The following is a 265309-nucleotide window of genomic DNA, read 5'->3' as shown; positions in this document are numbered from 1 at the left end:
ATATTAAACACATTTTATAATGCAGTATAAAATAAACAGGAAATGTGTGAATACAATTGTGTTTATAACAGCACTATCGCTTCAGTGAAATTACAAAATTTTCACTTAATTTTTAAACTTTATTTGTTTAACTAATGACAATCATCATAAAGGTTTTAACAGCTTCTGTGCACATGCAAACTTATTTGAATTTAATTTTGTCTATTTTCCTGTACTGGATATCCTTTACGATGACAGAGTGCTTATAATTCCTTCTGTAGTGCTTTAGCTAATTTTCTGTCATAACAAACAGTGCATTAGTCAGTGACACTGTGCACTGTTTGTTATGACAGAAAATGAACTATAGAAAAATTATATATGGCCATTACTTACACTTTAACAGTGTGTTGGATTTGCATTGAATTAGTAGAAAACGTGTCAATTTTCTGGTGTCTTTGTATTTGGGAAACTATCAACATTTTATTTTTAACTGCACTTTGTCCTTAACCTTGGTCTTGTTCATCAGTATCTCTTGGACACTGGTCATACTAGAACCATTCCAAAGATTTTATTGGTTTCTCCTGACAGCTCCACTAACTGCATGCATGCTGTTTTAAGCGTGAAACATTTAAATATAAGGTGTCTACTAGGATACACATATTATTAGCTTGCATTGCTGACAAAATTGAAAATGGATTTTTCTGTTTGGTCCAGGTTGTTTTATGGGTCATTCAGAGTACGGTCAGAAATATGGACAGATGGCCAGAGATGTGGGAATATATTTTGACTCTGTGGCCAACAGAATAACAGAGAATACTGTAATGGATAATAAGCCTTATCCATTTGGTTTACCCTTAACTATTCTTTGCTATGGATTTATAGATTCAACAATCACCAATTGTCTAAAAACACAAAATTGCGTTTCTGGCTGTGTGGGTCTCCTTGTATGGGTGTACGTTAGTACCTTTTGCTTCACTGTTCTTTCCATGTAAACATTAAACACCAAGTAATGTGTTGAAGTACAAATTTAGTGTGTTGTCATTTAGGCAACTTCCATTACTGTCTTTGCTGTCTTTCAGTGGTTCTGTACTCAATTGTGCAGGATATTTTAGAATTGTTGGGCAGATACTCATTCTGATAATCAGAATATTTAAGAGTAGACCAAAAGGTTAAGTATGTTGTATGTCACAAGGCAGAGGAGAGAGTCACTGTTGGAAAGGCAAGCTGACAGACCTGATCAAAACCATGACCAACGTGTCAATACTCACCACCAGAGTGGTCTTGCCAATGGAAGAGAGATACAATACTTCTTCAATATCCTATTGAAAAAAAATAGGAAACACCTCCAGTCTGACAGAAATAAAGGAATTAACAAGTACTATACTGTATTGTATCTACCAAGGCTTTAAAAAGATTGGCTGTATCTGCTCCTCACTGAAATATCCAGTTGTCAGCCAATTATTTGTAGAGGTTACACAGATTTGCAGCAAAGACCCTATTAAAACATCCAACCCCCATGCCTTTAGCCCACAATCATGAAAAAGAGAAGTTGTGATTTCACAAAAAAAGAAAGATAGATTCAGTGTATGTTGAAGTCCCTCCCATTTCTAATGAGTGCAGTGGCTTTTTAAATTAGCATCATATAAGAGATCTATACTATGGGGCTTTCATTCCCATATTATTTAGGAGAAAGGTGATACATCACTCATCTTACAAGCAGTGTCAGGCTGGGAGAGTATGCATTATTACGTAAATAAAGCAAGGTGTATATTTTCTTCTCTGGGGGTCATAAAAAAGATAAGGATCAGGAAGAACAGTTGTGACTGCAGCCGAATCGTATTTAAGAGACAACAGCCCACTTTCTAACTAATAATTTAGAATGATCTTGACAAGCATGTGATGGACTTTACTGATTCAACACAGTGACTGAACAAGGTCATGGCTCTTTGTTCTTCTAAACAAGACTAGGAGGGGCGATAGAGATCTTCCAAGAATAATTTTCACTTCATTGCTTGCTTTTTTTCCCCAAATGTCTTGACAGTTATGGAAATTTCAAAATTACTATGACATAAGTTAGGACACCATGCTTTGCTGCTTTTGGTTTCAAAAAGGCATAATTGCTGCCACAGCAACAGAGAATAAAGTAATTGGAATAAGTGGCTTTAAAAGTGCACTTTGCATAGTTGTAGCAGTTGTTTCTAATTGCCCTTTTAAAGATGTTAAAGGTATTTCTTCAGAGTTAGAACAAACTATTTTTCCTTGCAATGCCAGATAATAATAACAAAATAACTCTCAATACACTTTAACCAATAAATAAACTGAAAACACTTTTTACATAATTGGTTCTTTTTTTCGGTGAGATAAGAAATGCTGTCAAGGCAGATGAGTTGTTGAGCGGCAAACTATGAAGATTATTATCTCAAAGTTTCATCTAGCTGTCTGTTCCAAATTAGTTTAACCTAAAAATGTGTTATTTCACTTTGCTAATTAATAAGCAGAAGGGGTAAAAAATGTTTCAGAAAGTTCATACAAATACACACATTTTGAGTTTTACATCACTAGCTCATCGGGTATATGTATAATGTTGCTTGATTTCAAAGTGTGAAGGGATGATGATTATTTAATAATAATAAAGTTAATTTATATAGCACATTTCATTACAGTGAAAAGAGAAGTGAAGGAACTAACCAATAACTTAGAAGGAAAAAGATAGGGAAATAATTGATAGTGCTGGGTGTTGGTAGGCTTGTTGGTAGAGAAGGGTTTTTAAGATCTCTTTTAAAGGTTTCAGTTGAAACTGCTTGTCTAAGATGACCAGGGAGGCTGTTAAACAATCTGGGAGCAGAGACAGAGAAGCACGGTCACCCACAATCAACAAGCCTGGTTCCGGGGACCTGCAGCAGATTGAATTGACCGGATCTTAAAAATGAGGGTGCACTTTGAAAAAAAAGGTCAGAAAGGTAGGCAGGACCCTTGCCTTTCAGAATCTTAAAAACACTCGTTTAATTTAACAATAGTTTAACTAATAATTGCTTACACTTATATAGTGCTTTTCAGGACACTCCAGTCAAAGTGCTTTCAGGTAATGGGGATCCCCTCCACCACCACCAAACTGTAACCCCCACCTGGATGATGTGACAGCAGCCAGAGTGTGCCAGTACACTCACCCACACACCAGCTCTCAGTGGGAAGGAGAACAGAGTAATGAAGCCAGTTCATAGGAGAGGTTTATTAGGAGGCCATGATTGGTAAAGGCCAATGAGAAATTTGGCCAGAATGCCAGGGTAACACCCCTACTCTTTTTGAGAAATGCACTGGGATTTCTAATGACCACAGAGAGTCAGGACCTCGGTATTACGTCTCATCCAGAAGACGGCACCTTTTTACAGTATAGTGTCCCTGTCACTATACTGGGGCATTAGGACCCACACAGACCGCAGGGTGAGCGCCTCCTGCTGGTCCCACTAACATCTCTTCCAGCAGCAAGCTTAGTCTTTCCCAGGAGGTCTCCCATCCAGGTACTGACCAGGCTCACACCTGCTGAGGTATAGTGGGCTACCAGCTGTGAGTTTCAGGGTGATATGACTGGTCCGCTCTGGTGGAGGGAGATCCAGGGAAGCTGTGCTAGAACAGGGGTGATATGGTCTTACTGTGATGAGAACCCTTGTTCTGGAGAAGCTGTAATTTAATTAAATTGCTTGAGGGCAGACCACACAGGAGAACATTACAGTTGTCCAGGTGAAATGAAATAAATTGGCATAAATTAACTTTTCTATACCTGTAAGGCAGAGAGAAGACCTTAACTAGGAGATATTTTTAAAACGGAAATATGGGGACTTACAGGTGTTATATAATGATCAGCTGCACGGCTCTGAAAGTGGAAGTCCTAGTGCTGCATGATCTGACTCAGAGGAAGCATGGACTCCAATACTGCCCCCAGGAGACACCACAAGTCACCGGCAACAGCTCTAATTGTTCTCCAAGAGACAAACTGCCGCTTGTTTGAAGGATACCTCTGAAACCATTTCAGAGCTACAGTATCTCTTGAAGTCCAACATATTCCCTCAATATCTGCAGAAGGATATTGGTGTCCACAGTGTCAAAGGCTGCCGGGAGATCAAGTAGGAGAAAAATGTATTGCTCCCGGTATTGGTGCTAGAATTCCTTGTTTCCTTGCTTCCATTTTGGATCTGGGCTGCTTTCTGTGGGTTGGCATTAAGCATGGCTTTCCAGGTGCTCCACTTTCCTCCCGCAGTCCAATATGGAAAATTGGGAAGTGCATAAAGAGTAGAACACAGCTTTGGTATATAATATAACATAACATTATTTTATTAACCCTTTACAATTTCTTGCATTAGGAATTATCTTTTCACATACCCCAGCTTGCTCTCCATGAGACACACAGACAGGGAGAGAGCCTGGGGTCAGAGCACAGGGTCTGCCATTGTACAGCACCCCTGGAGCAGTTGGGGTTAAGGGCCTTGCTCAGGGGCCCAACAGAGTAGGATTCCTCTGTCAGCTGTGGGATTTGAACCAGCAACCTTCCAGCCACAGGCACAGATCCTTAGCCACAGAGCCACTGCTCCGCCTTGAAAGGTTAATGATGTAGTGCCAGTGAAAAACCGTGAGGTACAATTAAAAAATAAAATATTAAAATATATACTGTATATTAATATATATTTTTGTAAGAAAAACTCCATTAATCAAGATCATATACAGTAACACTGTATAAAAAAAGCAAAGCGTGTGTAAAAGCTTTTATTTTGTAACGTGAAGACAGACGAAGTCTGTTGAACAACAGTACAGTAGGTTTGGAAACTAATGTAGTAGCCTCTTCAGCAAATGGATAGAAATAAGAAATTGCAACCAGTGTAAATAAACTCTGGGAAATCACAATCATCAAATAGACAAAAATACTAAAAAGTATAACAGACTGCCTACAGTATGTGAAATACAGTTTATTTTTAAATTGCTCAACTTTCACATAAGTAGATATGTTTACTGTATATGAGGTATTGTTTATTTCTGACTGCTAAAATAATGTATTTTATCTTCGTGCTATAAGAAGTATAACATTTTCAGTTGATGTCCTTTCGCTCTTTTAGTCTTTCAAATGGTTTATTCTTAATATCATCTCCCTAATTGCCGTGCTTAAACTTGTATTTTTGTTCGGGTTCTTGTCAAGACTTATTTAGGTATGCAGTGCTGAGAGACTTTAAAACGTATCCCCAGTGTCTGGAGCACAAAGGGGTATACAGCCTTCAGAGCTGCTTCAAATAGTTTGTTACTGGCACTTCATTAGAAAATACGTCATTGCTGCTGTCAATCTGGCTCCCACAGTCAGACCAGAAAGTTGTCTTTCAAGCTGTGTAATGTGTAGCACAAGTTTCTATCCTGCTCTGAGAATCTCAATTAGCTCTTTAGTGTGGGGGGACTCTTTTCATCCTCTGGTTGGGACCTAGAGATTTGAGAAATGTGTGTGCGTTCTGATTCATGTTAATGCCATGCTCACACAATCTTATCCTTATCTTCTCTGGGGCTCCTCACCCTTACTGAAATGCAAAGTGTCTAGCGAGAGACTGCCCTTTACTTTCAGTGAAGCCTTCAGTGAGTGACTGGGAGCTAATTGGGAATTCACTGGATATCTATTCCTTGTCTATTTCTTCAACTTCCTTAAGCTGAACACCATACTTACAAATTGAAGTGCACACACGTCGCCAGTGAAGTTTAAAAGTGCAGCAGTGAGATTTTCCACACTTGGAAATGCCATCTGGAAAAACCAGGCTCTTCTAAAATTTCCACGGGTTTTATTTTTACATTCAGTTTTCTTATTTATGCCTCTTAATACCTAGAATAACAATTTGTTTTAGAACAACTGTTCTGGGCACTACTGAACGGTACTTGGATGTGAAAATCTGAATGCTGCTCTAAGAGGTGCCAGTGAATGAGTAAATAGGACCCTTCTTTTTGATGGAGTTTGTTGGCAGAATCTGTATATTACTCTGTACCCATATAGTGGTAGGAGCTGTGAACTAGCGCTGAATTCACATGCTAAACTCTAACCTTCACGCTTGCTTTAGCACTGATGATTCTTCCTCCCTGTACTGAACTCCCATCTTCTGTACTATACTCCCTGATGGGGAATGTGTATACTACACTCCTGATAAGAAAGGAATGTTTTAAGTGCTTTCTGAGTCCTGGAGTTTCTTGAGAAAGTTACCTCAAAGACAGGAGGGGGAGGGTGTGGAGAAAAGTGTACAGTATATAAGCAGTGTAGAGCCATGTCCCCTCTGAGCAATACAACTACTGTATAAGCCTCAAATATGATGCTCTTTGTATGCATACAATAAAGCTTGGCTTGACAAACGGGCACTTCAGGCTCGAATCTCTTGGTTTCTACACTTTTGTGCCAGAATTTTCCATCCAGTGCTCCATTATGGAGAAGGGGGTACTGTGCTGCGGTGGGGTGCTATCTTTTTGGAAAACAACTTAAAACATGGCTCTGAGTACTTGGAGTACACTAAAGATCAATTGGTAGTGATGAATGAAAGAGTAGCAGTGTCCTGGCGAAATTCTCCTCTGGAATTTTATAAATTGGCCTTTTCTAAATATAAGTGTTAAATTAAAAGGTGAGCATCAGATCTGCTATCTAGACTATGTTAACCAAGTGATGCTTCACTTCAGTAGTCCCTTCCTGAACAGTAAGTAGAGAACTTTCGGGTGGAAAATACATTTATAATGCTGTTAAATTGTTTCACACATGCCTGTGCTTTACAATTAAAGCTCTCCTGTGGCAATTCTTAGATACCTTAGTAACACAATCTTAAATTGCTAAGTAAATAAATGTCAAAAAGTTATTCACACAGAACACTGGTGGTGAGTAGGGTGTACAACAGAGAGATCAGAAGACAAATGCACATAACAATATATTTATAAACAAATGATAAATATGTAAACCAAGTATGGTTGACCAATGGACACCAAACCAATGCATATTTTATTTTACATAATAAATAACAAAAGTGACAGTAAGTCGCCTTGTTGTGGAATCCCTTTCCTAAAGTTAACATGCAGTATTATGTTAAATATAGTTTTTTAGTCCCCTTACTTGAATTGTGCAACATGTGGGGCATTTGGAAGATACCCAGCAACAGCTAAACTACATCTATGAAAACGTCTGTAGAATCAAGCTTCTTCTTTTTAAATTACTATACTGGAGATGGAGCCACAGACTGAGAGAACACCACAAAATGGGGTAACTTGGAAATCCCACAATTACGGAGGTGTGCACCCCAATATTTTGTAGTGCAACAACACAGAGAAACTGACAGAAAGAAACCACTCCCAGGCTGTCGAAAGAAATACATTACAGGGGCCTATCTGGTCAACACCTCCTTAGCAGAATGGTTGTCATAGCACAAGTTTGTTACACTCTGGTTACAAACTGGTTATGGTTCCAAGTCACGACCGGGAAACAAACTGATTTGGAGGCTCAAGGCAGCATCTCTCTCGACATCACAGACACAGGAGTCCAGACACCCATCCCAGTAACTTTCATCAGTGACATTGGCTTCCAATCCCCAACAAAAGGTCGTGGCTGTTGAATATCCCATTCTCAGAAATGCCACAAGGACTGAGATAAGCAGATAGTAACGGTATGCTGTCTCTCTTGAGATGAAGTGGCTGAGATGGTCCAAAGAGCAGGCTCCCATTGCTTGTCTATGTTGAGTCCAATGGCACTTTTCACACCAAACCATTTCAAACTGCTTAGTATGGCTCAATCAACGGTCTTCCCAGGATTCCTGCCTCAAGCAAGGAACTTCAAATGTTAGTCAATACATTCAACACATGGCTAAGGACATTGACATTGACCACTGGAAACCTTTCTAGGGCAAAGTCTATCTGCAAAGACATGGCATATTACATGTGGGTGAGTCGGTGCAAAGACCTACAGAGAACTTCCAAGATCTCTGAACTAGAAAGAAGGCTAAAAGGCACAGAATATTTTATTTCCAATGCTCCTGTGTTTGAGTTCTCGGGGGAAATCAAACAACAAATTTACTTAAATAAGTTCATATTATAAGTTTATGGCTTTATTCAGCATTGAATGGTTGTACGGAACTTTTTAAAATGTTCATGTAGGTGTTAAAATAGACTGACCATATGATTCTCTTTACTTTCTTTGTGTTTTGACTGAAGTTTTCCATTCCCTAAAGGATGTTTCCCTTGTCCTCTTGGATTTTAATGACCTCCAATGAGCCTTCTTTTGTACTCATATTGATTTTCTTTTACCTTTCTCCTCAGGGCATATACAGTATGATATATTCCACCTAGGTGCCCTTTAAACCTTAGTCTTAATGATACCTGAATTGCATAGATATTTGCCTACCAGTGCTAACTGTCTGCGTTTTTAATAATAATAAAATCTGTCTGTGTTTTTAATAATTAATTTTATAATGGAGTTAATTTTTATTTCAGATAAATATGTTAAACTGATAGTGCTATATGTTTTTTTTTAAATAATAACCATTGAACTGATTAGTATTAAAAATTCATACTCCAGGGCATTCCTGTGTGTTTTTACTGTTCAGTTCCATAATAAGAAAAACAAACAGAAAAAAAAACTTTTAAGATGCATTAGGACTGCTGTTTGAAACCACTGCTTGCTCAGCATTTGTTCTTAATTATAATCTCATTTTAGCATTACAGTAAAGACTTAATTCTGTCCTCTTTGTTTTTTTTTACTTACACATTCTATTCACAATTTAAAAAAAATGAAAAAATGAAACAAAATACACTATATGCAAGTGCAAAAAAAGAAAAAAATGTTTAACCAACTTTCAGCACATCTTTTAAAAATAAGTATTTATTTCAGAAAAATTGAAAAAAATATAGATCCCAGATAAATTATCCCAATTACATTTAAATTGCTACCAAACTACTTACATTGGTGGTGATTGTGATATCACTGAAAACGGTCAGAAGCATTGCATAAGCACATGCAGAAATCTAGTTACAAAACAAAAGAAAAAAGTAGTTTTTAAAGTCAATTAAATTCAAAAGATTGAAACTCGGTATTTTAATTGTGATTAGACATGAAATATGAGTGGGAAACAGGGTGACAGAACATGAGATGTTGGATGATAATAATACATCTAACTTGTGAAACTCTATTGCTTCCTTTTACAGTCATATGGAATTTTGTCTCCTGCCTAATCTCCACAAATTGTATATACAGTACAGGATGGAATGCTTTAATGATTTTATCTGCTGTTTCATGCAGTTTTTGAGCTATAGAAGTACTGTACCTCTCCTTCAGTATTCATAAAAAATCCATATCCATTACACAGAAGTAATCAGTTTAAATTAGATAGCAGGACCTGTAGAGAGTGCTTACCCTATGGGTCCTGATGCCCCAGTACAGTGACAAGGGCGCCGTCCCTCAGATGAGACATAAAATCGAATTCCTGACTCTCTTTGGTCATTAAAAATCCCATTTCTTAAGAATGTCTCAAAAAAAGTGTAGGGGTGTTACCGCATTGTCCTGGCTAAATTTTCCCCCTGGACTTGACCAATCATGGCCTCTTAATAATTCCCAGCTCTGAATTGGCTTCATCACTCTGTTCTCCTCTCCACTGAGAGCTGGTGTGTGGTGAGTGTACTGGTACTATGACTATCGTCACATCATCCAGGTGGGGGGGCTGGTGGAGGGGACTCCCCATTACCTGTAAAGCGCTCAGAGTGGAGTGTCCAGAAAAGGCAAAGGAATCATTATTATTAGACAGACCATACAGTATTCCATCCATTTTCAGAAAGAGGCTCTTTCCTGGTAAGGGCCCTGGCCTGGAACAGCACACAAGGTGGGAATACATCATGAAAGGGATGAGAGTCCATCTCAAGGAACTTACTTAGGAACAATTCAGACTGCTCATCTTATGAAGGTAGGAGGAAGCTTGAGAAACCGGGGAAATGCCCATGCAAATGAAGAGAACAAACAAACTCCTCACAAATACTCTGGAATACTCTGGAACCCCACCTTTGGGTTTAGAGTAGAAGCTGGGAGGAGAGGGGTTTCAGTTTTCATATACTGTAGGCTCCAGTCTGGATGAAAGGAGAAAGAGAGCTCCAGAGGGAACTTCTTCCATGCTACTGTGCCAACCTTAAATTATAATATAGTCTAATATTAATGTACAAAATTATGAATATCCAGATTGAACAATGAGGTTAGGGGATATATTCTTACAGATATTTTCAGCAGGCCATTTAGAGGCAGAGTTTTAGAAATATGCCACAATTTTATTGAGTGATAGTTTCTCTATCACTATCTTATATCACTAGTTATCTACCATCTAGTAGATCAGTTTTCCCATTGTAGTTATGCTGTTAGAGCTGAAGCGTTCTTAAAACTCTTTTTGACATATGTTTCTGTCCCGTTGTAGTAATGTTTTGTGAAACAGATCACAAGAAAGTCCCAATACGTGAAAAAGATTTCCATTTACAGATGATGCCACGTTGAGTTAAACAGGATTGCTCATATGCGTTACTTTCAGTGAAGATGGATAATTGATCATTGAATGTGAGTATCTATAAAGGCTGAAATTTAAATTTCACTGTGCACTGTGGCCTCTCTTCTTTTTGGTATTATTTATCTTAGAATCTTTAGCAGTAAGGTCTTTATGCATTGTGAAATCTCATTCATGTCCCAGTTGAAATAAGAAAATTCCCCCAGCAGAATCAATGTGAAAACATTGATCCAGAGTGAAGATGTTAGCAATCTTTAAAAGAACATGGCTTGTGAAGGGCATAGGGTCAGCTTTATATTAATTCATGGCACAAACATCTGTTCTTGCAGTGGCAATAAAGGAAAGCTTTTCAATACACCAACATTTTTAAAGATCCCTGGTGAATATAAGATTCAAACAATTTTCTCGATGAATTCACACATCGTTCAAGTGTATTTAACAGGAAGCTTATAACAGATCCCAAAATAACAGACCTAAAGTTATTTGTGCAATACTTATAACTGGGCCCTGAGGCATGGAAAAGTTTATGGAGCCAATGACAAGTAAAATCTGGTACAGTGCCAGTAGTTTCTAACTTTATTACAGTTAATGACAACATTTGTCTTCTGATCTAAATGGCAGAGAAGATGATTAAGGCTGATGCGTTGTTTGCCCATCTTGGATTAGTGCACAATTCTGTACGTACAGTATCTTGTTAAAGAAAATAAGATTTAAAAAGACAGACATCTCTATTCAAAAATGCTCTGTACATGCTAAACACAAATGATAGGATTATGACATCTAAATGTATCCAAGGGATAAAAGATATATATGTTTAAAGGCTTAAGGATGTAATTTAATCTCATTTTATTTCAATAGTTACAAATTTTATTTTAATATTTCAGAAAGAAAACAGCTACGTGAAGCATTTAACTTCTTACATCTTTAAATTTATTTTACCAAACATAATGTTACTGCTTGATATGAACATTGTAAAATTAGAATACTGTGTACTGTTTTAATTAGTGATGGTAATATATTAGAAAGACTATATGTAACTAGATAAATTAAGAATATTTTTTTTATTCAGAAGGAATGCTTAAATAGTTACCATGTATATAGCAGAGCATCTTATAAAGTGAATGCCGGTATCCTACTGATAGGTTCAACAGTAGTTCCCCAGCCTGAATTGAGGCTCACAACCTCGTAGTTGTGAATTTCAGAGTTCTAATTAATTTTCCGCATTGCTGCTCAATCAGGAGTCCAAAACAACTTACTTCTAAACCAGCGGTCGATTTCATGCTGTGGTGAGCCCTTTGTTAGGATCTCTGCAGCCAGTTCTGTTCAACACACTGCACACTGGCCTGACCATGATTACAGATGCTTTAAAGGAGGAGAATGGCAGGAAACAGGCTATAAGGTAAATAAAGACAGGGGAACTTTAGACCTGCTAGATTTGGAACATTTTGTATTTGGCTAAACCGCTAGCGGTTATCACTTATTATATCGCTTATTAAAATGGTTTGAGACCTTAGTTCCACATATCTCCGAAATGAAAGATTTCTTGTATTGTACACTGACCACTATTACTTCACTGAGACACTGTTTCATGTAGTTCTAGTTCAGGGAATGGGAGTGCTACAAGCAGGCTAAATAAAAACACTTCAAGTCGCAACCTGATCTTCTTTCCAGTCCTAAGTGAATAAATATCATCTGGACTGAATTTCTGAAATCTAATAAGTTAAAATCTCAAGGTTGTACAGTATCTCTGTCAAGTCAATACATCCAGACTTCAGGTACAGTGCCGAGAAACAGTTTGTGAACTCCTAATATAATCATGGGTATTACAATGTAGTTTGAGAGTAGTATTGGAAAGTTGGAAAAAAAACAATACTTAAGAATCAGTCTACATGAAATAATAAGTGATCACCTCTCTGATATCATAAGGGGCTGGGAACTTCATTAGGCATGTCTAAGGACTCTTCGGCCAAAGATAGAAAGACTTTTATCTAATGGAGATTCCTTTGTTAAAATGGTAAGACTTCTAAAACGTCTGATAGAGCTCCACAGAACAAAATACCGCTCAAAATGATCCTAATTTACTTGGCACAAACAATGGGTTAATTAGAAGGTAATGGTTATATTATTTGGCAAGAACTAAACAAAATTGGGTCTGTGCATCCCCACTCTATATAATGGAAAGAAACTTACATCATCATACTGGATATGATAAATATACTGCATTTCAGAAGACCTCAGGAAAAGAGTAGTTGAAGCTCAGTCTGGAGAGGGCTACAAAGCTGTTTCTAAACATGTCTTGCTCCATCCATCCACTGTCAGAAGGATAGTGTACAAATGGAAAATATTTAAGACCATGATGATTTAACCCACGAATGGTGTCCTGTCAAGATCTAACCAAGAGCAACCTGGAAAATCATCCAAGAAGTCACAAAGAACCACAGGGTAAAATCTAAGAATCTGCAGGCCTCTCTCTCTGTGACTGATGTCAGTGTCCGTGTCTTAACCATCAGGAAAAATCTGAACAGGTTTTCATAGGAGGAAGAAACCACCAGAAGAAACTCATTCTGGCCGTCAAACATGGTGGTGCAGTATAAAGTAAGTGTCTTGATTTGGGTCTGCTTTACAGCCTCGGCAGCAGGATGGCTTTCCACCATTAACAGAATTAAGATAAGACAAGATAAGATAAGATTTATTGTCCCATGAGGGAAATTTTTTGTGGACACATAGCACTTCTTTACATTTAAATATAATGCAGAAAAAAGAAAAAAAAATGCACATCACTCTATTGCACATGTATAACACATGACAATATATAACATTTATAACACATTACAAAACATATTGCACACAAGTGGATTGGAAAGGTCAAAAATTGTGTTTATCCTTGCCATTTGCATCGACAGCTTTAATGGATAGTGGAACAAAGGAATGTTTGTATCTGTTTGACTTACATATGGGAACCCTAAAACATTTGCCAGAAGGAAGAAGTTGATATTCAGAACCGAGGATGTGGGAAGGATCTGATATAATTTTTTCTGCCTGTTTGATTATGGCTTTTTCAAAGATTGTCTGCAGGGAAGGGTGCTGCTTCACTCTCATGACCTTCAAAGCTGTTTGGATGAGACAGGTAATTTGCAATCTTAATTGAACTGAAAAATTACCAAACTACACTGTTGGACCATATCTGATAATACAGCATTATTTCCTGTCGAACCCCAAACACTCTTAGTCTTCGCAAGAAATATAAGTGCTGCTCATTTTTGATGCAAACACTCTCAACATGAGTAGTCCAGTACAGGTTACTGTTTATGTGTACTCCTAAGTACTTATTTGAATCAACCTGAGTGATAGGCTCGTTGTGAATTACTACATGTGAGTTATCGCCAACTGCTCTGCGATGGTGAATGATTATGAATTATGATGGTGATGATTATGAAATCACTGCTGAATTAGCAAATTCTGAAAGCAGAATGTCAGGCCATCCATTGGTTAGCTGAAACTACTCTGAAAGAGGGTCATGCAGCAAGACAATAATCCTAAACATACACACACATCTACAACAGCACAAATGAAGAAGACATTTCACCTGGGTAGGAACCTGAGGTCATAGACCTGGATGGGGAAACATGGGACAGCCACACACGTACACTCATGTAACATGCACACAAACCCCTGTCCTTCCCCCTGAGTCCAAGGAGTTAACCGTGACCCTGATAGTTCCCATCTATCCCAGGATGCTCTTCTGGGGCTGACATCACCAGCCCCATTGCTTGTCTGCTTGGTGCCCCATCAATGCCTGATGAGGGCGCTACAGTATTTTATGAGGATATTTACTATTGGATCATTTTGTTAATACAGAGAACTGTCAAATCAAGCAGGGGAGGGAGTTTGTGATTCCAGCCCCTGTATGCAAATACTTTTCTATGTTTTACTGTATGTGCAATGATGTACACTTAATTTACTTTTATATCTGTTATTACTGTATTACAATAGGCTTTAATACTGTTCAGAAGCACTACCTTTATAATGGTAATAAAAAAAAAGATGTAAAAAATAAAGGAAATGCATTATTTTAAGAAAAAACTCAAATATTGGATATAGCTATGATATCATAACAGTAACCTAATTCATTTCTTTGCATATGCAATAACTTCAATTATATGGGAAAACAAAGGTTTGTGTTAAGTGTACAGTATTCATTTTCATTAAACATTATACCAGTAAATGTGCACTATTTCTGAAATAGATAACAGTTCAAACAAAAATATCACTGACATAATGTTTGTTAACCCTACTTTCCCTATAAGATATTAAGCCCAGCATTTGCAAATTCACCATACACTGAGACTTCAAGACACCTAGCCCTCACGAAACCTGTGGCCTTATTGTGTACTGCTGTGCTCAGTGCAGTGCTATCTTCCAAACAAAGCCAAACCTTCACATTTCTCCATGACAGCTATAGAACACTTACCTTCCAGTACTTAAATTCATTGCGGGAATATTTTGTTTCATTTTTAGGTTGTAGGCTTTTTACACGCAGTCTATCTTCTCCCACAAGACAGACAGAAATGCAGTATTATAATAATACACAACAACATACTTTTGGCAAACATTAACTGTGATCTGCTGTTCCCCAACCAGCAAAAATCCAGAGTTTGCTTTTCCTTCTGCATTTACAAGATGCTGTGAAAATCGTTTTAAAACTCTGTCTCCATTGGCATACCAGTGACACAAGAGCCTCAAGCAGGTCTTTAAAATTATTCAACACTAATGTGTTTTTACAGTTCCTTCCGGGATGGCAAGTACTGTCATTATTCATAACACTAAAGGTATTAGTCTGTTTGTCCTGGCAACAGGGATATGTTCAGTATGAAGACATCCCTATATCGAACAAAATATGTATCTGCAAAAAAACAACTTTGGTAGTGTTTTAAACATTCCAACGTTTCAGTATGTGAATACTGAAAGGAGAACAGACTTTTTTTCTGAGTAATGTCCTGTTGGCAGAGTGAATATTTGGAATAGTGTTCAGTTTGCTTCTGTGACCTTGCTGAATCATCATTGTGGTTGTTTATATTTCTGTGGTAGCCATTTTAAACACACAGTACATGTTCTTAATTTTGAAACATTACTCTGAGGATGAAAGGAAGGGACATTACCCTTTTGTATATTAGATATAAACGTGACTGTAATTGGACTTGTCTCCAATACATTCAGTGTTATACAAATGCTTCATTAATACACTCTATTATAGTTTATAGGAGGCACAAATATTAATATTATTCCTGTGGCATAATAAATGAGTTTGTTAAAATATGTTTCCTGCTGTTCACAGAAGACCCCCACAGCTCTGATTTGTCTTAATAGGTAGTTAATTGTAAAACAAACCAGTCGGGAAGACTCCATATGTGATTGTGAATTGACTTCAATATGTTTTTAACATTTACTATAATGCAACTACTTTCACCAGGTTGTATTGCCCAACGGAAATGACAAAATGCTTAATGCTTTTTATAATTATTAGGTACAAAGTGTTTAAAAAATAATTCAAAAAATTTACAGCAGCTTTTGTCTTTAGAACTTCATAGTGCTCCAGAAGAACACCTGTTCAGATCAGGCAGTCCTTACTGTTTGAATATTTGTCCATCCGTTATCTAAATGGTTTATCCAATACAGGGCCATGGGGGGGCCTATCCTGTCAAGCCAGGCAGGATGCATCCTGGATGGGATGTCAGTCCATCACAGAGCACACACACACACACACACACACACACACACACACACACACACACACACACACACACACACACACACACACACACACAAAAGATAGGTATGAGAGTCTTTGAATGAATCTAACAGTGCAGGTGCATTCCAGCAGGGTCCATGAAATTCTCCACCTCCAGCTTTGCATTGGTGCAAGGGACTGAAACTCTTTCTCCTGGTAGTGAACCCAAGAATGATGCTCCCATGGAGAGCAATCCCATGAAAACAAAATCCTAACTAGAACTAAATCTCCCTTTCTAGACAGATACTAAGAAAGGAATAGGAACCAATTTCCCTATTCAAAACAAAGGCACCACTAAAACAGGACAGACTTTTTTTTCTTTTGATTCCATAATAAAATAAAACATGAGACGACCAGCTGTCCCCTTAAAATAAAGCTTAGAAACACTTACTCTTTAGCCTTTAGATGACTTGGGTAAAATCTGGTTTCTCAAGGAGTTCAGAGAGGGACAGTCACACTCTGAGCATATGAAGACCAATTGTTGTATAAATCCCATGGAAATATAGACAATCAAAATATATCCCCAGTTCCTAGGATGACTTCAGATGAAGGAATCAAGGGACAAGTCATGATATTGGATCAGATGGTTGGTGCACCAAAATAAACAGCACAGATAAGACAGTAGACAGCTAAAAACTCAATCTTAAGTCAATGGACTGAAAAGCTATGGAATCAGATTCTTTTAATAAACCTAATATGGACAAAGATAAACAAGAAAGAAAACACAGACAATATCATTACCTGAAAGTAAAACATAGCATGTGTTGATGGAAAAAAATTATTTTGATAGGCCTACAGTATAGATCAGTTTAAGGAAATTCATATAAACTGTTGGGTATGAGAATCAATGAATAGGTCAGTAATTTTGTACCTTGCCATATCTTCTTTGTTTCAGGAAGATGAAAAAGTTAATGCAGGTCAAGTTAGGAAAAGGATGGAAAATGTGAGCTATATCAGAATGCTTTGAGATGAGTCGCACATGTAATGCCCAAGAGATAGCTCTTCATATGAATTCAACAAACATTGGATATCCAATCTATTTCATATAAATCATTAAACATGGTTTGTTGTTCCAGTGCCTGTGGATGGAAGGTTGCCGGTTTGAATCCCACGGCTGACAGAGGAATCCTACTCCCTTGGGAGATATTATTTGTTTTTTAATACTGATACACTCAGTTACTGCAACATTAATATCAGTGGCAGCAGAGATAACATAAATGACTAAAATAAAAAAATGTGACATTTAAGGCTTATATTTGTCAATTTAGCATGTTCACATCACACTAAACAGAACAACATGCCTTTACAAGAAGAATTACAAAAGGAATTCTTAATCCAATATTAAAATTGCCAAGACTTTATTCTTTGTGGTTGAAAATTCCTTTAGTCTTTTGGCAGCATAATGTAACAAAAACCTCCTAGGTTTTAATCAGCATTATATGCTATAATCTGTTGCTTGTCAAGTACAATATTATTTCATTTGGAGATGTTAAAGGCTCCATCTGTAGTTTCTAGGCTTGCCACTGTACAGTTTTGTCAGTGTGACTAATTAATTTACCAGTTCTTAATAAATTTGTTACAAGCTATCGAAACAATTTGCTTATCAGGACTCTATTAGTGAATGTTTCCTTGTTGGTGAGGATTAAACTAAGATTCATCTCCCCATAGCACTTTAACATCTCTAGCATAATCCCCTTAGTCCTAACATTTGAGTACCTGTGACAGGGTAAAGATGAGCTATAACATTGAATCTATTAAAATTAAATGAGCAATATTCTCTTGTAATCCCAAGTCACATCTAATGCATTAACCTTATCATTTTATATTAAAACACCTCTACAACCTGAATATTTAATCATTTATGTTGTAATATAGTGGAATAATTTCAGCAGTTGAATTAATTATAAAATCTAATAGAAAATTATTTAAAACAATCCATTAAAATACCTTTTTGGTAAGTACAAATGTATCCTTTTTATAAGCATTGCATCACTTCTAAAGCTATTCTGCTACATTTCTTCATTATTTATAACCATTCACACCAAATATGAAGTTGTATATAAAATGCTTCTTAGGTTTTATATAAAGATTGTTCAGGAAACAATCAGGTTGGCTCAAATGATTATTCAGAGAGAAGCAAACATTTTTATGCATGTTAGGATTCATGAATTGGTTGAAACACATATTGTCTCATGTTGAAAATTCTTTGCTGCTTTCCTCTAAATCCCTTGTGCATTTCTGCATTCATGTTGCCTTCTACAAGTACAGATTCTCTGCGATTCCTACTGAGGGTTGCAGAATTGTTGCCACATGTTGCCACATCCTCAGTGTCTCGTCTCGGCCGAACTTATTCTTAGAAGCCTAGGTGTGACGTGTGCAACTTACAGTATGGAAGTGATTGTTGTGTTTCAGAGATCCCCCAGACTTAAGCAAAACAGCTCCGAGCAAACAACCTCGGCCAAAACACTAGCTTTCCACCATCAGGAAATTTCAGTGATTTTAGAGAAAACTTTATTGGCCATATGCAATTTCTTGCATTAGGAATTTGTCTTTTCACATACCCCAGCTTGCTCTCCATGAGCCACACAGACAGGGAGAAAAGCTTGGGGTCAGAGCACAGGGTCAGCCATTTATACAGCACACCTGGAGCAGCTGGGGTGAAGGGCCTTGCTCAGGGACCCACCAGAGTAGAATAACTCTGCCAGCTGCAGGATTTGAACCAGCAACCTTCCAGCCACAGGCACAGATCCTTAGCCACCGCTCCACTATGATATAAGAATCATAGTAGGGGACATTTAGTAAAGCAATTATTTTAAGAATTATCTAATGTATTTATATGATGGTTTTCATCACAAGGGATTCCAAAGCACTTTACCCTCAGAGAAGGAGACCTACTCCACGAACACACTTTGCAGTTATACATCAGTAGCCCCACTCAACAGATCAGGTGGAGGAGTGGGATGTCAATAAGGAGAGAACAGATATTGCAAGCCCAGAAAGCAATTTAGCTTGGACTTGGGATAACACAGAATCTTATGGTGCCATGAAATGGAAGTACCATAGAATTCTTGACAACCAAGTTGACAGGACTTTGGGTTTACGTCTTATCTGAAGAACATTGCCACCTACAACATAGTGTTTCCAGTCACATTACTGGAGCACGGGCTCAGAATTTCAGTTCCAGAGGGAAGAGTACTACCTATTTGTCCACCAACATCATTTCCAGCAGCAGCTCGGTTTTCCTTAGAAGTCTCTTATAAAAGAGTACTGAAAGGTCTCAACTTTGTTTCTCTTCAGAGATCTGACAAAATCTGGCTTGAAACTGATAATGCTGCTGTGGACAGTCCCATCTTCCACACTAGTAAATCTGTTACACAGTTCATAACATTTTCACAAGTGACTCATTTTGGAAAGCAGTTTGGTTTTGTTGCGAAAGCTGACCATTTTTTTTCTAGCCCCTACCTTGCTACAGTACGTAACCAATGGATCAAGGCATAATCTTACTCGTAGCATATTCATCTTAAAATCATACTGTACACTTCAGGTATTCTCCATATAGTGTCTGAAGCCCTAACCGATTATCTCAGAGTTTATGATGTTAACTTTGGCAGAGAGCCCAATGAAAAAAATCAACATAAAGAAAAAAGACATTCAATTCAATTCAATTTAATTTATTTTTATATAGCACCTTTCACAACAATGTTGCCCCAAGGTGCTTAACAATGCAAGTGACCACAAATTTTGTGACTACAGAACAGAAGACCAGAAGACAACGGAGGAGAGGAACTAAAAATGACCTAGTAAGGAGAAAAAAATGTGAAATACAAAAAAATAAGTAGCTTGCGATTTATACGTTTTAATAGAAAATATTACAAAAAAAATCTATAAAAACTAAATATGGAATAACAGTTGTACAGTCTGGTGTAATGCAGCAGTGATTAAGAAAGTCAACTTATAGAAGGAAATAAAATATTGTCCAATAACTCTCCATGGAGATGGAAATGTATTTGTTGGTGCTCCTTATCGCTGTTCAGTCAATTCACCTCAAATCATCATTTCTACATGCCGAGTTGAATCAATGTTCAATAAACTTCAAAACTTATAACACTAGTAAACAAGAATTGTTTAAAAACATATATAACAGAAAGTAGTAGTCAATAAAATTGTTTCAGGAGCACTGAGGGTACTTTTGTCTGCTCCAGTATATGCATGATATTTTAAGGACATTACTTGAAGCTAAAAACATGATGATATTAAATAAGCCTAATATGAGTCACCCAGTTCACAGCCAACACTGTAGCAAGAAGTTAAATTACTTTGCGTTTGTTGTTTTAAAAAAAATGCAAGAAATTCGATGGGAACTGCAATTTAATGAGCTCTTGGTTTAAAATAACACCAGACTGCACTTCAGAAGCAACAGTGAAACGTGGACTAGGTGACATGTGTAACGAACAGTTCTTTCCGGACCCTATGCGGACGACACAATCCGAAGAAGTGGGGAAACACTAGGAAAAGGTCATGCAGGGATACGGGGCTGAAAACAGGGGGGCGTGTCCAAAGTGCGCTGGTGCACAGGGAAGGTGTGGCCGAGGCAAACAATCCAGAAGTAATCCATAGAGGGAATCCAAAACACAAGAATAAGTCCATAGCCAGGTGATCCATCCAAACAAGGAATTAAAACCATGAACCGGGTCGGAACCAGCGGACAGGGAATTGGAAACAGAGATTAAAACCTTAACGGAACCAGGCACTTCCAGGTCCCGGACTCGCACGGTGTGGAAACCAGATGCAGAGCCAGGCTGAACGTCAGCGCCTGGCTTTTAAGGTGGGCTGGGAAAAGGGGGTCAGGTGCACAGAATTAAGTCTAAAGTGAAAGGGCTGGAGCACCCTTAAGGAGGAGGGGCTATAATCGTGACAACATGTGGACATTATAGAAAAGTGCACTTAAAACTGAGAGCATGGGACACTTTGATTCAAGGGATTGTGAAAGTATGGAACAAGCTAACCATCCATGATGTTTGATGCTGGTACCCTAAATTAGTAGTTGCTCTATTATTAGAGGTAAATAGCCTCCTCCTACTGTAAGTGTCACATTTCTAATATTTTTATAATGTAACGCTTACGGCCGACAGGGCGCTGTGTAAGAGCCGGCGTACCAGAGCGGGTGACGTCACCGCCCTTCCCTGTGATAGCAGGACCACAGCTACTGGGCTGTGGAGAGATCTCTCTTTGGCTCACGGGGCTAGGTCGCTGCAGAGAGACGCGGAAGTCCCGGGTTCGAGCCCCGGAGGGTGCAGGGGCCGACCAGATGCGGCAAGGGCGCCCGCCTGAGCCCCGTTGCGTTACATTGGTGTCAGAAGCGGGGTGGGATAGCCCTTCGCCGGGGACGGCGATTTAAGCGGGGGAGAGTGTAACGCTTACGGCCGACAGGGCGCTGTGTAAGAGCCGGCGTACCAGAGCGGGTGACGTCACCGCCCTTCCCTGTGATAGCAGGACCACAGCTACTGGGCTGTGGAGAGATCTCTCTTTGGCTCACGGGGCTAGGTCGCTGCAGAGAGACGCGGAAGTCCCGGGTTCGAGCCCCGGAGGGTGCAGGGGCCGACCAGATGCGGCAAGGGCGCCCGCCTGAGCCCCGTTGCGTTACAATAACAACTATTTTAAAATGAGGCATTTAGTTGTAGAACAGAGATCAGTAAAAGCAATACAGAAACTACAGTATCACATGACATTAATTACACTTAACCTCAATTATCATTGAGATATCTCATTTTGAAACAGAATATTTGACTTCTTCTTCTACTTCTTATGGCCACACAGGTATTTTTCATTACAAACATGAAGAAACGGAATGAGAAACAAAAACATTTTCAGGAGACTTCAATCCCTTTCCTCATACAATAAGGCAAAACAGAATGGAATTGTTGAAACTCCTTCCGTAAGAAAATACACTTTTTTAGATGACTCTGTAAAATGCAATTCAGGTACAATGAATGATTGTATCGCCTTGAATTTCTAAAAGTCCTACAACTCACACAGCACCTCCAATATATTCTTCATATGATTAATGGGATAATGTCTACTACCCAGGAGACATTGTCTACCTAGAAATGTTAATAAAGTATCTTTCTTCTTTGCCTGATATCTGATATAACACAAAAATATATTAAATTATACTTAAATATAGTCTAAAGACTTAAACCAAGAAGTGTGCCATTGCTTACATTACAGAACTGCCTCAAAGCTGTTGGACATAGGTTCAGATTCCAACCTGGGACTTCTGCTGTGTGAAATTTGCATTTTCCTTGTGTGAGCTATCTCCCTGTCACTATTCTCCTCCTGCAGTACAAAGACATGCTGTCAAACCTCACTGGCACCTCTAAATTGTTCACACGTGTGTGGACATCCCATCCAGGCTGTAACCTGCCATGCATGTGTTGTCTGACGAGTTAGGCTCCAGGTCACCATGATCCATGATCCTGTGTTGGACTAAGTGGTTATTGAAAATGACTGGATGGATGTTAGAAGTATTGTTCAAAATAAGCTCAATACTTGCTCAAATTCTTTAATAAGCTCCTGGTGCAGCCTGATCTGAATCATGGGTCATGCATTCATGTCATAATCCTCTGCTGTAAAGGGTCAAAACCATTAGCTTAAACCCAAGTGTGACAATGGAGACCACAGGGATGTTGCCTGCTTAATGACATTATATGATCAGTGTTGAAGATGGTGTGACCTCTGCCCCTATTTGTCTCACACTAGCTGGGTTAAGGTCATTATTTGGTCTTGGTTTGGTACAGCAGACCAATTAATGACCATGATTTCAGAAATCACAGAGGAAGTCATGAGTTACGCCTGCTGTTTTTGGATGAGCATAATTAGGTTGAAACACTAGTCGTTGTCGCTGTCGCCATAACAATTGGTGCAGCTCGGGACTAAACATTGTTGTCTGCATTACATGATCAATGAGATTACCAACAGCAAATGACCCCTGAAGTTGATATTAATGGCTGCTCAATTTCCAAATATGACCTTCCTGCCATCTGGTTATTTCAGGTGATTGACTGGGTCTGAGAATGACCACAGGTGCATCCTGTCAGTGGGTAGTACTGCTGGAGTCTAATGAAGGCAGATGGATGAGCCCCGAACAGCACTGCTCCAACTAGCAACCTTTCCACAGTGTGCCTCCTCTCACTTTCTCTAACCCGTTTTTCTCACTACTGAAGGAGCAAAGCTGATGAACACATTTGCCTTTTACACAAGCACACATGGCTGTTTTCAAACCCAGAAGGTGGTGTCAAATCTTCCATCAGTTCCCCCTCGGGGCAGTAACCAAGTGTGAAGAGGTGATGCAGGAAATCCAAGTGGCTCGGCCTGGGTCATGTCAGCAGCCAGACTGTGAGCAGGACTCTGGCAGGTCCTCCATCCTTCCATGTAGCAGAGGAGTCACAGCCAGAACCTGAGGCTTAAACAAGGTTTGAGGACCAGATTGGAAGGGTACACAATGAAATAAATGTTGTTGTTTTTTTTAATAATTGAAGAGCTAAGATTTTCTGAAGGCTGTTAGAAAGCGATTTCATTTGGTTGTGAGAGTTGCTTGTGCAGGATATGACTGTCCGATAGTCTTCCTGAGAGAGCAACATTGTGCACATACTGGAGGTCGGCATGGAGGTCTTTTTTAATTAAGGTTTTAAGGTGTTTAATGAAGGTCTACTTCATTATTCACTGTCTGGATTCACAGATTACCTGTCATGTTTTTTTATGGTGTAAACTATAGTACTGGAGTATCTGTTGCTTTATTAGTTATACTGATATCACAGGTACCTAAAGAAACTGAGGAATAGGTAATAAATTATAGAAAATAAGCAGAGACCACTGTGACAGCTTTTGCAACAGTTACATTTCACAGCACATTAAACTGTCACAAAGGACTTTCTCCACATCCAGATATGTACAAAGATATGCATATTTACTGCATATTATCTTTTAAATTAATATAATATCATATTCATACCAATATGCCAATCCATGGGTAAGCTGATCAAGAAAACCAAGGTTATTTAGTTCAGCGTGACCATGTTACAAGATTGCAGATAAGAAAGGATTATAAAAGCACCTAATGTATAATTATACACAGTACTGTATAGTAATCCTTCCCATAATCATACTTTTCAAAAATCGTTTAAGCTGCTCCATTTACATTTAAAGTGCTGGATCTTAAATCTAGTGCTAAATGTTGTTACAATATGCATAAATAAATAATCTGGGGAAATGTTACATTTACCATTGCAAAATTACAAAATTGTCGTCCTGGGAAGAAATCCGCTGGGGGAAATTAATTGAATTTTAAAGCTCTCAAAAACCACCCTTCTGTTTGCTTGTATAGTTGTATAGTTGCTTTTTGAAGAATCTTTGTGAATGTGCTTCAGCATTAAGTTGTTATAATTAATTCTCAACTAATTATTACGGGTTTGTCTAATACTTCTATGTGTTGAATGACACAATTCACACTTGGACCCATTTACACAACTGGGTAAATCACTGGAGCAATTTTGGTGAAGATCTTGTCTTGAAGGTTTAACAGTGGTGTCTCACCTGGGTTTTTAACTTGCAGTCTTCCAGTGAGAAGGTCAGAACCCTAACCTCTGCTGCTGAACACCCACAACTCTCTGTGTAAAGAGGAGCCCCTTACATTTTGGCCTGTGTGCTCTTATATTTAATTTTGTTTTTTCTTCCATTATACTTATATTTCTTATAAACATGGTTTTCCAGTGAGGGGTGGGATTTTCTGTCGATTCTTTCAATAGTGATGAGCACCAGGGTCAAATCCAGAAATCCATGAAAGCTTTTCTCTCTTTCATGCTAAAGAGACTACTTTCTTTCACATCATGCTGTGAGACAATTTTTTTTCAGTGTGGTAAAAAGCCTGGTTCCTCTTGTTTCTAACACATTCTAATGCAGGAGCTCAAGATTGGTTACATGACCAGGAGTGAAAACAAAACAAGTTACTAGAAAAATATTGCTTCTCTAGGCTCAATCTGACAAATCCCTGTTCTGAAGAGAAAGTCTTATTCAGAGAGGTTACATGAGCTTTCCTACAGTAGGTTGGTACAGCACAGATTTTATAGCAATTAGATTCAAGTACTCAAAAGACATCCTGAAGGTCCTTGACCACTATCAATCGGGAAACTTTTTAAAGTTCAAGAATTATATTAGGATTCGGGGACACCAATGGAAATTAAACTCCCTTTGGGTCAGAAAATTAAAGACAATTCCTTGTAGAGGAGGAGGTTTTAGAAATTTGGAAGCAACTTCTGTACCAGATTTTTTAAACTCCCTGAGGGCCTTTAAGAAACCATAAGGACCCTTTGAGATTATTGATAGAATTCCTAGACCACTGAGATCCTAGCAACAAGACAAAGTAGGCCTTCTCTTATCTGTTGCCTTTTTATGTTCTAATGTTCTAAATGTAGCCAAATGAATGTGTTGAACAATAACACCTTTATTTGAATGAACACTTTCTGCAATGCATCTAAACAGTCTCATGACTTTTATTGACTCCATCATTCTCCTGAATCGCATTTAAACGATGTTGATAGTCAATATTAGGATTAATAGTCTTTTTCATAGGAAGCAACTCTAATAATAGAGCAGCTGCTAATAAATTTTTATTGCCTTTGTATCAGAGCTGTTTTGAACTGTCAAAAATAAAATCAGCAATTTTAATGATCATTTTAACATTAACTCAAAGTACCTTACAGTAGAATTCTCCACTTGTTAGTGTAGTTGTAGCGTTCATAATTATAAATCTCTACTCCTTCAATCTGTTAATGGGAGGTGTGTCTTAAATCATGGCTTCTTGGTGAAAAGACGTCTTATACAGTAAATGCTATAGCACAGAGTTTTCTCTCTGTGTTAACTACAGTATGTAAAAAGGAGCATTTTGCTCATTTATTCCTTTTACATGGAGGAAGCATTTTTTTCATTGACAAACTAAAAACACAAACATACTATGTTGTTATAGTGATGCAACAAGGCACTTCACATTACACCAAGACTGATTTAACCTTTTTTGTTAAATAATTCCATATGCTATTAAAAGGACAGTATTCACTTTTTGCTTTTGAATGAACAAGTTCACCGGACTCTTCTCACCATTCCAGTGAGGTTTGTTAAATATGATGGTTCTGGCAAAAACGGCACATTCATCCAAAGTAAGAAGTAACAGATTTCGAGAACAACAAAAAAAATATGTGTCTTTCTTTATGTATACAGCATGCTAAACTGTGGAAGAGAGACATATGCAGGCACCCACGGTCAGTCACACTGGCGATGTCTCTTGCAAGCACACACACAGCATCAAGCTGTGTACATATTTCATGCTTGACAGAGGTGTTCAGTGTACTTCTAACAATATGTTCAGTGAGCTTCAAATGTGATGTTCACATTTCGGATTTGGAAATGTGACTGTGAGCTCTCTCTTGGCTATCATTTCATACGACCTAGAAAATTTATGTCAGAACACGTTAACAGATTTTACTTATCAACAGTTTTAAAAGATGCTGGAAAAGACTTTTAATCGCCAGTCAGTGTTCAGTGGTTCTAATGGTGTCATCGTATTTCCCCCCATCCATCAAGCCATTTTCATCCAATTCCGGGTTGAGGAAGAGCCGGAGCCTATCCCAGCAAGCAATAGGTGCAAGGTGGATTACACCCTGGAGGGGATCCTAATCCATCACAGATTATTGTAATTGCACAGGTACGGTAAATTAGTTTTTACATCAAATATCAAAAAAGTCTCATCATACGAGTTCCATTCTTTACACCTTCGTGGTGAAATAAAGTAATCTTAAGGGTAAATGAAATCAATGTTTGAAACTAACCATGTAAGATACGTTTTCAGGCTCACCAGAGCATATTTGAAAAGGACAAATATTGATTTTTTTCTTTTTTCTTTCTGGACGAATGCCTTCCGAATGTAATCAGTTAACTGGTTATTTGAGCCACAGGAATTCATGGCCAACCAGTTTATAATAAATGCAACTATTTGTACAATATTTGAGGTGTTTTCCAATTAGCAGGAATATAGTTAAGAATAAATTTCATGTTTGAGCATTCCATGGCAGTGAACATGAAAAACAAGAAACTGATTGTTCCTTGTTAATATTTTAGGGGGTATTAAACAACACTGATTAGACTTTGTTAAGTCTTCTAGACGATTGTGCTAAGATGTGGGATCTTTTTTTAAATCGCCTAATGCATATATCCAAATCCAAACAAATCCATAAAGTGTGTGCTTTTAAATCAAAACTAATTCAAATTAATAAAAATGAGTTGGAAAGGTGAACAGCACTGCTCTTAAGGGTGCATTAGCAGCCTTTTTTGTAAAAGGCTTTAAAATCCAGAAACAAGAATTCATTTTGCCTTGATTTCACCTAATCACTTTGGGGATGTTAAAGGCACTTCACCTGTTTTTTCTGTTTCAAATGTGTTTTTCTGCTTCTATATAAAAAGTTTAAGAGTGACAGTTCTGTTCTAAAATTAACTTTGTTTAAGAAGAGAACAATTTAATTCATTTTAACAATCAGAAGCAGCAGGAAGCTGTAGATAGAGTGTCTCTTAAATATCTTGTTCTTTATGTTTCAGATTTTCTTCTTTAAGAATCACTGTAAGAAATCTGAATTATTGGGATATCTATGGTATAGTCTATAATCTATCTTCCACTATTGATATTACTTTCCAGACCTGCAAAAAGATCAACATCCAAAACATTGTGTTTTTATTTCTATTTTACAGCATGGGATTAACCTCTTACTTGCAATATCATTCATGTTTTAAACATCTTGAAGGCTACAGCTCATATTTTAGGGAATGGGACCTTCTTCATCCTCTACTGAAGTGTAACACCAGCTGGGCAACATTCTCTAGTTTGTAAAGTTGTAAATGTATGAACAGCCCCTCATCTGACTTCTTAATCTTTCTCGTGTTTAATAACAGGATGGAAGGAAAACAAAGCATAATTTCCTTTTTAAGTGTCCTGCACTTAAATGTAATAGATGGAAAAAGATTAATCAGTGACCCTTTTGCTTCAGGAATGTTGTTTTTGCTGGAAATCAATCAACACAAAAGCATGCCTAACACGCCTGTTAAGGAGCAAGTTGCACACAGTCACAGCGTCTGTCACAAAAAGCTGTGGATGCTTCAGTGAGCTCCAACACAATATGTTGCTCATGTTTCTTTCCAGAGATAAACTGGGGTTTGACAGAACGAAAATGTATGGCTCAGTTTTTCTTAAGCTTTCATTAAAATGCTGAGAAACACCCACATGCTATTAACCTTACAAAGCTTGTAAAACCCCTTATATTAACATACATATTTGTAGCTGATAGATAGAAATCAAGGGGATGCTCAGAGTTGTGCACCAGAATAACTTAAGCATTCAGTCATTCATTTTTATTGTCACAGCAATATTTGCCATTTTAAACATAATAATTGCAAGTGTCAACTCACTGGTCAATTAATCTCATTCTCTCTTACAATCCTTATTTAAATAGCATAGCCTGTGTGTTGTATGCTTATGTTGTGTATAGTTGTGTATAATTAAGTGAGGGTATTGTCATGATTAATTAATATTTGTATAACTAACTGTGTCTGAATTATTACGTTTTTCACCAAAGCTGTGCCAGAGAACAAAGAACTCATGTGCCACTAATTATACCAATCGCTTGGGTATATTCTTGACAGAAATCAAAAACCTCATAACACACCCTGAAATAGAACTAAACTCAAATAATTCAGGTTCAGCTAATAGGAAGCTATATACCTACAGTATATCTGTAGATAAATTACTTACAACATGGTAAATGTGTGAAGCAACTATGTATAATTAGTGTCTACACACCTGTAAGCACTATCTGTTGCAGAACCTGTGTCTATGGTACAATTTAAAAAAACATAATTTGCGAGTTTAGAAATTTTAAGGGAGAGACACACTATGTCATGTGCAGCACCATAGTGCACACACTTTCAGTAAAAATGGATACGTGATATGGTGATACCTTTCAAATATGACAACACTCATGTGCCATTGACAGACACCATTTGCCAAAGCAACTCTTTGATGTGACTGATCTAAATTTGTATGACCCCGTAGGTCCTACTCCTTCAAAAAGGAGTTCGTTCTTTACTTCTGATTTTATTGTAGTACATTAATTTGTTTATACAAGAAGATTACATGATGTATCCCAGGAATCTGCACTTTTGTATTCTAGTGTTTTTTTAAACAGTGATGACTGTCATCATGGCTGTGTGAAAGCACTTAATAAAGGTGATTTGTGATTCATTTATCATAAGCTGGTCATGGAAACAGGCTGATATTGGCCTTTTCTTCTGTATGCACAACAGTAGAATTGTGTGTAATCCCCGTCTTTTTCTGACCTTTGAAGTGTTGGGATTATTTGGTTTTAGTCCTACAGTCTTGTAATTGGACATTTGTAGAGTTATGGAAAAAAGAAGATGGGAAACTCTTTATTTTTTCATAGCTTTACCTACTGCGTTGCATAATTTCAGATTAAGAAAAAACATTTTTTCTCCAGATGTACAGTGGTATTTGGTTTATGAGGCTGCTTCTGCTGGTAATAATAAGAATTATCAAAAGCACATAACTAAACTAAAAGAAGATGATTTCTATAGCAGTCAATCAAAGTCAGATTTCAAATCAGAATGTTTATTAGATCATAGATATCCTAGCCCCTAACATTGTTAAGAAACAGACCAAAAGGGTGCAAATTACATTTGATAAGAGGTTATTGGACTATTATTATTATTATTATTATTATTATTATTATTATTATTATTATTATTATTACACTGACCCACTGAAGAAGAAGACAAGTACAAATCAGTAGTTAAAATAAAAAGTACCCCCCCCTCTCTAAATATTACATCTACAGTACAATTTGTCCTTGAGTTGACCAATCAAGAACCAGTGATATAAAATCAATCAGTTGTGGCCTTTTCTTCTGTACACATAACAACGGTATTATGTGTATTCTCCGGCTTTGGCTGACCTTTAGGAAGTAACAATTGATCATTCCCAATTCATCTGAGGAAATTCATTCATAAATTTGACATTTCAGGAGTTCAGGAACTAAATTCTAATTTCAGGGGCACCAGCCATGTGGGCACATCTGCATGTCCCTCTTTTCTTTTTGCAGTTGTGTATAGCTGCCAGTGATAAATGTTCATGAATGCTATAAACCGAGTGGCACTGCATTAGACAATCATAACCATAATGATGCAGGTTCCTCTTCCTTCTTAGACATTATGTGTAGTTTAGGGGAGAAATGAGAACACTCCCAAGTGAGACAAGACATTTGGCTCATCTAGCACTTTCTAGGTTTCTGTCAATTGCTGGTAGCTGATCAGTCTTTGGATCTGGAAAGAAATCAGGGAATTAGCTTCAACATGTTGACTGGCTGGCTTATACCAGAGGCCGTGGGATTTTCGTAGGGACCCCAGGAGTCTTCAGGCATATTTGTCCTATTGCAAACGTTTCTGCTAGAGGTGAAAAATTAGATGCTCTTCTGTCTAAACCATTCATTGTAGAAGTCATAAAGAAAATGGCCAATGAACCAGGGTGTCCCACAGAATGTTAAACATTTGGACTTGTTAAGTTAGGCATGGTAACATTAAGGTTAGGGTTTTGGGTACAGGTAACATTAGAATCTGGGTTATTATGAAAACAGATATACCTCTTAGGTTTAAAAAATAATAATTTTCACAGAAATGTTATTCGTAACAACTGATGTAGTTGTAAGATCTTGAGTAGCCTCTAAAACATAATTATGCAGGATACATAAGTCCAGAATAAAAAAATTGTGCATGTGAATGCTGTTAATAAAGTTAAAAAGGAGCCTTTCTTGCTGTATCCTTAGATGTTAGGCAGTGAGTTCTACAGATTCAGGTTTGATTGGTATTGCACTGAGAAATGCGTGCACTGGCCAAGATGTACTGTATTAACGGACATCCAGATGACAAAACAAAATGTGCCTTGTAGATTTCCCTTCAGGATTCTCTGAATTTGTGAGCAAATGAGGCTAACAAAATGGGGGAGGCGAGAAAGGAGTTTTCCGGTCAGAGATAATGTCGATGCAAAAGGATAATGTGAAGTAGCACAAGGCACTGCTCATTCATTCATTCATTCAGGGCTTCTTCTTGCACACTGGTAGATCCCATGGCTCTGTCAGAGGCTCCACTGTAATAAAAGAGGATTGATTAGGACTGGCTGAATGACTCAGTTACTCATATTTCACTGCTTGACAAGAGAGGGTAAGCCCAGGAATAAATCACCTTTATCCCATGGCTTCATGATTAATAAGCAAGCATCTAGCCCTCTCAGTTAGACATATTTACATAATCTCTCCCACTGTTGAGCTCCGAACTCATTACTTCACGAAACAGTGGATATTTGCCTTGCAATGTGCGTAATGGATTGAAAAGGCTACATGCACAGGGCATCATTCATAAGGACGACTCAGAGCATACATCAAGTCCAGATGAAAAAGAAAGAGTTGTCGTTTTGAATTTTTCATTGAATTATTTTTTTTAGCTCAGAATGAAGTGGCGAAACTTCAAAGAATTTGCTTATGGAGATCAAACCTTCCTGCAGTGTCAGTCATTGGCTGATTTATTTGGTGTATTTTCTTTGCTGGTGAGTTAGGCATGGTAACATTAGACAGTAAAGTAGACAGTTACTTTATAGCATATGCAGGCAAGGATATTGTGATCATATGTGCCTGTACATGAATATGACATAGTACCCACTAAGTGTTCAAATATCAACACTACTTTACATAGACAATATGAGAATAAAAGGCTATTTAGCGTCTAAAAAGTCTGATTGGTTTAATATTACTGGTTCTTTTTACTGCATGTTGAAACAGGCCTGATGCTATGATTTTTTAGATAGCCCAAAATCTCCAAAAGACGACCTTTAACCAAACAAGCAGTTTAACCATAAATTTCTTATTTCTTCTAATATCTAACCAGAAACATCCAAATCCAGAAAAGCCTTTGCCACTCCAATTTAAATGCTGCAGACCACTGATGGCTCAGAGCATCAGTGGATATTTGCTTTTCCTTGGGTTGGAGCATGCATTCTAATAGGATACTTAACTTTAAACACAACTGAAGTACATAACTGGATGAACGGTAAAAAAATGCTGGAAAAAGCCTTGAAATACAATACTAGACTTATGATCTTAAGAGCAATTTGATCTGTAGTTGCACAGCTCTTTGTGAAATGTCAAATTAAAGTTTTTGCAAGTGAGTCTAGTAAATGCATAGTTTGAGGTAAAAACCTTTTATAATTCAAGACATTCTCATAGCCCGGAATACTCTAATATTGTAACTATGCACAGAGAAGGAGTCTTATGGAAACATGGATATTGACTTGCAAGAGAACCATTACACCCACCCTAGCCTTACACTTACTGGACACGTTTTAAGACAGATTTACAATCGTATAATCTATCTTTGGGAAGAACTGGGGACATACAGTACAGGATCTGTTTTTTGTAAAATTACCTAGCATTCTTAGGTACGCATAAACAGACAAGAAAAAGTTCTCCACCAGGTGACAACATTCACATCTGCTGGCCCACAGGAACAGCTCGACAGGAAGATGGTGGAGGAGATTAGCTGCAAATAAATCATGGCATAAACCACAAAACAAATTCCCAGTTTTTGGTTCATTGCAAGACTTTGCTTAAGCTTTTTTTTTTAGAATTTCAGTGCACAGTTGTAATATCTTTCACTTCAGATTTCATGCAACTTTCCCTGTTGCCAGTATAGGAAAATACAACAAAATTAGCATCCTGCTCCTCAGTCCTGTTATAATAGGTACACTGCTCATTCAACATGGTAATTCTTTGTTCTGTAAAAAATAGTTGAATTAGGTTAAAATTCTGCTAAATTACTTCTGAAGTATATATTACCATACAGCATAGTTTGTTACTTTTGTAATGTGAATAATGTGAACCTGAATTTAACAGACATTAATTGATGTTCTTGGCTTGTGTCCTGGGAAAGCTTAAATGAAATATGTACGTGCTTCAGGGAACTGTTAACTATTTTTTTCCTGTGTCAAAGGAGCGCCAGGCTCAGAGGGACCAGTTGGACTCCCTCAACCCCTTGTGACACCTGCAACTGCTCTGAACATTGAGAGGACAGTTAGAACAGCACAACAGGAAGAGACTCTTGAGGATCTCCTTAAATGGGCAGGAGATAACATCAGCCCTGAAAACGGCAGCACTGACAACAGAGCCCCAGCGCTGGCGCAAAAGAAGAAAGAGCTCTCTGTCTTGTTCAAGAGAACGGACTTGTGAAACAGTATAAAAAGGGCAAATTTCCTCTGTATTGCTTTAGTTGTAATAGGTTAGTCTATTACTCAAGGTCGAGCTTAGTTTAGTTAGATTAAAGGTCAGACTGGTCAGACTAAGATTAGATTAGGGACTGTGGGGCTTGGAAAAAGCTTTTAGCTTTATACTTAAATTTGTTTCATTATTTTTTTTCTTCTTAAGAAGACCCCTGTAATTGGTAAGCTTATTGTTTTCTCTTTTCGTGTGTTTGCTTAGCCCTCATTAGTACCACCATATGAATCCTGTACTGCTTTAACTCTGTGATCCTAAATAAAGGGATTTTTTGGGTTCTTTGTTTTAAAAGCTTGCCTCTCAGTTTTGACCTCATCTGGAAATCAATCAACTAGCCGTTAATGGTCACCTTTGGAGCCCTCTCCAAAGGAATTAGCCTGGCAGGAGCACTGGGGGGGACTACACCAGCTCTGCCCAGGGGTCTCAGGGTTTGTGCCCCACAGGGGCAGGAGACTCAGTAGCACCAGGCAAGCATCCTCTCAGTGTCCTTCACCAGGTAACTCCTGTGCTTTGTTAGTTGAGCTGCAACAGAGGCCTCCCAGGAGAAAACCTTGGTCCTGACCTTCAAGGTAGAGTGAGTCCTGGTGCCTCAGTGTGAACTCTCCCCTGACATCTGTGCTCCTAGAAACCTCTAACATTTGACTTTTGGAGAAATATCATGCAAAAGCTCAATCTGGTCCATTGTCATGCAACAATCCAAAACTGTAAAATGTAACTTTTACTGATGCAAGTAAGTAAGTAATATTAAAAACACATTAAGCAAGTAACCATATTTTGTTTTGTTATATTATGAGAATAGCAAGCTGGAATGATCAATGCATTTGAGAGGTCAACCATTACAATTCGGGAACCCTACTGTTATTGTTGGGTTTCTCCTTCTTCTCTTCTGTTATTTTCAAATGCCTTTGAAATCTTAATGCTCAAAAACTCAAAAAATTGTAAACACCTATAGGACGTTTTGACAAAGTATACCAGAATCTTTATGTTTAACACGTGAAATTTAAATACTGTTTTCTGAAAACCGAACATCAGTTCGTAAAGTTTTAAGGAATTGTTGATCGTGTTTTTTTGTGTCTGCGGTAAACCTATCTCCATGATGCGGTGAGTGCTCACAAGGTTTGACTGCCATCTTGTATTTTTCAATTAAGCTTGTTTATGCCCAGTTGTTCACCTTCTTTGGTCACATGCAAAATTTTCTAAACTCCTTACAGATTGCAGATTGGGTCACAGTTTTAAGGGAACATGCTCTATCAAAAGTGTCCTTATTCATGACTTTTGACTTCTGTTAATGGTCAGATGCCAAAATGTGTAAAAAAGAGATCCAATGGTATTGCATCACAATTTCTAATTTATATATTTTTTCTAAACTGTATTTATTAAATCTTGCAGAAGGGGGAAAAAGCAACCAAAATAACAGATAAGAACAGCAAAAGGATAGTCATTTTGTTAACCTGTTTTATCAGGTTACACAAGAAATGTCTGGCGATCTGCTAAATAATGTGTGTGCTTCACTGACCAAGTCAGCACTGAGGACTTTATTAAGGAGAAAGACATTTACTTGACTTTTGTTTCAGATAGCTATCTGGGGAAGTTCAACTGCTTCAATTGGTCATGACAATGACTCACTCCTGAAATAAAAAGATGTTTTTTTGTTGATGTTTTTTTATCTCGAAACAGAAGACCTGCTTTTAGACGCAAGAATTAAACTATATTTCAAAAGACATTTTGAGCCAAACCTAGAAGCAACTGTAAAGTTGCTGTAATAAAGGTTCTGCAATAACAAAAAAGGTTAAAAAATGCAATTAGCCAAATATACAGTATCATCTGTAAAGTCAAGCATTATCAAGCACCAAGGGCTGGAAGTTTTTGGATAGAAACCATTTTTTAGAACTACAGGGGACAAAAGATGAAGCTGAAATTAAATGTTTGAGAGTATTTAAGTCAGTCCAGACAAGAACGTGGGCACAAACAATTTTACAACAGATAAATCTTCTTTTAAGAATTTATAAAAGTGTTGGAGGAAAAATTACCAGGCACCATCTTAAAAGAAAAGTGAAATGGTTGTACTGTGCAGACCAAACACGTGGCCTTGACTCACATTAGCTAAGCACACCAACAAAGGCTGAGTTTCTAAAAGGGAGTATATGGCAGAGGCAAGAAAGGAGAGAAACTCTGGAAGGGAACAGGATGAGTTCAACTGGGCTCTTGAGATATGATGAGATAGAATGAATAGCCTTTTATAAAATGAATAGCTTTCGTGACACAAGAAAGGTGTCTATAAGCAGCTGTGTCTGCTTTTGTATTTTTGAGAATCAATGGTGTGATGGTGGACTCTCTCATTGTGTGATCTCCTGCTCTGCTCTGTTGAACTCCCTCTCTCCAGGCTCTGGGCACGAGACTGCGCAGAACCGTGACAGTCACACTGGCTTCACCACTAAAATCAATTAGTGTTGGTTAAAGCCGTTGAGAATCAGAGAATTAACTTTGCTGCGTTTTGAAATAATTCCTAAGGTATTATTTATCTCACTGTTACAAAATCCACAGGGCTGTTTTTTGCCTTTTCCTGTGAGAATTCTATTTAAACTGAGGCCGTGAATTGGATGAACAGATAATGGTTCATTCAAATGTTTTTTTCAGGTAATCTTTCAATCAATTATCAGCTCAGCTAAAGACAATTAAGCTCTTTTAAAGTCCATAAAACCCTTGAGGTGAAACTCATCTTCCTTTCCTCCAGGTCTTGTTTTTTTCATTTAAGGGGAACTACAATCCCAGTTTCTCAGACTCAAATCTCGGTAACAAATAAATTAATTGATGGTATTGCAAAACAAATTCCGAACGAAGTGCAAAATTATAAGATTTATGACAGTACTGGCACAAACCGCCACTCTCACCAAGGGCGAGAGTGAGAGTTTATGAGAATTGCAACGTGAAATGTCCCTCTCTGAACACTAGTCACTGTAATGACTAATGTAATGCAATGTACGAGTGAATAAGTATGGGTAATACAACATTTCACTGCAGAAATGCTCCAACGTGATGCGCATGCAGAGAGTGGTATTTTTTGGCAAAACTGGCTCAAAGTCGACAGCAATATTTCTACTGGATCAAGAGATGTATTCACAAGCCTGCTTGTTTACTATGTCATAGGGCCACTTCAAATTACTGGAAATAACTTTTGTTGCCTCATTCTGAAACACAGACAATAATGGAAATAAGGTGCCGTGCGTACCTGGGACTTTTGTCTATTTTGTGTACATTTTACTTTCATTCTGGTTTGAAATGCACTTAATACAGCTGAATCTTTATAACCTGGAAATATAAAAAATGATTTGCAGTTCCCCTTTAACAGACACGGTCAAAATCCAGCCCAGGTTTACTAGTCCAGATTAGGTAGCAATGTCTGGACAGAAAATCCAAACCAATGCCACTGGAAACAGTGATGTAGGAGAAGTGATTGTAGCGTAAGAGCTCTAAAAAACAAAACAACACAAATATGAATTCCTGAGACAACATGCACTGGTGCAACATCTTTAATGTGCAACTCCTGTCACATGGAGCATATTTATATTTAAACAGCTACGAAACTTGATCCACTCAAAGATTATAGCAGTATTCAGCTGTATATATATATATATTACTTTTTTAACGCAGAAGATTTTGATGAGACGTAAGATGAAAAGTTCACAGATTTAAAGTTAACCCAATGGACTTCTTCAGCCAACAAAATGTAAAACAAGCCAGAGCACTCAAGTGGAAGACAAACTGAGACCAGGCAGGAGGGAGTTAGCTGGGGAAGCCTGGAATATGCCAACCAGCCACAGTGTTGAATCAAATACCACAGTTTCTTTCAAGAAACGGCGAGACGAGATCTTCAGATCAATTAGAGACTGGCCACCGAAGCAGGTCGAAGGATCACCTGACCTACTGTCATTTGTACATTTTCTTACGCTCTTCCCTCACTGCTTGAGGTCCATGAGGTCTGTTTCTCCACTGACCTTCCTGCTTGTACCCATTGAGAGGGAGTTTGAGTTGCTCCTTGCAACTTGGGGTTCTGCATTTTACCGAGGAATTAAAATTCTCCACAGTCATAAAGACCGACTTGTCGATGCATTTCCCATTGGTGACATTTACCTCTAATTGACTATTGACATTTTATGTCACACTCTCCGGAACAAGATGTCATCGTTCCTCCTTGCTATCACTTAACTAGATGACTTTGCGGAGCAACTGAAAAATAAACGAGCCACTTAATATGATGAGAAGAACTGCAAGCGTCTTATTTACATGTCTACGGTGAGTGAACTAATGCAACCTAAAAGATAAAAACATTTTATTGAATGGTGTTTTCTTAAATTTACACTCACATCACTGACACCAGTTTTAATTTATCAGTTGTGCTGATAGATGCCTGTCTCAGACTATGAATCAGAAACTTTTAATTAAATTAAATTTCTTTTTTTATTCACTCCAGCTTAAAATATTTGGTCATTACAGAACTTAATTTAAGACTTGGCTGTGACTCTAAATGACAAGGTATTAAGTTTGTACAAATAACCACATTTTATTGGTACCCATGATCCATCACCACCCAAGCTGATGGTGGACAATGATGAACTGGCCAGCTGCCAGGCTTGTAGAGCTTATTGGGCACAAGCCACACATTAAAAGATCAAAATAATACATTAAATTTGTTTTTTTTAATTGTTCACTTTCTTTTCAACACTTTCCCTAAATGGAGCATTCAATACTAGTTAAATTAACGAGTTACTAGTTACTAAATACTAAAAAACTAGGCTTTTCTCTTTAGTATTACTTTAAATAGTGAAACTGTTCTGCATTATAGTCTACGCTTACACTACATTGTGGTGAAATAATGTTGTGGTCATTTTTTTATTCATGTTTATTTCATAATGTTTTTATTCATTAAATCACTTTTAAACCAATATTTGTGTTATAAACATTATATTTGAATGAAATATGTTGTCTGCTATTGTTACACAAGTGTTACATATTGTGTTACACATGGTAACACAAATACTTTATAATTTATAATGTGTGGATTTAAGGTAGACGGAAGCGCATTGCTGCCACCATGAAAACAAATCCTGGGTTATCTTTTAATAACAAGATACTAAATTATCTCATTATTGCGAGTTACCAGATTATCTCGTCATTATGAGATAGCAACGATCATATGTGTGTATGAACAACCTGTTACATTTGCAATGACAGTACCTACAAGCTATCAATGGGTTAGCTGGCACTGCGGGTTTAGAGGCAGGAGGAGGGTATGGAGTCTCCCAAGGCAGGGGGTTTACTCCCCGCTAGGATGCGGGAGTGTGCTGTCCACTGGGGTTTGATAAGGAGGGAGAGAGACTAGAGAGAAAGAGGGAGCACAGCCTCCTGCAGCTTGCCGTGCAGTGGAAAGAGTGAGGGAGCTAGGGGTGCCCTCCTTATATGTGTCACGGATGTCAGGAGGCACGCCCTGGAATGGCCAGGAGAGCAAAAAAGACCCAATTCGTTACGGCAAAACAGGGGTTAGCCCGGGCTCAGGAGGTTAGATGATGTCGGGTAGAAACCTAGGCCCTCAGGCCGCGGAGGAGACGACCTGGTGCTAGGCGGGTCTCAAGACATCCGAACCCTCAATGCTGAGCATGTGACCTGGAAATATATAGCCCCACACAAAGACACACTGGAAGGACAAGCAAAGCACAGGGAAACTAGGGACAGGACAGAGTAGGAGCGCCCTCTAGCTGTAGGGGGCGTGACCATATGGGAGGGGAGGCTGTCAGAGAGCAAGGTCTGGGGAGATTGGAACAGTACAGATGTATGTACAGATCATTTGTAATTCAGCAAAATAGGACATTGTTGAAAAGGGGCAAAGACGCTTACGAGTTATCGTACAATAAATTCTCACTTTCTTGGCTTTCACCACACATCCTTTTTTGGAAATTATTCGTGACGTAACTTGTTCTTAGATTTTCTTGTTAAACACTTTTAATATTGGCAATTTAAATGTTGTTTTCATGCATTAAAAGATGCGAAACCGCTATGACTTTCGACCAGAACAAATAGAGGGCACGATTTCATTCAAAACCAAACGAATCAAATGACAAGAGGGAATGACCTGCCTTAAAATGTATCCAATGGGAATTGTATTACTTTAAAAAAGAACGTTGCATTATGGAGTGTATCGAGAATATAAATACTTTATCAAACCATTTATGTTTTCCAAATGCCTTGAAAAAGAACTTGAGAACAGCATTGAGTCCAAAGATGTTGCAGACAAAGCATTTTACTGCTTTAAATAAATTGCTTCGATACAATGAGCTTTTTGCATTTCAATTTGCAATATGCTGTGCAGATTTTTGATGAAGATTCTAATAAATCATTGTTGTAAATGCCTCAAAGCTGATTAGTAAAAGGCTGGGATGAATAAGGAATCAGACTTAGTAACAATTCTGTAAAACTGGCAGATTTATTGTAATGACAGCTGCTTGTAAAATAAACCCTAGATCACTTGGATTGAAAGATTTTGATGTATGTAATATAGGTGATTGCTCTTATTCTCACCAAATGATACACCTGGGATTTCTTTGGCTTTTTGCAGAATAGAGGTCTACATAATGGGTAGAATAAAATGGGAAATCCTGTTTAAAATACAGCAAGTACTATTGTTTTCTCAAGCCTTTGCCAAATCTGTGACTCTACAATGTCACATGTAAATTCTTTCCTTTTAGTTACTAAATAAACATATTAGTGAAGATCATTTCAATTAAAGATTTCCTTGCTACACGTCATTTTCTGTCTGCAGGAAAGGTCAACTTCAATAAAAAAATCTGGTCATTTGCACAAAACATTTTGTTTGAACATAAAGTGAAAAAACGATCTTTTAAAAGCTTAAATACTTGGAAGCAGTCTGTTTTTTTTCTGGTTGGTCAGGACCTCTGGAATGCCTTGCATGTATATTTGTAAATAGTGTAACTTATATGTTGTATATTTTTGTTGTGTGCTGTTTAGTGTGTGTTGCCATTATTAATAAATATTTGTTTAGCCCACTGTGCCTGAATTGCTACTCTTTTCACCAAACCTGTGCCAGAGAACAAAGACCCTAGGTGCCTCCCATCATACAACTGCTCAGGTTTATTCTTGGCACAATCTTTACAAGTTATTGGGGATTATGATTATCTAACTGACTTAGATTAATCCACTCATCTTATTTCTGATATCTTCTATTTTCATAACCCCCTAATTGTACCAATATGATCAGCATATGAAAAAAACACTAACACTAACAGGCTAACTAACCCCTTTGCAATCAGACAGGAAATTAACTTTTTTTTGTCATTTAAGACAGTAAAACGTTCTACCATACAGTATGTCTGGAGTACATCTCATATGAAATTGAACATGAGTGTTTTTTAGCTAGTGCTTTCTTCATGTCATCTTCCCATGCCTACATCGACAGTGTCTGGGAAGTACTGTATGATGCACCTTTCTAAGTGATGGACTTCACTGTCTGGGCCAGCTACTGCTCTTAAGGTTGTGTATATGTAACCTTCTCCTGATCTCAGACGCTCTACCACTTTTTCTCTGATTTGTTTCAAAAGCTCCTTGGTCTTCACCGTTCTTATCACTATGAACATTGAGCCATGAAAGCACAGAGATGAATACTCTCCCTTTGTTCATTTTTAAACTACACATTTGTACTCAAATTTAGTTAGGGTTTCTGTGGTAAATTGAAATTGAGAAGCTTCTAATTTTCTTTTCATTGAATTGTGTGCTTTATTTACTTTGTGTGATCTGTTTACACACTGTGCACATTTTTAGCTTCATGTGTTTGGAATAGATCGTATAGATTCTAAAATATAAAGTCTTATTTGAAAGGGTCATGATTACAGCATCAGATGGCAACCAAATGTGAGAACTTTGCAGGGGTGAGTACTTTTACAAGGCACTGTAGACAACCAAATAGTACATACATTGCTGTAAGGACACAGCTGGCCCAGACAAGATGGTAGGCCTGTCTGGAAGAAAAAAAATATGCCCTTTGAATTTCCAAGTCAGAGTCCTGACGAGGATCAGATAGTTATTTCTGGGATAGTGATGGACTATAATCTTCAGATTCATTATTCCTGTCCAAACTGTATAAATATTAAGAATAATGTTCAAAAGGATGCCATCCCACTGTGTAAAGCTGATAGAGATCATTCCAAAAATACTGACATCAGCAATTGCTGTTAGAGATGTTTCCACCAAGTATTAACCTAGGGTGCTGAATGTTCATGAAATCAGGCATGTGACAATGCATGCATGTTACGCTAATACTAAAATGTGATTTTATTGGTGGATCATTGTTGTAAATGTAAATAATTGTTTACTATGCACAAAGGTCTTCATGAATTATATTAATGTTTAAATGTATTATATGCATATAGTCCCTTCTAATGGGCCTCAGCAAAAAACATTGTCATATTTACAAAATACAGAACTAACACACCTACATTATCCTAATAAATCAGTACAGGCCACACAAATCTCTGTTTGCTACCTGTTTGAGGAAAATTACACTGGTGAGACTAGCTGCTCTTGAAGTGAAGATGAGAAGTACAGTCAGTTACGGAACAACATGTTAAGAATTCTTTCATCGAGATAAGCAGCCGTGCAAGGGTAGGGTTTAACATTGGAAATGAAAGGAACATTTCATTCTTAAGGCCCTGTGATCCGCTGTTTTTTTTAATAATCGCTGCCAATGTAAATATGACACAGCAAGGCTGAAACAGTATTGAATTGAACTTAAACATCTAATTTCAACCCCAGCAGCATGTTAGCTGTCAATGAATTTAGTTAATGGATTTGCACTTGAAAACCTCTTAAGAAACCTAATGAAGCTCAAGGACTGATGTATTCGCATCACAGGTCTTGTTAAAGAAAAAGGCCACTTGAAAGGACCATAAATTGAGTTAAAGAAACAATTGGTAAAGATGAAAATTGGCTGATTCTCATATTGACAGTATTAAGTAAGTACACAGATTATTAACTCTTAATACCTCCTGCTCTTAATGGAAAAACTATAGGACTGATTCGGTGACACGGCATACTGTAATTATTTTATAGATCTGTCATTTCTTATGGTATGATGGAGCATTGCATTGTTTCATCTGAAAAAAATGCATATATTGTTACCACATATGATTATATAGATTTGTCCATATATACAAAGCAAAAAGACCAGATACAGTATTTCTCACAACTTTTTTACCACACATTCTTCATTGTTTCCCTGGGATTGATAGATGATTTGACCAACATAAACCGTAAGGTTTATCATTTAGTTTTCAGCCTGGCTTGTCACAGCTGGGCTGTGGGCAGTGGGGTCACTTTGTACAGCTCAGATTCTGTTCGAGGGAAGTCTACAGTATATGATTAGTCTACTGGTTTTGCCATGACGTTTGTCATCAAGTGGAACCTGCTCATACATTGTATCACCAGTATTTCCTGATTGATTGCTCATGGACAATAGCTATACTCCATTTTCTACCACTTAATATAAAGCGCAGCTAAATTTATCTGATACATATTCTCTGTATCAGAACTATGCTGGCCAGCTTTTAGAGCATGACAATAACTTGCTCTTTAGCTAACCTCAGCCCGGGGTCATCTCAGATATCACTGTTGTTGTCTTTTATTTCACTCACTGAGAAGAGGACTCATTAGGACTAAAAATCAAAATTGTGACAAATGTCCATGGGTCTGTCTTTGGTCTGTCACAACCTCTTATGATGCCTTAGTGTAATTCCAGTTCAATCACCACCCGACATACAAACGTTTTATACTTAATGTATCGTAAAACTGCAGAGGTTAGGTAATGGTCCCTAGACAATTCAAGTAGCCATGTGGAGAAGAGAGAAAAGGATGCTACACTATGAATGGCTTGAATTTATTCTAGACTTTCATTTGTTCTTTGGAAATGGTTTCTACCTGTAGTAACGATGCAATCACATGGCAGGTTTTTACAAGAACAAGAAAAGTTTATGTTGTGGGTCTTCGGGTGTTTGAAAGCCAACAGTGATTCTGTTTGCTATTTCTTAGGTGCTTTTAAGTCCGAGCCTTTTCCATTTTTCTATCATAGTGACAATGGGGTACAGCAATGAGTAAATTAATAAAAAAGCCAGACTTCCTGCTGCAGCAGATTTCTCTGCAGGAAAAAATAAGTGTAATTTTAGTCTCTCAACGGCAGCTGAAAAACCATCTGTGGCTTTGTGAAAGGAGCACAAGTACCTGTGGCATTTGATTTACTAATCAATTAATTGTACCTCCAGCTGCCTATTAGCTCTTTACTCCTTCAGTGAATGGATTTTTATATCTAATGCACTCTTGACAGTGCCTCTGAAAAACAAATAAGATGCAAATTCTGAATTTCACAACAAAATACGGCTATGAAAGGCACCTATACAGCCTGGCTGAAGAAAACTGAACTGAACTGAACCGGCCGACGCTCTTTGTAATGGTCTCTATCTGATGCAGACATTTCCTTTGTATGCACGTTGCCCCTACACATCAGTACTGTTGCAGCCATAATTTCCCCTGTTTCTTAAATTGCTGTTTTCACTACAATATATTACCAACTACTTAATAGAATAAGTGAGAGTTCCATAAATGTAGAATGTTTACTAAATATACAAAATTGATATTTTAAACATAACTGTTCATATAGCTTAATTAATTAAGAAATACACAGTAACACTTTATTATAATTTATCATTAACACTATATAATGAGGAATGAGGCCATGTTAGCTGTTTATGAAAAGCACTTAAATGATGACCGGTCCTTGAGAAATGCACAGCTAGGTACTATTTACTGGGAAGAAATAAGTAACAGATGCTCAGCATGTGTCAATAAAAAGATGTGTAAGTCAATTACTAGGACTCACAGTAATGCAAACCTCACAGGTGAACTCTAAAATAAAGCATTATTGAGTAACTGTGCTTCAGAAAACAGTTCAGAAACCGCACTATCAAATCAAAGTTTATTTCAAATCAAATCAAAGTTTATTTATCAAATGCACAACAATACAGCGTGCAGCAGTAGTTGCTGGCAATGAACTGTCTTAATATTATGATATGATATAATACTATGATATTTGATTGGAGCACAATTACGCCTCTTGATAAAATGATGATCAGAAACGGGTCTCGAAGCTCAAACCACTTCTGGATAATTCATGATTATGATGCAGACACTGCTTTTTTCTAGCTTTTCAAATGACATCTTCCAGTGTAATATCATGTTTTAGCTGGCCTGTGTTCTCTTTGCAGAAAACCGCTGGATATGTCACACCATTGTGAAAGGGAAACCTGGTGAAACCGGTGTACTTTCAATAAGTGGAATTCCTTTGAAACATGGCTGGGGAAGATTTTAAGTAATAATGATACTGAGCGAGACTTGTAACTTTAAATATAAGGAGTATCATTTAAGTGTAGCTCACAGAGAAGAAACGCCATTTCCAGGAAACTAACGTGATTTTTGACAACCAATCAACAGGAAAGCTTTTACCCTCAGAGCAAGAGACACCTACACAAAAGAAGCTGCCATCTCCTGGAGCACAAGAAGGACTTTTAATAGCTTGTAAAAAGAGTTACATTTTGCTTCTCAGACCTATAATTTTGTCAATTATTAGACATTAAGCTGACTGTTATATCTTGAACAAATGACCTTTCACACTGGCTTGCTCAGAGGTTGCTGTTACTCCATATTTTTATTTTATATCATGCATGGAACAGTTAGGGTGGTTTGGAGCTATGATTAAATGGGATCCTTTTCATATTAGTCAAACTGACAGTCTCCTGATGTTAAATGATAAGAGGTAATCATTGCATTTAAAAAATGAACTTAATCACTGTCTGTCCTATTATCATCATTAACTGTGGTATCTAGTGTTGATGCCGGAGACCGTTCTCAGAGAATGGAGGAAAAGAAGCCATATAGCACATACTGCTATATGTCTTCAATAAGACCACTATTATAGGGATTGTGACTATTTTATGCTGCCCTTTGTGGCAATCAAATCATTTTCTCAACATGTCCTGTCAAGAAGGCAGTGTATATTTAAAATGGAAGTTCTTAACTGAAGCTCAGGTACTGAAGATAATATCCACCTGTTCCTAAATCCTAATCATTCCCGATATCATTTTCCGAAAGCTCTATATAGCATGAGTACATCTCTCTTTTGACCTTTGTCTAATACAGCCCTCTTCCATCAGTGCAGCTATCCCTGTTACCCCCTCCCTTCACACTCCTTCCCGTCCTATAGCCAGTATTTCCATCAGAACGTTAGCATTAAATCCTTGTGCAGTCTGGGGATTGTAAAATCAAAAACAACTAGAAGATGTGCTTATGTTGAAACTCATCTCTGTGTTTTTAATCATAAATTTAGATCGTAAGTTATTATTATTGAGTCCAGACATTCTGGCAACCTTCTGATGTAAGGTTAGTGGTATCCTCACTAACGAATAAATACCCACATTTTGTATTCCGTAATATACTCTGGGGTATAATACTTAGAGGGCTGTCCCAAAGGAAGAAACCTATACTTGTCTTTTTATGTCAAAGGAAATATTTGAAGCTAGAATCTAGGGCCTAAGTGACTGAAAATAAAGGTCAGTAACAGAATGAAGAAATGTCCAAAGCTGTTTGTCTGGGGTGCCGACTTCTGCCTGGGGAATGGATCTTGTGTTTTCTGTGAGCTCTCCTGAATACAGAGCGCTGACTTGTTTTTAAACAGAAGCAATACAGACTATAATGAAAACAACAGGGTCGTAAATGTCTGCTTAGCTTTTAATGTGGCATAAAGATTGATACTGTGGCTTCTATTTGGCATTGTAAGATTTCATGCCAAGCTGACTGCAGAAACAAACACAAGTTCAGAATTCTATTCCTTTAACTGACATGTTGGAAAATATCTGTCAGGGCCACTTTATTGCCTTACCATGTATGCAATAAAATGCTTTGGTTTGTAATGAACTATATTTGTGATTAACGGCTTTACGTTACCCCGTGAGCAAGAGTAAAGCTGAATTCTGAAACATTTTTTTAAGCGGAGGGATCAATCACATCAGATTTATTTTATTTGGACATAATCAGAAATATATACTTTTGATTTTGTAAGAAAAAAAATCAATGGGCAACTGATTAGGCTGACATTTACAAAATAATTATACATGAGATATTTATCATCACCAATGAGTGGTTATAAAAAGTTTTCCTGTATTTAAAAAACAGCTGGATTTTTTATGGATTGTTCAACGCTTTCAGTCCTCAATGTCACTGTTAAGCAGTCTTGATGGAAAACAGTAGAAATGTTCATTAGTGGAACACTGAAACTCTCAATAACTTTTACACTGTGTAGTGCAGTTGTAATTACATGAGAAATGAAGGTTTTCAATCTTTTCTGATTTTTCCACCACACTTAACTTTAACTAGAACACCGACATTCTGTGAGAATGCAGAAGTCTTGAGTAAATAATTAGTCATTTTGCTGCAGCATTACAAGAACTCAAAACGTTTATTCTTTATCACAGCAAAGTAAAAATTACTGAAAATGGTAAATCCACACATGCTTGTTTAATTTCAAGGGTTATGCACCAAAATGACGTTTATTGGGTCACAGAAAACAATGTCTAAAATATATTCATGCCTGCACACTGGAATATGTGTATAAAGGTGGTGAAATGTGTTAACTGGAACTGGGAACTGGAGTCTGTGGGAGGAAACCAGAGCATCCGGAGGAAACCCATGCAAACACAGGGAGAACATACTGTACAAACCCTACATACCGTAGATAATGTCATCCTCTGTACTCCTAGAGGGTGCTCTACTTCTCTCCTGTTCCTAGCTCCCTGTGATTATTCATGTCTTTCCGTTGTGTCTTGTTGTGGAGCCTATTTACTTCCTGTGTCTGCTCTGCTCCTGGCTCAGCATTGAGGGTACGGGTGTCCTGAGACCCGCCTAGCACCAGGTTACCCCACGTCCGTGGCCTGAGGGCATAGGTTTCTATACCGACATCGTCCGACCCCCTGAGCCTGGGCTAACCCCTGTGTTGCCCCTTTTACCACTACGCATAGGGTCTCTACTGCTCACCTTGTCATTCCAACTCATGTCCCTTCCGACATCTATGACACAGCCCTGAACCCAGAACCTCAGCGCTGTGAGGCAGAGATACTAACCCCTGCACCACTGTGCTGAATTTAACCTAAACTTATTTATAGAAGATTCTCACAAATTATATATCAGCAGTCAACTGATACTCCAAACTCTTGTTGGAATATTTGTTAGAAACCCACAGCATTCTCTGCACTAGTGTTCCCAAGCGCAACAGTTGCAAAGGAGTAAAACCTGAGACATCTTAAAGGGGAACTACAGTACAATGCTGTTTTCATATTTCAGGGTTAGAAAGAAAGCATTGATGTGAAGGGACAGCTCCTGTACTCTCATTTTTTACCTCTTTCTTTCATTCTGCTCGTTTCTCACTTATTTTATTTGAGGTTCCCAGTGCCTCTAGTTGACAGGAATCACACTTTAAAAACCACGTCTGTTTCACTTATGCACTATGGAATAATACGCTGTATTAATAGTAATATGGCTTAAAGGAAATTAATGAAAAAACCTTGGAGAACAAAAAAATCTCCTTTACTTCTGAGACAGTAAAACAGATTTGTTATGTTGTACATCCTGTATGTTTTCAAAAGTTACATTACCATGCTGTGCACTGATACTAATATACCACCAAGACTCTTTGACACTATAGTTCAAAACTCATGAACACAGTTCTCATCAGAAGGTTCAGAACTCTGCTTTCCATGCCCATTAAGACTAACCAAAACCCAAACAGAGGAAGCAGGAACATGTCAGTAAGAATTAATAAATAAATTAAAACAGCAGGCAGTAAAAGCCAGTTCTAGCAGTTAAACAATAAAGTAAGAGCTTTATGTTAAGATAAAAAAATACAGTTAATTATTACGCGTAATGAGGATGTTGTAGCTTACTCATATACACAATACTACTCAGTAGCCAGCATATAAATGGGAATCTGAAGAAAAACAATATGTACGGGTGAAGCATTTTAATTAACATAACAGAACATGTCTTGTTCTGGAATTTTAAAATAGGACTTATATATGTCACTTGCATTATTTATAGTAGGGGAAAATGGCTCTGAATTTTATGCAGTTGGGCATCTGTCATGTTTTACCGAACTGACATTTTAGTGAGTGCTGCCTGCAATTAGCAAATGTAACAGCATGGCACACTGAACATAGCGCTTCTCACATTAATCGCTGCAGGTCATTGATCTGCCAACTTCGGAGTCCTAACATCACAAACTTCTTTCTTGTGAGGATTGTCGCTCATTGTTAGACTATTTAGGTAGCGTTGCTTCCTCACCTCATCATGCTGCTCGGGAGGTGGAGGCAGAAATAATTGCAGAGTTCTTCAATTAGATTTTAACTGGAGCCTCGTTTAGGATGATTAACTGCAGGCTTTTTCAACCTGAGCCACCCTGTAATATTTAATTGACAGTAGAAAGCTCCCACAGGTACAGGACCCGGCAAGGGGTTATTGATTCATTCTGTTGAACTAATGAAAATGTATTCTTTCTTCTTCACAAATCAGAAATGATACACGCTAGACTAAGGACACAGCCATGCAGGTTTTGCAGCAGTCACATGTTTCTTCATCATCCGAGTATCGTTTGAACAGCTGAAGTTTTCCAATTTGCCTTTAAAACTTCAGCTCTTCTCTCCATACCGAGTGGTAAATGGTACGGAACTGCTAAACAGCCAACCTGCAGCTCCTTTAGCAAATCACCTGTAATGCCCACATGGACACACGGTTTTCACTGTATTCAGCATAACTGCACTACATGTATATATTGCATACACCATGGACACTCAGCAGCTCTACTCATATTGAGTTTTATTCCATTTCTATTACATCTCTTATTATGTAACCTTATTTTCATAACCTCAATTTTGTGATTTTTGTGTTTTTGTGATTCTTGTGATTTCTGTGATTCTTGTGATTTTTGTGAGCTCGCAGAAAAGACATTTCATTGCCAGCAACTACTGCTGCACACTGTATTGTTGTGCATTTGATAAACAAACTTTGAATTGATTTGATTTGATTTAAATGTCATGCTTGAAATTTTGCACCAGTATTTTACTGCCTTCATATTGCATGTCAGCTTGCACGACAACTTGAATGTTGGTGAATAAAAGTTGTATTACAGACTTTCAAAAAAGTTCAATTTTAATCATTTACCATAGATACTGTACAATCATCTATCCCTATTGGTCCAGGGCGATGTACTTCCCTGCACTTAAAGTTGACTGATAAGACTAATATGAAAACTGCATGCTCTGGAAACAGGTAAATAAATTATTGTCTTGGGAAATACCCAGTCATGTGCTGCACAATCTGATGATGGTGAGCTGTCTTCGATGCTCTCTCTTGCCTTGTTCTGAGATCTTTGGGTCTCGAAGGACTAGGCTCATTCCCAGATACCCTTTCTTCTTCTGGTTGGGTCAAGGACTATAATCACCCAAAACCGATGTTGGTTTTTATTCATGAATAAATCACCAGCTTGATTTACTAGAGTAGTGTGGCTTACTGAGAAAAGGTTCTAACATTCTGTGATTGTTTATTGGTGAACAGTGACCTACGGAAGCAGAGGGTTTATTTATGTTTGAGTACAGTTTTCTATCCCATACGTAGTATTCTAAAATCAATAATGAGGTGAACAGGGGGTCAGTGGTAATATGTTCATACTTCTTTTCTTATTAAAATGATCTATGCAGCATTCTGTACAAGCTGTGGTCATGACATATGAGTAAAGATATAGTACAAGAGAAAAGTGCATTGGGTTAATCCAAGCTTGTTGTTACAAAACATTAATCTCTATGTCTGAGAAAAAATGTGTTGGTCATGTTTCTTAGACAAAAGATAACTTAGTAACACTTAAACCATGATTTGATATTACAGATAACTTTGAATTGTTAAGTTGCTAACAAGGTCCCAGGAGTATTGTTTGTTTATCAGAATGTAACTCCGAGGAAGGATTTTTGAATTACAGATCTGACCTTTGATTTATGTGACATACATCAGTATCATCAGTAAAAATGTAATGAGTAAGGTGAGCTTACCTCTGATTTTCAGAAAATATTCCCACAGAGCAATATATAAACTGAAAACAGAACAGACCAAGAATGGATGTTCATGCCAGTCCCAGATTTACATCCTATTCCAAAAGAAATTGATTGTTTTTTCAAGACAGAAATAGAATATTCAACTTTCAAAATCTGTGCTTAGATCTAATTTAAGCACTGAAGGTAGATCTTACTGAAGGTTTGTTCAAACCAGAGGCTAACAGTATTCCATGTTGTGGGCAGTATAAAACCTGGTTTGAAATGCACAATTTAGACACTTTGACATTCAACGGATTAGAGACCACCTGTTATAAACATTTTGAAAGAAATGAGAGGTTGGAAACACACCTAAAATTAAATAGTCAGAGGAGATTATTAGAGGAGAGTTTGGAATATTACCTGCCAATGAACTGTTAACAAGCACTTGCATTGATACCTGGCTCATTCTGGGACAGGGTAACAAGCCAAGGTGTCCAGCTCAAACGTGGTGGTAAGAAGTTACCACGGTGATTTGAAAGCTGAGACTTGCTTTCAAAGCTTTGGAGTATCGGATCATGTGTGCAGCAGTTATCCAACCCAGCCTATCATTCTAATCCAGTGGGAATGGTTGCTATTTACCCAAAGGAGGAGGTCCACAAGAGAAAACTAAATTGATGGTCTATCAAGGGGTCTGGCAACAAGATCCATTCGCTCTTCATTCTGCCCTGGACTTTCCCCAGGGGCTCGCAGGCCTCTCGTGATTGTGAGGTGTCTTGGCTTCACTCTCACTTGCCTTCCAGGATTAGTACCAGCAGTCATGTCACCCCGCAACTCCCAGCTGGCAGCCCACTGGAGCTCAGCAGGCGTGAGCCTGGCCAGTACCTGGATGGGAGACCTCCTGGGAAAGCTGAGGCTGCTGCTGAAAGAGATGTTAGGGGGAGCGCACCCTGTGGTCTGTGTTGGTCCTAATAGTCCAGTGCAGTGACGGGGACACTACACTGTAAAAAGTCGCCGTCCTTCGGATGAGGTGTAAAACCGAGGTCCTCACCCTCCCTGGTCATTAAAAATCCCAGGGCGTTTCACCAAAAGAGTAGGGGTGTAACCTCGGTGCGGATTTACCAATCATGGCCTCCTAATAACCCTCATCTATAATATGAACTGGCTTCATTCACTCTGTTGGTGAGCGTTCTGGCGCACTATGGCTGCTGTCGCATCAACCAGGTGGGGCTGCACATTGGTGATGGTGGAGGGGATCCCCATTACCTGTAAAGTGCTTTGAGTGCAGCGTCTAGAAAAGCACTGTATAAGTGTAGGGAATTATTATTATTATTATTATTATTATTATTATTATTTACCAGCCTCTCAGACTGTCCACGCACCATGGGACTTGCTCAGCTAGAGTTTCCTTCACAATACCCTGGCTGAAGATTTGTGGGTGGAATTTCCCCATGTTGTAATTAGGCTTCCATATTTGTCCACAGACTTTACTGGAAACTCTTTGGGAGGTCTGTCGATGAACTGGGCGGAGGACTCTCCTAGGATTCTAAGTGTCCCTCCAGGCCTCTTCCTACACTGCCAAGCCAGAAAAATAATTAAAACATAATAATTATCTATCCATCCATTTTCTAACTGCTTTATCCAGTACAGGATCACAGTGGAACCAGAGTCTATCAAGGCAAGTAACAGACGCAAGGCATGATACACCCTGGACAGGAAGCCAGTCCATTGCAGGCCAGACACAGACACACTCACAACAGGGCCAATTTCCTCAGAAGCCAATTAACATGCCAGTATGTCTTTGGACTGTGAGGGGAAAAATATAATATATTGACACAAGTTAAATAGCAAAATCTAAGAAATGATCTACTTTTTGTTGATGATCTTGTTAATTCACATTTGTTAGTCTTTTATTTTTCACTCTTAGGTTGGATATCCAGTAAGCTGAATTTCTTATATGGTATTCAGATGTACCAGTATGGATTTTGATGGACTTTAATGGATTCAATATGGACTTTAATGGTTTTCTAAATCCTGTAATAGACAAAACAGGTAATAAACTTCTTGTGTAAGAGTTTACACTGTGTGGAGAAATTTAAACCAAAAGAGCTTATGCAGAATTTTCTCTCTCAATAACTCTTTCTCAATAAATCAGGAGAGGTGCATTTTGGATAATGAGACGTTTTAAAATGTGTTCCATAATATGATTTTTTATACTCATTTTCTTGATCATTTTCTCCATGAATATCTCATTTAAAAATTTTATGTTGGCTGAATAATTTTTGCCACTAAACTGAGATCTGAATAATTTCATGAAGCGGAACATTTTGACGAAACAGAAACAGGAAATAAAGAAATGACAACTGAGAAACCAAAAGTTTTTGACTTTTGTAACAACAGCTCTTTTCTTTAAAATTTCTTCAAAAGGCCTATTTGTTACCTGTCATATTACAAAAATAATGATGAGCCTCTTGTCTCTGGACAGTCTCCCCAGAGCACTGTGCCATCAACTCAGGCACATGTCACAAAAATATGTTCAGGAGCAATTTACTGATAAAAATGGAGTTAATGTAAAAGGTCATACAGAGAAGGCTTTGATTAACAACTGTCAGTGTACTTTCCTGCCAGCAGTCAACTTCTAATTAAGGCTTGTTATTTATTGGTGTTTGCTATAAGCGACGTTTTTAGTTTTGTCTTTAAAAACTGTCTAGGTTTCTTTTTCAAAAACAGTACATGATTTGTCCTGATATCACAGCGGATGTGCTGTGAGTAAGAATGAGAGAAAGTAGAAGAGACTACGTAGAAAATATTTTCTTCTTCTGCTTCAGTGTAAACAGATTGTAACGAAGCGTTCTTTCAGGACCCTATGCAGACAACATAATCTGGGGAGGAATGAGGAAAACACAGGGAAAAAGGCATGCAAAGGGGCTGGAAGGAAAACAGGGGGCGTGTCCACGGTGCGCTGGTGTTCAGGGGGGTGTGTCCAAGGCAAACAGTCCAAGGGAGTCCGAGGCAAATCCATGAATGATGCTATGTCCAAAACCGGGAGATCATCCAGACACAGACATACAGAGTTAAAAGCCGGAGTGGGATCCGACGGAGGGTAGGGGGAATAAAAGGGGGGTCATGGGACCAGACGCTCCAGTCCCGGACCCAGTAGGTCAGGACGCCGTAGAAGCCGATGGCGCCGAGTCACTCCTGGACTGGCTGGTAGGCGGGTAGGCGATAGGCGGGCATCCATCTTCCCAAGCTGAGCCCAGATTGGCAGGAACACCTGGCTTTTAAAGGACGGGGGCAGGAGCCGGAGGCAGGTGCAGGGGATGAATACAGAACAAGGAAGGGCTGGAGCGTCCTTAAGAGGAGAGGTTTGCGATCGTGACACAGATCTCAGTGAAAGTATGTTTATCTAATTCTGTGCATGTGTTTGTGCTTTCAGATGACATTGATAACACAATGTTTCTCCAGCAATTTCAGAACATCTATGAATTCCTATGTGTCCTATCCATCCCATCTGCTCCTGCTTGCAGATATACTGTAGTCCGTATTCTCCTTCTGTTCACAAGGAAATGGTAAGATCTCAAAGAGGTCATACAGATAAAGAGATACATAATTAGAAACCATTAATAAATCATGACAACTAATCATTAAGATGTATCTACACATAGCATTTATGGAATGTTCTATAGCTATAGTTCTAAAAGCTTATTGTGTTCTTCCCTGATTTTTTCTAATTTTGTTATTGATGCACTTGGAACAGCTGAATTGCATTCCTACATGCAGTGTCAAATTCATTTTTGTTGGTTATTAAAGCATTGCCTACATTAAAAATTAAAATAGACTCTAATAAGACAAAAGAAATGTGCATGAAACTTGAACTTAAAAAGTTTCATGTAGGTGTTTTTTTTTGCGACTACTACATTAAATACTGATTTTTTTCAAAAGAAAATAAACATTGAGTTTCCATGGGTTCCAATTGTATATGCAGTTAATTCTGTATATTTTTTTATTTTCTTCTAGATTCAACATTTTGTAGTAGTTCCAGATTAGAAGCAGCAGTGGAGTCACATAATTACTGATCAGTGCTGCATATTGAATCTCATTAGTTTGAGTCAATGAGCCAATTAAGAAATACCAAAAAAATCAATACCTAACCTTGCTGATCCCTGTCATCTGTAAAAGCCACTTATTGTATCAAACAACAACACAGAAACTCTTCATTACTTAGTGAGCTACAGAGATTCAAAGAAAATTTGCAAACAAAAAAACATCCCTTAGAAAATCATTATTTGCAAGCTAAGTGTTGTTCATAATTTATTTTGTTTTCCTTTTTGTGCTTTCCTTTTTCATTTGGAGTCAGTCTGATAATATTAGATAACATTTAATCAGTTGAATAAAGTGGACAAGCACCCTGTGATTTCTAAGATGTTCAAATGGTTCCAAACTGTCTGTGTTTACATATTTAGACTCAGTATTACTAAGCAAGCTTTACCAAATACTTCATTTTAGCTTGTGAAGGCACCGGAAGCTGCTTCTGGAAGACTTTTTGTGTGAACCCAAAACATCAAACCATCACACACTATGAAACATCTGCTGTATGTAAGTAATTTACTGTATGTTATGGGAACACCTGTTACAACTGACACATCTGGTACATTTCTGGGGTAAGTCCAGGGGTTCAAAGGAATGCCCTACACTAACAGGCTTAAAGAACTGCATCTTTTGTGTCTTGAACAGGGCGGATGGTGAACATGCCTGATTGGCCTGTAACCTACGGTATACTCCTACTATTACTTCTCAAAAATTATTTCCAGTATGTCCAAAATTTGGCAGCCAGAATCCTGACCAGGTCCAGTGCAAGTGATCACATTACTCCTATCCTGGAGTCCTTGCACAGACTTCCTGTCAAATTAACTATTATCGCCCTCCTCCCCACCTCGCAACCTTCGCTCTTCTTATTCTGCTCTCCTAACTGTCCCCCAGGCCCGTCTATATTGTATGGGTGACAGGGCCTTCTCCTGTTAATGCCCCAGATTTCTGGAACTCTCTCCCCAAGGATATCAGAGAGTCACCTTCTCTAAACACCTTCAAATCCAGACTCAAAACCCTCTTCTTTAGAAGAGCCTTTGCTTAACTGGTTCCATTCTTTACCCCTCTGCTCCTACTATACTTTTTACCACCATCCACGGTCTCCTCTATATATTGTAATTGTGTTTTATCTTGTGTATTCTTTTTATTTAGTGTTGTTGTCATCCTGTAAAGCACTTTGAGAAGCCACCTTTAAAAGCGCTTTAAATAATAATTTTTATTATTATTTATTATTCTCCTAGAGCTATTACTAACAATGCAACTGCTACTGTTACTACTACTACAAATAATTATAGCAATCAGAAATATAAACCTCGAGAGTGATGATAGTGCTTTTGGGAACATTGTTCATTGCTCAGCAGAAACAATCAGACTTCAGAGAGAGTCTTGAGGGACATCTGTTTCGTACTGCATTGTGTTAGTAACCCCCATCTGTCCTTGCTGCTCATTTTCTAAGCATATGGCAAAGTCCTGGACTGGCTCTGTTTCAGCCCTGTGGACGCTGGCACAATTTCAGGGCATTTGTATCGGTTTTTCTGAGTTTTGACCTTCTCAAAATAACGGCACGTCTCAGTTCTTTTTTCTCTACTCATTAACCTTTATAGGACTGATTGCTGTGCATCGACAAGAGGAGCTAGGAATTAAAAAACCACGCCCCGTGACAACGATAAACAGATGAAAGCACAGTTCCGGTTGCAGCGAGGTTTTTAATGATGTCATGCAAAAAAAGTAATAGTTGCTTGGTGCGTAGTGCCATTGGTTTTAGACAAAGGGATTAAAATGTTGGCTGGCAGATGATCTCCAGCATAGATTCATTAGCAGCTCATATCAAAGCCAATGGTCTTAATTTGTCAAATCCCGTCTGCAGTGCATTGAGCTGGCAGTGGTGCAGCTAAGCAGAAACAACTAAGAAGGTTAACATAAGGACTCCATACCCCTGGCTCTTTCTTTTATTACTTACTATCAGGGGCCACAAAGCACAAAGGTCCTCCTAGCATATTGACCTTTGTTCATCTTGAAGTCTTCTGGCTGCGTTTTTCTTTCTCTTTCCATTATTTCTTTAATGAGAAATACAATATCTTGAGAAGCCCTTAATAATGTCTTGTGAAGCCATGTAAAAACATATAACTTGCAACAGTCTACAAATAAAATGCAGGACTGCATTAAATAGAGATATGGGGTGTTTCTCTTCTTGCTTTTCAAAGAACGTGCAAAGGAGAGATTCTGTAAACCTGAACCAGGTTGATCTCATTTTCAAGGCAGCGGGTGGTATTTGACACTCTGCTTGCAGCACGTCCAGAACCACAGGCCGTTCAAATGGAGAAAAAACCAAACGGAAACAAGGGAAAAGCCCAAAGGACGATGCCATAACCTGTAACAGTGAATACTGCTGATTTAATCATTTGCCAAAGTTTACACTCCCTTGTGATTTTCATGCACCAGAACGTGAAATACTGTATCAACATCAAGAGACAATGAGGAGCAATGAGGGGGCGAATTTCTAAAAAAAAAAACTGCAGAACTGCCTAGAGATTTGTATCTGACGTCAAATTAACAAATGAAAGAGAGAGGAATAAAGAGACAAGTAATAGGTGTATTCCATGCTGAAAAGAGAAGAAAGAAAACACAACGTTTAGGCCGTGGAGTCTTCTTCAGGTTGAAACTGACTTCCACTTACATTACATTACATTACACTAAACTGTAGCTACAAAATAATTAAGGAGAAGGAAAAGCTTGCCACCCGCCAGGCCTATCCATTTTCAGTAAGCCACCTATCCTGGTAAGCATCATGCAAAAGAGAACCTTCCCTGGGACAATCGTGTGGAGTGTGAGACTGAGAGAACACAACAGCTCTCCCCTAGACAGGGTGCCTGCCCACCACCAAGCATGTACTGTAGAACAGCCTATCAAGCACACTTGGGAAGGTGGTAGATATTGAATTACCCACACAGACTCCCAAGGTCTCTGGAGCTGTCAGAGAGCAGTGCTATCCATCACATCTCCTACCTGCTCCTGTCGCATTTTACAAATAATTTTAAAATCATATTTTACAGTTAAAAAAAAAACTCCATCTATCCATTTTTAGAAATGCCACCTGTCATTCTTATCATAAAAGCATAGGGCGGCCAGGCAAGATGGTTAATTTTTGTCTAGGACTTGAGAGAGAGAAGACTAACAATGGAAGTAGCCCCAGGATGTGATAAAGGGTCATTCTTAATCCCAGGGGGAGGTTTCGCCCTTGGAATAGTGATCAGTCCGTTTGGTGGGTGGCCAGTTCAGGTAAACAGAAAGAAAGAAATCGTATTTTACAAATAGCTTCTCTGCACTGCATTCACAGCTGTGTCCCAGTGGCGTTGAATGCATAAAATGAACACACATACTGCAAGCTTTAGCTCAATTCTACAGTGACAGGTAGACAGCAGAATAGTTTAGTAATGATTAACCATTTAAAAACAGCCTCTGATTTGTGGTGTTGCACATTTATACTGTATTTTACCAGTCTAAAGCAGTGGTTGCCAGACATGGTCCTTGTAGATGCTGCCTCTTCTGTTTTGTGCTCTTACTGAGTTCTTAATCAGAGGTGAATTGATTAAAATTGTCAATTTGAGGCATATTTTTAAATTTGCTTTCAGATCTTATCTCATTCATTGCAACTGGTATCATTTCCGCACCACTTTTTGAGTTTAATTGAACTTATTTAAGTGTGCTGCCTGAAAAGTGACCAAACAGAAGACTGCAGAAGAAAAATAAATTATTGTGGGAAGACACAGATTATTGTCCTTACCAACTGTGTCTGTTCATCATAAATTGATCACCAACTAATCATGGTTTAGTCAGAGACTGCTTAAAGTTTCATATGCTGAATTAATGGGTAATAATACACTTGAAGTGTGGTCATTTTGAAACTTAAAATTGAGTGCAGCAACATGTTTGTCTAAACAAGCAAGTGCAGCAATTAAAGTCATCAATTAGCACTGTAGATTTGGAGCTCATCTGGAACAGAAATCAGTAGGCACAGGGGATTCTGGTAGCCCAGGACCAGAGTTAGGCAGCACAATATCTATGACGTTCTCCCCCACTCTTTCCAAAACCATAAATAGGAAAGATACTGTAGATATTTGTTTTTCACTTAGTTATTATATTGTAATGCTGCAGAGGGCTTGAAATGGCTCTGCAGCAGGAGATATAGTCAAAGCCCAGGCACAGGACTATAAGAGTGCACTTTTAGATGTTACACGAGTGATCAGGGAGAGTTAGTAAGGGATCTCAGGCTGATGTGTGGAGGTCAGACCGTAGAAGAAAAAAGATGTGCAGAAAAAAAAAGAAGGAAGATTAAAAGGGGCGCACGGCTCCCAGCCAAAATATAAAGAAAAGAGAGGCTGGCACAGAAAAGGAGAAAAATAAAAACAGAGAAGATTTTCTGGATCGAAGAATCAGAGATTTAAAGATAGGAAAGAAACAAGGTTATACTCTAGACTAGAAGCCAGGCACAATCGCTAGGTTTGTAAGGTTTAGCGCTAATGATGGAGAGGAAATTCGGCCTACAGAATAGACTTAAATAGGGAAGTAATTAGTGTGATTGTGAACGAAAAGATCGGGAGCCTGATTGAAAGATTGAAGGTTTAATTGAAATACATCCTGATCTAGTTTGAATGACAGGTTGAGTGCTCATGGGAATGTTACTGTTGTCAGGGGCAACAGCAGGACGCGTAGTCAGTCCAGGCCTGGTCATAACATATATATTATAGGAATATAGAAGCATCAAAAGTAACAGATTAGTATATATTCATGGAGATTTATAGGAAAATAAAGAATGCAGATTGTGAATATTGATTAAATGTGTTTGCCAATATTTTCATTAACTAATTATTCATGACCAACCCTAAAAGCCCTTGAGTGACTTTAACTGTTGCTTCAACACTAAATAACCTCGTTAGTGAGAGAAATGATTGGGTTCAAATGATGAGTTTATTTCGCCTGCTATCAAGCCTGTCGAAGAAAGAAAACAACATAAAGGAACAAATGTGCTTCACTTATTAAGTGAATCAACTCCTTCGTGCCACAGATGGACTCACCAAAAATTAAGTCAAGTCTTCTTCAACGTGAATCGAGATTTTGTGTGGTGGACTGATGGACATCACCAAGATTGGTGTTGCTTACTAGAGTGATATAATAATTGTCCTGTATTACTGTATTATAGAGCAAGTCCAAGTGTGGTGGTCTGGACAGATGTGTCCAGTCTGCTGCCCTGTAGGTTTATCCTGATATTGCAGCATTCCAGCAGGACAGCAGGTGTTTGTGTCACCTATGTAATAACTTACCAACAACTTTTTGGTATGAAGAGGACAGTGACAGTTATGTCATAGATATCCTACCCATGAATTTGCCATGAAACTAGCTAGCATGGCATGTGGCATCTATGAGTCATAGACGAGTCCAGTGGACAGGCACTTGTGCCACGCCCCTTGAGCACCGGATCACTGTAGTCACGCCCCCCTGACTGTCATCCCATCCTGATCCTGCCGTTTTTTCCCCGGTGTCCTACTCCAGTCACCGTCTACACTTCACACTTCACGGGAGTCAGGACCAGCTCCCGTTACAATTGCAGCGTGAGAGTAGATTTACAAAATGGGAACATAGAGGCCAAACGCCTGAAGTGATCATTAAATAACTTCTTTATTATATAGTACATTCTATATTTACAAATAGTCTTTGGAGTCAGTCTTTTAAGAAATGTAAATGAAAGAAAGAAAGCTGTTCATACATGGCAGTGGTTTCACATTGACTCTGCTTATTAGCACAAACACGTTCTGGTTTTAAAGTGTCCTTGACTGAAAAAGTGTGAGCAGTGGTTCACTGAAGCTGTCATGTAGTATAAACAGTTGCTCGAAAACAGCAGGTAGGTCTGTTAAGCTTTTCAGAAATCTCATGGATTGTCTCCTATCATTGTTTAAACTGACAATAAGGTTAACACCATAGTTTTATTCCTTTGGGAGTAAGCAGTGAATCACCATCTCTCTTGAGCAATAGTTTTGATGCATTCATTCACATGCCTTATAGCATACCAAAAGTATTTTTTTCGGATGAAAAACTTTTCTTCTATATGTATTATGACAATATTAAAATCATCTGGTCCCATTCTCAGGCTTAAGAGATTTTGTTTTTACACAATTTCATCATTCTCTGTATCAAATTCACATTAGAGTCACAGTCACTAACAATCGTATTAAGGATTTGATACTGGATTATTGAATGATTCCATGGGTTTGTTTTATGGTCAGAGTTAGAGAAGGTGAATTCAAAAAACAGAAAACTTAGAAAAGAGTTTCAACAAGGGGAAGCCTGAATTTCAGAAAGCTATGAAAATTCGGCATTTTTATAGTCATGTGTCTTTTTTCTAGTCAATGTCAAAAGCAATAATACTAGGATATTTATTTAAAAGTGCAAGTTTTATATTATGGGATGTTAAAATCATACAATACACCAGTAAGATCAAATTTAGAATAATACAGTTCTTGTCAGCACATTATACTGTATTGCTTTTCTGCAAACAGTCTTGTGATACAAAGACTCTTGTGAGAGTCTAGAGCAAGCTACACCCTTCTTCTTTCAGGTACTTACAGTAGATTTGCTGAATGGACTATTCTCACTTTTACTGTAAATGTTCTTATGTAATTATCTGACCAGCAGACTCTATAGTGAGAAACAAACTATACAGTAAATACAAAATCGCGAGGACTGAGCTAGAAGAGACAATATAAGTTTATATTGGCACGTCATTTGCATCCTCTAGACCATGTGGGGAAGTAATTAAAAAGGCAAATAAAATGCTGTGATATATAGTTAATCACATAGAACTTACTGTACATCCAGGGATGTTGTGTTTACATTGTATGAAGCGCAAGTAAGGCTTCATTTAGAATATTGTGTACAGCTCTGGTCATCCTATCAGAGAAAATATGTGATTGTGAGTTTCATCAAAACTATTTTTTAATTATTGTCCACTGTTTCAGAAAGCTAAATGTCCAGAATACGGTATTCTTAATTTAAAATAATTTGTATTTTACCAATCCAGTGTAACATACAAAAATGAATTTGTACATTGTATCCTTTAAATACAATCTTGTCTGTGTTTTTTTCTTGATTAACTGTTAATCTTTATACTTTAATCTGTGCAACATAAATACTATATATAGAACTGTTTATTTAATTAAAATGTCAATAAACATTCAAGCGATTTATCAACATATTTATCTTATGAATATGAAATGCACAGTAAAGCAGTATGTTTAGAGCAAAGTCATTTTTCTTCAAAAAGTAGTTTTGTGTGCTTTTCTTTTCCATAAGAGTACTTACGGCATCAATCTGTCACTTGTGAAAAGATAAATTATCTTATGCATGTAAGCTCTAAAAGCTGGTGATTGCAGCTAATTATTTAGAATGGGGTCTCTTATTAACCAAAATTGCAAATAATTTCTGTAATGCTGACAAGCTATGGTATTTAGTGTGACATCTTCTTAACAGACTTTTGAAAATCTAAATTGGGCATGAAAAAGCTCCAATCACGTTTAATTTCTATTCATAAACCAAACAAATTATGTGCAGCATGGGGACACTTTTGGAAACTCAGCAGGTGAATGGAAACTAGTGTGCAACAGACATGTAAGATTGTTTTTCATTTTATTTTTCTAATGTAATGATCATTTAAAAACATTTAAAAAAAGACATAGATGGTAGCCAAAATGTAAAGCTGAAAGTCCAGCACAAACACCACTTTTGGAGTCAATACTAAGAAATAAAAAATATATTAAAATATAAATGAAGTAGTGAAATTGTTTGACTTTAATATAGTTTTAAACAACAGTGTTAAGAAGAGGACTTCAGCCTGCCTGCATATAAATATGTTTCCATTACATTTGAGCAAGCCAGAGGTCGCAGACCTCGTTCTCCTCAAAAATCGGGCACATTCATATGAGGAGTCAAGTCTTTCATGCCATGGTGATTGTTCACATTTGTTCATTATTGTATATTGTAACATGGAATACTCCTTCTTTGTCCTGAAAAACCAATAAACAAATTGAACATAAAACATCTCCTGGGGCTGTGATGACTTGCTCTGGCCGATTGTCCCAACTGTCAGACACTAATTAAAGGACAACTTCTCCATCAGCTCAAGATATTTAAACCCTGATCTGCCACTGATCTGATGCTCTGCCATTGAGATACCTTCCATCTAGAGTAGTGCTCACAGCACATCTAACCAACTTCCCAAAAGGACACCTGGCCGGAATGCAATCCAGGTATTTTCCGTCTATCTTAAAGCAGCTCTGCCTGTCAGCATCCCATCTGTCTAGTCGAGCAACGACCCAGTGACACAGATCTGAAACTCCCTGTCTGATAACCCTGTGTAGTGGTACAGCCACCCTGCCCAGATCAGCCCTGATAGCTGTGCCCTCCTTCCTCCTGTGACCTGTCCTTTCCACAGTCTCCGCCAGCCTTCGCTCTCTGACCTGCTTCAGCAATCTCTGTCTGCTCTTGTCTCTCTCCAAGCCTGCACTGGGATCAAGCTTTTGGGTTCTTCAGCCTGTCAGCCAGACGTAGCTTCCTCTATCTTCTCTTTGCGTCACAATAGTTTTTAACTTACTTCCGTGCATGTTTGGGGCACATTTGGCATTGGCTGTTGTCAGAGACAGACCTTACCATGCAAGTCTTTCTGGCTTCCTTTTCCACAGCTTTTCTAGAAAAAAACTCAACTTCAGTGCTCCCACTGACTTGGCAAGCCAAGGTCCTCCAGCATTCAGTCTCATCTTTGTCTGTTCCAAATGAGTCACACCAGTTTCTTTGCAACTCCTTCAGCAGCTGAATCTGCCTTTAGCCTTGCAGCTGTTCTCCGAGCACATCTATTTCTTCCAAGCACGCCTCCCCAGTCCGATCACCATCCGCCTTGGTAGCATCCTACTCTCTGAAGTCACCATGCTGCCCTCCCTTCCTCCCCAACTGATAATGGCGTGCCTCCACAGAGCTCCAGAACAACTTCATCCAGGCTATATCACTCTGTATAGCCATCTATACCCATTTCTTTCTGTCTCCCCTCCCACTTTCTCTACAAGGAGTGAGAAAGAAATGGAGAGAAATAAGAACAGAAAAGTATCAAAAACATATTTTTTCGTGGTGCTATTTATTTTTGCTCTCTGGCCAAAGATCTGACCATGCAACTCTCCATTTATTTTCTCTTTCTTTTTCTCCAATTCTCTTTCTTTTTCTTCCAGGTGGTATAAGGAAAAAAATCAAAGTCCAGCGTTCCTGCTGATGGCAAGCCACTGGATTCCAGTATGATTGTTATGCACATTTCTCCATGAGCATCTCTCTCACTTTCTGGCCGCACAAGTATGTGTGCAACTCTTCAGCTGCCAAATCTGCCTTCAGCTCTGCGTCGCTTCTCCATGTACATCATTTTACAAGCCAGCCTGTCTACTCTAAACCCTGACACGTCTTGGCCAAAAAAATATTTCTCAATCCATCTCACTTGGACCCAATTTCCACACCATTCCCAAATTTCTTAACACTTTCATAATTGCTCCTTCCTTCATAATTATTTCCTTCAATTCTAGGACGACGTTTTTCTCATTGACACTTCCACCTCGCAAGCTTTTCGATCTCGGCTCAGGTTTTCTGGATGTCTGAGTTTCCCTCAGCCCTGCCAAAACTTAAGCAATTCCACCCTCCTTTACATCTCTTGAGATTGTCCTCGATTCTATGATTTTCCCAAACACCATTCCTGACAAATGTTTATCTAAGCTGCTTTGAGATAATCCTCACCACTTCCAGTCTGTCTGCACATCGTCCTTCAGGGTGCACTGTCATGTCTTATTTTCTCAACCTTGCTTTTTCTGTAGAACATCTGCACCACCGTGTTAATCCGGATACCAACTGTACAGCGGAACTAGGGACATGGCACCTGTTCCTAAAGCAATGAAACAGCATCATTTTCCTATAATGATTGTTTTCTGTCTCCAGATCTCCAACATTACACTGGCACTACATCATCCATAAGCTTTAGGACATTTGTCCTCTCTTTCCTCTTTGTTTCCCTTCCCTTACTGTATAACATGAGCTAGACGCTGATGCCTTCATGTTTAGTACGTCTTCAGAAATTGGTTTATTTCTGTGTTATTGCTTACTCGGATCTAACTCACTGTCTTCCTCATATCTAATACAAATACTCTTAGCTCTGTACTGTACTAGAGCAGTGTCTTCTGAGTACAGGTCACACCCTCTCACTGTCTCCTTTGTCTCCCTCTGAGTCTCTTGGGCAACAACCTCAATTCCTGACACCTTTACTCAATACTGGCATTACCATATGCAGCAGGCGATTTCCCTACTAGCTTAGTAAAAATGCCAGTATTGTCTCGATTAGTCAGATGGATCACACCGTCTGTCAGACGTGTTGCCATTTTGTCACCATAATGTAACGCAACGGGGGTTCAGGTGGGCGCCCTTGCTACATTAGGTCAGCCCCCCACCGTCGGGGGCTCGAACCCAGGACTCCTACATCACTTAACAGGGACCCAGCCCGGTGAGCCAAAGACAGATCTCTCTACAGCCCAGTAGCTGTAGTCCTGCTATCACAGGGAAGTGCGGCGACGTCACCATTCTGGTAAGCCGGCTCTTACACACCCTGATGGCCGTATGAGTTACACTAATAACAATTCATAACTCCCAGCAAAACTCTTAATCCAACCGGTAAAGTAGAATTTCACTTATAGTAGGTTGTCTTTACATTCCATCTTTACAGCTGTCTTTAACTGAAGACATTCCTGAAGACATTGCATTTTTTGAAGATGCAATATCTTTTGAGGGATTAGTTCTTTTGGTGGGTATATATCCCCAACCTGCCCAGTGTATAATAACACATTTAGTAGAAATAATGTATGTATTACGTATGTAATGTATGTATGTATTATGTATTATTGGATTGTTTTAGCAGTTCTAGTTGATTTGGACTCCATTGTCCATTTCTATCTCCCCCTAAAGGCAGACATCTTGAACTCCTGGAGACAAAGGTCAGACTAAACCAAAAATCACACCCCCTGACAAAAGCAAGTGGCTCATCTACACTTAATCTTTGCCTGTTATGCTGAAACTAATCTGCTTTTGTTTCTGTGGCACGAGTGCTCCACCTTGAAATCTTACTCAAGACTTGAGCTCCAGGCTACATTCAGATGGGGGTACCCTGTGACAGACATTTTCATACCCTGTGACTGATGTTTTGCAACCATCTCCTTCAACCTCTGGTACCAGAGCCCAGAAACCTATTTAATGAACTGAGAGCTCGTGACTCACACAAAAGACAGAATACATCTGTGACTATGAGGTACTGTATGAAGAGATGGATGTCTCAAAGCAATTTTTAGATGTCTTGGTAAATCTGCAAGGGTACGAGTAGAAGTTCAGGTTAATTTCAGATCAGAAGGAAGTGTTATTTCTTTTCGGGAAAAAAAAACATGTTCTCCTGTCACCTTTTATCTTTACAACACTCTAGTGTTTCACAAAGCCAGTGTGGCTTTTTGTGATGTCTACTGATCTTTGGCACATCCATAAAAAACACTCTGAAGACACGTTTTGATTTATTGTTGAGGAAATAAGAACACCTTGCTGTCAACGTTAAGAGCTATGAGAAGCCAGCAAACAGCAGCTTTTTGGGAGAAAGAGATGAAATATCACAACAAGAACATAAAACATTAATGCATTCTAACTTTGGTTGCCATGTTTCAAAAAGGAAAGATTCTCTGGAATCATTCAAAAGGACAGCAACAAGGATAATTCCTGGGCTTAAAAGAGAGCCTTACACAAACAAGTTGAAAGACCAGAATGCCATTAATCTTATACAAGTGAGACTACAAAAGAACTTTGATAGAAGTATTTTAAATCGTGGAAAAAACAAAGTCAACCCAGAAGAATGCTTCAAGATCAACAGAGAGCCAAATACACAAGTGGAAACTGAAATAAGGTGCATTTAGGACCAAAATCAAAATTCATTGCTCTGTGCAAAGGATTTTATAGTCTAAATCGAACTGTCAACCAATGACATTCAACCACATTCCCTGATTCAACAACATACACATGATCCTTGGATCGAGACGCTATTAGCAGCTATGTGAGTAAAATGGGCCCAAATGGTCTCCTCTCAATTTTGATCATTTTTAACAATATTATTATGTTTCAGAAAATGAATAATAAATGATACAATAAAAAATCAGAATTTTTCATTCATATTTTCATTTCTTATATAAATTTATATATCAGAATTGTACAGTCATAGGAAAGTGTGTGCACATACATTTGGCCTACTATTAGAAAGACAATATTTCCCTTTCTAATTGACCTGAAAATGGGACATTTGGCTTGCAATTTTTCATTTACCCAGAACACAAAAACTGGAGAAATAGCCTATTGTTAAAAGAACTTGAAAGTGGCTGAGTTGAAACTTTTGATATTTGGAAGTTGGATACCTGGATGTTTCTACTCTTCTTTCAGCAACATTCTATTGTTTCGTTTACTTCTTCTACAGAGAAAGTGTGATCAGGCATATTTCAAGTACAGCTTGTAAACCTGCTGATAGCTGTTGTAGTTTACGCTTTGATTCATGAGGAATAACAGCACTTAAGGACTGAATGTGTTTAAAAATGTTCATTGATTGTTTAGTCATAGAAAGATTTGGCTCAACCTGCTTGGCTGAGGGCCAACGCCCTAACTGTAGGACCCCAATCCAAAGAGAGGAGGGACCAATGAATAGCTTTAAGGTAGAAAAGGGGTGGTAGAGGAATGCAAAACATGAGTGTGAAGGCTTACAATTACTATTGTAGTTTGTTTTTTCTAATTTGGAAAATGACACCAGGAATGATTATGAGTTAGGGCAGCTGAGGAAAATTGAACTTGGTTGTTGTCATCACACCTGAACCTTGGTTGCAATTCACATTGTGAATTTGAATCACTGAGTGTATGCATTGCTTAATAAGCACACGTTTTATTAATTATAACCTCTGTAACATACAATCAAAACACACAGCACTTAACTGCAGTTATATGTGGTCATAACAAAGATTTGTACTGTCATCATGAGGGGACAACGCATAATGACAGGAATGTTTTTAAGATGTTTTATTGTTTGCAAGTTTCAACTACGCTCTACCATCACAACAGCAGCTCTAGGAGGGCAACAGAAACAGGGAAAATAAAAATGAGGTAGCATCAAATTAGGCTGCAAGTCAAGTGCAGAAAGACAGAAAAAAAAGGCACACTTTAAATATACTGACCTAGGGGGAATGAGGAATGACAGTGTCCCCCGAGATGTAAGCTGTCAGACTGGTCACCTCTTTTCATGCGGCAAACCTTAATGGAAATAATAGGATGTAATTATTAATGTGAGTGGCAAAGACTCTACTGATACTACCCAGTCATGCTGTACACTCTATCCCACTGCTGCCTGAGCCATACTGGAAATCCACAACGGCAGTCTGAAAGTGGCGCCAACTGGATCCATACAAGTGAAATCCTGGCTGTAGGCCTCAATGAGTGAAACGTGCAGATTCATCTTATGGCAGATCTTTTGGTATCTGTACAATTACTAATATACTGTGCATCGTTTATATATTTCTGGGTCATGACATTGTTGTTATGATTAAATTGTGTACAGCTGGAATCCTGCCTTAGAGGAAGAAAAGAGTATAAAACAGATAACATCGAGCCAGTTATTTTTTTAAGCCGCTGGGACATAACAGCTTGGAACATCCTGTGGAATGAAGATCCAGAAGGAGAACTTATGGGCGTGCAGGGACCATCACAGAATAGGTTATCCTGAAATGAAACTGGCACATTTCCTGGCAAAACACAGGTGCATCACCCTACAAGGGCAAGTAGTAGAAGCTTCTCCACTACTTAGCCCCACAGGTAGAAAACAGGAAGGAGAAATGTTCTGCATCCTGTCTAGAATTATGTTTTTATGACAAAGCATAACATTTCGGGTCATACCAAATCTTCCTTATACTGTCCACCTGGGGAACAGAGTTGGGAGTTGTTCACTATAATTGATGAAGAAGAACTGGAGACATTTAATTATTTTTTGTTATCCTCCCTTCACAAAAAAATATTTATAGAATACAGTCCTGTTTGTAAATGTATAATCATAAACTAAGGATAAAATAATACAAAAAGGAAATACCAACAATAGGTAGTATTCTTCTTTAAGTCAAGCATGTTTCTACATGTATCAGGGTGTAAGCATGACTACTGAGAGCAATTGAAATGCAGTGGTCAAGAAATTCCTACAGAATGAATTACTCAGTGAATGAGTTCTGAATTAAACACTACTGAAATGATATCTAGTGGTCATCACTCATCAGACATAACTTCAGGTCCACATTACAATTTCACATCATCTAAGACAATGTCATTGCAGATACATAAAAAAGGAAGGTATCAAAACAGAGTTCAACTTATTCAAAGCTGCAACTAATGTTGAGATAGAAGCCATTGGATGCCATACTGAACAATAACCAGTAGTGTAAACACTTACCGTATCTGTGCAAGACAGTTGCACAGTAAATTTAAAATGTGTTGTTTATTGGCAAAATAATTTTGTTGTATTTCCCATTTATAATTATACATATAATATATAAAGATATATAATTATGTAATTCGAGTTTTTTCTACACTGCATACTGTATTCTATTTTACGTATTGTACCCAAGAGGTTGAATGCCATTGTGTTTTATGGTCAGGTTGCAATTGAATAGAGTAGAAAACTATAAATAGGAACAATATGGGCAAAAGGATGGCATTCCCCACTGTCTGGTCAAACAAAACACAAAACCATCTACATTCTTTATTACTAATGACTCAAAATTTCAGCAGTGGGAAACGTAAGGGGGGAATTCAAACCTGCTGGTTATCTCGGAGGTTGAAATGAATTAATGCCATGCCCCCAAAGACTGAGCAAGTGTTAAAGAAGAATGACCTGCAGTCATCTCAGAGGTACTTTAGCACATTAAGATTAGTCAATAGAAAATTAAAGCATTTTTAACTTCCTTCGGTTAACAGGCAAATTTTAAAAAAAGGAGGTCAACAGGGTTTTTTTTTAATATCTGTTTTTTATTTGAAGAATGCATTCTTCTGTACAAACACAGAGGTGATTAGATGTTTTATCATGCATTTTCTCCCTCCCTCTTTTCTTCAGGTTATGACAGGTCAGCAGTAATATGTCACCTAGACAAGTGCGAAGCTGACAGCTAATTTCAGAACACTTAGCTTCTACTTATCTGACGTATACGTTTTTAATGATTCATAGATCACAATCTCCTGTGCTCATTGAAGGTGCCACCAGTCAGAAGGTGTTACAGGAATGGTGTCTGGAAGACATCTTTTCCCAAGAGCTACACACGACAGATTGACCTTTACTGAGGTATAAAAAGACTTTCTTTACTTATGCTCTGGGCTCATGCACCAAACCATGCAGAGAAACTGTGTATATAATTGAGTAAACATCATGATACACTATGCAAAGAAAACTGTAGTGGGAACAGGATTTTCATCATGACAAAGAAGCAGACAGTTGGATAAGTAAAAGTCTGCTTTAATTCAAACAAAGTTTTTTGTGTAAAAAATATTAAATGGACAATTACACAGTGTACGGTCACTTAAAAGTCTTTAGGGTTAGTCAGTACTTGAAGATCCTTAAAAAGTTAAAACCAAACGTTTATCTAATTGACTGAAAATGCTCTGTCAAAATGAATATGTATGACTCATTGCAAAGCAGAGGATGCAAGCTCTTGAATGGCCAACCACTAACCGGTCTGGAAAAGTAAAATATGACACAGAGGGAATCTTCATTTTGAAAGCCTGTTTGTTAAAAAATGCTGAATGAAATTTTATTTAGAAATGCTGTAGAGGCAACCTTCATATGTCATAATGAAAGGTAGGACTGAGAGGTGAAATTCTTTTTTAAACAACAGTATAAAACAAAACATGTAAAAGCTTCAACATAAATGCAGAAAGACACAAAGACTGGGCACATACTGTATATGGAAGATGATATTAAATGCAGTCAAGTTACATGTTGTTGCATGTGGTTTGCAAAAGGAAACTGTAAATATAAAATGGGAAAACCATTTTAAGTTTAAGGTGGGTGGATTCTTATGAGATAGCATAGGCGTTTATGTAGATGCATCATTTCCATCTTCAAGAGACTGTGGGAGCAAGAAAGCAAACAGAATATTGTGCTATATAGTGAAACATCCAGAGGGGAAGGCATATCACCAATATAAAATTAAATGAAAAGGAAATATGGAGGGCTTATTTAAAGACCATGAAACAACAAGTCCCAGCTACCTCTTGAAGGCTGGAAAACAATAAACAATTAAGGGGATCTGATAAACTACAAGTAAAACACCTGGAACACCAGTGGTTGTCTTTAGATTATCTTATAGGAGAGAGACAAGGAGGCAGTGATTTACAACAAGACTGGGAGTAAATACAGCAGTATGTGCTCAGTGCTTTTGTGCCTGGACTGAGCACTTTAATCTCGAGAAGGCACTGTACATAATTCTGTGACATTCTGTAATTCACCTGGCTAGGTAAATAATTGGAAATAGAAATGCCTTTGCAACTGGAATACTGGAAAGAGTCGTGATTGTTCACCATTTACCACAGAAGGTGAAGTGGACCATGGGCCAGGCTAACCCATACAGTAGATGTCCAGTCTCTTAATGGACCTCATAAAGAGATGCCTAGAGAGAGAGGAATTACTGTATTACTAAGTCACCAACCTCAGATGCTCTCTGCACCTCAACTCGGGAAAACTGCTGGGAGAACTAAGCCTAAACAAAAACAGATGGGGAATAAACTAGACAGGATTCACAAGGAAAGCCTTGGAGAGGAAAGTGTGAACATCTGGGAGCATGATTTGGAGGAAGAAAAGAGAATAAAACAGATTAAAATCCCGACCGTTGTCTTTGTAAGCATCTGGGACATACAGTATATCTTGGAACTGCCTGTGGAACGAAGAACGAGAAGAAAAACTCATGGACGTGCAGGGACCATCACAGTGTGGCATCATGAAAATGCCTCATATCAGGTGAACTACCATACAAGGGCAAGTAGCAGAAGCTTTGCTGGTTTCAAGATGGTTTCAATATGGTGTCTTTAGATACATCGTCACTGGTCAATCCCACAGGTAGAAAACAGGAAGAGGAAATGTTCATTATCTGCATCCTGCCGAGAACTTGTCATGCCTGGGCGGACCACAGTTTGTGGCACTCAGTTTCCTCAGAAGCTGAGCGCACTCCCACAAGGAGACGCATTCCACCCTGGGCCATCGGACTTTTCGAATATTTCCAGACCAGTCCTGATCACAAACACCATCTCCCTTCCTCGATCACCCAGCGACCTCCATGCCCCACAACTTCGGCTCCCTCCGCCCGCCTCCGATTAACACCGACACTCTTGCGCTTGGATTTCCAGCCTATCAGCTGAGGTTCAGCAAGCTACGTCATAACAGAATTACATTTTGATGACAAAATGTACAGAATAACGTTTGGGTTCACGCCAAATCTCCCTTATCCTGTCCACGTGGGGGGAATTGTTTCACTTCAATTTAAAAAGAGGAGCTGGAGACAGTTTCACTCAGTCACCTGGAGCCAGGGTCTAAAGAAGGCCCTTAGTAATAATTATTAAAGGTTGTTTTGATATTTTGATATTTTGTTTTGATGCAAGAAAGCTGAAATTTACCTGTTGTGTGCTGATCCATAGCTGCACTGGCGGTTTCTGAGAGATCTTAACAATTCTGCGGGAAGTGCAAAATCATTCCTAGTGTCTCCAGTATTATCTGGTGGCACGGGCACAGGCAGCTACAGTTCCTGCAAATTGTGACAAAAGGACAACGGAAATTATGTTTTACATCATTTTTACATATGAAACGGATGCATAAAAGGAGAGAGGAAATAAGAAATGCAGCTTGAATAATAACTAAAGGCCCCCATATTATTTTAAATCCAATCTTGAAATAATACAGAAATAAGCACTCACTATATTTGAAGATTTATTATGAATCTCATCAGTGTGATAACTTGAAGGCACAGAGACCTGTTCCATTTTAGTTGTCAACATCTTCCTGCTCACAGGGGGAGTTTAATAATGGATATATTTACTGAGAACCAAAAATAAAAGTGTCATTTCTGCTACATTTAATCATTTGTGGAATTGCACTTACCTAAACATTCTTTTTGTGTTAAGTTTTTTTTTTCATTCTGTCATTATCTTAGAAAACAAAATACTCTGGAAGTTGGAAATCTGATAGAGAACATTTACTGGACAATTATAGCAGGTTATATTAGATTTCATAGAATTGAACTGAAATCTGAATACTCTATATACAGTAGTATATGGGTTAAGTTAATTATTTTTAAGCTCAAAGTTCTCTATTTGCAATACCAGAAAATAATATTTCTACAACTAAAGTCCAAACAAAGCATCAGTAATTAAAAAACTCATAGCATATACCAGTCACTTACTCTGTAAGGTCAAATAGATTTATCATAAATAAAAGTGTGTGAGTCAAATCTTCAGAGTAAAACTACAAGCACAGCTTTGTTCATATTTTACAAAGCCGCTTTTAACAAGGAAAACTTAATTAAAGTATGATAACAAACAATTCTGCACTGATTAACATTGTGAACAAGTATTTCCAAAGTTTTACCAGTTTTTCAGAATCCTGTTTATGTACAGTATAAAGCTGACATAGATATTCACATCCTGTGTCTTTATTCACCAGACCATCTTAACTTCCACTTTCCAGGATAAGAATTCAATAAATTCAAGAATCCCTTGCTTGACTAGTTAGTAACACTATGCTATATAAAATACCAGGCTATGACTTTCCAGTGTCACTGAGAACCTTTGCATCATAATCATTAGGTGGGATAAATGTAGAGAGTTTCTAAGGTTCAGATAAAGTAAGTCAAATGTTTTCCTAAAAGGTTTAAAAGTTACAATGCACTCAGGATGCAGGTCATGCCAGGATTTTCAGTGAGACAAAAACGGGATGGATGAATTTGCTCTGCAGACTGCTGGCTGTATTTGTTTGTACTTGAATTATGAGAATTGAGAATTATTTGATTAGATTGAAGCCAGTAGATTGAGACTGGCCTCAAAATTCTGTACAGAAAATGATACTCTGAGCTGGCCGTGACATCCTTTTAAGAAAGTCAGTTGAAGTCCAGTGTATGACTTTCCAGGTGCATGACTTGGCAATAAATATTGACTCTTCACAGCTGCACTCAGTCTGAGGCTGGGAATTCAGAGTGCATGGAGTTTTCAGTTCCGACCCATGTAGAAGGGGAGTGTGCCATCTGTTACAGGTAGCTCTTTCCACAAGCCAGTGGCATGCTGACTGGGTTTCATTGGCTATTCTAGATGACCACATTCTCCATGGACCATGCAACAGGGGAGATCAGTCACATGTATCCCACCTTGTGCCTTTTGCTTAAAGGATACCAATGAATGCACTGCTTATTTTAAATGTGATGCTTATTTGGATGTGTTCATTTAGTGTTTTAAATAGTTATATTGCTCTTTGTATTGAATTTCCCTAAGCAATGCTCAGGTTTAGAAGAAATACACAGATATTCGATCACAATAGTATTAGAACAAAAAAAACTTTCATGACAACTCATTCACACCCACGGTTTCTATTGATCGGTCTGTGTAACGCAAAGATGCCCCCTACTGTATGAAATGTAACATCCAAAAATGCATCAATTTAAATAATTAGTTGTTTTTTTCCTTTAATAAATCTATATGCCAGGCTCATCTCTCTTTTGTCAATACAATTTTTAAATACTAATTTCTGTTTATTGGCACTTACTAAATTCACTTACTGTTCCTTCGCTTCAGTCATTATAATGTGCGGATTTTGGATATTGATTACAGAACGTGTCTGCAAAACAACAAAATAAATCTCCGGCCTTCACCAGTTAGGTCCAGATGGTTGAATTTAAACATGAATTTAAGACTTTTTTAAAGTAAACCCTACAAGGGAAAACTTTTAGGAAATGTATTTGCAAACTTCCTCAAATATGACTCTTTTCTCTTTGCTGACATTTGAAGAACACTTTTATTAGGGGGCAAACAATTAAGTAGGGAGGATTAGGTCTGCAGACTACAAGGTTGTATTGGGTTTTTTTTGTGAGTGTTGAGTTAGGCAGGTTAAGAGATAGCCTTATAGTAACCACGAGTACGGTTATTTAAGTGTTCCCAGAAGCCTTTAGGGAATGACCATCCATCCTTAGTCACCTGACAAACTGGTTTCAGACAGCTGGTCAGGTGACAGTATAAAAACCAGGAAGCAGGGAGTTGGTCTTTATCTGCCATCTAGGGACAGAGAGCAGAACGATTTGTAATCTGCCCTAGAGCGAGGGACGGACAGACAGATGGACGAACAGAGGGAGGGAGAAAAAAAAGCATCAGTGTGAATACAGGAGAACTCTGTGAGTCTGAAAGTTGCAGAGAAAAATTTTCTTTTCTTTAGAGCCAGTTAGTAAGTGTATTCTTATCTCTGCGGATTTGCAGTTTTGATTACACTGTTATGTTATTACACTGTTATTGTTGTGTTACTGTCTATTGTCTTATCTTCTGTTCTATTTATATACTGCACCTGAGTGACTAAGGAGAAACACTTTTCACTGTACTATTCACCTGTGTAAGTATAATGACAAATAAAGTTGAATTGAATTGAATTGGCTTGGCAGAGACTGATAGGGGCATGAAATATGTACCCCAGGGATGTTGTTTCTTTCAATCTGTAAGGCAAATACTGTACAGCAAATGTGTTTGGTGCTAGTGAAATAGTCTAGCCATCCTGTCCCACAGTTGCGTTCAAACCTGGAGTACCAGCACTGTGTCCAGCAGGACACTGATCACAGTTTAATGCGGCAAGCTTTGGGTGGCCCTTGTCATGTTAGGACAGAAGCATGAGCCGAAAATGTAAAGAATCACTTTGACGTCAGGTGTTGCTAGTGTAGCAACAGAAGGGACACAAACCCTACACCTCACTGTGCAGTAGGACAAACACTGACAACAACAGGATAATCCAAAGCTCACACTGATCCCAAAACCACCAAATAACAAACATTTCCAGTTTTGGAAATTGTCATTCCTGTAAGCAGACCTCAGACATCTGCCCAGAATAGAGAATAGTATAGTTTTCTATTCTGTAGAGCAGCCTGCAAAAATGAGTTACACACGTTTCTGATGGGATTCATCTAAAAACACAATGTTCGTCCTGTACAAACATTTTCCTATCTACAGTATGTTAATCCACAGACTGAGTCATGCAAATGAACGTTTTCAGTGACACAGTACAAATTGTACGCTTGCCTTTTTTTCATTTTAAACAGCAAATACAACAAGGGGGGTGATGCAAGTTGTCAACATGCTCCAAAGCATTGACAAAACTGTCAAGTGATGGGCTAAGCTGGGCTGAGTAGCCACCTCTCATCTGCCTCCTTTCTTAAATTCTTCCATCAGAGGACAGTACCACTGGAGTGTGGCCATGGTAGGTGAATGAACTCTGGACACCCCTGAGTAACTCCAGGTGGCTAAAGGCCACTGAACCATGACATAACTGCTGTGAGATTAATACTGACGAATCTGTGTGCCTGTAATTTGTGCAAACATCACCTTTGCATGTGCAAACTCACACACACATTTCTTGCCACGCACGTTGTCACACGTTTTCACACTTCGTGCTAAGGGGTTAGGGGGATGCACACGTTGAAATTGCCCCAGAGGGATTGTAAGCTCAGGCATTTTCAACGAGCATGTCCCAGCTACTTGTGTCATCCTAGTTAGACAGGTGAAATGCTTAGCATTGTGTAACTAATTATGTAAAGTACGTGCACTGCATTACTAAAATATTTCAGTACAATGTAATATATTTTGTACTATATTTTAAAAGCAGTATGATTTCCTCGGTCCATGATGTTTTATAAAGGTATTATATGATTGTGCTTCTCAACTTTTTTTCTGTTTCATTTTCAAACTGCTTAATAAATTGAGGTAGTGGTATTCATTGCTGACAATAAAAAACTGCAGTATCCTAGTCTCTTCCATCTTAGTCATAAGAAACAGTCAGATGTTTCCACAAAGGGCAGTTTCAATACAGGGCATATATGTCTGAGCTGAGCAACAGCACAGACTTTGGAACACTTTCTTTCTAAAAAACAATTGTTTTTTGGGTGTTGCTTTTACATTTAGCAACTCAAAGGAAAAAGATGATTTCTGTATAATACCTTTGTAGGTAGTGCGCTCACTGACCATAGCATGACGCCTTTATATACACATGCTCAAATGTCTTAAAGAACACTAGTGAGCTTTGCTGGTACTGGTGGCATCATCTCAGTCTGATTTGTTCTTGTGTTTTCATGCTGTTATGTTTTTTGTAACGCCATGATCCTAACCAGGACTGAAAGTGGATTGATGAATGTTTTCTGTAAACTAAAGAGCTTCTTTTCAATGCTAAAACCGATGGAGGGCAATCTTTGCAGACAATAGTACTCAATGGTCAGCCTGTAGAGGTTGTGGGGAGTCTATGGGAATGCATATTGATCAGAGGCAAAGTTACACTGAGAATACAGACAACATTTTTTAAAAAGCAAATCAGAGATGTTTTTAATTTAAAGACTCAAGAACTTTAATGTTCTAAATTCATAATATCCTAGAGATGGCATATAAAAGCCTTGTTGAGAGCATCCTGGGATTTAACATGACAGTGTGGTATGGAAACCTAAACTGTCCCGGATTGTGAAAATGGCAGGAAAAATAACTGGGAAACAGCAGCCCCAGCTCTGCAACTTATATCATAGTACAGTTCTCAGAATGCCCAGGAACATCACAGCTGACTCCACACATCCACTCCATTCCCAATTCCTAATCCTCCCATCAGGAAGACGGCATAGGGTACCAAATTCAAATAAAAACATTTATAAGAAGTCCTTTGTCCCCTCTGCAATAAAACTACTTAATGAAGGTATGTAAATGTAGTCTCCCCTCTAAATATTTATTTATCCATCTATTTATGTATCACATACTGTTGTTGTGATTTTATGTGACTCTTGTGTTTTGCTTGTGTGTTTTGTACTTCTGTGAAAGAAGCCAAAGACAAACTTCCACAGCAATGGACAATAAAGTATCTATTTTTGTAATATATGACTGCCTGCTGGTCTGGCTTGTAGTTTATATGTTCACCTATGCATAACAATTTTTATCTAGCATATACTGTAAATTATAAAGAAAGAAAATACTTGGAAACCTGAATGGGTTGGGAATGAAAGGCTAAAAGCGCACTCTCAGTAGAATTGCTGTCTATATAGATCGATGTTAGAATTATAGTTATTGGAGCCTGACTCCAATTTAGCCAAGGAAATCTATCATAGTATTTTCACCCCATAGTGATTTTGTCTGCTGCTTACCAAGACATCTCCTCTGTCAGTGAAGGGGCTATACTTCAAAGCCTGTGTACTCATTCCCAAATGGAAATAATTACCCCTGCTGTAATTTTGGACTCATTGAGAAGTGTGGCTCAGCTAGAGCACACAATAAAAAGCTTTCTGAATCACTACTACTGATGCTACTGATGGTGAGCCTCATGAGACAAGTGGTTTATGATGACAGGACCAGTGTCACATGGAACAAAAAATCCTTGTTTCTTGGCACTCTTTGAAGAAAGAGATGGGCTCCAGCAGTAGAACGTCACCCTTGAGTCTTTTGCTGGTAGCATCTTTCTCAATCTTGTTTTTTTTTTCTTCTAACAAATTGTAGAATTGAGAGTTGAAAATGTTTGACTCAGTTTAAAGCTTTCTGCATGTTGAGGAAACTCATACAGCAAAAGATATGGAGGAAAGTACTGTAAGTGGATCAGAGCATCCGATATAAAGGTATGACTACACAGAGGCAAAGTCCCAAATAAAAGTATTACTTTTAAAGCAAGCTGGTTTGTTCCACTTTCCCCTGTGGTTTAGGACCTATTTATTCAGGATGCAGTACACAACATTGTTTGCTTTTTTCAAGTAGGGTTGTTTTGTTTCACAGTTTTTACAGCACTGCCAGTCTTTAGGTTATCAGTTTGTAACACAAAATAATCTCAAAAAGCTTCCCAAACAAATTGTTGTTAGAATTTAATAGCAATAATATTATTTATGCCTTTGTCTAACTTCTTTACTGCAATATTTCTTTTGTAGAACAAGTGTTTGCTTTCTTACACAGTAAAAAGAGAAATCCTGCACAGAAGTAAAAAAAACGTTCAAAACTGCAGTTTCGAATTTATCAGCTGAATGGAAAACGGTTGCATAGCTTGGGATGTGAAATGTCAAAAACAATATTAACTAAATATGTTGAAACTAAAAGAATAATCAGATCACTTTATCTGGGTAGTCCTTTCACTCACCAAGTAATTGCAAAAATACACACTTCATACCACACTTACAGTACAGTATGTAAGTACAGTTTGTTGAATAAGGTAAATAATATATAGGACTGGATTAGAAATATGAGCAAGACATTACTGTCTCAGTATTGTATTACAGTATGTTTCCTTTCCAAGTAAGTGGAACCACACCAGAGTTCTTCTACAACAATTTCCAGATCAGGATGTTTGTGCTCCTCTTAAGGACCTTAAAACAAAGGCACAGTGTGCTCTTTCCACAAAATGAATAAAAGCCAATTAAAAAAAAAAATGTTCAATACTGACTTTATACATTAGGCCCAGTTGGACAGTGTTTGAAAGAACTAGGATGAACGTTTTGATTTTCATCGACCGCAAGATCTGTAATCACTTTGATGTGTGCCTATGAAACCTGCTGATTTTATAGTGGTTTGGTTTAAAAACCTGCCATATGAACGATGTAGCCTTGGGACAAATGTACAAAGGCTTTATGCAGAGTGCCCAGGGAGGCAGTGTTCTAAGAAAGTAATGTGCAATGTGGTGTGCAGACTTTCAGTTCCTGTATGCCAACACTGTAAAGTGACCCCTCTTTTTGACACTGACATTACATTTCATCTCTGCATCCCCAAGTTAGGTTTACTCTAGTGGCAGGCCTGGAGAGAGAGACTGCAGCAGATACAGGGACTGGCAAGTATTTGGAGCTTACAAACTGTATATGTTGTGTCTCAACTTGTTTTATCTGTGGCACACTGACAGGTTCCAGCTCCATTCACCAGGAGCGAGTCAATATGTGTTTCATTCATGACTCTTCAGCGTGAAATGCAAGAAGACTGGGATTAGCACTGTTTAAATCAGACAAACTAAACGATTTTTTTCCCCTTGAAGTAAAACACATTTTTCTTGTTACTGACCGCCACTTTTCTTTCAGAAATTAGTTGCTTGAAACTATGAAGAGTTATTTACGATTTTGTTTATTCATTTTGAGTGAACTAGGCTGTTAAAAGATCATTCATAGGATATACTATATACTATATATCGTATAGTTTTGACTAACATTTATTTATTGGAAAAAGATAAACCTAAGTATGTCTTAAAATAATATATATATAAGTATGGTTCGAAAATAAAGATTTTGAAGACGTTAACTAGAATTTTTTAAAGGAAGCCATACTCCGTTAAAAAAGTTGTTTCTCTGTTTGTCAGTAGAACTTAAAAAAAAACTCCGCGTTTAAAAATTGAATTTAAAGAGCACGGGGTCAGGTGAGAAAATGATATTACGTAACTCCAGTATCGAAACATTAACTCGTGTGTGGCGTAGTCTATATAATACTCGACATAGTCAGCTCGGTCTAAAATTATATTGGTTTATTTAGCCAGGCTAAAGAATTATGTATCGGGTTATGCCCTAGCTACGGTATAGTTACAGGGGTTGGAAGGTAAATATTTATGAAGTCATGGACAATTTGACTAAGGGTGAGATACTATGAGAATATGAAGGCTCAGTCCTTTAATGATTATTAATGTATTACTGAGTATTATTAAAGAAATCAATTTTCACGACTGGTTTGCATAGAAAGATGAGAGGTATGTAAAATTAGTTTAACAACAACTATAATTTATTTTGGTTATATTTTTTCTTGTGAAATTTCGATATCCAGTTCTACGCCTGAAATGCGCATTTCTCCACCACGGCTGAATATCTATTGCTTTAATTTCGTATTTACGGTTAAATACCGCCACATAGCGGAACCTGCACGTAAAACCACATCCATGGAGACCCGGAAACAGTCGCTTGACCTTTCCCACGGGCTCCAGCGTGCTTCCTTTGAGAGCGAGACCATCATGGCGTCCTGCAGTGTGGAAGACGTGCTCGCCAGAGCCGAGAAAGAAGAAGCCGAAAAACTCAAAAGCATCTCGGTCCACAAAGAACTCGAACTCGAGTTCGACCTGGGGAACTTGCTTGCATCTGATAAAAATCCTCCCGACGTCCGAGAGTTCAAGCAGCAGAAAAAAGAGGAGTTCCTGCGCTCTCTCGCCCGGGGCAACACGCAGCTGCTCATCAATGAGCTCTGGAAGTTGCCCACAGAGAGGGTCGAGGAGGTGATAGTGGCCAAGCTACCCGACCCTTCCACTCGGCTGCCGAGAGAGAAACCGGTGCCTAAACCCAGGGCGCCGACCAAATGGGAGGAATTCGCCAAGCTGAAGGGGATCCAGAAGAAGAAGAAAACCAACCTGGTGTGGGACGACGTACACAAGGAGTGGAAAAGGCGGTGGGGCTACAAGAGAGCTAATGACGACACCAAAGAGTGGCTGATCGAGGTTCCCGCGACCGCCGACCCCAACGAGGACCAGTTCGCCAAGCGCGTAAAGGCCAAGAAGGAGAGGGTGGCCAAAAACGAGCTGAACCGGCTGAAGAACATCGCCCGGGCGCAGAAGATCAAAGTGCCCGGCGCTGGGCTGACGCCCGCCAGCCAGCAGTCGAAAGCGGAGCTGCAGATGGCCATGCAAGTGGCCAAGACATCCACGGCCTCCGTGGGTAAGTTTCAAGACCGTCTACCCAAGGAGAAGCCGGCTAGAAACACGGGGAAGAAAAGGAAGTTTCAGCCCCTCATCGGCGACTTCTCCAGCGAGAAGCAGAAACAGCTGGACATGCTCAAGATCATGGACGGCAAGAAACCCAGGCTGGACATCACCAAAGCCGTCAACAAGCAGATGAGGGAAGAGGATGTGGAGTCGGGGTCCAAGAGGAGGAAAACGCCAGGGAAAAAGGGCCGCAAGGGTAACTTTTCTGGGAAAGGAAAGGGGAAAAAGGGACGCGCTGGAGGCGGAGGCAAGAACAGAAAGCCACGCATGAAGCAAGGGAAGCGATAGAGGCGCCACGGGCTTCTCGCGTTTTGCCTGGCGTGGAAGAAGAGCGTGTCTAGATGCAGTCGTCATTCGGTGTTCTGTACAGAACGAACTTCTTCTACAAACCTTGGTGCCTTGTTTCTCCCCCCAAAGAAATAACCGTGAGGCCCCGTGGAACTGGTTTCACGTTTAATGGGACGCACATCAATGAACTGTGCACTGGGTTAAATATTTTTGTATCCGATGGTTAATAGGACACATGATACGATAGTTCAGGTGCGTAGCTGCGTCAGCTGCAAAGGAACAAGTAATAGGTTTATTCCCTGCTGAGAAGTGAAGAAAGGAAACAACGTTTCGGCTGGAAGACTCTTTAACTCTTACACCCGAAGAATGCTCCGCCCTGCCGAAACGTTGTTTCCTTTCTTCTCTTTTCAGCATGGAATAACCCTATTGTTCCTCCACATGATACGATGCCTTGCTTTGCTTCTTTTGCAGTGTACGGTACTGTGCGTGACAATTCGCTGGATGAGTGAAATTTCTCTCGACTGAATATTAAGTCTCTCCGTAGAATCGTGTGTTGTTTTCGCTTTGAGCTCTGAAAGCCCTTCGTCCAAATTGTTTTTTGTTCATTTGCCTCATGTAGAATGCCCATCTGTTAACAAATGATAAATGGGTGTAAATGTAGAAGACCTTATCGTGAGCCTAAATATAGTTCAGATTCTATTGTACAGCAGCATGTTTTAATTGATATTCGAGTTGCATTCTCTTTTACATCAAGTATTTATGAAACAGAAGAGTTGATATAATTGCAGCCTTAGTCTTGATCTAGATTCAGTCAAAATAAGCTAGTGATATCTGGTACCTGATACAGCTGTAACTGCTGTGCAGTGGAAGTCTGTCTTGCCTGTCATTTTGTCGGTTTTATGATTGGCCTTGGTCTAACTTTAGGTTAGGTTAACTTTAGATCTAACTTGCTGACCTGACTGGGTGAAATTCACTTGATTACAGGCCCTAGATGGGCTCTATACTATCATGACGCATACAATGGGGGACTGTGTTTTCAGCTTCTGACAGGGAATAACAAATATTCAAAGTTCTGTACTACTTGTATTCTGAATACATTCTGCGTGTGATAGTATTTTTACAGTTAATGGACTCTTTTATGTCTTCAAAGATGGTTTTTGTAATGTCTTTCTAGTTTGTTTGAAGGGCTTAAAGGGTGGTAATATGAAGGCCCAGCATTCGTATATGTGCCTAAAGTTAAGAAAATTAAGTGTCGGACTTGGGAATCTGAATATTTAAGGTGTGCTTAAGCCTAATTTTGCTGCTGTCTGAAGAGTAAATATTACAGAATGTATTTGAAGTTGGTGGCTTATGAATAAACGTTCACCAAACAGTTGCTGTGGAAATGTTCATTTTCTTTGTATAATCTTAATTACTTACTACTGTATGTATGAGTGGTGCTGTTTTAATAATCACTAGTGTTCATTGTTACAGTGGTAACCTTATGTCATTTAAGATCTTAAATCTATGCAAATTGTATGAGAATCGGATTCCCCTCTTGAAAGCAAACATTTAAGCTAAAGTGAAGTTCGAAGATAAGAGATTAAAACTCTGTTAATATACATTTTAATGCTGTTTTGGTGTACTTCTAGAACTTGGCCTTGTAATCTTATCAACATGTTATTAATCGTATTAGCCCTAACCTTGTGGTGGAGACTAAAATTGGTCTACAGATAAGTAAATGTGTAAGAGGAATGCCACAGTTACTATGACAACGGCTAAGTTTGGGTTTCCCTAGGTTAAGGGTTACTAATGCTGGTTCTGGGGAGTTCAAAACCAGCAGCTTTTATAAGTAATCATTAAACCATCACTTTCTACACGACCTGGTTTGACAAGTGATCAATTAAAACTGATGTTGATTAATTTAGAAAGAACTTGTGGCAAACATCAGAATCCCCTGAAATTCTCAAGGGGTGAAGTTCCCTTAATTGGACCAATGTGTTTAATTTATCACTGCTGCTGCTGCTGCCTATAAAATCGGGTAGTTGAGGATGTCCTGTAAGACCAAACGGCGCGACTGTCTTGCATGCAGATCTTTTGCAAGTTATTGGAAGAGCTGTGTGCCTTTCGTACCGCTAGAGGTCGTCGCAGCTTCAACAAAACTTAACACGGACAGGCAGAAATTGTCCTTTCTCTCCAGTCAAAACTTTCTGTACAGTAAATACACTAGACACTGATGTCCAATGTATTGAGTGTCAGCCACATCTTGGGTCTCAAAACGAGAAGAATAAGTTTTAAAAAGACGTCGATACAACTGTATTTTAATGTGCTGACTTATTGAGTACTGCAGAAAATGAGGCTTCAGGGTCCCCAAGTAGCACCAGTCGTGAACAGCACATAATCGGAATTAAAATTAACCTACAGCTGCTTTATGACTTTTTTTTTACATAAATTATCGAAATTAATTTACATAAATTGTCTAAATGTTCATTTACACTAGAGAACGACACGTTAATGTCCACTGCTGAGGTGCCGGTGTACTAGAGAAGTCTAAAATGCCAAATATAAACAGAACAAAATGTTGTGATCATGTTAACTTGCAGCGCTATGGTTTCGCCTCAACGGTCCTCCTATATCCCACAATTCTTCCGCCGGAGAGCCCCTGGAAGACTTCGCCTGCAATGGCAGGACGTGAGAGAGTCGTGCAGTTGCTCAGGCAATTGGAAAGGGCTGCGTAAGTTTCTTTACAGAAATCCGAAAATGGGGTTTACGGGTTATAAAGAAACGTCTCCACCTGTAAACATGCTAATGTTTGCTTACGCAGTAACGCATACTTACCCAATCGTGCTACTTGCTTAAATGTGTGCAATTCCTAGAGCCACGTAATTCAGAGAAAAAAAACAAATAATTCGGTAATATTCAAGATTATTTGTTCGTCTGTTTAAAAAAATATTCATTGTGGTTGTTCCTTAGAACGATCCTTATAAACAGTCATACATTCAGTCGATAAAGCGACCTATTGAGAAAGAAAAGCTGAAGTTACACTTCGAAGTAACGACTTTGCAGGCGAGTGTAGAACAGAACGTGCACAAACCCCAGCCATGCGAGAGGTGTCATTTTTTGACAGATGGGTGGCCTTCACGTTAGGATAATTATGCATTAGTCTTAAAAGCAGAATTCAATAAATTACCACATGTAAAAGCATGTATAGTAAATATTTAAATAAAATATGTACACTCGATTTGATTTTTTGAATTCTTCTTTTCTTGTTTTGTCACAGGTGCAGATGTCCTGCACATTCTCACAGCTATTATCAAGGTATTTTGTAATACGAAGTTGCGTTAAAGCTGAACCCGGTACTGTTGCCAAATGACAAAGGATTAAAATTATTCTGAAGTAAAAATGGCGTGTTTAAGCTTTATTTAAAAGTGTGTTTAAAAATATTCAGCTGGGACCTTTCATTTGTTCTATGGCTGAAGTTGAAACAGGACAGAAGATTAATAAAAACAAAGCAGAAAATGAGGAAAACTGCAAAAAATGAAATTATATATTTATATTGTAGTTTTGTTGCTGATCTGTTAATCTTAGATCTACACTCTGGTAGAAAATATTAGATTTATTCAGATTCAGTATACATTCCAGTTCTCTCTGTACAGTTTTAACTTTCCTTTTCATGACAAAGTTCAATCTGTGTTCTAGCTTCAGGGCATACATCAAGTGGAAAAACAACAGACTATGCATTTGAGGTATGTGATTTTAAATTGTAAATTCAGTAGATTCAAAGTTGTGCTTGAGGCCTGCAAACTAGTGCTGAAACATTTTTACTCTACCTGCTTATATTTCAGATGGCCTGCTCAAACATCAGATATGGAGAAGGGGTTACCAGAGAAATTGGAATGGTAATGGGTTTTTTTTTTCATAAATTTGTGAGGTTAAATCCATCTCTCTCTGGGTATATGCCAAACGTGACCAGCTTATTTAAGTTGTTTTCACTGATAAATTACTTTTTTAGAGTTAGTTACAATATTGCACTGAAGATCTGAAAAGGTCCTTCGGCCCCTCTAGCCTGTTTAGCAGTTAGTTGTTAATTGATCGGCGGGCCCATCCGGATGTTTCTTGAAAGTTTCGTTTTCAGCTACATGGCGTGGTAGTTTGTTCCAGACTCCTACAGTCAGCAGTTACTGCTGTTATCAGTTTCAAATGCACTTCCATATAATTTCTATGGGATATCATTTCTGCTTGTGTTCTCTAATTGGCGTTCATTCTGAAGAAAGCCTTTGAGGATTTTGAATACATTATTATTATTAATTCCTTGCACTTATATAGAACTTTTCTGGACACTCCACTCAGAGTGCTTTACAGGCAGTGGGGACTCTGCTCCACCACCAGTGTACTCCCACTTGATGAATACTTGTATCAAGTCCCCTGATTACCTTGTCTAATGAAGACAGAAAGTGTTTAGTTCCTTCAGCCTGTCAAGGTAGACCATTTCCTTAAGCCCCAGTTTGCATCTGGAATGTTAGGTACTTAACCCAATACCACTAAACAATATACTAGGTCTGTGTAGAGTTCTTAAGTTGGCAGACATGTTTATCTAAAGTGACTTTCAATCACATGTGTTAAACTCCTGTCTCAAAAGGTGCATACTGTATAATAATAGCAGATGTTTATATTTGCTATATATAGGATTCTAACATTAATTCCAGTTATTCATTAGAATCCATATTATAAAGCAAATATATATTTGGTTAGCATACAAAAAATCAGAAGAGAGGTGGACTGAACCTTTACTAATTAGTAAGTGTTAATAAGGGTTTAACACAAATTACAATTGTTGCTGTTTATTTGTTGTACTGTTTTAAATTTTACACATGCATATTCACCATGTGGATTTAAGAAATAAACAAGACGTTTCATCTTTATTCTGCTGGGTTATGCAGGACCTCCTGAACCTGGGATCTAGGAGTGTGTGCTTGATGACGGATAAGAACCTGTCGCAGCTGCCCCCTCTCACAGCTGTCCTGGACTCTCTGGTGAAACATGGGGTTCGTTTCAAGTGTTATGACAGGGTGCGGGTGGAGCCCACAGATGCCAGGTCAGCTCACTCTTAGCTCCTCATGTTTTCCTTATGATTCAGTTGACTGTCCCTAAGTGACAGTTCTCCATAAGAGCTGAGATTTCAGGACACCTGTGAGTCCAGTGAGCCAGCAATGACACATTCTGGGCTTCAGGATCGGTGCTTCAGGGCCCGATGTCGCGTGTCATTTTTAGGGATGTGCACCTTCCAGCAACACAGCTCTCTGCAGACTGTCTACAAGTTGTGTACTTATGTTCACGTTTTGTCACTCCATACCATCGTGCTATCATGCCTTATTATCCAGTTTGAGATTTGTTTAGAAACAGCTCTGACAACAACGAGTTTTAAAAGCTCATTTTACAGATTTGAGCAGAAACACGTCTTTCAGTGCTTTTCTTTTTTTGTTACAGCTTTAAGGAGGCTATCCATTTTGCACGGAAAGGGGAGTTTGATGCCTATGTAGCTGTAGGAGGGGGGTCTGTGATTGACACCTGCAAAGTAGCCAATTTGTATGACTGCCACCCAGAGGCCGATTTCCTTGATTTTGTCAACGCTCCCATTGGGAAGGGAAAGGCAGTCACAGCTGTGCTCAAGCCACTGATCGCAGGTATTGTTGAAGATAAGATTTGAAATCACTGCCTTTAGATTAGAGATGAGCAACATGAAAGGGCCTCAGACTCCTAATTTTCATTTGATCTCTGACATCTTAATTAAACTACTGAGCAAGTTAATTGGGTAAGAAGCCAAATCACCTGTTTTAAGTCTCTTTTGACTTCATTTTCTTAAGAGTCCTATGCTGTTAGGACATACAGAGTCACAAGTGAGCAGTATTTACACTCTCAACAAAAGACTTGAGAATGAATGGAACGTAACGTATTTAATTTTCTGAACAGTGCTGTAAATACAGGTATTGGTTGTGGTTCTTCTAGTGCCAACAACAGCCGGGACGGGGAGTGAAACAACTGGAGTTGCAATATTTGACTTTGAGAGTTTGAAAGCAAAAACTGGTAGGTACTGTACATTCCTTTGCCTTCGAGAACCTTTTTTATTTAAATAAACATTTATTATTTACTTAATTGTGATTATTATATTTTTTATTTTAAGTTATTAATTCTGTTTTTATTTGACTGAAATCAAACATAATCTACATATGCAGTGTTTGTAAGCAGACTGTCAATTACCAATGAATGTGCTGCAGTATTCCTCATACAGATGTACTTTTTCCCTCTGTGCTTGTGTATCAATTGTCCATTGCTAAGGTATTGCTAGCAGAGCTATCAAACCGACACTTGGTATGGTGGATCCTTTGCACACTCTTCACATGCCCCAGAGAGTCGCTGCTAACAGTGGCTTTGACGTGCTGTGGTATGTATTATACCATGATTACCTCTGATGGCTTTTGGCATGAACTGTGAACTTTTTAATAACAAGCTCCCTAACACTGGCTTCTCGACCTGAAAGGAGAAAGATACTTAATTTTACAAAATGAAATCCGTGACCTGTTGTCACTTCTACATTTCTTTTCACTTTTTTACAGGATTATTTCTCACCTTAAAAATGTGTTGATCATACTGTGGAGATACTGGAAGTACAAATGAAGCTTTCATCAGGCAGACTGCAGTCATTGTGGGCAATGGCAGCATTACTGGCAAATGGAGAAAGATAAGGGAGGAGGAGATTGATAGGGTTAGATGCATCTGGGAGACAGATGGTGTCTGTAATTTTATGGTCTGTGAAAACACATTATTGTTTGTAATTGTCAAGTTTTTTGGTGTAAGAATTGGCACAGTGGCGTCTCAGTTTTTTGGATCCTGGGTTAAGTTGAAGACCAAGGAGGTGTGGAGGTTGCATGTTCTTCCCAGGTTCATATGGGATTTCTCCAAATGCTCTGATTTCCTCCCACGTGCTGGCTAGGTTAATTGGTGTCCCTAAATGTGTGGGTGTGCCTTCTGAACTCCAAAGTGCTGTGCTTCCAATGTTCCCAGGAAATTATTCCAGGAATAAGGAGTAAGCAGTTTTCTCATAATGAATGGTTAGTGTAAGAATAGCAAACATGCTCTGTACACGACAAAAGTAGGTCAGAAATATGTGTCTGTTTTAGAACAGGCTTTCACATTTCTTTATGAAATGTAAAAAAATCTCAGGGCCAGAGATGTTGTTTTATTGTAAAGGGAATTAAAGCATGTAATCACGTAAACTCGGCAAGCTTCTTTCCATCCTATGAGCCATGTTAGAGAGGCTGCTAACATCAGCATGAGCTGCTCCTGTCAACCTCACTGCAGGGGTCGGTGGTGCCTGCCAGTTCTTTATGTTGAAAACGCCACCATATCCATGACTCTTGTTGGTTACTCATTAGCATAACATTGTCATTTTCCCTGTTGAAGAAAGGGGAAAGAGTGGACTGAGATGTTTTTTGGTCTCTGTGCATAGCCATGCCCTGGAATCGTATACAGCCCTGCCGTACAGCCTGCGTAGCCCCTGTCCCACCAACCCTATCCACAGGCCTGCTTACCAGGGCAGCAACCCCATCAGTGACGTCTGGTCCAGACACGCCCTCCACATTGTGGCGAAGTACCTGAAGCGGTATGTAACGGGCACTCCGCTCTCCTTTATTGGGTGTCTTTCTGCTTATGGTGTTTTTATTTTAATACCAGTGTATTGTGCAGTTTCCTTTTAGGACAGACTTGGTCTGTCACTTGTAAACTAATAAAACTGTCAAAAGTACGCAGATTAAGGGAGGAACGTTTTGCTTCTGTTTGACCACATGGCTCAGCGTAGATTTTCCTACATAGTTGACAACTCCACAATTAACGGCAACAAGAAAACTTGACAACATAATTACAACTTTATATGAAGTTTATGTTCTTTATATAAGCTTAGATTTATGTTTTTTATACATAGTACACTTTATATGCATCATTTATGTTTGTGTTTTAATGAATTTACGTTTTTGAACAGTGGAATGTGGGTTTTGTATTTCTTGAAATATACAGGCTTGCCGTGTGACTTAAAACAGTGCAGCATACCAGCTGCAGTGACATGCTGAAAAAGTGTGCTGCTCAGCACTTAGTTTGGACAAGCGCTCCTGCCGTGGGCTGGAGAGGTTACAGCCTGTGATTCTGTCTGCAGGGCAGTGAGGGATCCGGGGGACCTGGAGGCCCGGTCCAGCATGCACCTGGCCAGCGTGTTTGCAGGAATAGGGTTTGGAAACGCCGGGGTTCACCTCTGGTAAACGTCACAGATGTGCTTTGCTGTAACTTGACTTCAGTTAGAGTAGACTAGAGAGTAGAGGAGTTTATTGCCATATCTATACAATACAACCATGCCATACAACACCACACAATGTAGACCGTACATTACAAACAAAATAATAACAGAGCAATAAATATGTTGTGGAGAACAATAGACATGTTAGAAAAGTTACAAAAGAGACTTCTGCATCATCCATCTGTTGTAGTGGATGTAGTGGATTTCTGTGTTAAGCTGCTGTTGCACTGCAATTTCCCTCACGGGATCAATAAAGTATCTATCTAGTAAATTAAAATGATTAAATAGTACAGTTCGATTATATGCTTGAAGTAATCACTGTTGTACTCAAATATTGTGACCGTTGAATTAACTAAGCAAATTGGTCTTTTCTCTTTTCATGAAGCCACGGAATGTCTTATCCCATTGCCGGACACGTGAAGACTTTCAGAGCAGAAGGCTATAACGTGGACCATCCCTTAGTCGTATGTTGCTTTTTTTCATGTACGTTCGCAGTTTGGAAACTGTACTGTAGGAGGGGCCATTGTTCGAACCCTTCCTTCATTAAAGATCCCTTGGCACTGTGTGTAAGAGTAGGGGTGTTATTCTAGTGTCCTGGCTAAATTCCATGATGGGTTTTCGCAGTCCAGCTTCTCAAAACTATCCCCTTAATTCAATTGATGATGTAACTCCTCACGTCTCTACCTGAGGTGCTCTGCTGTGTTTTAATGTGGTTCCTGCATGTCACCCAGGTCCACAAGTGTCTCCCTTTCCAAGTGTAATGTGGGAAGAAAAGGTCTGTGCATATACACTAAATGCACATAAAGGAATTGTTGCTGTTACCATCGATGATATATTGAAATTACGTCCTTTGAAAAGAGGATGTTTGGTCGAGTTTTGAGCTGACATGAACCAATGGTATTTACAGAGTAGGTTTCAACAGAAGGGTCTGATTTTTGAGACTCCTCAAAAGTGCCATTTTAAAAGTCTGGAGGAATTGAACTGTCTCAAGGGGTATTCAGTATTTTCTTCAACAGTCAGGCTTGTCACCTCTCAGCATATTCATCAAAGATCTCATGGAGAGCAAGCTGGGGTATGCGAAAAGACAAATTCCAAATGCAGGAAATTGTATATGGCTAATAAAGTGATCTCAATCTCTTCACTGTCTGCTGTGCTGAAAGATGGATTGATGTTTTAATTCTTAATTTTAATTGACCTGTCTTGGTCTGTGTTACATCAGGCTCTTGTTCTTCTGCTGTTTCTGCCAAATGATATGTTCAGTATGTTTTGTAGTATTTCTGTGTCTTAATAAAGTTTTATCCTTCTCTTCGCCTGCAGCCTCATGGTCTGTCAGTGGTGCTCACTTCGCCTGCAGTTTTCACCTTCACAGCCTGCATGTGTCCCGAACGTCACCTGGAAGCAGCAGAAATACTAGGTGCCTTTGTACATACCGTACAGTGCTGTGCAAAAGTCTTCATCCTCTTAAAATGTTCTCCCATTTTTTTTACATTACAAAAGCTTAAAGACAGGCTCATTGCATTTCTTATATCACTTTTATTAGGCTGATATTTTGTTACACCTTGATATTTCAGAATGGATGACAGATGTGTCAAGTCACTATGTTTCGTCTTTCAATTTTAGAAACAATACCAGCAGCAGGTTATCTAATTCAAATTACAAAGGAATATGCGTATACTTTTTCTGTATATAGTAATAATAGATCAAAGTTCATTGCCTGCTCCTATGCACTGGGAATTTCTATTTAGCAGATTCATGGTTGAGGTGGCACATTGTGGGTTTGTAAGATATTCCCTTGAAGTCCTCTAAAGGTTGAATTAGGGTGTGGGTGTCCTCATCCCTTGAAAAGAGAACATGTCGTTTTTTAATATATTGCTTGAGAATATTTTATTTTATATCTCCGTACTCTTCGTTCAGATGGAGTTGTGTGTTGCTTTCAACAACATCCTGCAGTGTCAATAAATGACTAAACTTGTACGATTTCACAGAGTCAAGAAGAGATTTTCTCTCCTTAGTGACCTAAGCAGACTGGTTTCTGTCTCGCTACAGGAGCTGATGTCCGGAATGCCAAGCAGGGAGATGCTGGGCTGATTTTGTCAGACGTCCTGAGGAAGTTTTTGTTTGATCTGAATGTTGATGATGGCTTAAGCGCCGTTGGTTACACTACAGATGATATTCCTGCCTTGGTTAAAGGAACTATTCCCCAGGTAATTTTGAAGTTACAGTGTATTCTCATATTATTCACCTAATTTTATATTTCATCTCTGTGAACATATATAGTATAGGGCAGTAAAGTTGTTAGTGTAAGTCCCAAAGCTTTTTGTTATATTTTTATTTTCAGAACGTCTGGTATACTCTAATAAACATTATGAACTTTATTAAACAGTAAATTTTACTACCTCATACAATTTAAGAAAGATTAATTATATTTCTTTGTTCCAAACAATCTCAAATAGTTATTGGATATTAAAACCCATGAATACTTTACTAGACGATAACTTTTTGTTACAACTTCGAAAACCTCCTTGTATTGTTTTTATTAGAATGGTTACTGCCCAGTATTGCAGTTTTTCTACTTACAATGCAGAGTCCTGACAATCGGATACTAGACTATCAATGCTGTATTCGTTTTGTAAGAAATTTAGCATTACATCCTGCCAAGTTTAACATAGTAATTTAATCACTCCTTCTATAGGAGAGAGTGACCAAACTGTCTCCCAGAGCCCACACAGAGGAAGACCTGACAGACCTCTTCGAAGCCTCCCTGAAACTTTACTGAAACAGAGACACTTCTGCCCTCTGTCAGCAACTACACATCCGCATTGCTAAGGATTCATCATTGTCTGGACCAAGAGCGAAAACCAGTAGCAATTACAGTATTGGATAATGGCACACAGCTCTCAACACTACATTCTAGAGAAAAGCAGAATGTTCATTTTGTCCTAATTACTTTAGATTGTTATAATACAATGATTTCTTAGAACTTAGCTTAAATTAAGAGAGGGCGCTCTGAGTCCTGGGTCAGACACATTATTGCACAACATTACTTCTGAATGAAATAAGCTATTCAATTATACTAGTAGTCATAATTAGAATGGTCAGACTGGCGTTTTTTTCATAAACAACAATCATGTTACATTTATGTTATAATTAAACTGTATCCCCCTACAGGCAGTAGGTGTGGTCTGGACCGGGCTGTCACAGATTCCAAGATTGGTTTTCTGAATGTACTGCCAGCTTCCAGTATCCCAGGCATCTGCTTTTTGTGTCTCTCTCCCATGCATTAGCCAGCCTTCCACTAGCTTACCGAAAAACCGTGAACAAAATGAGTTCGTCACAAATAAATTTGAAATGATGCTTGAATATGTTTGGCTTTTATTTTTTTTCTTTTTGTGTCAAATAGGTCGTGCAGTAGTTAGCGTTGTTGCCTCACAGCAGACCCTGGGTTTAACTCCTGGGGTGCTGTCTGCATGGGCTTTCTCCAGGTACTCCCGTTTCCTTCCTGTGTCTCAATTTGTGCTGTTCAGGTATCAGTATCTCCAAATGCCTGTAGAGTGTTACTGTATGAGCTGATGTGAGTCAATGTGAATGCCCTGCGGCAGGCTGGCATTCTGTCCAGGGTGTAACCCGCATCTCAGGGTGACTGTGGGCCACCATGACTGTGATTTGGATAAGCAGTTAATGAAAGTGATGTGATTGTTATATATGGAGTTAACTGTTGCAAATTAGTTGGCTGCAGGGTGTTTTTTTTTGGTCAGTGCAATGTGGTAGTGCAAAATCAGGATTAACTTAATATGCAGGTATACCTTTCTTTTGTGAGCAGATTTGCTGTGATCCAAGACGACAAAATAACCTGGACCACCAGCATTCATACTGTGTCTCCAAAGCCGCGGAAGAGCTTTCAAGCAGACCTGATTTAGTAGAGGAGAACTTTAATCACTAAATCACAGTTTCTTGTAGTTCCTAAATCAAAACAATTGCATTATCATAACACCCAGATTTTTACATGGTGTAATAAATTATAATTATTGTCAATAATATTTATCAACAAAATGTTGAAATAAAATGATCCTTTCTAATCATTTTTGCATTCTGGTCAGTCTCTGCGAACTGCTTGCAATTCTGCCATCATGTCTCTCAGTAACAGACCTTGAAAAAAAACTAGAAAATACAATATATTAACAGTACAACATATTATTTTAAGTTAAACACAATATGTACAATTACAGTAGCTTTCAAAAGTATTCACCCCCTTTGGTCTTTTTCACATTTGATTGTTTTACGATATATCATCTTAAGTGTGTTTATTTGAGATTTTTTGCCATTGTTCAACACAAAACACTTCATTATGTGAACACAGAATTCTACAGTTACTCCTAAATTTATTATAAATACAAAGCAAAATATGTATTCATCCCTTTGAGTCAATATCTTGTATCTCAACCTCATGTCCGATCCTACAGTTTAATTCCAAGGAAAATAATTTATAAATTAGTAATAAATTTGCCTATGCATACTGTATGTATTAAGTCAAAATTCCCCCATTTGGGTTGAGGAATATCATAAATGTTTGGCCTTTACATTCATGTACTTGAACATTTCAGTAATTTAGTTATAATGAAAGCTTCCCAATACTTGAAATCGCTGGATGGAACTGACTATTCTATCAATCTAGCTTATTACAAATATCATCCTTGTCGACTTAATGGTCACAAATAAAAATTAATCTAATTTAAATAAAATGAAACCTGATTTTACTTCGGAGTTCCAGTATTTTTCGGTGGATCTTTTTTATTGTTTTTTATATAAGGTATTTTTTTTAGCGTTAAAATTTAAAAATCTGTATCCCTTCCACTGAGAATCATCTTTAAGATGTTACTGAAATGAAAGAAAATCTGTCCTAGGAAGCAAAACCATTTTGAGATGCCTTTGAAAGAACTGACAAGCGTACAACAAAGCATGTCGAACAGGTGTCAGTTTCTAAAATCTGAATGGAGCTGTTTTCAAAAGCCTCTTTTTCGCTTTGAAAATATTCCCCTGGAAAACAAGAAGCGTGCAGTATACTTCTGTTACTGCTACTCCTTTGATGGAATACCTTCGCTTGTTCCTGTTTTAAGAGCCATGACGAGTTAGGTATTGAACTACCACTTGTGTTGTTGAGCAATAAATAGAAGATGATTAATCTTCTAACAGAATTACTCAGAAGTGAAGTTAATTTAATCTAATATTAAGAAGATTAGGTCAGAGGATTACTGGAAGACTGTTATGTAAAGAGAAGCTTTGAGCTAAGAATGTCTTAGGGTGTTTTACTGCCTTTAACTGGCTTAACATTTCACAGCTTGCAGAGGTGATGGGAGCAGTATTGACCACAGGAGACATTGGCATTGGAACAGAGGTACTGTACAGAGACTTTTAAAGCCTGAAGGCAAGGAACACAGAGACCGGCCTAGCTAACCGGTTCAAACTGAGGGGAATGTAATACAGCCCGCAGAGGATTTCTAGTGTTACCTGAACGGAGACTGGGGAAATAGGACTGGGTGGTACCCCTCTCCTTCAAGTGGGCCATCACTTTTCATCACGCCAATTTTATATCGCAAAGCAGGCATAGGCTATATGAATATGTTTGGCACATGCCTGCTGTTTATTGTGCATTTGACAGAGCTGTCATGGGTAGACAGTGAGCCGTCGTGACCCCCATTGTGTCGTAACACGTAACACACTATCTCCACATTGGCACTAGCCAATAAGCACCGTTGGCACAACATTAACTGGCACTGTGTGCTGACAGTCCCAGCTGCAAGATACATGAGTCAATGGAGAACGCATTCCCTTTCCTACAGCATCAGTTCTCAGTGCTGCCCATTAAAGCAGGTCTCACAAGTGCATAACCACGAGAAATATTTCAAAAGTGACAAAATAGTCTTTTTGAATATTTAATAGGATCAAATTGAATGATCCACTTCAGCAAAGGAGATCTGTATGAAGCAGAATCTTTGCCCGTTGGTGGCGTGAGATTCCCTATTGGAGTTGACACAATACAGTCTCACCCTCCTGAAGGGCATTTATAATCTTGAAGAGTTTTATTTTAGCGCAGGTACAGGTTTCTAATTGGTTGGAATTAGAAAGAGGAGATACAGCCAGGAATAGGAATAACAGCAAGGTTAATTACCTCTAGAGTGCCACTCTTGCGAGATTTGGATTCTCAAGTAATACATTTTTGATCTCAGGCATGTAGCTATTAAGATCACTTTCTGTCCCAACAGAAGTCTAAGGAAAATACAGCATAAGGTTTTCATGAGGTAGTCTTTTGCCATAAATGTATATCTGCAATTTATCCATTATCAGATGGAATAATATTGAAATAAATACATAGCGATGATAATCTTTGTATTTCATGTATTGAAAATATGTACCTTCCATCAGGTTTTGAGTGTGTAATTGTGTGTATAGGACTAAACAAGGCAAATTAATTAAAATTCACCTTTGTGGATGATGTTCAATTTACTTATTATCACTAATTTTATATATATTTTAAATAAAAAATATGTAACCATGAGTACAAGGGGTCAGAATGATGTGTTTGCTATGGTATAAATGATTTAGCTTACTTTATCTGGCCAAATTTTTAATGTATCACATGAACAAAATGTGATACACACATGGATTGATATCCATCACTTCTTCCTTGTAACACCAACATTTTTCAATTGCTGCAGATTTCATGTGGAAAGATCACATTTTTTCTTTTTACTTCACTTGAACTTTCTTACAACTTCCCAGAACAGTGGACAAGGCAATGTCTTGATTTACCTCTTGTTTTGAATCATCTGCAAGCTGAATTAAATGCTGTTCTTGTACCAGGTATCAATTGATTAATTAACACAATAAAATAACTCCATCGTGCATAACACATTATTCATTCAGACTCTGCACACTGACAAAGCAATAACTATGAACTGAAATTGTAATAGGCATATTCAGCACACTCTTTCATGCAGCTATTAATGTAATTAAAATTAGAAAGTTAAAAACTGAGAATAAAGATCATTTTGCTATTTATCCTTTTCCAAATAGTACTACGATATCTCAATACAATCTGTCCTTTTTTATTCATCAGGTTTCCCCATCTTTCATTGTGCATAATCTTTGCTTTTTTTTTCTGATAGATACTGTTTGACTGCTTGACGCTGGCACAGTGGAGAGCAACAATGTCTCTTTTCAACAATGAAAATCTGTCTCCCATCTGTTGACCAGTCAATAGCAAGAGCCCAATTAATTCATTCAGATCTTCTCCCACCCAAGCCTGATGCTATGGAACACAAGTCACTGGGCTGAAACATGGGACATCATAATTCTAAAATCAATCAACCTCCATGATAGAGAAGCATTAATTCAGGGATTTCAGAGATTTTTTGTTAAAGTGTCGTTTATATTTTTATTAGAGTGAGGTTTAAATATTGCTTGTTTTCAAAACTGTCTTCTTGCAAAACTTTAGAAATATTTATTCGATTTTTCTTAAACAGTGACAGACCTAAAACAGACGTAAGGATTAACCTAATGATTAAGCAAGAGTGGATTGTGTTATTTTGATTTTACAAAAAGGTACTTTTGGTCTGTAGTTTAAATCTTGAGATGCCGAAAATTGTAAGTCACTTGTTGCCTGGATCAATTTATTACAGAAATTCTGAATATAGCAGAGAATTGTGTAAATTATTTTGATTTCCTAATAATCATTTGTAATTTTGAAAGAGAAATTCATTCTAACAGTGCCATTGTTTTAATTTAAAAGCCTGCTTTTTAATGCGACTTGATAATGATCAGTTATAACAACAACAAGGGTTTTTTTTTGCTTACAAGGGTTTACAATCACACACGTGTTTAGCCTCTGTTTGTTAAGTCGAAAACGATTAGCCATGCCAGTTCCGTGAAAGAGTCCACAAGTTTCTCAGCGCAGAAGCCCAGTGCTAGAGGCAGGTGGGAGGGTAGCGTGTGAGTGTCTTAGGTCTACGTGTGGAAAATGTGCAAACGTGGACAGCGATCAGAGAGCAGCCCTGGATTAGTGAATCCCGGTTATTTAAAGCCCGGAGCCGGAGCATCGCGCCCCGGCAGTGTCGGGCAGGTGGACGATGGATTACATCTACAACAGCAGCCATGGGCACTTTGAGGTCTTCACCACTGTGTTCTCTCCTAAAGGTGAGAAGAGGCAGGAACCAGACGTGCGAGGTCGACCCTTGAGGCTGCATGGTGGTGGCGGACATCGCGCACGCAAAAACTGGACGTTCTGAAATCTCTAAAATCACATCTTTCTCTTTTAAGGACGAGGGTGTATTTTCTGAAAATAACATGCCCGGTGCGAGTAATATGGATGGCGCTTAAAAACAATGTAGAAACTGAATTGATTTGCTTTGTTCTAAGATGAATGGATATCATTTTGCTCTATTGGTAAAAATGGTTTTCTTATTGTTCTTAATATTGATTTCACTGTTTTAACCAGTCAGAACTAGTAACTTTATCCTAGGACCTACTAATGATTCACGCTACTAGCCAACTTTTTATATAAAAGATTTACAGATTTTCTATTTAGGAAAATGTACTATTTTTTAGGATGTTTGTGTTTGCTACTTTATCTGAAATGATATGGATTTGTTTCCTGTTATATTGCTTATTAAGACTATTCTTTCTATCAATGCAAACATTTAGTACAAATACAACCACATCTAAAAAGTCTGAAATTGTTTTGTAAAAAGTTGTGGGAATGTTGTATAGTAATTGTAAAGACACATTTTAATTTCAAATTATTTTTTTCCCGGTAAAGCACCTCTCTGTAGAGTATACAAAAGTAAAGACCACTGCAGTTTAATATAACACTACCAAAGCTGTGGCTGTTTCATTCCAGATCCTGCATACTCTGAGTATGCATACTGAACTCAGATAATAATGATATGAGAGCAAATATTTATTGAGCTTGTAGTTTTCCTGATTTTCATGCACATTTATAAGCAATTGAATCGAGCGAAAGTCCTCAGCTATAGAAGTACTAGATGTTATCTTTAACTTCTCCAAAAATCCTGATGGAGCTTATCTCCCCGCAGTGTGCAGGAATTCAAGAACCAAACCTAATTACGGACAGAAAGAAAGAAGAGACGAGGTGAGTCATGTTGTTTGTTTCTGTAATAATCAATAAAAAGAATATAATGTAAGTCTACAGATACCGAGGTGTAGAATGACAAAAGTAGTGACTGTGAAGAAGGACATTTCCGAAAAATCGTGGTTGAGCACTTCTCCTTACTGAGCAAGGTGAAAAGAACTACAGAACCTGCATATGGTTTCTTTCTTTAAGGTTACAAGATGAAATCATTTTACCAGTTAGCCTGAGCTGAAATCATTGTCTTAATCTGTAGTGTAAATATTCATTTAAAATTTGCCTGGAATACTTGGACATCAGCACATAATACAGGTTTATAGAGAGCTTTAATTGCTGGCAGCTCTAAAACTGAAACTACAGTCCTGACCAGTGAAGCTGACAGCAGTGCACAAGACATGGGAGGATAGGATGATAATGTCACAGGCTGCCTGGAGGAGAGGTAGTGCTGAGCAGAAAACTGATGTTTCTCTTTCTGACTGCGCTGCAGGTTCACAGCTCCTCGACATTTTGAAAGGGTCGCTGTTGAGTGAAGTGATGTGGACACGTGTGTAGGCGTGAATTCATATGTAAAAAGTCCTCAAGCATAAAATGTACAGTACGTGGCAGGTATAAGCATAGGGAATGAAAAAACTGAGCCTTTTCACTGTTCTGTTTCTAGAACAACAAAGTACTGTATTTCTTTACTCCCCTATCCTGACGATTCTATTGCTTATAATTGTTCATTGACCTGTCGTAATAACTGCTTTAGCAGGTTGGGCTGTATAGGCGTCACAGTGGTATTTATATTTTGTAGTTAATGTTTGTATTTTGTGTTCTTATTTGGATTTTTCTACATTTTCACAGGACGTTGTCGCACTCCTCTGTCATTTTCTCTGTTCATACTGCCTTCTGTTATTAAAGAGTCTCTTAAACCTGAAGCTGCCGAACTGTGATATACTGTAACTATAAAAAGATATCTCACAGGCTGCTGTCCTGGCTGCTCTTCATATTCTTATGGTTCTTCAGTATAAATCCTTCCTCTAAGTCACCTTTAGCTGGCTTGAGAACACAAAATACACCTTCATGTTGGCATGGCTGTATCCCTTACAGCTCTTTAAAGAGACAATAATCCTGAACACGGTCCCTTGTAAGATGTTTATACTCCCTGGTCTCTGGGCACAGTTAGCTGTCAGTTTAATGAGCCCTAATAAAAACAGAATAGCTGTTATGGTTGTTATCTTTTAGTTCATATTTGCAAAGATCTCTAGATAGTTCTGTATATCTTATGAAATGGCAAGAGGTCATCATTCTGATAATATCAAGAAAAACACCTATCAATTATCTTCAAAATTTGGCTGCAAAATATCTTATCAGCATTTGAATACAAGCACGGAAAAAATGGTGCAAGACCCAAGCCAATATGATGTGCCAGAAGGCGAGATATTTCTTTCTTGGCCTTTGTGTACAAAAGTGGATTTACTTTATAAACGTATAGAGAGCTTGTCATTACATTCAGAGAAGGATCAGTAATCTGCACACATTTAAACATCTAATCCTTTTCACTGAGATAATATTAGCAGAATTACTTGGTAAAGGCAATTAGCCTTTTCAGTAAGACTAAGCTTGTCCTCGCGGTCACATCACACATCTATTGAAGGACAGATCTCCTTTCCCTCAATGGTCTTCATACCCCAAAGTCTCTATTTTCAAAATGCCTAGACAGTTGAACTGTTATTGTTTCTGACTTTAATGTAGGGCTGGCCCAAAGTGTATGAACACAGATTTGTTATTCCCAGTTCTCTTTTCCAAAGACACTGCAAAGGAAGTTTAGAAAGCAATGCCACATTTTCCTTCCCATCTCTATCTGCTTCTTCCAGTTCAGGGTCGCAGGGGAGCTTGAGCCTATCCCAGGAAGCAATGGGAGCAAGGCAGCGAACAATCTGGACAGGACACCAGTCCGTTTCAGGGCAGACTTTTATAAATACAGACATGCACACACACAGCAGGGCCAGTTTTGCCAGAACCCAGTTAACCTACCAGTATGTTTTTGGACTGTTGGAGGAAACCCAGAGAAAACCCACATAAACAAAGAGAGAACATACAGATTCCACACAGACAGCATCCCAGGTTCAGAATTGAACCCAGTGCCCCAGCACTGCAAGGCAGAAATACTAATCACTGCCACCCATGTTACATTTTAGTTAATATATTACTGTACATACATGGGAAAAAGCAAAGGTTAATTCTGTTCCAATTCTTTCAAGTCACTCACACCTGAAGAAGGCCAGACAGCCGAAACACTGTGTCTTGGAATTCACATTATCTCAAGGAACAATCCTACTTAAACAATCAGTAAACCTATCAGCCCAATATTAAAACATAAACACAGTTATGTATGTTTCCTACGAGCTACTGATGTAAAATTTAAATTTAAATGATTTCATTGTGTATCTGAATCCTCCAATAATATAAAGTGAAGAAGAATGACTCCTCTTTCCACTGTCTTTTCAAAAATCTAAAGGAAGAAAAAAAGTCTTCACATAAATACTAACTTTTGCAGACACAGGGAATATATCATGCTTCAGTCATTTCATTGTGTGGAAAGAACTACTTTTCACGTAGCCAAAGGTAATACAAGATCAGTATTTCTTATTCTTCAACTATGTGCCTTTTTAAAAAAAATGTATTTTAATAACGTTTCTAAATGATACAATGCAAAACAATCATGCAATAAACAAGGCCTGAAAATGTCGGATTTTTCAATATAGACCGAAAGGTTATAAAAGGGTCTGCCTCACCTAATATCCCATGGGTTTCAGTTCTTTTTCTGTCCAGTAGATGGCAGCAGTTCTCAGTTCTTTTTCTGTCCTGTAGATGGCAGCAGGGCTCAACTACACTCCCCACTGGCCAGATGAGCTTGAACTCTGTCAGGGTGATGTCATCCCTGTTCTCATCAGGGATGATGAAATGAGGTGGTTTGGGCGCCAGCAGAATGGGCAGCAGGGCTATTTCCCTCCTACTTGTGTAACCAAACAGAGTGAGTTCACCATTCCCAGTTCAGATATGACTTTCTCAAATTTTGAAGAAAACATTCACTACTTTGTATTACTTAAATACTTAAATGTGATGCCTCCTTACTTTCTACTGCATGATTTAAAAAGTCTGTGACATATTCACTTAGCTTTTACCTCTTATCAGAATTTGTGGAATGCATTTAATTTCACACTCACTTTAAACTGTTTACCTTTTTAAATTAGAAGCAACACAAATGTACAAATGTTCTGAATTCAGGCGTAGATGTGCCCCATCAAAGAAAAGAAAAAGGACACACAATAGTTTTACATTTTCTGTATGGTTTCTGATTCTTCTGTCCTCGTATTGTATTTCAGTGGAAATGGACACTAATACCCTGATTTCTCCGTTTGCTGCTGTTGATGTTTTCAGATGATATAAATGAAAATTCCCGTACAGATTCACAGTTGCACAGTGACCTGACTTGGAGAGTTTCCTTCGCCAACACAGAGGGTTACAGAGCTGGCAAGAGACGGCCCTCCATATTTGATGTAAGAATCCAGCAGTTTTTATTGATATTGACACAGCTGTCATTAGGATAAAGACCATGATTGTTTCAACCTTCATCAGAATGAGAATTATCAGAAATATAACTCACAAGTTACAGATGGCCACTTCTTTTCTCATTTTTATGTATTCCTTATTTATTCTTTAAAAAATCAGTACTGAGGCACAGCAATTGTCTTTGATCAGAATGTACTTTTCCATGACGAACAGGACCAATGAGACTGTCTTTTCACACATCTGTGGTATGTGGCATTTCCAGCGCTTTGTTTTAAAATGAACAGCAGATGGCTGACGTATTACTTAACAGAATGAGAAGACCTGATAAACAGATTTTTTAATCTGTAAATAAATATAAAGAGATCTTAATCAGATGTGTTCAATTTTCAGTACAAAAATGCCCATCTTAAACTACTGGATGGAAATCTTAATAACTATTATATTTGTGCACCAAATTAGAATTTTAGACACATCCGTTTATGATTAATTCTTTAATAGCCTGTGTGTAAGCACACCAGGAAGTCCTCAACTGGTAGCTGTTCTCTTACAGGGCCCTGACATCATTGCAGGACGAAAACAATATTTTTCTTCCTATTTTTAGCCGCGAGCTCACAGTGAGGCACACTTCAAACTGAACTGGCTTTGTGTCTTTTTTCCAGAAAGCCCAGCCATCGGCGCTCGTATCAAGCTCATTAAAGCTTGGGACAGCCCAGGAGCCAGCCACAGATGGCCCCGCTCATTCTAAAGGGTCAGTCCTTTTTTAGAGCAACAGGCTCTGCTCCCAGCTGCTCGGTGCGGAGCAGTGCTTCCCTGAGACTGTGGCTTGTCTCCCCCCCCACAATCCACAGGGATCACACTCAGAGCAGGTGGCCGGTCTCATACCTCATTAGTTTACAATACACAGGCGTGTCATCTGCAAATTACGCCCTCGCTCGAATCAATTTTTAATGCAAGGTTAAAGCCGAACAAAAATTCCCCGTCAGGATTGATGATCACTCATCCTTAGAGCTCTTTAGAAATCCTGCATCAGGACTTCTGCGGGACTCCTGCTCAGGCAATATGTTTTAAGAAGAACACAGGATACATTCGGGGTTTTTTTAAAGAATAGGTTAAAGCACAACAAAAAATGATAATTGATACTTCATTGTATTTATGTAGGGATTTCATTACAAAAGGATCCCAAAGTGCTTTTCATTCACCTCTGAGCTACACAGCAGATCAGGTGCAGAAGTAAGAAATCAAACTGTCACTTTCTCACTGTCAACATGCAATACATATCAACACAGTATCCACATTATCTATATATTTAGCTTTTGTTCTGAAAGCTTCATTTATCTTGCCTGCTTCTTACATTGGTTCTGCAATTTGTGTTAGCCTCACTGTCGTTTTCCCCATTTATTTTTATCTCATTGTACCTGCCAGGCTAGTCTGTGTATTTACACTTAATTCAACTCTCTATATTGTAAGTCACCCTGAATCTGATGGGCAGATAAATAAATGATTCTCCAACACTAGGATTAGTAAATATCAAAAACTGCAAGAAAATGCAGTGTCAGAGATAGATAAAGTCGATCATGTAACTATTGTTTTCCTTAATTTATAAAAATGGTTAAATTGAGTCTGAAAACCATTTATTTGTATTGAACACCTTGCATATCCAAAGTCTATGAGGAGCCTAACTTTTTAAAAGAACATTTCTTCAGATCAGAAGTTTCAAAACCTAATCCTAGAGAGTTCTAATCTAATAGGAGTTCTAATAGGAACATTTATAATGTAGATCACCTCACTACTTTCTAAAGATTGGGAACACCTACAGTATATGTTTGAGATCAATTAAACAAGTCCTGTTGACATCTTGAAATTTTGTTCCAGTCAGGTTATGGTAAGATAATTTCTTTGTTTGTCTTATAGACTACAAATTGGTCCTGGCCTTTAGAAATATGTGAGTTAATAGTGATCTATAAAACCTGCAGGACTGTATAAAACTAGCTCCAGTAGGAAGATTAAAGATTCCGCCTTTAGATTATATGATCTGTTTTTAATATTTTGATTCTGTGACCTTTGAAACATAGGCATGAAGTCGATCAGTCCAAGGATCAGCCCGTAAAAACTAACACCTGAAATGTGTAAACAGATCAATTTGAAAACGTTATAAATTTTAAAAAATGCTTGATTTCTAAGACATTTCTAATAATCATACTTGTTTTCTTTAGGAAATGCTATTTTAAGGCTCAGTTAACATACAGTACTGATGTGTATTGACATTCATGCGAAATTTCTAAAATAAATGTATCCGTTTTGGTTCGTCAACTTTTCAGAAATTTACCACAGAGTCGTCATAATCTCACGACTCTGTGTCTGCTGCTTGCAGTCCTGCAAGTATAGGCAATGATGCCATCAAGAGCGATATCCAAACACTAACACTTCATCAGGGCAACCAAGGGTCTACTTCAGAGCTGAAACGTGGCTGGAGCTTAACAGTACTGTTGTAATCGTCCTGGAAATCTGTGGAATTTGGGTCACTCGCAATAAACAGACCCCTTTATTCCATTTTTTTTTCTATTGCTCGGCAGGATGTACCCAAAGTCTCAGCTGTGTAGGAAGGCTGGGTGTGGGCTGGATCTGGGGCCTGAGGCCTCTCTGCCCCTGACAGCAAGCATCTCCCACAGTTCCCCCGGCCTCCTGCGCAGGATTCGCCTGAAGCAGAAGGAAAAGGAGGAGTACCAAGGAGCCACAAACGCCGCTTTCGAACCGGACTGAGAGATGTGAGCTGCTGGAAGCTTTGGGAGGCTGCATCTGTAATTGTGAAGAGCACGCAGAAGGAAGTGAAGTAGCTGTTATTTTTAAGACATGACATCCTGCAACACAGAGCTCCTTTCAGGTAGCCGAGCACAGTTAACCTCTTGGCAGTTCACAGAGCTGTGCTGTTTAACTGGTTGTGTGACAAGGCCCCCACCTTCATCCTGCAGAAAGAATACAGAGCCTGTGGCAGTGCTCACAGACTGACCTGCTTTTTTAAGTCTTTTTTTTTTCAGAAATATCAAAACCAAAGAACTGTATATCTGCTTTGGCATTGTGTTCTGTTTTCAAGTTGGACTGTAACCTGCACAAGCTGTGCATACATTGTATTGTTATATTTATGATATACTGTAAAGTAACCTGAATTGTACGGTGTTATTCAATGTGTAGTTACGTCAAAGTATTTGAAGAGAAATCTAAAAAATTGAGGTTTCCAAGGATTAAAATTTAATTAAATGTGCATTTTTACTGTTCTCTATTAACTTGATTCAGTTACATTATTCATATTCTAAATCTATATCTGAAAATTCAAGTGGTCAAACATCCTTTATTGCATGTACGTCCAGGTTATGTCCTTCTTGCTGTACGTAAGGCATGTCTGTATAAAAGTGTAATAATAAAGGTAGTCTGCATGTTGTGAATTAGTAATCCCCAAATGATTTTTTAGCAATAAATAACACCACTGTTATGAAGGTTGTCCTAGTAACGCAAAAACAAGCCTCACTAGTTCCATAAAGCCTAAAACTCTGCCCTTCAGCCCCCTGTTCCTGAAAGATCTTTTCATTCGCACGAAGCACTGCAGATACAACAGGAAATAAAAACCGGTTCTGACAAATAAGACTGATTTTTCTGTGCAAGACTGGAAAAAAAGCAAACTGCAGAAGAAAAAAAGTTGTTTCTCCATGGCCCTTAGACGCACCGCATCTCAACAGATTTGCCTTTTCAGTAGAGCACTGCTGTCCTGTGCAGGGTGTCGCTGTTTAAATTAACTATGAAACTCAGGGTCAGAAAGACTTCTTGTGGCCTTTAGCACTTGAGTTTGTATGCTTTTTCTGTCAGAAAGAAGAACCCACCTATTAAAGTCTGAATCCCGACTAGCCCTTTTTTTCTCCACAGATCACACAGGGGACTAAAGAGGGAGTAGGAGCACAGGGATGGTCTTTATTCTTCTCAAACCAGACGAAAGGAAGAAAGGACATAGTCCTAGCTGGCTTACCACATAGGGAACCCCCAGAGAGCAGACAGCTGGCCACAGCAGAGTGGGTTTAGAATCGTCTGGGTCTGCCCATCCCTCGGTTAGACTTTCAACTCCAAGACAATGAGAAGTCTAGCTGTGGGGAATTCTCTAAATACAACTTCTGTGGACAACAAGCTCAAAAGTCTGTTTGCAACAACGTGGGACAGACATCGTGAAAGATGGTGATGGGCTTTTCTCTCCTCCTTGTAATAATGCTCAGATTGCAAGTGGAGCCTTGCTGCACTTGGGGTTGAAATGCGCCCATTAGCTGTCTGTGCTGGGTCTCAAGTTGCTGTTTGATGAGAAAAGGAGTTCAATGGCAGCCTAACCCCCCCCAGCCCACCCCGCTTGTGGTATGGGCACCGTATGCTCGGTGCATTTGATAGGAGAAGGAACATGAAAGCACGTCAGCTGGAGTACATTTTATTCCTTATTCCTTGTGAGATTTTTTTAAGAAAAACATTTTCGTCACCTCCCCCCAGCAAGCCAGCTTGTGAGTTTTAGTCATCCTGCCTGCGGGTCTTTTTCCTCCTCCCCAGATACTTGTCCATGGTGCCACACAAGAAAGAATAACTGTCGTAAAAGCATACAGCGGTCTGATGCAGCTTCGCGTTCGCAAAGCAAGGTCCCACTCTGATTCAGTGTTGACGCAGTGGCGCCGAAGTCCATTCTTCACTGGAGAGGCCGCTGTCGAGAGCTGTAGGTTTCACCTGCCCTGCAGATGACGGCTCATTGTTACCTTCAGAGCAGCTGCACAGCCCTGCCCCCCTGACAGCACTACAATCCTGCACCAGTCCTTCTCTGGAAGCTCTCTTGCACTGCTCACACACTACCTGTTTTGTTCCTGTGTCCCCTTACACAGCAGATGTCACACCTGTTGAATCGGCGACACAGCATCTGGACCATTTCACACCACGTAAAGCACCGATATTTAATATCGTCTTCCCAGACGCAGCCATTAGGAATCTATACAGCTATTTCTGAAGAGAGAAAATGTATTCGTTTCAACACAACACCTGCACAATGCTATGATCACAGCTCACCTCCATCTCGCAAAGGATCCATCTGCGTAGTGCTGGCAACTCATGTAATATATCACCTGAAAGTTAAGAAAAGCACATGACCCCCTTCAAATCCCAGCCCTAGCAATATATTCAATTCCATATAGATTTCAAGATATTGCTATTGACTCTTAAAGCTATGAGGAGAATTGCTCCCTCTGAGAAATTGCACACCTATCTGCACTATCTGGTGCCTTGATGAATACTACAAACTGGGGGGTGATCAACCCTTCTTCTGCCATACACTGGTGCTGCTGAACACTCTTTCCTGTGTGGAATTCTTTTCCAGCGACTCCCTAAGCCATGTTTACATGAGCACTGCTATAAAAATGTGTGTTGTCTATTGCACAGATACACTGCATCTCATTCTATTTTCATCTAATCTTTCATAAAGTTCCTTTAATAAAATCTTCAAGTGTGGTAGATTAGAAAACTCCTAAACAGAAAAGTGTTTATTACACCTGCTTATTCCAGAGACTGCAAAATGTAAAGAAATGTGTAGTGCCGAAGATTTTCATTGAACTCTCTGAATTTTAGACTGTATATGTATTAAAATGGCAGTAGACACATATAGTGTATGTATAGTACACCCAGAAATATTATAAATGTAACTAATGCTTTGTTGCGTTTTTTAATGCCTCGCAGTATATTAAAAATGCAGCAGAGCCTTTTTTTAAGCATGTGGAGCACATGAAACTCAACAAGGTTACGTACATGAAACTGCAGAGCAGAGCTGAGGATTCTGCTTCGGAGGCAGCACACAGGTGCTGCAGAGAACTGACCTAGTTATGCTGCACTGGTTGCAGTGCTAAGAGTTTCAATTTCCCGCCAGAAATGACACAACCCTGTGCCTGTGGAGTGTCTGCCAGATGACTCCTCTGTCCAAGCGCTAATTGACTGCCATCTGCTGTCTGGCACACACAAAAAGGCTGACAGTGGTGGGAGGGAAGGGGCTGGCCTCACCAGGTCTCTCACAGCTACAGCCACACGCTAGATGCACATTACCCCCGTTCTGCAGAGCATGGCCTAGATCTCTATATTAGAGCCTTTCTGAACCCTAAAAGCCTGCAGCAGTTCCACCCACACCCCTGCTGAAGTCCAGCTGTATTTCTGTGCTGGCCCTAGCCTTTGTGCAACATTTCTGAAAGATCCCATTCCCATTCACGATCTCCTAATGATAAGATTGATGTATTGTGCTTAAATTGTTTTTGAAATTAAATTATCCCTTCAGTATACAATAAGATGGTTTCAGAGAAAATTAGTACTTTTTACACATCAGACAAATGCATCATTTCACAGAATTTCAATTTTGCGCTTTTGGTGTTACATTAATATTTGCATTTTTGTAAGCTTCTCCGAAGAGGAACTACGAGACTGATAATTTGCCTATAATGTCTCCCAGTCAGATCTTGTCACAAGATGAACCTGAACATTAGACTTGGCAAAAAAACAAGAACCTTATTTTTTTCCCCACATACAAATTGCACAGATTTTTGTTTTCAAAGACAAATTATTTTTTAGTCGTGACCTTGACTTTTACCACTTTCCAAAGGTTGTGGAACAGTGTTTTGACAGATCCCAGTGTCACACGTGCAGTGTGCCCACAAAAAAGCTTCGTGCTTATGTTCTAATACAAGCAATGTCCCAACATATCTTTCTGCTATGTTAACGTTCATAAACAGAGAACCTGTTAAATTACAATCATAAATAACCAAGTCACCTTTTCTAACCTTTACAGCAACAAAAACAGCAGAAAATAGCCCATGTACAGTACTTAGGAGAAAGTTGCAAAGACAAAATTGTAAAGAATACGGGTTGATAAGGAAGCAATGATTTGGTGCAGATGTGCTTGGTGTTTTGCAATGAATAGAATAAGGCATGTTAATACGGTAGTGTGCCCCTCTGTTCAGAAGCAATTGAGTGAATGTGCCTGTAAAACTAACAGACTTGCAGAACAATGAAGCCAAAAGGCATTATTTCATGGTAGAGTGGGTTGCGTTTTTTTTTTTACTTAAGCAGCTGTCCTGTGGAGGGCCCTCTGGGCCACAGGAGTCATGGTGTCCCAGGAGACCAGGGCCTGAGCACCACAGGAAACTGGGCATAGCGCAATCACAGAGGCTCACAATCAGGGCATGAGCCAACACAGCACACCACACCAGACTGTACACAATGCAAACGCCAACCCTCTGACACACACATGTAGGTCTTTTTAAAAAAAAAACATACGACTTTAAATGTGAGAAAAATTTTTTTTAAACTACTTGTATAAAGACAAGACCAATACTGCATAAAGTAGGTCATTAAGAGTTATTATAATTATGTATATGAAAAAATGGTTAAAATTGCTTATCTTTAAAAAAAAAAAAGATAATGAGCAATACACACTAGCTCACTCCTTCTGGTCCTTTCATTTTCATTCAAACAAAGCACACTGATGCACTCAATTTGTTGCTTGCAACATTTTATTGTTTAATATGAAGTACATGCATTACAATGGCTGTCCGTATAAGTTCTATGGCACTGGTGGATATGTAATGATCTTGTCTAAACTAAAGAATAACAGTAATTTTGGAGTATGTGAAGAAAACAAAATCGGCAAGAATGCTGCATTCTACAAATAAAAAACCACTGTGAAGAACATACTGTACGTATTTTTGTTCATGCAAGTTACAACTGCTATATGTACTTCCCTTGAAACCTAAACTTCAGAAATGGGACATTACAGCACATAATGTAAAAAATGAAACATAAGATGATCTACAGACACCAAAAACATTAAATCTTTCACGCAAAAGCAAAACAGAAAGATGTTTGGTTGTTACCCAAGTTTCAACTAATGTTCACATCCGAGGTTGAAAGCGAAGTTGAAGTAAACAGGATTTAAATGGATTATAATAAGGTTTAGATGCTTTAGTTTTCTAGTGCTCTGGAAAGAAATACATTGCAAGGCTAAATCTATTTAATTTTCAGAGGTAAACCAGCTAGTGTCTAGAGATCTAGAATCTCACTGTGTTTAGAGGTTGTTTTTTAAAACAGTGAGGCAATGAAAAACATAAAAAGGTTCACCATCAAAAACAATTCCCTGCAAGCTCTTTAAAACAATAAGGGCATTATAGCAAGAAATATTTTGCTAAAAACTACCCCAAAAAAGTTAAAAAGTTTCTAGGTTTGTTTTTAGAAACATCAGTACTACATAATGCATTGTTTTAATATGGTAATTTGCAGAAAGTAATAAAAATGCTGAATTTGGAAGTCATTATACTTAGCAAAATCATCTTTAACTTTCTCTAAACCACTAAAGCCTTTGAGCTTCATGGCAATGAACAATAGATGTACCAGACAGTCAACCAGTAGAGTTTTATTACTTCCATTCATGACTGATAAACACAGCAAGAACAAAACCCTACATACTGTACATGTCAATAACTTAGGCCCACGGTTTGCTTTATATTGAGGACCAAATGGGTCAAATCTTGTGTGAACTCAGATTATAATGAGAACCTTGTTTCCATCCTACTTTCGATTGTATATGCAGCGGCACTGCATGCTCTCTCTTTCCATCTCTCAGTAGCAGCAAGCATACCCTGCTATTAACCATAGCAGCACATCTCAGAGGAGGAGAGGAAGAGTCAATATAAAATTGCTCACATACATATGACAGTATTATAGCTCTTATTTAAAATGTCAGTGTTATGTTCATGCACACAATTATATTCAGCAAACATCAACAGCTACTAATGAAAAAATTACAACAAAAGCAAAAAAAAGACATATTCAAACAACAAAAGTGCAAATTGCCTACATTAGACGTCTGAAGCAGAATGCTGCTACCTGTATAGAATGAGTCAGATTTGAATCTGTGAAGACCGAAATAAACATCAGGTCATTTTGCTACATTTAATAAGTAAACAATTAAAGAACTCTGACTACTGGTAAATGTGCTACTTCTACTATAAAGGAGTGAAAAACTGCTGGCAGTGAAAACTTTTTACAGATCTAAGTCCCAAGTGTTCAGAGATTTTACATAAAAGGTATCCAAATAGTTAAAGTTTAAAAGAAAAGTATATAAAAATTAATCTCAAAAATAAATAATTATTAAACATTTAATAAATAGAACCTACAGCCCTACACAATCAAAAAATCCAAACTTTGTTTACCAAAACATTTACAAACGTTCCTGTAAAATTATTTAAAAAGGGATTGCAAATTTCTTTTGCAAAATAGTACAAAACATGATTAATTGCAGATAGTGCAATATCAGAAGCTCATAAGTTTAGAAATTGATAGACCAAAGGAAAGTTACAGGGTTTTGCTGCAGTGAAGACAACCAGGTTGTCAGCACAGGTCGTATTTCTTTACAGGAAACAGCAAAAACACTTCAAGATGTCCAACATACATAAATACCCACATTTAAGCTTTAAAGCAAAAAATAAATTAAAAAGGTACCTTTCCAATTTACAACGTTTCTCTGCAGTTATACGCTGTACAATACATTCAACAAATGTCTCTGTATGAGACTCCTAAGAGAAATACTGTGAAGGAGAACAAACTTCATTCTGTCCAGCTGACCTACTGTACAGCCACATTTCAAGTGCTTTTCTGTTACTCCTAAACATTGTAATAGCTCCTCTTCCTTCGGCAGCATACCAAAACCAGTAGTGCAATGTTAACAGTGCTTTTCCTTTCCTTAAGACTGTAGCAATCAATCTAGTTATCTTTTTTATATACAGGCAGTTATGTGAGCAGGGAGTTGTGTGCATACATACTGTATACATAAGCAGCTCCTAGTAGCTTGGCATGGAGCCTAAGTTCAACAACTTAAATGCAAATTGGATATAAAATATATTAATAAAATAACTCATTAGACTATATATTTTAAATGCTAGGTGATTGTAATATGTTAAAATTTGGTGTGGATTTGACCTTATTTGTTTGGAAATGCATTAGCATTAATGCCACCACACATTGTCTATGCCAGGTTTGAAGGTGGCAACACTAATCTTTTTGTGAAGAGCACCCTGTAGGCTCACTAAGACTTCTACATGCCCTCCTAGATTAAGTCAATAAATAATATCTACAAGCAGGTTTTGTTATCCTAAATGGAGAAGGGGACAATAAGTTCCTCTTCTTCTTGCCAATCCAGTATTTGTGTGTCATTTTAGTTTTACAGGAATATTGTTACTATTGAAGACATCCGTGACAGAAAAACAAAAATGTATATTAATAGGAATCATTTTTTTTTAATGTATAGCAGCTGCTAGCTTGAATGTACTCTGCCTTAGAGACACGTTCTTTCAAGGCTGAACCTGACAGCTAAAATAATTAGAGCATTAGCTTGCTGTAAAACTGTCTACAAAATATTACATTCCCTTATTTAGAGATCATCGTGTAAATGTAAGCTACTCTCCTGACTAATCCACACTGTAGTGTCGAGAGGTGCCAGTCATCTTGCACTTGGCCAGTGGAGCTGGAAATCAGAGCACAAGGGCTCTTGGAGTGACGGTTGTGTATGCGCTGAGATATTTCCTGGCCTGTTCTGTCATTATCAGCTGGTCTTCCGTCTTTCCATAAACAACAGCTTCCCATTCACTGTTTGTCTGTGCAGAAGACAAAAAAAAATGAGTTACTCGACAGTTAAATCTGTTTAGCAGTTTAATCTGTTTAACTATTCTGTTAAATGAATAACGAACATAAACTAGCACCCTGTTACAGCTGACAATTTTGCTTTACGAAACGTTAAATATTACAGATGCATCAGATGTCCTTCCTTCACATTCTGAAACTGTGTGTGATCTTTAAAAAAATTAAAAAGACATGTTTTTGAGGAAGCTTTCCAAAGTGGTTTGCAGCGCAAGCCCAGTCAGTCACTTTTATCCAGCAACCATATCACTCTGCAACTCACCGCTAGCAGCCCACTGAAGCTCAGCAGGTGTGAGCCTGGTCAGTACCTGGATAAGAGACCTCCTGGGAAAAACTAAGGTTGCTGCTGGAAGAGGTGTTAGTGGGGCCGGCAGGGGGCGCTCACCATGTGGGTCCTAATGTCCCAGTATAGTGATGCGGACACTATACTGTAAACAGGCGCCGTCCTTTGGATGAGACATTCAAATCGAGGTCCTGACTCTCTGTGGTCATTAAAAATCGGTATTTCTCGAAAAGAGTAGGGGTGTAACCCCAGCGTCGTGGCTGAATTTCCCATTGGCCCTTACCAATCATGGCCTCCTAATAATCCCCATCTATGAATTTGCTTCATTACTCTGCACTCCTTCCCACTGACAGCTGATGTGTGGTGAGAGTCCTACGGCTGCCATCGCATCATGCAGGTGGATGCTGCCATTACCTGTAAAGCGCTCTGAGTGCAGTGTCCAGAAAATCGCTATATAAGTGTAAGCAATTAAATTAATTAATTTTGTACATCACACTCCTGCTGGCATTTCTGATCTGAACCCTGGTTGAAGTCAGAGTTGGAACCAGGATTGAGCTGCAAGACATTTTGAACTGCTCCCCTCAGGGGAAAAGAATAAGGCTAAACTGAGGTGCTTCATTGCCATGCCATGCAGAGTTTGCTCATTCAGACATCTTATTTTTACTGAGTCGAGTTCTTGTTAGGCCAGAAAAGAAGCAGCCCTCCAGGACCATGTGCTCCTAAAAAAGGCTGAGAATGCACAGATATATTTCTATTTCTAAGTCTACCAGTATAAAGCTAACACAATAAAATACACTCAGCTGTTACCCAGCAGTTTTGGGGGTTTCAGTCCATGATGTTATTACCTAATCTTTGCTTTATATTAAAATTAAAAGTTGTACAGTATTGTGTGATATGAAATGTGAAATATTAGCTTTTTGTATGCACCATGAGCAAATAGTTTTAAAATGTCATTTTAATAAATTGTAATACTACCTGGAAATAGCAATGAAAATATACATGACTGGAGTAGCAAGAAACTCCACTTATAAACTTTAAATTTATGTTGTAAAACAGTTAGTTTTCCTTTTCTTGTAGAAACACTGATAGTTAATGTCTGAAAAGTAGAAATGTTTTTATTGAAAAGTATACCAAAAAGATTAATGCTACAAAACTCAAATTAGGGGCTATAATAGATTCAGCCATTTAAACTTACAAATTGATGGTCATCACTATTAATATTAACATTTAATAGTAGCATTGATATTAACGGTAGAATAAGAATGCTGCACAATGGTAGACACTGCATACACTCCTACTTATTTCTAAAGTAAATTAAATGAATATTAATTATTCCTAATTAAGTTTCTAATGAAAATGAAGCACTTTGTTCATTGATTTCCATCTATAACAATTTTAAACAAGTCTTAATACACTTGTTTAAAGTACCTTTTCTGCACTTTCATGAAATATTTGTATAGGCCAATAGTAAGCCACCTATTTGGTTTCAGGAACAAGAAAATCTTTATTTGTGCAAGCCTAGCCTATACCTCAATCTACAGTCAGTACAAAAAGCAATTTCAGCTGCATCTTTCCAGACGTAACCTCATTGCTTATATTTTCAAAATGATATAGACCTGTAAAATGTTCTTGATAGGCAAATGGCAGGATAGAGAAGTCTGAAGACCTTTTCCATTCTTTTATAAAGTCTTATTTAAGCGCTATAGCATAAATATGATATTTAAAATATATTTTTCCAAATATATACTAATGGAAAAAGAAAAGCAACATTTTCTGGAATGGAAATACTATAGTTATAGCTTATGTTCTTTCACAAAAAGTTGTCAATTTGTTTTTAGCCCTCTGACCAGCAATCCAGCTTGAAGTGAAGTGAGGCATTGCAACTTGCCAAACACACAAAAACTCGTTAGGTGCACTTTTACCCAACAAAGTCCAGGTGGAACAATGCCTGAGCAGGTCACCTTTAAAAAGGCCTTAGTTCAAAGCTTAGGTCACTGCAAGAAAAAGGCCACACTCAGTCAGTTTTCTGTGCATTCTATAACGCCTCGAATGTCACCAGAAGCAAGGGAGAGGGCCATTGGCATGCTGCAGGCAGGCTTGTCATGTGCCAGCGTTGCCAGACACTATGGAGTGAGCTGCTCCACTGTGTCCCGACTGCAGAGAAGGTGTCAGCAAACCGACAGGACAGATGACCGTCCCAGATCTGGTCGCCCTCGAGTGACCACACCAGAGCAGGACCGACACATCAGACTGGTCCATCTGAGAGATCGTTTCAGATCTGCCACCCGTAATGCTGCTGAAACTGCTGGCAGACAATGCCTGCATCAGAGCTTAGAGCAAGGCGACCTGTCAGAGGCCCACTGCTCACACCTCCTAGACGTCACACCTGCCTGGCTTGGGCCAGACAGAGGCTGCGATGGACTTGTCAGCAGTGGCATCAGGTCCTCTTCACGGATAAGTCACTCTTCAGCCTGTTCCACCCAGACGGGAGGGCCAGAGTGTGGAGGAGGAGGTGTTGCGTTTCTTTTTTCCATCAATATATATTAAATATAATACAAAATAAATATAAAAAAACATTTTTCTATATACTTCCTCATATGATCTACATATGTTCAGCAGTAAAGTGAAGCACTTACCTGTGTGGGAATTTCTAATCTTGAATCTGTGGTCAAAGAAGGGCTAAAATATTGGGCTGGTTCTTTTACCACTTCCAGGGAAGTGTTTCTCTCTTCCTTCCTGGGCAACGGGGTCATCAGAAGAGCACTGGTGAGCAGGTTCTCATTCTGGGGCTGAGGGGATAAAGACAGTGTAAGACTCCGTCTTCTTATCTTGACGTCTGCTTAGTAGACCAGTTTAAACACGGCAACACAGCTGTACAAGCCTTTGTGCATTTTTTTTTAAATATCAAATCACCAGTTATGCGACTTTGTATTGGCCTGGCTCACAGCTATGAAGCCTGTGTCCTCACACAGGAAAAAATGAGAAAGTGTAAGCAGGCTCCTCTGACCCGCCCCACTCTTCTTTTACAGGACCACAGACCCATTCACACTGTTTTCACGAACAGCCAAGGGAGCCCTGGCTAATAATTCCCAAACTACTCTCAGGAGTACCACAGTATGCTAGTGACATGAGCCAGGATCAAGCCCACTACTCCTGGAGCAACCTACATGCCCAGATTCTAAAACTACACCTCAAGAGAGCACCTTAACTGGTTCAGCCACTCAACAGCCTAAAATCAAAATATATGCTACTAATTGCCCAGACATTACAAGCCTGGTATAATAGCCAGAGCCTAGGCAGATACTGTGCCTTCTGAAAGTTTTGGGACAGCAATATCAAATCTGTTATTTTTGTGTTTCTGTCATCAATCAGAACAAGAATAATAAGTAAAATATAAAATACTTTTTAGAAACAAATTGATCATGGAGATTATGTGGAGAGCAAGATGCGACTCATTCACACATATTTAAGTAATGTCCAAAAATACATCAATACTGGAAATCTATACATATAACTCTTAATAATTTAGTAAATGTGAATATACCATTTGAATTTTGTGTTATATACTTGGGCAATTTCGACATTGATGATATTGAAGTAAAGGATAGATATATATATTAAGGATTCTTCTAGCAGCTAGTAAAAAAGTAATTACACGAAAATGGCTTACAAAAGAACCTCCAACACATGAACAATGGGTTATTGTTGTGAATGAGATCTATATAATGGAAAAATAACTTTTTCCCTCAGACTGCAGACAGAGAGGTTTAGCAAATACTGGGAAACATGGATCCAATTTATCTCCCTACAGGGACCTGATTCTAGTTTATGAGAAAATATGTAGTGATATCTATGTGTAGACTTTTTTGTTTGTTGTGTTTCTTATCAGACAACTGTTTTTTTTTTTTATATGGCCCTCCATACCCGCTGGCATAGTGTAAATAGTTCATTTTATATATACAATGTGGCAGAAATGTAACATGAAGGCAAATGTTAATTCTGTTTGTATGGTTATGTTGTTCGTAAACCCTTTCATCGCTAAATAAAAAGTTGTAAAAAAAAAAGATCATATTAGAATAAAAAGCACACTGTGTTCAAACCAGTAATTTGAACCAGGTTAAGTTAGTATAAAAATTGGGACATATTCACTTTAATACATTTCAATGTATGCATTATCCCTTTGAGTTATTAACTTGTTTGCATTAAGAAATTTGATACATTATCTATCCCAAACTAAGAGAACTAGCCAAAACATCATACAGGAATCACATTTGATATGATAGACATCAACATACAACAGACAGTTACGAAATCGGTTTCCTCCGAGTCACTGCACGTTACCCTGATGACAAACAGATGCTGAAGGAAAGAGTTCTGTGTACAATTAATGGGACAGCTCGTTAAGAAAAATGACAGAAAAAGTTAGCTATTAGTCACTAGTGCAGTAAGGAGGAGATGATCTGTTTTTGAAACTAGTTTATATTATGGATTAAAGGACATTAATATTAATATTGTAGATTATCCAGAGATGTTACACAGCTGAACTGTGAGGATCATCAGTGTAGCGTTGTCCTGCATAACAAGCTCTGATGGTATATTCAGCCAGAAAACTTTCATCCGTCTAGATGCTGGAAATTCTTTTTTCATAATGTCTAAATTATAGTTTCAGCTTCAGAAGATACTAACAGCTTTTGTTGTCTTTATATACAATGCTGAAATAAATCTAGTTCCAGAATAAGGAAACCTGTAGAAGACCAACAGAGAACGACAACAAGAACAAGCTGAATGAGCTGAGTTTTAAGAGTCTTGATGACTGGTTCTTTTCTACACCAATTCAGAGATACAAAAGCCCTACAAGCTTCTAAATCAGACGCTATTTCACCACTGTATTTTAGGAAGGACTTAAATGTCATCTTCATCCTCCTTTAAGCAAAAGTTACACATGTCCTTAGCTGAAAAGCAAATATTTATCTTTTCTTTAGAATAAATCTGAGGTTCACACCTTGCATCTTTGACTTAAACTGCTTCAGAGTGAGAAATATGTCTAGTGGGTACAAGGTGAAGGCTAAAGCTGGGTAAGGAAATTCTGGACCAAGTGCAGGAAGACAGCAACACTGCACCACTGTAGTGAAGCATAAAATGCCCATGACCAAGGATATTTCAGATGTCAAGGATTCCAGTGATGATACTACTTTGCCTGCAGGTCATATGCTATCCTACCCTGAATGCAAGATTTTTATCTCCTTCAATGATGGAAGAAACACACTGCTGTGTCCTCTTCTTGCAAGCTTCACCTAGTCAATTCTGACTACAAAAGCCCCATGGGAAAGAGATTTGTCAACAGTAGGAAAGAAAAAAGAAGCCCGTTGAAACCTGGAAAAGTGGCGCTTTTTTCACAGTAATTTGATTAAAAAGGATATATAGAGTAGAGTTTATATAAAATAGAGTTTTTTAGTTTTCAGCTAATTTTGTTCAAATATTTTAAACATAATTATCACAACATTTTTAAGACTAGCTTAGAGTTGACTTGTTGAATGTTTAAAGAACTTACTCCTTTGAAAATAGGCTTAATGTTACTTTAAGTTGATATAATTTACTAAATGGAATCTTTAAAACTGCAAAACAAACGTATGACCTTAAGTAGAGGAGAGTTTTGACAATATTTTGGGTTGGGATGAGTTGTGGTTAATAAATTGCGGGTTATGGGTCCAGGTTAGAAGCAGGTCTTTAAGAATCAGTCACCTGCAGAACTCTTGTCGTCCTATACTTTCCAATAAAATGTACCCAAAAAACTGTAAAACCAGTTCCTTAATAGTCCTGAGTCTATAAAAGTGAAAAAGACAACCAGAAACACCTTATAAAAGGAACTGTGACATCAAAAATGTTGGACTCACCTGTGCATCAGAAACTTGCTCTTGTGGGAACAACTGAACATTAAGGCTGTCTGTTCCACAGGAATCCAAGATGAGGGATTTTCTGACTTTTCTGGCTGGGGCATCATGCTTTAATTTAAAATACACAGCATTTGTTTTCAATCGTACAGTATATATCGGACAAAAACAACTTAAGTACAAGACCGACTTACAACCACACATCCATGATCAGAAAAAACGATTAACCCTGGCGAGGATTAAGGCGAAACAGTTCTTGTCCCAGAAGAATAAGGCACTAGGCAAGACTACACAATGGATGGGATGCCAATCCATCACAAACACAAATCTTAAATTTAGAAATACCAAGTAAGCTAAGCAGCGTCTGTGAGGAGAAATAGAGAAGACCCACGCAGACATGGGTAGAACTTGTAAAATAAATCTTCAAAAAGCGTCACAGACTAGAATCAAACTCAGGAACACAAAGCTATGACACACCCTATCACCCGTTTCACATTTTTTTCCCGCCTATAATAAAGCGTGTGTCAACAAAGAAATATGTTTCCCTCCGTACCATATACAGATACCATATGCGACTTTAATTATTGTACCTGATTTGTTGGTTCCACAAAAGTTAAATATTCCTAGATTTTTTTTATTTTCAAACATTTTAATTATTTTAAGTGTTCCAATTAGTCATAAGGATGAAAAAGATACAATCACAACACTCTTTAAGGAATACAAGTGCCTATGTGTACACATTAGCCCTGCTTATACTATATACTATAACTTATAACATTGCAGCATATTCATGAAGTAACCAAAAATGTGTAGAAGTGAAACTTGTCTACTGGTTGCAACTAAGGTTGGTAAAACAAGTTTCATGGAGGTAGGAGGGGGATACCTCGTGTTTCCAGGCAGCAAATTCAGGTTGCAAGTCCCTCTGGAATGAAGCAATTGTCCCAGTCTCCTCTTTCAGCACCTCCAAAATGTCCTCCTCCAAGTAGGGCAAAGGCTGATGCACAAAACACAACATGAACCCATTAAGAAACTTGCAGGAGCAAAGAGTAAACAAACCAAGTTTAGAATGGCCTGAAGGTTGTTAAACATTTTAATATTTAGGTTACTGAAAAAAACCTACCACCATGAAGTGGTCTATTAAATAAACTGTGTTCCCAATTTTCTATTTCTAATTTCTATTTCTCAAATTTAAGAACACAATTAAAGGCTACAAACAGGAGAAGGCCATTCGACCCATCTAGTCCATTAAGGGCTCCAGGGAGATGCATGTCTTGAGCAGTTCTTTAAATGCTGAGTTAGAAGATAACAGCTACTGTACCAGGTGATATAATCACTTACCACCATTTTCAATGGTCCATACATCCTCTCTTGGGCAGCCAGTGCATTTTTAAAAGGTGTTGGGGTCCTGGGACTAGGGCCCATAAGAGATTTTCTTATTTTAGGGGTTCTGAACCTGCATAGAATGGCAATTATTAAACATATTTATTAAAAGCATAATGACCCGTACATTCATACTACCAACTGAAAATTTTGTCTGTAACACTGCTTTTAAGTGAAGGCTAATTTATAGTTTGCAGAACCGTTATTCCTAACTTTGCAAAGAAGCACAGCGGACTGCAGGGTTTAAAAACATGAGAACTTAACCTACCCTGCATTTTCCTTCTGATGCTTCGGGGTCATATCCTTCTGAATGGGAGTTGTAATGAAACATTTCTGCCCACAGACTGGAGTAGAAGTAAGTGCTGGATTGTCAAGATTCAAATTTTCATTGCCCGAAATGTTGAAAAACTGAAAAAACGGGTCACAATATAAATAATTATATAATTGCACAGAAAGGATTTTACATTATAATGTTCTGAAGAGTTTACAACTGATCACAATTACAATACATGGTAATTAAACTAAAGTTAAGTCAGATCACAGTAACAGTAATGTAATCCAAACAATAAGATACCGGTCACATTATGAAAATATTTTGATGTTTTTTTTTTAATTAACTGTAGTAAGTAAAAAGGACAATGATAAAAACTCTGATGTTAATATATTTATAAACATCATGTATTTTGTTCCAAAAGGAGCTGTTGTGCTGACTGACCTGTGAGGGAGAAAAGGGCAGGGCTTTGATAGGAGTGTTTTTGACTGAAGCACTGCTTGTATCCAGGAAGGAAGTAGCACTGGTCTCACTGGACGAAGACTGGTCGGCTCTCTCCCTCTTTTTCTTCCGGAGGATTGTGGGGGGCTTGCTGTACTTGGCCACAATGGGTGATGTTAAAGGGATGAGTCTCCCCTTGACAGAACCACTGCAGTTTTTAATTATGTCAGAAACTGCTGTGCCATCAAACTGGTACCCCACAACCCCTTGGCCACCCCCTTGGGTGTGTGGAAAGAGACCAGGAGTCTGCTTCGCTGGCGAGGCCACTTCAGAGAGGCCGAAACTAGCAACTTCACTCCAAGCCAGGGGATCCTGTCAGGATAAAAAAAAAACACTTTACTTGATTGATCCCCCAATTTACTTAACAGCCTATAGTGTGAAATACTGAAACACTGCTTCATCTTAGGAGTGTGGGATGCCACACTGGTTTCCTGGGATCAACTCCTTACCGATTCAATGAGCTCCAGTGTCTCCGCAAACTCAGGAATTGTCTGCAGGGATGAAAGAACAGCACTTGCTTCCACTGCGAGGAACTTGCTGGGAGACACTTCAGGGGACAATACTGGCTGGGGAGTCTCCCGAGATGGACAGAATTCCAAGCTCTGGTCCCCAACACTGCTCACTGTAGTGTTTGTCATATTACCGTCACTCCCAGACCAGTCAGTGTACATCTGACTTTGCTGTAAACAGACGGGTGAGAAAGAAGAAAGGAAGGTCATTGGGGTGTATGTATTTTAACACCTGGAGCCCAGGGTGACAATCCATCTCTGGCCATGAATGAAATAAGCCCGAGGGCCAAGGACGGGTGTAGACCCGTAAGGAAGAGATGGAAAGGTCAGGATCAAAACATCCTCACCAGGTTCCTGGGACCAAGAATGACTACAGCCAACACAACTGGGTACTGGACTGAACATGGAGTCGTAACTGATAGAACAGTTACTGACTACATTGGTATGAAACAAACTATGCCTACTGTTCCATGTTCAGAAACAGGTTTACAGTAATTGTGAGCAGACAAAGCATACCTCAGCCATTCACTTTTGCTTCTACAATTACACTTAATTCAAGAGACTCTCACGTGCTTGAGAAGACAGCAGCAATGCTTATTTTATGGCATAGCCTTAAAGACAGACAATTCATCTTGCTGAACCAGTTCACAATTTCCCTGTGTCACAGCATCCAAAGCTGCCGCTGGAAGAAGAAAGGATGGTTTTACTTTTTATACAGAAGTCCATTTTTGCAAATTGATTAAAAGATGTAGAGAGGGTATTCCAGGTGGTCTGCGGCAAAAATGGAAGGAGACCTGTCCAATCCCTAGTTTAATCCACAAACACACCGTGCATTCCTGCTGCTGTGCAAAATAAGCAGTCAAATAAGTACTCGCTGCAGAATGCCAAGAAGCTGTTAGCGGGACTACGAAGCACAGCTCATGAGAGCTAGAGTGGGTGAGATGGAAATGAGGAGACTAAGCAATCTAGGGGGTTGTGGGTGTGCACACACAATGTCCTTACACATGAGGCTCCCTTTCTTCTGACTTCATTCTCAGCTGACATAAGCAGCAGCTCAAGTTCCTTAATTCTTTGTTCTTTATCAGGATCATCATCACATGGCTGCTGCAATAAATACGTGGGACAAGACAGATAAGGAAAGGAACGAAAAGAGGGGGAGATGGGGAAACATTTGGTTTACTGACATGTTGTTACTGAGGGTACAATGCAGCATGTTGGCCACATCAGAGTTTTCAATGATGTATCTAAGATGAAGGATTTAGGAAAAACGGAAGGCACTCAAGCTTTCTAATTGTCTGCAGTGGTCACTATTGCATTTAACGATTTCTGATAAGATTTTTAAAGACATCTGAAGAGGATTTTCTAAGACTTCTGCACTGCATGAACCATTCAACCATTCCATCTTGTGATCTATGTAAAATATCTGCCATAAAAGAGGTCCAATGCAATAAAAATACTTTAAAAAAGACTGTTAAACTATTGTAAAGCTTGTGATCAGTCTGCTTTCCTTTCTCTATTTAGTTTACAACAGGACCTTCCATGGCATCACTAACTGAAAGTTTGAGTATTTAAAGAGATTGTGCATTTATTTTTTGAATCAAAAGAAAACTATTTTTCTTTAATCAAAGCATTTATAAATTGTATTTGTCATATATATAAAGCATGTTTGACACTAAAAGTAAAAAAAATGCACTAAATAGAAAGCAGTGGATTATTAAAGAGGGTCACCTTCTTCAGCATGGTATCAAGGAAGAATTGGATATGATAAAAGCACAAAACATTAAAAATGCACAATGATAATAAGCCTTCTCATTATTTACTCATTGTTCTTGTTCCATTTACGGAAGCTTTATAAGTGCAAAACTGCCCTGGAACCATATTGCACCAGCATTCAATATACACTTGCAAAATCTAAAGTCTGAATGACTTGATATTTAAATTTTTCCTACATCAATGATAACTCTGATAAAAACCAAATCAGAATACTAAAAAGCCAAAAGTACAATACAGATTGTTAATGCAAACAAAGGAAAATAAAAAGCCTGGTGTATTAAGGTTTTAATACCAAAGAGAAGCAAAGATCATACTGACAAAGAGCAGTAAATAGACAAGTACAGACTTCAGCAACACCAGTTTAGGAAGCACACTGCAGCCTTTGGAAAGTGGTGACACGACCAGAATTAAGAGTGAGTCCTTGGAAATAACCTCATCACACTTCAAATCCAAAGGACTGAAGCAGCAATCCCTCATGAAACACAAGACACATCATGAGGGAGGTTTGATGAGATGTGCTCTTTGGAATGAGACACTCTTCTCCCCTTATAAAAAGGGGAGAAACACAGTATGTCAGACCTGCCTTCCCCAGGCAAACAGTACAAGGGGTCACTCAGTTTAGAGTGGAAGTGGAAGGGAAATACAATACAGTATATGCTCTATAGATTTAAGGTATTTTAACAAGTACTATTTAAATCCCCAGAGCATCAATACTCCTAATGCAAACCCTGTTGTTATTGATGTAGGCAATATCTCATTGAAAGTTTAATTTGACATTTTTACCTGATTTGGGAAAGTTGTGACAAACTGATTCCGGTTTTGCATAGTTCCCACAGAACAGTAGGGCTGGGAAATCCTCTTGTTTTCCTGGCCTGACTTGTAGGACGGAGACTTCTCCTGAAGGTACCCCTCAACCTCCACCTTCCTCCTCATTGTAGAGTTCCAATGGTTCTTGATCGAATTGTCTGTCCTGTAAGCAATTTCATCAAAAAACACAGTTAGCAAACTAATGGCTTGACTTTCCATTTATTTTTTCACTTTATTGCTGTAAATTACTTTACAATATTTTTTAAACTCATTTATTTATTTCTTAACTTAATTGCAAGTTCTCCGGGAAAGTGTGTCAGTAAGCAAAATGCTTCACTAAACATCTTCAGTGTCTACAAGAAGGCAAAAGGAGCTCCGTACCTCCCAGGTAGTAACTTGGAGATTTCAGCCCAGCGGTTTCCCAGGCGCCTGTGGGCTTCATAAATGATTCGGTCTTCCTCTTCAGTCCAGGAAGACTTCTTGACCTCAGGATTCAGGTGGTTATGCCATCGCTCCCTGCACTGCTTCCCAATCCTGCCTTGGAGGTGCTTGGCAATAACAGACCAGCGCTTGGGACCATACTTGTGCACAAGTTCAATGACCTGTCCTCAGAACAACAGAAGCCAAGTTCAGAGCACAGAACAAGCAGCAGCTCCTGTCAATCCAAGGGCTTACAGACAGAGGAAAAGACCTGCCAAAAGGTCTGGCACAAAAACAGCATACCAGGAATTGACTGTCATGACCACCCCGCACACCGCAAATTTGAGCTCCTTCTATTAGGAGCTAAGGAACCTACTTAAACTACCTAGATCTAAGTACAACAGAACCAGGTTACCTTTATTCCCATGGGTATGAGCCTGCTTAAGTTGGAGAACTGAACAGTGTGTTTTACTTTTTTTTTTAATCATGCATTTATTATCTACAGTATCTCACACCCAGGTGACCCAATTTCTTTGTTTTTATAAATTGTGAGGATTACTTAAAGCTGCTAACTTGTTTTTTTCTAATCTTATGCTTGTATGTTTCTAGGTTGTTAATGAGTTAATGTTGTGTTAAATGTATTCAATATTGTATAGTATATTGTTACTGCCTAATAGGGGTGAATTTCCCATCTAGGACAATAAAGTAATAATGGTTGGAATTAAGAAATCTACAGCTTGAGATTCCTTTGATTAATGATAAACCAAAGCACACTTTTTTTCTTTTAAAAGATTATCATCACAACTTTTACATATAGATCCATTTTTGTTTCAAATCCAATATATATAAAATGTGTTATTGGTGCTTAGGCACCAAAAGTCTATAATATATTTTTATTTTATTTCTTCATATTTGTGACTAAAAGTGAAACATGACAGATGAGACATGTGGAGATAAGAGAGCACAGTTGCTCAAGTGCGAGATGCAATTCCTGGCATTCCTGCAGCCTGTATGTAATGCTGTTGTTACTCCCATGGAACGTATTGTTCTCCTTGCTCACATGGGATTGTTCTGATTACACAACCAGTTTACAGGACACTCCAGAAACGCATTAAAGAAAAATCTGTGAGTCTTTGATCACTAGCACTAGCAGACAATGCATTTCCTTTAATATGAACTTTCATGTACAACATATCTAAGTGAGTACAAATAAAAAACAGTAATTTACAGACTAAGGCAGAAATTTAATTATTTCAATTAAATCCCCAGAGAAAACAGTCAGTTTATTTTATACACTTTGGTTAATGTTAGTCCAACCAGTACACTGAACTATCATTTTGTGAATTTCATTCACTATACGCTTGTGTAAGTAAAAGCTGAAGAAATGAATCTAACTTATACTGTAATACTGTAACCCGCCTGAACCCGCAGGTCCACCTGTCTGACAGAGTGCTGCCTGAAGTGTCAGAAAGTGCAGTCTCCAGGATGAGTTCACACCCAGCTCCCATTACCCTCTGATCCTCCTCCTTTGTCCAGGGTCCTTTCACCAGCTCTGGGTTGAGCACCTTCTGCCAACGGTGTTGACACTGGCCATCTGTTCTTTTCTGTCAAGGCAAACCAGTAAATATCTGAACACCTGCAACTCACAGACACAACAGTGCGTGGTCTTCTTTTTTTAAACTCCTGAGAAAGAGAGGCAGTCACCAAGCTGCCAAGGCTACTGATTACTAAAGAAACTGATCTCGGATCAGTTTAATGTTGCTCAAAACCAGAAAAGCAGCCCAAATAGACAGACCTCCAGTGGAATTTTTTCTCATCGTAATATACTAAAAATTGCAAATCGGTTTCTATGTAACATTTCAGCTTTGCACAAATAAGTGCCGATTTTTATTTTTAAGTAAATGTGGCCAATGTAGAATCCACATTGGTGTTGTTAAGACAGTACAATCATTCATTTTACTATTAATATTGGGTTTAATAATTCCTTTCATTTATATTTAATCCTGAATGACGGCACCTCCTACAGCAGTATCCGTAACACTGTACTGGGGCACCGGTTTGGAATTCGGGTCCATAGGAAGAATACCCCCTACTGGTCCTACTACAAAACTTGCACCTGCAGCCTGGTTTTTCTAGGCTTGCTCAGCTTTTGATGTCTGAAAAGATGAGGCTAGAAGGTGGTTACACTACTGTTTAATGATACAAGAGCAGTTGAAAAAACTGGTCTGCAAGATGTTTAACAGCATGTACATCCCTAAAAATAAGAAGCTTTAGCACAAAAAAAACAGGCATCTTTATATGAAATGCGTTTCGTGCGATGAAATTGGCAGCATGGTAAAAGTATAATATCGCCTTAGACACCACTCCATAGAACATATGACATTACTTACTGGAAAATGTACAGCAATTAAGCCCCAAGCATCTGTTCCATGTTCTTCTACCAGCTTTCTAAGCTTTTCATCCTTTCAACGTAGAGTAAATAAAGGAAATTAGTAATGTCCACAGCTCCATGAGTGGAGAAACTCTAAGAAAGTGCAGGAAATTAAGTGAGGAAAAAAATGCTTTATTCATCAGTAGAGTACTGCACTGACACTAGAAGATTCCTCAGGAGCATCAGAAAATAAGCCTTGGAGTGCATAATGAGAAGGTGAACTCTGCTACACCGTTTCACACTCTTGACATCAAATAAGCGAAACATAAAACTGAAAGGTATGGTTTAAGAGGAGGAGGCGTACAGGGAGGAGGCTGAAACCCTGGCAGCATGGTGCCAGGAGAACAACTTCTCTCTGAACATCAGCAAGACTAAGGAGATGATTGTGGACTACAGAAAACACCATGGAGGAGATCACACACCTATCTATATCAATGGGACTTCATTGGAGAGGGTCAGCAGTTTTAAGTTCCTGGGAGTTAACATCACAGAGGACTTAACCTGGACCCACCACATCAACATAGTGGTCAAAACAGCACGGCGGCGCCTATTCTTTCTCCGCAGGCTAAAGACGTTCAGCATGCCAACACATATCTAGGCCAACTTCTACAGGTGCACTACTGAGAGTATCCTGACTGGTTGCATCACTGCCTGGTATGGGAACTGCTCTCCGCCCGGGATCACAAAGTACTGCGGAGGGCGGTGAAGTCAGCCTAGCTCACTACTGGCTGTGAGCTACCAAACACCCAGTGTTTGATGTCTTAAGAAGTCCAGGTCTATTCTCAAGGACCCCAGTCATCCCAGTCATAAATAGCCAACCTGCAGCTCCTTTAGCAAATCACCCATAATGGCTACATGGACATACAGGTTTCATTGTATTCATCATACTGCACTACTTGGACATAATATATTGCATACACCATGGACACATAGCAGGTATGCTGTTTTTGTGCCAGACCTATTCATATTGAGTTTTGCCTGTGTTTATTTTATTTTATTTCTATTACATTATTATCTATTAATATGTCACCTTATTTTTTTATTCCCCCCCGGTGAGCTTGTAGAAAAGATATTTCATTGCCAGCAACTACTGCTGCATGCTGTATTGTTGTGCATTAGATAAATAAACTTTGATTGATTGAGGACATAACTGTACAATATACTGTAATACATAAAATCAAGTAAAAGAGGTATGAGTGCGACAGGATTGAAAATCTGCACTAAATGTGCTCATGGTGTCGGTCAACTTGCTAATTTCCTGTCTCACCTGGCACAGTGGAGCAGAGAGGAGGTCACCTGCACTTTGAACACTACAGAACACTACAATGCTGCTTGAACCACAGTGCGCAACACCAAATAACTGAAGAATTTCCCAGTAGGAAACAACAGGTTCCCAAATGCATTTGCCACTGGCATACATGAAACTACAAAAGAGCATCCCAGAGAAAGCATGCCAGAAGAGGGAGCAGTGAATGAACACTGGGGTCTAATGATGCAGACTGATGGGCCGAGACAATAGCAATAGCAAATCCCTCCATAGTGGAAGCTGGACATGGCGCAGTGAGGGCCACTGATCACCTGTATAGACCTCACACAGTAGTTTTTCATCCCACCCCACAATGGGGTGCGCCGTTGTCTTAATGTCAACCCCCTCATCACTTTCAAATGAACACGTTTACGGACAAATTTTGGAGGCATCAGGAAATCTGGGTTCACTCCTTTTAGCCAAGACTAGGGTGAGCCTTCAACAGCAGGAAGCACAAACTTGCACAAGTGCAGCTTCTCTGAACCTGGTTTGCTCAAACTGGAAACCTTCAGAAGCCAATGTGTACATTTCTCAGGGATATTGAAATTGGGTACATCCCTTCACTCAGTTTGTCCCCTTTCACTTGATCAGATCCCAAAAGTGTTGTACCACAGTCTGGAATACCTCTTCCCGAGTCCACTTCACTTTATTCATCAGTTTCCTGGAGTTCTTTTTCACAGCCAATCTGCTTTCAGCATCCAGGGAGAACAGCTCCTCCTCTTCATCCTCACTATGAAAGAAAAAGAAGATACGGGAATAATTCTCATGAAAATGGATAAGCAGGGACCAGTCTGAAAGGCTAGTCTACAGACATGAAGAAAGACGGGACTGTGCAAGGGGGAATGCCTGCCAGCACAACTCTCTTTGTGCGTCCTTAAATTCTGGGGAAAAGTTTAACAGCCTTGTCAATTAACACCTTAAGAATAAAGAATTATTTGTACCTCAGGTTGTCTTTGGGAGTCTTCAATGAAGAGAATAATGTTCTTTTTAAGAGCTCAGGAAAATCCACGTTGCAATCGCAAGACCACATCACCAGTGCAAACAGTACATAGGCACTGTTGAAACCCCAAAAAGGGCTTAAAAGGGGTTACACTCAAACTGAGAATTCAAACCACAAGAAAAAGCTAAAAAGAAAATCGAAGTGTTGAAAATGATACTATTTGCTAAATAAAATTATTTATTTTAACTTTAAATTAAAGAATAGCTGAAAACTAGAAAAAGTTGGCTAATGTTAACAGAGAAATAATCCTTCATGGATCAACATTTTTAATTTTTCTATTATGTCTAATTACAAATGACCTGGTTTTCATAATATGGCAACAAAATGTATTATTTTTCAGCTGGTGGACATTAAATGGAGAAGGAAACTATTCAGGCAATGTTCCCTCTGATCATAATCAAATAAACTATTAGCTCAGAATATTTAAGAAGTAAGAAAGCCTGAAAGGAAATAGCTCAGTGTAAAAAAGGGAAACAGGACATACCAAGTCACCATTAGAAAAGCCATATATAGGTTATAACCACATTTGAATGTTTTCTGAACTTAGGTCAGTTTTCTAAAGAGCATTTTGCGGCTTAACTGCAATAACCTTACATACTGTATCAAGAACAACTGAGTCTAGTCACACCCCTCAGTAAATGAAGACAATAAACAGATATAAAAAAAGACATGAAAAACACCTTTCTTAGGTGTAAGTGTTTGGCACTGTTTTCCCTCTCATCTAGAACAAGTAAGCAAGTGGCTCTGCATTCACAGTCAGGCTCAAGGAATGCCTTGTTGCCAAGCAACACTTCCCTCTAAACGTTGTGCCAGGCTGATCCCTTTTACCAACAGGGTGGAGAAAAGAAGTGAGTCGCTCAGGGTAACCACAGAGAACCTAAAACAGACCTCATATTATACCACTGAAAAACGGGGAATAATGATCAACAAAATGGCAATTCTTTTGTACAGACAAAAAACAGATGTGCTTGAAAAGAACATAATCCTGTCATTTCACAACACAATATGCAATGTGGTCTTCCACCCCTTAGAAAACTCGCAGTGTCGGCAGAACACCAATATTCTGCAAGCACCAATGAGCTCCAGCCTTCACAATAATGTGTAGAATACAGTTGTACCAACAGACCTTGGGCAATACGTTTTCAAGTCAGGTCTTTAAACGTGGAGAAAAATAACACAGATACACTGGTAAATTGTGGCATGGAGCGTAGTGAGTTTGGCGATTATGCATTGTCTGCTTTATATGAGCTTATTCTATACTCATTTTAGATACAGTGCTTATAAAGGCATGACAAATAAGATAAAATCCATTATTAATTAGGGATGACTGTGGAGCATGGCTGTATTCTGTATACCACAGTGAATCTCTTATTCAAGGCACAAGGAAAGGGGCAAAAAAAGTCCTCCTCTGGTTCTCAGGTCCAGGCTCTGACAATCCAGCACCGCAGGGGCTGTACATCACAGCTAGAACTATAAAGTTCAAATCATTCATCAGAACAATGCATACAACATTTAACCTTCCTAGTCTCTTATATCTGTCTGGAGCAAGGATTTTTTTACTAAACATTGCACTTACTAGGCCTAACCATTTAAAATTCTGTTTATACTGTGGTTTGAGTTGACAATGACTGCCCCGGAATCATTAGGTTCCTTCTAAGTAGAGTATTGATGTGACCACTGGTATGAATAATTGTTAATGAAACACTGCCACTTAAATTATAAAAATAATTTCTGTAGAAAAAGCAGTTGGGAATTAAGAAAAACCTCCTTATGCTGCCCAGCTTTCCTGGCCTCTGATTAAAGGATTCTAAAAGCACTAAACAGACTGATCAAATTACTCTATAAACCTCTTTCCAAAGAAGAGGAAAAAATGGTTTCTGAATTAATTTCTAACAAGAATGAATTGCTTTTAAACCAAACCCGGGAAGTAAAGCATACTTACAAAGGCAAACCCCACTGCTGCATACGCTACTGCACAGCCAAAACAACTGAACCTTTTACTCCTAACACCCGTGAACTTACAGGGGGGAAAAAAGAGGGAATCTCACAACTATTCACTAGTCTTTCAAACACTTTATTTCATTCCTGGAAATCTGGCTTTGTCTTGGGCCGGGGCGACATGTGAAAAAAGGCTGAGGATTAACAGGCAAAGTGCAACAATCAATGCACAGGCCCTCCTGAAGAAACTCATCCCAACATCAAGGTACAGTCTGGAAAACTGCTGATAAATTAACATTAAAATTGATCAACTTTGAGATGGGCAATATTCTATTTATCTTATATATTTATTTAATGATCTCTAAGGAGCCTTCTTGGAAAGTCTGTCAGAGCATTGATGTCTTAATGTACAGCATATTTAATTATGCTATATTGGAAATTCAGTAACATAGGCAGTGTTGAGACATGTGATGAAGATGAAGGTTGAGCGCTCCCACCATTGGCAGAAAATCAGTCCCCAGATCAGTGTTAGAGCACTTGATCAGAACAAAACTAGCCAGCACTCATCTCCAGAAACTATCCCTGCAGCTCCAACCAGACAAAATATATAAGTACAATAAAAGAAATCAGACAAGTGTAGTTATAATATTTTTGAGATATAAATAAAAGTAAAAATAAAGGTAAGGGATAAAGTTTGAAGCAAGTAATCATTATCAGACTGTCCTATTAAACAGCTAAAACAGAAACCTTTGCATATTTTTCTAAGGAAGTGTTCTACAACACCCATCCATTTTCTAACAGCTTCTTCCAATTCCGGGTCACAGGGAGCTAGAGCCTATCCCAGCAAGCATTTAAAACAAAACTGAAAGAAAATGAAGTTTCCATTCATCCATTTCCTAAACTGCTTTATCCCCTTCAGGATCTCAGGGGAGCCCGAGCCTATGACGGCAAGCAATGGGCAGAGGGCAGGATGCAGCATGGACAGGACACCAGCCCGTCACAGGTAAGACACACTCACATCAGAGCCAATTCTACAGAAGTCATGCAAACTCCACACAGATAGCACCCCAGGAATTGAACCCAGGGCCCAAGCGCTGCAAGGCTGTTATGCTAACCACTGAGGAGCAACCAGACAGCAATTAGGGATGTACAAATGTACAGGGAAAAGTAGCGATGTACAAATACTGGTCTTGGAGGGCTGGTATGTCTGCAGGTTTTAACGAGCTAAATCAGATTGGGCAGCACTGGATTAACGGTGTTCTTTTCAGAAGGTTCACTGTGAATGTGCATGCCAATCTAAATGTATTTATACAGTACCTATACAGCCCTTCTTTAATCTGCCTTTCAAAAATCAATAATTTATATAAAACATATCTTAAGTCTCAATGGAGGGTCTATTTTTCCTCCTGTTCTTTTTTCCTTTTTAATAGCAGCTGCTACAAATTAAGTTTGACTGGGGATTTTCCATATGGATCTCTACAGTTTAATTATGCATGATTCACAAGTAGTGGACACAAACCTATATTTTGCTCAAGAGCAAAAGACCACATCGGAAAAACACCCCCTCCCCCCCCACCTCCTGAACTTCAGAGTGTTCCACATGTCGCTCTTTAACAAACATAAAGGCTTATAATAATAATAATAATTGCTTACACTTATATAGCGCTTTTCTGGACACTCCACTCAAAGCGCTTTACAGGTAATGGGGTCTCCCCTCCACCACCACCAATGTGCAGCATCCACCTGGATGATGCGACGGCAGCCATAGTGCGCCAGAACGCTCACTACACATCAACTATCAGTGGGGAGGAGAGCAGAGTAATGTAGCCAATTCATAGAAGGGGATTTATTAGGAGGCCATGATTGGTAAGGGCCAATTGGAAATTTGGCCAGGACACCGGGGTTACACCCCTACTCTTTTCGAGAAGCGCCCTGGGATTTTTAATGACCACAGAGAGTCAGGACCTCGGTTTTACGTCTCATCCGAAGGACGGCGCCTGTTTACAGTATAGTGTCCCCATCACTATACTGGGGCATTAGGACCCACATGGACCACAGGGTGAGCACCCCCTGCTGGCCCCACTAACACCTCTTCCAGCAGCAACCTTAGTTTTTCCCAGGAGGTCTCCCATCCAGGTACTGACCAGGCTCACACCTGCTTAGCTTCAGTGGGTTGCCAGTTGTGAGTTGCAGGGTGATATGGCTGCTGGCATATATTATATCACCAGTATACATGTATGAATCATTAATAGACAAGAATAATGGAAAGCTCACTTTTTCCATAAAGCTTAGTTGATAACCTGTCAGTTTTATCCTGCTTGTGGCTATTGCAGTTTCCACAAAGACTAATACAGAGGAACAAGTTCTTAAAACAAGTTTCTGGAACCTAACTAATGTGACCCTAGAGACCTTAAAACAGAATAAGAAGCTGAGGAAATACAACCACCTTCAAAACACTTGAAACCCATGGAATCTGAAATAACAAGAAAGCTGCAGGCATTCTACAAGCATCTAGATGAAACGACTCAGCCTTTGCACTAAGTTCATTCCTCGGGTTCCTGAGGAACCAGCTTGATAAGATTCTTGGATCAATAACCTATCAGCAACCTGTGTAATAGCCCATAACTGATGTATTATGGGTGATGATCATGATGGATCGCAGAGAAAGAGCTTGATATTACACAGCCTTGGTCAGTGGCCTGACAGCTCCAGATTCCTGGGTTCAATTCCACATTGGGATGTCTGTCTTTGTGATGTCTAAGCAAGATAGGTGGGACTAAATTGTCCAACTGAGGATGGTTCAAGAGGAATTAATTAGCTGTTCCCCCAATTTCCCAAGATAACCAGTAGTAGCTATGGGACTGAAGAGAAATAAAATCAAGCGAGCATGCTTAGAAACGTGTTTGTTTTGAATTTGCAATACTGAGCATCTGGTATTTTTCAAGACTTATGCTGTAACTTATGACAGACCTATTCCTTAGTTCAGAGGGACACAGAACACATCTGCTTTCCCAAGGTTCTTTTATGAGCCAGTGATCACCCAATAAACAAAAAATAAAATATTATACAAAAATGAAACAAGATTTGAATATTAGAAGATGGGTGGCACACTTCCTAAGAACAACTGAAAAAAAACAGTCTGTCTACAACTGGAATGTATTCTTTTATGTCTGCAGCTAAGCAGCATACTTTAATCAAAGTGATTTGTGGTCCAGGAGGTCATTTTCATTGGGTGCATTTCTTCACAAGATCACTGTCTTTAAGGAACTACAATTTCACTAATATTACATACCTGCAATGTAACAGATTTTCACATCACAGCTTTAAACATAGCTGAGTGTTGCTTTTTGCTTTGAAAAACTGGGCTCGATATAAGTCCAGAAATACAAAAAGGACGGTGAGTAATGTGAAATGAAAAACAACTATCTGTAGCCAGTATTGCTAGATGTCGATTATTAAGAGTGAATCAAAAATAAAAAGGAAACATTACAAGTTTATAAAACATTCTTCTGCTGCATGTGACCAGAGCTAATTCCCCATGTCATTCCATTGTGCACAGGATTTATGTAATCTGCCTACGTCTATGAAAATGGCAAAAAGACCAGTGGATGACCTCTTCTTAAAACAAAACACTACACAGGACCTTACAAGGAGAAAAAACATTTAAAAGCAAAACCTCTTATTAGATTGCATTTCTCAAATAGTCTTCATCCCACTCGCAAGCAAGCAGAAAGCAGGACTGCTACAGTACCGCATTGTTCAATCAGTACATGCATGGCCTTGAGTAGTTTTGCAGAAAAAGCGTGTTATTATTGTTGTTTTTGTACTTTATTATACGTCTAGCCGACCTGATCGAGGTCCCAGCAGACAGAGTGTATCCTAACAGTCTCAGCGAGGTGCGAAACGGTCTTGGACAAGGTACAAATACCTCACGTACTGAAATCATCTGGTGCAGCGAGCAAGACTGAAAAAACCTCACTGGCGCAGGCAAAAACCCCGAGAATGTAGCGCGCAGTTAAGACTACAGGGGAACGCGGTTTTCCCCGTCAACGGAAAGTTTTTAATTTTCATAATATACTCGATGAACCATAGCCAGAGGGGGGGGGGGGGGAGGGGGGGGGGGGGGGGGAAGAAAAGCGATTATAAAAACAGCAGCCAAGACAGAAATGAGCCTGAAAAATACCCCCTCGATTCGTACAGCATTCGCCTCGTTTGTGAACGCTTTGCCAGGTCATTTTTTTACTCTCAGCTGCCCAAGTCCGAGGTGCATGCAAAGCCATCTATCCAAGCAAGCTGGGCATCAAGTTTACAGTAGAAAATGTTTTTTTTTAAACCACAATAAACAGTAACTATGAGATAAGAAGGATGGATGGATGGATGAATGAATGACGTTAAACAGCGCACTAGGGTTTGGACAGGAGCCCGGTGCACTAGATACAGTTTTCAACTGATCCATGTTTCCTACTGACTCAGACAGGTCGATGGCGATCTGAGCAGTGCCGGTGTAGAAAGCGTTAACTGCAGCATCCCGAGTGAAGTACCTTCCCCTAAACACCCGGCGTTGGCACCGCTCCCTCTAACTGGCCGGAGCGCGAATCCACTCACATCTACAGGACAGGAGAAGTCACACAAGCAGGTGCTGATGTGGCAGGGAGCACGAATCGGCAGGGATATGCTTTCGGCGTTTTAAATCAAACTGCAAGGAATAGCAGAGGGGCCAGCGCAGTAACGAGCTATCAGTGAAGTGAGGGAAGTTAGTGAGCATCTGCAGACGGGAGGCATTAACTGCACGCTGTCAGAGTTCAGTATCCAAGTTCCTACTTTGCTGTAAAATTACTGCAGAAGAAAGACAAGGTCGACATGTGTCACACGATCACATCGCGACTGTACCGTCCCGCCGCGTCCAGTCACACTTGGCGACACCGTTAACGGAGAACCTTGCCCCCAAGTCGTTTCTGAAGTTGCGGGAGCAGGCGGCTGTGCAGCCGCAGCGTGTAATTATAGTCATGCACACAGGCCGTGCTCCCGGGGGGAGGTCTGGCGAAGGCGGGGAGGGGAGTCGGCACTCACCTGCGCGATCTCCCGCTGGCCATGGCGACCCCGTCTGCCGACGAGCCCCGGAGCACGACCCGCCGCTGACTTGTCGCCTTCTCCTTCCTCTTGTTCTTCTTCAGATGCCTCCCTGCTTCGGGGGATAGCGGTGTAAGGTTGACGTCCACCCGCTGTCAGTCCTCGTTAGTGCAGCCTGTCCTTCGGCGACGGAGACATCCCGGCTGCGCGATTACATTTTGAGCCACCTCGGAGCGCCGCTTCTGTGTGACCAAGTCCCTCCGCAGCGCAGCTAACTTTCTCCGGGCTTTGCAACTGTCACCACCTCGGGGTGCTGTCAGTGTCCGCGGTGTGGCAACGGGGGGACGGACGCCGAACTGCGCATATTTTCCCTTGTTTGAGCCCCAGTCAGCCGCCGCTCGCCCTTCCTCTGCGATGACAGCGCGTCTGTGTTATTTTCGCCGCTACGGAATTTTTTTGTCCATCCCGCCGATTCTCGCGCCCAACCTCCTTCTAGAAAAATGTTTGAATCTGCGCACGCGGCCCCGGATCTGATTGGTCGGAGGCGTGGGCGGTCCCTCGCTCTCGCCGTGCGGCGTGTGACGTATTTTGTTTGGTCGGGAGGGGGAGCGAGGGGGAGGTGAGTCCCAATGTGCTCAATGGAGTTGTAGTTTTTACGGATTAGGCTGCAAATAAAATTACTTTTGTTTTTATAATGAAGGGGGGCGCGAGTCCGTCATTTCATTTTTTTGATGTACCGGAATAATTAAACAAGTAAGCCTACAAATACTTAGAAAATATGACAAATGAAAAAATTCCATAAAGATGTCTGTGAGGACTAAATAAATCATTATTTGATAGGTAGCAAAAATACGACGTTGCTAGAACCTGACTTATTTCAAAATACCCTATTTAAAAACGGAGACTTGTTACGTCGGTTTGTAACCATTTGCTTCTATGTAGATTTGCTTTGTCTTAATACCACCATGTATAAGACTTTTAGCCAGTTAAATATGGTTTAAAGGCATACAGAGCACATAGCACATTTGCTTCGGTTTCTGAAAGGTTGAGACGCAAACTGCTCTGTTTTAAAACGGGGGGAATAAAATTCAGAAACGTCTTTGTTTTGCATGCTGGCAAGAAGCAATGCAAATAACACCTGATACCGAATATAACTAAACATTGTATTTTAAAGTGAGAGGAAGAGTCACATTTAACTTTGGAGGTCAGACCCATACTCTGCAGCGGCAGATATGTGGGTTTATAAAGTAAATCTGGATGTTTGGTTTATGAAAAGAAAAAAAGAACCGGTTCAAATGCACAGTTCATTCTTGACACTAATAAATACTGCCCCCTGGTGTTCATTATTTTATAAAGAAATGCCTTCACGTATCATTAATGTGAAAAAAGAAATTAGGGGATAGTGTAAAGGATATATGTCACCATCAAAAAGTCTTATTACCTAAACAGCAATTATTTCTGAAAGGAAGAACCGCTTAAATTTGCGATTTATTATCATTAACACTACTACTTATTTTGCCTACTCAAAATAAGAATAATTCTTTTGAAGTTAGCACTAGGCAAAGGAAAAAAACGACAGGTCCGAACGCAGAGTATTCAGAGTAGTGTATTTCTGAGCATGCAAACGAATATATTTCTATTTTTTATTTCCCCCGTTTTAAAATAGAAAGAGCAATTAGTGTCTCAGCTTTTCAAATACCGAAGCAAATGTGCTATGTGTTCTATATGGCATCTCTATTTAAACTCATCCATGGTATTTAAAACGGGAAGTTTCAGCAGCATTTTATTCCAAAGTGCTGCTATAAAAATACACCCTTTCTTTGGCCGCCATCGCATCATCCAGCCAAGAGCTACTGTACACATTGGTGGTGGAGGGCAGTCCCCATTACCTGTAAGTGTCCAGCAAAGCGCTATATAAATGTAAAATTAATATTTTTTATTGTTGCTATTTTCCGGGCACACTTCAGTTCAAAGTGCTTGTCAGAATGCACACCCCGTTTAGCAATAGAAATAAAGTGCCGTGCAAAAGTATCCAGCCCCCTTAGTCAGTATTTGGCATAAGACACTTTCACTGCCATTCCTGCTGTGAGTCTTTTGGGAAAAGGTTTTATAGGTCTTGCACACTGGGATGGTTCAATTTTCACTTTTTTGGGGGGGTCAAACTCGGTCAAGTTCATTTGAGATCAGTGATAGCAAGGAAATGACTTGAAAAGCATCATACCAATATCTAAAATCAGTAAATGTAATTAAATATATATATATACAGGGGAAACCAGGATTAGCAACCCTGCTTTTACAAAGAGTCCTACAAAACTTTAAAGACCAGGTAGTCAGGACCTCAGTTTAAGGGTGTCGTCTCCACCTGCTGCACAGTCATCCCATCACCATACTGAGGTACTGCATTGGAAATTCTGGTACAGAGGAAACAGTCCAACTTACTGATCCACCAAGACCATTCACAGCAGCATCAATGTTTTGCTTCAAGGTCTCCATTCCCAGGAATGACCACACCCAGTCTCACAAAGCATCCAAGATCTGGGATCAATCTTCAAGCTGGTAATGTCAAATAGCACAGTACAGACACCTACCTTATTGTGTGATCTTCACATTTCTTGAGCTCTTTTTTTTTCTAGTAAATTTAAAGCACTGGCCTACACACAAAGTGTCTGTTAAGATGTGTAGGTCTGAGACGAGTAACCTGGACTTAATTAAACACAATGGAACGCCAGAGTGTGAAGCAATTACTTTATTGCACTAAGTTTGAAAAGTCATCACGCATGCTGACAGCAATGTTGTATCCTCGGTAACTTCAATTGTTTTATTAGCAAACAAGGGAAAAAAAAACATTTCTGTACAGATCGAAGTATAGTACAATATATACTATTATAATACACTGGCTTACATTACATATAATTAGTACAGCAGTCACAAAGAAACAAACCTCTGGTTTGTTGGAAATTACCAGTGTTGCCCAGACTAGGCAAATTTACTACCTCTTTCCATTTCTTTCATTGAATGGACAACAATATAGACTATATTCTAAAACAGAATCATATATACACTAACACAAGCTATTTATACACATTCTAACAAATTTCCCTCTTACTTTGAAAGTGCTTGGATGTGTTTTCTCTTGTACAACTTGCCCACAGCAATTCATTCTCTCCGGCTGTCGAATTATTGCTCAGCCTCAATGTTAAAAAAAGAGACGGCATCCCACCTTTTAATCCAGCATGAGCCAAATTTCTCATGGAAGTCGAGTTTGGATTTTGCCATCTTTTCTATCTGACACAGTTGGCACAGATAATGGAGTTCAGTGCATGTAAATCAGATGTAAGGTACTTCCAAGACTACTGACTGCAATCAAAGATACTTCACGTACATCATAATTTGTGAGCCAGGACTTTCACAGAACAAGGTACTTAAAATTATTCTAGCACTTCTCACTTCTCAAAATGGTCTCCCTCTTCAACAAACATGGCTGAATTCTCCTTTGGGCTCTCTGCACTGAGTGGGCAGCCTCTTGCGAGCTGTCAGGCCCTCTGGTGTGTAGGTCCAGCTCCGATCTGGAGCTTGACAAAATTGTGTTTGGAAGAAGTCAGACCAGTTCCTTAAGGCCCTTGATCAGTTGTGAATTGGGAAGAACCCGTGAAACCCCGCAGGTTTCCAGATTAGCCCAGAAAGAGATTTCCCTCTTTCCGGTCGACATCGTCAAAGCAGAGAGGTCTGTTTGGCCACGTGTGTCATATGTCACGTACTTGAGGCCTCCATCACCTTTGAAGCTCACCATTTTCTGCTGGTCAACACGAGGTTTTCCTCTTTATTTAACCAGGAACTTCAGGTCATTTCAATGATTTCGGTGGTGGGGGATGGGAGGCTGCTCATTCTGGCAACTCTCCTCCAACCAATTCAAGAAAGAGGAAATATTTTCAGTGAAATGATGAGGCTCAGATTTAAGAATAAGTCATGAACCAAATTGCTGTGATGATTTTAAATATCTTGCGCTATGCTTTTACTGACCTATCCTTGTGACTCGATCTTAAAATATATGTACCACCATTATAAAATACCTTCATTACATTTAGGAACACTGCATTTAGAGGCACCTTTTTGAAAACAAAATCGTGTGTGTGTGTGTTTACCATTACAGTTTAAATGTGAGGTTAATTATTCATAGTTTTTTTCTTCAAAAACTATGTGCATGACACAGTACACTGATACAGCAGTTAACCTTTTTTGCTTCTAAAGTTAACTGAACTTTAAGGCCACTGAAAATAAAAATGAAGCAGATCTAGAAAAAATGTCAATGTGTTCTGGACAGTAGTGCAAGAAACGAGAGTGGGACAATGTTTTTTTTTTCCATTGCCTGGCCCATCTCTAAAGATGCTTTGGGACCTACAGATAAAAAAGTGATTGTAGAAAATTTAGACCAAAACTGACGACAAATGTTACCCCCTAGGTACTTTGGCTGATAACCCTTTTACACTGCAAATGTATTCTACAAAATAAAATACATACTTTCGCTTAAAATGTGAAAACAACAAATGATTCTGTGAGCAACTAAACAGTTAAATAATGTTGTGATCACATTTCCAATTGTCATTGAATGCCTCTGTGCTACGTGATGAAGTCACAAAGTGTTAATAGAGACCAAAGACCTCTATATCTGTCCTGAATAAAAGCAATTCTGAGTAGCTATATAGGCCTTTTAACTGGGTTGCGTTACCATTAAAATGTTGACGTGCTTTTCATATACCCTGACATCCTCGTCATAGTTTTTAGAATAATTTATCACTGAGAGAACGAGATAAAAAACAGTAAACCTGAGCTGCTGTGTGTTACAAAATAAAAAATAACTGCAGTTTTCCACAGTCTGTAAGTATTCGGATTTATTTCTAGATGCAAGATTCCCTTGGATCCCTTAGGAAATAGCTGGATGGCCTGGATGAGATCCTTAAATCAATCAGCTAAAAAAACAGCTAGTAACTTTCACAGGTTGAATGCCCCTTTCCGTCAGTGGCTTGATTGTGGCACGTTATAGCATAAGAAAATACAGTACAATCCAATCAGTAAATGGAACAACTGCAGAGACTATGCAGGTACATGGCTCCAGATGATGTCTGTAGCTGGACTTCAAGACTAAGATTAAACAGCTAACTTTCAGAAAGCAGACCTGCTGTTTCTGGATACATTTGCACTGTGCCAGAAATACCACCTGACAAAGGCTCACTGGAACTCTCCTTACATTGGTCATTTTTGAGGGGTGAAAGAGAAAAGTTCTAAAATTACTACTTAATGCAACTGTTCCTAATCTTCAATTGTCTTTTTAGGGACATAATAATAGCAAGAATAATATAAGTATTGTGAATGACTGGCATCGATAAAATAATGCAGCCATTTTTTGAAATGCTGAAATTACTAGTAAATCTACGCTGAAGCTGAACACAAGTACTCATTTATAATCACTGTAGTCTAGTGCTTTACACAAAAACACTGTTTTCTCATCAACACTTGAGGGTTTGACAACGTGGTGACGTTAGCAAGTACAAAACACGTTACCTTCTAGTTTCACAACGGACTGACTATGGGTCCTTCAGATCTGCATTAACAACACTGGTTCTAAAATGTAAACAAAACAAAAACCTTCAACATTTGCCTGATCTTCGCTTTTATAATGTTGGAAATGTTTAATTAGTCTGATCGAAAACTTAGCAGTCTGGCTAGAAGAAAATAAAATCACATTCCTTATATTTTTACACATTCCTTACAGGTCATACTTTTTTTTTCTATCTTTGAAAAATGAGACAAGGGCTTTTTTTTTATGAACACTGCACCATCAAATTTTCCAACAGTTTAGATTTCCAAAGTGCAGATGGTGCCAAACTGCACAAAGCTAATAGTGCAATGCTAGTGCTGTGCGCTTTCTTTAATGAGTATTAATGTTATACCAGCATCAGGTAAGGCAACAGAACTACTGCGTAATGAGCAAAGCCAGTGCATGTATATGGTTTCAATGAGAAAAATCAGACTATTCAAGGTAAAATCACTGGTTATAATATGGTATATAGTGGCAAAATATTCACAATCAGATGAGCAATTTGCATCATCCTTTGAACTAAATTTAGTACTGTTAAGTGCCAGACTATTTTAAGTTGTGCTTGATTACAATGCGGAATATTTTTGATTGTCCATTATGACCACAATCCGTGGTCCTCTCAACCCCTGCTCTACTCATTCTAAATTCTAAGTCTTAAGACTCGGAGATGATGTTTAAAGGAATGAACTCCACATCATGAAACAACACGTAGGAGCGAAGCAGTCTTGTTCGTGTTCGTTCATTTCTTCACAGTGCATGTCCTGTATTACCGAGCTGTGACCGTCACCCTGGGTAGCAGTAAGGCAGAAGCTTTCATACACACTGCCAATCTTAAACTCGCCGTCATGCAGTAAAGAACAAGAGAAAATATGGAAACCCTATGCTTTGATACAACCCGATTGCTTCACTACAACAAGCCCCCAGTAATGCAGCCTAGGCTATGGAGGGGATCGGACTTATGGATCGGCTTCTCTATCCGAAACACACAAGGCTAAAGAAGAGCCTTTCCAATCAGGAGTGATCCATTGGCTCAGTGGCAATGGTCAGCTCGGTGTCCTGGCTGTCCATGTCTTCCAGTTCCTCTGTGGTCGTGCCTTTTCCAGTGGGCTTCCTTGCTGTCACTTCCACCCCGCTGGATGTGCCAAGAGCGGACACGTCCATGCCCGAAGGCTCGTGGTCGCCAATTCCCAGGACGGGCTGCGGCGCCATGGTCCTTGTGCTGTCTGTCCTACTTCCCAAGCTCCCGGCCTCCGCTTTCCTGGGGGCGCGCTCTCCCGCCGCGGGCTCCCCCCCGCCCTGTTCCCGCAAGTGCCTGTCCATCGACGCCTGGATGGAGGACACCATCTCTTGCAGCTTCTTGCGCTGCGCCTCAATCATGCCGGGGTCCAGGTGCCTCCCGTCCTTCATGGTCACGAAGCCCGGCGCCATGCGGACCAGCTCCTTGGCCGCGTCCTCCGAGATGTCGGACAGCTCGGCCCCCGGCTGGGGAGCGCTGCCGCTCAGATCCACCCCGCTGCTGTGCTTCCGCGAGATGGGCCGCTCCCGGGGCTTCTGCTCGGCGGGGGAGCTGACCGCCGCGCTCCCCAGGGAGTGGCCCTTCCCCTGGAAGGCCGTGACGTGGTGCGACTGGTCCGACTTCTTCCTGACCACCCCTCCGCTGCCCAGCTTCAGCAGCCCGTGGGAGGGGCTGCCCTCTCTGCTGCGCGAGGCGGTCTCCGAGCGCAGCTGGGTCAGCGCCTCCTTCACCAGCTCCTCCACCTCCGGGCCCACCGGGAAGTGGCCCGCCACGTCCACGCACAGCTCCAGCCGGTCCTCGGCCGCGTTGAACACGAAGGTCTTCCCGGGCATGTGGGGCAGCGTGCAGTGCTTGCCGTCCATCAGACCTGCAGGGGGGAGAGACCCACACCCCTGCATCAGCAGCGCTCCGGCCCCTCCCTCTCGCGCGGAAGGGAGCGTGGTGCCGCCGCCGCGGCCGCCACACAACACAACACAGCCCAGCCCAGCCCAGCCCATAAGTCCAGCCCAGACCAGCCCAGACCAGCCCAGACCAGCCCAGACCAGCCCAGACCAGCCCAGCCACAAGGGACGATGTATAATATCAAAATAACCCACCGCCTGCAACACAACGACGTACACTGTAACAGAGCGAACACAGGACTCCCGCCCTTTAAAAATAACCCCATTTCAGATTTCAATCAAATCACATTTTCTCCTCCATGGCACAGCTGAAGGTGGATCTCACTGAGAGCGTGTGGTACAGTAATGGGGACTGAGATGTACTGCACAGACTGTACAAGCCGTTAAAGATCTGAACTTATATGACTTCCATAAATATAAGTGCAGTGCGGTGGCTCCGTGGCTAAGGATCTGCGCTTGTTGCTAGAAGGTTGACGGTTCGAATCCCATGGCCAGCAGAGGAATCCTACTCTGTTGGGCCCCTGAGCAAGGCCCTTAACCCCAGCTTAATTATAAATGACATTTATGGCCATATAAACAGCTGACCCTGTACTCTGACCCCAAGCTTCTCCCCCTGTCTGTGTGTCTCAGGAAGAGCAAGATGGGGTATGTGAAAAAGACAAATTCCTAATACAAGAAACTGTACATGGCCAATAAAGTGATCTTATCTTATCATACTTCAAAAAGCTGCACATCTCCTGTAGTTACTTTATTTGTATACTAGTGTCCTGGACACAGCTACACATTAACAGTAGAAGGAAAAGAAAATGTTTAAGTATTAAAGGAAAACGGGCTTAAAGTGTTTGTTTCAGGCAGCTTAACCCGACAGAGGAAAACCTTAAAAAGAGATGGGAGAGATGCTGTGGATGTGTTCTGCTTGCAAATACTGAACCTGATTTAAGTAACAGATTTGTGTGCGGGGATATCCTGCAGACGTCGGTGGATTAAAAAAATGCTATTAACACCTCAAAATGCAACATCTACATTAAAGAGATGGGAAGGTGCTTCTGAAATTACCCATGTCTTTCTTCATGATGTTGTAGAAGACCCCGCCGTGCTGAAATAAGTGAGGCAGCTTCTTGGCGTAAGACCAGACGTCTTCTCCTGTAAATACACAAACCACGGCAGTAAGTTATTCTGGGGGCCTTTGGAAGGCTCTGGCATGGCAGTCGTGTAGCAGAGAAACCTACAATGTAGATAAAACAGCCACATGGATATTCCACAACCTCACCTCTTCGTATGAACATGAACAGACGTCCATTGCCCAAGCTAAAATGTTTAATACCTACAGTAAAGTGCCTTCTTGTTTTTCCCTAAGGGGTTCAAGCAGTGTGCCCCAATGCAAATGACGCTCCCACACCGTGAACACACTGTACATAAAGGCGGTTACACTCCATCCCAACTGGAACACACACTCTACAAACCCTGTCTGTCACTGCTGTGCTTCTCAAACGGTGGGCCACAGAAAGACCTCAGGTGTGCCACAATCCCAGGAGAGATCAGGTTTAATAAGGAGAAGGAGCTTTGTGCAACTCTATCCAGCATTTAAACAAATCTTAAACAGCTGTGTTCTCTAAAAGGAGCTCACATTTCTCTCTGAAATTCTGGTCAAAAAAAGGGACGACAGACATTTTTAATCAAAATTGCAATATATGCTTCAGTGTGAAATAGATATAATATCTTTATTAGGGCCCATACTTCAAAATAATTTGGTGTACCGCAAAAGGTTTGGAAGTTATAAGTGTGCCATTAACTCACAATCAAATGCTCCACAGAGTTCTGTGACCTTTACATGTTGCTTGGTCAGATCATTCAATATCACAGACTTCAGGGGTTTCATCTGTAGGCAGGTGACCCCCAGATCTATTTGCAGTGCAGATCCAACTGCTGCCATTTCTGAATGTGTTGTGTGTCAGTCTGATCTTGAGATATGGACACAACAGACCTTTCTTGACATACACTGTGACAAGACATCAACATCAGCTTGACAGTACCACAATCAAACCTTTCATCAGTTAGAAAACTGACTTGCTTTTGCTTTGTAATTTGAAGGGCAAATTAAGAATGTTAAAAGGACGTTTCTTCCTCCAGTGTATTACTGCTTGGTTAAAACCCTACATCTAATTATCTTCTGCTGAAATATCGATGCATAGCTTTATTTCACCAGGGTTGGACTACTTTAACACCTTAGGTACTGGTGTACTTCTAAAAGGCCAGGTTTAGTACTGTACAAGTATATCCAAAATCAGGTGACTTATGAGCCAAATAAAAGTACTCTTCCTCAATATCTTACATCCGTCCTCTAGTCCCAGTGAATTTTAGCATGGACATCAAGGTTCTCCTGCTTACATAAAAGGCACTGAATTATCAAGCTCCAGTGTGTCTTAAGCACATATTGTACAAGTACTGTAATCAGCACATATTGTACAAGTACTGTAATCAGAGACTGTCTGATTCAGATTCTCATCCTGCCAAAAACCAGGCTACAAACAATGATCCAGCAGAATCTCTGCAGCTCTCAATGCTTTAAAAACACTTTAAAAAGTTTTTCAACAAAGTTAATTATAAAATAATTTTGCTCTTGAATTAACAGGTCAGTTTGCTATTTGTCACCACATTCTTTTTCTTTTGTGCATGATGCATGCACGGTTTTACAGTGCCTTGAGTTTCTTGAGAAGCATTCACAGATAAAACCATATAGTTATTGCTATTATTTTTATATTGGATAAGATCAAAAATACACACAGGGATTATTCATAGCGTTGTTTTGTTCAAGCAGATCTCTAATGCTAGGAATCAGGACACCAAGCTGTTTACATCTTAAAACAGCAAAATGACTCAGCTCAGTAAGAACGAGTAAAAATTTCCCTGCAGAAAGAATGTACACATTCCGCTACTACTACTACTACTACTATACAAATAGGCCATACCAACAGAAATTTGAATTGTAGACGCACCTCAGGATATATTCTTTCTAAACATTTTAAACTAAAAAGGAATCATTAACATAACACAATTGTGCTCTAGGTGCATCTCTTGCCTTCTGACTGGGGTGGATGCAGTAATAAAAAGAATGCAGACATCCCGGACAGCTCAGAAAGTGAAGAAATCATTTTTTATTATCAGCCACGTGCCTCTCGCCTGTTGTTTATATAGGACGCCTGCATAGGGATGAGTCACTCTGGTTCTTTGATTTGAACCAGAAGGAATCTTGAGGAGTTGGTAGGAGATTCCAAGAGCTCACAGAGACTTTCACTTTTTCCCTGTTTTGTCTCTTTTCCAGATTTTTGCAACAGCGGCTCACAGCGGCCTGTGTCATGCCAGAACATCACAAGGCCTGCGTGGCACAAAACTCAAGTACAGTCAAGGATTAGGCTGACAGGCCTCCAATTTCGTCATAGCAAATGTCTTAGTTCACATGGACACTATTAGCATTTAGCAAATTTGGATAACTACTATGTGTCTGCAACACAGGCTTTACCATGATTACATTTTGAACACTTGTGCAGCATCTATTAAATACAACAAAGACATTTACACCAATGCAATGCAAATTCTATGAAAATACATTCCGGAAATTGACATAAGTCTCTTAATTATATAATAATTATACAGTATCTTAGCAATGAAAAGATTAGACTGAATTTAGCACTGCCATCTGAAGCCCACAGCAAACTGAATACATAAACACATGTATAATAAACCAACATGTTCCTTAGCAACACGTTAACGGTACTGATACTATTTGAATCTCTTTTGTTGGGCTTTATTTATTAGGCCTGTCCACAAGTGTATGGCACAGTCTTTATATATCTTCTTCAGTACAAGTATAGTTTAAGCACTGAAGTTAGGAGACCTTTGAGACATATTACACATCACATTTGACTCACAAAAATAAATGAATAATAAAATGAAAAGTTAGCAGGACTCTTAATAAGCCTACAATCTAAAGAATTCAAAGCATGAAGATCCTCTTATGTTAGGCGTTTCTGGAAAGTAGGCTGGTGTGTCAATTGCATACACTAAGAAGAAAAGAAGCCCTGTGCTGGAGGAGATAAACTCATTCCAGGCTCTTACTGAGGAGACCTATGGCAATTTACTTGATCTACTGTTCTCCACGCAGAATTAAGGGCTTGACAATATTCCTGCTAGACAGATCAAATAATTTTGACTGTCACCGAAATTAAAAACACCAGAGACATGTTTCACATCTTGACAATGTCTGAATGCGACTCGAGAAACAGGTGAACATATTGAGCAGACTGGGCTTCATCTGCTCCAAGTCATTAATATAATCCTTGACATGATGTCTCTCCATGACAGCACATTCGTCAGCAGGGACATTTTGCTGAGGACAGGAGTGTCTCCTGTAGTAACAGTGAAACAGTGAAAACGCTGTACCCTTGTCTAACTACACGTCCAAGCCAATTTCAATGTGCAAAGTGCACCCATGCAAGATGTGGAACTTTCTAGAGCGAAAAACCAGCAACTGTGAATAAACTGACACAGGAAAAGTGTAGTTTCTTTGAAAATCACTTTAAAAAAAAAAACACTTAACACCGAACAGTTCCTAAAAGACCGATTTAACGCATAATGCATGCGTTGCAATTTATAAATGTTCACAGAATGCAACTGCAGCTGATGCAGTGAGGGAGGGGTGGTAATAGAAATACAGCGTTTGAAAGTACCCCGCTGTGACCAAGAGCTCCCTAGAGGTTGGGCACAAATGACCAAGTGCCGCCCTGGCTTGGGATAGGGGCTGCCCTGCTGAACACGCAGGGTGGACTCACCTCCCTTCACTCAATGCTTCCTCTGATGTTAATAATTACTCAAGTAGTGCTTCCCAGCCTGTGGCCCATGACACTTCTGCAGTGTGTCCGTGGACACGAAAAATGCAAAGGAACAAGTATTAGGTTTATTCCATGCTGAAAAGAGAAGAGAGAAAACACAACGTTTCGGCTGTGAAGCCTTCTTCAGGTGAAAAATGTAATGTTATACTTCTGATTAAACCTAGAAAGCTCAAACTGAACACTTAAGGGTGATATTAAATGTCAACAATAAACTGCAAAGCATAATCCAAAAACTGGGTCAATATTTGGTGATAGTAAATAATTCTACTGTGAAGTAAGAAAAATGTAAGGTGGACTCAGATTTAAGGCCAAAATCCTTAAATTTGGTCCTTGCTCCAACCCAATTTGACTTTTGAAGTCAGCAAAACAGCACCAGCGATCTCACTGGCATCTAAATAAAGCACACTCATGTTCATGTGCTTGTGTTCTTCACAAACAAATTTACTGAGTCAATGAATTCAGAGAATCTCAAATAATGGAAGATGGTCTTTTCTCATGTTACATTTCCACACCTGTGGATGAAGAAGTGCATAAGCACAACTAAGGCAGCAGCGTGTGACGGTCTCCCGCAACATGTCTGGAAGTTGAAAAGGCCTTCGTACAACTCCTCTTCGATTTCCAGAAGGCTGGGGACTGCTGGACCAAAAGATTCCGAGTTCACACAGCACATATGGTCGGAGAAAACCTGGCACAAGGCCAGTGGGGCAAGCAGCACTTAAAAGAGGGAGAAAGAAGCAATTGCAGAAGTCCACAAGCTGGATTTGTCTGCCCAGATGACTTTCCGGATGCTGACCGAAATGACCAACATAAACAACACGAAAGCACTGCTCTTCTTGCAACAGACCAGGCCTAATACCACTTGAAATATGGTGAGAGCCGATGAAATTGAATAAATCTGCTGCAGATGTAATTACACACTTTCGCTCTCATGCATCCCAGGAATGTGGGCTCTGCAGTCTTTGCCACTTTCTACAGAGAGCTGTTTCGGCACTGTGCTGCAGAAAAGTGGCTCAAACCCACATGGCTGATATGGTGAATGTCTGCTTTCTTACCTCCATTGTCAGGGAACCAACAAGGGAAAATGCATCACTGACCCGATCTTTTCAAGTGATCCAGAGAGAGTGAAAAACGTGGAGGTGAAAGAAGCATTAGGAACCCGTAACCACAACATGATCGGTTTCTAATATATGAGACTGTTTCTAATATGTTTATAAAGGCAGATTGTAAGGAAATTAGATGAGCCTAAGAAAAAATAGATTGGGTACACCAGAAAAAGCGGTCAAAAAATAACTTTGTGCAGCCAGAGGCACAAGAAAATCCAAAGCTTACCATATCACAGCCTAGATAAAACTGGCTTAAACAGTTTAAAATATCACTAAAGAGCAACATACTGTAAGTACAAAAAATAGTTCATAGGGAATAGAGATTGCATTAGGGACAGAGCACAGAGAACAAACAGGTCAGTAAAGCTAACAGAAGAGCAGAGAGCTGTGGAAGGCTAAATCCTAAGAATTTTTCACAATTACAACAGTAACTTGTGAGAAAGGGAAGAGGGTGAATGTTTTAGGGATACAAAGGGACACCTTACAGAGGATACGCAGGGAAAGTTGTACACCATCTCGGCACATGAGAGCACAAGATGTTAAAGAGACTTGGAAAAATTCAGAAAAAAGAGTCTTCACTTACCCATGTGCTTTCCAGGAAAGGAAGGAAGTTATTCATAAACTATGCACAAGGGTATTTCACATGGCTCTTAGGGCATGGGATGTCCCTACTGCATACAAAAAACAAATGTAAAACCCATTCTTAAATAAATGGTGGATGGATGGATAAGGGGAGTGATGAGGTTCAGTTTGGGGGACAGGGGAGCAATAAAAAAGCCAACAATATGCTTGGCTATACTCCGAGTACAGAATTTAAACCAAAGGAAGTCCTGTTATACAATACGTTAGCGAGATCTCTCTCAGGTCTACTGTATTTAGTTTTGGTCATCGCACTACAAGGGACAGCTGCTCTAGAGAATGTATGACAAGGAGCAATCAGATTTATTCCTGGCTTGAAGAGAAGATCGTATTTAGGCAGAATAAAGCAACTGAATATTTGAGTTCGGAACAGATAAGACTGGAAGTTTGGAAACAATTTCCAGGACATGTGATTCAAAACAACTCCACAGGATCCTTTAAGAAAGGAGCAGATCAAATTCACAGAATTCGCAAACAAATGAATAAGATGCCATTCCTGTTTGCAAGCTGACCGATGTTACCTGCTTAGGACTAAAACTGTTGGTGCATTTCACAATAAAAGACAGCACAGTCTTTAGCATGGGTTTTTAGTTGTGAAATATCCAGTTCTTTAGAATGACGTTTAAAGGATTTGGGATGCTGTTTAATCATGTTTTTGTTAAACACGGAGCAGTACAACGTGCTACTTTACAGTACTTGATTGTGATACATCTGCACTGCATTAAGAGCTCTGCAACATGCACAGAACATCATTTGGGATTTAACAGATTGAAATGTACCGCCTGCTTTAGAGTGCACCAGTCCCTACACCCACAGGACCTTTGCGCTAGCATTCTATCTGGTTGAAAATTCCATCACTGCTTAGAAGAACATCTAGCAAAATATAAACACACCTTCACCGGTGTGCAAGCGTGGTGACGTGTCCGAAACTTTCCAGGTGAGATGAGAAGGTGGAAGAAGCCAGAGCTACAGCCACATATTTAAATGTTGTTTCAAGGCTAGCTGGATTTGATGGAAACCTATGTAAATGTACCAAGTTTGGAATTTGATGGGAAGTGTACATTTTTCATCAAATCCAGCTGGGGGCGGTGCGTTGGCTCTGTGGCGAAGGATCTGGCTGGAAGGTTGCATGTTCGTATCCCGCGGCCGGCCGAGGAATCCTACTCCGTTGGGCCCCTGAGCGAGGCCCTTAACCCCAACTGCTCCAGGGGCGTCGTATAAATAGCTGACCCTGCGCTCTGACCCCCAGGTTCTCTCCCTGTCTGTGTGTCTCATGGAGAGCAAGTTGGAGTATGCAAAAAGATAAATTCATAATACAAGAAACTGTATATGGCCAACAAAGTGATCTTATTTCAGAACGTGCTTTTACACTTCCAGTCAAATTCCAAACTTGGTGCATTTACTTAAGTTTCCAACAAGTCTCCACGTGGCAACTGCAGAGCAGATAATGGACACAAAGAAGAAGGAAACCAAGCAGGAGAAGGCTTTGCATTTTAGACTATGATATATTGCAACAGTGGTTGCGATAAATAAAAGGTATATTTGTCGATTATCGTCTTAGCACTCCAATGTTATTTGCATTCTTTCTCAATGAAGATGAAGTTGAAGGGTTAATGCAAAGAAGGAGTAAATCATTTTTTTCTGTTTTTGTCAGACACTATTTTCTGTCTTCGTGCCACACTGTACGTTATTATCCAAACCGTTTGTCTTTCTAAACGGGACTGGATGTGGATCGTTCTTCCTAATAAGACAGCACCTTTATGATAGGATAATTTTTCACTACTTTAATTTGCAAGTAAAAACATGAGCAGACACTGTACGATGCACATAAACAATACCTAAATAGCTTGCTAGAGAAATACTAATTTGTGTACTGCTTGTAGCCTTTTGTGTACTTTGCTTTTATTCTTTTGACAGTTTTTAAAAATTAATTAAGCACCGTCATGGCAAAATATTTTCTGTGCATTTTGTGGTACATAAATGAAGGCAATAGAAAATAAATGTTCATAGTAAAATACGTTACTGATTAACTAAAATCATCCCAAACACTACAATAATGATTTTTCACTTAATGCTGTTAACGACATAAATAATTTGAGAAACAGTTTACCACATGACACTCATGACACCTGTTACGTAAACATGTTTTTGTTAGAACAGATCATTTTCACAGCCTGCTGAGGCACTCATAACTAACAGGAATATTACTGCTAAATCGAATACAAGAAGGCTTCTTCTAAGGAGCTGAAGGCCCAATACAACCTGGCAACGAACCGTATATTGTAAAGACACAGAAAGAATACATAGTTCTGATTTGGAGGAATGTTCCAGGATTTGTTCATCCATGATCCACCTGGGAGATGAAACATGGAGACAGATCACAGTACTCGTCACTGTGATGAGGAAAAGTTGAAAGCATCTCAATATTTTTTGAGCCACAATAGTGTCTGCTGCTGATTTAACAAGGAGAAAACAAAATGCCGGCCTGTTTTTAGTTATTATGATCTCTTTTAGCAACAATGTTCCACAAAACCAATCTGAGGGCAATTTTAAGCCATTTGTGTTCGGGAAACATTGATAAGTACACAGCATTTTTCCAAATTAGTTCTGAATTTCTCTCTCGCTCTCCAGAGGCTTGTGCCTTAATTCCACATAATGATCCAGCCCCCACTGCTGTGTATGTGAAACCTCTGGATGCTCCGATGTTAAAGACAAAGCACAATGCTCAGCAGTCTGTGTGAGCCTGTACACAAAGCTGGGAGCATTGCATAAAAAAGCCTTTGTTAAATCAGGTGTCCCCAGTGCTGATCCTGGAGGACCGGAGTGTCTACGCGTTTTCAGGCAAGATGGGCACATAGTGACCCGAATCACCTCATCACTGGATGAATTAGACAAGATTACCAGCTTCTCCCAGCTCTTCAGCTCTTCAAGTGCTGCTGATTTGAAGAGACCAGGATAACCTGTAGACACAGCACCTAACAATCCCCCCACAAGAAACGACAGCAAAAATTATTTTATCATTCTAATGATTGAAATATTGAATCATTAATGATTGGCTTCTGGTGTTCTCCCCCAGCTTTGTTCACAGTCAAGTAAGAGCGCAGGGAAGGATCAACTGGTTCTTCTCCAGTGCCAGAAAATGGTGTAGAGTTGCAGACCCACAGATCTTTTATAAGACGCCAGCAAAGTGAACAGTCACCAATCTGATTTTCATTCTTGAGCGTTGTCAGAAACATCGTGTGTTCTACTAACCAGATAAAAGCACAAGCAGAGACTACCTGTATAGGACTGGAGACTTCCCTCTATACAAGCAAGACTCCTGGTGTGGGTAAATGAGAACTGCAAACAATCAGGACATAACACAAATTGTCTGAGTAAATCGGGTTTTTGCCAAACTCAAATTAAGTTAAAAAAACACCTGAAGAGATTTTGACGTGATCAAGAGACACTGATTCAGGACAAACCTCGCTGATCCTCTGTCCTTTGTCCTGTGGCAAATTGTGGACCCCCAGAGGACAGTCCTAGTTTCCCATACTCGCTCGCAACCATCACTGATCAGATCAATCAGATACACAACTGCTCCTGATTGTCCTGAGACAGAGCAGGTGGAGGCCCAGCATTCACAACCCTCAAAGGCACTGATAAAGCCAATTCACTGGACTTCTTTAGAACCTACGGTTAAAACTGAACCAGGGGACAAAGTGGACACTGGGGGAAAGTGCATTTCCAACTGGAAGCAGGAGGATTGCTTCTTACACAAGGGGTAGAGGAATCTGAGAAAGTCACTCGGTCTTGTTGAGAAAAACGACAGCTGGCTTCTTTCAAGAAGCACTTGGACAAGATCCACTGGACCCTTAACTGCTAGCAACCAAAAGATTAAGATGGGCTGAATTCTTTTCACTAATAACCATTCTTATAACAACAATATTTTTTGTATCAATTTAACTAAATTTCTTTTAGTTAAGAAATTAACTAAAATCAGGTGATCATCATTTAAATCTCAAAATATGTGTACACAGTAAATCAAAAGCATTTACTGCAGCAGCCTATGTACCTTTCCCAATAAGCAAAAGTTATAAAACAAATTATTGCTACTATCGGGATTTCAAGAGAACTTAATAAGATCCGCCTTCGTTGTAATAGCTGACACTAGAAAATAACATCTGTCAATTTTCCAGATGACATTACATGACCATCAACTACAATGAGGAAGCAGCCCATTGGGAGTAATAAAAATGAAAGAGGTAGACAAATGCTTGAACACCTTGTGTCTCTAGTGTGTGGGGGGTGGGGTGAGGACACCCTTACACCCACTCTGAGGACTCAATTGTCTGATTATGTCTCACTCGTATTGGTTTTGTTTTCGAATCGGTGTTTCTCTGTCTCTTCTAGTTATCTTACGATCTATGATGTCACTCCCTGAAGACAGCAGCACGCCGAAGGGCAAAACAGAAAGCTAATGAGACAAGTGACACAGAAATGAAACCAAAAGTACATCACTTTTCAAGATGTGCATCAGTGTGTCAGACAAAAGAAAATGTACCAAACTCTTTGCGGTTAGGAAATTTCATCTGCTATCCCTCCAGTTTATCTCAATTCAATCTTCTTTGAAATAAAAACATAATATGAACCACGTCTCATTTACCTTACTCAGTGTTCACGTACTGTTCCTTTAGTACATGGGCAGGATGTAGAATTTTACCTTTTCATTATTCAACACATGGAGAACAATCATTGAAAATATTTGCAGATGTTTCTTTAAAGAACAAAAATAACTGCTTTGTGAAAGACTTGTGTATCTCACACTTACTACCATGCAACTAAAACCCCTCAAACTCAGAATTAGAAAAGGCTCATCACGGGCAGAAAAATCCCCTAAAAGCAGCCAAAGCAAGCAAAACTTAACTTTCCCTTTCTTCCAGCACTTCTTCACCTGCACAGAGATAATTGGAAGGACCTGTCAGCCCTGAACTCACAAAGTATAAGATCCTTTTAAGGATGAGATTGTGGTACATCAGGATGACACAGTTAGATACAGATCTCTACAATGCACATGTTGCGAACCAACTAAAGAGAAGCTCAGCTGGTGCTTCTGATCAGATGGTGGGCTATAATAACAACAGCGTGCTTCAAGTACTGTAGTCAGCCAATACACATTCTATGGCGAATGTGTTGATATATCTGAGCACATTAGAAATGTGCTTCTTGCGTACCGTGCATATTGTTCAAATGAACTTACTGAAGAATAAATCATTACATCAAACATCACAGCACTTTTGTTGCCAGCATTAACCAGACGCCGATGAGAATTGAACTGATCAAAGAGGAACTGGCGGCTCTTACCCATTAAAGTTGCCAGGAGGCACAGGGAGGACATCTCCAGGTCAATGTGGTCCTGCAGCTCTCTGGGGGTGGGTCTGCTGGAAGACGCAGGATCCTCGCTCTTGACTGCGTGGGGGGCAGGAGCTGAGGCTGAAGCGGCGGGGGCCGCTGCTTCTTTCTCCTGGGGGTCCCTCACCGCCTCCAGAGTCACCCTGTCCCCGTGCTGCAGGGGCACGGGCTCGTCCTCGCGCCCCGCCCCGGGAGGCAGGAGCTCCTTGGGTGGGAAGCCGTAGCGGATGCACTGCTGGGCGGGGGGCACGGCAAACTCTCGGGCCAGGCTCTCCTGGAGCGCGGCGAAGGTGGTCTCCACCTGGAGCGTCAGCATGGCCTGCCGCCCGTCGGTGGTGGTCACGCGGATCTTCTTCTCCTTGCTGGACTGGGGGGAGGAGGGGGCTTTCGTGGGGGTGGCGGGGGCCGAGGAGGGCGTCTCGCGGACGGGGCCCGGGGAGGCGGGCCTGGCCTGAGCCCTCTGCTCCTGCTTCAGCTTGTCGGTCCTCTTCTTCTGCGCGGCCGAGGCGTTCTCGCTGATGCTCTGCTGCAGGCTGCGCTCCGCCTTGCTCATGTTCAGCTCCTCCTTGTGCAGGGTCTTCGCCTTCTGGCCGGTCAAGATGATTTTGGTCGGCGGCTGCACCTCCACCGCGGCCTGCCCGTCCGCCACCTCCCCCGGCCTCTGATGGGCGTGCGCCGCCCCGTCGACGGCGACCGGGTTGTACTCGTCCGGGTTCTTCTTGGCCGTGTGGTTCAAGATGGTGTTCACCACCTTCTGCACCAGGATCTCGCTCCCGAACTCCCCCGGGAAGTGCTTGGTCACCAGCTTCATGGCCACGTCGAACACGTTGCTGTTCAGGCTGGGCTCGGCCTCGTACTGGAACCAGTACACCGTCTCCCGCACCACCCTGCCGCCCCACTCCAGGGTGATGGGGAAGGCCTCCGGCAGATTGTCGTACTCCTTGCCTTCCCAGAAGTGCTTGAACCCGCAGCCGCACTTGCCGCCCCGGGAGCGGGCGCTGGTCCGGTCCCCGTCCAGGTACACGACGGAGCCGTCGCCCCGCACGCGGCGCACGGAGGTGCCGTGGCACCAGTTGCAGGCGCCCAGGTGGCTCAGCTTGTAGTCGGGCACCAGCGCGTCCCTGTCGGCGTCGTAGGAGCACACGACGTTGTTCAGGGGGAAGCTGTAGTTCTTGTCGGGCCGGAGCTGCCCGTGGGTGGACTTGGCCAGGGTGTAGAGCTTGCCGCCGGGGGCTAACCACTCGGGAGGCACGTGCAGCTCCGACAGGGCGTTGCAGATCAGGCAGCGGTGAAGGCGGTGCTCCGCGACGGCTCTCTTGGCGGCCTCCGTCACCTCCTCGGGCTGCACCCCGATCACGCCGGTCCTCCGATACACATACTGGTGGACGTCGGCCACCAGGGACGGGTGGATCCCGTGCTTGTCCATGAAGACCTCCTCCATGGCGCTCACCAGCCTCATCAGGTACTTGTCCTGCAGGCTTCGGTCTCCTCCAATCACGCAGCTCCCGTCCGACTCCAGGCGGATGTACTTCTTGATGAGCTCCTGCGGGACCCCCCAGGCCTTGGGCAGCAGCTTGGCCGGCAGCCTGGGCAGGGGGGCGTTCTTGATGCCGACGAGGGGGATGTAGTGGTTCCGGCCCGAGCTGCTCCAGGCGATGCAGATGGGCTTGTTGAAGTGGCCGTCCTTCCCCTTGCACTTCTCCTCCGGCACCAGTCCCGGCAGGAAGGTGGCGGAGTAATCCCCGGAGCTCCTCATCCCGCTCAGCGAGTCCAGCAGGACGATGGGGCGGTGCAGCACGTTGGCCAGCCCGAAGATGTGGATGTTGCGCAGCCCGAGCGGGACGCCCTCGGGCGGGACGAACAGGGGGTCGCACTCGTTGATTATGTCCTCCCACTCGGCCGCGTCGATGAAGTCCTGGAAGAGGGCCTTGTAGCGCTCCAGGTTCTGCTTGAAATGCTGCTTCAGGTTTTCCCGCAGAGCGTGCCAGAAGAGCTCCCGGCCCACCAGCGCCCGGGACACGGCGTGGACCAGGCAGTGCCCGTCCCCATCCACGTGGACCGGAATCAGGCACTCCTTGTTCCGGTTGGCCTTCTTCAGCTCCTCCAGGGTGTCATGCAGGTACACGAGGCTACCGGAGCGATCCCTGCCGTAGCCCACGGTGCTCACGTGCTCCTGCTCAATGAGGAAAGCCCTGTCACCCAAAAGCGAGCAGTCAAACATCTCCCCCTGGTTCATGTCCCGCAACAACTTGGCTTTCCCGGTCTGCTTGTCCATGCCGAACCTCGTCAGGACTGGGGACAGCAACTTGCAGTGGTAGTTGGAGAGCCCCATCACTTTCACTAACTCGGTTCCCTTTTTGGGGGCGCCAGTAACCCCGAGAAGGGCATTTCTTAGCAAGTTGTGAAGCACGACGTCCGGGTCGGTCACTTCTTCCACTTTCAAGAGATTTTTCTGCTCATGACGCTGGCCGCACTCGGTGCACTCAATGCTGACCGAGCCGTAAGCAGGGAAGAAAAGCCTCGCCTGACATTTCGGGTCCGGGCAGGTACCAGACAAAATACGCTTGTCCTTTTTCTTCGACCCCTGCTGCAAAGACATTTTTTAGCGATAAAAGTGTTGTTGTGGGTAGTCTTTTAGTACATCGTTATAGATTACTCACCGGCGATTTATCAATACTGTTTTCACCTCCCGCAGCTGTTATTTTATGACTATTGCAGAACCGAAACAACACGGAAGCGGTTCTTTTTTTTCCACAGACTTTTTCGCCGTCCTGTTGCGGAGAGATACTGACCCGTCCGTGTCGCACTGGTTTTAGGGATTTGTAGTTTGGGATAGCGATGTCCTTGTTGTCATTTAAAGCCCGGTGTTGTTTACCGAACAACGTTACCCAGAATCCCCTGCCAGGAACCCGCAAACTTGTCACTTTACAGGGGTCGACGGGAACTGTAGTTTATTTTGCGACAAATGTCCTCACTTCCAATCGGAAGAGACGCAATATGCACTACAAATACCAGGTTTCTTTAAATTAGCTCAGGGTTTTGTTTACTAACTTTGTTGCATCAGTGCTCCGGAAACGATCTATCTTGGAGTTAGTGCTATACTGTTTGAAGCAGAAGGGTGGAAGAAGAAATTATCTTCTATTTTAGGCAAATTTTAAAATATTTTTGGGCGTCATAGTAGAGTACGTCGAGAGCACGTGTTTTATAAACATTTTGTTCATAGCTTGTAAATTACATTCTGGTTGTAGATAGTGTTCACTGTAAATTATGTTAAGGTATTATGTGTTTACGTTTGATGTGTTAAACATTTTCAGACATTTTCATTTTAAATTGTGCCTATCTTTGATAATTATGCTATTTCACTGTTAGAGCGATAAAAGTTATTTTCTTTGGATCACAATTAATTTCAAAGTGAGCTGGTTCATTTCCGAATTATAGCTGATTTTGTTATTTACAGTAAAGTTCTAATTCTTTTTAAAAGCTCTTGTAATATGTCCACCGGTTGTATTATTATTGTATTTACCACTGTACCTCAGATTGTTCACGGTTCTGCTAGTAAAAGTGTTGCGTCTTAAAACACGTGCCAGTCGGTAAACACTGAACTCGAACGCATCAGATTTCTGAAAATACTGTTTTGGCGATGGTCTTCTGTCTCAGAACTGCTGCTGAAATGTAGCAACGTTCATTACCCAATTCCCATGCCCTTGGTATTCTGCTTAGATAGACCAGCCTCGTCGTCTTACAAAACGGCTTCTTTCCAATTTCATTCCACAAAATGCTTATCTTGTCCTCGGAGTTTATCGGAATAAAATCCGGGGAAGGTTGCCCTGGTGGAGTCCTATCTGTGCGTTTGTTCAATAACAGGAAAGAGTGGAGCCGGAAATCAGAATATGAGCGAAGGTAAAAACAATATCACAGCTGTAGACAAACACGGGTGTAGCCATAAACGCTGCTGGCTCATAGCCCGGGCGTTGGATTGATTCTACCCTGGGGAACCACCTGCGTAACATTTGCATGGTCTACCGATTGCCCCCGTGTGTTTGCACACTGTGCCCCGGGCTGGGCTGGTGTCACTCCAGAGTGTAACCTTGGCACCGCCTGTGTGCTGGGTTGTGTGCACTGGCCATTGAAAACGTATGGATGGAAATACGGGCGCCCAGACCGCTGACGGACAGTTCTAGTATCGTCGTCCTTCCTGATTTTGTCTCGATCTGGTATATTTCATAAACTCATCGCCAAAACATCTGGATTAGCAGTCGTGAAATAAAAAAAAAGTTTAGATTAGGTTTAGATCAATTTCAAGACTGGACAAACACGTGGCAGGCGACATTAAATATAAAAAAAGTATAGAGGATTACATGCAAGTGTCCAAAACATAGATACTAAATGGTAAACGCCTGAAGAGCCTACTTATGGAAGGAAAAAAACTTAGGTGTTTATATTGATGAAAAAAACCTCTTGAGTCTTGAACGGAGAAGACTGCGGGGGGATCTAGTTCCGTGCAAATCCTCCACCAAGGCACCAAGGAAGGAAATGCCGTCGGAATCAACAGTGAAACAAACAACCAGGTGGCACAAGTGGAAACTGTTGTGGCCGTGCTTTTAAAACCGAGAACGGGAGGCGCTTCTTTACACAAAGGGTGGTGGGAGCGTGGAACAAGCAACCCCAGCCATTCGGCTGAAGTCGATACCATGGCTTCTTTCCAAGAAGGAAGTCACCTGATCCTCAGGTCAATTAGCAGCTCGCTACCAAACGGGCTAACGGACCACATGCCCTCTTTTTAACGGTTCAGTTAAGCTATTTAGGCCTGAGAGAGAATGAAAATCAAGGGCTGCTCCTATGGGCTGGAGCTGCCTACTCCTTGGTTTAGCTTGACAGTGGTCACTGTTAGTTTTTGTTTCATTCATTGGTGTGACTTTATGTGGGGTGAGCAGGCATTGTGTTATTAGAAATTAAGCGAGGGGGAGGGGGCTAACCCCGTCCAAGTTTTTTTTGTGTTGATTGTTTTTAATGGAAATCAAGGTGGTTTAAAAAACCTCAACCACAACAAAAACAAACACGGTGACAACCTTCTGGCTCAGGGCTCCTCAGCTCATCAGCTCTTCCGATGCATTCTGCCGCAATACTTTGATGTAACCAGCTCCTGCTTTAACGGATCTAAGAATTCGGTAATTATAGATCTGGTTACAACAAAACTAAATAACTGAGTGAAATCGATGGATCCCCGAGTTGGTCTGATCTTTAGCTAAAGTAGTTCAAGTAGGTAGCTGTGTCAGCATGAATAGGCTGCAAAGAAACAAAATAAAGGTTTATTCCGAGATGAAAAGAAAAACACAATGTTTCGGCTGTGGAGCCTGTCACACCTGAAGAGGGCTCCACAGCCGAAACATTGTGTTTTTTCATCTCTTTTCAGCCTGGAATAAACCTTTACTTGGTCTTTACCTGCCTTGGGAAACGAAGCAAGCCTCAGTCTGCCCATCACCGAGACTGCAGGTCTCCAGGGAGAAGGGTACTGCTGTAAGTGGTGTTGACCCGTAGGTGGCCCCCCGGACCAGAATGTCAGACACCAGCCCGCTGAATGGCACCACCTTGGGTTTTTACCGACTGACCTCTGGGAAGTACCCTCTCGATTCAGCTGGTGAAGCGGTTTTTCAGTTCTCCGCTGGCTGTGTAACGAAACAGGGAATAATGGATGTCGCGTATCTCTCAGGTGGGAGAAGCGTCTCAGTGCTGGTTGACGTCTCAGAAGTCAAGTGCCATGCTAATTTCAATTAAAATCTAAGCAATTCTGATTGTGTTCAGTTGTGAGGTAGGGCCATTAAAATAATTAGAATGTTTGCTGTTGGTTAATATTTTTTTTTTATTCCCGATTTACGTGCAATTTCTATTTCTATAGAAACGTCTCTGTTCACACTTCTGTATTCCTTACTGGACTCGGAACTGAAACACGTCGCCGTTCGATTAAACGAATGTCACAACGAAAAAGCGACATTTCGGTAGGTATTTGTAGAGCTCTGGTTTAATGGTTTAAAAGTGTCGACGTGGTTTAGAACTCATTTAATTTCCATTCAGTCGATCTCTAACTCTTTCAGTCTGAACACAGAGCTACGTGGTTTACTCTTGTTATTACTGAGGTTCACACGAATGCGAGTACCACAGACGTCCCCAATACCATCAGTACTCTGAACAATAGCTCTAATAATGACAGTCGCATGGAGCGCCAGCTGGGAATGTGGGATCAGCAGCAGCCCCAGTTCCCCGCGTCCGTGATTGTGACGCTCTGTTACTTTGTTGCTCCGACGTCGCGGCAGTGCTGTCCAGAGACGGCCACCAGAGGGCGCCGTTTCCTTCCCGGTCTCCCCCTGCAGGCGGCTGGTCCCGTGACTAATTACAATGGAACTTTCAGAGTAAACTTTTTACCTTTTCCTGCAAGTCTGGTATTTGACAGGACGTTGCACGGCATGGATGTTGCGGGTTTTGGTGGGGCTCCTGCAAGTTCCGTGGGTGGTTGGAAAAGCGTAAATTACGCTGGGTTTTGACTTTCTTTACGGCGATTGTCCTATCTCCTACCACGCCAGTCGAGACATTTGTGGGTCTAGTCGGAAAAATACGAAGGGAAGGCTTTAAAACTGTTACGAAGTAAAGGGTAAGTTTAAATACACCGCTTCGTCATTGTGATGTTAATGGCCGTATAGATTTTCTTCAAAGGGGTCTTCTTTCAGACTGATTGAAATTAGACGCGGGGGTGTGCGGGGTGTTTTAAAGTAAAACTGCGGTGAGCAACGTAGTTAAATGAGATTTGAACTGAAATTGAAACTATACATTACACATGTGAAGTGTGGCCTGTTTGTATGAACTGTCCCTGTTAAGGTTGACGTGTTGTAGTCAGATGATGATGTTAGTGTAAACGTTTGTTTATATATGCATAGAAACGTCTGACGATAACACACGGAACACGTTGGCTGTAAAAATGACTTTTTTTACATATTTAATTTTGTAATGTAAATTAAGTACACATATTCAACACATGTGGAAACCGGCAACTCAGCTTCATAACTAAGTGCCTGCTATTCCTAAATGATGAACAGGACAACAACAAAAACTCTTATAAGTTGAATACGTCTTTACAATCATTACAAATGTAAAACAAATAGGTGAATTAAATAATTTAGTGATTCATAGGTTGAACTGTTCCTTCACTAACGAAGAAGCGAGTTTCTTACCGCAAGATATAAAATAACCGAAGTATTTTTTTCACTGATTTTTAATGCTTTTTAAAATATTGATGTTGTAAAATCACTTTTGATTTGGTAAAACATTATTAATTTGAGAAAGTATTGTGTCGGTTACCTCATATTGAAAATACTAACCTCCTAGATATTGAAACTTTTTTGCATGGCCAAGGTGTTGGTAAAAAATAAGAGCAACGTTGTTCAAATATAATTAAAACATCTGTGATGTTGTGTTCAGGTATTGCTTTTGCTGTAAAATGAGTCGCCTTGTGGTATGACTGTGCCGTGAGATGATCCCATACTCACAAGATAATATGCAAAATGCAAATTGACTTTTTGTTAGGGGTATCAGGTAACCAATAGTAGAAAGAGCCGGTGTCCAGTCTGGTATTTGAAGGTATCTGCTTTCCTGCAGACATAACAGTCCTGCCTGCACCTATTGCAAGTGTGGGGATAAACGAGTTGCCTTATCTGGGATATCCTCTTATTGACATGTTTGCTTCGGTTTTGCAAGCGGTTTCAGCGATGGTGCAATAGAAGTGTTCCCAGTCCCAGGGAAAATACGCTTTGGGTCACGCTGTAGGGTACTGCATTGCAAGATGACCAGATATCTGTGGCACTGTTAGCAGCAAAACTTCATTAAAGCAGGAGGACTGGGCGATCGGGAGACGCTGGAGTGGGGAGCTGTGCGGAGGGCGTTAGTTCCACAGGAGCAAGCAAAGGTCAGTTTCACTCTGGGAAGCGCGGAAAAAAAGAAACGCAGCGTTTCAGCTGCGGAGCCTTCTTCAGCCGCGCGTTACCCGAAGAGGGCTTCACTTGCAGATCTGCCGAGTCCTGTGACACCTCTTCGTATGCAGGTTCACGCATTGTCACTTGGGGGGTGAATGAAACTCAACATTTTAGTGTAGCTGAACTCTGACGGGAAAGCGAGGGTCGCGAACGAGAAGCTGTGTGGCCTCCCTTTGGAGGACTTTTTCGCCAGCTCTGCAGCACCTGAGTTCAAAGCAGCGATTTTCCATCATTTCTACCGGGACCAGAACCCGTTTTTTCCTCCATTTTAGTGCATAACATATTTATTTAGGTGCAAACTTGAACGCAAAGACAGGCCTGTCTCTGCGCATGCAGGCAGCCCTAATTAAAGGGTATTTGTGCCTAATTATTGTTTCGAATCTTTCACTCTGGCAACATTCTCAAACCGTGTTTTCCACGCCTCTTAAACTGTTCTTGTTAACTGCCGTTTGCTACATTCCTATAAATATTGGTACTTTGCAGTTTTGTTTACCATTCAGAAATGATGGTGGGCTTTCCCAGCATTCAATCATTTTCTAAACGCCTTACCCAGTTCAGGGTCACAGGGGAGCTGGAGCCTATCCCAGCAAGCACCTAGGCAGGGTACACCCTGGATGGGACGCCAGTCCAGCATGGCGCACACACAGACACGCGCACTCAAATTAGGGCCACGTTTCCCAGATGCCAGTTAGCCTGCTAGCATGTCTTTGGATCTAGCTGGAGCACCCAGAGGGAAGTCACGCATACGCTGGAAGAAACATGCAAACTCCACACAGACAGCACCCTGGGAATTGATCCCTTTGCCAATGCAATCCTAACCACTGTGGCCTCGCACCACCCCGCAGTCCAGGTATTTGCGTATGAATATGAGTGTTTATGTACTTGGGAGGTGGACGTATTCATTTTTGTGCTGTGCGATATAGTGCATTTCAAAAGTATTTACCCCCTTCCATTGATGCCACACCATTATTTGAATGGTCTCTGTGTGCAGTAGTGATTCACATGATTTCAGTGTAAATGCTCTCTCTTTTAGGTCCCTCAGTTAGGTGGTGAATTTCAAGACAGTATTTGAACATGAAGGCCAGGGATCATTAAGAACAACTTAGGGATAAAGTTGTAGTATAGCACAGAATAGCCCTTTGAACATGGTAAAGTGGATCATTAGGAAGAGGAAGGTGTATTGAGCCACCCAGACACTCCCCAGATCAGGATGCCCGTCCATACTGAGCAGCGTGACTTTGAAAAGGCTAGACTTCAGTGGCTGTCAGGGGAGAAAATGTCAGTGAGTCAAAGCTGGTCTGAATGACAGAGTGGCAAACCCATCGGAAATCCCGCATGGAGATTGAAACAAAGCGTCTAGGCGATCCTGCAGACAAGTGGCAAGCGATTTGTGTTTAGACGAGACAAATTGGGGGTTAAATTTCAATCCAAATTTAACCCCAAAAAACAAAACAAAACACAGACCAAAAATGCACAGCTTTATGTCTGACGCAAACTCGGCACAGAGCATCCCTCAGTCAGCATCCCTGGTGTCAAGCGTGGTGGTGACTGCGGTTTGTTCTGGGGCTGTAGCTCATCAGCAGGGGCTGGGAAGCTTGTTAAGATTGAGGGGAAAATGGATGGAGCAAAGTGCAGTATGGGCAAATTTCAGAGGAAAACCGGCTTCAGTCTGCCAAAAATCTAAACCTGGGATGAAAATTCACCTGTCAGCAAAACAGTGGCCCAAAGAGCAATGCAGGACACTCACACAAACTGCTGTCCATCAACATTCCTCAGCCACCTTAACAGTGCTTGAGCTCGAGACATCTGCACACAGACTTGGATCTGTAATTACTGCCAAAGATGCTTCAACCAGGTATTGGTTCAGGAGGGTGAAAACGTTTGCATTTACGTTTTTTTTTATTTTGCTTTGCAGGTCTTGTTGACAATTCGTTCAGTTCACTTCCTTCACTCATTAAGGTGATTTTGTTTTAGCAGTCGTGTTCTGTAAAACATATTCAGTTTAAGAATAGCACATACATATTTTCTAATTCGTCACTGGAAGGGGGTGAATACTTTTGCATGGTAGTGTAAAAGAGCAGGAGGATGAGTTCTTCCTGTAGTTCTGTGTGTAGCACAGTATCTCGACATGCATAATAACACATTTCATAAAAGACTATGCTGATTGTCATATTATTGCAAGTACATCATTTTAGAATATAATTTTAAGAAGTGCTCTGCAAAAGTATTCAGACCCTTGATCAAATATTAAAATGTGGGGAATGAATACTTATGCAAACAGCATATCTCAGTTTTTAAAATTTTTCTTAAGAATATTTTCTAACATAAAACAATGTCACATTAAAATAATTAATTTTGAGTTTCAGTGCTTAGAAATAGAAATATCACAGACAACTACATTTCAGTATAGGATTTGTAATTCAGTCAAATGAGAGAATTGGTCAAAGGCCTGAATACATTCGCAAGGCACTGTCTAACATTCTCTTCTGTATGCATTTTAACTTTTAAAATACTGTTGTGTCTTGGAGTGCTATTCATTTATGAAAAACAGCTACATGTTTTTGTTTCAGCTACAGGTCATATAGTTATGTAGCCTAATTATAATTCTGCTCTACCGCAGCTATTGAAGAGATCACAAAGCATCAGTATTTAAATTCCAGCCAGAAAAAACACTTTTCAGTATAGTTTGCTTTATCCATGTGGCCACTTGTCAAGAAGCACTTTAGAAAACAGTGGATGCATTGTTTCTTTTTCAGGGGTGTGTTATTGAACCACATCCTAGACCGCCTTAATCTGTGTGAGAGAAAGAAATGAATTAATTGGTCATGTCATGCCCGATGGAGTGGTCATTCTGATGTCCAAACACGCCGAGCCGCGCCACCAAGTCGTTTGGGCGAGAGGAGTGTCGCTGCATTCCAGAAGCAGAGGGCTGGAATTTGGAAAGGTTCCACCTGTGATGTGTTGGTTGCTGAGAAATGCGCTGCACTTTCTGGAAGGGCGAACTGTGAAGAATGGAGTGTGCACAGTACAGTTGGCAGGGGTGGGAGGAATAGAGAGGGACTGTGCTTCAATAAAGGCTTTACTGATCTAGCTAGACAGAAGTCATCATGACCATGAGGACATATTAAATACTGCTGGGCTCTTCGGCTAGCACAGCGAAGTCCACAGTCCAGCAAAGCTTTAGAGAAGCCATTGTTTTGATTTGCCATTGAACGTGTGCACTGTTGAGAAATACATTTTCCTTGCACGCCTCAAATGTCAAATCTACGCAGATCTTCCTGGAGAGAGTTACTAAAGTTAATAATGTCTTGGAATTGTAATGAATGTTTGCCATCTCGTTCTCTGTCCTTCAGGGAGGCTCCACGTTTCCTCTATAGCCTGATCACCATTGACTTAAAACAATGCGGTCTGCTTCAGCCTGCTCGGGTTTTCTATACCTTAAAATTAGCAATATCAACTTAAGATTGTTTATCCTGAATCCAAAGAACATTTCTGCTAAAAAAGGAGCAGAGGCGTTACAGTAAAATATTAGAAAAGGTGCTTCAAGCGAATCGTATTTACTTGAATGTTCAAAAGTGTTGCTGGGCTTTAAAAGAATAGCGTACTTGTTTATGCAAGAAGTATTGTGGACTTTTATTATTCCATCTTTAACAGGATAATAGCGTTATTAACTCTTCTCAGTTTTTAGTTTTTCTGGATTTTGTGTTTTTACCTCGGTGACTTCACTAGGATTTCATGTTTTTGTACTTTGAGAGTTCTCAGAGAAGGACCAAGGAAGGTATCTGAGAATCAACCTGTGCACAATATACCTGAGAGAGACTGTCAGGTACTTTAGGTGGGTGTGTCAGCATGCGTAGGCTGAGAAGGAACAAGTAAGGGTTTATTCCATGCTGAAAGGAAAAGAAAAGACGCAGAACATTTCGGTTGTGGAGCCTTCTTCAGGGGTGAGTTCCATTTCTTTTCAGCCAAAACGTTGTCTCTTTTCTTGTCCCTTCAGCATGGAATAAACCTTTACCTGTCCCTTTGCATCCTACGCATGCTGACACAGCTCCCTACTCGACTGTCTAGTAAGAGTAAGATTGATTTAAACCCCAAGTCTAATCTTCTCGTGAGCATTTCCACAGTACTTTTTATGTACATGAGTGATTATTATGTTTTCTTGCACAGGTATTTCTCTTTGTGCTTACAGAGTGGGATCACAGTTTTTTCAGGCTTCCCATAGTCCTTGAATAGAGTTTAATTATAGTACAGTAATGCAGCTTTCTGACTGCGACAATGCTGTGGCTTTGAAATGCGTTGTTACAGTTTCGCTAAAGTAATCATTGTCATCTACCATTCATCTTATCAAGCATTAGATACAGTATACGGTCATTGACCCCAGCTGCAGCTTTCCACAGACGTCAGCCAGACAGGCTGCAGTAGTATAAATGAGAAGTTCCTAGTCCTTTGGCCTGGAGAACCACACGCCTGCTGGTTTGCATTCAAACTGAGCTTAAATACCTTATTGAAACCTTAATTGAACTAATAAGTTGCTTTATTGGAATGTGTACAAGTATTTTTCCGACTCAAAACGTTTGGGATTATATTTTTCTGAAGACGCAATAGTCAAAAGGCAACTTCCAGCAAGTTCTTGGAGCTGAAACACAGTCACACAGTCCAGAATAATGCTGTTAGTGAGTCAATCCAATGTTCAGGTGCGCAGCTGAGAGCTCGGCTGGAACAGAAAGCAGCAGGTGTGTGGGTCTCAAGGCCTAGGATTAGGAACCCCAGCTACAGAGAGAGCTTTCCTGGGTTGGATTTACGACTGCAGGCATGTTTCTCTGTCTGATCCAGTTACCTGTGACAACTTACAATCTGCCTAGCTACATTAACGGCAACCTTATTTCTTAGGTGGGGAGCTGCGTCAGCATGCGTAGGCTGCAAAGGAACAAGTAATAGGTTTATTCCCTGCTGAGAAGAGAAGAAGGAAAACACAACGTTTCCCCTCACACCTGAAGAAGGCTGCATAGCCGAAAAGTTGTGTTTTCTTTCTTCTCTTTTCAGCATGGAATCAACCTTATTTTTTAGTTGATTTTGACAGCGCTTTGATCCTGCCAAGTTCTAAATTGCAGCACGAGCCCCAGCCTTTTGTGATTCCTGTCCACCGCATTTTTAAAAGGATGTCAGTTGCAAACCAGGTGATTTAACTGGGGCTAATGAATCATTCTGTGGCACGCTTTAATGGTTAATATGTCACAATAAAACCACAGAAACCTCTAAAGTCATGTCTATATTAAGGTTTTATGCTTTAATTGCATTTCTGTGATCTCTGTAATTCTCAAAAAGTTCAGAAGCACTTTCCATTTAGCAGGGAGGGCATTTAAACTGCTGCTGAACAGCACTTCAGATGGTAAAGTGGGGAATTCACCTCACCAGTTGAATTAACCAGCCTGTTTAGAAACCAGCCTCGTTTTTTGTGTGTGTTATTTTCACTTGGCTGTGTCCCCCCCGTCTGTGGAATTCACGTAAGATCCCCTTGGCTGATATTTACACTCTGTTTGCACAAACCTGATGGACTGCATTCAGAAAGGGGGAAAAAGTCTAATGATGAGCCTTGCAGGTATGCAGGCAGTCGTTTGTCATTGGACCGGTCTTTCTGGGTTTGGGTGTTCTGGAGCTAAGTGTTTCGTTTCTTTTAGAGGAGCACGGCAGTGGTCAAGGCATCTTATCAGAATTCAAAAGGGCAGTGAGACCTGTGCCTGGGCAGTTTCAATAAGTGTTTGCAATTTTAAAATGTGGCGCTGCAATGATATGAATGCTAACTTGTTTAAACCAATATTAAATCAACCGAGATCTGTGGGCCTATCAAAGTTTGGGGACAATTTTCCAGCTAACTAAAAGTGAAGCTGGAATGACATTCGGGACAAACGTGTTCATTGTCCTCGTCCTTTCCTTTGATCCGCAACCCCAAAGTATGGAAGAAACCGGCTTTCCTAACAGAGGGATGGACATGCTGTCCTGTTAAACAGGAAAACGGACCTCATCTCAGACAAGATGCAAAGCAAATCACAGTGCCCAGAGGCACAGCCTCACTGCTCTTCAGTGACATTTCAGGCTGTAACTTCAGTGCTAAAATGAAAAAAAAAACTCCATGGAAAAAATAGCTACAACGGTACATGTTAGCAGGTAATCCGACAGTACAATTTTGCTTGTTGCCATAGAGTTCAGTTTTCTCCCTATAGTTTGTGTGCAACACTGCAACCTAGATGAGCTGTGTTATCTCTCCTTAATACACTTACTGTGCAAGGTATCTGTACATACGTCTGTACTTAGCTGGTGGCAAGTATCATAATCATGTTTTATATAGCTCCTTTCATGACAATCTCACCACACAATACAGTGGCAAAATACACACAAAACATAGGCAATAACAATAGTGACTGTTAAATACAAATTAATATAGTAAGTAAAACAACATTAAATGAAAGTTAATAAGTATAGTTTCTTTACTTTGACAAGATGGTCACATTATTTTATAGGGTATGTTTATGATCTACTTTAGATGGTTCAAATTGTGTTTCATGTGAAACATATATTAGCTTACTGAATTTGCTTTGTCTTGAAAATGCCCTTAATGTTATTTACTCACTTTCAGCTGCTATGTGCAGAATTTACATGTATTTGGAGTAAAGTTCAAAATCATCTTCTGTGTTTTTTTCAAGTTTAAGATACCACTTCATCAACAGGTCTTTTGGTGTTTGCTTTGAAATACTGTCAGTAACATCTACCTTGTGCTGTTGTTTGCCATTACAGTAAACTGAACTGCTTTGTCATTGAGCAGACCCTCAGCCTCTTACATATGAAGTTTCATGTGTGGCTCAATTGAATTTGTCTGCAGCCTCCACCGAGTGTGCTGTGCTGTAAGTGGGTGTCTGTTTACAGCACTCAAAAAGGAACTGGGCAGCCTCCTTGCAAGTGATTAGATTTCTACTGCTCTTACTTCTTCATGACTGTTTCATAACCTCAAACCATTGCGCAGCACCAATGCAAACCTGTCTGAAACATTTAAGTGATTGGACAGCTCTGTCCGGGTTCCTGTATTGTGGGTATTTACCGCAATCATGTTAACGGCAATTTCATGTGTAAAAAAGATTGTTCCTTGTCCATTATCTATGTTTTTGGGTCTTTGTACAGTCTATTTTGCTTATGTGATACTGTACCGTAGTTAACTGAATGATGATAGACCCATGCATTATTAGGTGCTGATCTGGACAAATTTAGATGCAGTGGATGAAGGGAAACTAAAAGTACTTAGACTCACTCTAGAATCATCGAGAAGGGCTGCCTGAGTAGATCTTAAGCTTTGATCTCTGGTGTTTTGCAAATGTACTTAAGCTTTGACCTCTGAAATTTTGTCAGTCCTTTGAAACAATTTTCACTTCTGTTTTCTTTTTATTCTACATCCTTCTTTATTGAACAAAAAAGAGAAGGGGGGAGGGGGGAACAATAGTTTCCTAACTTTTTTTTTTAACCAAAGGGAGAAGAAGCCCAACATTGTGGAATCTAAAGTGTTTCTTCCGTTAGGCAAAATGTGAGCAAGTTGTTCAGCTTATCAATTATGTTTGTTGGCTATTAGCTAATCGTTGGAAGATTTCATTCAGATATTTAGTTATCAAAAGTGTTATATTATTTCTCTCTCCCTGGTGTTGGACTTGTGCTGCTCTATATGATTTATTTGCACAATGGGTTAACGTGTGGTTAATCATAATTACAATTGCATGTACATCTTCTAACTGTTAACTAAGTATGTACATTGGTGCTCAGTGGCTACTGTTTGTGTGGTGAGGTGGTTTTTAAAATGTAGTTGCCACTTTAGCTTGGGGAAACAACAGGGAATGTCCCAGTATGATTTCCGCTGGCTGAGGCTAAATCGTGTCTCGCTTCCTCACAAATTCACACCAAGAGCTGCCGAAAAAAAAGAAGGGGGAGTTGTCTAGAGCTTCCGCGTCCTCTGGGCCTTGGGGGTCCTTTCTGCATAGAGTCTGTGTGTTCTCCCCACGTTCGCGTGACTTTTCTCCCATAGTCCCAAAACATACTGGTTGGTTAATTGGCTTCTGGGAAGAGTGACCCTGATGTGAGTGTGTGAGTGTGTGCGTGTCTGTGGTTGTTTTCTGTGTGTGGCCCTGCAGTGGGCTGGTGTCCTGTCCTGGGTGTGCCCTGACTTTGCCTGTTGCTCGCCCGGAGTTAGGCTCCAGCACCCCAACCCCCGACCCCCCCCCCCCCCCCACAGTGACCTTGAACTGGATAAAACGGTTAGGAAATCGATGGAAGGACTGCTGATCTCACTGCCTTTTCTCGCTATGGAAAATCGAGGCGCTAATAGGCTGACCCCCATATAGGAAACGCCAATTCCAAGCAACGCCTGTGAAGTTGAGTTCATTTCCAAACCAAGCTGCTAGTCTGCTTGTCCGAAGCCACGAAGTGCCTTTCTGATGGTTGTTTCCATCTTCCTGAGCGTGTGCTCGGATCACGTCTGGAAATGGCATCAGGATGTGAAAGAATGTGAATGTTAAAGCTTAAACCTAGCAGCAGGTGACGTAAAGCAGGCGTGAAGATTGTGATCTGAAGGAAATGGACGAGTCAGTCCTGTGTGTTCACCAGGCCCCGAGTCTCCAACCCAGAGGTCGTTCTGCCTTTTCTCCTTCCCAGCTGTTTCAGAGAGGGGAATTTGAGCTGTGGCTCTGCAGTGTTTTGAAAAATACTCTGTATACAGATAATGGCCCCCAACAATAATGGTCTTACGAATTTTTTTTGACTCTTTACTTTAAAAAGTCATTTTGCACTTGTTATATTGTTACTGGCTTTAAAGACCACATGTGATGCAGTGAAGTGGAGTTTCTTCAATACAGCAGGTGCCAGCTAGCACGTCAAGAAGGGCACGCCACCTCCTTTCTGTCCCATGTGTTCCTGAGAAGCACCTTTTGTTACAGTCGCGGTATACTGTTGCAGTGTTTAAACTTCCATGTTTTCATTTTTTTACGGCTGATGAATGTCATCAGGTTTTGATCTGACCTGGAGTTCCGGAGAAGTGCCACATCAAGGCCTCGCTGTTTATCTATGAAACACAACGCAGACCTTTTTGCTTCCTGTGTCTGTAACATGAGATCTGATGTCGCCCTGTATTCATCAGCTTCTAGCGTAATGAAATACCGTTTCTGATTGAACAGTTCCAAATTTGAAAACAGTTCCATTTGGTTGGAAACTTTCTTTTATTTTTGAATTTTTAGCATTGTAGGGAAAAGCTTTTTATGTAATCTGTAAGTATTCCTTTCCCATAGCTATGCAAGAATGAAATGCGTGCTAGCACATGATTGCGTCCCAGAAGATTGTGAAAGCCCCAGCAGGAGTGCTCTTTTTTAATATAGCCAAATATTTTGTGCAAGTCAGAGCAAGTTCACTCGGGCTGCTAGAGATTCCGTAGGTACACAGCCGTCTAGCAGGAGTCTTGTGAGTATTATAGCTTACCTTTTGAGTCTGACTTGTTTCCTTAAACAAACTAATCCCTTCTTTTCAGCCCCTGCACACAAGGGCCTTTAAAGACACCCAGCTAACGCTGCATTAAAAGTGAGCTTTGGGGATTTCAGTGACTGGCTGCAGTATCTGGATCCAAAAAGAGAGATGTACAGTAGACCACGTTGTGTAAATCCTACCATTCTGGTCCTAAGCAATCTGCGAAACAGAAAATCACCCCCAGAAGTTTACAGTGCACAGCACTTAGTGTTGTTCTTAGGTTTCGGCTGCATTAGTTTCACTGGAAGTGTTTTCTGAATAGAGACATTTGTCTTTTTCAGTAGTTAGAAGCTTCAGTAATGGTTTCTCCTCTTAACGGTGCATGTCAGCAGCGTCTTAAGACTTACCTCTGCGGAGAATGCAAAGTTTGTGCATTTGAGTACGCACTTAGTCCACGCACCACTTAAACATGCTGGTTTGCTGACAGCCACTTCTGTGCCCGACTGGTGCTCCCTCACCTGCAGGGTTGTTGAAAATCCATATGAAGCTCTGTAGTTTTTAACAATAACCAGATGTTATTTTAGACTACATGGGTGTATTAGGTGCTGTTTCTTGGGAGCAGACTGGCAACAGGCAACACTGATAGAAAGGCACAATACGGTCAAATTTTTAAAGCTAATTTGCTCCCGAATTAGGTTTTTCTTATTGTTACTTTTTTTCAAGCAAAATTCGGTCGACATTGCTTTGGGTTTATGAAGCAGTGTCTCATAACCAGTTCTGACAGTCCTTGGAGGTAGAACAAAAGTTTTTTTTTTTAATCCCGTGTGTTACAGAGCTGGAAAATAGATCTTGCCCCCGAGGAGTATTTTTTAAAACCAGTATTTGAAGTATTTTTTTAAACCAGTGAGGTTTTATGTGCTCTTCCAGTCACATGAATCTCCCACCGGTCCTGGAAAAGACTTGTTTTCTCTCTGTGGCGGAATTGTCTGCCTGACAGGTGCTTCACTCTTCCCCTTTTTAGAGATTTCTTTTTCTTTTTGGCGGATTTTGGCTTCAGCTGTTTCGAGAGAGGGTCACAGAGCCTGAGAATAAGTACGGAGTCACCCTTTTAAAAAAAATGCCGTTCCTCAAGCTGTAAAGAGGATGCAAGTTGAAGTCCTTTTCTCCGCGTGGGGGGGGGATTTTGAGGACGTGCTTCAAGCAGGTCATATTAGAGCTTGATTAGTGTCTTAGCCCTGTGAAGCATAATCCTTCATGAAACCCACCTTGACTTTTGCAGATACAGTCCAGCATTCCCTCAGCATGGCAACTTAAAAAGAAAAACACAAAGCGGAACTTTACACCTGTGTGCCATGAGCCATGGGCTTTGAAGTGTTTATATGTCTGCGTGTGTGCGCATGCTTTATTTTTGGGTTTTATCTTCGCAGAGCCCTGCGATGCGGACTGGGAGCGCCGTGCGCGAGGCGTGCATCAGGCCCTTGTGAAACCGCCGACCCATGTGACCTCCGACCTCCGGCCGGTTGCTGCTCATCTTGACCTGCCCCTGTGCGCGGCTGCCATGGAAGACCAGGCCAGCTGCCCCAACGTCAGCATCCCCTGCTATAATGAGCAGAGGGACAAGAAGAAACGCTACACTGTGAGCAAAGGGCACTTTCCTTACTGCTTCTGTTAATAGGCCTAAACCTGCTCTTGAGGTGCCTACACAGAAAGTGTTTCTCAAAGTAATTGTTCAAGGGAACTGATCTTATAGGATGATAATAACCATTTTAATATTATTATAGAATCTTCATTGGAATTATTTATCCTTGCATTGTAAAGCAGTTCATTTAGACGTTGAATACTGTGAGCCATATTAAAGGCAACAAGTGCTGGTGATATGTGATAAACAGAGTGTGATACGTGTTTAATCTTCTTCTCTTATCTCAGCTGGTCTTCCTTAACTAGGCCACCCGTCACGTACTGTAGGTTCTCCTGCGTGAAGGTAAACGCAAGATTTTGACACGATGTGAGACAGTGTGTAAAAAAAAAAAACTCTAGAAGGATGAGGCAAGGATGATACACTATATGTTCATCCTGTTTTTACAGGCCCAGCTGATGCTGCAAGCCCTTTCAGTGCTTCAGTGCTCAGTGGTTATGTTCCATCTCTCCCAGAGCCAGCAATTTTAAAATGACCTGCCATTCAACCCAGACTGTAATATCAAACTCTCATTCCCCAGCTGGTACTCCACAGTGCTGGATGGGTTGAACAGAATGGCACTGGTGTGGTTTTTACTGTGGTAACGCTCATTTGAACGGACCCGCAGGAATTCTGCTATACCCAGCTGTATGAGAACACCTGAGCCGAGTTAATTAGTGTTGCACATGCTGTGTGTTGTGTTGCCTGTTTTCCTGCAATGATCGGACAAACATGGTCTCTCTTTTTCTAGGTTTACAAAGTATTGGTGTCCGTCGGAAGATATGAATGGTTTGTGTTCAGGAGGTATGCAGAATTCGATAAGCTCTACAACACGGTAAGTAGTACAGAAATAACACTAGACACGTTGGTGTGCTGTTTGTTTCCTGTGTTTCCAGAGCTGTTTAACAGGAGGGGGTGAAGGGTGGTGCTTAGGGCCAACTGCAGTTTACACTGCAAGCGTGGTGATGAAGTGTGTTTAGCAGTAAAAGCTTATCAGTGGCCAGCAATGAAAGATGCCTTAAAACACAATTCTCGTTGCATAATGTAGGCAACATGAATGTCACATTTGCCAGTCCTTCAAGCAGCAAGTCGGCGATGAGCTCTAAAATAGAAGAGAAATGTATCCAAGTCTGGGTGTCTTCATTGTCATCATCTTTCTTAAAAAAAAAAAAAAGAAGCATGAGCCACAAAGTTAAAAACTCAGCATTTTGTCCATAAAAACCTTTGTTGAGAGTGACGTAATGATCAGAGACATGCGTCTCTGGCTAACAATCATATCAGTGCAGTTGAATGTGATCAGTTTACAGTAATTTTGTTGGCCTTCTACGGTCCCAAATCCTACAGAGCTGTTAATTCTGTTAAAGTAGGCGTGGTGTAAATTCAGAAGGAAAGTGTCTTTGGTGTTAGCGTCTCTTATTCAGAATAACAAGTAGAACCCCATCTTCAGTCTGATGATTGCTAATCATCAGTAACCATTCTGTGTGAGAACTGCAGAGCTGCCAGAGGTACTGTACCAGTAAATTGTGTGAATTCTAGGTGGTCAGATTGTCTTTTGGCCTTCCTCTTTCACTTTTTATACTTGTCCATTTGCAGAAGAGATTGGGCAGCCAGGCAATGTTAACAGACACGCAGATAGCAGAAGTAAAACTTAACCTACGGTGCACTTCTTGGGTCAGAAGTGTGTCGGCAGAGACTTATTAAAGTGGTCACATGGACATGCTGTGAACCCAGGAGGTGAAGGCAAGCCAGCCCTCTTGTGAAGACGTGAAGACCATCTGTGGTTGTGTGTGCCAGCTAGGTTTGGGGGGTAATGAAAAGGCTTGCTCTGTTTACAAAACATTGAAAACTTCTAAACTATTTGGTTTTATAGAGGTTGTCCTGACATTACCTCCTTAGATATGGGGGAAAAACATAGTGAATGCCGTATGAGAGGAGAAAAAAGGAACGGTGAAAGTTGTTTTAACATGTCTGGTATAGGCGCCTGTAGAGTGAAGACACTTTGAGAAGTGTCTTTGAGAAGACGCTTTGAGAAGACGTAAAGTGCTTTGAGAAGCCACCTTTAAAGGCGCTATATAAAATAAAGTTTATTATTATTAAGACTGTAGGTGTTCTGAGACGATGTGCTTAAAGAATTTGAGGACAGGTTTGCTACCCCATCTGAATACTTTTCTCACAGCATATTTTATCAAGGGGAAGGTATCCTCATGATCCCCTCATCATTAGTGCTAAATGTTTATAGCAGTTTAACTGCTGAAATAAGTATTTAATTGCTCCTACCTGGGTTAAAGACTATTTTCTTTGTGTTTAGAGAAATGGTTACACTGAGAACTTCAGTGTTCTGTAGTAAATCAACATCTGAGGCTGCTTGTAAAGGCTTGTTTTTACTCTGTTGACATAATGGAGCATTGTGGGTAAAATGTTGTTTTTGTTTGAAGTTGTGCAGATAAAAATAAATTGGGGGGGGGGGCAACAGGATGAAAAAGAAGGAAAGAAGGAGAGTTAAAATGGGAAAGGGGAGGGTTAAAATGTTTTGGCGGAAAGGCTTTACTAAGGAAATTCCTGTGGGAAGATCTGAAGGTTAGTTGTGGTCCAGCTACCTCAAAGAAAAGAATGGTAACTCACTTGTGTTTCCTGGACCTTCCAATTTAAAATACAAACTCCTAGTATCAGAGTCAGGGTATCTGAAGTGCCGGCACATGGAGAATGGAGGCTGTAATTTTTGTGTAAAAATAGCCCTCTTTCTGTTTCAGTCCACCATCATATTTATCTTGCCTTTAAAGTTTCTCTTTTTCATTTTTCCTTCCTAGTTAAGGAAACAGTTTCCTTCCATGAACTTGAAGATCCCAGCTAAGCGAATATTTGGGGACAATTTTGACCCAGGTATTTATGTTGTTATCTGTATGTTGTTACAAGTTTTCCTGTGAGTGTATCAGAGCTGACATTCTGTTTAGAGAACTACAGAAATTATGAGTAGTATGACACAGTAAAGTAACATTTTATGTTCCTTTATTTCCTTATTTAAAAAAAAATTCAACATAACAAAATTCATCTGCTCTTCATGTAAGAAAGGCACAGTCTCGGCCTTCTTGGGTTTCTATGGAAAGAGATGTGGGATATGGAAACTATTTCTACTGACTGAGATAATTGATTTTTGAGTAGTTTGAGGAGTAGTTTCCTTTGTGCTGAAAGGTGCTCTTTGTGAAGACCTTGCTTTGTGTTCTTTCTGGAAGAAAGGTAAAGAAATATTGAGTGGTTAACAAATGGTTATTATTACATATGAGATTATTAAGCAATAGCTACATTATTAAGCAATAACTACACCACAGTACTTAGTGGTTAGCATTGCTCTCCTCTCAGCACTGGAGTCTGGGTTCAATTGCAGATCTGGGGTTGTATCTACTCAGAGATTGTATGTTCTCCTCATGTTTGTGTGAGTTTCCTCCAAATGCACATGAGCTTCTGGGAAAATTGGCCCTCGTGTGCGTGTGTCTTGTGTGTGCCCTGCGACAGACTAGCGTCCCATCCAGAGTGTACCCTGCCTTGCACCTGTTGCTTGTTGGGATAGGCTCTAGGCTCCTGCTCCCCCGCAACCCTGTATTGGCTAAAGCAGTTAGAAAATGGGTGGAGTTGCATTATTGCTTACGGCATGGAAAATGAAGAGTAATATCCCATTTTTGATCCCAAAGAGAAGATTACAATGCAGTGCACAGCAAGAAAGAGCCGATATGCTCACAGAAGATGGGGGTACTTATAGGCCTTTGCAGGTACAGTTCAGTCTTTTTGAAATGCAAATCTGCTGCATGTTAAACTGCCGGTTTTCTTTGCTCTTGAATCTTACAAACTGGAGGACCATTAACAAGCGAGCTTCTGCATAATTCATGTAGGCATCACAGCTTCTTTAAAGGACACAGATGTTGGGAATCATAGGTTTCTGTCTGTGTGTACAATTAAGTGTTGAGAACGCTTGTTTTAGGAATAGGAGGCTCTGAGGAGGAGTGAGGTGTGGCTGTAATACACCGAAAGCTGCAAGCGACTAGACCCACTGCCAGCTCTTTGTCCGGTGTGATTTTTAGGAGCCTGCATCAACCAGCCTTTGAAGGCTTTTGTTTTGTGGATTCTCCTCATTGTAAACTTGGAAGGTACAGTAGGCTGACAATGAAAGTTCCCCATTGATCACAGGATTGCATATGTTTTTAAGTCTGCAACAGTTCACGGAGTCTGTCTGAGGTAGTAAAGATAGGGGAATGTGCTGGGGTGACCTCAGTTTTGTAACCACGATCATCTTCTCCATCAGAATTCATAAAGCAGAGAAGAAGCGGGCTGCATGAATTCATCCAGAGGCTAGTCTCGCATCCACAGCTGAGCATTCAGTGAGTATCTTTCTTCTGTCCTCGTCTCTCACAGATATTTACTGGCGGTATATTAGGTATGTGGAGAAAACACAATTTGCATTTTTAAATTATTCAAGAACTTGGCAGTTCAGCACACCCCAGTATTTGAAAAAGGCTTTGGTGGACCTTTTCATTTCTCCTCATGTGCTTTATCGTGTCTGCCAGTATTCACCTCACTGGAAGAGGCGGTCTAGATCATGGATATTGAGTTAGTGGAATAATGGGCAGAAATGGAATCTTTCAGATGTAAAGCTATTGCCAAAATTTGTTTTTATTTTTAATACAAAATAGTATTGCCTGTCTGTTTCCCTCCACCATATGCACACAAGGTTTCTATACTGTATGTCCTCAATACCATAAAACATCTCTCACCACAGGTATGTCCACTATATCAAATCATCACTCCAGGACTGAAGCCTAAATAAAACTGACGGTTGTCTGCATTTTCTGTGGTTACTCTTAAAAGCAGTTATAATTTAAACCACAGCATCCTCTTTGTGAGTTGTTTACAGTGATTTCTGTTTTCAGCAGTCGTTTCATGATCAGGGCCATAAACTGGATTATGTAAAAGTGTCCCTGTGCTCCTCACAGCAAAACTCAGCATCCATGGTTGTTTTTTGGTCCCGTTAAATAACTTTCCTCTACATTTCTGCTGTGGTGCACTCTCAAATCGACAGTTGCAGTTTGCAGAAGGAAGTGAGAGATCAAAGAAATAATGTTTTAGGATGTGTGCCACTCTCCAGTGAGTGAATAAGTCCAGTAGACATAATGTGACTACTTTGCCTGATAGGTGAACAGTGCAAATAAAAGAAAATACTTTTTTTCTGGTCTAATTGTTTGTTGCTTTGCTGAAAAAACAAGCTGCAAAGAAACAGTCTGCGGTTTGGATATTAATTGCTAGATGTGCTATATACATCTACATGTCCCTCCCTGGTTTTTCCTGTGGTGTGTTATTTTACAGCACTAGGGAACTCCCTGGATTTTATCTGTATAAAACTGTCCTCCCTCCCTGTTATTTGGAGAGATTAAGCAGTATTGTATAAAATGCCTGTTTACAATCCAGATGCTGTTTACATTTGTTGGTTACAGGTTAATATGCTACTTCTAATATAGTGAACAATGTGTTAAACCAGAGATTTTTTTCTTATGCCCCTCATTTTGAAAAGTGCATTTTCATAGATCTTCCCTGCATTTAGGGAAATTTAGTTTAAACCTAACCTCCACTCTCCATCTCCTAATAAGAAAAATAATTCCCCAAGGCTTGAGATCCGTCACTTTTTTACCAAAGTTTTATTTCAAACAAATCTCGTTGATCGTTGATCACGTCTGACAGCAGCGTGTCCTTTCTGTTGACAGTTCCGAGGTGAGAGACTTTCTGCAGATGGACAAAGCAAAGAACCTGTCTGATGCTTCTGAGGATGAAGAAGAAAAGGTATTTGGTGATTGGGAACCTCCCAGCATGCGGGTATATCTCCTTCTTGGATAATTGGATATCTCCGTAGACTTGTTTTAATTTACCGAAATAAATTGTCCACAAATGGGAAGAAAACAACTTTTCCCCAAATTCAGGAAAGCATGGAAAAGCATAACTGATTTGGATAACTGTGAAGGATCAGTAAGATGGTCACAGTAGTTTGCGAGTTCTCTGCACTTGTCTCGATTCTTGTGCTGTAGTGTACAGTATATTCACGCCCACAGAAGACGTTTGAATATTTAATCCAACCTACAAACCAATCCATTGCAGTGCTGACCCAGATGAATTACTTTTCAGTCCCTTTCGTTGTTTTTTAAAAAAAGAAACTCAGTGGATTTCATTGCTTTACCCAAGGATCTGCTCCTGAAATGGATTAAGTACTTGGAGCTTGGCTTCCTTTTAACCTAGAACATCTTTCATATACCGTCAGTTCCGTAAAGCCCTAAGGGCTTAAATTTCTTTGTGACATTGTAATCTTTATTTTATTTTTTCTTATCCTTCTAGAATAATTCTACCTCCCGCAGTATTAATCTGGGACCATCTGGAAATCCTCAGTAAGCTGCAAGTTCTTTTAAACGTCCTTGTATTTTTAATGTTCATATGTTAAGTATCTGGGGAGAACTTAGAACTTGTTGTGATTTACCTTATTCTGTTTTATGAAATGGATATTTACACACTATAAAGGGACAAGTAATAGGTTTATTCCATGGTGAAAAGAGAAGAGAGCAAACAACGTTTGGGCTGTAAAGCCTTTTTCAGCCTTCACACCTGAAAAAGGCTTCACAGCTGAAATGTTGTTTTTCTCTCTTCTCTTTTCAGCATGGAATAAACCTATTATTTGTCCCTTTGCAGAGTACGCATGCTGACGTAGCTACCCACCTGAACTACTTTACACACTATACTGTGTATGCATCTTGGGGTACTTCTTCTCACGGGACACATCATGTCTTTTTGTTGTTTCTGCTATGTAACTTTGCGGAAACAAATGACTTACTTTGGATAGAAGCATCAAATGAATAAAAATAACAGGTTAGTGTAGTAAACTAGCAGTCACATGTAATTCCAGAAGGGAATGAGTTCAAATGAATTCTTGCAGAGCTGCTTGACATTCAGCATTCCTACTCCAAAGTCAAGGTTTCTGACCGTAAAATGAAATGTGTCGTTTCATCTATAGCTTGGTAGCTCTAGAGGAACTGTGTAACATGGAATTTATTACTAAAGTAAACAAAAAAGAAAAGCCAGTACAAACATGGCTGAATGAGACCGCTAGTTCCATTTCAGTGTTTTTTTTTACTTCCTTGATAGCTGCCTGTTATGTTTTTAGTCTGTGTGTTTAAATCGAAATATTTTTCCTGCTTCCCTAATCTTAAGCTCTATTGTTCTCATCTGAAACAGTGCAAAACCGACGGATTTTAACTTCCTAAAAGTTATTGGCAAGGGGAGCTTTGGCAAGGTGAGTTCTGAGGTGGCCACTTCTTCAAAAGTCAAGTGCTCTCGGGGTGAACTTTTGTTCCTTACTCATAAAGATGTGGAGTTGTCTGATTTAGCAACTCAGGATGACTTTTTTTAAAGAGGCAGCCAATCAAAAGAAAGGATATGCTTATCATTTATTATGTTATCAGCTGAAATAATACAGTTTCATACACATGAAAAAGTCCTAGAGTTCTGAACTTACAAGAGCAAAGCCAAGAGCAATGGAAGATTATTACTAAGGAAAACTAAACTGAGACAAATATGAGACCTTTCAGGTTTTCTTTTTAGAAGTTTAGAATCAACTAAACCCACATACCCAGGCCTGTCAAGTGCCTCAATCGCAAAAGGTGCTGCCTCGTTCAGAGGGTGAGCCCTGTGTGCGTGAGTTTAAGCTTGGGCCGCGTCACTAGCTGACTGTGACTGTCAGTGTGACTGTGACTGGGATTCCCCAAGCAGCTGGGCGCCCCGAAGTGTAGGGTGGAATTAGTCAGCTCTCTGTGACCGCCCGTGACCTCCCGGATGCTTGCGGGCACGCAGTGCTCTGAGTGAGGGACGATCGGCGCTGATCCTCCTGATCTAGGGGTGCAGTGCCTGTGAAGCGTTAACTGCCAAGTGGCTCAAAGGAGCCTGGCTCCACTTCCTCATTCTCCCCCGTGTGTGAGAATCTCAAGTATCCTATCAGTGTGCTAAAGCATATTCTTTCAGATCTTGTTCCAGGGGCTAGTTTTTCTCTCATCCTTGGGTTAACTCTTTCACCTCTTCCCCTTTAAAATCACCTGTCCGAGACACCTGTGTATCGTGTCTTAAAGGGGAACTGCAACACTGTTTTTATATTTCGGGGTTAGAAATGACTGCCATTGATCATTTCTACAATTTAGATCACAAAATAGACACAATTTCTTGGTATGCGCATCGCCATATTCTGAGATTCAGAACGAGGCAACAATACTTCTGGTGATCTGAAGTGGGCCTATTACATTATAAACAAACAGGCTTGTGAATACATCTCTTTTAATCTCTTTTTAATTTTCTGAAGTGAAATATCTGCTGCACAACCTGTACTTATTCGCTCGCACATCATATTACATTAGTCATTACAATGACTAGCAATAATAAGAAGAACTGCTTACACTTGTATATCGCTATTCTGGACACTCCACTCAAAGCGCTTTACAGGTAATGGGGACTCCCCTCCACCACCACCAATGTGCAGCCCCACCTGGATGATGCAACGGCAGCCATAGTGCACCAGTACACTCCCCACACACCAGGTCTCAGTGGGGAGAACTGAGTGATGAAGGCAGTTCATAGATGGCCCCCTACTGGCCACACAAGCTCCTCTTTCAGCAGCAGCCTTAGTTTTTCCCAGAGGGTCTCCCATCCAGGTACTGACCAGGCTCACACCTGCAGAGCTTCAGTGGGCTGCCTGTCCAAACTCTCCACAACACAGCAACTATGCAGAACTTTCACAGAGTTCACAGTTTTGTAAAATGTTTGCCATACAGTGAATTAACTAATTTTGTTGCCGAGATTTAATGACTGGTCTGAGGAATTGCAGTTCGCCTTTAAGAACAGTTAAAAGAAACGAGCACCTCTGTCTCTCAAGGTTCTTCTTGCGAAACGCAAACTGGATGGGAAGTATTACGCTGTGAAGGTCTTGCAGAAGAGGGTCATCGTGAACAGAAGAGAGGTAACGCAATAATTGCCATCGAGGAAACTGTGGAATCGGTTGGTTTGATTCCTGTGCCGGTGTGTCCTTCATTTGCATGCTGTTGTTCTTTTTCTCCCCAGCAAAAACACATAATGGCGGAACGCAATGTACTTTTGAAGAATGTCAAGCACCCATTCTTGGTTGGCTTGCATTACTCATTCCAGACAGCTGACAAGCTTTACTTTGTCCTGGATTTCGTCAATGGGGGAGAAGTGAGTAGCTTTTTGCCCTTCCGAGCCCGGTGACGAGTCAGTCTGTTTGTGGAAGGGAGCAAAATGTCTTGTGTGGCATTAACACAAAGTGTGGCAGCACTGTTAACGTTTGACATGATGAATGTCATTCCGAATAGCTGCTGTACAGAAAACCATCTGCAGTGTGATGCTGTTTGTGCATATCTTCTGCGTGCTTAGAAGTGGGTATTGGGCACTGTTCTGGAGTGCCGCGACGAATAAGAAACACAAAGTGGGCTGTTGATGAAGAGCCACAGTAAATATCCGTCTTCTGTGGTTAGGGTTTCGCTGGAACAGTTAACCACAGTTCGCTGAAAATTCTCCAGAAGTCTCTCTCAGTGTTCAGTGCCCGTCATGTAAATTAGCTTCTCCGCTGTCAGGCTTTTGGAAGCCTTCATGGGCCTTTACAATAAGCTTTTTCCATTTCCAAAAACATAGCAGTGTTTCACATTAACACCAGGGGATAGGAAAATGAAAACTGGAATGTGAAGGAAAAGGGCTTAGACTGGAGTCTTTCAGTGCTACAGACGGTGATTAACGTGTGAGATACACTCTCAAGATTTAGTTTGTTGAACACCCCACCACCTTGTGCTGTGTCAGCACATTTAACAGTCAAAAAACAGTTATTAGTATACTTATAAATGCCAAATCCACTTCCTGGTGGTTACAGTTTTAATCCCAAGTTTGATTCATACATATATGACACAATTTTTGGGAAATCTTTATGGGCTCAGTGTGCCAAGGCCCAGCCTGTCAAAACATCATAAATGGCCTGACGTCGTTGAGGTCTGCAACTTTTTTAAACCAGAAGTGGCTTAAGCATTCCATCTTTACATTCGTGGGTTAGTCAGTGGCAGGTGTGTTTTTTTTTATCCCTAATTTGTGGGAAATGTGTTCTGATCTCATTTGGAATGCATGGCTTGTGAGATCTGTAAAATCTTGAAGTCATTCAGTGACTTTTCCCCTGCCTTATTTTTTTTTTGTCGCTCGGCCTGACAGGGTGTAGGGTGTCAGACTTACCCTGGGATGGTCATGCAGATGTGCCACGCGCCAGCAGGGACATGTTACGTAGAAAATGGAAAATGGATGGATGCTTGCTGTAGTAAATTTCCCCATGTTTCTCCGATAAAAGTGTCGGAGGAAAGGGCCTGATTTTCCCGTGAGACCTGGCGACACATTAACTCGTCAGGGGCAGGTTTCCAAAACCGGAAGATGCAAGTTTAATTTCCGGCTTCCTAACCATCGCTGTCTTTGCCTATTCGTTTCGTTTGTTTTTCGGAATACCGTACACGGCGTTTCGGTCTTCCGTTGGCCCACAATTTGCCATCATCGTGAGGCTAAACGTGTGCTGTGTTTCTGTGGCTCGCCTTGACTATTTGTCTTAAATTTCATCTCAGCTCTTCTTCCACCTACAAAGAGAGCGGACCTTTCCGGAACCCAGAGCCAGATTTTACATCGCAGAGATGGCGAGTGCTCTCGGTTACCTGCATTCATTAAATATTGTTTACAGGTAACTACTTTTTTTGTATTCAAAGAATCCTCTTCTTAAAAAAAACAGGTTACATCCATTACTGAGGGAGCACACTGAGTGGATTAATGAGTCACCGGAAGGTGTTTTGTTTTCTGGTTCATCTTAAGGCCTCTTTAGCTTTTCAGTTTCCAGTTGGCAAGTGTTCCATAGACTCTGACCGTGTAACCAGAGTTTGAAAGTGTCCACTGAAGAGCAGTGGGCTCCATGATTGACTTTCTTGGAAGCTGTAGATGTTGCCTGTACTCTACACAGGACTGCTGATTTCGCAAAAGAATTTAACGGGGGGGGAAGGTATTCCTGAGACTAACACACTTCTGGAAAATGGATTTGTTGGGATTAAATGTTTTTTTTAATCGTATTTCCTTTGTCTTAACGTTGATGACTTTTAATAGCCTCGCTTGCGGGTATGTTTTGGTGGTAACAGTAGGATCTTTTTTTAACACGACAAAATCTTCAGAAATCCAAAGCAAATTTTTACTGTCTCTTTATTTAGGGAAATATATCGGGAAGTTGAAACTTCTAAAGCAGCAGACCCTGACTGGTCTTTGCAGGGCACAGTCCAGTAGGTGCTCTAGGTCAGTGGTAGACTGAGCACAGTTTAGGCTGGTTTTCGGTCCAGCTGTTCTGTCCTTGTGCAGAGGTGCAGTTGGCCGCGTTTCAGGCAACATCCCCGAATGAGGGCAGTTCCTGAAACTCGGAAATGTGTACAGGGTTGAAACCAGTTAAAATCCCACTTTGACCTTTTAAGAGCTGAAAGCAAGTTTGCAAATGTGCCCCAGAGTGAAAACAGAAAACAACGAGTTTGTGCTTCAATTAAGAACGCGGCTGGATCATAAACTAAGCAGAGACGGTGTTCCTTCAGGATCAGGGTTAAAAACCATCATTCAGGGTTAATGGAAATCATCAATTAGCAGCCCAACCTGTAGACGAACAACAGTTGAGATGTAAGTGGATCCAACTGGACTCTGATTGTCTTTATTGAAGTCGGAACTTTATTACTATTTTCACATCATTGTTTGTCGAGACTGAAGCCAAGCAAGTGATGATTAAAATGTTCAAGGCAGCGGATTTGTTTGAAGCTCTGTTTCTGGTGATTTGTTTCTTGGCCAGCTCTTTTTAATGAGATTTAGCAAATTCTTCACAAAACTTAATGACTTAAGAATGTGTAGAATTAGGAGAGAGGATGCCATTAAACCTTAATTACTGAAGATTTTCTCATTTTCTAGGGATTTGAAACCCGAAAATATTTTGCTGGATTCCCAAGTGAGTGTAACATCGTTTTGCATTTTTTGTAAACCGTTATTACATTCATATGTTTCATTTTGAACAGATTGTTTAATGGAAGGGATTGTGTTTCAAAATTTCAGAACATCATTACATTCAGTATATGTGACATAATAAATGTAATGTGTTGTATTTACCCTTTATTTTTCATGTCTTAAAATGTCAGTATTTCACGAACTCAATTTAGATCGGTTTGATTTTGTTATTCACATAATTATTCCATTGATATTTTAGGAACTGTTTATTTTCGTCTCGTAGACTTAGTAGTTTGGATAAATGAGCCAGATCTCACAGAGGAGAGGAAAACTACCACTACTCCCATGTCGTGTTGTTTTTAGAGCAAGTAAAAGTTTTTCAGTTGTGGCCTGCAAAGCAATGTAAGAAAAAAAAAGAATTGTGCAAATGCAGGGAGTCTGCCATCAGTTTTTCATTGTGTCCAGTGGAAGGAAGTGCCTGTCGTTGCTGTGACCTCAGGCTCTGTTTGCTTCAGGCACGCTCCCTGATGAAACCTCTTGGGAATGTGTGGAGAGTCTCAGTGGGAGGAGGTTCACATTAGACAATGTTACGGGACAACAGAAGAATTTGTGCGGACAATAGCTGGATTGTGCAGGAGCAGAGCGATTATAAAAGGTCCTTTCATTTTTTTTTTTTTAAAGGGACACATAGTTCTAACTGATTTTGGATTGTGCAAGGAAGGCATTTCCCAAGCAGACACTACGAGTACGTTTTGTGGGACGCCAGAAGTAAGTTTTTTTTTTTTCCTCTGTGGTTGTTTTTAACTGCTGTTTCTTTATGAATACCTACAATCTACAGGATTTCTGGATTTGTTTTCTCTTTTAAAACCGTTCCAGCTCTGTTTTATATATTTGTGGTGCATTTATCTTTGTCCACAATGTCCCTTTGTTCAGTAGTTTTACATTGTGCATATTTTTCATGTCTCTATTACAGTATAATTGGTATTGTAGTAAATACTTTATGGGCCTAACTTTGAAAATAATAAACATTTATCATTTGAGCTCATCATTTCTTTTTCCACTTTTTAAAATAATTTAAACCACTGAGGTTTCTTACACTAAAAGCTGATTGTTGTCAAATGTAGTTGTTTGAGCTCCATAACTTGATTAACCTTTTATGTCATGACATGTAAATGTAAATGTACCTGCTTTACAGCATTTTTGCAATTGCTACATTTTTAGTTTGTCTCCATCTCTGAATATACCCAGTTAAGTTATGTTCCCTTGTGTGTGATTTTTAATTTAGCTTTTGTGCAAAATTTAAACTAATACACAAACTTGACTTCCTGCTTAATTATTTGCAGTGCTATATGGGACCCCCTGGTGCCTGCCATTCAGTAAGATCTGTGTTGTTACATTTGAATTACAGTATCTAGCACCGGAGGTCCTGAAGAAGCAGCCCTATGACAACACAGTGGATTGGTGGTGTCTTGGCTCTGTGCTGTATGAAATGCTGTATGGCTTGGTAAGACAGTAATTTTGTTGGCTGGTGGCTTTGGCAGTCCTCAGTCAGTTAGACGATGAAACAAGGGACACGGCTTTACACAAAGAGCTGTGGGAGTGTGGAACAAGCTATTCAGTCACATTGTCAAAACCCAAAATTCTTTCCAGATATTGTTAGATGAGATCGCCTAATTGAGGTTTGTATGGTAACTTAAAACATGGGACAGTTGTTTTTTTTTTCAGGTTCTTGAATAACTATTGATTTGTGAATGTCATGATGAACCAAAGTAAACATTCACCCTGCATCTTCAGACGTTCACAAGCTGCAACACTGCAGAATGAAATGTGCATTATTCATTTCTGTTACACTGTGGAGTGGCAGCGCAGATTTCTGAAGTTTTAGGAGGCCTTCTTCCTTATTCTGTTCAGACAAATCAGTGTGGAGGTTTACCCGTGTAGTGCTAATGGTACAACTCCAAACAGCACCTGAGTCATGCCTTCCAGGTGTGGAACTGTGGAGTTATACAAAAAGAAAACTCAAATTATTCAAATAGATTTAGACTCCTTGCATTGCGAGAATTGCCCATTTGTTTTCCAAATGTATTTGTCATTTAAAATAGCTTTCGCCTACAATGTTGTTGTTGTTGTTTTTTCTGTAGCCTCCATTCTATAGCAGAGACACTCAAGAGATGTATGACAACATCCTCCACAAGACGCTGACAATGCGGCCTGGAGCTTCCAGCGCTGCCTGGTCTATACTGCAAGGATTGCTCGAGAAAGACCGGACGAGGAGGCTGGGGTCTAGAGACGACTTTGTAAGTAAGGGCGTTAACCCCGGCTTCCTCGCTATGCTCCCTTTGAGGTTTGCACGCTGACTTCCCTGTAACTTCCTCCTTAAAGGGGAACTGCACTGCTTTTTTTACACTTTGGGTTTATAAAGAACGGGCATCAAGTTCTTTTTCGGACCACAATGAAAGTACTGAGTACACGGTAAAGTGCAAGACCTCCAGCACACATCACAAAAGAGACCAAATTTCCAGGTATTCGCAGTGCCTTATTGCTGTTATTGTCTGCGATTCAGAACGAGTGATGTGAACCGGCCCAATTACATTGTAAACAAGCAGGCTTGTGATCCTCTTTTAATCCAATGGAAATATTGCTCTTTGTCATAAAAACATAATTATGCTTAAGACCTAAGTAAACATGTATATTAAATATGTTAAAAAGAATCATTGAAGTCGTGAAGATTTTTCTGTCACGAACTAATATCGCCCTCACACTGCGTTACTTTTTATGGGCAGAAAATGCTAGGAATTGCACCTACTCTGAGCACACATTTTTGGTTCTGTATCTAAAATGAAATGTATTTCAATTACGAACTGTCAGGGTTCATAATCTTTTGAACTCCAAAGCAGAGAAAATTTCAATGCACATCCTATCCCAAATAACAATATTTGAAAAACAATTTAGACCAAGCAATCTTTGCTACTGTGTTGTATATAATTATGAAACAGTTATGAAACCATTATTAGTTATGAAACAACATATATAAGGCGACATACTGTATTTTGGTGACTTTGAGACGGTTTTGCTGACAAATATTACTTGTTAACTCTGCATGCAGATCACATTGGAACATTTCTATGTGAAATATCTGCTGCACAACTTATACTTATTTAACTGTACATCGCATTACATTAGTCATTACTGTGACTAGTGAGCAGGAAGGGCCAGTTTTACATCACAATACTTTCACAAAGTTCACGATTTTGTGCTTAATTCGTAATTGCCATCAATGAATTTATTTTGTTACCGAGATTGAATAACCTGTGTGAGGAATTATAACTGCAGTGTTCCCATAATGAGCAATTCCTAAAATGAGTAAAGAGAAATATCTAAATTTCAAGCAAATTACTTTTAAAGGTTTGTTTTTCATAGTTTATACATTTTTCTTTAAATAAGAAAGTTGAAGGGGCAGATATTTGCTATTTTAGCTCCTCCTAGTGTTGAAGCAAACAACTAACTAGACGTTTGTCACCTGCAAGACACTTGACTGAGAGAGGTGTTCCAATGGATTCTGCCTGTAGGCTGTTTTTAAATAAAAATTAGGCGTGTAATAGTCAGCGAGTTACAATAGCAAGTAATTACTGGGATAATTGGATAACAAAGTCTGGAAACCTGTAAGTTTCGGTTTTAGGACATCACTGTTCTTCTCCTCTTGAAGCGTACTGTATTTTAACGCTCGAAGGTGTGCCCTGAGCCATTATCTGATCGTTTTTATTGGCTATTCTGTATAGGCTTCTGAGATTATACGTTAAACATAGTTTATTGATTCTATTTCTGTCTTGCAGAGCGAAATTAAAGGACACTCCTTTTTTTATCTGATCAACTGGGATGACCTCGAGCAGAAGAAGATTCCGCCTCCCTTCAGTCCACATGTGGTACGTCAGCTTCGATTTCAGCTGTTGCGTTCATTCCACCTTTTTAACACACCCGAATTTCTTCTTGACAAACGCCCCCCCCCCCACGATGTAACAGTGAATTTGCAAGTAGATTCATATATGATAATAGCCTTTTCTTTTCCAGAATGCAGACTTTTCAGCAGCACTGAGGTCAAACAAGCCTTGGCGCTATGAGTAAAATAATCATGTCTTAGAAAAGGATTTATCGAAATTAGTTCAGATAATTATTCAGAGTTAAGGGGAGATGAACCTTCTGTGTTATTTACCTACAGAGGGACAACAGGACCGGGGAATGAATCTGAAGTGTTCTAGGTTGGTTGATTTGTCTCACTATTATGGACAGGTAGTAAAGAACAGCAATGTTATTATGAAGAAATATGCTGTATTTTGCAAAATAAATATGAACATTCATGTCTGATTCATTTTTCATCTGTAGAATTCTCCAGATGATATTGGGAACTTCGATCCGGAATTTACAGAAGAAATGGTTCCAAACTCCATTTGTTATACTTCCGACCATTCCATTGTTAACGCCAGCGTTCTGGACGCAGACGACGCCTTTCTGGGATTTTCCTACGCCCCGCCTTCCGAGGATTCCTTCCTGTAGAAGAAATCATCGGGGTTCTGGGACTGGTTCTGCAGGCAGGCGCTGCTTTCTGCAAAACGTCAACCTCCTGCTCGCATTAACTGGAGCTGATACAGCCTTAACTTATGTAAATAGATTTTCCTAATAGCCAGGAATTCCTCTCCTGTGTACTGGATCAACACTTTAGATCAGGAAGCCAAAAGCATTCATCAGAAAATCACTTCTGGATAAAGTTTGTACAGCTGGCTGTAGTGATGCGAGTCCATCATTTTAAGATGAATCTATTTATGTTAAAGATGATGAAAATATTAGTGATGATTAGTAGATAAAGTGGACATTGTAAAAGTGTATTGTGGGCAGAGATTTCTCAGGGAGCTGCCAACTTATACTCTCTCTTTATTACAGCCTCTCTCTTCATGAATAGCGTCAAAATGTAAACCAAACACTGTAAGAAAAAAGTACAAGACGAGAACAGAGAAATCTGTTTACACAGTTTATATTAAACAATCGACTTGTAAATCCCAGGCATATATTTATGATTGTATTCTATTTTTCTTCTTGGACCAAAGTGATCACCTTTTCCTAACCAAAATTGCACACGTCCTTGACCATCTCTGCTTTAAATAGAAAGCCTTTGCTTTTTTTCTTGCGAGATTTCTACTTAAAATAAGACTTAACACTCTTCAGAAAGCAACAAAATACAGGTACATCAAAATATAATTTATGGGAAATATCTCAATTTCAAGCAAATTACCTTTAAAAGTTTTATTTTCATAGCTTGTACATTTTCGTTTAAATAACAACTAAAGTTGAAGGGGCATGTTTTATTACTTGCCTGGAAAGTGAATTTGTATCTAATGGATTTTGCAGCAGCATTTTTGCAACTACCTTTACTTTACAGTATTTATAGATTTCTGATTAATCCTTTGTTGCTTTTTGGAAAGGTTTTGAATCTATTTTTCCACTATATAATTTATATCCACTCCATAGCTATTGATTCAAAGACATTAAATGTCTGTATTAGAATTCATTCCAGCAGATACTGTATGTAGTGGTGGAAGTAGAATTTTACTCAAATTAGTGTCAGACATTTTTTTTGTTACGAAATGTAAAACATTAGCCCTCTTTGAGTTGTACGGTAAGATTAAAATGATTATCCTGCGACAAGAGAGACTTGTTTTTATTTGTAATGTAAACCTTTAATGTTCAATTTCCACTTCACTGGGGAATTTTAATCAGCATTGTGAAACAATTACAGTAGCTACCCTTGTAAAAGCCTTGAAAAAGAAAATGATGGTTATCCACCAGCATAGAAGCAGAAACAGACAAGACATCTTGTTTTGGGAGAAAAAAAGATATATCTTAAAACTTTTGTGTTTACCTGGAAAACTCATCACTCTGGTGTTTGGCACTATACCTTGTGTGTCCTGGGGTGTAAATTTCCTGACTTTTTTTACAAAATATTCCAGGACTTATCTGATCAGGTACATTTGAAATAAATAACATTCACATTTGAAGACAAAGCACACAAAACACACACCCCTCCAAGTACATCAGAAATAGCAACTGGTGTGTATTTGATTACCAGTGGGATTCTCCAACTACATTATCAAACTAGAGCCCTTAACTCAGGAAATCCTGTGAACAACCCAGGCATTTTCTGTCAGACGTTTGTATTTTAATGTTTAACAATGTGAACTACCGCAAACTATAAAAAACGTATTGCCATTTTATTGTGAACTAGATTGCTTTGTACTTCCCAAGAATAGATTTAAGGATGGTGTTGAGAGCTAAATATGAAAAAAAAAGCTCTGTAGAAGAGAACTCAGATTGTAGAATTAAGGAGAAATGCCCTACTATTATAGAAAGTTATTATTTAAATGAAGTTGTTCCCATCTGTTGTCCTTGATCATTAATTGATTAACTGTAAGGGCGAATTTAATTTGGCCTCAACTGACGCGTTGCCAGATCATTCTCAGGTTACAAATTCGCTCGAGAATCTCGCTGTTGTGTTTAAAAGCAAAAACTTGTTAAAAGTAATTAGTTTTACTGAAGGACATAAATACGACGAACTTTACTTTTTACGAGCTCATTTAATCATTTGAAAGAAAGGGGATGTTTGCTTTCTTTTTCTGGTACCCATTTTTTCCAAGGAATATTGTAGTGTTGTCTTTACTCCAGTGTAATGCCTGTTCGCCGTAATGAACGACAACTACGCTATAGGAAACAACAACCTGAAATAAACTGAAATGTGATGTTTTATTAACGACGAGCACCGGCGTCTTCGCCATGACACTTCCACGCACGAGCCGCCGGAAAAGCAAACTCGAGCGCGGTTCGCCTCTAGGCTCGAGCGCCAAAGATGGAGGCGCAGGAGACGCTGGAGTTGAAGGAGGCGGCCCTGTCCTACATGGACAGGACCGGCGGTCTGCAGCGGCTCATTGAGGACTGCAGACAGTACACCGGTACGGGCTGGGGACGCGTAATGTTCATGGAATGACAGGGGGAGGGTGTGGTGCGAAGGTAGCCGATGGTGAACTTCATGTTTACAAAACTGGGTCAGGTCAAGAGTTCAGTTTTAACTTCCTGTTCACGTATAGTGACTTCAGCTAGTGCGTGATGGTGTTGTACAGTATGTGCGTCCCTTTAGCCAAGTTTGATCCAGGAAGTCAGACGGGATAGCCCGTGTCACTTTGTCAGCGTCATGTAATGTCATGCTCGTTGTGTTTTACATAAGGCATGAGCGATTAGAATAGATTAATACCCTTATTGAGAGACCACACAGTGACTTTATATTGAAATGGGGAGACGTTCAAGTAGCACAACCAGATTAATTAAAAAAAGTTTTATAAGTGTGAAGCTAGATCGGTAACTCGGTCGCGCAGAAAACAATATTGCGCCTTTTAAAGTGTCGCCTTCAAGCGCTTTACAGGAAAAAAATGATATACAATAAGAGGAGACAGCAGAATTACACAGTTAACAATGAGGGTTTGGGATTCAAGAGGAAAGTAAAGGGGGCAGAAAGAGATCCAGTTAAATAAAGTCCCTTCTAAAGAAGGAGGTTTTTATTCTTGATTTGAAAGAGCTCCGGGAAGATGACTCTCTGATATCCTTAGGGATAAAATTCCAGAGCTCTGGAGAATTAACAGGAGAAGGCCCTGTCACCCACAGTGGAGACAGGCTTGGGGGACAGACAGCAGACCAGAATTAAACGAACCAAGGTTGCGAGGTGGGAAGTGGGACAATAGTAACAGACAGGTACAGTACTGAAGTGCCAAGCGAGAAAACAGTTCAGCTACTGATAACAGGAACATGATGGCGGAGAGGCAGGCAGTGCTGTACCACAGGGTTCAATTTGTACACTTCAGTGTCAAATCTGCATGTGCTGTAGAGGCTATTGGGTTTGCAAACATGCGGTGGATTGCAAAGTGTAGAAATCCAAAGGAATGTCGAAATATAAGCATTTCACGGGTAATACTTCACTTACAAAAGTGCCTCCTCTTTTTTTTTTATTCAACTACACAAGGTTTCCATCTGTGTCTTCTGGTTGGTGTTTCACTGTTGGTTCTGAAGACCCCCCCCCCCTGTGCTGAATTTGAATTGCCTCTGTCTCAAAAATAATTACCTCGCTTTACTCCTGAGCACAGATATTACTGGTTCATTCGATGTTTGTATTCAGAGCCCTGGAAGGAACTGGTGAAAGCCCCAAAACTGGGGGAACACAAATGCAAAATAAGTGGAGGAAAAATTCAAATTGAAAGTGGGAAGGTATTTAACCCCTTTGTAGTGGCAATCCTATACCAGTTCTTCTGCAAAACCTTCATTTGTAAATGTAAGTGTTTTAACTTTTCTTCAGAGTAATTGAACCTGTCTCTGTAACGAAGTTTCCTCAGTTGGATTTGGAACGTCACAACATAACTCAAAGAGTGATAAGACAAACGAATCATGAAGACCAAGAAACTTTCTAAATGAGTCAAGCATAAGGTGGAAGGGACATACAGATCAGGAAAAGGTTACAAGAAAATTTCAAAGTCACTGATCACCATTAAAAGGTGCACTTTACATTACACTATCCACATGCTACCCAAACATGGCTATCCTACCATATTCAGTAAGTAGATAGACTTGGTTAATGTGAAGCCAACAAGGACTTAGAAAAGTCTGTAGAGCTCTGCATCTGAGTAGCTCGGTGTTCCTACATTGACAATATCATATTTCTTGCACTAGGCTGGCCTGTATGGGCAAGTGACAAGAACAAAACCCTTATTGAAAAAGCTCATGACTAAGCATGTAAATAATACTGCAAAAAGAAGGTTGTGATGTAACTCCTACTGTCAAGTGCTTTGAGAAGCCACTTTTAGAGGTGCTATGTAAGATAAAGGTCTTTTATTATTACTGTTGTTGTTGTTTTATAAAATAAGAACTTATATTTATATCATTCTAATAAAATTAAATACTAAGCATTTCATCTGGCACAACCCCAGCATAGCACATAACCCAGACAACACCATCCCAGCTGTCAGGCTTGATGGTTGCAGGGGTGCCTCTCATCTGCAGAGACTGGGAAGATGGAGGGGGAAATAGGTGGTGCAAAATACAGGAAAATGTCAGGAGGACAATGAATGAAGCGTAAGACCAAAGCCACATTGGAGTGGCTTGACAAGAAAAGAGTGCATGTTCTTAAGAAGTTCAAAAGGGACTTTCACTCCATTCTTGTTTCCAGTACATCATTGATGACAAAACTTGAAAACTAGTCCATCAGCATCCCTCAATTAACTCGTCAGAAGTGGAGTCTTTTACAAGGACAAATGAGCAAGATTGATATAATCTCACTGTGCAGAACTGGTAGAGATCCTTCCAATAGTAGTCTTCTTCTTCTTCTTCTTTTTCACAGCCTTAGTCCCAGACTGTCCTGGGTTCAGCTGCTTTGGTTGCTCTTCTCCATTTGTCTCTGTCGAGCACATCTTCCTCACTCACTTCACATACCTCCATATCTTTTCTCACACAATCTATCCATCTCTTTCTAGGCCTGCCTCTTCCTCTGTTACCTTCCACCTCAAATTCCATTACCCTCTTTGTTACTTCCTCAACGTCCCTCCTCATGATATGTCCATACCACCGTAACCTCGCCTCTCGCATCTTCTCAACCACATCCACCACCCTACATCGTCTACGGATTTCTTCATTTCTGATCTTATCCTTCATTGAAATCTGCAGAATAGTACTACTTCCAATAGTAGTGACAGGAGTAATTGCTGCCAGAGGTTCTTCCATGAAGTAGTGACTTATGGGGCTGAATGCATATGCAGATAAGCATTCAGAATTTGTAACATTCAGCCTCCTTCACGTAAAACAGCGAGTATGTTGATCATAATTTTTATGACCTACATTTTTTTTACTATTCTTAAGATCAAATGGTTTGGATTAAAGAATTAAAATATTGTGTATATGTAACTCGTTCAAATTAGATTTTACTGGTAAAATTGCAAGTCAGTGTTGGTGACATCTTCTATTTTTGTGTTGTCTGCCCAGCTGGAATGTAAGATAATGGGATTAGCGAGTCGGACCTTTAAACTGAAAAATATCTTTGGTTTGTCACGTCATTGATTCCCTGCAGTTCCCCAGACACTAACCTTTGTCAGTGCTTTGTTTTTTCTAATGGTTGGTCTGTTAAAATAGCGTAAAACGTTGGCTGCAAAAGCAAGGTTAATATGAGCTGCTTTGTTTGTTCGTTTCTGTTCTTAGATGGTTTAAAGACACACTGGAACTGGTATTAGGAGTCTGAGTAAATAGGGCTATTATATTTTCAACATTATATATTCAACAATCATCACAAAAGTTACTCTTATTAAATTATTTGAAAGGGCAAATGCTCTGAATTATTATGATGATTATTATTTGAGTTGAATTATTTGCCTTTTCATGTTTTTTGACCAGATTCACAGCAAAGCGAGTCGGTGTACCGGTTCTGTGTCCGTGTGAATCCTACAGACGTGACTGAGATAGATGCTAGGCTTGGGAACTGCATATTGCACGACCCACTAAAAGCTGCTGGCCTTTTTCAGTCTGTAAGTACAGATAATTCCAGGTAAACCTTAAGTTAAAAGTTACAAAAGTGTTGCACATCATCACCTTCAACAAAGAATCCGCTTGCCTTGTAGGTGTGTTTTATATCTATCAAGACATTATCGCTCATTGAGAAAATATGCTCAGAAAATCAGGTAGGACTTGCCCTCATAGTCATTTGAAATGGTGGTGCAGTATTGACTGAAAGCAAATACCATATTCATGTGTTCTGAAAAAACATCTAGACAATAAGTTGAATAAGTTATTAAAATAGGTTAATAACTTATGCAGTATTATACCTGTACACCTAATGCTCTGCTGTTTTCTGACAAAGTGTTCTTTCCCGTCAGGTCAGTGTCGTGCTGAAGCTGACACACGTGCCCCCCTTTCCAGACTACCTCCTGGACCTGAGTCACGTCCCGCGGGGGGACAGTCCCATGAGGCCCCTCATGCTGGAGGGGCTGGCCATGGCGATGACACTTGTGACGAAGTACACACAGGGGGCCAGGTTCCTGTGTACTGAGGACTCCTGTCCAAACTCACAAGGTGACATGAAATTACCTGCAATATGTACTATATGTACTTTGGATCGGCATCGCCGAAACATCTAGGTATATTCACCACTTTGCAGAAGTCTTAAGTAGTATGCACTGTCCACTCTTTTCACTCACTGTGTTATGTAGAAGCATGATTCTGTTGCAGTCTACAGAAATTTAGCCATTTTGTTTTAATAGTTGATCCTGATAAAGCTGTATTTTGTAGTATAAAAAATAACCTCAAACTACTACAACCTTTCAGCTTTATGGATGTGTAGAAAGGAGCAAATAACGATAATGCGAGGAGCACCAAACAATGAGTCACCAATTAGATTTGATTGTTAAATGTGACGGATTGGGTATTACAACAGTTTGGCTGCTTGTATCGGGTTTACTTTGAGTCCTTGCGATCAGACTTTTGAAGACTCTGATCAATAAGGATCAAAGATTGTTCAAAACAAGACTGGTTTGTTCTCACTCAAACTAAACTAAATTAACAGCAGTCTGAGTTGTAATAGTAGAAAACACTATTGGAGTTTTTGTGTAAATTGTGCATTGTAACTCCAGCTTTTGTCTCAGATGCGTAAGACTTTTGTAGAGACATGGCTTTAATAGCACTTCATGAGCTACACAAAAATCTGACTTTTTCTATTAAAGCAGGATGGGACAGACAGCCCTCTGGTCCCATTCAGCTGAGTCAGTAGTGATAAAGCTGTTTGCTATTGAGGTCATGCAAATATTGGTGAACTTCCTTCTTGTCTGCTGCTGTGGTATAAAGATAAACATTTTATTGTATTGCTATTAAAAGTTAGGATTGCAAAGGATATACATAGAAATAGCTTCCAGCTGGTTTTGTGTGTCCTTGTTGATATCCTTCTCAGTAAATCCATTTCAGTCTCGTGCATTCTGTAGCTCGTTCAGCTCGTAACTGCACTGGGCCAGTTTTTTTCTGCCCTCGATTCCCCCTTTAAAAGCTCGGTCTCCCACGTCTTGATTTCTACAGGCCTTGTTTTCGGAATTAGGAAATGCATGCATTATGCAAGGTAATTTACCTAGGAGGTGGCTTAGACAGGATCAGCTACCAAATTTGAAAATGTGAAGGTTGTCAGACTTGCAGGAATGCAGCGACATCTGCCTAGAGTGCTTCCACATGGCTCAATCAGAGAGCATACCATCAATACAAATTATATTATGTCCTTTCTACAATGCAGACATTTAGAATACAATATAGATGGCATTGAGCATTTTCTTCTCTATAGGATTTCAGAAGATCCGGGTGCATGTCCCAGGAGCCACAGAGTGGGCCACAGTGAGGAACGATTTCACCTGCTCCTTGTGCGGCTCCCCACTGAAAGAGGATGTGAAGTCCAGAGTGCTGGGTGGTCAGGGACCTTTACTGAAGTTTAACTTTAGAGCAATATGTGCTTTCGTTCTTATAGAACTCTGTGGCGGAAACCTGGAGAGAACAAAGTTAGTATATTTGGTGTAGATAGTATAATTTAGGCATTCAGGCATTGGAAGCAGCCTTCCAAGCAGCCTATAGCAGTTGTGAGAATTTTTGTCTCGCCGCTGTGAAAACTGCATGTGTTCAAAGAGCCTTGTCACTAAAATGATATCTATCACAAAGTTACCACTAGCTGGAGTTAACTGGCCAAACGAAGGAAAACAAAGGTTTCCCCAAGCGTGTGCTAACCCGGTGTGAATGTGTGAAGTATCTCTGCAAGGTGAGAGATACAGTGGTTTCTCTTGCAATACGGAAAAATGGCAGTTTGATTTAAATTAGGATGGTCGCCTAACCTTCATCAACATTCCTTACTGCTGACTGCTCCCATGCAAGCACTGCTTGGCCAATCAAGTCCAAACTTGGTAGAGTTGATATGATGATATAATATAACTCAATATAGAATTAGGATGTGGTTAAATACGATTCCTGTTTGCTGTTCATTTTTAAAAGACAAACAGCTGGTGGAGGTGATCCATGCTAAGGCCCTTCGTGTGCTGAGCGCTCACACACTGAGCTCCTCGAGGTATCAGTCTCTGACAGTCTTTCTGAGAGGTAGGATTGCACTGCTTACAGAACATAAAACCAATAATTCGATAATTCTTCTCAGTGTGGCAGTAGGATTTACTCTACATAGTCATGCGTGTCAGTCTATTTTTATAAATCAGTCATTATTTTGTAGCTTCAAATAAGCGATCTTTTCCAACTTTAGGAAATAAAAGAGAAAAGAATGTCCTGCTTATTGGGATTATGTCATTTTGTTGTTGCTGTTTTTTAATTACCAACTTCTCCCTTGACAGAATAGTTATAAATCATTACACCCCTGTTTATGTATAGTACCCCTTCCTCAAGGATAGTCTTTCTTCTTGTCCCAAGAATAGTATAATTCCCACAAGAACTCTCAGTACAAATTGTGTGTTTTTTGTTGATCTGCTGTTTTAGGTTAAGGAATTTAACGTGCATCTTTAAATTTAGCTTTAGTTACTAAATTGATATGTTTAATATATAGTTGATTTTTTCTTGAATAGCCGAAGCACAAGTGACATCTGTAGAAAACAAAGACATAATAAAAGATAAGACTGCTTGTGTTTAACACACAGATGAACTTTGCAACTCCATAAAAATAGGCAGACTGTACAGGATCATTGGAATCCCTGCACACGTACACCAGTGGCCGAATGTGACTTTCAGCGTGGAAGCTAACAGTGTACAGCCGTGGGTCCCAGAATGTAAGCCGCACCCCTGTCTGAAAGTAGCTGCGAAGAACATACATTTCATAAAGTGTCACAGTAGCAAGAGATTCACATAATACCCTTCTGTCGTTTGAACCCAGGCCCCTCGTTCATCAGTGATAATTTCCAGGCTCTGTTGTCCGCCACTGCCTGTTCCCCATGGAGATTTCCTGCCATTGTGGCAAATGCTTTTGGATCTCAGATCGTTCCACCTGGGTTATACAACACCTTGAAGCTGTGCCTGCTGCTGAGCCTGGTACAGACTGCAGGGGAGGACAGAGAGACGCTCAGCTACCTCGATGTCCTGGCTTTGACCACTGACACCCTTGTAATAGACAGGTACTTCACAGCAAGTGTCCCTGTGCACTGTGCTGCCTTTTACCATTTAACCAGGAGAAGTTTCTGAGGACTTCATGGAGTTTGTAACAAAAGTTCGAGAGGGATGATAACCAAGTTCAATCAGTGTTGTCATTTGGGATATAATCATCTACAAATAATGTATAACCTTGAGGAATAAAGCAATTTATTTCTAGAAATGTATATAGTTAAGACGTAATTCCGTATATTTACAATAAATTACATTCTTCAGATTTATAGGAGAGGATTGGCTTAGTAAAATAACTGCAAATTATAATTCAATTTTTGTTCTGTTAATTTGGCAGGCTGATGACCTACAGCCTTGCTCTTGCGTCTCGAGGGGTACGCCACAGGACATCTGGTGAGCTGTTCCCCTCGGTGTCCAGGGATGAGCATGGTACAGGGGCTGCCAGCATGCATGCTGGCGCCGCCCTGCTGGCCACCGGAGGAATCTGCTTCATCGGTGATCTCGCCTCCTGCAGGAAAGACAAGGCAGAATTGCTTCAGTCGGGTATCAGTTTATAATAAAAGGTTTACACCTTTAAGCAGGCTACAAGCACAAAAAAGCAGAGTCAAAACACACTCACCCCATAAGTCAGTGAATCAAAGTCAGGAAAGCAGTGCCTCACATTGTTAAATCACTTCAAACATTCAAAGAGAAAGGAAGCAATTGAGGAAGTGTTGAGAATGACATCATCTTAGAGTGGACTGGCGCACTCTGGCTGCCATCGCATCATCCAGGTGGGGCTGCACACTGGTGGTGGTGGAGGGGAGTCCCCATTATCTGTAAAGCGCTTTGTGAGAAAATTTTTGCTTTTTTGCCAGAAAAGTTCTATATTATTATTATTATTATTGCTGAACAAACCTCAGTAATAATCTTTGATTTTCCATTTTGCAGCTTTGGAAACCAGGGCTGTCACAGTATTCATTCCTGGGAAGAAGTATGGAGAAGACGCAGACCAGCAGCTGTCTCTTCCACTCCAGTGTAATATCTGGGCCCTTGCTGATACTGGAGCTTCAACCAAAAAGTTTTTAAAGTATGAAAATGCAGCGCTGGGATCAATGGTATGTCAACAGCCTAGAACTGAAATATGAAAATATTTGCAAATCCAATTTAAGATTTTTGAAAATGGATCTCAGGACAATGAGGAGTAGAAATTTTGATATCTGGATAGTTTTCACAAATGTTGTTGCTGTTAAAAGGTAGATCTTTCTTTATATTGTGAGTATCCCAGTAACTATATGTATTTTAAAATAGCAGTCTCATTATTGCTGATCTCTTCTCAAAAGTTAGTTAAATAAATTATTCTCGGGCTGCCATAATCATTAATCTTCATTCATCAACCAGCTACGTGGGGCACAAAGTCATGATGTATTAAACTGGAGTGGAGGCGGTGCCATCAGGATGTGAATTCAGGCAGGATATGGAAGCAATTTACTTTCTCCGAAGGAAATTATTTACTGGATTTTTGCCATTTAAAGCAATGTTTGAGACAGGCCTAGCCTTTTGGTATGCCATAGCTATCGACGTTTTAAAATCACATCACTTTCATATCTTGCATAAAAGCGCAGTCTTTAATCAAGTGAGTCTTAAATTTAATTCAGAGTGAGACATGATCATCTTAGTAGCACTTCTGGGAAAGATGCGTTCTAGAAAACAAACAGCAGGTAACATTCAGCCCAACATGAAAAGCCGAAGCATTACAGGTGTTTACAGGCATGAAGTGAATACAACCATGGAAAACTAGCACAAGAAAACGCTTTGACGTGACCAGAAGAAGACTATGCTAACGTTTCTTTTCCCAGTATTCATCCCTTTGTGTCCCATCCCCACCTGGCCCTTGCAGCAGCCTTCTCAGAGAGCTCTCGGATATGCCACAGAGTCGGAAGAGCTGAATTTTGAAAAGCGCCGATCAGGAGCTTGGTGTACCTCCTTCCAGCTTTGAACACTTGACTAGTTATATTCTGTGAAACGAGCCCACGTTTCACTTTGAAATTCTAGTCCAGAGTGAAGTCAGATATATCTTAGCTAAAATAGTAGTCTGTGGTTCATTTTAAAATGAATGGTGTCCCATCCATTCATTTTCTAACCGTTCTCTCCAGAACAGGGTTGAAGGGGATACAATTACATGTTATATCTATCCTTATTTTAAAATCATTTTGGCTTAGTATGAAAAGTTTGGGATGTTAAAAGTGTGCCAGAGGTGAGAGAGATTGGGAAGCACTGGCTTACACCATCCTCATTACTAGGATGTTGTCTATCAACCAAACACGCTGAGTACAGATGTTCCTTTTGCTCTTAGATTATTAGTCCACAAACCTTGAAAACACGAAGGTGTCAGGGGTGTCTTTGTCTTCAGAATTGCAGAGTTAGGAGGCATGTTGTTCCTCAGCATTCTCAGCAGCTATACCACCCTGCAGCTGCACAACTGGCAGCCCACTGAAGCTCAGCAGGTGTGAGCCTAGTCAGTACCTGGATGGGAGACCACCTGGGGAAAACGAAGGCTGCTGCTGGAAGGGGTGTTAGTGGGGCCAGTAGGAGGCGCTCACCCTGTGGTTTATATGGGTCCTAATTCCCCAATATAGTGACGAGGTGTCGTCCTTCGGATGAGAAGTAAAACTGAGATCCTGACTCTCTGTGGTCATTTAGAAATCCAAGGGTGTTTCTCCAAAAGAGAAGGGGTGTTACCCCAGTGCCCTGGCCAAATTCCCCCTGGCCTTTACCAATCATGGCCTCCTAATAATCCCCATCTCTGAACTGGCTTCATCACTCTGTTTTCCTCCCCACTGAGAGCTGGTGTGTGGTGAGTGTACTAGCACATGATGGTTGCTGTCACATCATCCAGGTGGGGCTGCACACTGGTGGTGGCAGAGTGGAGTCCCCATTACCTGTAAAGCGCTTTGAGTGGAGTGTCCAGAAAAGCACTATATAGGCGTAAGGAATAATTGTTATTAAACACATTGTGCATGGTGAGTAAGATGTTAACTGACTGGCTGGCCCACAAAATTGCTCGTTTGTGTTTCTTCTTTGTTTAGGATACTGGCTTCCTTCCGTCGCAGACGAGTGACGCTTTTGGCCTTGTGATTCACTGTCGAGAGCTGCCCATCGAGCGCCCAGCCCTGCCACTAGCAGTGCACATCCTCAGACAGGCCGTCAAACCTGAGGAGCCTCTCTACCCAGCTTCAGAACAGTTCACTACAGATGACTACAAAGGGGTATCGCTCAGCTCAAAACTGCGCACCCACTCTCAAAATACGCACTGTTATGGTGACTTTTTCGTTGCCTCTAAACAGATCCGAAAAACCTCTGGTGTAAAATTCACGTTCCAGGCTTTTACTAGTTGTTCTCACCCTTGTTGCGTGCTTTGTCTAACGGAAGACGATGCTGTCCTCATGCCCCAGCTTATTGCTGCCGCGAGGGGAGTGCAGGCCGAGCTGAGTCCCGAGGCAGAGAGGCTGATCCACGGCTACTTCCTGGCCAGCCGCAGGGTCCGCACTGGCACAGCCCAGGGCCCCAATCTGCCCGTCGCCTCAGTGAAGCTTCTGTAAGCTGCCCACCCCGTCACAGTTCAGGCTACAATCCATTACTTAATTCAGTTAAAATGCACTGGATTCCAGAAGTCGATCATTCCTTATGTAGTTTGCAGCAAGAAACATTTTAGTTTCAGAATTAATGTTTTTGTCCACAAGGTGGAGTACTGTAGCTGCTCCTGAGTTGTTTGACAGAATTTTGATTATTTTTTTTTTACTTTTTACCTTGGGGAAAAATGTATTCTTACTTCTTTCTTCCACTCGGCTAATTTCTGTGACTGTGGTCTTAATGCCAATATTGTGGAACTCAATTAACCAAACAATAATGGTTGTAATACCCTCAGACTGAATGAGTGCGAATACTGCTTTACTTGGTCAAACCAGCAAGCAGTAAATCTGCTTGTTTGTTTACAAGGTTTTCCTTCGCGGAAGCACATGCTAAGCTGAGCCTGAGGAGCAGAGTCCTGGAGGAGGACGCCGTCATTGCAGTGCTGCTCTGCGAGAACTCCATCACTCTGAAGCACGGTGAGCTCAGCCATCTTCTCCTTCCAACTTCCAAGGGTGAATCGGTAGCCCTTTAAATAATTCACACATACATTACCAGAAAAACCTTGTAGAAGTTATTTTTATCTGAGAAACGTCATTAATGATACACTTGATAATAATAATAATAATAATAAACTTTATTTTATATAGCGCCTTTAAAGGTGGCTTCTCAAAGCGCTTTACAGGATGACAATAACAATAAATAAGACTACAACAATAATTAAGAAGATTTCACAAGATAGGACACAATTATAATTACAACAATACAACAATAACAATAGAGGAGACCGTGGAAGGTGGTATTAAGAAGAGCAGAGGGGTGAAGAGTGGAACCAGTTAAGTAAAGGCTTTTCTGAAGAAGGTTTTGAGTCTAGATTTGAAGGAGTTTAGAGAAGGTGACTCTCTAATATCCTTGGGCAAAGAGTTCCAGAGCTTGGGGGCATAGCAGGAGAAGGCCCTGTCGCCCATACAATGTAGACGGGCTTGGGGGACAGTAAGGAGGGCAGAATTTGAAGAGCGGAGGTTCCGAGGTGGGGAGTAGGGCGATAAAAGTTCAGACAGGTATTGAGGTGCCAAGCCATGTAAAGCCTTATAGGTGAGCATGGGGATTTTAAAGTCAACGTGGAATTTGACCGGAAGCCAGTGCAAGGACTCCAGGATAGGAGTAATGTGAACACTTGCACTAGACCTGGTCAGGATTCTGGCTGCAGAATTTTGGACATACTTGAGATTTTGGTTAGCTCGGCGGGGCTCTCCACTATTTGGTGAAGTAACTCGGTTGCTGAATTAGACCAACTTTACTATTTTCCACCCTTTAATAATGACATGTATGATCTTCAGAATACAGGGTCCTGGCAGTGAGAACGCCACACCAAATGTAAACACATTTAATATAAACATTACTTCTAAAATTATCATGACAATTGTACAGTAAAGGAACATTTAGATTTAAAAAAAACTGCTTTGCTTGCAGGTAAGCAGTTGTGTTGTGTGAATTTCAGGTGCCTCGGCGCTCGTTTTGCCCCCCGAGGCAGTATTCCCCTGTGGCCTTCATGACCAGGCCTCCCTGGAGAGACGAGACCTTGCTTTACGCCAGCTCCACCAGCAGATCCTCCAGTTCGTCTTGACATACGCACCCGGGGCCAGCTCTTACATTTCAGAGGAGTAGAACATCCCCCAGTTTCTCAAACACCCCTCCAAGTGCTCAACTGGCTTTTATTGCCCATTGAAGAAAGATTGCTACTCAATTTTAACAGAAAAATGTTTTATAGTAAGATGCACTAATAAAAGCATACATTTTAATTGTGACTAGAATAATTAGAAAGGAATTTTATTTTGAATTGTCAATTAACGCTATCGACCAATTTTCTGTGATATTCCCTGTACCTACACAAGGGGAATAAACTGTAGAAAAACTCACTTTGACTTACCCAACAATTAGCCCACTCATTCACAGAGCCCATTCTGCACTCAAAGGAATCAAACTATAGGATTTCTATATTATACAATTAAAGCCAATCCTGAAGTGCTCACATTTTTATGTTCAAATGTACTAAATGTACACAGTGGTGCTGTGGTTAGCATTGCCGTCTCACAGCCCTGTGTTCAGCTCCAGACCTGTGTGCTATCTGCTTGGAGTTTGTATGTTCTCCCCACATGCACATGGGTTTCCTCCTATGGTCCAGGGAGGTATTGGGAGGTTAGATTGTGGTCCGGGACAACTGTCCCTGGTGTGAGAGTGTGCACGCGTTTGTGTGCCCTGCAATGGGCTTGTGTTACATTGCATCTCATAAGTCATATGCAGTGGTAGACAAGAGAGACCAGACAGAAGACTGTTTCAATCAGCATTTAATTAAAACTTCTCGGGGACACCAAAGCCCCTAAAGCAACAAAGACTTGAGTCCCAGGTCAAAATCCATGTTAACAAAAACTCTGATTCTAACACAGAACATGGATAATATTTTTCATGTGTTAAGGTACAACACGTATAGTGCTGCCCCAATGTACTTCTTCACCAGTCTTCTATGGCACCGCAAATCTGCAAGAATAAGTATCCATCAGTTAGAATCACAGCAGCAGAAGAATAAAACTGAGAATAGGATACTAAAATTATTCCAAATTGCACAGACCTACAGAATCTTTCTGTGGATGCCCCTGAAAAAAAGTACTCAAAATGAAACCTAATATCTTGAGATTAAAGTTTTATGTGTGATAATTGTTCTTCACGCTATCAGTTGTTAAAATAATCCAATGGAAGCATGTTCAAATGAAGCAGAATCCACTATTTTTGTTTTTTTTTTTAAGATGTTTCTACCTGCACCTTTACGTGTTCTTATGGTAATCAAATCATACTGTTAATACCAAGTCTTGATTCCAGCACAGACAGCATCACACCTTCAATGTGGTGCAACGGGGACAAGGTTAGTATGTAGCTGTTTCAGCACCTAAATCTAGCTGTGAATACTGACTAGCACAGATACTGATGCCATTTAGAATGTAAAAAAATGGGCTGATGCTTACAGAAAAAAAATAAAAATCCACAGTGACATCTAGCAAAGTGTATCAAGTAACTTCCTTCCTGTGAAACATCTTAAGGAGCAGAATTCAACAGCATTGGTAACTGCCGAGTTGCCTTTTAGTAAGTCCAAACACAAATCGGTGAATAGTAAGTGCAACAAGTGCGTGTCACACTGAATATGCCATGCTTTATAAGGCTTAGGGACGACAGCTTCTCCAACGTGTGTCCCTCCACCACCCTACCACCTTTCATGAACAATGCCACTATAGTGCCAAAGCAAGTGACACAGCAAAATATACAAGAGACATGCACAACAGTGGTAAACTTAAGCAGTACTGTACTTTCTTCATTCATGAGTTCTTTACTGGCAGCTCTTTGAAGATCAGAAATAAGGAATTGTAAAACTCTCTACTCAGAAGCCCTTACCAGTTGACTGACTGTCAGCTATTGCCCAATGCATCTGATCTGGTCTCAGAGTGGGCCATGTCCTCCCGAGTCCCCACTCCACTACCATCGAATTCCTGAAACAAGAAGAGATCTTAAATGAGCATTCCAAACTCATTAATTTTTTCCAGAATTACTAAAGGCATGAAAATTCAGCTTCAAAATTCAGCAAATTTTCCAAAACCTTCTACATTATAAACCAAATTCTAGCTCTGCGCAAACTTTATACACAACTGCTAGCTCAAGTCAGTGCTGCTGCTGGAGGCTCAGATCATCACATCGTCAGCATCCCCATATACAAGGTATGAGTGGTAAACGGCGAATTGTGTAATCATCACAGCTCCAGCAGGAAAGGCACCGGGTGCACCTTAACGTTCACAAGCAGCAGGTGTAAACACTGCCAGCCCAGCAGTAACCTTCCACTTCTGGTGTTTATGGCTAAGACCTCAGCATGACTTCACCTAATCTGGGACAATAACCATCACTCCTGAAGAAACAGGAGTACCTGCAAACTGTCCCAAGCATTGGGGTTAAAGTTCTGCAACTGATTTCGGTACCAATGTTACCTGATGCTTCATGCGCTCTCTCCTCTCCCAATGATCTGCTCCAAGAGCCGTCCTCTAGAGTCCTCACAGAGTGTAGAAACTTGTTTTTCCCCCAGGTTCTTCAGGTGACATTTTTTCCTCAATTCCAGCAGCTTGCTGTCCAGCTCTTCCTTGAGAGGCTTCAGCATCACATGGTTCTTGTTGACTGAAATCCTGAATGAAACCGATTCTGAAAACTTGTCTCCTCTCTCTCCTGGATTAGATCAATGTCAGCCATCACTTTTGACTTTTCCCCCCTCTCAGTTGAGCTTCAGTATGCTTTTCTTCACCGAAATGCACATCTGAAGTCATATACTCCACTAACATTTCTGCCATGATCAGAAATGCCTCCAACTCCTACAGTGTCAACTTTCGAACAGGGTCGTCACCGGGCTTGCATCCCAGGGATCAATCCTCACCCTTGTTTTCCTTTGCCGATTTCTCCAATTTCAAACTCTACAAATCTCTGAATGCTCAGCTGTTGATCTTGTCAGACAAGAGTAAAAAATACCCCCCCAAGTACACAATGCAAAATGGGGTGCACAACTAATGGAAAAGGTCACTCTTGAAAAAGTTTTTTTTTTTTTTGAGGATGACATTGATAGGCCAGTAGACTGTATCTGAAGGAAAGGTTGGCGTGTGCAGACTGTGGTCTGTGCTTCATGGTGTAGGTCTTGGTGTTGAGCCCCAACTCCCTGAAAATCAGAAATAAACATCTTTCATAATGTAGAGAACACACACTATACATTATACCAAGACACCATTACAGAAAACAGTTATGAAGTGTGATAACCTACATCAGTACAGTGGTACTAGTATGTCAGTACACACCATCTAGATTTGAGAAAAGGGAGTCTTAAAGAGTTCACAGGAACATAGATGACTCCAGGTCTAAGGGAATTATCATAAATAGATAAGTTAAGGTGCCAAATGGTTTCAAGTCCAGAACAAGTGAGACTGAAGAGTTTAGATACATATAAAATGCTAATTAATGTAAAGAGAGGGTCACAGTCAGGGGATGGTTTGCAACTCAGTGAAACAAGGCCAAGGGGTCAGAATTGGACATTAAAAGAGAATCCATTTACAACTGAACATAAAACTTCACACAGAGTGGTGGGGATTTAGATTGTCAATAAACAGCAGGATCAGATTTTAGATTAATTTAGCTATTACACTACTGAAACAAGCCAGACAGACCAAACAGGCTGCCCTCATTGGCAACTCTTCATGCGAGGTCACAAAAGAAAAAATAACAAAAAACATAATGCTACCGTAATTCAATAATAACACAAATTTTATAAAGCTTACCACAATCTAATTTTTCAAAGATTTTTAAATACCAAATAACAGGACATTTAATTTGAGGAACACTTTTTTTCCCTCAACTAACTTAAAACTCAATATTGATACAGTGGCTTGAACAGACATGAACCTCAGAGAAAAGCACAGGTGTGGCCTGCTGGAGAACAGTAACTGCACCAGCAGAGGGCATTTCGTGCCACCATTTCTATAGCAGAACAGCAGCAATGGTTGCCAGTCATCAGTGTATCTAAAGGGGGAACTGCAGTCTCACTTTCTCAGATAGGCTATTAAAATCTTGCTAACAAAATGATCGTACCACAAAATTGTACAAGTTCGGAATTAGGCTCAGAATCATGAACTTTGTGAAAGTACTGTCTAGTACTAGTTGGATAGTGGCCTAACAGGACCACTTTAACAGCTTCTCCATGTCCTCAGGTGCAGCTGCTTTCACGAGATCCTGAAAACCTACAGACACACCAGCCTCTCCAGAAACAGGAATCAACTCCCCTGCCCTAGAGTTTCACACTACTTACCCATCTTTCACTTACTAATCATGGCACTGGCTTTGAAAGGATGACAAATTTCAGTCACTTGTTTTATAATGCATCTATAATTTACACTAACCCACTATCATTTGTTCCAGAACTAAAATGGAAAAATAATCTCCTAATGTAAATATTATCACCTCTGTAGTTTAGAGCCTGACCTAAAATAACAGTGGATGTGAAATGCACCTGTATATTAGATCTCCTGCACCCAGTGTTATTTGGAGGCTGTCTGAAACTGAAGATGGAAACAGGCTGAAGTTGTGATATTCGCTCCTATTCCTGGGGAGCAACAGGCCAGCAAGTTTTATGTGGAACTTATCTTCATCAATGACGAAAGACCAAGTCAACAGTCATTTCAGAGATTTAAGTCATTAAGAGAAATGTGGAATAAAAACCAGAACCAGGAATGCATCATCGCTGAGCTACAGCATCCTACAGGCAGAAAAGCCCCAGGCTCAGAGAAGACCTTACTATAGTGCCTCTAGACAGACATTCGTATAAGTACTAGATCCTGGTGTAGTTCATAAACTGACTGATTTTTTTTCTTTGGTATTGTTTTGACTGAGTTTGACTAATCACTGACTGGACACACCTGGCAGATCACCTTTAGTGCTGGCAAGTGCAGAGTGTCGCATGCAGGCAGCAAGAGCAAATTACATGAGATGAGAAACACCAAGCCTGAAGAAGCCACTTATGAAAAAGGCTTCTGTTGGATGTTGACTGTTTTCTAGATAATATGAGGAAGCAACAGAAAATGGCAAACCGTGTTAGGATACACAGTTAAAAGTGCAGAACTGAAATGGAAGAATACAGTTTCAATATTGTAGAATGCACAAATGAGATCTTAGATTAGAATATTGCATTAAATTTTGCTTACTTTGCAAAGGATTACGGATTTGTGCTTTGGAATGGATCCACTAAATAGTAACACCTTTCCTCCAACACACATGTACCCAAACAATCCTGGCAACAACAAATGTCCTACAATGAAAAAGAAATCTAGGCAACTGTTTTTAAGAAATAGAAAGAATTTAGAAGGGCGACAAAATTAAAACATGTCAACGCCTCAAAGACACAAAACCCACCCATGGGACGTTTTCCGATTCAACAGTGAGTCACGGAACAAGTGTACAAGTGGGAACTAAAAGGACATGGATGTAAAACAAGCCACCCAGCCATGCTGCCAAAGCAGATACCATCTCTTCAGATGATGAATGAGGTCCTCGGGTCAACTTACTACCAGCAACCAAAAGGGCTAGATGGGACAGAGACAAGTGGCCTTCTTGCCACTGTAGTCTCTTATATTCTCCATCTTCTGAGTATTCCTAGAGCTCCAAAAATTGAATACTTTTACATTTCTCTTATACGTAGAGGGGAAAAAAAAACACTTTTAGACAGCATAAAAACCCACCCTGACCTCAGCTAGTTAATCATGAAGTCCAGGAGCTAACTCTTGTAACGATCAGCTGGTGGCGAGGTTAACTGTGGAGGGCAGTTGTGACAGCGGAGGTCAGGGCTCTCTGGGGGAGTCGCGGATAATCAGTCACAATAGATAGATAGATGCCGTCCCCATCTATACCCTACTGGTGATGTGCTGCTGCTCAGCATGAGAGGAACCGCAGGTCCAGACACTGGGTATCTGCGCTTGGCTGACGAGTCAATGATGCAAAAGCTACCATCTGTGCGATTATAACTGAACACCCCTAAATCAGAATCCAAGACATTTTTAAATAGTTTATTTTAGCAAAGCTTTTCATTTAAGGTAAAAGCTCTTCAGGTTTTTTTAAGACAATCAAATCTACCAGTTAAGGTGCATGGATAAGCACACAGGATTCTTTATCTAACTCCATAATTAATCATTTCCACAACTCAACACAACCTGCAGAAGATTACCACAGTGTTTAAGTACAATTCTCACGTTTATAAAGCCGCCGTTTTAAAATAAAATCATTTTTATAAAAAAATAAAAAAGGAGGAAAAGGTTCTGCCTGAAAATTCTCTAACACAGCGATCACTGATAAAGCAGACTTCAAATTCATCCCAGAAGTTAGATCACTGCATTGAGACTGAAATATTGGGTAAAATCACACTTCAGGAGGTATAAACAATTCTGATATTTCAGAAATAAACATTCTGACCTCCAAACATTACAGTCTTAATGGAGGACAACCTTTTCATCTTCAGCAGCTGGAATTTCCCGGTTTACACGTTCAAATGAGAATAAAAGCATATTGCCATTGCTCTACCATTAGGCCTGTTGTAACCTGTACCGTCCTTCTCAACTTTAAGTATTTCCCCAAGCTGTTCTATTAAAAATTAGGCTGAACCTGGTTGTCAACACTCTTGAGTCTGCCCAACCTGACTGACACCCAAAGTTGGCCCAAAAAATGACTAATTACCCATCCATCCATTATCAGAAGGCCTCCAATCCCCAGGTATTGATTTTCTTTATGCCGCGGACCGGGCATGTTGAAGGAATAGCCAGCGCGCCGAGATAATGCGCGACAGGAGGAATGACGGATGAACCGGAGGTCAAAGGGGACATGTCAGCCCAGCTGGCAGCAGGGCTCGGCGCTGCGCCACAGGGCTGCCTCCCGGGCAGGTTCAGCTCAATGTCAGGACCTTTACCGAGACCGCAGCGCCGCGGAGACGGCCAATGCCAGGCATGGCGCTGAAGGCCCGGCGCGGCGCAGCCCCTGACCCGAGCCGCCGGACAGCTCAATCCACAGCAGCCAAATGGCAAAGGGGCAATTTATCACCCGAGCTAGGACAGCCAGCTGCTACTATGATTTATGATGACACCGTCCTGACAGCTCTTCTCCATTCAGCACAGATTTCCCTCTCCGCCGCCCTTCAGTAAACTCGTCTTCCCAGAACGCGTACAATTACGACCCCAATCCGCTGCAATGGAGCTCTTCCAACCCTACAGGCAGCGGCTCACAAACACCCCGTAGTGACCCGCAGGTTTTCAGCTGCATCTGTGTCTGTATAAGAAATATCTCAAAATACATAACTACACTTAATTAAGATAACAGCAAATAAATTAGGTCATGAATCTGCAACAACGTGTTTGGGTCTTCATCTGCATTCACAGCTGAGGCAGAAAGACAAACACTGCAAGGATCAGTAGTTGGGTCAGTGCTCATGACTGTGATAAAGTTCATTTTAGACGCATCTACTTTTCACATTATCTAGAACTAGCTAGCTCATAAACAGCACTTGTACACTTAAAACCACTGATAGAGGTATAACTGTCCAGGTAGGAATACATAACTCACAGAAACTGTTTCCTTGAATATTTTAACAAACCGATACCAATGAAACAGGAAATGTACAACCTGATTTGATTTGCATCACCATGATTTCAGATTTTTAAAAAAATGTATCTGCAATGCAAATGAAACAGTTTCAGTTTCCAGGTTACGCATTCCTCTTACCTTAAGTACCGTGTTTATTATGGTCCCATGTAACTCAGGACATTTTGGGAAAGGGGATAATATTCTTAATAATTCCTTACACTTACACAGCACTTTACTGGACGCTCCACTCAAAGCGCTTTAAAGGTGATGGAGACTCCCCTCCACCAGCACCAGTGTACAGCCCCACCTGGATGATGCGATGGCAGCCATAGTGCGCCAGAACACTCACCACACACCAGCTCTCAGTGGGGAGAACAGTGATGAAGCCAGTTCAGAGATGGTGATTGTTAGGAGGCCATGACTGGTAAATGCCAATGAGGAAATTTGGCCAGGACACTGGGTTAACAACCCTACTTTAATCGAGAAGGCCAAGTATTTTTAAAGACCACAGAGAGTCAGGACTATGTCTAATCCGAGAGACGCCTGTTTTACAGTATAGTGTCCCCATCACTATACTGGGGCATTAGGACCCACAAAGACCTCAGGGTGAGCGCCCCCTGCTGGCCCCACTAACACCAGTTCCTGCAGCAATGCTTCTTTAACAATCGTTCATCCGAAGGCTATGAGTGTTTTTGAGCGGAGCTGGAGAGTTCACAGCTGCTGGGTGTTGTGTACTGTAACCCGGTCGACTCGGGACCTCCGATCCCTCCCCCTGTCCTCGGGGAATCACCCAAACGCCAATCGATTTACTCGTCGACAAAATATGATTAGGACTCTTTTTTTGACCTACCGCACAACTGGAGAAGACGCCATCTTTTCTTTTCCATGAAAGTGCAAATTATCAGCTCCATTTTCGGCTGCCAAACAAAGGGCGTACGGACAAAACGGCAGAGGAAGACAAACGCCTTCATATACATTCACCAAGTAGAATATGCAAAACTATTTATAAACCCTATAGTATACTAAAAGATTAGACTGTCGCCATCTTAGAACTTGACTATTATTAGACAATTACACCTTTCATGTAGACGATAGTCACATGGACTCGGAAAGTTCACCAGGAAAAACGGATTTATCTAAACAGTTTTATATCATTCCGACTTCGACGTATTTAAAACTTCGACTGAAATACGAAATATGATTATGCAAACAAAAGAATTATGCTGTGGAAATTTTCAACGACCCTCGGACCGATGCCGATACTGTTAGAAAACCCACGCTGAACTGCAATATACTATGGAAAATATGGAGAGAACAAAACCACAACCCTGTCGCCACTGGATTATCGCTAAGTGATCTTTACCTGTTCAAAGCAAAAGAAGCAAGTAGGCCGGAGAGACACCGCATCCACTCCCAGCCCACTGAAAAAGCACACGTAGCCTTTGTCCCCACTTCCGCTTATACTGGCGGTTTCAGGACGTCAGCGGAAGTGCTTGGGGCTTGGCCGGTGTGCATGCTGGGTAATATACTCTGTTCCTACAAGGTTTGTTTAGCTGCGATTTATACAGTCAGTAGTTAAAAACTAAACTGTGCCTTCAGAGAAAATAGTCGAATTTCAAGCGTGTTATTAACATTAATTTTATGTTTGTATTTATTTATGCCTGATGTCAACAACGAAAGAGCTGGAGACTGTGTTTTAAAAGCAGAAGCGGAAAAATAAATGCTCTGTGTCCCAAAATGTATGTTTTTCTTTCGTGCAAATATAAAAGGTTTAAATGATATATAGAAAAAAGAAAATATATATAAGCCTAACATACAAAGCCCCCAACACCTACACAGCACTTTGACTTTCAAAAGTGCTAAATCCATCAATTCATTTCTAACTGCTTTATCCACGTCAGGACGCGAAGCCAGTCCTGGCAAGCAAGGTAGTAATTGATCAATCACATGCTAATTTCGAGTCCAGATTTGGAACCGCTTTTTTTAAAAAGTTCCACTAGTTGCTGGTTCATATGCAGCTGTGCGGTGGGTGATGTGGTTCTCGGGACCATTTATGTCAATCCATTTATCGGTGGCGCCCCCTGTCGCACTAATCATGCTAGGATTTATTTCAGTCCCCGGGTACATCAATAGTGTGTGTGGCACTTCATACAGTAAAGACAAAAACACCAAAAAAAGAAAATAAAATGAAAATATCATTTAACAATAATAAGGAAATATAGAAATAAAAACAAGGAAAAGGCAGGCGTTATCTGAGCGCTTGAGTAAACAGATTCGTGTCTTTAGTCTAGATTTAAAAACTAAAAGAGTTCGCATTACTCGGAGAGCTGGGAGTGAGTTCCCGTTTTGTGGAGTTAGGCGGCTGAAATCTTGAGACGTTTGTACCTATAAAAAAGTACTACTGTAAAAGATGTGCCTCAGCTGAAGCTCCGCTTGTTACACACGGAGTAATGATAGATGATAAGCATTGTGGGGATCTGGTATGCAGGTATTTAAAAATGAAAAGTAAAATTTTGAACTGTGGTCATCTGGCCTTGAACGCCTTAGAAGCTCAGCAGCGGAGTTTTGAATCATTTGAAGGTCATTATTGTGACCGTTTTCATCTATAGACACTCTCCGCGTACGAGATGAATGCTGTTTCGAATCAGTTTAATGATCTTTGACTGCGAAAACAAATTCCCATCTTAATTTATTGCAGTTCTCCGTATCATCGTACATTGAAAAGTGTAGGTTTTTTTTTGTATTTATGAAACTGCACCTCCCAAGAGCAACTGCTGACAGAGGGTACAAGTCATTTTAATTTGCCACTGCTAATGAGTGGAAACTCCGGAGTGTAAATTGAAACAGTCAACCCTGGTATCTTAGGGTGTTTTCAGTTGTAAAAATCTTTCGTACTTGACAATTACTCTTGTTAACACATCATATCTTAATTTTATTTCTCTAATTCGTCTTTTGCGTGTCGGTGGCGTGAGCCTCCTGACTACGTCCTTGCTGTAAAGGAGAATTAGTTATTTGGTTAAATAAAGTTGACGATGATGATTGTTGTTAATAATAATATAATGGCAAAACAGAAAAATAAAACATCAGAATTACATAATTGAAAGCTTTATGTGGATAGATGTGTGTATACCATGAGGTTGTAGTCAAAATACTGTATCCCCAAAACACTGCTTATGTAGCAGAACCACACCTATTGACAAATTTCCTTGTTTGTTTTGTAGTGTGGTTTTAACGCTTTCTTTTGGGAAAAAGTGAACTGCTAAATAGCGATCGAACATTAAGTGATCACTCTTGTCTTGAGGAGGGTTAAGAGTGCTATCAGATATACAGGGAGTGGATTCTTCGACAAACAGAAACCCAGTGGACTCCCCATTATTCGCACAGGATTGAAGACGCCTTTCCTCTGTCGCTGTGTGATCTCCTCACGAAGATATAACGTTATTACTGTCCTATATACCTCCCTGAGGCATACAGCTAGAGAAAAAAATGGTACAGCAGACGTCTTAGAATGTCTTTGGCAAGTGAATACAGCACCTCTTCACAAATCAGTCAGCTTTCAGCAAATACTTTTGACTTTGCATATACTTGCTGTAATCCTACCATGAGTCATAATTTGCTGACATCACAAGGTTGTTCACAATCTTCTTTAAACGCTGACAATACTAACAAAAGTGTTGCATGCAACAGAGGGTATATTTAAAACAAATAAGTATGATAATGTTACCAGTTTTCAACGTATTACAGTCCTATGTTCAGACCACAGAGCACACAGTTAAAAGGTTATGGACTTTCTTTTCCTGTATTATGACTAATCACATTTCCTATACTTAATTTAATTAATTTATATTAATTAAGGTAAAACTGAAATAAGAGCCCAGAAGTGAAATGGATATTGTTTCACAACGCATGTTTCATCTCTGAATGTTCTCGGCAAAATGATGTTAGTATAATCACACAGCAGAGATCCCTGTCATTGTGGATGTGACTATCAGACGTTATTTTCTCTTCGTTTTCTCAGCTCTTCTGCCGACAAACTCTTCTTTCATTTTTCCCATCATGGACTGAACTCACAGATCGGCTTGGCCCACTTTCAAGTCCGCTAATAAAAAAGCGCTCGATACTGTACGTATCAAACACGTGTATGTTAAGTGAAGACGCTTCAAACAGTGCACTTAAAAAGCTTATATACTTATTAATATCAATATGACATTAATCATTCATATTTATTTACTTCTCACAATCCACAAATATTTTAATGTGTTTCGATCCGTTTCCAAAACTTTGTATTCTGCAGGGTAATTGTAAACGATTAATGAACATAAACACGCGTCAGTCAATTTAGAAACTGTATAGTCCAAAGATCTACCCTATAGGACCAAATCACATCTTAGGATAACAGTCCATTCAGCTGTTGAGCAAACAAAAAAAGAAAGCAAGACTAATTACAATTCATTTACGAATGTGTACAATCTTTCCTAAATCATTTAAAATCATTTTAGATTTTTTGCTGTCCAGAATGAAATTTTAAATAGTCGATCTAATCATATTAAATTGCCCGAGGACACTGATAAGCTTAAAAATAAGGTATGCAAAATCATATCCATAGGTTTAAAGGAGGTCTACTCTATTATAAGCAATGTATTTTTCAGCAACATACTGTATATATCGAACCACAATTTATTTTGGTCCATTATTTAATTAGGTGATTCTTCTATGAATTTTTTTCTCAATGTTTAATTTTAAGAAGTTGTCACTTGATGCAATATGTATTTACCTAAATAAAAATTGAAGGTGTGTTGTGGCAGTTTAGTGTCTGAAGTTGTTTTTGCCTTATTGTTTTGACCAGATTTGAGCTCATATTTCAGCCTGTGCAAACATAAAACACTTCTACAGTGTACATACTGTCTGAAGACTTGGTTGTGTAGAAACGTTGAACAAAATGAAAACAAAAACAGTTGTGACTAACACAAGAGTCACAAACTCTAAACACATATGCAGGCTTCAAAATATTTTAAAGAGTACAAGTAAATAATTGCAGTTCTGAAGGCAATTTTAATGATTTATTTGGTAATTATTTTAGACTCTTATGGCAATAAATGATCAAATCTGATTAAAGTATAGAAGTCTTCCAGTGGTTACAAAAAATGCAGATTGGTGTTTTTAATTCATACATACAGTATTTAACTCTCTATTTTTTAGCTTTTCACGAAGCAAAAATGACAGGTTACAAGTTATTAGACAGAGCATACATTTTATTTATTTTGTTCATTTTCACTTGAAACTGTAACATTGTATATGAAAGCTATATGGAAGGTGAGGTCATAGCATCTTCATTGTGAAGGTTCCTGTGTTATACTGTTCACGCTGAGTGACATTGGAAAGTGATGTCATGATCGGAAACCACAGCTGATCATTTCAGGCAGTGCTGGTTCAGAAGACCCCCTATCCTCCTCTACACAAAGCCTTTGGTTCAGTAAATAAAGAGGCAGTCTGATTGCCTGGCATGCAGCTCGAAGCACTCAGAGACAGACTGTGTATAAGGCCAGGGCCTTCGGCTTTTCTTCATGTTTGAACTGTAAATTCAGTTTATCATTACAATGGCAATTCATGAAAAGGAAAGCCACCTGAGATTAGCAGATACCGTGACAGAATTTGAGTGTCAAAATGTGGTGGCGCAGAAATTGACTTCCAAAGATTACCCTTCAACGATAAACTGAAGAACTCATTTACTGAAGAGCTGTTCATGCCCTTACACAAACAGAACCTTTAATACCATGTAGCACTTTTTGACTAATTGGCAAAATGTTACACACCCCTGTTCTCTTCATTTTAATGGCAATGAGTTTATATTTAACAGGTTTTCTTGTTATCTTAAACAGGAAATTATGCTGCACACTAGCATTTTTTCAGAACTTGTTGCATTAAATTAGAGTTAGTCTTTTTCACGAACAATTAACTTGGACCTGAAGTTTTAATAACACAGAGAAAAAAAAACACTACAAATGAAACTTCTGACAGGATAACTGCTTACATATGTCTTCTTACCAGTATTTTAGATTCTTTTCATATACTGTAATAATGAATGTGTTGAAAGAGTTAATTACATATTCATGTCGTTTGTGAAAGGACGTGACTACAATATGAGATAATCTGTTTAAGTGGTAGAGCTTAAGAGACAGAACACAAATTGTCTACGTAGCAGCATTTGAATCAGTTGTTTTTATTTCTTCGTTTATTATCTAATAAGCCATTTGCTGTATTTACATCTATTCACAAGAAGAATCATGGGAGACATTAGGATGGTCCCACCAGTATTGTTGGGAATCTGACAGACCACTTCACTTGACAAATGTTTCGTTATTCAGACATGCATTTAGTGCAAATGTTTTAACAGAAAGTGCATTGCCAACCAGTCAGGCATGAAAGCTCATTACTTTAACAAATGGAATTTTTTAAAGCACAATAGTTCTTCAAGAATCTGTAACAAGTACAGAGTTGTAGGACTTTCTGGAAAAGAAAATTCAACAGCTTTACAGGAGCTTTACATAAAGCAAATTACATGGACTCAGACAGAATGGCATATTTTCAAACAGTATTTACAAAACGGTCAAATATATTAATGTACTATATGCTCAAGCTTGTGTTCCTAGCGTCCTTCTCACTCCCCAGCCATCCCAGAAAAAGCACTAACCTTCATTCTTCAAACTTCAGTTTCTGAAAGCAGTTTCTCTTCAAGATTAAAAAAAAAAGCTTTGTTGAAGAGATACAATTTATGCAAGAGACCCAATATGAAAAGTATTTAACACAAATACATTTCCCATGTAATCCATGTATACAGTTCACTTTTTCCACACGAAGAAACACCATAAGAGACCACCCCCCTGCAGTTTTGAGAAACCGCTGTCTGCGGTTGTCGCTGCAGCAGGGCGACGGCCGCACAAAATTGAAATAAACCTTTTTCTTCCTCCGCCATAACAAAAGGTGCACATGTTGCGTGAGTATTAAACGCCGAACCGTCACGGGAGAGTGTTTAAGCCTGAGAAGCAGATGACGGCTCTCCCTGATTCGAACCCTCGCCCTGACCGGAACTACTCAGGAACTGTCCTGTAGCCCCGATGTACAGTCGAGAACGCATTGGCCACTTCTGCAAAGAAAACAGGACAAATATGAACCCTTCTTCCATTAATATATGATCTGTGCTGTATTGAGCTCATCCTTGCTTCGCGTATTTCTTGAGAGAAACATGACCAAATTCATTAAAGAAAACTGGATAATTTGTGATGAAGCAAGATAACTGTTCTCCAGAAGCGTCTCAGCCTAGATATGCGAATACAGCGAATGGAAGTTTTAACAATTTATTTTGTTGTTTCAGATTTCGTGTTAGTTTGTTTTGTCGCAGATAACGCCACTGTTACGAATCATCAAATACTTCAGCTGCACCTCACTTAAAAAGGACTATGGCATGCTTACTATAAACAGCAAAATAAACAGTTTTGAGTTATTTTTGTGAGTGGAACGTAATACGGACGACTTCTACATTTACACATAAATATTAGGAGTACACCTCCAATTTATTTTAAAAATTAGTCAGAATTAGCAGATTGTAAAGATTTTATTTTGTTTGCTATATTATTTATTGAATAAAAACAGCGTTTAATTTAGCTATCCTTACTAAATGTACGCAACATTTCATTTAACACAATGAGATAGTGGTTTAAGGTTTAATCTGAATGCCGCGACATCAAAAATCACTGAAATGTTATACAATTCAGTTAAAACGTTTGCACAATTCAGAGTAACGAAATATTTTCCGCTTTAATACCATAGCATACAGTATATTTGTTTTTAGGTCATTGCGGTTTTAATTCAAAATGTCTATCACATACGTTTCATTTATTTAAATTATTTAAAATATATATTGTTTTATCCTGAACATGATCTGCACGCAAATATTTTTCTCATGTTTACCCCACTGATTAAAACGGCAGACAGAATGAAGTTGTTAAAGGTAATTATTGTAGGCCTCACGCGAACAACAAGTATTATGGCTTGCTTACTATAAACGTTTACATTTGCTATAAACATCAAATAAACATTTGTGAGCTCATTGTTGTGACTGGAACGCAAATTGGAGGACTTCTGCATTCCCACAAATAAACATGAGCCGTACACCTCCAATTTACAAAGATAGAAAAGTTTAAAGGGCATTTGCGCAAGGTCTCATTTATAGATGGCAATGCATCTGAAATGTACAGTATGTTTTATTAAAACTGACTTGAGAACACGAACACGTAGCCCAATATCTTAAACCACATGAGCCATTGGTTACAACATTTAAACAGTTTGACAGTAACTACACTGTTACGTTATCATAAACAGCAATAATTCCGTTAAACGACTAGATTTGAGATTACGGTGTTTGTTTTTTACACTACGGCTTTCTTTTTTAATAGAAATAAATTCCCTTATGTTTACTTACTTTCACTGGGTGGAGATAGCCGTCCCCTTTCAGCGAGTGTAAAAGTTCAGCTTGTCTGGTTCCTTCTCCTTCGTCCATCCCCTCTTCCTGGAGGGTTCTGGTCAGGTGCGCGATGTACGTTGTGGCCAGTATCAGGACATCTAGTTTGGACAGTTTGGTGTCCGGGGGAACGGAGGGCAGAGTCCTTTGTAGCTCCAGGAAAGCGTGCCTGAGCGTCTGCACCCGGCTCCTCTCCCGAGCCGCGTTGGCCGCGGCCGGTCTCCCCCGGCCGCCCAAGCTGCCAGGCCGGACCACCCTGGAGGGGGTCAGCGCCCCTGAGCGCCGCCTGTCCGGGGACAAGAGGGCGTCCCTGTCGGGGCTGGGGCTGGAGCTCGGGCTGGAAGATGGGCTGTCATCCATGACTGTTAACGAATCATTCCCGCTATCCATAAGGAGTGCGTGCCTTCCAACCATAGGGACGCGGCACCTACTGCAAACCTGCGCAAGAAAACCCATTTGGACTTAATTATGCGACACAACTTGAATTATTATAACTCGGTCGCACTTCCTTTATGAGGAAAGTGTTGTAAAAAAACGTGAGCGATGTATATACCTTTTAGATTTACATATTAATATATAGAATTATGACTATTATTCGAAAAATCTAGTTGAAGTGAAATAAATGTATTTATAAATAAATATATTTCTCATAGCCTCCTTGACCTCTACTTTAGATTTTCAGGCACATTGTGGATTTTAAGAAAATGTGACCTATAATCTTCAGAAGTGCCGTTGGTTTAGGTAACGTAGTATTGGATTAGATAAACTTTGCAAAACACATTTATGTATCTATACTACTAGCATTTCATAGAAAATGAAAAAACATAACCTGCATAAAAGCTTCTTTCATGGCGTCACTTTCGTCAAAAATTGATAAAAGACTCAAAATGTAAATGTGTGAGGTTAAAGACTTCGTTAGGGAATCAAAAACACGCATACTGCGGTGAAAAGGTATACTTTAAGAGCAATAAAACGACGCTTTTCAGGCCCATTCTCCAGTACAGTATATAATCTGTGTCTTAACTCTTCTTTTTGTGAGGCTATAATAAGTTTTCGAAAGATTCTAGTAACACAAACCGCCTCCGGTGGGTTCTGTTTTAAACCGCACTTACTCGAGAAGTATTTATTATACGTTTGTTATCTGACATTTAGTTAGACGTGGATCAAGGCTTACCTTTTAAAGTTCCAGATTGTAGTGCTCTCCGAAGACGTTGCATGTAGTCTGCGAGAGTTGTGTCGGCGCGCAGAGCCCCTCGGATTCCCCTATTCCAGCTCCCGGCCGAGAAAGCTTTATAACTCGCCGGCGGCTGATGTGGAGGAGAAGTGCCGCGTCCCTGCGTTCGCGAGTCGAGATCTCACCTGAATGAGTGTGTCGGTCTCTGGAGCCTCTAATTTAATGGAAACACAAAGAGTTGACAGCTCTTTCACTCTGGAGTAATTAATCACAACCTCTTAAGTCTCTCTGGCAGCAGGAGAGACACCCAGCTCCGCTCCTACCCCAACTTATTTTTACTGGAGAATGGAGACCCATACAGAACGCCAGAGGCATTTTTGAACTGTATACCACCTACATTCTGCGTAGATATTAAACAAGACTTAAGCGCACGAATGACAGGCAGGGAAGACCAATAACTAATGTGAAATCACGTTATTTTTATCTTAGAAATGAAAACTCCTATTTCATGAAACCATTCCTTCCTACTTTAACTTATGTGTAATAATGTAACATATACTGTAACTACAAAAAAACATTTGAATAGGCGTCCACCTAATCCATTATATTATACCAATAATCCTATACTTTCTTAATATTCAAAGGTATAGGCTGCTTATAAAATGTTAAAATAAATCGGATGTGGACTACTAATTTATTCTTACAGTATAAAGCATTATTTTGACGTTTTAAATGTAAAAAAAAACAATACAGATACGCGGCTTAAGAAACATTGAGTGGATGCATATTCTCATTGCGCTGTCACACCGTTTAATTTCCACAGTAACAGCTAATAAATAAATCCTAAACTGCAATCAACATTCATGCATGAGGAAATTCTTGCGAGCCTCCTAAATTAATCACACTGATTTCCAATGTCCGCTAACGGGGATCTCGGCAAATTAATGAATGGAATTATTCATAACATGTATATCTCAGACTGTTCTTAATAAACATTGTTTTTGTAAGGATGAAGTAACAGCATTGCTCCAGGGCACTAATTATAAAGAAAAGCAAAAAGGTTAAGTAAGCTTTTTTCCCTTAATTACTCTACGTCTTTCAGAGGTTGTACGCTCGCTTTCTTTTTGGGGTCCATCAAAGGTTCGCGGGGAATTACGTTCTGTGTGTAATAATATAACAACCTATTTAACTAACTCCCTGTCTTTCAACGGCCATTATTCTCACATCATTTGCCCGACCTGTCAAGGCAGTAACTCAAACTACATGTGATGTAGACAATATACATTGTTGCCACAGATAAAATGAAACACAACTGTGAAATCTTAACATTTCATTTTTTTTTTCTACAGCGTAATAGATCGGAGCAGAGCGGAGTAATTCGTTTAAGATTTCACGATTTCTTTTGGATAATGATTGATTTTCATTGCATTTTTAAAAAAAAATAGGTTAAAAGAAATGTAAAAACAGAATGTTTTAATCCGATTTGATATTGCTAGTTCCGACTGAACCAACCCTCGCCTTCGCTGTACTGTTAAAAACGTAATTGGGATAAATCTGCTTAATATTCACATTAAGCTCAAACCTCGGAACAAACATCTGAATTATTATTTAATTAATCTGGAACATAGACTAACACAACGCTCATTTGACCATTTACTCAAAAACATTTAAACAGACCACGCATGAAAACTACTGTTTGCTTAAGCAATGAGAATCCGAACTCGAGCACTCCCGATCAAAGGTAGGTTTTGTAAACATTACTATTTACCACTAAATTAATCCGGTTAAAGCCAAAAAATAAACGAAAAGCGCACACCACAATGTGCGTGTAACAACTGACTCGATATACAAACGACGTTGTTGACAACACAGATCAGATACGTTAACTATGTGGTAAACAGTCTGCATCAGAAATATAAACATATTAAACATATTTTATTATGACGTCGTCGGCTATATATTTTTTCTCATTAAAGTATATGTATCGAATGTATATTATTATTATTATTTGGGACAATGCTTGGCAGTACAGGGGCGCGGGGTTCAGTTCGGATCTGGGGTGCTGTGTGCGTGGAGTCTGTTTGTTCTCCCTGTGTTCAAGTAGGTTTTCCTTCCGTAGCGCACTTACCGATACCTTCATCGGTTGACCTGGCCCTGGTGTGGTGTTTCCGTATAAATCCAGTATAATACCGTTTTGCACTCCAGCTCTCCTTCGACCTCGTACTGGTTATGCCGATAATGCGGTTCTAAACTGTATTTTTATTTTCATTAAGGTGAAGCTAAAATATGACTTAGTATAATTCGTTTACATTACACTGCAGGCGGAGTACTTAACATTAACCAGTCATTGGATTGGTTTGCTATTTTTCTTCACTGTGGTACAGCACAAGTAGAATATTATTCTTTTAATATATTCTTAAAGGAAGAAGTAATACGTTTATTCCGTGCTGAAAACAGAAGAAAGAAGACACAACGTTTCGGCCTTGGAGCCTTCTTCAGGTGTGAAAAAGACCACACATGAAGTATTTCTCACACCTGAAGAAGGCTCCGCGGCGGAAACGTGTTTTCTTCTCTTTTTCAGCACGGAATAAACCTATTACTTGTTCCCTTGCAGCCTAAGCATGCTGACGCAGCTACCCACCTGGACATTATTCTTAAATACACATTGACTTTAACCTGGGCTTTGTTACATGTTCTTTCGCAAGAATTAAATTAATATTTTCCCCCAAACCTTATTTCAGTAGTTCTAACAAACAAATGATTTTTGAAAAGTCAAATAATGAAAAACATGTTTAATTTTTTTTAATCCAAGACGTTTTACTGTCTTGCCTGCTTGGTGACCGTTTTTTTTTCTGTAACACGACATTTTTCCTGTGATAGTGAGCCACCCTTCTGAAGTGGAATTATCCAGGCGACTGTCACCTCTGGACGGAGGTCTGTTGCCCTGGTTTACCGCAAGAGCGCTGGGAACGCGACTCTTCATCATAGCACCCCTCAATCTCTAGAGAGAAAACTAGTTCGAACCACAATCAACACCTTTACCAACAGTCAATCAAATTAATATACTCTCTATGTCATTTTGTAAAATTATGTGTAGTATACTGTAGTTTACATGGAGTCACATTAGACGCAGTTTATTCAAAATATATATTTTATAAAACTAATAATTGTATAATAATAAAACTATAAAATTAATTATTTTATAACAACTAATAAAATATATATTTTGAATTGAGGTGAAACAGTAATAAGGTAATACACACAAATATCCCTAGTTTCAATCTCAAAATACTTACACTGGAAAATACCTCCAGGAACACGGAAACTGAAAGAACAGGTTTCAGGAATTTAACATAACGAACGGAAAGACGCACACACACGCGCTTGTTACCAAAATAAGTTTATTTTGGGCTTTAAATCGGATTACATCACCTCATGCTGGCACTGAACAAACACAATGTTACAATTAACAACTGGAAATTTACAGGACAGACACAATAAAGACATTGAAAGGGTTCCAAATGATTTTCTCAATTATGATCAAATTTAATTCTATTTCATGGGCCTCGGGACGTTTTGTGTGAATTCTGCATCTATGTTTCTTATTGCATTTTCAGAAGTTGATATTCAACATTGCCCTGTATGCATGATGGCCTACGTGTAACTTCTATGAGAAGGTGCTGGATTCCGACATTGTGTCTGGATAAAATAATAAGGAATCAGAGCACAATAGCTCCACTATCCCCTCTCCATACAAGCATGTACAGTACAGCACAACACAACAAGTAGCACTGCAAGCTGTCACACAGCTACATGACTGAGGACCTTAGGGGACTCTGCTACATCCTGAAGCGGAGCTGCACTCTTCGAATTCTTCACACTCTGACATCTATGTGTGGAGAAGAGCACAGAGAGATATCCATCAGTATTACAGATCATTAGTGTTACATTATTAGCATTACAGTGCACAACAGTAATTGACATTAGCACATTAGCCTGTCTTGGAACGGAACATTTATTAATCAAAACTATAAACTCCTTCGGTTTACAAATAAGAACAGCATTGTTTTGACAGAAACAAACCGGAATAACCAAATGCCAATTACTTGCCTTGTCATTCCTAAAAAAATAAAGCTAACTATTCTTTAAGTGATTTAATGGTTGAATATCAAATATATGTTTTGAATATCATACATTTGTGAAGTATTCACAAAAGCTAAGTGTCCCTTTAGTTAGTAAGGAGATATTATATCCTGTTTGACAAATGTCACCTACACGTTCATTAAACAAAACAACAGGAACATGCAAGTGTTTTCCTTGGCCTTCAACCAAGCAAAATTCTGAACAAGTAATTCATATCATTCAACGGCCTGTGTAATTCCTTTTAGCTCTGAGGCTGGGTTTATTTGTCTGTTTGTTTATATTGTCTCAATACTCATTAATTACAAGCAATGTAAAATTCTCACGTTTTAATTATGCATTACTGATTCCAAATAAATCAAATAAATGATTTCCACTGAGATATGCTTATTTATTTTATATTATAATATAAACCTACCCTAAAATATCAGGATATATCAGCTACAGTGATTTATAATAATATTATTAAAAACTAATTAATTACAAATGAAGAAAACAGGATATTCGTTTGCTTTATGAAATAAAGATAAAGACACTTTTTTTGCCACCTTCAAAAATCAATGATAACCATTTACAGAAGAAATAACTATAAAGGGTTGTTGTAGCATAAGAAAAGTCCATACTAAAGAATGGTGTGTCAGCAAGGAGTAGTAACCACAGCTCTGGACCCCTGGACCCACATGTGCAGCATATTGTCAAAACATCTTTTTTTTTCACCTCAGAAATATCGCTAGAAAATGCCCTATGTTATCACTAACTGTGGCTGAAAAGCTGATCAACTCATTTGTGTTTTCACGAATTGACCACTGTAATGCTCTACTCGCTGGGGTATCTAAATCTACATTGAACAAACTGCAGTATGTCCAAAATTCAGCAGCCAGAATCCTGACCAGGTCTAGTGCAAGTGATCACATTACTCCTATCCTGGAGTCCTTGCACTGGCTTCATTCCGTGTGCAGTTTAAAATCCTCATGCTCACCTAAGGCTCTGCATGGCTTTGCACCTCAGTACCTGTCTGAACTATTATCGCCCTACTCCCCACCTCGCAACCTTCGCACTTCTAATTCTGAGTCTACACTCTGTGGGTGACAGGGCCTTCTCCCGTTATGCCCCCAAGCTCTGTGGTTTGGATCCTAGAGCCTTTTTTCTCTCCACTATAGAAGGGTAAAATCTGGTAGTCTGCATCTAAATGAGAGATAAACAGTACCAGCACTGAGGAGCCCTTCATTCACACAAGTGTTTAGTTACCCAATCAAACATATTACAGGCACACCTTAATCAACTTAACAATTGATCTCAGTTTTCCAGCAGATTTTAAACCGATAAAATACATGCTACTGGTTTGGTGGAAGAGATAACAACTGTGCTGCTCTTTAGAATGACGCCTTGGCTCAAATTACTGGTAGCCTGTCTCCTATAAAAAACCTACCTTGATTCTTTTGCCTGTTTTTCACACAGTACACAAATGAACAGCACTCTATGAAAGCAGCAGGACAAAGTCTTGAGCAATTTGAGGACAACAGAGAAGACTACTTGTCTATAGGCATACACATTGTGTCAATAGGATTACAGGGATTACAGTGATTTCCTGAAAGCAGACAGATCCTGCTTCTATTTCAGTGTTATTGAGAGGGGGCACAATAATCAATAAAATGCCCGAATAAGCTAATAAACTACTGTATGCTGCCTTTTTCCCTCTTCTGAACTATGTAAAGCAGCCTAAATAGCCCCAAAGCAGAACCTTTTCTCCTGTGTCTGTTTAGTGCCAGAACCTGAGGCAGGCTCCTCTTTTAGTAAGAGACTCTCAGTCAAGTCACCAACCAAACAGACAAGATTACTGGAGGTAACTGCGGCAGGAGTCAATAGAGACAAGACCAGACCTGGTTTTAGCTTAGCTTCACCTATACCATAGTGAGAGCAGGAGAGTCAGATAATGGAGGAGCTTCAGCCTCGAACTCAGAGAGAAGCCACCTCATTTTTTTAGCCTCTGCAATCCTGCCCAGTGTGACCACGTGACTGTGGCGAAGATGGAAAGGAGGGTAGGAGCACTCCTGTTGACATTCCTCTGACTTCCAAGCTACTGGAGCCCCATCCAAACAGAAAAACAGATAGGTTACTCCAAGCATTCTACATGATCCTGGGGTCAGCTTGTAACACAGCCCAGAAAAGATCAAACAGGTAAATCTTGGGCTAAAAGGAATATCCTACCGGGCTAATAACACTTACGCTAATAACACAGGTTGATATAACTTAATCTTAGATCTCAAACAGACAAAGGAGTGAGGAGGCCCTATTCAAGTAGTCAAAATCCTCAAATGCTTTGACACCTTTAACCCTTTTGATTTCTTCAGAAACAACAGCGAAACACAGACAAGAGAACACAAATGTAAGAGGAACTAAAGAATCTTAAGAAACACAGATATTAGGAAACTAAGAGAAAATGCATATTACAACGAGAACAGTGGGTGCTTTACACAACGGGCTGTAGAGTCTTGAACAAGCTACCTAGTCATGTTGCCTATGTCTATGCAGCAGCATGATCATTTCTAATGTGATAAGGTCCCAGTGTCTCTGCATAGAATGCTACCAATTACTGGTGCATAAATCTTTTCAGACTTCAATTCAGTAACATGTTGAGCAGAATGAATGTTGTTACAGTTAACTATTATGAAATGCAATGTGTTTTTTGACATGGTGACATGTCACTAAGGACATGCAGAAGAGAGATGGAGATCAGCTTTTACCCAAGTAAAATTGTTAAGTTTTCACAGAGCAAGCAAGAATTTAAAAGTGTAAATGTAAAATGTGATTAACCAATTTTAGAATGTGTTCAGACACAGTGTGGCATATGGCACAGCGCAATGGGTAAGTCTCAGGACTCGCAACTGAGAGATGAGTTCAAGATCCTGGTGCAGGTGTTAGTGTTGTTCCCTTGAGTGAGGCAGTTTACCCCATGTGCTCCAGTCCACACTGCTGTATAAGTGGGTACCAACATTGCTGGAGGCAGTCCTTGCAATGGTGTCACAAGCAGGGGGATTCATGTTGTCTCAGTCTGCGTAAACAGGAGGAACTCTGGCCTGAAGAGCCACTATTTACTGGTGTGAATCTTGCTCTTGTCTTAATAAACAGTATCATCCCATGAACACAAAGTGGCTCTGATGACATACAGTATAGTGCTTCTTGGGGTTATTACATTTCTAGACCTTTCAACTGCCTGATGTGTATTTGTTTATATATCACTTGTACATCTATATATAACTTTGTACCCTTGAGCATGGCAAATATGTTTCTAATCTTTTTACAGATGATTCAGACAATTTACCTGTCTTTTTCACAAGTTCTTGAGTGGAAAAGTTGCACTTTCTCTGCCTTTATGTCATATCGATTTGTCTTTATCAACGCACACTTAACCTCAGCTCAGTAGTCATACTGGGATTCTCATTTGCACACTTCTATTTGTTGCTTTGGCACTTGCTGGTAATTTTCCGTCATGTTAAATGAGCCACGATGTGACTGTCTCGTTATTTATGCTGATGGTGGCTTAATGAAGTGGTAAAAATGCTGTCCCTGTGTTTTAAGCAGGTCCATATCACCCTCTAACCTACTTTGTAACCTACTTTGATACTTAAAACACCAAGGATGAAAAGCAAAGTCGTGAAGAATGCCAGATGGGATGAAATGTTTGAAGAACAGTTCTCAGTTTAAACACAATGTTTTCTATCAGGTTTATAAGATTTATTCCATAACAAAGCAGTTTCTGTAATACCAGAATACCTACAGTAGAGTCAATTCCACCCAATACAACAAGCATAAAAGGCTGCACTGAGGTACAGCAGGACAGGAATCCATAGTCAGCTGCCATCGATAAATCAATAGTAATCCTGACTAGAGCTATCTCAGTACAGTGTATCAGTCTGGACCCAGAGTTAAATAGCTTAATCTGTGAGTTTATTTCAGAATGAGCTATTCAGTTATCTTTGCTAAAACACTTAAGTTAGAAACTGGATGATAATTTGAGAACTGGCTGGTGTCTAAGATCTGCTAAGGCCCAATAAGGAATAATTCCAGATCTTAATGATTTATTGACAACAGGACAGAGAATATGAAAATTTAGAGAAAGCAAGAGAGTGATAACAGGATCCAAGGAACCCGTAGCTGCTGAGGAAAGGCAATACGAAGCTCTGCAAGATGCACAAAGCTTGAAGGTACATACACCATTCTCAGAAGTGGGAAGTATAAGTCTAACTCATGTAATCAATCTTCCCTTCTTCAGATAACTTCCCAAAAACTGTGGCCTCGTGGCCATCAGTTCATTACTCTAGGGTTGCTGGTGTTGTTGGAAGTTAAGTTAATAAACAGCATCTCTCCGTATACATTCATGAAAACCACAAATTTCATTTCATTGAGCAAAGCTGGGTGTTGTACCAAGGGGAGAGATGTGTAAATTATACTTCTCTAGCTTTTCCTGCAGCTACACACTTTAAAATTCTCCCAGGGGGAACTTAAAAATGTATTGGAGTCCTCAGGAATAGCGGACAGGAAGTCGCTGATAGCAGAACTTCAAAAAAGCTTGAAAAAACAAATCTGAATTAATAAGCCTGATGAATAAGCTGCAAACGTAACAATACACTTTGGTTTGTGAAGTGCCCGTTTCAAGGATGTACAGATCACTAATAGGCAGATCATGGCTGATAATACAATACGGTATGCGACCTTTGTCATGAGAGAGTACAATATATTCAAATTCCGAGTAAAGCGAGAAAGGAGAAAATTCTGACAACATTCTTTACAATGCTTTATTTTGAGAACCCAGCTTTGACAGAATTATATCTGTTAACTGAAATTGTCCATAAAATTGTATGTAAAAATTGGTTACTGCCTAAAAATCCACTTTTCCTTTTGGCAGTGCAGACACTAAAGTCACTGTCAGTGTAGAAAATCCTATTTATTTGCATGGGGAAAAAAAACTACTGAGACTGAGCAAGTGACAAATAACAGGCCATTCATGAGGCACACTGAAGGGAAGGAAATAGGCAGTTAAGTGAAGCATGTTTACATTAAAATCACTTATACCAATTTAATGCCATTTTTCTTTCTGTGGTTTTAAAACTGAGATTATCATGAATTTTATGCTTTCATTTTTAAAATTTTAAATGCAGTAACATGGCACTTAATATCTCTAGTTCAGTATGTGATGAATAATAAAACTATTTTTAATCATGTAATCTAACCAAGGATCGAAAGAGTCCGAACAGAATTCAAAACTTTACCTTTTAATGACCAGCTGTCATAGATTTTATTTATAGGTAATTTTACAAATATTTTAATAATATAAAAATGTCTCTAACTACATATATTTCTTTGTACTGCTATCGTGGCTTTTTAATGGTGTACTTTATTATAAATTCTGGACTAGCGTGTTAAAACGTGTTGTGTTCTGCAACTTCCTAAATGACGAAGAAATGACACGGGACTGACTTTTTCTTTCTTCCCTGAAGACACTGTAAAGTTTAAAAAGTAAGTGGTTGAGGCTATGTTGTCATGAATGGAATTGTTCTAAGGATTATCCAGAATTCTATAGTGCACACAATACTGCTAAATGAGGTATGTGGTATTTCTGCTATGACACTATGTCATACCTTATTGCACTAGTGTGGGTTTTGCGGAGGTCTGAATTGGCTTTCAAAGGCGGTCTTCCAAACTCCATTGGCTTCCTCTTGCTCGGAAAGCCCGGGTGGGTATATGTGTTTGGAACAAGATGGGCTGGTATCTGAAACTCAGCTGAAAGAAAGACATTGATTAGGCTGCTTACAAAAAAACACAAACACAAATTATCCACGGTCATTACAGAGGTAGGATTTCTACTTTGTGATGTTCCTTGGGCAAATAAAGGTGAGAACAGCAGCAAGACAAAACAACAAACTCAGAAAAATATTATTGAATATGTTAATAGCTACTCATTTCTGTATGAAGTCAGTGAAAATATTGGATTATTCAGTGATTTTACTTCCACACAATTTAACATAAAAAAATAATGGAAACCCCTGCACAAAAGATCTTGAACAGATATCAAATGTAAATCGAATATTATACCACTAGTAAAAACTGATCTGTTTTGAATGAAGCATCTACGTATTCACTACGATTTACGTTGGAATGTAATTAGAGATGCAAATTCGCATTTAGCGTACATCTAGGGTGTGCTTTATAATATGTGTGTCATACTGTATATGCATTCATTGCTCTTTACAAGCAGGCCTCGTAATAGCTATTTGTCAAATAGAGACTGCCTGAGGTTAATCAAGGCTTTTATTTAAATATGTAGGAATGCCCCACATGGTATGAAACATGGCTCCATAGACCTTCATTTCAATCACAGTATTTCTGAAATAATATCAATCGTTCTAGAACACTCACAAGGCTTTGAATAGGTGGTTTGTTCGCCTATTAGTCTGTCCTCTTTGCTTTTCCTCTTGGCCTCTTTTGAAGCTTTCCACTTTATTAGAAACTGTCTGGACAACTCGTTAATCTCCTTCCCATCAAGGACCTCTGCAAAACAGGGTTCATCAAGAGCAAAATGTTTAAAGAAATCCCGGCTAAAATAAAAAGGCACTGCGTTTTTACTTTCTGAATCAGTTATGGATTATGTTAATCATAATACCTTTTCCTTTCAGAAATTAAGAACAAAGTCAACCACAGCTCAATAATGCAATATTTTGCTATTTATGAATGTTCAGTTTTTACTACACTTTTTTTTCATGGGGCTTGAATTGCCCAGATAGTTAAATCATGAGCTAACAGACTCACAATAGCAATACTTTGTTGCTTACAATATTTCACAGTACAAATATTAACTATGAGAAACATTGAAACATTCTCAGAAGTAAAAACTAAACCCTACCATAAAAAACCTTTAACTGATTAACTTTATGATTATCATATGATCATATAAGTATGATGTATCACATTTACATTTCACTTACATGTAAGATTTGTTAATATGCTAAGTATAGCAAAATAGCAAACTGTAAGGACCAGGCATATACAGTAATTTACCAGTGGTGTGTGGGGTTTGATTAAATGAAACTTATGTCTTAAAATGGTGAGAGTGATCTGCTTTCTTTTTATTTAGAGTGTAGAATGCATTGCAATATCAGAATGTTCCTAAAAAAGCTTGTCACAATCAAAAAGACTAAGTTTCATCATGTGTGCTATGGAATTTGAATTAAAAAAAGAGTAAATTATCAAGATAAATGGAGTCCATCTTTGAACAGAATAATCAGAAAAAATAATTAATGACAAACTTGATTTTCATCTCAAGCAATTATGAATAGAATTTTAAAAGAATGTCAATTTAGTCATATTTTAAAGGTTTTAGATAAGATGCTAGCTATATGAATTTTTAAACACACACTAAAGAAGTGTTAAATTACAGCACATCCAGCTTAAACTGTAAATACATCTCACCACATAAAAGGAGCAAAATAAAGCCATTGAAAGTGCTTATTGCCACAAAGAGTCCTTAGTCAACTCATTGTGACTTCATATTTTACAGTTATGCTGATGTATAACTAAAACATGAAAATATTTATCTCCTTTTTTGTATCAAATGCTTCAGTTTTATATGCTGAGAGTCAATGATTAATACTGACATCCTGCCATTTTCTTACCAAGATTCTTGCACACAAGTATCAGTCTGTCCCTGAACTTGGTTTTATGGCATACTGGATTTCCACTCAAATCCATTCGCCACAGCTGGGGCCACTGGCTGAAAACCAGCTCTAACTCCTGGGATTGTACAAGAGAAACACCATAATTCGAATCAAGACAAAATACAGTATTATTCTGAAAACACTGCAAGAAATTAAACAGATGAAACTATGTGACAGTAATTAAAAAATGTTATAATGTATAGCAGTAACATAGTAGCATCAGTAAGACAACTTTATCATTTTACAAAGAAACAAATAAATTAGGTACAAAAACTTTTTAGGGTGCTGAAAGTAAATGAACTAATCTTCGAGGAGGACACCAGCTTGTTTTAATAAATTGTGTCTCCTCATATCACGTAACTCTCGAGTTACCTCGGCGCTGCTTCCAGAACACGCTGCCCACCGTGTATGTTTATCTAAAGGAACATTAATCCAGGGTGGAAATATGATTACTCTCTGGACACGCTCTGATTGTCCGTTGCCTTCCTGTCTCAGCTAAAGTGCTTCCACTTTTCAGGCGATCTGTAATCAGTTCTAAAGGGACCCCTCTCTGCGGCGCGCTCTCGGCTTTGATAAATGGATGTGTCAGGCCCGTCACTCAGAGGGGCTCGCTGCAAAATACTGAGCTGTAAATTATATTCCGCGTGCAAGTGCTGGGTGTACCAGCAGCGGCCCTGCACTCGGTTAATGATGACCATTGATGAACCTGTATTTGACCAGCGCTTCGATCCTGATCCACTGCGTCTAGCTCAAAAGCACTAACTGGGTCTGCAGATACCAATTTGTCACCCGGCTGACTGCCTGTCATAATCTATTTAAGAAAATCTATAATTTTTTCCTCTGGTTCCTGACTAAATTGTGTGAAGAAAAGATTGATCTTTTGGAGGTAGTGACTTTGTACAATCAATAATGGGCAGAGGTTGTATACATTATAGAAGATATCTGATAAATGTTGGGCTTCTTTGATGCGTGTACAGCAATTATATGCAGTCTGCAATGTGACGGTTAAATGTTTGTATTATTTGTCAAAGTTATCTAACTCCATAAACTCAGAGCGCCACCTCACTGTTTACATAGAAATGCAGAGTGAAATTTTAAAACTCAGTTTGAACCTTTTGGTTTATACAACCTTCCACAGGACATCTGTAGTTTTTTGAATGATCTTTGCAATTAAGAATGTTCGAAGAGTTTACAGTAGGCCGACAGTCCCAGTACCTGTTACAAAAGAAACTAAATCTTGACTGCAAATTAATACCCCATAACTAGTCCTAAGTGTGTTGAAAATCGAATGTACCATTCTCTGGAAAAACAGACCGTTTATAAAAAAAAGACCATGCTTGTATAAGTTGTCAGCAAAGTCAGCCCCATGGGAAATTCTTGCTGATTTGTTGAATAATTGTGACCCTGTGCTCACACACAAAGACAGAGAACTCTCTGCCCGACTCTCAGGATTTGGTTTTCTAAGTCCCCAATCACCATATCATTTCAAACATTACTGAAGAATGTATCTTTATTATGGAAACAAGCTCTGTTTACAGTGTATTACAGAACATCTGTACTTACATACAGCTCATGTTCATTTTAAAGAGTGAAAATACTCCAACAATTTTGTTTTTCTGTTGGTCCACTTCCACACAAGACAAAAGCTGAAACATTTGCATATTATTTGAGGAACATTGGCCCACACTTAGTTTTCCTTTTCAAAGGCTAAGAAATTATTAATGATAACTTAGGATCTTAGGTAAATGTCTATGGGATCCTTAAGTATTAATCACAATCTATTTCATTTATAATTTGTGTTGATCAGGATTTTATGAGATGCTGATTTTTCCTCCTTCATTTCGAAACTGTACATTGTTTTTGATTTGGGCTTTACAACTAAAATTAATCAGTAAATAAAATTAAAATATACTATTTAATAATGAATGTGGATATATTAGAGAAGCTTTTATATATAAAAGCCTGTAATAATTAATAATTCAAAACAAGTTATTTGTTAATTGCCAAAGCTAGGAAATGCTCTTTTTACCTTTATATCTTTAAGCTGATTATCTGCAGCATCAAACTGAGTGAGGTTCTTCAGAACGGCCAGTTCTTTAATTTCATCAATGTGGTTGTTGCTGATGTTGAACACACACAGAGAATCCTACAGACAACGCAGACAGATCAAATGGTCAAATGGGAGAATGTTTTAAAAACAGAATCTAAGCTACGTAGATACATTCTCTTTTAGGTTGACAAGTTTTGGGGTTTCATAAGAAAAATTAGGAATAGTGTTAGCATAAAATATTGTAACAGTGTAACAAATGGAAACCCTAAGAGCTTTGACTAATTTGTATTTATCACTCACAAGTATTTATGTTATTTACAATGTTATTTTCATGTTTTATAATTATTGTGCATTTGAAGTGGACAGCTAGTCCTGGCTTTGATTTCTTTGAATACAGTCCAACTCCAGTGCCTGTAATCCAGGAGGACTTTCAATCTCATACTGCACACTATGTGCACCCAAGGCATAGAGCTGTAACCACATTCACCATTCCTAAACAAACTCACACGGTACATCTTCTACTGCTAATGCTGCAGGATCTGTAAGGTACACAGTAAATTACAGCAGACTCACATCTATTAGTCAAATCTCTCTCTGTTTATAGTGTATGCTACCAGAATAATATTCAATTTTCTATTAATAACTAGAAAACAAAATACAACATTTAAAAATACAAGATTTTTCATCTGACCTCATTTCTGTCAAGTTGCATTTTTTTTAATTTAAAGATATTTTTTTATTACTGTGTTTTGTACTTACACTGTTTGTGATCAGTTATACTATCTGAACAACACTTTTAATTGTACATGTCAGGGGATTTTAAATTCTCTCAACTTAAGTATATTTAGTAAAAAACAACCCTAAGGCTGTGATTATGTAGTATTTATGTTACAAAAAAAATACAACACTAATCTCTATCTTTGTACTACTCACATAAACTTTTAAACTCAGCAGTAAACGTCTGTAATTTTATAATTCAAATGACAAATGCAAATGAAAGTCAGCAACTCACCATAATCATCTTGGATTTAACACTATCCAGGACAATCTGACACTTTTATAATAATATTTATCATTTAGGCAATGTCAATGTTTATTCAGTCAGGAGCATTGACATCATCGGTATCACACCTGATGTTACATATATTTATTTTTAAATTCAACAAAAAATTAATTAAATTTCATTTTTTTAATACAAGCCAGCATTCAAGCTAAATCCTTTCTTCTGATCTGATTTAGTGTCTACTTTGTAAAGTCCCAAAGTTCGAATGTAAATAGGTTCCAGTTTCAAATTAATGCAGATCAAGCCACTATTCTCAACTATAACAAAAAGGGATTAAAAATTATACAACACTAAACATTATTATAAAAAAATTATAAAACATTATACAGTTTTAATCCAAAAGGTTAATACAATTCCTTACTGGAGAATATCAGAGACATTAGACATTAAGCATGAAATTATAATTACATCTTGGATGTACTCTACACAATAATAATCCTACATACAGACAAACTTAGAGAAATCACATATTTAATTTTGGGAACAGTAAGTTATCACAAAATCGGTGCTTTTGATCTAATGTGAACTGTGTTGAAAGCATCCTTAACCTCACAGCCCACCCTGTCCTAAAGGAGTCAAACAGACCTGAGAGCAAGACAGACAAAGCAGCGGTCAGTCAATCTTACAGAGAGCGAGCGGAGTGTCCTGGGATCAAACAGGAGCTTCTCCCCACGGGGCAGCCTCTGGCTCTCAATGTGCAGCTCCCTCAGCTCTTTCAGGTTCTCCAGCCCTTCCACCACTGTGATGCAGTTCCCTCCCAGGTACCTGAGACGCAAAACACAGGCCTCTGTGCACTGCTCGGCTCTCTGCATTTTCCTCACAGGCAAACCTGACATCAAGCAGTCTCCAAACTCATTTACCCACATTCGCAGAAACTGCAGATTAGCAGATGTGAAGGAGATGTACAGGGCCTCTGGCCTGGAAGGCATTCAAAATCCTTAAAGGCACTTACAAAGTCAGCCCAAAATCAAGAGCGAGAAATGAAGCCAAGGACTACAGGTGGAAACTACAAGGAAAGTGCACTGACAGCCAATAACAGGAAGCACTTCTTTATGTAAAGGGTTGTGAGAGTATGGAACAAGATACCCAGCCATGTTGTTGGAGCTGACACATTGGCTTCTTTTAAAGAAATGGCTGGATCAGATCCTCTGATCAAGTAGCTACTAACTACCAAATGGACAAGAAGGTCTTAACAGCCTCCTCCTGATTATAACCTTTTTCATCTTCTGATCCTCAACAATCATCAATCGGTTTGGACGGATGGGCTGCCTGTATACTCACAGTTTGGAGAGCTTCTGAAGGGCTGACAGGTTCTCAATGAGTGTGATGTTGTTGTTCTGCATGTACAGGTGAGTGAGGTTGGATGCAAAGCCAAGGTTACAGATCTGTGTTATGTGATTGTCATACAAATAAAGGACTGTTAGGTTCCTGCAGACGGAAAGGTCATCCTGCGAGAGACAAGAACACAAGTGTTACTCCGTATGACAAAATGTATACAATTCTTTTCCGGCTTCTTGGATTGCAGACTGTGTTTTGTGAGAGTATGGAACAAGATACAGTACCCAGCCACATTGTCGAAGCTGATACTATGGATTCTTTAAAGAAACCTAGACCACATTGACCCCAGGTACAACCAGATACTCACAATATCTTCAATATTCCTGTTGGAAAAATTCAGGTGAGTGAGCTTCTTGAGGTACTGCTCCAGAGCCTCGTTTCTTTTGTTTTTCCCATGAGCACTAGTCCTGGCAATTAGGTCCACGCTGAGACGGACCATTATGGCTGGTCAAGGGGAGATGAGGACTGACGACGGGTTTTCAGTTTTGTTAAGTACTTCTCACTGAAGAATGCCAAAAGAAATCCTGCAAAAGAAAACAGGTGTATTAAGAGCTATACCATATGTTGTATCCATACATTGACATATAACATTAATTTCATTCCAAAGACTCTCTAAAGAATACAAACAAAAATACAAATGTACAGTGCGATTCATGTAGGTACTCAGGTACTATATAATTGTGCATAAATTGTTATAATGAACGTTCAATGGTAAGAATGTTAAGAGCAAATGAAAAAAGTGAAAATGATGAATGTCACATTCAATAGCTTTTGTTAAACACAAAGTTTGTTTAACACACTTAAAGGCTACTGGGTGCAAAATCTTATTACTTGACTTAAAAAGAATACAAAGAGCAGAGAGAAAGGTGAAGCTGAGAGCTTTAAGCTTCACCCCAGTTTGTGTTCCAAGCATTATTATACTCCCACTGCAGGCCTAGAATAAAAGGGCCTTTATTTAAATACTCCGGAGATTTTTCTATTGGTCTGACCTAAAGACATCTGAGACTCCCACGTGCATGTTCAAGAAATTAGCCCTTTGCATATTTGAAAATCACAGGTTTGTCTCAAGCTTCTCTATGAGTCTGTTTCACTTAAAATTAAAATAGAAAAAGAGTCATCAAATGCTGGGATCCATAAAATACACTTTTGACTGAGAACTGCATGAAGCCCTGCATGGCCATTTATCTACATCTACAAGTAACAATCGCATATCAACAGTCTGGCTGACGAGGATGGCTTTTTCACACTTGATCTAGGGGCATCAGACTGAGAAGAGACTGATATGAAAGCTTCACACTGAGAAAAAGGCCCTCCTGTTTCATGGCCACTCGGGTAACATCAGGCATCTCAGTAATAGCACACAGAACCTCAGAGATGGGAGTAAATTAATGCAGTTTCCTGTGTACCTTTGGTTTACATAATTGCATGGCAAGAAAAAGAAAATGAACACCCACCCCAGGAACACAAGACATTTGGAAAACCAATGATGGATGTGTTTTGATATTAAAATGCTAGCAAACCCCCCCGTATGCCTGACACTTAGCAGTTGAGGATTTTTACGCAGTGTGAATTCCTCCTGATTAATATTTAAACCTAATTATTAGTGAATTGGGGAATGAAACCAAGTATGGTTACTGAGACAGTTGAGCTTTCAGGTGAGCTTTTGCAGGGTATAATATTACGGAGCCTGCAAATGCAGGAAACTTGCATACAGTAGCACTGAAAAGCCCGTTTCACTACTGCACAATTTAAAACTGTTTAAATTAAGATTTCTAAAACAGAATTAAAAGCTTGAAAATGAAAGCAGTTTTATATAAAACTTATCTGTTGTATACAATTTTCCATGCTTTGTCTCTGACAAAGGTTTCAAAATATAAGCTATTGAGCCTAACAAAAAATCCAGTGAGCCACTGAATATTTATCCTTTAAAATACCTCGAGAAAGAAACAGCAGTCTCCTTCATAATGAATCATTACTGATAATTGTTAATAATCAATTTTCAATAACGACCAATTAATCATTAACCAATTGATCACTAATTAATATGATTCAATTAATCATCATTTTTATTGAAATGTAAACCGACCAGGATTTAGAAAATTGATACTGAATAACTGTAATCTGTTTTTACATTGCATTCCATGCTAAAGTAGGCCAAACACTATTGATACTGCAGTTCATGTGAATTTAGAAAGATGGATTTGTCTGTTACTTTGCCATATTACTTTTTTGTCAATCGCTTATGGTAAAACTACAGTACTTGTCTCACTGCACTTTGTACTGTTTTCCAAGAATAATAAAAATAGTTTTGCAGCATCATAACATCTTTAGGCAATGTTTTGAAATAGCAGATGTTATTTTTTCTGGATTTTTGTATTTTCTGTAGGAAGATTTGGGATCTTTACTCTGGACTATTTAAAGCCAAAGTGAGCGAAACCCCCATGGATTTTCTTTCAGATCTTGAAAAGAGAGAAAATAAAGTATCTGGATCTGCGTCTGCCAATTTTGTTATTATGATTTAAAAATAAAATCTTGACAGGTTTAGGCCTACATCATTTCACCAGGTAAAAAGTCAGTAAAGCACATTCTGTTTTGTGGAGCACCTGCTAGACACCTTAAACAACACATTTTTTATTTAAATGAAAAAAAAAAACTAAACAGTTGATGGATTTTCAGGAAAAAAATATTTTTGGTGCCATTTAATAAACCGCTTAAGACTGCTGTCTTTGGTACGTACACATACACACACAGAAAAGGACAGAATTACATTCATTATATACAGAATTACATTCATTATACTACACACAAAATGTAACCAATACATTATGGCATTGAAGACGTTTCCAGTTCTTGTAAATTTACAAAAGTAAAGGCGCTATTTAATTCTTCAGTTTAAAACAAATCGCTTTTGCCAGAGACTTACACACGTATTTAAACACCTCAGTGACAACTGACACTGAAGACAGTACGAAAACAGTTCGGTTTCTGGTTTACTTTGATACATCTTGTAGCGTCAATGGCCTTTTAATAACAAACGCAAAAACTCTTCGGTTACGTAAAGAGCATACAAGCGAATCAGAGCTAAAAAATAAGCAATACTAATGAATGACAATTAAATAAAATTCGTTTGATTAGATAAATAATACTATCTGTCCCGTGATCCATTTCACCAGTCCTCATCCAACACACAATAAATTCAACAGATGAAAGACAATTTCAAAGTCGAAAGTAATATTCGATTTACCTGCTGCGTTGTTATATAGCACCCACAACTACGCGTCACAAGTCAGAAACGGCTTTCCCCCTACCTTTTAAATGCACTCAGAATTAACCCTGGCTGTCCATATCGTTCCCCTCAAGATGAAACGAGAGCAAACGTCGCATTTCTATCTGCAACAGGAGCTGCAAGCGCTGCTGAGCTCTGCGCCTTGTTTGGAGAAGTTTCGGAGCTGGTTGCTATAGAGACGGAACGCTGGGAGACCGCGTGTGGGCAAAGCGGGGCTCAGTTAAAGAAATAAAACACCACCTTCAAATACCACAGTAACAGCGACATTGTTCGAGATTTTGAGTAATAGTGCATAAACATTTAATGTTGCAACTTTTTTTTGTTTGTTTTTCTCACTACTTTCTTACCAGTAATATTCCTGGGGGTATTTTGGAAAGATGGTTCATAAAATAGTAGTCAAATGTGCCGTGTTAACTGAAGGATTTACAGTATGTTTTGTTTTCCTGCTCAGCGAATTAAATAGGTTAGGTTAATGTTGAATATATATGCATGTCGCAATAGGAAAAAAAAGTATTTGAGTGTAACATTTTCTTCGTCTTATTCCGAAAGAAGAGAAGTGTTCAACACTTTAACCCGCTCAGATTACGTGTTTTGTTGTCGTATAAAGTAACGGATTGTCAACCAGAAAATGGTTCATTTTTCAGTTTCATTAATTTTCATTACTAGTATAGTATATATACTAGTTAGCGTTTTCTAATATAAATTCAAGAAAAATAATTAAAACAGTCCCCTTAGCCATCTTATTAAAATTCTTTGTAAATGTAAATGGAGACCAATTTTATTCACCGTGCTTTCGTCTTAACCATGTTTTTTTACCCTTTTAGAACAACTAAACTGATAAAATACAATACTGATAAATTAATTTACAAATATATTCTGAAACATGTTAATTTCTATTTTTCAAATTTACATTACCGTGCCCCTTTTCAAAATATATTTTGCGCCTGCATTTTGTATTAAAAGTCTTCCTCCGATTTTTATTTTTATTTAATACGTTTGTCTATTGTTCTCTGATTTATAAGAATAAAAATGGCAGGCTGTACATTAAAGTTTTAGTATATGTGGTGAAAGCAGTACAAAGCGAATCAGTAATATATTATATTCCAAATAATTGTACTTGCTGTGAGCGCAAAACGACATAAACCATGGTAGGCAAATTATTAATAAACGTATTAAGTTATGGAATACACCCTGTTAATATTTGTTTATAAACATTGTTTAGATTTCATGTGGAGTCATGTATCCTTGTTATGTAAATTTTTCACAAATAAAACAGAGCACCCAGGGGCTTTTTTTGAACACATTTCAGCTGTAGTCTGTGTTGCTGGAGACTGTAAAAACAGAAAAAGGGTTGTAGATTTGTTTTCAGTCAACCTAATCTTGGTGTTATTAATGCTATTGTCACATTCCAGCAAGGAGGACATGCCTACTTGAGAGCAGAAAAAATACATGATGAATTGATACACAGCTTCAGCTCATTACTCAAAGGTGAGGCATTTCCACAACCGAGCACATTCTTGTCAATGCGGTATTAGACAAAACTAGAAAAATAAATATTTTCGAATATGACTAAAATGGGAAGAATGGGGGGGGAGGGGGTTAAGGCTGTTTGTGATTATAAAGGATATCGTGCCCCGAAATTTACAGAAAAAAATAATTTCCTTTCTAGTACAGTAATGTCATCTCAACTAAACACTGGCCCTGAGGTAATTGGATCTTAAACAAATATTGCAATTCACAAAGGAAATGGTAGATGAATTACTTCGGAGTTAAGTTAAAAAAAAAGAATGAACTGTGCCCACTGCACACACTCCCTTCATGGGTTGTTGCTATACTCAGCAGACCATATAACGAAACATAGTAAGATCTATTTTTTTTTACTAGTTCGCTAATTAATTTGAATATCCAGCAATACAACAGAGTAATTGTAGTTTGATAACGCTAACAAAGTCAAAAACTAGTTCCAACACAGAAAAGCATTTTTCACGAAATTATAACTCATAGTCTCATTGGATTTTAATACTTACTGTAAATAATGGTGTGCTAATAAAGTTAATATAGTTAAAACAGTTAAGTATAGTTAATATAGTAATTACATGTTTAGATCTATTATTGCATAATGTTGTAGTCTATATTAACAGTAAATTGAGCTGTAATTGCCAGTGCTTCAGAGTGGTATTTTCAGCAATAAATTAGAGCTCAAGTAATTTCACAGTACTGTACATAATAAATCAAGAGGTGCTGTAAATCGTATTTGCAACAGTGTTTGAAACAGTAAATTTTAGGGTGGTGTGAATTCTCTGAAGGAAGGAAGAAAGAAAGAAATGAAGGAAAGTAAAATAATTTCAATCTGATTCACTACATTAAATCCTTTTATAGTTTGGAAAAACAACCAAATAGCCATATATATAAAGCATGAAATACAATGGTGCAATAATTTAAAACAGATAATACAAAGATTATGGTAAATGCAACTGCAGAAAAAAACCCCTAAAAATAGGCATCTAGTGTTTTAAGACAGCAGTGTTTATGGAGTTGTTGAATCTCTGATCTTGCTGATACCGATGTCTGATATAATTGTTTCCCACCACTGGTCATGTGACATTTTACCACATAAACACCCTGAGATCTTTTCATAGCAAAAAAAAAATGAAAGAGGTAGCACTGCAAAGCCAGTGAGTTGTTCCCTGGGTGTGAAACAAAGATTCTGGAATTGCTTGGAAAGAATGAATCCTTCCAGTCTACGAAGGATGTCACCAAACATTCTGCATTTTACGTAACAGGCTTAGTGCAGGAAATCACCAGGCTCCAGACAATAATTTCTCTCAGCTCATTTGCCTACCATTCATTTGACACAACCTTCATAGCAAAGTAAAACTGCAGGGATGTTTATATCCATCTAGAAAATAGAATGACTCTCACATAACACGACTTATGTTATGTGTCACTTTGCACACAAATACCTCAGTGTGTGGCATCCACTCATGAGGGGGGGGGGGCAATTCTCAAGGCGCTACAGCCCCCCCAACAACCCCATGGAGGCAAACAGAAGACAGAAAGGCTCCGTCCCCAAACACTTCACCAGGGAGCACTGACGCACTGACAAGACAGGGCAGGCACCTGGAAGGCGGTGTTTAATGTAGGCCAAGGCGTCTGCGTAGTCACACCATTTTCTGCTAGACAATCTGGAGACGCAACGCAAAAGGCAAACAAAATATTAATATATAGTTAAAACAACAGAGTTTAAATCAATGGTGTCATGATACGATTGTTCCGTACACTAGTAAGACTCAATTGAGAACATTGTATACACATTTGGTACTGCTAATCTGTAGAGAGAAGAGCAATGAGGTGCAGTGCTGATGTCAAAGATACAGTATATCCTACACTGACAGGGTAAAATACCTGAGCCTTTTTAGTCTGGAATGGAGAACACAATGAGGGTTCAAGTCTGATTCAAGTCCCATTGACAAAGTCAAACCCATAGACGCCTTCAAAGTTAACAGCGAGACACGAAGCAGAGGAAGCAACTGGGAACTGTGAGTTCAAGAGGCACTTTTTACACTGTTAGACCCTTCTCAGAAAACCACACGACTCTGGTAAACCAAGCTGGAGATGTCTTTACTGCAATAAAGAAAGGAGGATAGACACACAGCGAGTAGCTCACCTCTAATTTACTTTCTCAAACAGCAACAGGTTTTTATTTTTGGAGATGGGCAAAATTTCCATACAAAAACATACATTTTTATGATTGGTCAGCAACAGTTTGTTGGCGTGTATGGTACAAAATCAGACCGTTTAGACAGTTCAACTGTGGTCAGACTTGGCAATCGGTAATCAAGCTATTTTACGTAGCTAAATCAGACACAAGATACAAAACCACACCACTGTTCACGAGACCCTGGCTGTCTGGAGCACAGAAACAAATCTTGCAGAATTTGCCGATCTAATTTTGTAACATAAAATCATAACTCTCATAAACTCTGACCGCCTTCAACACAAAGGGTAGTGGGAGTATGGAACAAGCTACCCAGCCGAGTCGTCACAGAGGACACCCTGGCTCCTGTCCAGAAATGGCTGGACTAGAACCCCGGATCGATTAGATACCCAAAGGAGCTAGGTGGTCAGTACAGCCTTCTCTTGTTTGCAGCCTGTCTTCTGATGCGGTCTTGTTTGTGATCGCTGACCACCCCGCAGCCTTTTCTTGAGCTGAACACGGTAGCCAGACCAGCGCGGGCGATGCAATCAAGCAACAGTTGTTAACAGCTCTGACTTGCGAGGAGCCAAACCTGACCCGGGGACAGAGCGTGTCTTTCCTAACTATATCGCAGCAGGCCAGGGGCCTATTGACCATGCGAGGCTGCAGTGACCCGTGCAGTCTAATATCATGTCAGGAGACTGGCTTCCTGTGACTGAGTGACTTGACTGAGTTTATGTATGCAGAATTTTTGGCAGGGGAGGAAATGTATTGCGGCTGCTTTTTTTTCCCCCCAAAGTTTCCCTTCGGGGCAGCAGAGCGTTTTTCAAGCCAGTCACTAACGTGCTTGTTGAGATGACTTTTGAATCCAAAGTAAACACCAATGCTACCAAACATCTTTCGAGCCTGTTGCACAGTTGTTCCATGGGTCCGGTGATAAATAGCCATTCATCAATACAACTACTTATCACCCCTCTGTATTTGGGAAAATGCAATCCTTTCAGTGACTTTTTTTTTGTTGCTTATTACATAGTGGCCTTATTTATTTTTGCAATACATTTCGTTTGATTTTAGTTAATGAAGTGGAATTCCTCTGTAATTTAGGAAAGGCTTTTGTAATGGGAAACACACCAGCAGTCTGATTAGTAAACTATGCAGATTTTCACTAGATTAGGTACAAGGAATCATTTTGAAACTTTCTTTTCTCCGTCATCATCGTCACTAGCATTTATATTCTTTCAGCTATTGGGACTACAATTAACTATGAATGTACAGTTTGATCCAGATCTACAGATATGATCCCAGTAGAATATGAAAATGCTTTCAGACAGCAATGTTTTTTGTATGAATTTGTTTTAGAAACATTGATGTATTACACACGTAAACATTAAGAGATATTAACACTTAACAGTAGCGTGTGATGCCTATAGCACATACAATATTTCAGCTATTGTGCTTGTTTCGTTCCAGATACGTTTTCCCCTTTTGTCTACCAGGAATCGATCCTCATCAGCGTTATGTTCAAGATATCACTTTCTTACAGACTGCAGGTTCTCAAAGTCCTTACAATGAGATTGAAGGTTTTAATTAAGACTCAAAAAAAGGATTTTAAGTATTTTAAAGTTTGCATCATTCCAAAAAAATACAATTTCCTTGTATTGACTTTGAAAAAGAAAACATCCGACAGCATCCCCCTAAAACCTTCGCCGACCCCTAAAATCTTCGCTTTCGTAACAGTGTTTCAGTCCTTGAAGCCCTAGAGTATATTAATTTGCTCTTTTCTGGACCGATTCCAAATGAGCAATATCTTCATCATAACGTGTTGACTGAAATCATACACAACATGCTAAATTAATGCATTATACAAGTTTAACATCCCTTGAATACATTCTGTGCTTTGACTATATATCCTAACTTTCTCTTTGCTTCCCCACATTGTCTAGAAGCTGTAAATGAGGTGTCAGAATAAACACCTAAGCTCTTTTCAGAAGTAGCTTCTCTTTTGCTTTAGTAACATTTCGCTTGCATGTCATCATCTTACCCTGCTCATTTACCTTCACTATGTTCCAAAACACAGGAACACCTAAACAAACCAGACGTAAGGAAGTCATACAGTAGGTTTCAGTGCAGTACAAATTCCCAGTGCTGACGGATGTTTTACCACTTTTCACAGCAGAAAAATGAATCACTTGGTTTCTTTTCTGGCCAGTTTCTGCTAGCCTGTCCTGTGAGTCTAGACTCCTCCTGGATTTGGGGAAGAAATGAGTCCATCAGGTACCCATCACCACACAGACATGAGAGAAGTCTCCACACATACAAGAACAGCACCACTCACCAGACCCGCCACAGGCTTTAAGTACACCTCTGGGCAAAACGCTTTCCTTTGTGCGTCTCTTGTTACTACTTACGGTATCCAGATTTACGACTGCGACATGTGTGTTTATGTTTCTTTAACAACTATTGTATATAATACCTGATTCTGAAGTACAAAAACCATGTTTTCGCATTTAGCAGCTTTAAAAATATTTAACAGTGAAAACTGTTCTAAAACAATGTAGGAAGTTAAACAAAACACTTCACAGACCAAAGCTGGCCACATCAGCACGAAATGACCCCTGAAAATAAAATGAAGTCTTGCAAGGGTCGTGTCAGGATACTTGCTGACTTTTGTTTCATTCTGGGGCTCCGAAGATTAAACATCATTTTTCTTTAAATTGTTTCGGCAAATATTACTAATGCACAATATGGTACCAATTCCACCCTAAGTAAAATACTTCAAAATCTGCAGAAATATGGAGTTTACTCAGGCTCCATTTCGATAAAGAGCAGACATAAAAATGAATGGATTCCAGTGTGTGAGGCTTCTGTCTCTGTACTGCATCATTGACACACTGGTGCTGAAGGAATTCGATTCCTGAAGGACTGTGTACCAAATAAAAGACAACTTGCCCAGATCCTTTGGTAGAGAGCAGTTATGTTACATGCCAACCTGTGTTTACTTTTAAGCGAGTGCTGTGACTGAGTTTATTATTCCATTATGTAATGCTATGACTGGCCAAAATTTAAATGACTGTTTGAGGGTTTTATTGTGATGAAATGGAACCATGGTCTTTGTTAAAAGAGTTGTTTTGTGAAGCTTCGAGTGTTGTGTATGGTCTGCATAACCACAACTAGTCTTATGTATAATAAAGTCATAGATATCATTTACATTTAACCCCAAGTAAAAAGAATGCTGTCATTTGGAAAAAAAATGCAATGCACATTACTGTAATATGCAAGACAATTTAGTTTAAGAAAATAAAAAAAGGTTAAGAAATCTTGCTAATTATTTCAATAGGCTGATAATTTTCACCCCATCTGACCACAGACTGAGATTAGGCATACTAGGCATTATCTTTAATGCTTTTAAAATCTTTTAACTATGCAACAATTAAGGACCAGACAAAGAAGGAACATTCAAAATTATAAAATAATTTAAAATAAATCTTAGCAACAATATGTATAAATGTATAACCTTGGCTTGCACAGAAAATATTGTCCCACAGTGAATACAGGTCACTGTGTACATCTTCATTCTGTATTGATTTGATGCATTTATCATGATTTCATCCTAAAATCTTCTGAGCTAAATTGAAATGTAGGCTTTTATTTAACCATAAAACAATTTGATATTATATAAAACTAACTTTGTCCCTTTAAAAGTGTTTTGATAATAAGAAGGAAAGCAACTAGTACGTAATGTGTGATGATAATACAATTTCTAAGGTTGTAAAAAATAAACAAGTCTTCTTAACACTGCACAACATTAGTCAATACAAATGACTTGCAAATTCCATGCATTTAACCATCTAAAACAGTTATAAGTGTTTTATGTTGCCTGGAAGACTAATTTTTTCACATATCTTGCAACATTATGCTCAAAGGAATTAAAAAGTATTTTCTGTCTTTATTACTTGACAAACTTTTATTACACTGGAATCAGTTTTGGAACATCTTTGAATGTCATTGTCATGCTGTGACAATTACAGGACTCGGCACACATATCCCTGCAAATGAACCCAACTCCACTTATACAGACCTCTCAGAGATGCTCCTTGAACAGACTGACGCCCAACTCCGATCTGAAAATCACTTAAGTGGGTTCTAGTCATAGGCCAACTTCTGGTCTGGACAGAACACAGCTCAGCCACGTACTGCACTTCACCAACAAAGCCATGCAACATTAGGAAAAAGGCCTGCATATTCATTAAAAACACTGGAAATGCCATTGCCCACACACTGTGCTTTATGTTTGTGTAGAATATGTAAATCAGCATATAACCCCCAAAAAAATCAAAAACCAAAATCTAGTGATGCAAACACACACTTCGCTATGGCACTTTTGTTTTGTGGGCATTCAGGTTATTTTGTGAAATCAAGAGATATTTCTAAATGATACTGTAAAACAATAAACCAGGCCTAGGGTTATAGCACTTATAGCAAAGTGCAAACTACTGTATATTGGTGCAATAGCTTACGCATATCCGTATTGGACAAGGGGTATTTATTATCTGAAGATCCAGAAAACATACAACCGACATCAAAAAAGCACAACTCAGTTATGGTGCTTAAAAATCCACACACGGTAGTATTCTCTGTCCATTTGCTTAGTTAGTGGATATGTTGATTTGATTGAAGAGCTTGTCTTTTATAACTTGAGACATCAACCCATGGATAGCTTCAATAGTAGTCTTGCAGCTAAAAAGAATGAAGAGAAATCAAACCTTTATCAAAGCTGAAATGCATTCTAAATACATAAATTAAGAAACTGAGTAACCAGTAAAGATACACACATCCCTAATCATTTTGTCAAAACTATTGCCTTTTTGGTGTAGAGGGCTCCAGACATAGCTAGAGACATTGTTTTACTAGAAACCTGCTGAAAAAATAAACAAAAACCAAACTCTTTACAATTATTCATGAGAAAAAAATGACAACATAATAACACTCTGTAAAAAATATAGAAAAACAATAGGGCTTTGCTTACAATGTAGTTGCCCTAGAATTATCTTAACTAATTAAGAACAGAACTAGCATGTTACAGTGCTAAAACATTTCAAATAACGATGAATCATGCAAACACAAAATATTTCTGCACTCTGCCACTGACATTTTTTAAAACATTTAAAATCCAAGGGTGATTTGATAAATATTACACCATAAATAACTGAAAACTGAACTGAAATCATGCTGTTCAACTGTATGAACTGTGAAATTACAGCAGGAATTCAAAGCTTCCCGAATAGTATAACATTTTTTAAAAAGCCACAGGAGAATGGTGTGAATTATGAGGGAAGCTTGGTGCCTTTTGCCTTACCTGTCTCTTGTTGCTTTGGCTAATTTATCTTCGGACTTCCTGTCATGTGTATCCAAACCAAGCATAAAGCTGCCTCTGCCTAACTGTGCCTCTGACTGCTCCAGTTTTTCAGACAAGTCGAACACCTGCCCTGTGGTGTAGTCAGAGTTCTGAGAGGCAAAAAAGAGGGTGGGAGATTAAGAAAGCATGCAGTTTGCTTTGGTGGGACGTGACAAACATGTTGCCTTTTCCTACTGTTGGACTCAAACTCCCACAAGAGCAGACCTGAAGATGCATCACAATAAACACAAAATGCAAAACACTGCCGGCATCTCATTAAAGGATATCATTACAGGAGAAATAAGATAAAGCAAGGCCACTTTAAAAAAATACTGTGGAAAAGTAATTATGGTAGGTTGATTAACTGAGATTTTTGAAGCCCTTTGATGTACATAAAATTCCTTCTGATTTTCTGATAATATTGTTAGTAGCAGTTAAATTTAGAGAGAAAAAGGCATGAAACTGCACAAAATATAATGAGTTCCAATATTTTGGCTTTATGTAGAGAATGAGACAGTAAAAAAACTGGAGTAAAACAGTAAAGAACAGCCATTTATTTTAATTAACACACATTAAATCAGCCCAAAACACAGTGATAAACCAGCAGTGTTTGTTAATACAAGCCCTTCAAAATTACATAGTATGGAGGTTGTACAAGTACAGAATGTGGTTCAGTGGCATTAATGTACAAAGTTATCTTTATTGGGAAACCACAAAATCTTTTGCTCAGAACTACTCGAAAATCAATCTGGCAGTAAATTATTCAAAAATGAAGATGCCTTTAGTTCTCTACAGTTTGTCAAAGGTGGGGCTTGTCAAACCCACTGGGGAAAAAAAGATGGCTTATAAAAACAACGCAAAGCCACAAATGTCTTAAACCCCTGCAACACCATTACCGATTTGAGACTGTTCAGGTCACCGATCGACCGGCTTGTCCAAGAGACATGAGCCAATTTGTCTTCATCCAGACTCAATAACGACGCTGTTTGGTTTGTCTGCAGCCTTTAGAAATTGCTCAACAAAACAGAAGACTGAAAGGTGGAGACAACAACAGCAGCTAACCTTGGCTTTCAGTGTCTGGTACACAATGGCTATAATGCAAGTGATGCGTGGTGACTCTAAACGGCGTCTTTAGTGTTAGGTCTACAAACCAAGAGGCAGCTTTCTTTTGACAAAGATTTCTTGTTCAAAGTTTACCACACTGTGGGTTTTTAAGTAGTTCAGTCTAGCACTGCTTTGGTAACAGATTGGGCTGTTAAAATGGTTACAATTAAATGCACTATATATCAGGGGTAACTCAATTGTGTTTTGCTGTGAAATGCAGAGTTGCACGTGCTATGACGAACTAAAGGAAGAACACAAAGGTATAGACAGAAATGCTACTGTAAAAGTATCAACATTTTTCTCTCTACTTATAATTCTTGTCAATTATGTTTTCTGAACCTGTTTTCTATTTCACTATTGTTTGAGTCATTCTTTTTTTGTGGCAAAGCACTGTGCTTTGACCACTGGTAGTCTTACAGGGTAGACTGCATTTCTGTCTGAGTTTCAGATTCTGAGTTGGTTTCATGGCAGTATTTCTATAACCTTCAGCAGTCAACAGATGGTACTTTCAGCTTTAGGAAAGTTGTCTACAACATCAATTCCTAACAACTTTAGGAATTTAAACAATACAGAGAGAATTTAAAAAAATAATTTAAATGCCTCCAGTATTCATGCCTTGCGGCACTTGGCCATATAGCTATTTTGGCTGTTGCTGTTAGGAAGTTTGGCAATTTTTCATAGAATCTCATAACTTAGATAGAGGTGTGACTTGTGAGCCCAGTTCTTAAGATAAAGTAATTATTTAGAGCTACCAATAACAAACTGCTTCATACTGCAATGCCTTAGTGTTTAAGGATTTCCTTAGTCACTTTAATTGGGGTCAATGATTAATGGTTTTGTTTCAGACACAAAACACAACCATTCATTTCTAACATTTTACTGAAATTCAAAGTAAACGATACATGAAGTCCTTTGCAACGTACCACACACAGGCACAGACTTAAAACGGATACAGACATTTTATTTGCCAAGTGGCACAAAGTGCACCAGGAATATGCCTTGACACTAACAAAGTGTTTTAATGAAAAGTGTTTCATCACTTTCCATGCTGAAAGAAATCATTGGCTTGCTTTTGTGAGCATCCTTCAGTACAGCCCTTAGCCTCACTCCAGACACGTTTACACCCTGAGCTTGTATTGCGGAGATGTTTTACAAGCTGTGCAGTACCTGACAGCAGGATGAAGGTTCTTAAGCATAAATCTAAAGGAAACTTAATGCAAGAGTTCAATGTTTTTAATCAGCACAAGCACCTAGATTATATACAATTAATGGAGTAGCCTACTTTACCTTTCACAGTGCTTTATTCAAGACTTTGTGATTCTGTGTGTTTTCTTTTAACACGCTCTGCCTTTTATTTTTAATTAATCAGACAATTCACAATCCTTCATCACGGAACTACTGCTCACAGTGCGAGTGCTGAAAAGGGCAATTTCTTTTTTCCTCGAACAAAAAAAAAATATTCTAAAAACATCACGAATAATCATGATGGGTCAAATTTTGAAAAAGAAAAGGTTTTGGTTTTGGTTCTCTAGAAGTGCAAACTTATGAACATTTTTAAATTACCAGGAAATTTAAAATAATTTTAAATGGTACTGTTGGTACTTACTGTAAGGAGACTTGAAGAACTGAGAGTGTTCACCCAGTATTTATTCCAAAGGAGCTCCAGCAATTTACGATCAAGGGAAGACTTGAAATAAGTCACCTCCAAGGCATAATACCTAAAGGCAAAATTAAATGAGAGTGTCTTACTTGCCTTAGTGTCATGAATACTGCTCATCTTTCAAAATACACCAAACTTACACTACAGAGGGCCACTAAAGTTTATTATACACCATAATTTGAAATACTTGGAATTCTCAATTTTTTTATATACCCCCCCCCCCCCCGGAATTTACTGCTTTATCAGACTTCACTTTAAGGCTTCAACCCCTGTACTAGGGCATAGGGAGGGTAATGTCCTGCAGACGTGATCCACCTGTCAGGTCCGTTTACCCGTCACCACAATGTAGGTCCTCAGTGCCGCATGGAGGAGTAGCACAGCGCTCACCAAGCTCAATGCAAGCTTGCGGGCACGTGGCAAGTTGGCAAGAGTCAGTGATTCGGCAAAAGCAGAGCTCTGGAAAGCGTTTCACTTTTTTTTCCGGTCTGTTCCAGTGGCTGACCGATTTCCAGCCTTATCCCTGGCACACTCTGCCAATCGCGCTCCACAGCTTGGGGAATCCCAGTCACAGTTGGCCAGTGATTTGGTCCCGGCTTGAACCAATGACAACAGGGCCACAGGACTCAACTGCTGTTCTGAGTGACTGTCTTTACTGACAGACACCCTCTGAAGCTCTACATACAGTATCATATGTTTTTGTTGGCAGGTTAGCTATCCTCTTAGATTATGATTAATTCTAGGACAAGGAGAATGTTACCCCAGTGACACATTGGGTTCATAGACGAATTGCGATTAGAAGGCATTAGGGCAGGAACAGTTAAATACTAAACCTTCTAATCCCTTTCAATGTAGCTGGTTGTGCCAAAACATCCTGTAGTATACTGGAGGACGTGGCCTGAAATACAACCTCTGCAATAGGAAAACTCCAGATGAACTGACATGCTGAAAGGTCGTGCTTTTCCATAGCTGTAAATTGGGACACTTTTTAAAAAAAGGCAGCAAAAAGATTTGATAGATGACTTACTGCTTACAGTGGACTCCAAAGTCTTCAATTTTATTTAACGGGATAGTCTGATACTCTGAAGGACCTTCATCTGGGGGTTTGTAGCCCTGAAAAAAAATTCAGCAAAATCAGATCCTGATTAACCAACCATACATATGACATAAAGTAATAATTTGGCCTCTTTGTGAAATACCAGCACCTCATTTCTCACCTGCTATAATTAATTTAAAAAAGCCTCTTATTGGCATAAAGGAGTGCCATAGCTGACAGCTCTCATTTCAAGCCAGAGAAAGACCTATTCATTTTGGACAAAGGGAGAATGGCACAATCCCAAATGTTTTTAGTTTTCACAATTTCAACAAAATGTTGCTTTTTCTAGCCTTTCGTGCACACTTAATATAACAACACTTATATTAAAATCTAAAGAGTTTTTGACAGCTTGTAAATGTATAATACAAGTATCTGCAGCTTTTCATTTCTCCCAGCCTATTAACTTAAGCCCTTTTCCCAGGTCTCACGCCATCCATTGCTTAAATAACTCTGGATCCAGCTCCCAAAGGCCGGAATTAAGGAATCCTGATCTCTGAGCTAACAGACTGACAACTCTGAATGATAACAACTCTCATGAAGGAGGGAGCCAGGCTATGTTGAGACTATGTTTTGTTCATTCTCACAAAATGGAAAGCGACTAGCAGGTAAAAGGCCAGCGTGCACAATACTCACAGTTAACTCTGTGGTCTATATGATGACTTCTTGATAAAACGATCAGACAATGATCGTTAATGTCTGAAACCACTCCGTCTCCCAGTTAGTCTCTCGGCAGGCTTCAAAGTTGCCCGTTGCAGTAAAGGCTAGATCTTTTCGCCCATCAAAACGTGACACCTTAAATTACTCTAATCAACCAAAAGCCAGTGGAGAAGGAACTATCTGAAATACCTGTAATCTTTCTCAGCATGTGTGGATAATGAAAGATCCTAATAAAAGCAGTGCTCCTTAGACACTGTCACACACACAGCTGTTCTCAGTTCAGTTTTAAGAGCTGTCTTGCACCCTTGAATCCTCTCAGAACTAAAGATTTCCAACACTACCATTTCAAGAAAAAAGGTGACTTTCAGCATGTGTCACTGACTCACAAACAGGGCATCATGCAGAAGAATAACCTGAACACTAGTTTTTTGCTGAACAGCCAAACATAATTTTTCAGTTCCAAACCATGAAGGTTTAACATATTGCCAGTAGCAATACAGTGTGAGTGGAGCAGCGTTCAGACATGCAAGTTAAATAAGAAAACTCTCTGAATCACAATGTCTTTAACACGTAAAGAGGTTAAAAATTTTGTGTAAACTAACTGTCAACTCAATACTTGAAAGGAACTACTCAGTATTGCAGTTACTTAAATCACATTGCCTATAACCTCATAGTTCTCAATATGCCTGTCTTAAACTGTGCTATTCCCTGATGTGGGCAGCACTGAAAACTGAAACTTTCCATGAGCTACCGTCAAATGTGTTAAACAGACCACTGAAAACTACACAGATTATTTTTGTGAGCCAGTTTTTATTAGTTTTAAGTTTCCAAAAATAGAGAACAAAATACCATCCTAGAACAACTTTCCCCCAAAACTCCACTCCTGTCTATTAGTGGTACCCCTAACGCTACCATCCACAAGACCCCCAAAGTGCAATCTGGTAGCCACAATAAAAGCGCAACACAATAATCCTTTGACTGTGTCAGCAAACTCAAACCCTACAGCAGAGCCAGTCCCTGACCTTAATAATTAATTTCCATTTTAAATGTATTTTAACATAGGCTGTCCTGGACAAGGTTTGATGAGTCTCTTTTATAAAATAGAAACTTGTCCAAGTGACAAGAAATTGATCTTATTTGGGTTTATGTGTAATCTTATGTGTAAATTCTTGAAGATGCACTGTGAATACAACCAAGCTGTGAATGTTAGCTATTTAAATTTATATTTAAGTATAAAAAAAATCAAAACATTTTGTTAACATAAGATGTCAATCTAACAAAACCACTAAGCTAATCACCAGGGTAAGACTGTGGGATAAGAAAATCAATGGTCATCTTTGAAGCCAGCTTATACTTCAAAGGAATTTCTATCGATGTGAATGCAGCATTGCACTGATTAATTCAAGTACTGATAAATCACCATGCTTGTACACTATTACAAAAATACTGAAGTATCTTTCATACTTTACACTGCAGGTGGACTCAAAAGAAGCATTACTTTAAAAACTGATCAGGCACAGAGCAAACACTTTAGTAGTGTGACAAAACACTAACTGACTTTGTTACCTTAGGATATGTTCTGAAGGCTCCAAGATTGACTTTTCCTGCAGATATTGTTCTGGTTGGATCAATCTATGAAAGTAACAAAACCAAAAAAGAGTAATAATTCCTTGACAACTTGCACTTGCCAGCCATGCAAACTGAACACACACGCAAAACACACACTGACTTAATTGCATATTTGTATATATTAATATATATGATAAATCAGGATTTAATTGCATATTGATATATATAAACGTGTTGAACATGTGAATGACATATGAATAGGACTGTTTGCAAAAGGGGAGGAAGGCATTCTGCCCACCCTAGTCATTTGGCATGGTATTAAGTAGCTAAAGGATCCCAGTCTCTCCTCCAGTGATTTCTTGAAAAAAGCCAGGGAGTCAGCAACAAAAGATGGCTAGTTTGTTCCAGACTCCCACAACTCTTTGTGTAAACAATAGATAGTGAAAGTACTGACAACGTTAATGAGGCCTTCCCATTCTGCCACAGTCCACTGTGCATTTTTCATGACTCCGCTTGCAGTGACGAATCCAGCAAGCGCACACGGGGAAAGAATGAGGGAATGATTTTCCTCTGTCCTGACCACTTTTCAGCCGTTTGTCATTCAACACAAAAACGGCCAACGTAGCTGAATACCGGGGCTGCAGTGCCAGCTGAAGGAGGGGCACAGCCCTCATCCTGAGAACCGCAGGTCTGCAGGAGTGCTAGAGGCCACAGTGGGCAGATATTCCCAACCTAGCCAATTGCGTGCCTCTGCCTGGGGAATCCTGGGGCACACCGGGATAGTGACACGACCCAGGCTCTAAGCCGTCATCACAGAGCTCTCCGTCTGGGCAAACATCTTTTCCGGCCGAGCCTCTCAGGAGGCTCATGCAATGGATATTTTTAACAAAAACTTCTTAGATGACCTACAAGCTGCAGCTATACACTGGTCTGGATCACATTTTAGCTCTACTTACTACGACAGCGACAAAAGGCTCCTGAAACTGCTGGTTAAGCATCTGAGTGCTGACATCGATCCCTGACAGCCAACAGCCATAGCCAGGGTGGCTGTGGTACCAGCCAATGGCATTTTCAAGGCGCCCAACCTGGAGAAAAAAAAAGAGATGAATGGAAAAAAAAAGGTTGTAGATAAGATCTTTCTTCTGTAAGGACTGGACATTCCAGAAGCCTTGATGTTTTACGCCAAGTTTCATCTTAACTTTAACTGAGCTGAGGTTACATTTCAGTCATCATGGAGTAAAATAAGCAAAGACATTTTCTAGAATAGGTAGGATCTATTGCTTAAGACAAACCCCCCCAAAAATGTCATACTTCAGAAAGTATGTGCTTTTTTCATAGATGAGTATGCCGTCGAAATCTTGTATCTCTAGTGCATGCTTAGATAAGAGTGCACAATTATCTGTTAAAGGCCTTAAAAGAAACACCTTAAAAATATTATAAGGTGTTGATGTTTTACATGTCATTGTGAATGACCGTAGTTTCCCTTGGACTCATAAAGGTCAGCTGTCCACGACAACAACAAAAAAAAACAAATCAAAGTGTTCCCCCACCTGGACACACTGTGCATTGCATTTTTATGTCTTTTTAGTCCGCATCAACGAAAAAAAAACCCTGAAACTTTTATTCTGAAAGAAGGCACAAACCACAATTATTGTACAGGACTGGATCAAAATACACATAAGAGCTAAAATAAAGGAAACACCTATATAAACTGTCTTCACAGTGTGTTGGGCCTCGTGGGCTGCCAGAACAGCTTCAATTAATTCAATATGCTTTGCTTTGAAGTGTCAAGTTTTATCTGAACATAAGAAACGTCTCAAATGAGATGAGCGTGTTCCATAGTACTGCAACCCTCCTGAACCTTACTATTCTTGAACAAGGGCTGATCCAAGTACTTAAAATCCTTTTACAGTGAGCCACGAACCAGAGGACGAGGGCGGAAATTAAATCGATGTAAAGTTAAAAACAAAAACAGGAGGCACCTCCGTGTGCAGGGGGTTGTGGGAATATGGAACAGCGAAACCCTCAAATCAAAATCCAATCAAAGTTTATTTATCAAATGCACAACAACACAGCGTGCAGCAGTAGTTGCTGGCAATGAAATGTCTTTTCTACGAGCTCACAATAGAAATTGAATAAAATAAACTCAGACAAAACTCAATATGAGTAGAGCTGCTATGTGTCCATGGTGCATGCAATATATTATGTCCAAGTAGTGCAGTATGATGAATACAATGAGAACTGTATGTCCATGTAGCCATTATGGGTGATTTGCTAAAGGAGCTGCAGGTTGGCTATTTAGCAGTCTTATTGCCTGGAGGTAGAAGCTGTTCCGTAGTCTGTTGAATCCTGCATGTTACTGAAGCGTCTTTCAACAAACGATGAGATCCGTGGATCAATGAACTACCAAACCAGGCTGGATGGGCAGAACGGCCTCCTCTCTCAGGCGGGGAGGACCCTGGCGTGGAATGCCGGAGCACGGACCACCGCAGGACCTCGGCAAGCCGAGAGGGAGACCGAGGTGCGAGATTTTCTTAAACCACGCCACCGGAAAAAAAAAAAACAAGCCAGAAACGCGGCCGAGCGCCCGTGTCTCCGACGTCGGAGAAGGCCGGAGCGCCCCGCTGACCTGCTTGGCGTTCTCGATGTACGCCGCCATGTACTCGTAGGCGGCAGCCTGGGCGTTCACCCGGGTCTCCGTGCCCTCCACGGGCAGGGCGAAGCTGTCCATGATCATCATGGTCTCCCCGTCCACCTTGCCCAGCATCAGGCCCATCACCTCCAGGTTGCCGCCGGACCTGGCGTGCATGACCATCTTCAGCAGGGCCAGGGCCGAGATCTTGCAGTACTTGAAGTAGTGGTGGCTGCAAAACACGCACGGCCAAACGGAGAGAACTGCGGTGAGCCACCTGTCCCCCCCCGTCGGATTATTTCAGTGCTAATAATCAGACACTGCCCCTGGTCTCTGAGGCATCAATCTCTAGAAGTCAACACCAGATGAGGCGCTGCTTTTAGGCTGGGAGGGACAAAGACAATAATAATAATTTCTTACACTTATATAGCTCTTTTCTGGACACTCCACTCAAAGCGCTTTACAGGTAATGGGGACTCCCCTCCACCACCACCAATGTGCAGCATCCACCTGGATGATGCGACGGCAGCCATAGTGCACCAGTACACTCACCACACACCAGCTCTCGGTGGGGAGGAGAACAGAGAGATGAAGCCAATTCATAGATTATTCTTAGGCCATGATTGGTAAAGGCCAATGGGAAATTTGACCAGGACACCAGGGTTACACACCTACTCTTTTTGAGAAACGCCCTGGGATTTTTAATGACCACTGAGAGTCAAGACCTCGGTTTAACGTCACATCCGAAAGATGGCGCCCACTACAGTATAGTGTCCCCTCCAGTATACCGTGGCATCAGGACCCCACACAGATCGCTGGTCCCACTAACACCACTTCCAGCAGCAACCACAACTTCCCAGGTCGTCTCCTATCCAGGTACTGACCAGGCTCAACCCTGCTGAGCTTTACTGGGTAGCCAGCTGCAGGGTGATATGGCTGCCGAGCCAGTTCAATTCATTCAGCTCAATACGTATCACTGGGCACTGCCGGCAGTGCTCTGGTACTCGGCACTGGAGAAGCCCGACCTCTCTCTACAAGATCGATGGTGAGGATAATCAGAGCCTAACGAATGCAACCCATCGTATTATGTTCCAGGGAAATTGAAAAGGAAACATTATGAAACTTTTCTTTTTATTTTAAACTGTCAGCTTTATTAAAAGCACGATCAAGAAATAATCAAGAGATCCTCATCCAGAAAACCGCAAGCGGAGAGACCTTTGACCAAACCATACTGCGTTATGAAATTTGCGAATTTCTGCAAGTGTACGAGTTTTAGCTAGCAAATCATTTAATAAACATGCATTAAATAATCTTTTGTCTCCTTTTTTTTTTTACTAAGAAAAAGCGGTAAGAAAATGAATCAAAAGAAAACAATAGTGAAAGCACTGAAACAGGCCACCTAACAGTTACGTTACAAAACGCATCGCGAACAGAGGTTTGTATGCATTTTTTAAAAAGAAACTCACTCTTTTGTCCACGGTTTCGCAGCTAGGATCTCTTGCTGTTGTTTCTTGTCGTATTTATAAATTTCATCAATGCTCTGAACTTCCTGCATACTGTTGGAGAGCTCCCATGTCTTCTGCGCCATACCGCCCCCGGCCATCTTCCCAGCTGAAACGCTCTCTATCTCTGTGCGTTAGATCAATTAAACCTGCCTCGCCCTTCGGAAGAAGATAACCCCCCTACAAAACACCCTTGAGAACAACGGAAATGTAATTTTTCTTGCGATGTTGTTGCTAAACTTCGCTAACGATCGCCGGCGCTACCTAACAACACAGCCATGACACGGACAACTACCACCGAGCCCACCCTGGGGTGGTCTGAAAATGACAAGAACCCGAAAATGGATGCCGACAACCACAATCACTATGTGTAAAAAATACAAATACAAAACTAAGAATTTTCTCAGTCTTTAAGTTATCGAAAAATCTCTCTGTGCAACGCATTCTAAAGAATATTACAACAACAAAAAAAGAAACCCGTGACTTCAATGGTTCGGTCCAGACGGCTTCGGTGGGACGCGAGCGAGCCCTTGAGGTGATAGAGCCCCCTGCTGGCGGCTGTCTGCAGCTGCACATTTAGTTCCCAGAAAAGGAATAAATACGGATTTCCTCCCAGTCCAGAAACATGCTGTCAGGCTAACTGATGCGGTGTTTCTGTCTGTGTCTTCCCTGTGATGGACTGGCCCGAGGTATACTCTGTCTTGTCCCTGTAGCTTGCTGACACAGGATCTGGATCATCTGCGATCCTGAATTGGAAGAAGCAGTTAGCAAGTGGATGGAGGGATGTAATACATTAATATATTGTAACGCAACGGGGGCTCAGGCGGGCGCCCTTGCCGCATCTGGTCGGCCCAAAGTATAGGTGGCTCGAACCCGGGACTTCCGCGTCTCTCTGCAGCGACCTAGCCCCGTGAGCTAAAGAGAGATCTCTCCACAGCCCAGTAGCTGTGGTCCTGCTATCACAGGGAAGGGCGGTGACGTCACCCGCTCTGGTACGCCGGCTCTTACACACACTGCTTGTCGGCCGTAAGCGTTACACTCTCCCCCGCTTAAATCGCCGTCCCCGGCGAAGGGCTATCCCACCCCGCTTCTGACACCAATGTAACGCAACGGGGGCTCAGGCGGGCGCCCTTGCCGCATCTGGTCGGCCCAAAGTATAGGTGGCTCGAACCCGGGACTTCCGCGTCTCTCTGCAGCGACCTAGCCCCGTGAGCTGAAGAGAGATCTCTCCACAGCCCAGGAGCTGTGGT

At 39.7% G+C, this 265309-nt stretch overlaps 10 protein-coding genes and 1 long non-coding RNA gene across 25 annotated transcripts; 5 read left to right on the top strand and 6 right to left on the bottom strand.

Moving 5' to 3' along the window:
- Nucleotides 1-81233: 81233 nt before the first annotated feature.
- Nucleotides 81234-83721, top strand: rrs1 (ribosome biogenesis regulator 1 homolog). Its single transcript, XM_088642321.1, has one exon. It carries the CDS (start codon nucleotides 81249-81251, stop codon nucleotides 82347-82349), a length of 1101 nt encoding a protein of 366 aa, XP_088498447.1. The 5' UTR covers nucleotides 81234-81248; the 3' UTR covers nucleotides 82350-83721.
- A 1238-nt stretch (nucleotides 83722-84959) lies between these two features.
- adhfe1 (alcohol dehydrogenase iron containing 1) lies at nucleotides 84960-94032 on the top strand. Of its 2 annotated transcripts, XM_088642319.1 has the most exons (14): nucleotides 84960-85062; nucleotides 85609-85646; nucleotides 86028-86074; nucleotides 86174-86227; nucleotides 87269-87423; nucleotides 87816-88012; nucleotides 88335-88412; nucleotides 88665-88770; nucleotides 89836-89988; nucleotides 90535-90633; nucleotides 91058-91136; nucleotides 91990-92086; nucleotides 92719-92876; nucleotides 93365-94032. In XM_088642319.1, the coding sequence occupies exons 1-14, from the start codon at nucleotides 85010-85012 to the stop codon at nucleotides 93446-93448; spliced, it is 1398 nt and encodes a 465-aa protein (XP_088498445.1). In that variant the 5' UTR covers nucleotides 84960-85009; the 3' UTR covers nucleotides 93449-94032. The 2 variants fall into 2 exon arrangements, with proteins under 2 accessions (XP_088498445.1, XP_088498446.1); XM_088642320.1 differs by lacking the exon at nucleotides 93365-94032 and having other exon boundaries at nucleotides 91058-91155; nucleotides 92719-92861.
- A 4577-nt stretch (nucleotides 94033-98609) lies between these two features.
- On the top strand, nucleotides 98610-106809 carry LOC148655611 (vexin). 4 transcript variants are annotated; one of them, XM_088642316.1, is made up of 6 exons: nucleotides 98610-98862; nucleotides 99762-99817; nucleotides 102668-102830; nucleotides 103265-103356; nucleotides 104029-104117; nucleotides 105943-106809. In XM_088642316.1, the coding sequence occupies exons 1-6, from the start codon at nucleotides 98796-98798 to the stop codon at nucleotides 106127-106129; spliced, it is 654 nt and encodes a 217-aa protein (XP_088498442.1). In that variant the 5' UTR covers nucleotides 98610-98795; the 3' UTR covers nucleotides 106130-106809. The 4 variants fall into 4 exon arrangements, with proteins under 4 accessions (XP_088498442.1, XP_088498441.1, XP_088498443.1 ...); XM_088642315.1 differs by having other exon boundaries at nucleotides 98613-98862; nucleotides 103238-103356; XM_088642317.1 differs by lacking the exon at nucleotides 98610-98862 and adding an exon at nucleotides 98869-99111 and having other exon boundaries at nucleotides 103238-103356.
- A 4101-nt stretch (nucleotides 106810-110910) lies between these two features.
- mybl1 (MYB proto-oncogene like 1) lies at nucleotides 110911-137819 on the bottom strand. Of its 3 annotated transcripts, none has more exons than XM_088642312.1 (15): nucleotides 137687-137819; nucleotides 130303-130408; nucleotides 128332-128403; nucleotides 127453-127545; nucleotides 125903-126123; nucleotides 125498-125684; nucleotides 123944-124045; nucleotides 122882-123112; nucleotides 122376-122744; nucleotides 121929-122068; nucleotides 121619-121733; nucleotides 121164-121274; nucleotides 120284-120391; nucleotides 117026-117178; nucleotides 110911-114063 (listed from the first exon to the last, which is right to left on the bottom strand). In XM_088642312.1, exons 1-15 carry the CDS (start codon nucleotides 137707-137709, stop codon nucleotides 113941-113943), a joined length of 2154 nt encoding a protein of 717 aa, XP_088498438.1. In that variant the 5' UTR covers nucleotides 137710-137819; the 3' UTR covers nucleotides 110911-113940. The 3 variants fall into 3 exon arrangements, with proteins under 3 accessions (XP_088498438.1, XP_088498439.1, XP_088498440.1); XM_088642313.1 differs by having other exon boundaries at nucleotides 123944-124042; XM_088642314.1 differs by lacking the exon at nucleotides 123944-124045.
- Nucleotides 137820-140417: 2598 nt separating this feature from the next.
- vcpip1 (valosin containing protein (p97)/p47 complex interacting protein 1) lies at nucleotides 140418-160116 on the bottom strand. Its single transcript, XM_088642303.1, has 3 exons — nucleotides 157174-160116; nucleotides 146256-146342; nucleotides 140418-145165 (listed from the first exon to the last, which is right to left on the bottom strand). The coding sequence occupies exons 1-3, from the start codon at nucleotides 159818-159820 to the stop codon at nucleotides 144294-144296; spliced, it is 3606 nt and encodes a 1201-aa protein (XP_088498429.1). The 5' UTR covers nucleotides 159821-160116; the 3' UTR covers nucleotides 140418-144293.
- Nucleotides 160117-163590: 3474 nt separating this feature from the next.
- Nucleotides 163591-194172, top strand: sgk3 (serum/glucocorticoid regulated kinase family member 3). Of its 4 annotated transcripts, XM_088642311.1 has the most exons (18): nucleotides 163591-163867; nucleotides 176159-176367; nucleotides 177158-177241; nucleotides 179214-179286; nucleotides 180701-180776; nucleotides 182154-182229; nucleotides 182776-182825; nucleotides 183667-183724; nucleotides 185351-185434; nucleotides 185536-185667; nucleotides 187083-187195; nucleotides 188443-188479; nucleotides 189157-189243; nucleotides 189884-189979; nucleotides 190617-190772; nucleotides 192309-192398; nucleotides 192692-192731; nucleotides 192856-193022. In XM_088642311.1, exons 2-17 carry the CDS (start codon nucleotides 176290-176292, stop codon nucleotides 192713-192715), a joined length of 1314 nt encoding a protein of 437 aa, XP_088498437.1. In that variant the 5' UTR covers nucleotides 163591-163867; nucleotides 176159-176289; the 3' UTR covers nucleotides 192716-192731; nucleotides 192856-193022. The 4 variants fall into 4 exon arrangements, with proteins under 4 accessions (XP_088498437.1, XP_088498434.1, XP_088498435.1 ...); XM_088642308.1 differs by lacking the exon at nucleotides 192692-192731 and having other exon boundaries at nucleotides 163594-163867; nucleotides 192856-194172; XM_088642309.1 differs by lacking the exons at nucleotides 163591-163867; nucleotides 192692-192731 and adding an exon at nucleotides 164959-165175 and having other exon boundaries at nucleotides 192856-194172.
- Nucleotides 194173-194276: 104 nt separating this feature from the next.
- Nucleotides 194277-208211, top strand: mcmdc2 (minichromosome maintenance domain containing 2). Of its 4 annotated transcripts, XM_088642307.1 has the most exons (14): nucleotides 194277-195470; nucleotides 198943-199073; nucleotides 199167-199226; nucleotides 199422-199617; nucleotides 200867-200989; nucleotides 201562-201663; nucleotides 202209-202337; nucleotides 202442-202679; nucleotides 203003-203208; nucleotides 203596-203762; nucleotides 205734-205913; nucleotides 206100-206242; nucleotides 206644-206753; nucleotides 207776-208211. In XM_088642307.1, the coding sequence occupies exons 1-14, from the start codon at nucleotides 195368-195370 to the stop codon at nucleotides 207940-207942; spliced, it is 2055 nt and encodes a 684-aa protein (XP_088498433.1). In that variant the 5' UTR covers nucleotides 194277-195367; the 3' UTR covers nucleotides 207943-208211. The 4 variants fall into 4 exon arrangements, with proteins under 4 accessions (XP_088498433.1, XP_088498431.1, XP_088498430.1 ...); XM_088642305.1 differs by having other exon boundaries at nucleotides 202236-202337; nucleotides 205734-206242; XM_088642304.1 differs by having other exon boundaries at nucleotides 205734-206242.
- Nucleotides 208212-208605: 394 nt separating this feature from the next.
- Nucleotides 208606-216967, bottom strand: LOC148655606 (uncharacterized). The gene is made up of 4 exons (XR_015940750.1): nucleotides 216833-216967; nucleotides 210303-211015; nucleotides 209719-209813; nucleotides 208606-208812 (listed from the first exon to the last, which is right to left on the bottom strand). It is a non-coding gene; the product is annotated as an uncharacterized LOC148655606 (long non-coding RNA).
- A 4706-nt stretch (nucleotides 216968-221673) lies between these two features.
- tcf24 (transcription factor 24) lies at nucleotides 221674-227533 on the bottom strand. Of its 2 annotated transcripts, XM_088642301.1 has the most exons (4): nucleotides 227290-227533; nucleotides 225162-225375; nucleotides 223949-224425; nucleotides 221674-222613 (listed from the first exon to the last, which is right to left on the bottom strand). In XM_088642301.1, exons 3-4 carry the CDS (start codon nucleotides 224399-224401, stop codon nucleotides 222500-222502), a joined length of 567 nt encoding a protein of 188 aa, XP_088498427.1. In that variant the 5' UTR covers nucleotides 224402-224425; nucleotides 225162-225375; nucleotides 227290-227533; the 3' UTR covers nucleotides 221674-222499. The 2 variants fall into 2 exon arrangements, with proteins under 2 accessions (XP_088498427.1, XP_088498428.1); XM_088642302.1 differs by lacking the exon at nucleotides 227290-227533 and having other exon boundaries at nucleotides 225162-225729.
- A 1011-nt stretch (nucleotides 227534-228544) lies between these two features.
- ppp1r42 (protein phosphatase 1, regulatory subunit 42) lies at nucleotides 228545-244929 on the bottom strand. 2 transcript variants are annotated; one of them, XM_088642299.1, is made up of 9 exons: nucleotides 244773-244929; nucleotides 241772-241988; nucleotides 241408-241574; nucleotides 240753-240891; nucleotides 239043-239159; nucleotides 236972-237089; nucleotides 235719-235850; nucleotides 234941-235082; nucleotides 228545-229050 (listed from the first exon to the last, which is right to left on the bottom strand). In XM_088642299.1, the coding sequence occupies exons 2-9, from the start codon at nucleotides 241901-241903 to the stop codon at nucleotides 228963-228965; spliced, it is 1035 nt and encodes a 344-aa protein (XP_088498425.1). In that variant the 5' UTR covers nucleotides 241904-241988; nucleotides 244773-244929; the 3' UTR covers nucleotides 228545-228962. The 2 variants fall into 2 exon arrangements, with proteins under 2 accessions (XP_088498425.1, XP_088498426.1); XM_088642300.1 differs by having other exon boundaries at nucleotides 244709-244922.
- Nucleotides 244930-252973: 8044 nt separating this feature from the next.
- On the bottom strand, nucleotides 252974-264483 carry cops5 (COP9 signalosome subunit 5). Its single transcript, XM_088642298.1, has 8 exons — nucleotides 264024-264483; nucleotides 262555-262789; nucleotides 260882-261010; nucleotides 259923-259988; nucleotides 257631-257716; nucleotides 256553-256664; nucleotides 253804-253952; nucleotides 252974-253184 (listed from the first exon to the last, which is right to left on the bottom strand). The coding sequence occupies exons 1-8, from the start codon at nucleotides 264158-264160 to the stop codon at nucleotides 253094-253096; spliced, it is 1005 nt and encodes a 334-aa protein (XP_088498424.1). The 5' UTR covers nucleotides 264161-264483; the 3' UTR covers nucleotides 252974-253093.
- Between the last annotated feature and the right edge of the window lie 826 nt (nucleotides 264484-265309).

The sequence above is a fragment of the Lepisosteus platostomus genome, chromosome 8 (genome assembly GCF_059453375.1).
Source record: "Lepisosteus platostomus isolate fLepPlt1 chromosome 8, fLepPlt1.hap1, whole genome shotgun sequence".
Taxonomy (NCBI): Eukaryota; Metazoa; Chordata; class Actinopteri; order Semionotiformes; family Lepisosteidae; genus Lepisosteus; species Lepisosteus platostomus.
Note: the sequence above shows the minus strand (reverse complement) of the source record. Positions and strands in the feature narration are given on the sequence as shown.

Bases quoted from the DNA above. Each gene is read 5' to 3' on its own strand.
- rrs1 (XM_088642321.1), top strand. From the start codon at position 81,249: ATGGAGACCCGGAAACAGTCGCTTGACCTTTCCCACGGGCTCCAGCGT.
- adhfe1 (XM_088642319.1), top strand. From the start codon at position 85,010: ATGGCAGGACGTGAGAGAGTCGTGCAGTTGCTCAGGCAATTGGAAAGG. The intron at 85,647-86,027 runs GTATTTTGTAAT...TCTGTGTTCTAG, and splicing joins TTCTCACAGCTATTATCAAG to CTTCAGGGCATACATCAAGT. The intron at 92,087-92,718 runs GTGCCTTTGTAC...GTCTCGCTACAG, and splicing joins GGAAGCAGCAGAAATACTAG to GAGCTGATGTCCGGAATGCC.
- LOC148655611 (XM_088642315.1), top strand. From the start codon at position 98,796: ATGGATTACATCTACAACAGCAGCCATGGGCACTTTGAGGTCTTCACC. The intron at 99,818-102,667 runs GTGAGTCATGTT...TCTGTCCTGTAG, and splicing joins AGAAAGAAAGAAGAGACGAG to ATGGCAGCAGGGCTCAACTA. The intron at 103,357-104,028 runs GTAAGAATCCAG...TCTTTTTTCCAG, and splicing joins GACGGCCCTCCATATTTGAT to AAAGCCCAGCCATCGGCGCT.
- mybl1 (XM_088642312.1), bottom strand. From the start codon at position 137,709: ATGGCCAGCGGGAGATCGCGCAG. The intron at 130,409-137,686 runs GTGAGTGCCGAC...TTTCTTTCATAG, and splicing joins GCCAGCGGGAGATCGCGCAG to TGAGGATGAAGAGGAGGAGC. The intron at 117,179-120,283 runs GTGAGTCCAACA...TTATCCCCTCAG, and splicing joins AGCAAGTTTCTGATGCACAG to CCCCAGAATGAGAACCTGCT.
- vcpip1 (XM_088642303.1), bottom strand. From the start codon at position 159,820: ATGTCTTTGCAGCAGGGGTCGAAGAAAAAGGACAAGCGTATTTTGTCT. The intron at 146,343-157,173 runs GTAAGAGCCGCC...GTGTATTTACAG, and splicing joins CCTCCTGGCAACTTTAATGG to GAGAAGACGTCTGGTCTTAC. The intron at 145,166-146,255 runs GTAATTTCAGAA...TCCCCCCTGCAG, and splicing joins CATCATGAAGAAAGACATGG to GTCTGATGGACGGCAAGCAC.
- sgk3 (XM_088642308.1), top strand. From the start codon at position 176,290: ATGGAAGACCAGGCCAGCTGCCCCAACGTCAGCATCCCCTGCTATAAT. The intron at 183,725-185,350 runs GTGAGTTCTGAG...CTGTCTCTCAAG, and splicing joins GCAAGGGGAGCTTTGGCAAG to GTTCTTCTTGCGAAACGCAA. The intron at 185,435-185,535 runs GTAACGCAATAA...TTTTCTCCCCAG, and splicing joins TCATCGTGAACAGAAGAGAG to CAAAAACACATAATGGCGGA.
- mcmdc2 (XM_088642304.1), top strand. From the start codon at position 195,368: ATGGAGGCGCAGGAGACGCTGGAGTTGAAGGAGGCGGCCCTGTCCTAC. The intron at 203,763-205,733 runs GTATGTCAACAG...TTCTTTGTTTAG, and splicing joins ATGCAGCGCTGGGATCAATG to GATACTGGCTTCCTTCCGTC. The intron at 206,243-206,643 runs GTAAGCTGCCCA...TTTGTTTACAAG, and splicing joins GTCGCCTCAGTGAAGCTTCT to GTTTTCCTTCGCGGAAGCAC.
- tcf24 (XM_088642301.1), bottom strand. From the start codon at position 224,401: ATGGTTGGAAGGCACGCACTCCTTATGGATAGCGGGAATGATTCGTTA. The intron at 222,614-223,948 runs GTAAGTAAACAT...TTTTCTTTGCAG, and splicing joins GCTATCTCCACCCAGTGAAA to AAGTGGCCAATGCGTTCTCG.
- ppp1r42 (XM_088642299.1), bottom strand. From the start codon at position 241,903: ATGGTCCGTCTCAGCGTGGACCTAATTGCCAGGACTAGTGCTCATGGG. The intron at 240,892-241,407 runs GTGAGTATACAG...TTTGCGTCTCAG, and splicing joins CTTCAGAAGCTCTCCAAACT to GTACCTGGGAGGGAACTGCA. The intron at 229,051-234,940 runs GTATGACATAGT...CTCCACACATAG, and splicing joins ACCCACACTAGTGCAATAAG to ATGTCAGAGTGTGAAGAATT.
- cops5 (XM_088642298.1), bottom strand. From the start codon at position 264,160: ATGGCCGGGGGCGGTATGGCGCAGAAGACATGGGAGCTCTCCAACAGT. The intron at 256,665-257,630 runs GTAAGTCATCTA...TTTTGCCTTTAG, and splicing joins TTTGGAGTCCACTGTAAGCA to GTATTATGCCTTGGAGGTGA. The intron at 253,185-253,803 runs GTAAGGCAAAAG...CATTCTTTTTAG, and splicing joins GCCAAAGCAACAAGAGACAG to CTGCAAGACTACTATTGAAG.